At 39.9% G+C, this 213,634-nt stretch overlaps 3 protein-coding genes and 3 pseudogenes across 4 annotated transcripts; 3 read left to right on the top strand and 3 right to left on the bottom strand.

The window, feature by feature from the left end:
- Positions 1-6,815: 6,815 nt before the first annotated feature.
- On the bottom strand, positions 6,816-13,468 carry CUNH18orf21 (chromosome unknown C18orf21 homolog). Its single transcript, XM_016127298.2, has 5 exons — positions 13,291-13,468; positions 13,186-13,208; positions 10,787-10,986; positions 9,021-9,220; positions 6,816-7,146 (listed from the first exon to the last, which is right to left on the bottom strand). Exons 1-5 carry the CDS (start codon positions 13,365-13,367, stop codon positions 6,993-6,995), a joined length of 654 nt encoding a protein of 217 aa, XP_015982784.2. The 5' UTR covers positions 13,368-13,468; the 3' UTR covers positions 6,816-6,992.
- A 7,023-nt stretch (positions 13,469-20,491) lies between these two features.
- Positions 20,492-124,835, top strand: LOC107501298. Its single transcript, XM_016127305.2, has 6 exons — positions 20,492-21,041; positions 107,900-108,033; positions 111,823-111,975; positions 122,387-122,563; positions 122,955-123,007; positions 124,658-124,835. The coding sequence occupies exons 2-6, from the start codon at positions 107,916-107,918 to the stop codon at positions 124,667-124,669; spliced, it is 513 nt and encodes a 170-aa protein (XP_015982791.1). The 5' UTR covers positions 20,492-21,041; positions 107,900-107,915; the 3' UTR covers positions 124,670-124,835.
- LOC107501288 lies at positions 42,508-51,699 on the top strand (annotated as a pseudogene). Its single transcript, XR_001594727.2, has 2 exons — positions 42,508-50,037; positions 51,162-51,699. The product of XR_001594727.2 is annotated as an uncharacterized LOC107501288 (transcript).
- Positions 124,250-124,368, top strand: LOC118610279 (annotated as a pseudogene).
- A 21,282-nt stretch (positions 124,836-146,117) lies between the features above and the next one.
- Positions 146,118-148,308, bottom strand: LOC107509916 (annotated as a pseudogene).
- A 1,783-nt stretch (positions 148,309-150,091) lies between these two features.
- On the bottom strand, positions 150,092-212,391 carry GALNT1 (polypeptide N-acetylgalactosaminyltransferase 1). Its single transcript, XM_036229964.1, has 12 exons — positions 212,320-212,391; positions 200,133-200,374; positions 191,725-191,899; positions 180,183-180,349; positions 174,777-174,984; positions 174,005-174,175; positions 171,833-171,950; positions 170,235-170,415; positions 169,243-169,382; positions 158,253-158,351; positions 157,651-157,785; positions 150,092-152,055 (listed from the first exon to the last, which is right to left on the bottom strand). Exons 2-12 carry the CDS (start codon positions 200,269-200,271, stop codon positions 151,909-151,911), a joined length of 1,680 nt encoding a protein of 559 aa, XP_036085857.1. The 5' UTR covers positions 200,272-200,374; positions 212,320-212,391; the 3' UTR covers positions 150,092-151,908.
- Positions 212,392-213,634: the final 1,243 nt, after the last annotated feature.

Raw genomic sequence — 213,634 nt, 5'->3', positions numbered from 1 at the left:
ATGTTCTTAATAAAGTTCTATGTTCTTTTTGAAATGTGTGGATTATTTTTGTGAGTCTGACTAGTTGGATGTGGGGTGTGGGGGGTGGGGAGAGATTAATGGACTGGGAGGGAAGGAAAGTGTTGGAAAGTACTCAGCGATGTTAGGGTGGAGAAACTGCCGAAGGAGATTCCCTTTGTTTGGCCAGTGATTCCCAAACTTGAGAGAACATCAGAATCGCTTGGAGGGCTTATTAAACTACAGATTGCTGGCCCCACTGCAGACCTTCTGGGGTAAGGACTGATAGTTTCCATTTGTAACAATTTGATGTTTGATGCTGCTGGGTTTAGGAACTATATCTTGACAACCCTGCTTTAGGCCAGCTTTTGAACTCCACAACTTGCTTCATGATTTTAAATTCCAGGTAATTCCAGGTAATAAGATAATAAAGTATGGGTTTTGCAGTCATTATATAGCAGGTTCCTTATAGGCAGAGTACAAGACCAGATCTTCAGTAGTGCTTAAGTGCTGTTGAGTGAACAGATTCACTTAGTACCTTGAATTCCTTCTTCGGAGCACAAGCCCTCTCACCACACCTTGAATTTAAAGCAGAATTGGGGAATACCAGAAATCTGGGGATCTCTAGGGCAGTGTTTGCCAAACTTCTTTAATAAGACTCACTTGGGACATTTGTAGAAAGGTCACATAGCAATGGAATCATTTCTGTGCTGCTTCTCATCTAGAAAGTGGGAGAGGTAGTGCTCTGGCCAGTGCCCCAGTTCTTCGTTCCTGGATGGGAGAATTATTTAGATCTATACACTCTAAGTGTAATTCCAACATACCGAAACAAAAACCCAAAACATAGATATTTAATACCATTACCCAGTCTTTACAGGAGCTTTCTGTGATTTTTTTCCCCTAAGTTCAGAATGAAATGATGAAACAATCTGAAATGACTATGATCTAATGATCTGTCTGGATATTTTATATTTTTAAAAGTTAAGGGTTCAAAGACATACTTCAAATATTATAGATTATATTTTCTGCATATGTATATATAATTGCATATTAAAGTTAGAAAATGTTCTCTAAAAAGCTGATAGGTCTGAAAAGATACATTTAAAAAATTTAATATCAAGGCAAGCTTAGAGACTTAAAAGGTTGAAATGAATATTTAAAAAACTATAAACACCTGTACCATTGCATTCTCTTTTGTCTATTAACTTTGATTACAGTTGATCATTGTACCCAAAGTTTAAAACCAATATTTTGGGAATGCTCAATTTATAAAAGTATATTGATTCCAAAACTGTTGCTAGTTTCCATCCTTGAGAAAAGTAAAAGATAACTAGGAATTATTCTAGAGGAACTCATGTGTATATCTCTTGTACTTACAACTATAGATTGAGCCATTATAGGAAGACCTAACCGGGACTAGAAGGACCCCTTGTACATAACTTATGAGATTGAACCGTGTGGATTTTCTACATTTAATAAAATGGATTCATAGATCAGATAAACTTTCCTTAGCCTCCAGTACCTACATGCTCCTCAAGAAAGCAGTCACCAAAGTAAGTCTGTCACTTGTTATAACACCAGACTGTCTTAAACTTAAAACAACCAGACAGAAGATACATGAGACAAGTGTGGATATTGTTAAAGAAAAATCACTCTCTCTAACATTCGTTAAAAGGTTAAGGAAGACTTTATTGAGGACTTTTGCAAAAGATATCAAGACTATACCAATAGGAGAAGAAGATAGGGCTCAAATCCAAATACGTCAGAGACAGCTGGGCATCTATGGCCAAGGAGCAGAGTGAGGGCATCAATGGATGGAAAATTATTAAGAGGAGACATCAAAGGTGGGGGAATTCTCACTAAACTGAGTTAGCAGGATTCTTACTAAAACTGGGCTAGGGAAACCAAAGACAGAGCCCAAGAATAAGGCCTAGTTGAAAAGAGAGCTCAGAGAAGATCGTCTAAAGTTTGGTCAAGAAGAGAGTCTTTGTCAATATAATCAACAAAAATATTTTTATAAATACTTCAAAACAGTTGGCCTACATCATTAGTGAGGTGCACTTAGGGACAGCCACCATGCGTAATGCTAGATCTTATTATTCATCTAATGGTTTTATTGTTGGTATTGATATTCATAGATTTTATAGATTTTTTTTTGATCAATTATGATTATAGCAGAAAGAGCTTAAGCACTCTCAATATGCCATCCACTCTTCTAGGTGTTTTTCATGTAATCACATTGAGTCTTCACAGCATTTTTATGAGGTAAGTACTATTTTCCTCATTTTACATATAAAGAAACAGACTCAGAGAAATTAACAATTTGCCAGAGATTAAGCGGTGAATAAATGGCACAGCCGGGTTCCATGAAGTAGGACTACAAGGACCACAGTCTTAACAAGTAGGCTATACCAAACGCACAAGTAATTCTTAGAGTTAAGAACCTTAATGGAATATTTATATGGCTTATCAAATTATTAAAGAAAAGGTACTGTTATTTGGTTGAAGGGTTAAAACATTCTAGTGGGCATTTGGTAATGTTAAACTTTAAATATGAGAACTCAGTATTTTTAAGAATTTATGCTCTCCGGAGTGGTCTAGTGTAGCAATACCATGTCTGTGCCTCAGTAAAAGTATCCCCAACATTCTGTATCTGGCATTATTACTAATTTCTGCTCAAAAGTAGCAGGGATTCTTAGAGAGTGGCTGCTGCCATATTTAAGGGCAGAGAGAACAAAGGTGGTCCTGGGACTTTGTAAGAAAGCAAGGAGGATGCTTTCAAAGTTCAGATGGAATCAAAAGAATGAAGTCAGCTAAAAGGGGGCTCTTAAGGGCCAAGATGTAACAATTTGAGCATCAAAATAGAAAACACAACTTGTTTTTAATTAAAACAAATAGTCTATGAAAGATTGTCTCCATATTTTTTAAAAGAAAAAAATGAGATTTTCTTTTTAAATAACTAGTATTATTCAGAAAAATTCCTATTTATATTTACTCTAAGTTTAGTCCCAGGACAGATAGAAGCATATTGAACGCTTTCTAGCTGTGTTATGCTTTCGGGTTACAGTAGCCCCCACAGAGCTCAGACTGCAAGGCACCCAAGCATGAATCTTACCAGCCTGTGTGAGAAGAGCTGCGCAGAGGCAGGTACGGGGTGCCTTCCAAGTCCAGTAGAGACACTCGAGTTAAGCCTGTGGTCAGAGTTTTGAGCATTTCTGTATGTTACATGTCCATAAATGGTTTACAGAAAGAAAAAAAAAATGCTGAGAGGAAGGATTCAGTAGAGAAAATGAAGATGAAGAAGGCAGGGCTATTCCATTGACCAAGAGCCCTGAGTCAGAGAAGGGGTGACATCCAGATGGCCAGACTGGCCCTGGAGAAAGCCTGTCTCTTCTAATCTTTTAACAGGGGAGAAGCAAGAAAGGAAGGCACTGGTGAGAAAATTAGACAAAGATTTAAAGCAGAGCAATGTCTCAAATATGCAATTGTGTTTTGAGTGCCACTGTCCCTCTCAGAAGTGATACACTTAGGAACATTACTTAGAGTGCTAAAATTTGGAAGGATCACATCAAAAGTCACCATTGTCTTTTTTGCAGTTAAAGCCCAACGGGCTGTTCTGAGGGAGAGAATAGTGTGCAGCACAGAACTAGGATATTTTGAAGATGATTTTGGCCTACAGATTGTCATTGTTCTGTGACACTAATGAGACAATTATTAGATCTTTGTCCCCTCCTGCCTCTTTCCCACCCATTCCTGTTGGTCTGGTTTTCTCTCAAGGTTCTGCTCACCCCTTCCCTCTCTGGCTGATGAGGATCTCCTTTCCATCCTCATGATGGCTTGCTGCCGTCCACAGGGTCAATGACACGCTGATCATCACATGTTCCTGGCTCCACATGTCATGACTGGACAAGCAGCCAAGAGCTAAGTGGAGCTGTCTTCAGGAGCGCTGCAGCTGGTACACACAGGCCAGATGGCAATGGGATAGAGGTCCAGGAATCAGGAGCTGCTGTCAGACCCACCATTGCCCATTTGCTACTTCTCTTTACATGACTATCATTTCCATTTAAAGCTAAGTACCAACACTATAATTTTTTAAGGTAATTTTACTTTCATTTTTAAGAAGTTTTACTGACGTAATTCACATGCAATAAAATCCACCCTTATTTTAAAGTGTAGAATTTGGTGTTTTTTAGTATATTTGGAGTTGTGCGATCATTGCTAATTTTGTCACCCTAAAACCCCATATTATATTCACGAGTAGTTATTCCCCATTCCCCTAGCCTCGAGTCAACCACTAATCTATGTATTTTCCTATTCTGAGCATTCTATATGAATTGAATCACATATTTGGCCTTTTGTGTCTGACTTCTTTCAATTAACATGCTTTCAAGTTTCATCCATGTTCTAGCTGTATCAGTAATTTGCTTTTGTAGTTTAATGATATTCCACTGTATGGATATATCATTTTGTGTCTACTAGACACAAAGTGGGTTGTTTCTACTTTTTGGCTATTATAAATAATGCTATGAATATTCATATACAAAGTTTTGTGTAGACATGCTTTCAGTCCTCTTGGGTATATACCAAGGAGTATGCTTGTTGGACATGTATTTTCTTTGGCGAACTGTCTGCTCAGATTCTTTTTTCCATGTCTTTTCTTTTTATTATTCATCTTTAAGGGTTCTTTATAATTTGGATACAAGCTCCTTAACAGATAAGATACGATTTGCAAATATTTTCTCTCATTCAGTGGGTTATCTTTTTCACTTCCTTGATGGTATGCCTCATTTGAAGCACACAAGTTTTTAATTGTGATAAAGTCGTGTATCTATTTTTTTGTTGCTTATGCTTTTGGTTTTATCTAAGAAACCATTGCTTGCTTAATCCAAGGTTATAAAGACCTAGTCCTTTGTTTTCTTCTAAGAGTTTTATGTCCACACTATAGTTTTAATACCCTCTTTAGAGATACCCAAAGACCTTTTCTACCAAACAGAGGTCAAGAATCAGGTGGCGTCCTTCATTTGAAACTAAGTTAATGTAAACAACTCCCCACCTAGGAGTTCCTGCTTTTATTGCTTATCTACTTCCCAGTCATGTGGCTGGAAAGGATCTTAGTTCCAAACCTAGTGTGGAACAAGCAGGCCAAGGAATTTGAATTTAAATGTAGTAGTTTAGGAATATTTGCGGAGCCGCTGCTATGTACTGGGGAGGAAACTAGGTGCTGGAGGCGCAGATGAAATCATGCAGACCTGCAAAGAGCTCACAGGCATTTAGGGACCATCAGAAACAAGAAACTTACAGCATCACCAGCACTGTGAGGAGTGGCCCCTCATAATGCAGTGGGGTTGGAGTAGACAGCAGTCTCCAGAACCATGCACAAAGGCCCAGAGCTGGCAAGGAGATGGTATGTTCTGAGAACTACAAAAGAGCCCAGGTGATCCGGGAGAGGGGGAAACAAACAGAAGAGCAAGAGTTCAAGAGAAACAGGTGTTCCAGTATGAAGTTAGTCAGAAAGGTAAATAATCTGTCATGACCAAAGTATTACGCTAGATGCCATGGACACAAAGGGTGGAAGGCCCAGCCCCACAGCCTGTGGCTTAGACTAAAGCAGAATGCTGACCCTCACCATCCCTCTTTAATGCTGACACTAGAAGTGTGATTTCACATCACACAAATACAAGACCAACTGGTTAATAACCTTGGCTTTTCAGTTTACCAAGCCCTAATGAGAGAAAAATAAGTTTTAAACTTTAAGCAGCAGAGAAGCTTAGAAACATTATAGTTTAAATATCTAAATTATTTATTTAGTTTTTAAATAAACAGGTTGAATTCAGTCCTAATCTGTCATTTTTAAAAAGTGTATCTGTGTTCCAGAAAAGATTTGAGACAGTTAAGCTGTTACTACTTGAAATAAGCCTTCACTAGAGTGAATGAAACGCCATGTATGGTGACACATTAGCAAAGGAACAGGACGTTGTAAAGATGAAATATTTGGTATCTGACTGACTCATCTAGAATCAGCCATGCCCCATATACTTTTGCATGCAAAATAGGAATAATGTTCAGATTTTACTAATATAGTTATGCAGGTGATTGTGGAAAAACAAGTACACACACACTTGATCCTTTTTCTGAATTAGTACTGAGACTATAGACACCTGGAAAGTAGACCCTCATAAAGGTCTCAATTTCCTCATGAAAATGACATAATGAAACAACTGCTACTTAAAGGAGAAATTAAATATAATCAATGTCACATATCTTTACTACTAACAGGATCGTTTATGTATTTTTGATCGTCACAACCACCCTGGTGAGGTAGGCACATTTCAGTCATTCTAATGAGGTTATTTTCTCCATAAACACTGAAAAATGCCAAGAAGAGTTTGCTTTTGGACCCATGTTTTCATGTATTTTAAAAATAAACAGAGCAGCTAGGGAGCTGGTCCCAGGCATCCAGGTAGTTGTGGGGGAACCTCGTTTTTGAGGCTAGAGCCAGACCTGGGGGCTACGACCCTGTAGCGAATGGCCAGGAGAACAGAGCTCAGCTTCTGTCACAGTGTCCAGGATCGAGAAAGCAACTGAAAAAGAGGTCTTCCCTGCCGGAGCCCCAACTTAGGAGATGACCCCTGCCCCAGAAGTTGAGAGCCTCTGCAGAGGCCCTGGGTGCAAGGTGCCACGTCACTGAACCCGAGAACACAGGTGGCATACCAGTGCAGTGCCAGCCACTAGCTCTGACCAGGCTGACCTTCCAGTCCTTAACACATATTAATATTAAAATGGATTTTAAAAGACAGTTTACATTTTTTTCCTTAACACTTAACACATCCCACACATCAGCTTTTGTTTTAATTAATCTCAGTTTTGAAATCATCACACTTCAGTTGGATTGTTAAAGGTGTCCAAAAAAAAAGGAATACGTTTTTAAAATTTTTTCTGACTAACTTTAGTTTCAGAAATTGCATTAAACATTTCTTATTTTCATAGTCCATCCTTTACAAAGAAGATAAGAAATTTCTGAAGTCTACTTTTGGATTCTTTTTGGATTCACTTTGACTAAGCAACATTTTCAGTTGAGAGAAGCGTTTCTTTGTTTTACTCGCATTCTTTGAGGAGCAAGTGGGTGTTGACTGTCCAGATGTAGGTGTTCTGAAAAAAAAAACATAAAACCACACTTAAGTATAATGACAAATGACAGTTTAAAGTATTCTTCCTGCTTAGCCTAGATAACTGCTACTAGAATCATATTCTGCTCTTCTGTATTATGGCCATATACTAGTAGTGGCTGTACCCAGCAGTTACTCCTAACTGAATAGGCTATAGGCAACATTTAGTTGGTATACTGAGTGGTTCTTGAAGATTCTATCATACATGAAAAAGAAGGCTAAAAGTAAAGTGTCATCAGGTCTGGGTTCCCTTTAAGTCTGACATCAAAATTTGCAAGAACTTTAAAAACAAATTTCTCCTTTTCAGCTCAAGACCACTTACTTTCTCAAAAGTGAAGGATTTTACCTACACATGTAGGTACCATTCCATGGTATCTTCCCCCCAGAATGTAAGCTCCATTGGGCAGACACATGGTCCTACTAATTGTATATTCCAGTGCTTTTTAACAGCGCTAGGCACAGAGGAGGCCCTCTAAAAATATCTACTCAATAAATGATTCCCCATCTGGTATGTGTAGATTTATGCCTCATTCAATCCCATTCCTTCCAATTGTGTTCCATCCCCCAAACCCTTATTTGGGGGTTGCAAGTCTGATCCCTGTTCTAACTCCCCATCTATAAGATAAATGTGAAATACTCGTTTCATTCCTGCATATATCTAAGAAGCACTCTGGTCTAAATGCAAGTCAATTTTTTTAAATATTCCAAATTTTCTTTTATCTACATTTATCCAGTAAAGTAGAAACATCCATGATGAATTTCCATCATACCAAATATCAAAATAATTAATATAGAGAAAACTAGACTTGAAATTTTAATTCTTACCCAACTTATAAACATCAAACCCAATATAAAAAAAATTCAGTAAGCAGAGATAATCAGGTCTTTCCTGAATTGTCATTTATGTTCAAGAAACTACCAGACTCAGTTTCTCTTTTGTAACAAAATATTCAAAATTTCCTTTTATGGTTTCTATGGTATTAAATTTATTGACCATCATAGTGAATAGAGTGTTGAGGATTACTAAAAATAGAACATATGCCCAGTCATCATTAATTTAGTATCATTTGACAAATCCCTATTCGGTTAGATTTCCATAGGAATTTCTGGTAGAGGAAGTAGCAAGAATAAATATTTAGAGCTGGAAGGTAAACTGTGAGTTTTCAGTTTTGCTGACACATAGGATGAATTAAGGCCAAGTAAGACAGGCAGATAGACTGGTGCCAGATAGTAAGGGCTGGAATGCCATGCCGGAGGTCCACATGCTGCAGAGTAAGGTGCTTCTAATCAGACGAGAAGAGTTATACACAGGAAGACTCAGAATTCTTGTGGTCCCAGCAAAAAGTGAATAAAGACCTGAATAGATAACAGTAGTAGAGAAAAGAAAAAAAAAAGAGAGAGAGAGAGAGAGAGAGAGATGCAAATAACACGAAAGTGGGATAAGATAGAAACTGGTGGATAACTGGACAAGGGCCAAGGCGGTAGGAGTTGTCAACTGTACTCTCCATTTCAGGTCAGAATGAGTATGTTTATCCACAGAATAAAGAACTTAGGAGGATAGGGAGGTTTGAGTAGTTAGCTCTGGGGACATATGGAGAGGGTGAAGTAGATATATTTAGCAGGCAGCTGAACAGGCCCAGGGAGAAGCTGATAGTAGAGGAATATAACTGGAAATCATGCAGACATAAGAATAGAAGATTGGGAGTATATGACACAAGAAGAAAAGGATATGGAGAAAAAAAGGGACTAAGGACAGAATTGCATGGCAAATTTAGGGAGTGTATAGTAAGCAGGAAATCAGAAGAAACATACAGGAGTTAACGATGGCAATTCAAATAGCTTAATGAATTAAGATACCTGAAAATCAGTGTTGGGCTCTTGCCTGTAGAACCAGACACATCATGATTTAGGTCTGCAGAACTTCGAGTCTTTCTCACTGGTGTCTTTAGGCTGAGTTTACTCGTAGGAGTGGTAGGATTGCTCTTCAATGCTGATAGAAAGCTTCTACTTTTACCATGATGTTTAACTGTTCTGTTGCATGTTTTACAAGTGATCAACTACCATAAAAAGAAGAAATATTTGGCCTAATATATCTTATAATTTAATCCAATAAACTTCATGTTCATTAAATTCTTATATGTAGGGGTTTAAACCAGGTACTAAGGGTGAGTAAACGAGGCTTGCCCTTGGGGGACTTGTAACCTAGCAGTAGGAATCAGACAAAACAAATTTAAAAGGAGAAACTCTCCAATAAAAAAATTAATGTCTAAACATTTGTATTTAAAACATCTTTTAAAATAACAACATCTCTACTTTTTCCATGTAAAACCATGTTTAAGGGGAATTGAGGAGACTGGGAATGATATCCTTTAACCCCTAGTTATTCTTTATAATAGCAGTAGACATTTAATATCTTTTGCAGATGAACTCCAAGCCTTTTCCCAACAGAACATAAAACAACACTGAACATTTAAGTGACCCTTTCAGATCCTTAGTAATTCTATAAATATAGATCTAAAGTAACTTACAAAGCCAATCAAATGAATTCTCACATTCTCACACCTCTTCACTTCATAGGCTCTACAGGCTGATTTTCTTTTCAGGATTTATTTTTCAAGAAATAGCCCATTTTCTAGCTAAATGCCTTTCTTCAACATATCTGACTCACATTGCATAGGACTCAGCCCAGGCACAGACAAAATGAGCACGAACTAGTTCAGTGGAGAAGTACGCTGATGTTTATGAGCGGATGAAAATGCAAATGGAAGATCTGTATATATCAAAGGTCTGTAACTTGCTTTATCCTTTTTTTGAAGAGACTGGATATAGGTTAAAGTCAGTTTTATGACAAAGCAAAATGCATTTACCTGTCCAATACTGATAAACCCCTAAATTTGGCAGTTCCAATTCAAGTTATTACTAATTATCCTTGGGCCCAACATAAGCGGTCATATTGTCTAGTGCCCAGCACAGTCAGTGCCTGGTAGTAAACCAGCACTTGAATAGTTGATAAATGTTAACACAGAAAATGTAGATAAAATGATAAAATGTATCTGATACAGACCTCTAAAATAAACCGTAAGTAATTTGATTTTGGTTGTTTTACTCCATTTTTATCCCCCATATTTAGCATTGTTTGGCATAAAAGGACCCTCAATAAAGGTTTCATGAATGAACATAAGACGTACTTACCTTTGTCAGGTATAAACTTAAATACATACTCTGACATGGAGGGAGGATGACTGAAGAAGTGACACTGATACCTAATAAATAAAGTACTGCTGTTTGAAGAAAATGACCATTAACTGAAACAAATAATTTACTGGTAGATGCAGTTCAGGCGAGGTCACACTGGTCAGCTCAAGAAATCCTCAAATTTGTGAAAAGAACTGTGCTCAACAATAAGATCTGAGAACAACTGAGAGCTCATGATGTTTGGTTTTAAGTAATTGTGACAAAAGCTATACTGATGAAACAGTAATCACTAGGAAAATATTTTATGTATATATTTTGACAATCTAAATATACTAAAACAAATCTCTGAGTTATGTCCAGGCTGATTCTTAATGTCCTTTTAAGAGAAAGAAAATTGTAGTTTACACATAGTGGAATTGAAATCTTACCAATACACTTTTGGAGTCTTTGTACTTTTCCACAATTTTTGCTTCTTTAAAACTGAGTGTATAATTTCTTGCTTCTCGATTAAGAAGTTTCTGTATTTTGGGTGTCAATTTGGGCTTGGGTTTGAGGCGCACTCGAAATTTATCCAGAACCAGCAACTGGAAGCAGTATGGACATGTTCCTTCAAAAGTGCTTTTAGCATCTAAAATTATACAAATGAAAATCATGATTTACCAAATCAGACTATTTTGTTACCTCGAACTTTATTATAAATGTAAAAAAAGAAGTGTATTATTGAATATAAGATATACAGTCTCCTTAAGCAAACTCAAATATGAGAATTTATAAAAAGATAAACTGGCAATAATTTACTTTGCAAAACACTATAATTCTATCCATTTACTCCTTTTGGCAACAGATAGGTACTTTCCCTGTGTTGCTCATTACTTGCTACTAAGTAAAAAAGGCTTTATGTCTCACCTATTTTACAAACATTTATCAAAAAATAACAAATTTTACTGTGATTTTGTTTCTTTTTAAAATAATTAGCACAATTTAGTGGTTTGTGGGCAGGGCTTTGTCTGCAGGTAGCTCTCTCAGTACAAGCTAATAGAACAGATTTGCCCTGGATCCTTTATGCAATCAAAGCATTCACTGACCATCAAAAGTTGTTATCTTTAAAAAATTGTAGGGGAGCCCTACACAAGTGAGGATAAGACTGGTAAGAACTATAACATAATATCGTTTAAATGCTCTGGAAATTATTAAACTGCATGTGCAGCCAGAAACACTTCAAAGGCATAGCTTGACAAAATTTGTCACAGATGACTATAAATTCTATCTGTATTTGGAGACAGCACTCGTTTATGATAAAGGGCTTTCAGACAGAAGTGCAGTGGAAAAGAAAGCGTGGCTATTGAGGGAAAGGTGAGAGTGGAGGTGGTGTAGCTGAAAAGGAAGGGAGGTGCACCATCTATAGTTATTCAATGACTGTTGGTAAGCACTGTGCTCAGTGCTAGGGATGCAACAGCACTACGAAGAGCGAAGCACCATGCTTGTTAACTTAGCTCTGCCAAATGTAAAATTAATTCATATTTCTGAGTGACTCTTAAGTGCCAGGCACTGTTCTGGGTGCTATAGATTTGGACAATTCATGGACAGACAATAAGTATAACAACACAGAATGCTAAGTGCTGGGATGAAAAAAATTAGACAGGAAAGGGGAATAGGGAGTGGTGATGGAGCTGCTATAATCTTAAATAGGATAGCCAGAAAAGACTTCCTGGAGTGACATTTGCAGAGACCACAGGAAGTGAGGAAGGAATCCAAGCAGACAAGAATTAAGAATTCCAGGCAGAAAAAAGGGCAGCTGCGAAGGCTGTGAAACAGCCTAGCTGTGGTTAAAATTTTATGAACAAAGGGCGAGCAGGTCAGAGAGGTAATGCTGGCCTATGATATTAAGGCCTGAGTCCTTTTAAAAGATGTTCACTTTTACTCTATGACAGGAATTCATTTGAGACTTTGTAGCAGAGAAGTGATATGATCTAGTTTAGGTTTTTATTAGCCTCACTTTGGCTGCTAGATTGAGAACAGCCTTTAGAAATGTATGGGAGCTGTTGGCAACAACCCAGAAGACAGACGGATGATTTGGACCAGGGTGATGGTTAAGATGAATGTGGTGAGAAGTGGTTAGATTTAGGATATATTTTAAAGCCAACAAAATTTGCTGGCATATTGGCTTGGGAAGGAATGCTGTTAAGTAATTAAGGTTTCTGGGCCAATTAACTCTAGGGAGGAGTTACCCTGGACTTGGGTTTGAGGCAAATTTGCCATGGGAAGAACTGTATTGGGGGGTAAAGCTCGGATTTGAATGTGACCTAACACATTTAACAGTTGTTAAGAAGGCAGCTGGATATGAGTCTAGGATTCGAGGGAGGGGTCTGTGCTGAAGATATAAATTTGGAAGTCCTCAGTAACAGAGTTGAAACGCCATTAAGATTGGATAGAAAACTGTCACCAAGTGAGTGTAGCTAGAAAAGAGGTCCAAAAACAGAGTCCTGGGACACTCTAATAATTATAGTGACTGGAGAAATTAGGAGGAACAAGAAAAGCAGACAGACAAATACAGGAAAAAGAGGTAGGAGATTATGTGATAACACGAAAGTCAAATGAGCAAACTATTTCGAGAAGGGTGATCAATGTGTCATATGCTACTAATCGGTCAGGCAAATTAAGGCACATTAAGAAATATGGATCTATGAAGAAACCGAGAAGCCTCTAAGGGGTTTATGAGGGCAGTGGGTCGGTCAGAATCTCTTCTGGATCATGCTGAGTGCGGAGAGGACTGGAGTGGAGCGAGGAGGTGAGGGCCTGACCCACAACCGACGCACGTTCTCCCTACCGTGTGACGAGCTGTAGGCCCAGCTGTAAAGGAGAAGGAGACCCGTGAGAAACTGGGGAACATCTCGCCGCCCGCCTCCCGCTTCCCCTCCCGTCCCTCTCTTACAGGAGATAGCGGGCCTGGCCCGGGCAGCTATCTTGCAGTTTCCGCGCCGCAGCCTCTAGGTAATGCTTCTGCCTCATCGCCACTGCAGCACCCCTGAAACCCCGAAGACCCGGTAACAAAAAGAGACTCCGGAAGGTGGGCTCCGGGCGTGGCGTACTTGGACATCTAAGCTCCCTCCGGAAACAAGTGTTCTGGATGAGGAGTTCCGGATTCCTCCTGCTCTTGGCCCCGCCTCCGGGCCCAGCGCGGATGCTCCTCAGACCGGATCCTGGGCGGAGCCACTTGACTCCGCAGGGCTGGCAATGTAAAGGAGTCGAGTATCCCACCCACTTCTCTGTCTTACTCTCCTTTCTGATACTCCTGTTGTCATTTCCTCAGCCCGTATCTCCCTCTGGATTCGTGAGCTGGCTTATTGACTTTGGCTGAGTCAGGTGGATGGGGGGGGGCGCGGGGGGGGGGGGGAGTAGTCTCAAGGAGACCCCAGGAAGAACCGTGACCTCAGCCTGGGAGGAGCGACTCCAGTCCAGCCTGCTCTAGGCACGTGGACAAGAGAGCTGTGGGGTTTTGTTGTTGTTGTTTCTATTTTTAATTGAAGTGTAATTCAATTCACTGGCGTGTAGTATATTTACAGTGTTTCACAAACAACACTATTGTCTAGTCCTGTAACATTTCTATCACCCTAAAGGAAACCCCATACCCATTTGGCAGTTGCTCCTCATTCTCCCCTTGCTCCCAAGCCCTGGCAACCACTAGTCTGCTTTCTGTCTCTACAGTTTCTTTTGGAAATTTAATATGAGTGGAATCATATTTGTGATCTTTCGTGTCTACTTAATGTAATGTTTTTTGAGGTTCCTTCACCTTGTAGCATGTATTAGGACTTCATTCCTTTTTATGACTGAATAATATTACATCATACACACCACGTGTTGTTTATCCATTCATTTGTTGATGGACATTTTGAGTCGTTTCTACCTTTAGCTATTGTGACTAGTGCAGCTATGAACAGGAACGTGTGCTTCTTGAGTTCCTGTTTTCTTTTGGCTATATAGCTAGGAGTGAAATTGCTAGGTCATATGGTACTTCCATGTTTAAGAGTTCCAATTTCTCCACATCCCCACCAACGCTTGTATTCTGTTTTTGTTTTTAAATTCTAACTATCCTACTGAAGTGGCATTTCATTGTAGTTTTGATTTGCATTTTCCTAATGACTAATGACATTTGGCATCTTTTCACGTTTTGTTGGCAATTTGTATGTCTTCCAATCCTTTGTGCATTTTTAAATTGGGTTGTTTCCTTTTGGTAGTTGTTGTAAGAGGTTTTTGTCAGTGTGGTTGTTTTGTTTTTTAATATATTCTGGATACTAAACCCTTATTTACCTTTCATTTTTAATTCCAGAAAGGAGTCAAGTGATAGATTTGCAAAGAAAATGTATACATTTACATCTATATAGACATATTTTAGTTTTTCAAGAGAAAGGTTATTACTTCTGCTCTTCCCACCTTTCCTTCTTCTCTGAAGTGATCAACATTGGCATTTGGGTATCTTCTCCTTCTGTGTCCTTACATACATAAGTACATGTATGAATGTATAAATGCCACCACTCACTCCCCCCCACACACACAAACACACACATACCCCAAAACACAAAATACCAAAACCAAAAATTAGTTCCTTAATACATAACTTCCCTTTTTCCTTAACAACAGGTCACTGACATCTTTCCAGGTCAGGATAGATAGTTCTCACACATGCTTTTTAACAGCTGACAAAATTACAGAATGTAATGAACTATTATTTAACCATTTTCCTATTGATGGATATTTAAATTTTTTTCAGTGCTTTGCTGGTTCAAACGGCACAGCAGCAAACATTCTGAATATACTGATGCTTTTTGATTTCTTTCATCTGAATTTCTAAAAGAGAAATTGCTGAATAGAGTGATATGCACTTTTTATTTGTTTGCCACATCATCTAAAAAAATGTAGCAATTCACACCCCCAATATCAATGTCTGAGAAAGTTGGGTCAAACTGAATGGGTGAAATGGCAAAGACTGTCCTTCACCTAAGTACTAATGAGATAAAGACCCCTTTCATATTTTGACAGTTTGTATCTTCTCTTGTGAAGAGAAATCTGTTAGATTGTTTATCAATTTCTAGGAGATCTTTGTATTTTGTAGAAATCCATCCTCTGCTTGTCATATATGATTTAATACTTTATTATTTACCTCTCATCTTTGGCATGGTTTATAGCATTTTTGCCATACACAATTTTGCATGTGGTCAAACTCTTTGTTTTGGGTCTGGGTTTTCTGTAGAACTTTAAAAGGCCTCGTTTATGCCAAAGCTACATAACTATTCATCCAGATGTTTTTCTAATACTTTTCTAGTTTGATTTCTTCCATGCACATCTTTAATCAATATGAAATGTATTTTCAGTTAAGTATAAGGTAAAGCATCTAACTGACATTTTTACCAAATGAATAGCAAGTTATGCACAGATCTCTTACTAGGTAAACTGGTCTTTTTCCATTGGCACTGAAGTTGAAAAAAAAGAAAAGAAAAGAAAAAGAAAAGATGCAATGAACACTGAATGTGTGCCAGACACTTTTCTAAGTATCTTACTTGTATAAATTCATGTAATCCTCAACACCCTATGGCATAGGTGACATGCCAGTCTATCATATATAAGTTTTTTAAAACATAGTTGCATCTGTTTCTAGATTCTTCTTTCTAACCAATAAAGCAGAAAAGAGAGGAAATGCATTATGTGTGTATGCACAAGTATTCTCCTTGCCTCTCAGCACATTCTCTTTCAAGCGGGCCTCTTCTCTCTCCTCTGAGCACTACACTGCTATCTCCAGATGCTTCCTCAGCATGTCTAGTTGCATTGCACCTTGTCTTCTCATATGCACTAGGGCACAAATACCACCTTGATTTCTCCCACCAATCTGCCCCGCTTCCCAGTTTCTTCCATCTTAGCCCCACCAAACCTCATTGCTGCCTCTTCTCTCCACACCTCGTAGCCAGTCTGCCCACAGGGCCTGCAGACTCCCCACCAGAAGCAAATCAAGACTACCCACTTCTCTTCACTCCTTAGCCACTCTCTTTTTATCTGCATCCTTAACCACAGTCTCCTACATTCTTGTTCTGCTTCCTCTCTTTCCTGCTTTCTCTCGCCCAGTCCATTCTTTAAAAGGCAGACAAAGCAACCTTCTTAAAATGTAAATAATTTTGGAGACACGGAGTGTCCCCGCTCAGAGTCCTCTCCAGTCTCCTCATGCACTTGGAACACAAGTGCCTGGACATTCTCTCCAGGGCCCAGCATGGCTGGTCAGTGCTTCACCTGAGACCTCATCTTGTTGCACATGCCCACCCTCACCCTGCCACACTAGCCTTCCTGACTCTCCCACTGAATGCAACTATAATGCCTGAACAGAATGCACTGAGCACCCATAGGAAAACTGAAAAGTAAATAGAAACAGGCTGAATGGAAAAGATCTGAAGTACCAATGAACTAAAGGTGAGTTTACCATTTTTGTTGCTTTGATATCTGCTTGTCTGAATGCAGTGCAGCCTGAAGCCCAGAAGTGGGCACTGGAGTGTGTGTGGAGAGAGACCTTTGAGTTCTGGCTAAGTAACAGGAAATGCCTAACACCCAGTAAGAGCGTGTGGAATTCTGCATGCTTTTTTTCTTTCTCTTTATTTTCTTGAGCTCCAGCCGTCAAACCATCCTGTGGTGGCAGCAGCAAAGGCTACAGCGGGAGCCAGCAGGAGCCAAAACTCTGAGGAAGGGGAATATTCCTCTCCAATTGACCAATCTCTGTTTTTTTCCCCCTCCCTGTCCTCTGACACTTGGCCAAAGATGGGAGCGGTAACAAAAGTATCCACTAGTGGCATAACTTTCTGGCCCCAGCTTCTTGGCGGCAGAACCAAAAGGGGAATTGTAGGGAACTAGAAAATACTGGGGAGATTGTGGAGAGAGAAGAGCTCTTCTTTAACTTAAGGGGAAATCCTATAAAGTTGTATATAAACTTCTGGGCTCACCACCGAGCTGTGTACACATGGATCTGATCAGTATACCAGTGACTTTAAGAATGGAACTACAGATCATCAACCAGGTCCCACATGACCACTGAGTAGAACATATTCAGGATCTATCTAAATGGCACTGTAAAGGCTTTGAAAACTGAATTTATATTTGAACCAGAGCTCACAGAAGGTGAGTTGAACTTGTAGCCTGCACTCATAGAAGGTCTTTTGCCTAAAACAAAAATATGTATGTTCTCCATAAGATTTAAACAAAACCTAGAGTCTCATTACATAATATTTAAATTTTTGAGTAGAAAATTCAAAATTACTTGGCATATGAAAAACCAAGAAAATTTCAACTCATGTGGGAAAATACACTCAACAGACACCAACACAGATGTTAGAACTATGTGACAAAGATTTTAAAGCAGCTGTTATACAAATGCTCCAAAAGCAATCACAAACTCTTGAAATGAATAGAAAGTTAGCAAACTTTTCACGTGAAAGGCCCATAGTAACTATTTTAGGCTTTTCAAGTGATATGGTCTCTGTTGCATCAACTCAGTTCTGTGATAGCAGCCACAGAGGGCCATGGATGATACATAAAGAAATGCATGTGACTGTTGTCCAAGAAAACTTTGTGGGATTTGGCCTGTGGACCATAGTTCACCAACCCTGGCCTATAGTGTTTTCTTGATAGTCAATATATTTACTGACTTTTTGGTGTCTAGTTGTTCTATTGATTGTCAAGAGCAAAGTCTTAAAATCTTTCGGTGTGTTTGTGGATTTGCTTATTTCTCCCCCTAGTTCTGTTAGTTTTTCTTAAGGTATTTTGAAGCTTTGATAGTAGGTACATAAAGACATAATTGTTATGTTTTCCTGATGTATTGACCCTTTTAATCATTATGAAAATTTCCTCTTTATTTCTATTTTGTCTCAAAGTCTGTTTTGTCAAATATTAATATAGCCCCTTCAGATTTTTTTTTGTGGTAAAAAAACATATAACATTTCATTTACTATCTTAACCATTTTTAAATGTACGGTTGAGTAGTGTTAAGTGTACTTACATTGTTATGCTACAGATCTTTAGAACTGTTTCATCTTGTAAAATTGAAACACAACATCCATTAAACACTCATTTTCCCTCCGCACTCTCCCCAGTCCATGGAAACTACCTTTCTACTTTCTGTTTCTGTGAGCTGGACTACTTTAGATATGTATGTGAGTGAAGTCATATAGTATTTATCATTTTGTGACTGGCTTATTTCACTTAACATAACGTCCTTCAGGTTTATCTGTGTTTTAGTATGTTATAGGATATTCTTCTTTTTAAATAATATTACATTGTATGTATGTACCAGATTTTCTTAATCCATTCATCTGTCAATGCATATTTGGGTTCCTTTTGTATCTTGGCTACTTTGATTAATGCTGCAGTAGACATGGGTATGCAGATATCTCTTGGAGATTCTGCTTTGAATTCTTTTGGATAAATACTCAGAAGTGGGATTGCTGGATCATATGGTAATTCTATTTTTAATTTTTTTGAGGCACTTCCATATCATTTTCCATAGTGGCTGCACCATTTTACGGTCCCACCAATAGTGCACAAGCATTCCAATTTATCCATATCCTAATCAACACTTTATATTGTGTTCTTGTATGTTTAATAGTGTCCATCTTAATGGATGTGAAATGGTATCTCACTGTGGTTTTGATTTGCATTTGCCTTATGATTAGTGATGGTGAGCATCTTTTCATATGTTTGTTGGCCACGTCAGATTTCTTATTCTTTCACTTTGCATGGTGTAATTCTTTCTGTCCTGTTACTTTCAACCTATTGTTTTCTTTGTAGTTAAAGTCTTTTTTTTTTTAAATATAGCATGCAGTTGGGTCTTGTTTTTGTTTTGTTTTGTTTTGAATCCAGTCTGACAATTTCTGTCATTCAATTGGCATGCCTAGTATATTTAGATTTAATGTAGTTATTAGTATTAGGGTGTAATATCTTTGAGGAGTCAGAGAGCAGACTCTGGTAGGTAGCAAAATGGCCCCTGAAAATGTCCACATCCTAATCCCTGGAACCTGTGAATGTGTTACTTTACATAGCAATAGGAATTTTGCAGATGTGATTAAGTTTACTGACCTTAAAATGGGGGTATTATTCTGGAGAATCTGGGTGGGCCCAGTCTAATCACATGATTCCTTAAAATCAGAGAACCTTTTTGGGCTAGGTTAGAGATGAGACAGAAGAAGAAGGACAGATTTGAAACATGAAAGGGACTCCACCCAAAGTTGCTGGCTTTGAAGATGGAGGAAGGAAGCCTCAAGTCATGTAGTGCAACAGTGGCCTGTAGGAGCTGGGAATAACCCTTAGCTGACAGCCACCAAGAAGACAAGAAACTTAGTCCTACCACTACAGGAACTGAATTCTGTTGACCTGAATGAGCAGCAAATGGTTTCTCCACAGCTTTTAGAAAGGAACAGTCTGTCAACACATTGACTTTCGTCCAGAGAGACCTGTACAGGACTTCTGATCTCTAGAACTGAAAGATAATTAATCTATGTTATTTTAAGCTGTTAGCTTGTGGTAATGTGTTATGATGCCAGTAGAAAGTAATGTTACACACACTTGGGGTTTCTTCCTCTCCATGTATTTCTCTCTGGATTACTGCCCCTCGCACCCCCCCCTTCGCCCCACAACACTTCAATTCTAATAGCCCCAAACTCCGTTCACTCTCCTCATCAGGCCACTCAGATTGTGGCTCTCTGCAGTTAGAGTTGCTCCTGGATTGAAGTTACCCTTGGGTGAAAGGCCACACACTCACAAATCTCAACAATTTCTATTTATCTTCCAAGGGTGGTCTCTTCTCCAGTTTCTGCCTTCTTTTAGTCAGTCTCCAAGGCTTTCAAATAACTTTTTTAAATGTTTTGCTCAGATATTATAATTGTTATTTGCAAGAAGTTTAGTCCACCATTACCAAAAGCTAGAATCTCATTATACTCTTCTGCCTACTTTCATGTTTGTAAGTTTTTAAATAAATTCTGGAGGGAGAAAAAATGGAAAAATGGCGTATGTCTTAATTATTCTCATTCTCATTAATCTGGAGGCTAACTATGAGTTGCCTTCTGTTAACATGGCATTTTTAAAAGGAAAATGAATAAAAAGGAAAGTTTTCAAAACTTTCGACGGGGGGTTGAGGGGAATGGGAAAAACGCCAACATTAACTGCTAGGAAGGAAACCTTACAGTTTTGTTCCACTACATGCAGTTCCGTACAATCACCAGCAGGGGGAAAAGTAATTTTCTGTTTCCGATGGGTCCCCCGCTCCTCGCAGCGGATTCCCTAATCAAAGGGAGAAAAAGGAAGAGCGCCGGGGAGGTCTCCGTCAGTGCAGCGAGGGAACTGGTCTAGAGGGGTCACTCAGAATGCAAAGACCCTGCGAAATAGAGTATACCTATTCCAAGCAGCTGTCCCTTTCGAGGCCCACAGAATAACTTAGCTAGAACTCCCCGCTGACCACTCAGCCCGGGCATGAAGGCTGCAGCAGCGCAGAGCCTCTTCAGAGCGGCCTCAGAGGCGCAGGCAGGAGGGGGAAACCCAGGTGCGGCTCCGCGGTGACCAGGTGAGCCCGTGCCCGAGTCCCAGCGTGATCCAGGTGATCATACGACTGAGTCTGCGAGTGACCAGGTGAGCCCGCGTACCGGTCCGCAAAAGAACCAGGTGAGCCCATCGACTCTCGCGTCAGAGTTGGGTCACGGGACTCGAGCAGTCAGTGGACAGAATGGGTTGAAGAGGAGAGCGAAGGCAGCTGGTGATTTAGTATAAGGGCCTGGACACAATCGTCTTCCAGGGCTGGGGTCAGGACGTGTGAAAGGACCTTCTCCTACCAAATGTGTTCATGGTAATAGACTTAAAAATAAATCATGCTAATGAGATGATGTGTGTGGGAGGGACGGGGGAGTGGTTATTTTATTGCTGCTAGGCATTAATCATTCCCTTAGCTGAACCGTTTATTTTGTAACCAGTGATAGAGCCTGGGGTTTTGAGTAACTGCGTGGGTAAATGATGAGCAGCAGATGGGAAGAAACAGCTACCACTTTAAGGGGGTTTTAAGATCGACAGTCAGTGGATGCTGAAGCAGTAAGAGATATTGGAAACTGAAAGCAAAGAACAGAAAGATAAGTAAAGGTATGAGAATTCAAATAAAGAAACCATGTGGACCCGGTGGATCCCACAGCTGGGTGGGGTGCGCACGTTAGTGTCAGAGCGCTGTCCGGGTTGACGTCTGTCCAGGCTTGACCGTGAACAGGTCACTGGAATCAGAGGTCATTGGTTAAGAATCCATTGGTTATCTCTGGAATTTCAAGGTTATCATGATAGAAATAGAAACGTATGCAACGTGTAAGCAACAAGTTTTCTTTAGACAAATGTTCAAGTAAGATATAAACATTTAATTGGATTAGGAGGTAAGTTGTAAGGAGCCAAGTTTTTTCTATATGCTGATGAATATTCAAAGAGGATTCTCTAGAAAAGGCATTAATGTAAATAGACTTTAAAATTAAAGTGTTGCAAACAGCACAACAAATTACATATTACTCTTAAGTTTCAATGTATGTAGCAGCAGTAGTATTCTAATTTAGATATATTTCAAGAATGTGTCCATTTGTTTCAGATAGCTAACTAGTAGTTTAAAATAGACAGGAATTTAAAATACTTCGATAATTTGAAATACATGCACAAGTCAAAATATTTGCCAAACCATGCACAAAAATGAGCGAAATAATGACATAGCTAAGTGTGATTACTTTTTTAAAGAAATATATTTTATGCTCTGATGCTGCCATTTTCCCTGTACTTGTACCTTATGGGTGAGGGGCAGTTTGTCATTTCAGACTCACATGTGGGCCCCAGTCAAGCGGACAATATCTGACTATCATTCCCACTTTTCTACTTACTAACTAGTATTAGAGTTCTCCTATGCACACCTGTAAAAATCCTATTCTTATATTTTATAACTTGCCTATTGGTGTTTTTAAAAATTCGGAAAAGGGAGGAAAAGGCAGGCTATATTTCCATGAATCAGACATGACAATAAAGCCTTAATTATTGGAGAGGGATTGTTGACTAAATGAGAAATGAGAAACTGGGGTGGAGGTGGGGGGAAGGATTTGGTGACACCATTTGCATTGCACATGCCATTTCTTCCTAAATGGTGCAAAGTTCAAAACAGGTATTTAAGCTTAGTTTTGGCCGAAAAAAGTATTTTTCTCAGGCAGTGTTTACATGGAAGTATTAAGTAGCCTCTTAACACTTTCTCATAAGCCCTCACCCAGGGACCAACTCCCAGCATCTTAGAGTCAAAGTACTTGTCACTAAACCTTTATGTTTACTCTTGCATTAGTATATTTCTTATGGCTCTAAAGTGATTAATCAGAACATGTGCTATGATTTATATTCTTTAAAAACAGGAAATGTCACTTTATAGGCTGTGTGATTCCTTCTGTCGGTTGTACATGTCTAAGCCTGTGGCCACTGGGGGGGGGGGGACAAATAACGTTGCTTAAGTAAGATGGAGGTCTATGTTTTTTTAATGTCCTAACGTTTGGAAGTCAGCAGTCCTTGGCTGGTGTAGCAGCTCCTCTATCTCACCAGGAACCTAATTTCCCTCTTTCTTTCTGCAATTCTCAGTGCATAGCTTCCATCTTCCATGCTGCCTCATGGTTGCAAAATGACTGCTAACGTTTCAGTCATCATACCCACAATCTAGGCAGGAACAAGGACGAAAGGGAGAAGGGCAGAAGGTCACCTGGTAGCTGAGTAAGATGTAACAACTGCCACTTAAATTTTACTGTGGATTGTCCACAAAGATGGCTGCCAAAGATTCTTGTATGCTAATCGTTTTTCCCATCAAGGACTAGATTCTATTTCTTTTCTCTTTGAGTGGGATTGGCCCTGTGACTTGCCTTGACCAATAGAATGTGTTGGAAGGCCTTCCTAAGCCTTGTTGCCTCTGTTTTCACACTTTGGAGATCCAGCTGCCATGTAAAGAGGCTTCAATTAGACTACTAAATAATGACTAAACATGTGAAGAGAGGCCTTACTAGTCCCCAGCTATTCCAGCTGCCCCAACTGAGGTGTCATTCATGTGCATGAAGCCATATTGGATGAACCAAAAGAACTAGCCTACAAAGCCCTGCCAACTTACAGAATTGTCAAAAATAATAAATCATTGCTGAATTGTGCTGAAACAATCAATTGGCCACCTGCCTCCAAATGCTAGGATGACCAACAAGTGAGGTCCATTAGTTGGGCCCTTGACTGCACTAGACATGGTAAAAGCCCACAGAGGAAGGGGATGGCTATTCCAGATGGGGAAGGGAGGTTATTCCTTAGCCACCAGTTACCTGATGGCAGCTTGGTACAGGAAAGACATCTCTAGGACCTCAGGAATAAGGTTCTATGGGATCATTACTCTTATGCTTTGGCATTAATGGGAGTGGGCCACCCACAGGGCTCCCATGTTCAGCCTTGGCTCTTCTTCCTCTGCTCTGAAGCTTCAGTGCCTGCATGACCTCAGGCTGCCTATGGACCCCTCTCGAGCATATTGTGAAATCATAGCTCCCCAATGTTGTCAGGTCACCTAGCTCCTATTCTCAGAGAGGAAGTTAGATTGAATTCATTCATTGTCCAGGCAGGCCACTCTGCAAGGTCATTGCTGTGCTCTGAATTGGCTATGCACCTCTTATCCCACATCCCTTATCCAGTCAGCCCTGTTTGGAGAGGGACATGGCCCTTGAGTGCTTGAAGAACTGGATCAAGCAAGTCCAGACTATACCCCTTCCTGTCTGTGTGACCTTGAGCAGGCTTTCTCTCTTTGCCTTGGTTTTCTCATCTGTAAAATGGGGCTAATGGTACCCACTTCATAGGGTTATTGTGAAGATTAAAGAGAGTGCTTGTAAACACTAGTGTATGCTCAACAAATGGTAGCCGTGGCTGTTACTGCTTTATTTTAACTTATATTAGCTGTCTATCAAGTGACACTCTCCCATAGATGTCTATCATAACATGAGAATTCTTTCCCACTGAAAAGTTTATTTTCAGCAACGTTACTACATTTAAAAGCTTCCTTTAAAATACTACAAAAATTTTCAAAATCATGAGTTAAGAGGAACATCATCCTAGTATATATCAAGGGTAACCCAAATCCTCCCCATGTTGTGTATACCCGGTTTCGCTCTGTCTGGGGTGACTGGGGAGGTTAGGAGCCTGAGGCATTCCTCTACATTCTGAGTCATATGATCCCCCAATGCATTTTGGGTGGGACTTAGACTGCTCCCCTGGGACAAAGGCAGCTTGGGAGAAAAATCAGTGACATCTGAGTGCTTTTGAAGGTATACTTTTAATTTGTCCTAGGCTGTACCTTAACCAAAGGAATATGTAATCTTCTATGTGAAAAGAGTTTTAAAATTTTTATAAAGTGGATTCTGTCATAATTGCTTATTTAATAGTCATGGGCAGAGGTGTTATAGGTTGTTGATGCATTTATTTGGTATTTTTTATAGGTGTTTATAGTGAGGACCGGTTTGCCATTCTGTTTATGATGTGCCTTTAAGAGTACTGCTTGCATTATGTATTACTTCCATAAAGACAAATTTTTCACAAAGGACTTTTTGCCTTTCTAGACTATAAAGCATTGTATAAATGTAGGTATCACAATAATTCTTTAGGTTGCATGCATCCTTACTTGGTTATGACGTTTCTTTTTATAATACCTAAGAGTCAGGTGGTACCACAAGTAGAAACTGATGATCGATTTTGTGAGCCTGAGGCTAAAGCAGGCTTTATAACCACTGGTCAGAGCATGCAGTCACATCTCAGTGCAGTCTGCTGATATGAGGCAAGGGAAAAAAAGGCCTCTCCTAAAACAATTAGTTTTTACTTATTTATAAGCTAATCTATTGTCATAAAGTTCAGAGGGGACAGCAGAATGTGAGACTTCCCTCCCATCCTGGAGAGGTAGGCAACCACCGCCAAGTCTCACACCCTCTTTCCCGCAGTTTTCTGTACACATGCCTGGTTTGTTTCTATTTTAACACAAACGGTGTCACACCGTATATATTGTTATACATCTTTTTTCCCCCTTTTAAAAATATTATATCTCTAGGCCTGGAATGTGTCTCCACTGCAGCGTACAGAGCTCCATTTCATTCTTATCGACTGCTCCATAGCATCCCCCTGGATGGCAGGCCCATGAGTAACTAATCCCACATGACAGTCATTTTCAAATAGGCTATATCTAAAGCTAAAAACTCTACTAGAATTTTTCAGAATTACTAAAACTTTTGAAGTAGACTTTCTTTTTAGAGCAATTTTTAAAGTCACAGCAAAACCGAGCAAAATGCAGAAATTTACCATGGAACACCCCTGCCCCACAAACAGCCTCCCCCACTGTCAACATCCCTCACCGGAGTGAGATATTTGTTAAAATCAATGAACCTATGTTAACACGTCATAACTACCCAAAGTCTATAGTTCACGTTGGGTTCACTCTATGGGTTTTGACGAATGTGTAATGATAGGTTGCTACCATTATCGTAGCATGCAGAATAGTGTCACTGCCCTGAAAATTCTCTGTGCTCCATCTATTCATTCTTCCCACTGCCCAACCCTTGGTAACTACTTATCTTTTTACTGTCTTCGTAGCTTTGCCTTTTCTCAAATGCCATACAGTGGATTCCTACAGTATACAGCCTTTTCAGATTGGCTTCTTTCACTTAGTGATGTACATTTAAATTTCTTCCATATCTTTTCGTGTCTTGATAGCTCATTTCTCTTTAGTGCTGAATAATATTTCATTACCTGGATATACCACAGTTTATTCATTTACCTGCCGAAGGATATCTTAGTCGCTTCCAAATTTTAGTAATTATGAATAAAGCAGCTAGAAACATCCATGTGCAAGTTTTTGCATGGACATAGCTTTCAATTCATTTGAGTAAATACCAAGGAGTGTTATTGCTGAATCATATGGTAAGTATATGTTTAGTTGTAAGAAACTGCCAAACTGTCTTCCAAAGTGATTGTTCCATTTTGTACTCCTGCCAACAATAGGTGAGAGTTCCCATTTCTACATGTCCTTGCCAACATTTGGTGTTGTCCGTGTTTTGGATTTTGGCCATTCTAATAATTTGTAGTAGTATCTTATTGTTTCAGCTTGAAATTCCCTAATGAATATAATGTTGGGCATTTTTTCATATGCCTATATGCCATCTCTCTATCTTCTTTTGCTTATTTTTTAATTAGGTTGTTTGTTTTCTTATTGTTGTGTTTTAAGAGTTCTCTTTAACAGACCTACAACTTCCAGTCTGTGTCTTGTTTTCTTATTCTCTTGACTAGAATTTTTTCAATTACTGAAAAAATTATGCCCATTGTAGCAAGTGTTACAAAGCAGAGATGTATTAAGGAAAACTCAATAATTTTCTGTCTTTAACTGTACCTTTTGAGGTAACCAATCTGAATAGTATGATCTGTAACCTGCATCTTTCACTCTGCTCAAGTGTGTGTGTGTGTGTGTGTGTGTGTGTGTGTATGTGTATGTACCTGTGCATGTGTGTGCATGCATGTATGGAAATGTATATGGGTTTTTTCCTCATATTTTTATTCAAGATAGATTTTTCTACATATATTTCTTCAAAATTTTCTTTTATCACTTCCCTCTAAACAATACACCACTGGTATACACCTAGGCAAATATGAATACTTACTCTTTTTCATGGCTGTGTAATATTCTTTGACACAGATATAATTTCATCAGCCATTCCTCTATTGTGGATATTTAGGATATTTCCAGTTATATTTTCCTTTTCCATTATACATAAGGCTGATTCTTTAATTCATAAAGGAGAAATTCCCCAAACAGACTCATAGGTCTAAGATGATGTATATTTCTAATTTGATTGGATATTGCCAGAGTATTTTTCAAAAGATGATAAAAATTTATACCCTCACCAGCAATATATGGGAAGGACATTTCCCGATATCCTCATCAGTGCTGGATGTTAACAGTCTTTAAAACATTCACCCATCCATTTGGTATGGTTTTTATTTGTGCTGCTTTTACAACTAGTGGCACTGGGTATCTCTTTACAGGCACATAAGTTTGTTGTTCATACCCTTTGCCCATGTGTCTAATGGGGTTAAATGTGGTGGCTTTTAAAGGGCTAGATTAGGACACAGCCAACAAAGCAGGCAGTGCAGCCACCAGGTTTGTAATGGAGAGGACGTAGGGTCCCAACCTCTAGGCAGTTGCCTTCATCACAATAGGATGGTGATGCCCACCACGAGCACCTCCTCTACCCATCTGTGTATTCCTGGGTCATGTCCAGGCCCTTTGGGTGGCATAACTCCAGGGGCCATGTTCACATAGTGAATGGACAGTTGGGGGAGGAGTGAGTTTCCCACAAATGCCCATGATTGTGCCCCCTTGAGCTGTGCATCGCTGGGCCCCTGGTCCTGCTCTGGTGATAGTACTTGCAGGGTTGTGCCACAACTTCCATCTGTGTCTGTCTTGCCTTCTTTTCAGACTCTAAGCTTACTAAACTTTGATCCCCGATGCCTAGTATAGATGGGCCTCCAGAGTGTTGGCTGGTTGAAATGATGCAGGACAGGGCAAATTCCCTAAGGGGTAGGTGGTACAGGGACTCAAGCCCATCTCCAAGAGAGAAAAGGGTTCTTTGCTGGAAGCAAGAAAGAATTCAACTGCATGCCAAAGTTTGAGTCAAAAGGAAACTTCATTAGAGATGGGGTAATGCCCCATAGACAAAAGGTGGTCTCCTCTCAGACAGAGAGAGAGAGAGAGAGAGAGAGCGAGCGTGCGAGCGCGCCTGAGAGAGACTCAGAGGGACAGAGACAATAGAGAGATGAGGACAGTGAGAGAGAGAGAGAGGAAAGGCACTGAGAGGTACTGAGAGAAAGACACTGAGAGGGACCCCAAGTGTTTGGGGAATTCAGTCTATCATTCTTTAGTTTCTGTGAATTATGGTTTAAAGACTTTGTTTACCCATTTTCCTTTGATGATATGGACATACAGTGAGGAAGGATAAGAGTATGCAGTGTGAAAAGGTAAGAATATGTAGCTTGAAAGGCCTGCTTGCAATTCCCAGACTTTGATCCATAGGTTCCCCCATGGTTTTAGCCATAGGGAATGAATGATTTTATTTGTGTAGGGCATCACTTAAAGACTGTTTTCCTGTTTTCCCTTCACTATAAGGGAAAATGAGTTGTTAGCAATCCAGCAGAAATCTTCCTTTGTTCTGCAGGTTTCCTGTGGTCTGGCTGTAGGGCTGATGAGCATATTGCAGTCTCCGAATATAGCTTGATTTAACATTTTAGTGCTTTTGCCTCCTCCCTACATTAGAATGAATAAAAGTGTCTACAAGAGCTGGCAGGCCTCAGAAGGTGGTGGGTGAAGGTGGGGATGGTGGTGCTGGTGGGGTGTGTGTGTCTGTGTATAAATGTCAGGCATTAGAGCTGGCCTTTGGGTGGGGGCTGCTGTCAGGAAGCCCAGCCTAGGTATGGAGGAGAGGTTCACAGCATGCCAGAGCCTTTTTCCCTCTACTTTTTTCTAACCACTTTCCCTAAAGCCTCTCTCGGCTGTTCCCTCTCTCTCAGGCTGTCCTTATCTGAGAACTCTGTCCCGCCCATAGCTAGAGGGGCCTTTTCATATAAGGGCAAGGGGATTATATTAGTTGAAGATAATGATTCCCCAGAATATTCCTCCCAGGGAATGTGGGGTCTGCAGACCAACCATTGACCTATGTGTGGTTCAAAAGGAACTGGCCGAAACCCAGACAGTTCAAAAAAATCAGGACCGGCTATTAAAGATTAAAGGGGCTAAGCATGTGGGGTTGGGGTGGGTAGAAGTACAAGGTGAATGGAGTGGGAAAAAGAAATTGAGTGGATAACAAATGCCAGACAGAATAACATTTATACATTTATTAATTTTCTTCCACTTATTTATGCAACAGATTTTAAATAGGTTCAGAATTTGCAACCTTTTGAGGATCAAGAAATTCTCTGAGAATCTCTCCAAAGTTGTTGACTTCTCTCACAAAAGCACCCTTTATGTGCAGAAAAGACTTGCATACAATTTGGGGGACTTCATCAATCACCCGAGACCTCTGAGTTCCTTGGTTCTTTGTCTGTAAGGGTGGAGGCGGAGGAGAGATGTTCTAGAGGTATCTGACTTCTTGAAAGACTATTACCACATTATAATTACTTTTTTTCCCCCCAAAGCTAATTACAGCGCCCACAAAGCATTGAAATTTACTTAGTTGGGTTGAGTCACAATGGATAGAAACCTCTGTTGCCAGAAGCACATGAATGCCAGGTGAAGATTAGAAAAACCTTATAAGAAAGATAAAAGGCATAGTATTTCACTTTGAACTTGAAAAACATCCACCCTGTACAGAAGCAAGTGGCCAAAGCTTAAGGCGACAAAAAATAAACAACAGAGTTCAGAATTATAATCATAGCCATCTAGAGCTGTGGGGGCTTTGTAGAAGGTGCATAATGCATTTACCCTAGGACATTCTTGTATATTTGTTTCCTATCCTAAACCTAAATGTCCTCTTTATCATCATTTGATAGGAGAAGACCTTGCTTGGTACCCATGCCAGAGGCCCCGAAGCCCTTGTGTAACTGCGGGGAGGCAGCATGAGGCAGGGAAAGGAGGCCAGGGAAGTGGAGGGAGGGTCATTCTCTTCATGGAGGGGCCGTGACTTCCATCCTGAGGTTTTCAAAAAGTCCTCGCCCTCTCAGGCCTTAGCTGTGAAAGCAGATCTTCTCACGGAAGCCATCTTCCTGGGCCTTGCTGATTTTCTTTTCTAGAATGTCAATAATATCTCAACTATCCAAGGTCTTTAAATGCAAGATTTCGGAGTTAATAAATGTCAGTCCTTTACATCTGCATGTCCTTTGACTTTGAACAGAAACCATTTCCAAAACTTTACATGTTTTTGACTTAACTGAATGGATTGTTTTGTTCTGGGGGAATGCGGAGTGACCTCAGTACTGTGGTCCGTTATCACCTGGGAGGGGGTGTGTGTGGGCTCTGAAAAGCTCTAAGCATTGGTCTGCTTTTCAGGTAGCCTTCTCTCAGGAGGTCTGTGTGGCCGCAGACCTGCAGGCCATTTAATGTGGCTGCTTTCTTCAAAATTAATGTTACAAGCAGAAGCAATCTTTTCCTAGGATACACAACACTTTCTTAAATGCTAGAAAAACTCCACCTCTTCCTTCTTCTCTGCCATTATCCATGTCCTTTGTTTTTCCAGTGGTATCTGATAATATTACATATTATTTGCCCATCTTTAACACAATGCAGTTCTTAAGTTTACCCTTCTACCTGTTTGATATTGAAGTTTCTAAAATATGCACGCGCTGTGTCCCTTACCATCTTCATTTTTTATCCAAAGCCCACCTTGTGAGCTGAGTGTGCTTTGGGTGACATTATACGAAACTACAGTTTCTCCACGGCTCCCTTGATATTTTACTTTGTCACTGAATTGCAAGCACAAGAAAGATTTGAAAAGTAGAGCTTTAGTATTCTGAGGCTGAAAGTCTTGTAGAGTGCTGCGTCGGTCACTAAGCCGTTGTCTCTTAGCTGTAAAGCCATCCTGTGTTCTGTGATGCTGGGGCTGCGACGCTGAAACCTCATATTTGCTTTTCAAGCTCTGCCAGTAGGGGGCGCTAGATGGAAACTGCGAGGCTGCAGGAAGGACTTGCTCTCTAGCTCCCCTTCCCCCACTTGTAGTTCCTCTGAACATCGCTCCAACAGTGGTTCGGCTCCTAGGCAGGGACAGTTTCTCTATCGGAGGCAGCTAAATCTTGTTTGAACATCTTTGTAGTTTTCCCAACACTTGCAAAGTCACCCTCATCCTGCTTCTGAGAGACTCCAGCGCCAGCCACCCAGAGCCTCCTCCTAGAGGTCTGAGTTCCAGGCACACTGGGCCTCCATCCAAGCTCAGAGACCTCAGCACTAACTGGCCAGTCCCTACTCATTAGGGCTCGTGGTTCCTGGCCTGAATCCCTGTCTTTCTGAGCCTCTCAGAAACAACAGCATCAGGCGAAGCAGGTTGCCCTCTTGTGTCCAAGGAAACTAGCTTTCCCTTGCTGGAGAGCTGTCCCATGAAATGAAAAATTTTAATAACATTTTATTTTCTGAATAATGTCTTGGACCATAAGTTGAATCAATGAGATAAGAGTGATGGGTAGAAAAAAAAATAATAACCTTAGACTCTCCTTGCTCAGGGGGAGTCCCCACATCTTGTCTGGCAGTAGATTCATTTGCTGTCCCCAGGCAAACCCTGGGTTCTGTCCTGACCATTGGATACAGTTGCATAAACGCAATGTAATCATGAAAGGTATCTTTCTCACATTTTGCAAACAGCTCATAAAAATGTGATGCCTTTGAGAGTTTGGAGAAGAATATATTTCTTCCCAGGCACTAAAAGTTCTATTTTTTTTCTTAATGGATGCCTGTAGCATTAGAATATGCCAAAAAAAAAAAAAAAAAAAAGATTTTTTTTTTTTTCCTGCTTCAAATCAGGGGCATGTGCTCCACTTAGGAGGACACTGGCAAGCAGCCCTACAAAGACCTATTTCATCAGCCTTTTGTATACTACTTGTATATAACTTTTGTATACAGTTGAATACAACTCCCAAGAAAAAGAGTACTTCGAAATGCATTTATTGAGAACTCCACACTAGTCCAACAACTCTATTGGAGTAATATAATTCCTGTCGTGACTTTTTTTGAAAAGGATAGATCAGCCTTCAGAAATATTTTGCCTTTGGCTGAACACTGAGCTCGTCTTTCCCAGAAAACTTCTTCCTCCTGTGCAGCCTCTCTCTCCAGGGAGTGAAGGGTGGTGGTCAGTGGATTTAATAATGAATCTGAACCTGCTAAGAATTTGGTGAGCTGTGCTTTCTGATCTATGATGTCCCTATGCTGATGCTTTTTCTTGGTTAAATTTGCTTTTGAGCAGAGCCTGAGACAAGGGCTTTGCTGCAGGCAATTTGTTTGGGAGGTGATTCCGGAAGAGGGGAGAGTGAGATAGGGAGGAGAAGCAGCAAGTACAGCGGAGGTTATCTTTCTGGGTAAGGGCTTAATTCCGTCAGGACCTGTGGGAAGCAAGCCTCTCAGAGCTGTGTGCAGAAGGCCAGAGCCTGGAGCATTTCTCCACTAGCTTCAGTTGCCTGTTGGAGCTCTTCACCATCTTATGCTAATGGACTACAGGTAAAGTGGGATAGTGTGAGAATGCAGAATGGTGTAGTACAAGCTGAAGGGGCTGTCACAACTCACATGGAACTGTCCCCTGAGCTGAGGCTATAATTAGAGGGAGTGGATGGGATGGGCATGGTCACCAGAGGTGAGCAGTGGGCTTTGCAGACCCCTGGATCCATTGCTGGTCAGCCATGAGATCCTGGCCTGGGTCAGCACACACTGATGAAGCACACCTTCTCTCTCCTGCTGCATTCTTCTGCGTCTTGCAGCTTAGCTGCTTTCCTGAGGTCTCCCTTCTCCTTTTCCATCCCTCAGTTCCTCCACCTTCCTGCCCCGTCCTCGGGGTGCAGAGGGGCTACAGAGGGGCTGCAGAGTTCAAGCTCTCCATGTGCCCACCTGCTGCTGCTGACTGCAGCCCCATGGGGTTGGTGTCATATTGTACTTTCTTCAAAAATTCACTGCCACCCACTTTCTTGCAAGTGCTGATGTAAATGTTTCTCTGCCAGAATCTGGTAACATTCTGATAGTGCTAGTACTTAGATTAATGTTGACACTTTTGTTGACCCTCTAAATATAGATAAGCTGAAGTGGTTCAGCTAATGTCAGCATTCAGGGACCTAAACTTTCCAAATTGACTACAACCATTCCAGAGCCTACTTATTACTAGAAAAAGTATATCTCCTTGTAAACAATGGTGTTTTTCTTTTTCAGATAATAAGAACTGTGTTAAAATAGGCTACTCTGCTTGTGTGTGTGTATGCGTGCGTGTGTGTGTGTGTGTGTGTGTGTGTGTGTGTGTTTTAACCTTGGCTGCCAGGATTCTCTGAGCTAAATTGTATGTTCCAGTATAACGATTATACTTTTTGTTTTCTGATATATTTATCTCTTCCCCTGGATATTTAATTCTTATTTTAATTGTCCTAATACATAGGTATTTTTTTATTGTAAGAGGACTCAAATCCTTTTAAAAGCAGTGTGTGAATAGAAAATGATACATGAATTATTAGAAGTGTCATTGCCTACATGAAAATATAAGTCTCTGCTGGTGTTCTGTTTTCCTGAGTAAAACAGCTTTAAAGCCAGGACTTCTAAAGCCTGTTCTAGAAGATATTGGCAGTTTCCATCCTATTGATTGTTTAATAATTCCGGAGGCGTGGCATTTTAGCTAGGATGTTTTTGGTTGCAGGTTATTGACAATCCCGTCTAAGGCACAGGCTTGAAGATTAGTGGAGACTCGCTGGGTTTTGTGCTTCGCAGGCTCCAGGCATGGTTTGACTAAGGTTCTGCTCTCGCTCTATTTCTCTTAGTTTGCTTTTTCTTGGAGCTGCTTTCCTTGGCAGGGGCTGAGCCTGCCAGCTGCTTCTGATGAAAGCCCTGTGTTTCAGGCCACACTCGGCCGTAGCCCATCCCTGAACCAAGCACTGCGGCAAGGGGAACGGGAATGCTCTGACTCGGCTGGACTAGTCAGGCACTGCCTGCAGCCGCAACCCTAGACAAAGTCCTCAGTTGCTGCACAGGAGGGTGGTGTGGGATAGAGTGGAAGAAGGAAGGTTCATTTCTCACTTCATCTGACTAATGAAAAGAGAACAAGGGAAGGACTTTGACCTACCACGAAGAGAGCTGCTATAACACTGTGTGTGTGTACATTTATTTGGGATGGACAGTGCCAGACCGTTTCCTTGACAGGCCCTGTAAGCTCTGTCAAGACACTCTCGCTGTTTTCTTGGCCTCCAGAAAAAAATTTGCCTTGAATGTCTCTAGAGTGGGACAGGTGGAAAGCTTCCCACAACTATATTCCTTATATGCAACATCTCTCCACCAGATGTTTGCAGTTTTCTTGGGTCCATCAATCAATTGACTGCTGATTTGAGATTTGAGTTTAGTGCATCAGAGGAGAGGTAGGGTCTACGTGCCCAGGGAGCAGACTGGTGCTTGGCTCACATATCCGCTAATTGCTTTGCACCTTGAAGGAACCAATACACTTCTGCAAAGAAAGCTCAAAAATGGTTCTCAACACTTTTTCCTCTTAGTTAACTGAGGAATATTCTAATTCTTTTTAGAAATAGACTTTTTCTTCCCCAGTTTTTATATTTTCCTGTATCTGGCTATAATTTATGTCTAAAGTAAGAATTTAATACAGTGTTATCAGAATTTATGGAAAAGAAGAAACCCTGTGAGTGCATGTGTCTGTACACGCAGGCACACAGACAGCCGTTTCCTTAGCTCGAGCATCTTTTTCCCTGCCAGATTAAAGGTAGCACAGTGGCTTCTGTCAAATGCCTTTTCCTGAAGGAGCACTGTGGCCTTCAATTTCCCTTGCAGAGCTGCGGCTTGGCCATATGTCATAGCATAGGCGACATTGGGTTCATGACTCCGGGTGGAAGAACGGGCATACTGGCTGGGTGAGAATGGGTCATGGCCCAGGAGACAACCTTTGCCATTTCTCTACCCAGACTCAGATGTCTTGAGAGCCTGCCCACCACTGGGTGAGGCCAGGGTACCTGTGTCTCACCAGGTCTTGGAGTGAAGTACAAACTTTGGTGGCTTTGTCCTCATCGAGGAAAACCAGGCCAAGGTGGCCCAAGGTTCTCTTTATTTAAAAAAAAAAAAAGGTGCTGTGTACTCTAGATGTTGTGATCATTTTGGTAATTACTGCCAACTGTTCAATACCTCCCCACCTGTCTTCACTTCTACCTAAAAAAAGCAGGAATGAGGAAATAAAAAAGGCCGTTTGTTGAATCCCGTGTGTTTTTGGTGGTGGCACAAGGCAACCAGGACTGTTTCTTGCCCTGAGAGACACTGCTGCACGCCCATGCCAATAAATGCGAGTCCCCACCCAAATGGAGCCAGTCGGTAGGATGCGTGCCGGCGCCATGTGAGCTTAGCCGTAGGGGTGTCAAGGAGGACAAGGGCAGGACCGAGAAGGGCAGGTTGGGGTTGGGGTTGGGGACCCAGACCAATTATGGCCTTGCCCTCAAAGAGAGTGGTCAGCCATTCAAATCACAAGGGTCCAAGGGCTCTGGATTGATTAATACAAGGCTCTGGATTGATCTGGCTGGCATACGAACTGGCCATAGATCCAAGCTCTGGCTCCTGAGGCCTAGCCTGTTGATCAGAGGCAGAAGCCCCATCATATGAATGTTGTAAACACTGGGATTTCTAGAAAGACCCTCAAGTGGGGAGATCTGCCTGGGAGAGCAATTTCAAACTCACCACAGCTTGGTCTTTGGCAAAAGCCTGTGGATGATTACTCAGATTCATCCACACCTCCACCTGCCAGGGATTAAACAGATTGGGCCCAGCATCCTGGAGAATTGCTTTTACCTACTTGTAGACTCAAGGTCAGGCCATCACCCTGTTGTTGATGAGGACATTCACTGTGTGACATAGTCTTTGCTTTATGGGCACCCTCAGGAGAAATGTGACCTACTTGAGGAACAGGAAACTGGCACTTCTCAGCATGAGACTTATTTTTATCTTAAGGACACCGTGAACCAGGAAAGTGTCTCCTCTGAGTGTTGGAAGTTTCTTAAAGCCAAATGTCGACATCGAAATGCACGTAGGGCTTTATAGTATGCATTTTTATATTTACGAACTCCTGGTGCCATTTATACCTCTATCCTTGTTTCATTCCTTCCTTCTCACCTAGTTTTTGTTGGTTACCTTGATGCATTTTATGTATCCTTTCAGGGTACCTTCCAGTGGTGTGCTAGAAACTGTGCTTATTAAATAGGCAGGAATTTTGTGAGTCTCCTGTTAAACAGTTGATAGCTTGAGATCAGGCACAGTGGGAGTGCTTACACCGTGGATATAGGCAGACACTGCAAAATAGGTTTTTTTTTTTTCCTTCCAAAGAGCTTGTTTACCAGCACACCACTGTTTAAATCTTTTCTGAAAAAGACAGAGTCAGAATACATGTGTAAAAGTATTATAAAATTATCTCCCTTATTCAAATATGATGTATAGTTTTAAATCTTACGAGCAGTAGCACTGTTTTGGGTCCAAAAATGTTTCAATGGTAAATGAAGTTATGAGGTTGCGTTGTATTGATGGCAAGAGAAAAGCAGGATTCATCTAAAATGGGCCTTCTAGTCAGCTTGGCTGTCACGCAGCTGTTGTGTAAAGGAGGATATTCATGTATGTGGATGCGGTGACAACTGTTTACATTTCTGTTGATCACATTTGAAGTTGTACTCTGGTACAGCTAAGATTTTGGTAAATATAGCAGTATTAGAAGCAAGTTGATATCCCATTCAATGTGGGATGGTTGCTAAGGGAGCAGTCAATGCAAATTAGAAGTAATAATAGCTCTGGTTTAAAAGGGCAAGGAATTAGGGCTGGGAAGGGGAAAATGACTCCCTAGAGAGGGAGAGGGTTTTGTAGTGACAAATGTGGATGCTTGCTACACGGCTTTTCTTTCTGCTTCTGTCCAGGGCCAGAAAGCCAGGAGTGGGGACAGAATAGAAGACAGGAAAGCTGCAGTCACTGCTGGCAGGGGCCTGGCCTCTTATGGTCTTGGTTTACCTTGGAATAAGTGCAAATAGCCACAAAAAGCATGTTTGTTGTCCAGAGCTGGCAGCCTGGCAATTGTAAACTTCAGAAACAACAGGAAAGAGAAGAGAAAAAGATCTGACAGTAAAATAGCAATTTCTGGGCCATAAACAATGGTACTGAAAACACCTGGAAAGTCTCCCGAACCTGTTCTTGGACCTCTTCTTTCTCTGCACTTCCTCCCTTGTGGTCTTATCTAATCTCACAGCTTTATTTTAATAAAGTCCAGCGTATCAATTTTTCTTTCATAGATCGTGCCCTTGGTATTGCATCTAAAAACTCATCACTGAGCCCAAGGTCACATATTTTCTCCTAGAAAATCTTTTATGGTTTTGCATTTTATATTTTGGTCTGTGGACCATTTTGAGTTGATTTTTGTAAAGGTGTAAGGATGTCTGTGTCTGTTCTTTTTTTGCATATGGACATCCAGTTGTTCCAGTACCGTTTGTTAAAAAGACTATCCTTTTTCCATTTTGTTGACTTTTTTTTTTTTTTAAAGATCAGTTCACTATATTTGTGTGGGCCTATGTCTGGGCTCCCTATTCTGTTTCATGCCTGATGGCTTTTACTGTCATGTATATGTTGATGGCCCTTCAGTTTATGTGTTCAGCCTGGACTTCTCCCCTGAAGTTCATGCACACATGTCTACCTCCTCCCTGATAGCTTCACTTGAACGACTAACAGACATCTCAGACTGACCGCATCATAACCTGATCTCCCTCCCTGCCAACAAATATACCCCTCTTCTCATCTCGGTTAATGGCAATCCCATCTTTCCTGTTGACTTCTCTCACTCACACTTCTCATTAAATAGGCAAGGAAATTCTGTTGGTTCTACTTCAAAATATATACAGAACAGGACCATTTCTCACCATCCACGTTGCTACTGTGCTGGTGCGAGCCACCATCATCCCGGGTCACTGAAGGAGCCTTCTAACTGCCTCCTTGCTCCTGCCCTCGCTCCCATACAGACTGGTGTTCACGGAGCAGCTAGAGGGATCCTGTTAAAGTCATATCATGTTACTCTTCTGCCCAGGTCCCTCCCGTGTCTTCTCAGTGAATCCAGAGACTTTATGGCAGCCTATCAGGCCCTTTATCACTTTGTCCACCCTCTCACCTCTCCAACCTCGTCTCCTACTGCTTCCCGTGTTCAGTCGCTCCAGCCACTCTGGCCTCCTCATTCTTCAAACATCCTGCACAGGGTCCTGCCTCAGGGCCAGCTCCCCTGCTTGGCACATTCTTCTCCAAGATATCCGCAGGGACTATTTCCTCACCTTCTTCAAGTCTTTGCTCAAATGTCACCTTCTTGATGAGGCCTTCACTGAACAAGTCGGTGAAACTCCCCCTTGCCAGTGGCACTTTATCTGTATTGCCTTACATATTCTATTCCTTCTCCCTTTCCCTTTGAACATACCATTAACTTATGTGTAGGTTCCATGAGGGTAGGGTTTGTGTCTTTGCTATATTCCCAGCGCCTTGAGTTGTGCCAGCCTCACCGTTGGTTACTAATAAATGTTTGCTGAGGTAATGATTGGAAGAAGGGATGACTGGCATGTCGTTCTCTGCTTGGGTGTCTGCATATGCAGCATGCCTGTTGGGCAGGAGGATAAGAACCTATGAGAGCTGGCATGGTGAAGAGAGGGGTCGCCCACAGTAGAACAGCCTATAGGCCTCCCCTTCATTGTAGCCAAAATGGAGGTTCCTCGGGTCCAATAGTCGCTCAGGTGCTCACTGAGACAGGCATGTAGGAATGAGCGAACTCCTGGAGGCTGGTGCTGGGTTGGGGTGGCAAGAGGCTGAGAGAGACAGGTCTGCCACGTCCCAGGGAAAGGGCAGTGGGGAAGCCCTGAAGCAGGCTTCTGAGGAAGTTTGTCTTCCCCTGGAGACAGTCAGCATTTGCATAATGCCCTCAGATGATAGACACAGCACGGTCCGCCTCAAGCACTGGACAAGGGAGGCCTCTTGTCCAGCTCCTTCCAGCTCATTCTTCCACATCCTCCTCCCCTTCCCCTCAAGCTGAGGAGCGGAGACCCAGCAGAGGGAGGGAGGAAAGCAGGTGCTCCAAGCAGACCGCTCCCCACTCCCACACCTCAAGGGAGCCTGGCAGGAGGGAGCTTTGCTGGAGGCGGTGAAGCAGGCTGAGCTGAGGGCAATGTCTAAGCTCTACAAGAATTTCGCTGAGGGAGGGAAGGGGCCTTTCCACTGAGCATGGCTGATGGCAGTGGTTATGGGAGATAACAATGTGTTTTGTTAACTAAGTAAAGCATCTAAGAGAAAATAAACAACGTTTGGAAAACTGAGTTTGCAAATCCCAATCCATGAAGAACAGCAAGGAGCAATCTTTGCTTTATGAGATAGCTTTACTCAAGACACAGAGGAGAAAAAAAAAAAAAACAGAAAATATAATTCCCTAAAAATATTTCAGACACTGCTCCAGGTTTCTACAGAACAAGATTTCATACACTGAGTCAATCTGGGCAGGGAAGCATGCTGAGAGGGTGCAGGCCCTGGTCTCGGCCCCATGTTGTTTGACTTCTGCAGGGACAGCCCCACCATAACCAGGGGGACAGCCCTTGACCTCAGCTGTCATCTCACCAAAGTGTGTTGGCGATCCCTGGATCACAGGGTCATAGAATTTTAGAGCTAAAAGGTGTGAATCAGCTCAATTCTTTATGATATACAAGATGAGGCAGGCTTGGAGGAGTGGATGGTTTGGTCAGGATCACACAGAAAATTAGGAGTTGTGATAAGTGTGGAAAATGGTCCCCAAAGATGTCCACACCCTAATCTCCAGAACCTTCTAATATGTTCCCTTACATGGCAAAAGGGGCTTTTCAAATGTGATTAAGTTAAGGATTTTGAAATGGAGAAATTATCCTGGATTATCCAGGGATAATCACAAGGGTCCAAATAGGAGGGAGGCAAGAGGCCAGAGTTAAAGAGGAAGATGTGACAGCAGAAGCAGAGGTCAGAGTGATGCAGCCACGAGCCAAGGAATGCAGGTGGCTTCTAGAAACTGAAAAAGACGTGGAAACAAATTTGCCCCTATAACCTCCAGAGGGAATGCAGCTCTGCTAACACTTTGATTTTAGCCCCATAAGACTCACATTGAACTTTTGATTTTCAGACCTGAGACGTAATATTTTTTAAGTCATCAAGTTAGTGATATTTTGTTAACAGCAGCAATAGGAAGGCAGTCCAGAGGAAAAGCTGGCATTATACTGCCCATCTCCTGACTCCTGTTCACATGGTCTTTCTGTCATAGTTCTGAACTGCTGATGGAGCACAGCGATTCCTTGAGTAGGGTGAAAGTACCAGGTCCTGGCATGAGACCTGTGGCAAGTGTTGTGACAGAGGTACCAGGCAGGGAAGCATGTGGTCAGCTCAGGTATGATTCATACAAGGACAGCTGCTGGAGTTTTGAGACCTAGAATCCAGGGTGGTCAGTGCTAAAGAGTTGGGGAGGCCACTTAGAGTTCTCCATCTGACTGTTAGACTCTGGACATGGGGTCAAGGGACACTCAGGAGTAGGGGCAGTAGGACCTCGGCCATGGAACAGTACGCATGGATTGTAACCAGAACATGAATGAGGGGGTTCATGGGTGGGGAGGGCTGGCTCTGCAGGGGTGCATGAGAGCCCTGTGACAGTCACTGTCATTAAAGGCAACAAATGAATCTTGGGGAATGAGGTGGTCAGCCACAGGCCACTCAGCTCAGGGGTGCCTGGGGAGGCTAAATGACCCAAATCACTTCCCCTTTCAACAGGGACTGCTTTTAGAATTGAGATAGGGGTGGTTTAGAGCTGAGTGGGGGTGGTAGGGTAGGAGGGAAGGAATGCCAGTGAAAGCAGCTTCAGGAAGCTGAACAAGACAGAAGCGGTTGAAATGAGATGGAGGTTGATATTTCCCACCATTGTCATAGACGAATTTAATACAGTCATAATCATATACAAGTAATGCAAAGTCCTGCTATCACTCAATTATGGTTATAAAATAAGGTACATGTCATTTTAAATGCCCAAATTCCAAAAGCTCAGCAGCTCTAAACCTTGGCTGAGATCATTCTCCTAGAATGATCTGGAGAGCTTAGTAAGATCCTAGGGCCTGGTCACACCCAGCATGAGTCCTATCCCTGACTTGGCTTATTTAAAGGCGGCCTGGGCACTAGGATTCGTAGAAGGCCTTGTGGGCACTGCTCTGTAAGCCCCACTATCTTCCCGCCTGTACACTGCATATCTCCAAGTACGTAGTTGTGTCCAAGGGTCCCCCAGGCACATGCTCACTTAGGCTTGGGGCAGAACCCTCTGCGGTCTCTGGCACAGCCTCCAGCCATGGTGCTGGGCCACTGCCCCTCACTCTGGGAACCTCCAGCCTAAGGAGATGTTACAGGCCTCAAGTATAAGGCAGGCCCTCTTCTGAGACCTCACGGAGTCCCCAGATATCATGGCCATTTCACCATCATCTGTGTGATACAGAAGAGAGTTGGGAGTAGACACAGTCGGTGGTCTTAGGCAACGGTGGTTAAAATATCACCCTTCTAGAGATTTTACAGGAATGTGTGACCGTATTCTCAGGGTCTGTGAAGTGACCTGACAAGAAAGGGGCCCCTGACGCTGGAGCTCCAGAGGTGCATGTAGACCGAAGGGCGCCTTCCGCACACAGCGCCACACTCTCCTCCAGCTCTTGGCCCGCAGAGCTCCTTCCAGAGGTGGGTCGACCTCCAAACACGAGGAACCAGGGGCTGGATCGACTCAAATTTAACCAAAAGGCCATTCGAGTGTTTTTCCTACAAGGGAATTCCTCAGAATTCAAGCCTCCACCATTTGGGAGGCAGAAAACTACCTGAAACTTTAAAGTTTTCCCAGTCTCTGTTCATTAAGAGTTAATTTTTGCCCGTATAGAACTAGCTGCTTCCCTTTTTATATCTTCAAGGACACCTTGCTGATTGTTTAGTTATCTAGTGTCAGTAAATTAGTGTTTTTGCAAATTGAAGTCCACAGTTCTTGATGAGAATTTTAAAATGTTATCCTGAGTAAACTGGTACAGGTGCACCAGAAAACTTTAGCAGTTTCTTATAAAACTAAACCTACAACTGCCATATAACCCAGCGCTTTCACTCTTAACCCAGCGTTCATCCCAGAGAAATGAAATCTGTGTTTACACAAAAACCTGTACATTGAACACACAGTGTAAACATGTACGTATTTGCCTTACTGTTAAAGTGTACAGCTGAAACTTATTGGATTTCATTAACCAATGTCACCATAAAAAATTAATTAAAAAAAAACTGTACATGAATGCTTATAGCAGCTTTATTTGTAATAGCCAAAAACTTGAAACAACCCAGATGTCCTTCAACAGGTGAATGGTTAAACAAACTGTGGTACAGCCATAACATGGAATACTACTCAGTGATAAAAAAGAACAAACTATTGATACACTCAGTGCTTTGAATGGATCTTAAAGGAATTGTACTGAATATATAAGAACCAATCCTAAAGGTTGAATACTGTGATTCCAGTTGTCGAACATTCTTGAAATGACCAATTGTAGTGATGGAGAACAGATCAGTGGTTGCTGGGGGTTCAGGAGGTGGGTGTGGTTACAAAAGGGATCTTTGCGGTGATGGAACTGGTCTAGTTCTTGACTGTGGAGGTGGAAACAGCACATGATAAAATTGCATAGAACTAAATACACACAAAAATAAACCAATGAGTAAATGCATGTTAAATCGGTGAAATCTGATTAAGATTGGTGCATTGTCATTGACATTCTGAATGTCAATGGCCTGGTTGTGATATTACTATAGTTTTACCAGGTGTTACCTTTGGGGAAACTAGGTGATACGTGGGATCTCTCGGTATAATTTCTTATAACTGGACGTGACTCTACAATTATTTCAAAGTAAGAAGTTTAATTTTTAAAAAAAGTTTTGTGGATATTTTGATGGTAATAAAAAAACGAATATCTGTATATTCTGGATGATCCGAGTGATCCCTTTATAGCCTTATAACCTAGTTCATCAGTGCTTCCTTCGGTGTGAATGGCTATTGCCAGTCACTTTGCATCAGTAACAACCAGTAGGGAAGAACAGATCCAAGGACAAGCCTCCCCAATGAGCAGGTCAAGTGTCGGGCTCATGGTACAAACCAGGAAAGATTTTGCAAAGCAGGACTGAGAAAAATTCTTATGAATCCCCAGTGTTGGCTTTATTATTATAAAACTACTTAAATATCTATAAGCTCATATACAGTAATAAAGCCAAAACAAATTTCCAACTGAATGTAATAGAAACTACAAAGCCAATAAAATTCAAATTACTGGCATTAATTTAACGCAATGAATGACGCTGTTGCACAGAAAGTAAATTGCTGATCGTAAAGTGGAGATGATACACTGAACAGATCTGTCCATCATCTTCACTTGGAACTGGGATTTTTTTTACAGCTTGAACTTTCTAGGGAGCCAGAGAGCAAGCAGGAAAGGCCTCAGCCCTTCCAGAATAAATGTAGCAAAGACAACTAGTTCTCAATCTTAATAACAAAAGTCTTGCTCTGACACAGCCCTCCAGCCTTGCTAGCTGGTTTCCTGGCCTTTGCAAATAGGACAAGGGGATTGCTTCTGCACATTAACCCCTCATGAAGTGACCACAGAGAATCTGACAGTCAATGTGAGGTTGGAAAATTATGAAAAGCAGATACAGAAACTAAATATTTTAGCAATTGAGAGGAAAAAGCACAGAGATTCTGAGACAACCACAGTATGACTTCATAGTACAATAAATAATGTTCATGATAATGACCCTGAGGAATAAATGAAAGGTTGAATTAGGTTGAGACTCTTGTGTTTAGGAAGACCAGGAAGGCCCATCTGGACCCTTACATGTTTTTGAGTTCTGGTCCTTGAGTGAGCACACTTCAGTTAGCTCCAGACCTGTGCATTTGGGGTCACTCCTTCCCAGCAGGGAGAGGGCTGTGTGAGTGTGTGTGTGTGTGTGTGTGTGTGTGTGTGTGTGTGTGTTGGGACTGGGTGGCAGAGGGAGACTGAATTCCATGAAATGCAGAACAAGTGGCCTCACACAATTAACCCCGACCCCCACATCCTCCGCACTCAAGCCTGCTGATAATTGCCCCCTCATTTCAGGATTTCGAGGTGGCACATCTGCCCTTCCAAGCTTTCATCTCTTCACCTCTTCATGCCTCTTCTGACAGATAATTATGGCTGAGTGTGAACATCACCAGGAAAGCAGACCTCTTATGTACAAGTTGGGCACTTAAATGAGCATTTTAAGCCCAATTATTAATAACAGTGCTCAAGAAAATGATATCAGCAAAAGCTTCTGAAATGTTGACTTATATTGTGACTATGGAAGAAAAAGGCCATTTCCATGACAAATAGGGGAACTTTTATGAAGTAATTAAATATTAATTTATGCAACAAATATTTATTACATGCCCTCAATATTCAAGATATCTTATTAGGAACCACAGGGTATACAAAACCATACATGATTTAGTTCCTAATCTAACGGACCTTACAACCAGGGAATGTAAAAAAGATTTATTGTTTAAAAGACCTGCAGTATAAAGAAGTATCAAAAATGTCTTTCAATCTTAGCACTTGAGGAGGTGAGAAACGGGGGCCTTTAAGCAGAGGGGACCCTTAACAATAACGAGTGTGGAGAGGGGCAGGAACGGGAAAGCGGGCATGCCCCGTGGAGAGGCTGGTATGGGCAAAATTGTGGAGGAGGGAAGCAAGGAAGCAGTGAGTTTCTCTGGACTGTGAAATGCTAATGGAGGAGTAGCTGGAAATGGTCAGAGACCGCACTGTAAAGCATTTTTAAACACCAGGCTAAGGAGTTAAGCTTTACTCTTTGGAAAATGGAGTGTGTGCCGGTGGCTGAGGGGAGGGGGGAGTGTGGACAATTAGCAGGAATTAGACTGGCCTCCAGCCAGGAGGCCACTGTAGGAGTCCATGTAGAAGGCCTGGAGAATGGAAGCATAACTTTTTTTGATAGTTTCAGAGAGTCTGGCAAATCTATGTCGAATCAAGTCTGGAGGGGGAGCCTCCTTTTTGGTCAAAAGGCAGCAGGACAGAAGATAGCACAGTGTTTGATAACATTTATGGGTTACAGCAAGGAGGGGGACCCAGCCTCCAAGACATTCTCTGCCTGAAAGGGCTTCCCCAACTTCAATATTTTTAAATTACTCTACCAAATCTATCTTATTTGCAGGTTGATACTTTGCAATTTTGAATTGATCCCACAGTTATGTGGTTTCATGAGCTGTGACTTGAATCTCCCCAGAAGGTAACCCACACCTGATGGTGAGTCCCAAACCTGTTTTGCTAAAGTTGGTCAAGACTTCTTACGTACTAGGAGTGTGCCTGGCACCCAGTACATTCACACCAAAAGCAGACATTTATAACCATGGTTTCTGTGAAACGCCTAGCTCAGACTGAACTTCATTTATTGGTTTGTGTATTTGGCTGGGTATGCTGAGCCCGACTATGTGCAAGGAGCCAGGCCACCTCTCTGGCTACCAGCCGTAGTGACCTTCCCCTTCTCCGAGATCCTGCACTTGGGGGCATGTGTGGCACATCCCTGGTTTGCCTTACTGGCAAGTTCATCCTTCCAGAGCTGGAGGCTGTAGAGGTTCCCCTGTTGTCTGAGATTCAGACTGACCACCAAAGAGGAGTGGATCGAGGGTCACCCTTGCGGGGAGCCTGAGGAGTAAGCCTTCATGTCACTTCTAAATGTGTCACCATGAAGAAAACAGCATTGCATATGGCAGCAATAACGGCGGCTACACACGGGGTTCTCCATCTGTGTCAGGCACTATGGACCAACTTCTTTTAAGATATACTTGTTTTCAGAGGGACTATGTAATGTTCCCCTGGTTACACAAATCGTAAGCTGGGATCGAACCCACAGCAATTGGGCTCCAAATCTTAGGTCCTATCTTATCCTCTCTGCTGTCCCTTTGGGTATGAAATAGGATTGCATTTAGGTGCAGGTAACAACCTGACCACTATGTCCTGAAAAGGTGTGGGATTCACTACCCTATTTCCAATGCTTAACATAGGATCAGACATACAATAATGATGATAAATGAATAATAATTAAATAAATTCAATAAACATTAAACAAATACAGGAGTGAATAATTTCCTTAAATAAGAATTTCACTAATGTCTCGCATCAACATAACATTTTATTGTTAGTGTTCACTCCCTTTTCAGGAGTGGCAGAGAAGACTCTATGCTTCTTCACCTGTGAAAACAGTTCTGTGCAGAGGCCAGGACAGGTTTTCATATCCCTCTTTTGCAGAGGAGGAAACCGAGGCTTAGAAAGTTTAAGTAACTTGGCTGAAGTCCCACAGTAAGGACATCGCCATGTAGAATTCAAAAGTCTTATCTTCTGACTCTGAGGTCATACCCCTTCTCCATAGCCATGTTCCTCTAAATAACCTGGTAGAGGCTAAGAGGCATAGTCTTTCTTTTCTCATTAGTATTCTTTCCAAAGTAGGTGCAGAGATTTTACCAATGGGCCAGTTCTATTAAATGCCATAAACCAGTAGCTCCCACCCTTCCCTTCCCGTGTGGTCTTCCATCCTGCTTTGGAAAGCGTCTGTGAGCCTCACGTTCTAAAGGCAAGGGGAAAAAACATGTTAGATCTCTAATATGATAATAACATAAAAAAAATTTATGGTGCCTCAGAGAGAGAGAATTACAAATGGATGAAAGGTGACCATGTAATGTGGAGGCTTTTTTTTAGGGTGTAAAAGTACATAGAAGAAAATAGAGTGAAAATAGAACCTGCAGAAAATGGAAAGCAATGAGTCTGTTTAATTGGTGTTCCTGCTGCAACCCACCTCCTTGCACAGTGATGCCATTTTTAATATTTCCTACTTTGTCATTTTTCAAGTAGCTCTGCAGTCTCTCACTTATTTGCTAGTCTTCAGTAGATTTCTGTAGCTCTCAGAGCATGAGGCGTGCCTTCGGCTGGGTCTTTTCTGCCCTTCTGCAAGCCTTGTCCTCGCCACTTCTCACAAGGGTTGTGGTCCTTCCCCGAAGTCAGACCCCGGGCCAGGCAGAGGTGAGGATACCTCAGGCTGTGCTGCTCGGTGTTCCCTCTGCCGAGTCTGCCATACTGGGGTGGACTGTGCCTGGCTGGGGGCATGCTGTGAGTGACCCTGGGTGAGGCGTGGCGAGGGGCCAGGGGGCTCACCTCCCACCCAGGAAAGCTGACACTCACAGGTCAGGTTCCTTCACGAGCTCCGGTCTCTGGCACAGCCTTTCCCCTTCCAAGTTCCCAGGCAGGTTGCCATGAGTCCTGCCCCTGCTGGGAGACATCCGGGGGCCTGCACCCCAGATGCACAGGCTGTGGTGGGGTTCTCCCACCGCCCTCTTACTGTAGGCCTCGCTCTGCCCAGTGGGGGAGCTGCCAGGTTGCTCTGTGCAGCCCTCACATCCAGCTGTACTTCGCCAAAGTCACTGGCTGTTCAGTAAATAAATCCCCCAAGTCTTACCCCATTCCAGACTTCACTGTTCTTGAGGAGGCCCCTGACCCTCTGCCCATAACTGTCTACACCTGCTGCAGGTGCTCTTTGACTTAACTGTGGAGCATCTTTTCTCCTTTGTCCTTGGGCTTCGGGCCTCCCTGCCTGCTGCTTTTCCTTGTTGCACCATCCATCCAGCAGATGAGCTTTGAATTTTGTTCTAAGCTGTTCCTTCTGATTCCCATTCTCTCCTCACTCGGATCTGTCATTGGCACAAACAAGTCACGCAGCCCATCTCAGCGTGGACAGAGAGGAGAATGATTGGTTCCTTCCAGGACTATGATGGCTGGGGTTGGGGGTGGAAGGGCCCAGGCAGTGCGAGGGGACAGGAGGCTTGTCTTGTCCTTATCGTCCTGCAACACCACCCCCTTTCCACTCTCAGGCCTCTCCTGGCCCCTCCTGCCTTGGACTCGCCTTCCAGCTTGGCTGGCCAGGAGCTTCCCAGCCGGGCCCCAACTCCTCTTGGGCCCACTGCTAACCTTCCACTCGAGGGGTGCAGACCACCCATGACTATCCCTGCCCCTCTACTGTTCCAACCGAATGCCCAGAGTGAGCCAGGCTTCTGACTGGGAGTAGAAGGCCCAGCCCACTGCCCCTGGATGATGTGCATGGGGCAGGTACAGGAGGGCTCCCAGGGACCGAGGCTCTGCCCCTGCCTTGCCTGCTCTTTGGTTGCTGGTTGCTGGGGACGCTGGAGATCAACCAGCTCTCCTAGCATCATGCAGATGGGCATGGCGTGCACGCAGTTCGTTCCTGGGGTTCCCTCATGGTGGCCTCACCCTCTGCTATGCGCTAGCCGGGGCTGGAGTTCGAATCTCCTTGCTCTTGCATCAGCATGGGGCTTTCTCTTCAATGTCCTTGACTGCCTCCATGTCCCTTAGTTTCTCAAAATACACCATAGGTGTCACACATACTCACATCAGAACTGCTGATAAGCACTGGGATAGCTTCACCTTCTTGAAACAGAACTCAATAACACAAACCCACTTACGCTGTTTTTCAAAGGCAAGGTCGTCATGTGCAGAATTTCAGTTTCTTCTGAGTTTAGTCAGACTGAGCCAGCCCTCTGAACTTGGCTGCTCGTGGACACAGATAACATCGGGCATCTGGACTTTCTAAGCAGAGGTCCTGGGGAGTCGAGAGCTCCTCCCGACAGCCAACAGCAGGCCACTGCCAGGTGGCTGTGTGATAGGCTCTCCCTTTGCAGAGGTCCTGTCCTGGGCGTCTCAAACACAACAGAGTCTTAAAAAGTGAGTGATGTCAAGGAGAGACAAGACAGAAAAGCTCAGAGACCCCAGAAACTCATCCACAAGCTAGAGGGCTGACACACCGCAGTGCTCCAGGAGCTTATGGAGGGCAAGATCAGGGAGTTGGGAGCTTCTTGGAGACATGAGCAGAGAGGAGAGCGAGCCTGCCACAGTGGGCCTGGGTGTGAAGAAAGAAGCCTCTTGCCTGTTTAAGCCATGAAGTCAGTTTTCTGGTCCATGTAGTCAAATGCAATTCTGTTTGACATACGAGGGGACCGAAAACAAGGCACTAACCCTTTTCATCTCTGTTGCCATCCACTGGTTTTCTGAAGCCTGCAATATTGATATAATTTGCTCTGCCTCCCTCTCTCCCTCCGGTGGCAGATGTCACACAGTCTGTGCCCTGTCTTCCTTCAGCTCTTCTCAGGTCACCTTGTAATTTCGCAGCACCACTCCCGTCTTGCACTTCCTAACCCCCTTGTCCTGCTTTATTTCTTTCCCAAGCACCCTCCCCTTCCATTATATATCTGCTTCTTTACTCATGTATAATCTGTCTACCGTAGAATGTGACCTTTATAAGGACACATTAAAAGGACACTTTGTTTGCCTTGCTCCTGCGGTATTGTTGGTGTCCAGAAGAATGCAGGCTACAGGAGCTACTGCGGCAATATTCTGTGAATGAATGCATTGATGTAACTAACAAGCCTGGAGGTGGGCGGGAGGTCAAGGCTGGTGCAAGGCCCATTAAGAATGCAGACTCCTTTTCCCACATGCTCACAGGATGGCTTCCAGACGGCACATCCATATTCTGGGCAGGGAGAGAGTAAAAGCCAAAAGCCAAAAAGCACGTGCCTACCGTTGTCAGGCCACATGACAACAGAAAAATAGCTTATAGCCCTCATGGTTAGAACTATGTCACGGGCCACCAACTGCAAAAGATGCTAGGACATGGCTACTGGGAATCCAGTCAGGTTCTGCTGGAGAGGAAGAGACAGGGAAAGGAGATGGTATGGCAGCCAACAGTGCCCAAACTGCCCTGTGTCCTCTACTGCTTCCCCACAACCTGATGTGGTCCTGGGTAGGGATTGCCTGGCCTGTGACAGGACTTTGGGAAACAAAATAACTTTGGGGGGAATGTGTGCCTCTAAGGTGTGGTATACACTCAGATATTAATGGTGAGTCTTCAGGTCATCTGTGAAGAACTCTCGTAAGTCTTTTTGATCTTTTAGGCAGAAGAAAGAATTTTTTCCTTTCAAAACTGTTCAATTTAAAATTCCTCTACAAACATGGGCATGATACAGGTGTACCTTGTTTTATTGCACTTTGCTTTATTGTGGTTCACAGGTGTTGCCGTCTTTTTTTTTTTTACAAATTGAAGGCAAGACCCTCTACCAGCAAAAAGATTACACCTGGCTTTATTGTGATGGTTGGGAACCGAACCCACAGTGTCTCCAAGGTACGCCTGTATTGTTATCCCTCTTTCTTCTACTTGGTGAATCTGTGGAATTCTTTCCTTGATACAAAATCGTGTGATCTTTAATTTCTACACTTTGACTTAATATCAAATATATGCTGTCTTCTGCCTTCTCGAAAGATGAGCACTGGAAGTCAGTTCTGAAGCCCATGATCTCTGCAAAGAACTTAGCCCAGAGGGATTCTATAGGAGAAATGTATTCTACTTTTTTTTTTTTATTCGGGGCCTACTTCATTTTATTTTATAAGAATAAAGCAGAACTGACTCACCAAAAAGAATCCATAGAAAAATGATATGTAGGAGTTTTTGAATAAAAATCAGCCATAAATAAGCAATAAATCCTCCATAGGCCCATTGGAAATGGATAGCAATAATGTGTTTACTGCCTCGCTCCCAAAGTGCAAATATTCATTATAATTCAGGGCAATTCATTGTCCTAGGCTGGCATTTATAAAATTCTCATCATAGTATTTGAGTAAGAACTCATTTCCTAGGACCTATTGTTATAATAAACTATAATTAGTGGCTTGTAAACAGCCATAATTCACTATTTGAAGGAAAAGGCGTGTGGACAGCTAAGTATTTGCGTGCACGTGGCCTGCACGCTGCCCTGCGCAGGGCTCTGTGCTCGAGGCCCCGGGCTGTGGGTCACCAGAACCGCTGGTTTTTCCTCGGCACCGTCCCAGTCGCAGCGCCCAATCCCAAAGCCAGATCCTGTTGTTTTACAGCTTTCTAGTCCTGATGTTCAGCATGTTGGATTCTCCAAGCCGAACCGGGCGGCCCACCTGGAAGAGGACGCGGGGCAGGCTCCCCCGCCCGGCCAGGCTCGCCAAGACACGGTGTGAGACCTCGGGCTACAACACGGGACCCGGGCGCTGCTCCGACCCCTCGTGTCTTGTGTTGCAGCCGGAGGGACGCAGGTCCGCAGCAGAGCCCTCCCCGCCGCCCCTGGACTCGGTGAAGACGATACAGAGACCGAAGGAAGGCCCGACCCGGGCGCGAGGTGGGTGCTGCGCCTGGAGAGTGGCTCTGGGGAGCCCGCCGCCCAGCCCCTTGGGGCGCGAGCAGTCTCGGTGCAGAGCTCCTCCTCAGCCTTAGTTCGGCTTTCGGGACGCGCTCCGTCCACTCCCAACCCCTCTCTCCGCCAGTTCGAATGAACTGGGCTTGAACAGCAGCAATGAAGGCAGTTGCTCGCCAAACATCTCCCCCATTGGTGGGAAAGTCCACTTAGACCTGTGTTTGGGACAACAAGCACGCCATTTTTAGGTATGGTCTTTTACAATGTATTTTCTTCAAAGGCGTAGATTAAACACCACGGGCATCTTCTTGATTTTATTGATTGCTTTACTGTCCAACATGACAGGGACTCGAGAGGGAAGTCAAATTATTTGAATTTCAACAGGGAAGAAGCTCCAACAGAGGGCCCTAAAACTGGAGGTGGGAGGTGTCAAAGGCAAGCTTCCTTCGCCATTCCTCCAGTCACAGTACTAGGGTGGGAGCTGGGGACAAAGGGCCCAGTGAGGGACACCTGCCTTCACAGCTGAGATCTGTGGGTCACATTTGCAAGGTGTCTGCCATAGGGAGGCGTCTTTCAGAGAGATCACGATCAACCTGGGGCCCAAGAACCACCTGGGTGTGACTCTTCCACACCTGACCGAGTCCTAAGTAGAAAGCATCCATTTTGCCCTCACTTATCACCAGCCTCAGAGTGTTCACAGAGCCTCTTCTTTTAGAAGGAATTTACTAGTTTTTAAATGTAATCGGTTTCACGTTCTTCCTTCTTTTGGATGATTTGGAGGGGAGTAGAATAAAATGAGAATTAAATAGAAGTTTAAACCAAAATTAAACGGGGAACCAGGTGTTGAGAGGCTTCAGATGAAGGGATGGCCTACAGCTGGTACCGGAATGCTTCTGGGGCAGTTGTCTTAGGAAAATACCTCAGGATAGAAAGTGAGATCCTGGAGGTGTTGTTTGGTGGTAAACATCAAGGAATCGCTAGAAACGTCTTGATTGCTTTTTATTAGAAATGAACAATAACTTGGGGTAGAGGAGAACAGAAAAGGAAGGGGCTGAAAGTGAGTGGATCAAAATGGCAGAGGTTTTATTGCACAGCTTGAAGTTATTTGTGTTGCTGATGAGGAGCTCATCCTGTCTCCCAGGACATTCGCTGAAGTCCGTTATGCCCACAAAGACCTTGGGAACAGGATTCTGTTGGTTTCTTGGTTTTGGTAGAACTTGATGGAAGAGTCCAAGTTTCTCATTAACAGCATATGTGAAGTAGCCTGATGATTCATAAAGTGAACTAATTTAGGAGAAATCATGGTTGGGAGGTGTGATGGTTAGTTTTATCTGTCACCTTGGCTGGGCTGTGGCGCCCAGATATTTGGTCAAACATTATTCCAGATGTTACTGTGAAATTGTCTCTCTGGATGAGGTTAACATTTAAATGGATAGACTTTGGGTCAAGCAGACTGCCCTCCATAGTGGGAGTAGGCCTCATCTATTACTTGAAGGCCTTGACAGAACAAAGACTGACTTCCCCTGAGCAAGAAAGAATTCCACCAGTGGGCCGCTTTGACATGAACTGCAACTGAGTCTTCGGTGTGCCACCGACCTTGCAGCTTTTGGATTTACCGAACCTCATAATCTTATGAGCCAATTCCTTACAATAAATCAGTAAATAGCTCTATATTTTTAATCTCCCGTTGGTTCTTTTTCTCTGGAGAACCTCGACTAATACAGGAGAGGATATCAGATTTCCACAGAGTAGAGAATGAGTGAAACAATCTTATTTAGATGATCTGAGGCAGGGAGACTCTGCTGACATAAAGATGGAGACTTCTTTTGTTTTTTTAAAAAATTGATTTCTAGTTTAATTCCATTGTGTTTAGAGACTATATTCTGTATGGTTGCAATTTAAAAAAATGTATTGACTTGTTTTAATAGCCCAGTATATGATCTGTATTAATCAATATTCCATGTGCACTTGAAAAGAATGTGTGTTCTGCTGTCATTGGGTGGAGTGTTCCACAAATGTCAATTAAGTAAACTTGGTGGATAGTGTTGTTCAGATTTTCCATTCTTTACTAATGTTTTTGTTTGCATTTTCTAGAATTACTGAGAGAAGAGTGTTAAAATATCCAAGTAAGACATAGAATTTGTTTGGTTCTATCAATATTTGATTTCTATATTTGTATATGAAGGCATGCTATTAGGTGCATATGTTTAGGATTATCATGTCCTATTGAACTGACCCTTTTATCACTATGAAATATTCCTCTTTCACTGGTGATAATTCTTGTCTTGAAGTCTACTTTCTCTCTTATTTCTGTAACCATACCAGTTTTGTTATGATTAGTGTTTGTGTAGCATATCTTTTTCAACCCTTTTACTTCCAAATGTGCCCTTATATTTAATGTATACCTCTTATAAATAACATATAGTTGGACTTTTCTTTAAAACTCCAAATGACAATTTATTTTTATTGGAGTGTCTAGTCTATTTACAATTATCATAATTACTGATATGGTTGGATTGAATCACTTTATTCCTATTTCTATTTGTCCCCTCTGTTCTTTGTTCCTTGTTTCATGCTTTCTCTTCAATTAATCAAATACTTTTTAGTATTTCATTTTATCCCTTTATTTTCCTTTTAGCTATACTACTTGGATATTTAGTGGCTGCTCAAAGGGTTATACTATGCATCCTTAAGATAACGATCAATCTTGAATTAATATTATACCATTACACAAGCAATATAAGAACCTGTATTTAATTCCATTTCTTGTTTGTGGTATTTCATTGTAGAATTTACTTCTATATTTCTTATAAACTGCTCTGTACATTGTTATTGCTTTTGCTTTAAACAGTTAATAGTTTTTTCAAAATATTTTGCTTTTGAAATAATTATAAACACACAGAAAGTTGCAAAATTAGTTCAGAGGACCCTGTATATCCCTCACCTCACCCATTTCTCCCCAGTGGTAACATCTTTCCTAACTAGAATACAATACCAAAGCCAAGAAATTAATGTTAGTACAATACTGTTAACTGTGCCTTATTCAGATTTCACCAGTTTCCACATATGAGTGTGCATGTCTGTACATGTAGCACTATGCAATTTTACTGTATTATAGATTTATGTAACTACACAATCAAGATGCAAAACTGGCCCATAAATACCAAGGAACTCCCTTATGCTACCCCTTTATTGTTACACACCTCCACCCTGTACACAAATGCTTGTCCTCTGGCAACCATAAATTTATTTACCATCTCTAGAATTCTGCCATTTCGAGAATGTTATGTAAATGGAGTCCTTCAAGTATGTAATATTTTTGAATTGGCTTTCTTCATTCAGACTAATGCTCCAAAGATTCATGCAATATGCATCTTGCATCAGTAGTTTGCTCTTTTACGGCTGAGTAATATTCCACTCCATCATACCACAGTTTGTTTATCCATTCACTCACTGAAGCACATTTGAGCTGTTTCCAAATTCTGGCTATTATGAATAAAGCTGCTGTGAACATTCACGTACAGGTTTTTGTGTGATCCTAAGTTTTCCGTGTGAATGCAGAGTCAGAATAAAATATATATTTAGTTTTATAAGAAATTGTCAAATTATTTTCCAGGTTGGTTGCCCCATTTTACATCTCTACGAGCAATGTATGAGAGATTCAGTTTCTCCACATTCTCACTAGTATTCGTTATTATTTTTTTATTTTAGTCATTTTAATAGATTTATAAAGATATTTTATTGTGGTTTTAATTTGCATCTTATAGCTAAAGATGTTGAACAACTTTTCTTATGTTTGTTTGCCATCCATATATCCTATTCGGTAAAATGTCTTAACGTATCTAATCGGATTGCTTGCTTTTTTTTTTTTTTTTTTTACTGTTGAGTTTGTGAGTTCTTTTTATGTTCTACATACAAGTCTTTTGTCAGATATATAGTTTGCAAATATTTTCTCCCAGTCTGTAGCTTCTATTTTTATCTTCTTATGGTCTTTCACAAAGTAAAAAAGTTTTTTTTTATTTTACCGAAATTGAATTTATCAATATGTTCTTTTAGGAATCATAATTTTGATGTCATAGATAATAACTAATGATTTTGAACTTAGCCTTAGGTTTCAAAGATTTTACCTTCTGTTTTTTTCTAAAAATCTTACCATTTTACATTTAAGTCTGTAATTCCTTCATTATATTTTTTTATATAAGGTATGAGATTAAGGTTTAGGTTTTTGTTTTTGTTTTATTTTTGCCAATTGCTCTGGCATCATTTACTGACTAGACTATCCTTCCTCCATTGAATCACTTGTGAACTTTTGTCAAAAACTGGTTGGGCATTTTTGTGTGGGTCTATTTCTAGAGTCTCTGTTCTATTTCATTGATCAGAGTGTCTATTCTTTCACCAATACCACACTGTTTTGATTACTGTAGCTAACAAGTCCTAAAATTGGGTAGAACAATTCCTCCCACTTTCCCCCTCTTTTTCAAAGCCGTATGGCTATTCTAGGCTCTTTGCCCTTCCATATACATTTTAGAATAAGTTTCTCTTCAATTTTTTCTTAAGGAGATACATTTTAAATATTTTTATTGATTTTTATTATTTTTGCAGTGTGGTTCTATTGGTAATGAATTTTATTTTTATTTGTCTAAAAACTCCTACTTTGTCTTCATTTTTGAAGAGTATTTTCATTGAGTATAGAATTCTGAGTTGACTAATATTTTCTTTTAGTGTTTTTAAAATATTATTCCACTGTCTAGGGGTTTCCATAGTTTCTGATGAAAAGTCAGTCATTATTGATATTGTTCCCTTAAATGTAAAGTGTCCCCTTCCTTGCACTGGCTGATTTTAAGATATTTTTCTTTCTCTTCAGTTTTCTGAAGTGGGACTATCACGTGTGTAGGTATGGTTTCCTTTGTATTCATTCCACTTGGGGTTCATTTAGATTCTTGGATTTATGGATCAACATTTTTTATCAATGTTGAAATAATTTCATTCACTCTCTCTAAAAATATTTCTTCCCCATTCTTCTTCTTATGCAACTCTATGCATATACGTTAGACTGATAATGCCCCCCAAATTTCAGATGTTTTTGCTTATTATTACTGTTACTATTATTATTATTTCTCTATGTGGTTCATTTTGTATACTTTCTGCTGACTTTTCAAAATTCTATTGATTATTTCTTCTTCTGTATCCAGTATTCAGTTTAAGTCACAAGTAAAATTTTTTTTTTTAGATATTATATTTTTGATTTTACAAAGAATCATTCGGTTCTTTTTAAGAATTTCTCTTTAGAAATTCCCCCATTAGTACAGCCATTTTACATATTTTCTTCTAAATTCTTTAATATATTTATAATAGTTATTCTATAAACCCTTGCCTAGTACTCTGAATATCTAAGTTATTCATGGATCACATTTTCTAGTAATTTTTTCCGACTACTGGACATTGTAAATGATATATTGTAGAGGCCCAGAGCTATGTTGTCCTAATCTAAAGATTAAGTTTTATTCTATCAGGCAGTTAAATTACTGGCAGATACTTTTGATCATGTAGTTGTTTAGTTATAGGCCAATTTTTTTTTAATAGTTAACTAATTTTTGAAAAATGGGTTATAATAAACTTCAGTGGAAAATTGTAGGCTAACTCTTTAGGGCCACTGAAGAATGCATATTTTTGGACTTAATAGCCCACAATATGGATATAGTCAAAAATGGTGGAGACTCAGATTTCCATGAATTTATTCAATAAGGATTTCTTCAGACTTTAGCCCAATCTCAATCATATTCGATATCAAAAATGTTCTGGGTAGAGATCTGAAACTTTATTTTGACACATCTTTTTAATCACTTTAAGACTGTGATTGTTACTATGATTCTTAAATCTTCGTATCACAGGTCCCTGTATCACAAATAATGAGATAACCTCTTCACAAGCTTATCTACAAGAATATTTATTACAGCATGGTTTATAATACCAAAAGAAAGGGAAACAACCCAAATGTTTATCAGTAGGTGGTTGATTAAATAAGTATAATTTCTGTCCAATGGAATGCTGTATAAAAAATACATTTATATTTAAAAGCATAGGAAATATGTTCATTATATATTAACTGAGAAAAGGTTACTAAACACAGTCTATAATATTAATTTTACGTGGACAAAATTGTTGAAGTATTTAGAAAAAGTCTGTGTGTATATATTTAAAGAAAACATGTTTAGAAGTAGGACAATGAATAATCTTTGTTTTATTATTTATTTATGTTTGCATTAAGCATTCCTAAGACCATCTATTATATTCAGTGATTCACTAGTAGGACTCACAGGACTCAGAAAAAAGCTGTTATACTTAGTTACAGATTATTACAGCAAAAGAATACATATGAATATCAGCAAAGGGAAAGGGCACATAAGACAGAGACTAGGGAAAAAACAGGACAAGCTTCCAGTTGTCCTCCCCTAGTGGAGTCACACAGACAGCAGTTAATTCTTCCAGCAACAATGCGTGACAATATGTGTGAAGTGTTGTCAATCAGGGAAGCTTACTAACTGGGGAAGTTCACCAAGCTGTGGTGTCCATGTGTCAATCGCACAGATGTGCAGACCCTTCATTCCAGAGTTCAGACTGCTACAGTATGGCCCAAAGCTTTAGTCATGCAAAAATAGTTGTTCACCATAAATGCCATTGTTAGTATAAGCTATCTGGTGTGTCCCAGGCATATAAAGACATTCATCAGGCAGGATACTCCAAAGGCCTGATCAGAGGTCATCTCCAAAGCCTGGACCTAGGGCAAGTCCTGAAGGCCTTGCAAATGTGCAGACTTAAGCAGCCCAAGCCTGCTGAGCCTGCACAATGCTTTTCTTATTTTTAATGTTTTGTGATAATCACATATTGCTTTTATATAATCACAAATAGTAATTAAACTATTTCCATTCTTCAAAGATACATCAAAAATGCATCAGAAATGTTTGTGTGCTCTCATTTCTAATGTCGTTAGATGTCATTAAATTTAAACTCTCTATGACAACTTTCTGAGCTGCCAGAAGAGACATCTCAATAACTATAGGTGAAATACATCATTATAAAGTAACTTTCTTGCCAGGAATTCTATGAACTTTATAAATAGTCTCATAAATTTATATACCAGAAAAGGCCAGGAACCAAAGAGCCAAATTTCTTCATATTGAAGAAGAAAATCTCAGTCCATTTTGCTAAATGATCTGAAAGCCAGGGCAGCTAGATAAGAAGGTAACGGAAAGAAGTATTTGTCACCCCAGTCACTTGAGAGTCAAATAATTTAAAACCATTTAGTTCTGGCGACTGCGTTGTGAATTAAGGATTGAGGATTTCAGAAGTCTGGCTTGCTTAGAGACTGTTCTGCTCTGCTGTTCATTTGCAGGCAATTCCCATCATGGACTCAGAGACCAGTCATAGCAAAAATACTTTCTCACCCACTTCAGTAATTGCCATGTTGCCTTTCTTGGCTGGCAAAGAATAAAGTAAGAACTGCTTACTATATGCCCAGTCCTGTGCCAAATGCTAAGATTGTACTCGATCTTTACGACAACTGCTTAGGCTACATATTATCATCCCCACTTTATAGGTAAGGAAACTGAGGATCAGTACAAGCCTCGGTTCAGTGACAATGGAATAAAACAACAAAAAAGGTCTCTATTATGATATTTGATTGCAATAATACCAATAAAGTCACACAGTTTAAAATTCTCACAGCTCAGCAGGAGTGGCCAGCATTTGAAAGCTATCTGTGATCCCGAACATCATATGTTTCCAAATCATGGAAAAGGCATAAATATATTAACATTTTAAGATAAAACCTTTCCCTCAATTAGTGGAAATGTATAACCTAAAGAAAATTCTTAAGAAGAAGAAAATTACTAAGAAGTATTCAACGTAAAGTTGACAGTGCTTCCATAACATTTTGAATTTAGCTCTGATTGTGAGTTAAGTTTCAAGGGGTGACAAATTCTGAACAAGTAGCTTGAAACTAAATAAATAGTTGTTTCATCCTACTCCTCAGCAGTTAATTATAGCAAGAACTCTGCTTCCTGGGAAGTATTGTTATAATAAATTATAATTAGTGGTTCGAAGCAGATACGTTTTTCCTTTTAAAAAATGTATCAGAATAAAGAGCTTTGTTGGAGCTGTTTCTGTTTGCATTAGAAAAGAGCTACAATAGAAAATTGGTTATTCTTTTGGCAGCTGAGAGAAACTCTCTGTCAGTCAAGACTGTGAGTCAAGCGCTCCAAATATTATTCAAACAGGAGAGACTGAACCTTGTAGAATGTTCAGGTGTGGAGAGGCCCTTGGAGCCTTGGAAAATGTTCTGCATTGCTTAATGCCAAATGCTAATTGATGGATCTCTGCTGATTGCTGTTGGTTTTAAAGCTGCATTCAGATTAGGGTTTCTCTGCCTCAGAAAATGCAGCAATTAAAAAGTGCTTTAATATAACCAAGAATGGGCCCAGGAGTAGCAGAGATGGCTCCCCAAGCTCATCCAAAATAACAACAGATGTGGGGCTGTTGAAAGTGCTTAAGGTGTTAGGTAAACAGCTCCATGCTCCAGTTTTTACACAAAGGTTCAAGGCTTAGCCTGATAGTTTGACAGCAAAGAGCTTCCTCCTCTCTGTTACTCCATTACCTCCCAACTCTGCCTTTTCTCCTTCCGTTGCTTTGCTTTTTCACTTTTCTCTCGGAGCTTCCTTCTATTACTGTCAGAGCCCCAGATTCTTTACAGTGATGGAAACTTTGTGGTTGCCATGCCTGCAAAGAGCTTCACTGTATCCAGTTATTTCTAGAATTACTGGAAATAAGAGTAAACCAGAAGTGGGTAGAGAGTGGATATTTTATTTGCTCCACCCTTCCCTCCCATTCTTTGCCCCCAAAGCTGCCTTCTGTAGACCGCATCAGCTGGGTGTTCTTGACCTTTGGCTTCTGATTAGATCAGCCAGTGGGAGGCACCAGTAGCAGATCAGAGGATGGTAAGGGAAAGAGGTAGAAGTATTTATTCTCCACCTCTGTGCCCAGTCTGACTGCACAGCTCTCATCCAGCAAATCTACAATTGTAGCTCTCGCTGGGTTTCAGCAGCAGCTCCCTCCCCTTGCCCTCACAAGCTTAGGGGTTTAATGACTTCCTTCTATATCCTTTGGTGCTTCTCCATGCTTCTCAGTCCCCTTAACCCTACCTACCCCTCTGTTAATAATCCCTTCTTTAACCTCTTTTCCGTGACCCTTTTGAGCGGCTGGGACCCTAATACATGCAGCAACTTAGGTCCTTTCTGCAAAAGTAATTAAGCCGAGCATCAAATACCCTGGATGCGTGGGAGAGCCACTGTGCAGTCAGGTAGCCGTTCCTGTTTCCTGCCCTGCTTAGGTTCCAGGAAACCTGTCATCCAGTAGTATCCCCGGTTCCAAGTTTAATTCGTTGTAGGGGCATGATCTTGGAAAGGTCAGCAAGGAACAAACAGGGTAGAAGGCTCTTGCTACAGTCTGTTTTTTTCTTTCTTTCCTTTGCTAAAATTCTGGACTGAAACTGGTACTCCCCAGACCTTGTTTTTCTCACCTCCTTTTCAGTCCTTATCTCTGTCCCATTTTTACTACCATCAGAATTGCTCTACTGTAATTGCTTCTTTAAAGTCACCAAGTTCCAGGTCATGGAATCCAGGTAAAACAATCGTGTTAAAGCTGGTCTTTTTCCCTGCTTCCTGTGCTCTGGATAACTTATATCCTGAATTACTGATTCTGGGTTGTGTGTGTGTGTGTACGTGTACGTGTACCTATACATAAGCATGTGCACACATGTTGTATATGTAAAGATTTGTATTATCTAGAGGTTTATAATCTTGCCACTCAATTTTTACCTCCTTTGTGGCACAATAAGGCCCCGGCATTATACAGTAGAATCTCATTCAGTGTTAATTGATCTCTACATTTGGCAGAATGTGCTCCCCTCCCACAAAGATGTGCACATTCTAATCCCAGGAACCTGTGAATATGTCACATTATATGGCAAAGGAGAATTAAGGTTGATCAAACTAAGGTTGATATTTAGCTGACCTTAAAATTGGGAAGCGTTATGAATTATCCTAGTGGGCCCAGTGTGATCACAGTGGTCCCTAAAAGTGGAGGAGGATGGCAGAAGAGAAGGTCAGAGTGATATGATAAGATAGAATCAACTTTTTTTACTCACTGCGAAGATGGAGGAAGAGGGATCCAAACCAAGGACCGCAGGCAGCCTCCGGAAGCTGGGAGGGGCCAGGAAACGGATTAGCCCCTGGAGCTTCCAGACAGGACCACAGCCCGGCTGACACCTTGATTTTGATCTAATGAGAACGGTATTAGACTTGTAACCCACAGAACTGTCAGGTAATCAACTGTATTGTTTAAAGTCACTAAGTTAGGGATAATTTTACAGCAGCAACAGAAACTAATACAAGCCCCATGCAGATTTACACACAGGATAGGAACTAGCATTAAAGCGAGAACCAAAATGAGTCAGTGGTGGATTAGAGTTAGGGTGGGCTGTATGTAATCCATGCAGCCGTGGAACTCAGGTTACCTAGAGATTATGGCCATAACCCAGAGGGTGTATAGGTTGGGGATCCTTAGACACTCACAGGGTAGCAGTTTGATTCTTTCACCTAAATTATGCTTCAGCCTGAGGGGAACATCATGGTGGGTGAAATGTAGTCTCTGTGCATGGGGTGAGTGTGTGGGCTGGATATGCTATGCTGGGAGGGCCATTCCCCAGGATGACTTCTACCCATGGTGCCGCTAAGGGCACCTGCTTCCCTGGCCCATAGGCCTCACACCCATATGCCTGGTTGGCCAGGCAGGGTGGGCACATGGCTTAAGGCCTCCAGTCTGCAAGCTGTCAGTGACTCTGGTGTGATATGACTTAGGAAGAGGAGCTGGACTTCATAGACTCTCTTTCCCAATAATCTGAACTAAGGAGATGAGGTAGGGTAATGAGCCACAGGGAGTGGCAAGGCCATGGCAATGTGTAAGCAAGAGAGGGAGCTAAAACCGCGAAGGATCAGGGGGAGGTGGGTAGTAATGAATGGAGCAAAGAGGAGAGACAGAAGCCATGATGCTCCAGAGGGAGAGCTGGAGAAAAACCAGGTCTTCAGCTGCCTCAGGACCTGACGACTTCCACCTCTAATTCCCGTGATACCGAGCTGCACCACAGGGTTCACTCTTAAGTTCCCATACGATCGCTCTTTCCCCTTTTGTGCCAACTATACCCTAAGAGTAGCGGACCCTTTAACAGATCAATATTGTATAGGTCTCTGTTCTTCACAATAGAAACAAGCCTAACTAAAATATGTGTGGGCCCTTAAAGTTGACAGCACACATTACTTGGGACCCAGAGACCAATAACAGGCCTACAGTGTCTGGAAAAAGAATGGAGGAAGTGGAGGAGGAATGACGAAGAGGTTCCCCAGCACCTGCCCCTTTTACATTCTGTCGTCCACGATTTCCAAAACAAGACCTGGCTGTCCTCTATCCTTTTCTCCTTGGATGTAGCACTTCCATAAAGTTTGGTGCTTAAAGGATATGGTATAATGTCATGATTTAGGGTGATGGGTCTAGAGTCAGCCTGCCTACGTCTGAATTCTAAATCTTTAAACTACTAGGTGTAACATCTTGCACAAGTTACTTAGCTTCTAATGTGTAAATGGGGAAAATAATAATATCTATTCATAGCGTTGTGAGTACTAGATAAATAATCCATGTAAATGGTTCAGCACAGTTGTTGGCATATAGTGAGTAATCAGTGTAGTTGGTTGAATTGGAAAACAGTTTGGCAGTTCCTCAAAAAGTTAAACATAGGGTTACCATATGACCTAACAGTTTTACTTGTGGGTATATATCTAAGAGAAATGAAAACATATGTCTACACAAAAAATTGTACATGAATGTTCATAGCAACATTATTTATAATAGTCAAAGAGTGGGAACAACCCAGATGTCCATCAACTGATGAAGAGATAAACAAAAGATAGTATATCTGTATGATTGAATATATCCACGTAATCACAGTTAGAATTAGATCTGAATTTGAATGCTTGTTCATCCACTAAATAGGTGTATGACCTTGGGCTTGCCAAATAACTTCTTTGAGCCTCAGTTTTCTCAACTATATATTGAAGACCACAATTTTGTATAATTACGTTTAGATAAAATATCCAGAAACAAAAAGAGTAGATTAGTGGTTGCCTAGGGCTGGAGGGTTGGGGGAGGAGAATGACTGACAATAGGTATACAGTTTGTGACAATGAAAATATTAAAAATTGATCGTGGTCATGATTAAACAATTGACCCTACTAAAAGCCCTCCTTAATGAGTAAATTGTATAGTACGTGAATTATATTTTAATAAAGATGTTACCCAAACATAAAAAGAAATGTAAATAAAAATTGATAAAAAATATAGATAAAAATACTCATAATGCAGTTGTTCAATCATATATGCACAGCAAATTTTTCTGTGGAGCATTATAAATGTCCATACAAGTTCGCTAATGCTAGGGTGGGACCTGGCCTCTGCAACTTTAAGATAGTTCCCACTGGCATAGTCCAAAGGCCATGATTCTAGTTCCAGATTCTGTTACCAACTTACTCTGGACCCTGGGAGGAGTCACTCTACCTCTCTGGTTCTCAGTTTCTTCACCTGTAAAATAAGGAGACTGTGATCACTGAGAACCTTCTGCTCTCACATCTTCTAAAGACCTGGAAGTTTCTCTTAATGTGGTCTTCCTGGTGAGCTCTGTGACACTGATGCAAGTCCTGGCATCTCCTTCCAGTTAGGAGTTGGAACCCCATACAGTCGACAGCTGGTGCCTGAATGGTGGCTATGCAAAGAGACGAGGGTCGGTTCATTTCACTCGGTGGAGGCCATTGCCAATCTGGACCTATATTCACTTTGGTTTTTAGGGAATGTATTTTGTCTTCTATTTAAGACCTTGCCATTGTATTTATGTTCAAGATATTTGACTCTCATGAATATTTCTCTATTTGTATTTTCCTTTCCAGGGGTCCTATGAGTTCTTTCCAAAAAAAATTTAAGCAACTCTAATTAGTAATAGATAAAGCAATGAGAGAATTTGCTACTTTGCATTTCATTTTGACCAACCAGGTGGAAATAGGGTAGACAGGTGGAAATGGGGGGAAATGAGCTGGAAGGTCAGCAGCATGGCATCATGGAGTGAACGTGCGATTTACAATCAGATATGGATTTGAATCTTGGTTCATCTAAATAATATCTGTATGACCTTGGGCCTGCCAAATAACCTCTTTGAGCCTCAGTGTTCTCAGCTGTAAAATGAAGACAATATGCTTTACCTTATGGAATGGTTGTAAGAGTTAGAGCTAATAACTGTAAATGTGATTGTTTCCAACTACTAAAGGCAGGAACCTTTTTTTCAACAGCTAGTTACTGCTCAAACATGCTGTGCTGAGGAACCCCTTGTGCAGCATAGAAAACCACATCTTTGTAAATATCTACAATTGCTAGAAATTTTATCCTTGAGGTGAAATATTTATCCCTTTCACTTCTTTCTGTTTTACTGGTTTTATTTTTTGAATCATTGTCATCCTTGTGATAGACATTAGATGCTACATTATATCCCAGCCTTTGCACCAAGCACTCTCTTGGCTAAGTATTCCCCATTGCTTCAGTTTTTCCTTATAGGACAGCGTTTCCAGATTCCCTAGCATCCTGAATGTTAGCTTGGTGACAGCCACTGTGATTTGCAGTTGGGACCAATGGTCTAAACATGGTCTGATTAACCCAAAAAACATTGGGGCTGTTTCCTCTCTTGGTAATTCTAATGGAGCCTGAAGTGTCATTAACGGGTTTAGCATCCCAGTCACATCCTTGGTTCCTGTTGGATTTGTACTCAGCTAAAACCTGCAGACTTTTTCAAATAAACTATTTTCAGAGTCAGGTCCTCTGTCCTTTTCATCCTACCATTGTGTATACATTTTAAACTGTGCATGTGTACACACACACACACACACACACACACTCACACTGACTTTATACTCCATTCTCAAATGAGGACACATTAAATAGCTTGTGAAATATATATATTTCTAAACTGATATCTCTGTTCATTTACGTGAAGAGTTCCAGAAAGTTCTAAACGCAGCATGCAAATAATATCTAATATTTACTGAAAATTTGCTGTGAGCTGTCACTGACCTTTTATTCCATTTTCCTGAGGAGACAGGTTAAATAGCTTGTGTACATTTCACAGCATGCGAGTGAGTGACAGAACTGGAGCCAAAGCTTGTACTGTTACCCACTACTTTATGGCACCAAACACGTGCGTCTACAATGGCACCACTTCCGTCAGAGCTGGGGAGGGCTGAGGGCTGAATTGCAAATCTTAATTAGGCCACAGTCTCTCTGGGCCCCTGTGTCCTTATCGGTATGGCGACTGGTTGGGCTAGATCATTTCTATGTTTCTCTCAGCCCCAAGAGTCTGCATAAATCTACTCTAACCAAGGTGTGGAAGGAAAGGTACACTTTTGAGTTTTTTTCTCAGGGATTCTGCTTGCACTTGAGCTCACATGCAGACCTCGTTTTGGTGCCTACTGAATTTCATCTTATCAGATTTGTTGGGGTGATGAGTGCTTCTGTTGTTGGTTTTTCCTGCATTCGGCCGCCTCATTGTCCCTCCTGCTCGGCAGCAGCATCTGCAGGCCGATGCTCAGATCTTTTCATCCTTCTTCCAGGTCACTGGTTATATGTAGCAGCCTACACTGGCCTGCAGAGTCCTTGCACAGCCGCTAGAAATGCTTCCAGGACGTGGGGACAACGTTGCAGACTGCTGTCTCCAGAACTGCTTTTAATATGGGTCCCAAACTAGTCTTTCCTGGAATAACCATCTATGGTGCAAACCAAGGTGAACAAGGACCACTGTCTCTGGGTCAGAGTATGACCCTAAGTAAGTGCCTTAACCGCTTGGCTGTGGCCAGTGGAGTCAGCTTCAAGGAGACCCTGTGATCTACCAGGCAGGGATGGGGTGATGTTGAGGGGACACTGAGAAGCTCACTCACACCCCGCCCCACCGCCCTGTTCTCACAGGAGCTCTGTAGGCCGTTTTCCCTTCTTCGGTGCACTTTTTCTCACTTCGGTAAAATCAAAAGCTTTACTTTCGGCAAGACGAAAATGTTCGGTCTTTTATTCCTAGCCTTCTTTCTTCTTACCCCCAAACCTAAGCAAGAACCCTGTCTTTTCTCAGTCAACACACAGCTCTTGTCTGCGAGAAAAAGAATTCTTTTCATCATAAGGATATATTTTTACCGGTCATGCCCTGTCTCTGGAATGCAAACAGACCAAGTTGGTGTTACATTTGACTGGTAGAGAAACTCTTGCACTATTTTGAGAAACCTTGGTGGGGGTGGGGATGGGGGTGGGAGGGGAGTCTTTTTTGGTGTTGGAGATTTTTCTTTATCATTGGCAGCAGAAAGGATGAATATAACAATGGACTTTTTCATAAGCAGCTATATAATGATGGATACATTCCTTTCCAAGACATGTACTGTGTATCTGTAACAAGGAAAAGTACATGTAATGTGGCAGATTTCCAGTTAATTTTCCCTCTTTCTTTAGAAATTATGCTTGCTTGTCGAAAAGCATCTGTAGTTAAGACTAGGGAAAAGTATGTCTCACTATGTTCCACATAAGGGAAGAGCATTGTGATTAGATATCACCTTTAACCCAGAATTTCTGCTCTGAAGAAAGAGCTAGAAATAAGTCAGGATCCGTTGTCCCCAGAAAAGGTAGCAGAGATACAGCCTTTGCTCCCAGAGACAAACCAACTGAGAGGGCTCTGTGACATTTTGGTCAAGTGTAGAATCTCACATTCAGGCAGAGGAAGTTGCAACCAGATAATGTGTGGATTTTATAGGCATTGCCGTTCAGAGGATCTATGAGATGGAAACTTTTTGCTGTCTGTATCTCAGAGCCCAAGCTTTCTGTCACATTGCCATAGAAAGAATGAGAGTGTGACCTGGCTCAGACAGGGATGGCATCGCCAATTCTGACAGATTCTAAAATAAACAGCAAGTGTTTAGGCACCTTAGCCAGGGTCACCCAGCACTCAGGTCGACCTCTGACTGGATCCAAAGCTCTTTCCACTTCGTTTCAAGGGCCAGGTTTCCTTCTGGTGATGAGCAGGCAGATGCCACCAACAGACCTCCACTGACCTTACGTTTCCTTTCTTGCCTGGAGCCCCACGTCAAAAGCTCTGGGAAGGAGATAAATGAGAAAGGTATTTCTGCCAAACATGCCAACTTTTAGCATATGGTAAGCAATAGGATTTCTTCCCTTGGAGAAAAAAATAAGAGAAGACCCAAGGTTCCTTTTAGATTGTCTGCCTCCCTAGAAAACTGACTAGCCGCTACTGAGAGCAGTTCTTCCGCTCACCATCGTATTGCTCTGAGCACTCTGAGCTGAAGTACCAACAGATTGCCTTCCAACCTAGTGAACTGTGGTGACAGCAGTTATTCTGGTTTTCTTGCTCTCCTCGGTTCATTTCTTCTATTGATCGATCTGTCTGTCATCACTCAACCTTCGTACAGCTGTTTCCCTCTTGGCCAGGTCAGTGGACCATCAGGAGGGGGTCAGCCTTCAGGCCTCCATGGCTGCCCACCCCTCGTGCGTGACCCATCACACAGGCGGCTTGCCCTTTCCTGGGTCTGCCACAGCACAGGCGTTAACACCAAACGTGCTGTTTGATTAAGAGGGCCCCTAATGGAGCATTTGGAAGCCAGTTCATCTAGACACCCTGGAGAGGCACATGGCATCCGTGCATCCTCAGACCCTTGGCCATAGCCCAGTGACCCAGCCTGTCTTAGCTGCCACAGCGGGCAGTTGGCCTGAAGAGTCCATTTTCCTGGTGACAGTGGGACTGGGAGACTAGGGTTCCCTTGAGTGCTATTTCAGCTGTAATGATAGGTGTCCCTAATGTTAACCTAAAAAGTAAAAGGTCTTTAAAAATGAGAAGCAAACAAGCATTTTTTTGAGATCAATAAGTATAGCTATTTGGGAATCATTAATTCAGGTAGAAGCCTAAATAAGGTTCCGATTAGGAAACAAAGGTGATGAATATTTGTGACAAAAGGGGGACAATTAAATCAATAGGAGGAAAGCGTTTCTGTTGATGCAGATAACGTAACATGGCGATGTTACTTCTAAACAATGTTTTCAACTTTCGGTCCAGTAGTCATCAGTCTAGGAGCCATAACGACTGCTTTCTTGTTATCTTGTACTTTCTTGCAAACAGTTCTTTGGGAAACAAGTTGTTTAGGCCCAGTCCAAAGCTTATTTTGCCCTGTTTTTAACATTTTGAGATTTGAGGTGTGGGGGAAGAACAAATTTTCCTCTCCCCTGAAGGATCCTTCAGCTGGTCTAATAATCAAATAGACATGAGACATTAGCAAGAGAAAATAAGCAAATTTAGTACGTGCGTGTCTATGAGAATCCCGCATACAGGACAGTCAGAGACCCCACATGCACAAGAAGTTCAGAGGTAGAAAGGGAGCATGGGTATCTAAGATATTCTTGAGCTAGGGATGAGGTAAGGTATCTTGGAGGCTTCAAAGAGTCATTGCAGGATGATAAGAGCAGATGCTTAGTAAATAGAAGTTTGTCCTGCCCTATAGATAAGTCAAAAGTGGTTATCCTGATAATCTCTTATTATGGGCAAGGACCCGATTCACTTTCTCCTAGAGAGAGAGAGGCAGAAATTTCTCTTGAGCCCTTGGCTAAGTTGCCTTTAGCACAAAACAATCCGCACATCTTGGGGTGATATATTCTAAACTCCCACTCCATTTTAAAGGGGCTCCATTTCTATTATTATTTACACTAAACTGGTTGCCATTTGTGCTCCAGATTTGCAGGAGCTCTTACTTTGATCCAAGAATGAGTTGTTTCCTCTGCTTGATCTTAGTTTTTATGATAAACACAACCCTAGTCAGAGGCTACAGAAAAGGACAATGGCCAGACCATGCGTGACAACGGAACTCTGACCCACAACCATGGCAGCAACCGGTCCCAGAAGGGTCAGCACTTGGGCACTGACTGCAGCTTCCCTCCCTCCTTTGTGATTACCTCCTCCAACTCAGAACCAACCAGAGAAAACCAAATAAGCTCCCTAAACCAGTCCCACAGGCTGCCCCCCTTCTAGTTAGCCTGCTTCCGAATTCCCCTGGACAATAACTTTCAAGCAGAGCACACCTGGTTCTGTTTTTTTTCACTATAAAGCTTTCCCACTCCCCTGCCTGCCTTTGAGTCTCTGCCAAACACAAGCGATGGTGGCTGACTGACTCCCTTGCCACAGCAAGCTCTGAATAAATAGCCTCTGCCTGTTCCCATTCGGGAAGTCTGTTTATTTCCACACTGGGTAAGTTATAACAGCTCTCCAGCTCCAGCCTCCTCCTAACCTGAACTGCTCAAAGGGAAAATATCCTCAGTAATGGAAAGAGAGTGATGTTATGGCAATGGGCTCTGCTTCCTTTAAAAGAACACAATAAAATGACATCAGAGGAACAGAAAAGCATCTCTCTCTCTCTTTTTTAGTGCTGGGCGTTGTCTGTGCATTATGTGCACAGATGTTGAAGGAACCTGGCCACCCTGGGGGCTGAGGCTCCACAGTGAATGGAAAACTCAAGTTTTGCAAAAGAATCAAGCTTTAAGAATTCTGAAGTCCCCTGACATCCATGCCCTTTGTACTTATGACTGAAGTGGCACACCACTCCCTCATTTTCTCTGTGGACATGGTTCTTCCTGCGGGGGATTCACACCCAAGAATAGCACGGAGGTCCCACTAGAACCTCTGATTAGCAGCAATTAAAAAAAGGTCTTCCAGCAACTTGACACTTTTTGAAATGCTAATTGATGCTAAACAGAGCCATCAGGCTGTCTTTCACACCTACTCAGTCCCCGCCCCAGGCTCGTTTGCATATTTGAATCAATAAGTTTCTAAACTAAGGAAGGGTGAGATATGCAAATAGAGTGCTCTGGAGACTCTGGGACCTGTGGGGGCCCAGGAAAAATCCCCAAGATAACCTGGTTGACAGTGTTTTAACTCTTCTGCAGGCAGATGCTCAGATCACACTGGGAGTGACCGTTATAGCTTTGTTGGAATATTTGCATAAACTGGTAGACAAACCCTCATTCAAGTCTGTTGCCTAAGCAATGAAATGGTTTAAAAGGAAACCTGTAGATGTAACCAGTGAAAGAAGGAATTGCAGAGACAAGAATGCTAAATAAGTACAGAAATAAATGATGCCCACAGGCAAGAAAACCATAACCGTGGGATAGAAACCATTTACAACGCATCAATCATCTATAAGTCGATAGCTGACATCACAGTTTGATCAGTAGTCAATATCAGTATGTCAAACCAGATTCTATTTCTCTAGCGCAGCAAATGGCCCTGAGGCTTATTAGACAGTGATCCCACATGAATTTAAAGAGCATACAGTAATCTTTTGCTTTAGTTTTGAATACTTTTAGAGGTTGTCCCTGAAGGGTAGCAGAATACGTCACCCTAAAATATGCCTCTGTGACATAGGGATTATTTTGAGCTGAGTATGTAACCAAGCTGAGCAAGTGGGCTCATTGCCTGCTGCACAACAGAGACCGAATTCCGAGGCAACAGTCTTTCACGAAGAAAAGAATTTATTGCAAGCCTGCCAGACAAGGAGACAGGAGACAACACTCAAATTTGTCTCCCTGAACTAAGGCTTGAGTCAAGTTTTAAGAGGTGAGGTTAAAAAAAGGTATTACATAAATTCCTATTTGGAAGGGTCTGATTGGAAGGTTCTGGAACTTAGCCAGTTAAGGTAAGGTTTGGGAAGAGCAAGAGCAAGTACAAAGGAATTTTAATTTGGTGAGACTTGATTGGTTTGATTGGTTGAAGTCGTGCATTCCCTGAGCTGCTTGGTTTTCCTTCCTAATGGGCAGCAGTTTATGGCACACTTGGCTTCGGAAATGGGTCTGCCGGGACAGGTCTTCTCATGGTAATTCTTTGGTAGTGTGAATTTGGATTCTGCTGAGCTCTCAAGGTTACATTGGAGTCACTCAATTGCTACTCTTGCAGGTTGACGAGACTGGTTTCAGCTATCGATGTTAAGAAATGTCCAAACCTATAGAGAATTTTTATGAGTTTATTTGAGCCAAATTGACGACAAATGCCAGGGAGCAAAATATCAAGTACTCCTCAGGTGACAGTTTCTCAGTTTCTTTTATGGATAGTTAACAAGATTATACGCTCTCTTGAGGGTGGTTACAGTTTAGTTAGAAGGTCTTAACCTAGATGCACTAGAACAATGGACAGGGCTGACTTAAAACCTTTCACTACAGAATAAAGGCCTGGAATGTGACCACTCACCATGACCTACCTAGTTAAGAATTTATGATCAGATCACCCTGTGAAATTGTTTTTTGTAGAACCCCTTTTTTTCGTCCACGTAACTAATGTTGGCTGGTCATAGCTGACCCTGGAGAAGGACTGGGGAACAGCCTCTTGTTGTGTTGTGCAAGATACTTAAAAAACTTGTCATCAAGAAAAGAGAAATGTGATTAGTGTGTCTGGTTAGTGTCTGCTTTTAATTATTTCTGAGAAAAAGCAGACACAGGAGAAGCCCTAAAAACAGTAGCAATTACTCTTTCGGTAAGGTGAATTTACATTTATAAGAGAAATCTCCATTTGTAAGAGCTTTTCTGTACCAAGAAGAGGAGGATGACTCTAAATCATAAGAAACTCCCAATAGTGCTCCTGACTTAAATCTGCGAACAACTTGACCTTGTTTCCAGTGCTTTTCCTGATTACCTCCCAGAGCTGGACTCCCCACCCACCAACATCTTTTTTTTTTTTTTTTTTTTTTGGTCTTTAGCTGAAGATGGTATTTAAGGGGGTGGCTTGGGCCATTTCTAGGAAATTTTATTTCATTCTCCCAGGTAAACATGTTATTAAACCTCTTTGTTTTTCTCTTGTCGATCTGCCTTTTATTATTGGTTGGTTTCCTACAGAACCTATAAAGGCAGAGACGATTATTTTTCCTACTCCACATCCCCACAGCCCCAGGGCAGCCTCAAGACTCCCACAGGGCTGTTCTCATGGAGGAATATTTCCCCGTGGTTGATTTTGCCCCTAACAGTGGAAACCAGATGCTCCTCTCTGCCGGGCCTTCTTGTCCTCAAGCCCCAGTTTGGGCAGCTCTTCTGACAAAGATTCTCTCCTTAACCAGACATTTTTTTTTAGGCTCCCGTGAGCCCTCTTCTTGACTAGGCCTCAACCTTGGCCTTCAGTGTCCAGCCTTGCCGAGTCCCTAGTATTAGCAAGAATCTCACCAAGACTTTAGAGAGAATGCCCACCCTTCCTGTCTGATCAAGTTCTTCATTCTCCACCTTTGATATGTAAGCCCTTGGCCTGCCTTTAGCAATGTTTTGTTTTTGTTTTATTTTGGGAAGACAGCAAAAGTTATACTCAGAGACTGATTCTGGGTTTTTTTTTGGTTTGGTGTGTGTGTGTGTGTGTGTGTGTGTGTGTGTGTGTGTGTGTGTGTGTGTGTTTGCCAGCAATTTATTTAGCACAGCTTCGCTGTGGGAATTATAATAATTTCACAAGCCAGCAGCATACAGGGTAATACACCAAGTAAAGAAATAACAACCTCTAAACAAATGACAAGTTAATCACACTGTTGTTCCAGGCAAGGGGAGATGAAGGAATAAAGTCCAAATTTAATATGAAATGTACCTTTTTATACAAGGAGGCCCTTGGGAGAGACATTGACCACCATAGAGCTGATTTATTTCCAGCTGCCAACATGAAAGTAAAAGTCTCCTGTTGCTGGAGCATGTTACTCGGGAGTGAAGATGCCAGTGCTTCCAGGCAGCCCGACTTTCTTCATGGGCCTACAGCATGGCTCTTTGCCACTGACGACCATAAGGTTGTGGGCATGTGGGAGCTAATACCCCAGAGGTCTTCAGAGAGATTTTAGGTTAGTGAAAAGGGGCTTTACCCAAACCAAAACTTTCAAATAGTCCTCACAAAGTCTCAGTATTTACAGTATAAATGTCCCCTTGTCATAGTTACTTCTCTACATGTTCTTACTGGTAAGCCCCCCAGTAGGACTCCTCAGCAGCTAGGCTGCTGACTGCTTCTCAGTGACATCAGATATAGAATGACATCTTGGCACAACAGACTTCATTTTTATATCAAAGCAACTCTTGTTTTGTCTATGTCATGAACAAGTGAATTAAAACAACTTAAGTCATAAACAAGTAGATTTGAAATCATGTTAAACCAATGCACAACAAGCAAGAATCCTGTTAGGTCAGTTTAGCAATAATCTTCCTACTGTTGTTGTCTCCTCTTGGTAATTATCCATCCACTGGCCCCTCACTCTGCTCCTGTAAATAAATCTCCGCTGTCTTTGCTGTATTCAGAATTGAGCCGAGTCTCTCTCCCCTATTGCAATAGTCTTGAATAAAGTTTTCTCACCAGTTCAACACATGTCAGAATAGTTTTCCCTTTAACACTTCCAAGAGCATCTCTCCTGCCAGGACTTGGTATTACTGAGGTCTGGCACTTATAGAAAGACCACACAGGAGACACACTAGGATGGGGAAGGATGGAGCTGTTGTCTTCGGCCAGCACAGTCTCCCCTTCACCCCCTGTTGGTAGTACCAGCCCCTCTCCTTGGCCACAGGTAGGCACAGGATTCAGGCCCGGGTTCTTCCGTGGACACAAGCTGGTTCACATGTCCTAGGCTTGATACTCAGGAAGTGGTATGAAAAAGGTGTCTTGGTTGAAGTTGCCAGTCTGGAAAGATGTAAAATTGGGGCTTTGCCCCCACCCTCAATTAGAGGAGCCCTTCCTGCATTTGGCCTGAATGAAGCTAAGATGCAGAGGGCTGTAGGGCACAAGAGGGAAGTGTTTTGAGGATATTCCAGAGACTCCAGCTGGCCCAGGTTCCTCTCAAAACCAGGACATTCCCTTTGGGTCCAAGCTGAGATTTCTGTCAATGCGTGACAGCTGCCAGTACTGTAGGGTGATGGTTCATCTGTCCCCTTATACATTCCCAGAACAACCCTCCCACACCTGACCCACAGGCCTCCTGTGCCCGTCCCCAATCCCTCTCCTGGGTGGCACTTACATGGAATGTGTGTGATCCGGATCTGGTTTTCCTTTTCTCTTTACAGCTGTTCTCCAAAGTCTGTCAGGACAATGCATTAAAGCAGTGCTTTTCACATTGGAGCAAAGAGTAGACCCCTGTTCAAAGAAAAAAAAATTAATAGACCCCTATGTGAATTTAAATTATTTTTATAATAAGTGCAGACATATAACATATGCCCTAGGCTATATAAAACCAAAATACATGTTCAACTATAAAACCAACAGAACTCAAATTAAAAACAATAATTTAATGACAGATTATTTTTCAGTAAAGCCATATTGCTGACACTGAGTTTATTATTAGAAAATGTTCTCTACTTAATTAGTTCTGAATTTTGAAAGGGAAAAATGGTGGGAGAAACTCTTGGACCAGTTTCTGTTTTCCAGCATCCTGACATGTCCATTTCATTATGATCTTCCAAAAGGAGATGAGCACTTCCAATTCTGAGAGGAGAGCTGACCTCCAGGTCTCACCCGAAAGTTCCGAGCGCCCAGTTTGGAACCCCTGAGCTGTAAGGTACTTGGGTGCTCGTGGTGCCCTATTCAGGTCCCTTGTCTTGAGGATAATGGAAGAGACCTGCCAGGAAGCACACGGCCTTAGGCTCTTAACACACCTGCTTCTCTGGGTTTTGGGCCCAACCAGACAAAAAGCCCAAACTCCTCAGGGGGGCGGAGGGGAGGCTGCCTCCAGTCACCCTTGGGGAGCAATGGGGTTTTTGTGATAGTTAAATGCTTTCAGCATTTGGAAGGGATAAAAGAATAATAGGAATTTATAGAAAAAATAATGTGGAATAGTGATAAAACAGAAACACATCTATTTTCCAGGAACAGATAAAAGTCATATTGAGAATAAACTGAGACCTGAGGTTCTGGGTAGAGAAGCTGAGTACAGAGAGGAGTTGCTCTAGCACCCCAGGGACCCGGCCTTGACTTCTCAGCCTCCAACCTCCAGCACCCAGATCCTAGATCTCCAACTCCAAGCCCCAGGCCCTAGTCCCCAGCAGCCAGCCTCCCTATTTCATTCTGTTTTCTGAATAACTTTGTCCTATTATAAAATACTTAAGCTTCATTCATTACCAAACGTATTTCTCAGTAATAAAGAATAGGTATGATAATTAAAACGAAAATGTTAAAACATTTTTCTGTGACCATGGTGCCTGCTTCAAGATTTTTGAAATTAAATAATTGAAAGTGGCATTTTAGAAGCACATGTCTTAACTCTTCTGTGTTTAATAATTGCTTATCAAATTTATTAAATGGTATTTTGATAAAATATATATTAGTAATAATTTTTATTCTATCTAGAAAAATTTTAATAAGAAATGTTTTAATTATCAGAGTATTACTATCAGAAAATTTTTTGAAATTTTAAATATCAATTATTTGATAAATTTTGTGTGTGCAAGTTTTGGCATAAAATTGGAAGGAGTTCAAAGAATTGGGTGAACTGCTACAAGAAATCTCCTCCCAGGTCCACCTATATATGTGAATAATGGTACTCAGTACTTACATTAGTGAAAAGGAAAAGTAAGGATAGAATCTTTGCTGTCTCACACTAGTAATAAGTACTCTCCATGCATGAATACATGAACTAATTTTTAAAAAGCCATCAGAGAGGGAAGGCTGGTTGGGGTCGATTCCAGTGGGTATTCTTGGCAGGGGTGTGATCAGACATTCCTTGGAACCTGTTCCCTTTTCCCCTCCTCTCAACGGAGTCATATTGCCCTTCAATTAATATTCAGTGTTTACATTATTTTGACAGGGTAAATATTCAGGGCTGAACCATGCTTATTTTCCTCTCTTATACAATGATTTTTTTCTCTTTCTTAGTCCACCTGATTATCACCAAGTCATTCCTAAACTTTGCTATAGAATTGGAAGTCTGCTTGCAACGTGATTAAATGCAGCAGATATAACGACAATTGCAGTTTCTTCTTGAAGACATTTTCCTTGGAGCTCTCCCTATTCCCCTGCCCCAATCTGGACTTTGCGCCCTGCATGTGCTCCATAGTTGTCGTCTGAGACTCACCTCCACATCAACTGGGGAACATCCTGCCTCTCTCCTGAACTCGATCTCAAGTCTTTGGTCCACCCTATGGTTTTAGGGCAATGCATCCTCGTTAGCTTCCTGGGAAAGTGTGCCAAGGAAACCCTTGTTCTCATCTAGGTCCAAATACCAATATTCAGGGAATAGATCAGAGGAGAATATTGACATCATGGGGATACTGTCAACAAAAGAATCTAGAACACGGGCAGTGTTACAGGTCACACAACCCCGTTTCTTCAACAGATAAATTTCAAGGAAAAAAAAGAAAGCATTTGCAAGAAAATAATTTGCAAGGAAAACAGATGGAAGAGAAAACTTGATTAGAAGATGTAGAAAGCAAACTTTTTACAATGTGTGAATCTTAGGTAAATCCTGATTTAAACAAACTTTTTTAAAATTGTATAACAGTTATGAAACAACTGGAAATTTGAACACTAGATATATGATGATATTGTTTTATTTTAGATGTAATAATGGCATTATTCTTATATTTTTTCAAAGTTTTTATCTTTTAGAGAGACACACTGATAAGACAAGAAGTGGGGAAATGTGGTTAGGGTATGGGCAAAGCAAGGTTGGCCATGATCTGTTAACTGTTGAACCTGGGTGTTCGGCACATGGACATTTAAACATGTCTGACCTTTTCCACCATAAACAGTTTATTTAGAAAATGAAGAAAACACCAACAAAAAGTCACTGTTTTATTCCTATACTTAAGCAATACCCCACCTGGATATGAATTGGAAGATAGAAATTATTTTCCCTCAGAATTTTGAAGGGTTCCTCCACCGATATCTTCTAATTCGCAGTAAGGTTGGTTTCTGAGCGGTCCAGTGCTTTTTCTGAGCCCTGATCCTTGGTTATATATAGCCTATTTATTCTCCTCTCCTGGAAGTTTTTAAGAGCTTCCTTTTTATTACCTTTGTTCTATAATTTCCTAATCAAATACTTTGGCATGGGTCTTTTTTCTTGTCTTCATTTATTATACTGAAAATTCAAAGGCCCTTTCAATCTGGAAGGTTTCACTTGAGAAATTGCATTTTTCTGTGATAATTATTTTCTACCATTTTCTTTGCTCTTTCTTTCTGAAATTCCCATTACTTGGATGTTGAACTGATGCTATTTTTATTGGGATCACATTAACTTTGTTGATAAAATTAGGGAAAATAGACTTTTTTATATGGTAGATTTTCCTGTTTTGAACAGGATTTGTCTTTCCATTTATTCAATTGTCCTTTCAGTTTTGTCAATAGAGTTTAAAATTTTTCTTCATTTTCTGCACATTTATAATAATATTATTCCTAGCAATTTTGCTTTGGTTTTTGAGATGGAATCTTTTATTCTGTTATGTCTGCTAGCTGGTTATTGTTGCATGTAGGAACGCTATTGATTTTCTTAATTTTTTAACCAGTTTGTTAAATTCTCTTATTTTTAATAGTTTTCAGTTGATTATCTTGGTTTTTCCAGGTATACATCTATATCATTTCCAAATGAAATTAATTTGACTCTTCTTTTTGGATTTTTTAACCTCTTCTTTTACCTATTTAAAAATAGATAGTAGGGCTTTCCCCCCCGCCCCCCCCCCCCCCAATATGTTGCTCCATTCTCTTTCCTAGTTTTTCATTGTGAAGTTTCTTTCACCATTGATAGGTGATATTGGATTCTGGTTGTGGTACAGAACGTGTTCCTCTGCCTTCTGAATTTCCTGCACATTAACACCTTAGCGCCAGAAACTGCATCAGTCTCAAGTTTAATTCCTATGTCCAGACTACAGGAGGCACATAATGTCTGTCTCCCTTTTTGTGACCATAGCAGTCATCGATGCTGAATATCTACATTCACTGGGCAATTCTAAAGTGGCGATATTATGACATATATTTCTTATTTAAAACACTTAAACTTTTAATTTTAGAATAGTTTTAGATTTTAAAAAAATTTCCAAAAATTTCTAAAGAGAATTCAGCATACCCTGTACGAAGTTTCTCCTGTTAACATCTTACACGACTGTGACACACTTGTCACAGCTAAGGTGCCAATCCTGATATGTTATTAACTAAAATCCATACTTTCTTCATATTTCCTTAGTTTTTGCCTAATACTCTTTTTATGTTCCAAGACCCACCCAGAATGCCACAATATATTTAGGTATCATGTTTCATCCATTACTAATAGCGGGAATGCAAAGTGGTACAGCCACTTTGGGAGACAGTCTGGCAGTTTCTTACAAAACTAAACATAGACTTACTGTACGATCCACTGTGCTTTGTGGTATTTACCCAAATGAGTTGAAAACATGTCTACATCAAAACCTGCCCATAAATATTTATAACAGCTTTATTTATAATCGCCTAAAATTGGAAGCAACCGAAGTATCTTTTAATAAGTGAATGGATAAACAAATGGTACATCCAGAAAAAGGAGTATTATTCAGCAATAAAAAGAAACGAGCTGTCAAGTAATGAAAAGACATGGAGGAACCTTGACCTGTCCATTGTCAAGTGAAAGAAGCCTATCTTGAAGGCTACATATTGTATGATTTTAGCTATCAGACATTTGGGTGAAAGCAAAACTAGTGGAACAGATGCTCAGCATTCAGAGGAAAGGAGGAAAGGATGAATAAGAGAAACAGGAGATTTTTAGGGCAGTAAAACTATTCTGTACAATACTGGGATGGTGGACAATATTATTATGCATTTGTCAAAGCCCATAGAAAGTACAATACAAAAAGCAAATTCTAATGTAGACTATGGACTTTAGTTAATAGTAATAATACCTCATTTATGGTAACAATTGCGCCACACTAAAGCAAGATGTTAATACTAGGGGAAACTCTGTGTAATCTGTACCGTCTGTTCAATTGTTCTGTAAACAAAACAGCTCTAAAACATAAAGTCTATTTTTTCAAAAATCCCATTTCTCATCATTACCCTAATTTAGTTAATTAATTACTTTGTGTAGATTCATAGATTCTTATTTTTGTCTTAGGGGTTATAATCCATTATTACTAAGAAAGAAGAAGGCAGTCTCTATGCTCTGGGAACAGGTATGACACAGCAAAGCGTCAGTGTTAGAGGGTGGTCTGGTGCTCACAGCGAGGCCATGTGTATTCTATTGTTGGAAACAAATCGTTTTACTGAACACCAGCATCAGACATCACTCTGAGACCACGGCAAATTGAGACAAAACTAGGCCATTTCATAAATGTCCAGCCTCAGACAAAAACAGATGCAACTCACAAAATACCAAGTATCCCTTGCTCCTGGCTAATGTGAGTGGCGGCTGCTGCTCTGCATTACAGCTCTACACCTAATCTGAATTGCCCTGCCTATAGATAAGGTTTACGGAGGCACTCAGTCATGGAATGTCTCCACCGTCTGATAGTGTGCAATCTAGAGAGAACTCCATGTTCTCGGACTCTCTCCAAACCAAAGCCCAAGCTATAATAGTTTCTTTCTGACACCCTCTTACTGTGACATCCTGAGGTTCCCTATGGTGTGCATTTACCTTCATGGAATGAATAATAAACCCAACCAGTTCGACTGTAGGCATTGACACTATCATCTATTTTGATACTGAAATTGTCTCAGATTGGACCTGTAGACCAAAGTTCTTTTCACATATCCTCATTGTTCTTTGAGCACTTTCCTCCCTCCTGGCACAAAAAGATGTCCCAGGCTCATCTTGTAGGTTTCCAGCCCTAGAATTAGCCATTTCTCTACAGAGCCCTGGTTTCTTTTAGCAGAGAATGGTAATTAAAAGCCAACATCTGGGAGCTAAGCGTGCTCATTGCTTTGGGACTGTCACTGCTCCCAGGTGTGCCCAGAGCTTGTCTTTATTCACATATATATGAACACATGTGATCGCACCGATACTGCCAGTTCTCTTCCAGCACCACAAAGTTCATTCTAGTTTTCTCCTTCCTATTTGCAACTGTTTTGTCAGTAAGAAACCTGGCCTCCATTACCTTTAACATATGTGCATATGTGACTAATCCTACCGTATACAGCCAATCTCCCACCTCAGACCCCACCCACTCCCCCACGTTAATGTTCTCCTCACCTCACCTGGGCTCAGAAATCCTGTGCTGGGCTGTTCCTCCACCTCCCCCACCAGACCCCCTCCTCGCCCTGACTGGGCTCTGTCACACTGCCCAGAGCCAGCATGGCTTCCTGGACGTTGCTCTGCCCACCTAAAGGCTCTAAGAGGAAGGGAACGAGGAAGAGGAAGAAGAGGAAAAAGCTTTCCTGTATTTTCTTTAAATGTAAAATAATAAAAATGATAATAATGTCCGCCAGTTTGGTCTAGGCAAAAAATCAGCCTAAGGGAATGTTCATCGCAGCTCGAATATTAAACATTTAATTTTACTTAAAAACAGTGTATTAAAACAGTATGTTTATATTTTAGTGTTCTTTTGTGACCAATTTTAGTATTCATGTTATAGAATGTATTTAAGGCCAGAGCACAATTTGCTCTGTGTACCTGTGGAGATGGGTTCACCTGCAGTGGCATGTCTTGGACAGCTCTCAGGCGCCAGGGGTGGAGGTGGAGAGGTGCCTGAATCTGCAAGGGCGGCACCAAGCTGGGGGCCTCCCATTGGACCCACAGGTATGGCCCCACTGTGGGTGGCACCGGCAGGAGGGGCAGGGAAGTGACTGTGAGTGGTTGGCAGGTCGGGCAGGAGTCGGGAGTCTGGGTGGTCCTGTTAAAGAAAAAGTTACTGATGACACTTGTTAAAAATGGTAAGGCAGACTCGATTCAGGGCCACTGCGATGGGCGTAGGGACCACTGCAATGGGATCTTGTAGCTGAGGAAAGGGATGGGACTCCGCTCCAAATACAGCATGGACAAGTGGGAATCGATAGACAAGGATCAGGGTTGGGGATCAGTACATGGAAAATAACCAAGAGAAAACATGAAAGGTGAGGGGGGTTAAACTGACCTAACAGGGTTCTTGCAGAAGACAGGCCGAAGTGATCAGACATCACCTGGAGGATGGTTGGGGGTGCGGAACCTGATCAGATGTCGGGAGAGGGGGCTGGTTCTTGCTAAAACTGGATTTTTTACAAGATGGGCCTAGGAAAAGGTTCAGGAGCCTGCCTAAAGTTTGGTCAAACAGAGAATCTTTGTCAGTCTTCATAGAATCAGGTTGGTCCATGGGGCCTGTCAATCACCCCTCCTGAGCCTGTCACAAGGGACCACCCTCCAGGCGCCATACTGCTGAGATGGCACAGTCCCACCTCACAGAAAATGTCTGGGACATCATTTGACTGTTGATTTGGTCAAGTGAGGTTTAGATTCCTCCCCCGCCAGCACACCCCCCAATTTAATAAAATGAGTATTGATAAAGCATGGTTTACCTGTGTTACATGGCAACATGAGGCCAATATATACCCACTGATGGAAGATAACCCCGCAAAGCACTCCAGACACATCAGAAAGACTTACCGTTGCCAGGACACACATCGTTGCTCCCCCTCCACCCCTTTGCATAACCTCTTTCTCTCCCCGGCACGTCCTCACCCAGCTCCTCATCCCTGTCTGTCCTGCCCACGCTGAGACTCCACCGAAACACCTCCTTGACCAAAATGCTCACCATTCTCTCATGAGAATTACCCTAACACTTTACCTGAATTACCTGAACACAAAGGCACATCCTCATGTCCACCTCCATTAGAGCACGTATCCCATCTGGGTTTCACTCCAGTTCCTGTCTCTTTCTTGTTCCAGACAGTTGCCCTACAACTAGTGGTGCCCATTTATAAATAGATATAATCCTCTGCATCGTGGGCCCCAGAAATAGTGGCCCTTCTTAGTGTTTCCAGAGCCCTCTCTCTTCTGTTGCCTCTTTCTATAGCCTACCACCACCCACCCACCCCGCCTCAAGAACTGCACTTTAAAAAAAATGGTCATTATCTTGACACTAGACAGAATCGCAGAGCTCCTTTGATCGCACCCTGACAGTGGTGGGGAGTGGGCGGGAGGTTTGTAAATCAGCTCCAAGGAAATATGATATTGCCCTAAAGTCATGGCTGAAGAGCCCAAGTTCAAGGAGCAATTCATGTTTCGAGGAAGCGTCGATGAAATTGTGTATTTTATTAGCTGCCTTGGGCACCCATCCCATTGAGTTCAGTGCTCCCATGCCTGTTCCTTTCTTGTCAGGTGTTTGACTCATCCACTGGCTCTTGCTGTAGCATTCTGGCCCCTCTCCCAGGCTCTGTCCTGTCCCCTGCCTGCTACATCTCTGCCTGCTTGTCCACATGCCCCTGGATAATGAGTAGTGAGTAGTAAACCCACTCCCTCAGTCACCTCTGCCCTCCCCAAGGTTACCCCAATCCAGTGAGGCCCTCCAGGCTCCTTTGCTCCCTACAGAGGACAGTCAAGGGAACCCATGATGTTCAGAGATGTCTGTCCATTATCGCGGGCCCCCTGACCAGCAGTAACCTGGCCTCTGGACCACAGCCAGCTTCCTCTACAGTGGGAAGGCACCCAGGTTTTCCCTCTCTCCATGAGAGTCTTTTACTTTCTTTTTAAAAACAACAGGACTTTCATGGGCATCTGAAGGCTGTAAAATATGCCAACAAAAATACATTCTTCTTATCTTGTTTGTTTCTGAGACTGGTCTCAGCAGGCTATGATTTGGTTTTTTTTTTTTTGTTTGTTTTTTTTTTTTTTTTTTGGAACTAAGTAGCCACAGGCTGGGAAGGCAATTTGCTACCTCCAATCCTTTATCACCCAGCATAAAGACAGGTAGCAAGGAGGTTATTCTTTGATGTATGTTCTCATTGGTCCAGGCTGGAATTGGAGCAGCCAGGAATCCTGGCTGATGAGTGGTGTTGTCCAAGGCTGTGAGAGGATTCTCTCACCTGCAGACCAGTCCTGCCATTATTTTAGCACTTTCTGAGAGCCAGGCCCTATGCTAAGTGCTTCATTGCTAAGTCGGTTGTCTCATGTAATTCGCACAACGGCTCTGTGAGGCAGATGTTAGCAATCCCGTCTTCCAAAAGAGGACACTGAAAAGTTGGGGAAGGTGTCCAGGGCCGTGACAGTAAGCTGTTGAGGCCTGCCCGGACTCACAATCCTTAAGCTATTCCAGCTCACCACAGCACATCCACTGCCAACCTTCTGAAGTACAAGGACAATTTTATTAGAGTGTAAAGCATTAGTGGTTCAAATAACAAATGGGTTGTCCAAGGCAAGCACATGATATGATTACGAAATTACCTTTATACAGCTCAAGCTCCAGTCCAATTTCTCTCCCTCTGCTGTATCGTAGACCACTCCTAGCTCAGGCCCCCTAGTGGAATTTAAGGGTTTAGATTTCTGCTGCTGTCCAAGACGCTCCAACCCTCAGACCCAAGAACCACCCCTATCCTTAGGAGCCCAGCCTGAGCAAACTTTCATTTTTTTTTTCATCTCTCATTTTTTTCTCATCTCGGCCCTTGCACTCGGCTCTCCCAAAGCCTGCAGTCTTCTTTCAACCCCACGTCTAAGCACGTTTTCGCTCTTCCTCCCAAGGATGTGATGGTGCCGGATAAGCTAGGCTGGAGTTTGTTATGGGATGGACAGCTAACCTCTTGGTCTTGGTCTTGGTCTTAGTCTTCGTCTTCCTGGTCTGTAAACCAGGACAAAAGGAGAGCCTGGGCCTCAGATCCATCCCAGCCCTTCCTCTGTGCCTCTTTTGATCCCAGGGAACTACATTGCCAAGGCTCCTTTACCTGATGGCCTCTGCTAGGCATGGCCAATGGGAGGCCTGGTGGGAAATTGGAGGGAGGGAAGGATAGAAGGAAATTCCTCAGTACTTTACTCCTCATCTCTGCTTTTTGCATCACAGTAGTGGCTGTGTTTCTGCCTGACAGCCCCTGTCTTATAGTCCCAGCTCCCACTGGGCCATCTCACCACGGTTTCGGCATCCACAGGAAGACCTGGTTTTGGCCCCTGGTGACGGACACCCTTTTCTCCCACTGGTCCTCATGCTCCCTGGTATGTTAATGGCTTCCTGCTTTAGCTGACCTCAGCTTTTCCCACTGTCCCCTGTTGAATTCCTCTGCACTCCTGTCATTTGATCAACCAATTCCCTACATTAAATTCCTCTAGCCAAAGACTGGGAGGGATTTCTGTTTTCCTGGACAGACCCTGATCCTCACCAAGGACTTTGCAAACCATACTGCCTAGATGAAGGGAAGAGGCTCTTCCTCCTCTGCTCCTCCCTGGCCATCTCGGAAGCAAGAAGGCCAGGGCTCATTTCTTTCTTTTCAAAAACTTATATTTGTTATGATTACAGAAGTTATCTATTCGTGAGGAACGGCCTGCACAGCCACAGTGAGACCCTCCACTCGGACGGCAGGACCATCCCCTTTCTTCCCCCAGACTGTCAGCTCCTGTGAAAGGGGATCAGATGAACATGTGTAGCCTTTGCAGGTCTTACTCCCAGGTAACTGCAACCACCCACTGAGAGCCAGGCTGCAGGTCCCCGGAGAGATCATGGCTCAAAGCTTGAGTTCGCTAGGTCCTGTGCCTAGAAACATGGATGCATCGAACCAGGCCCTGGTGGCAGGAGCTGTGAGTGTGGGGGGAATCCTGCCTGGGATCGTGCAAATGCCATTCACAAGGTTGGGAACTTTGTCTAGCCGGGTCTCCAGGGAGCACCAAGGGGTTGGGGGTGGGGTAGGAGAATGAGCCAGAATCTGATGCAAATCAGCCCTGTAACCCTGGAGACCTGTGTGGTTGGTACATTCAGCAAGCACAGAAGTGTCTTTCCTCTGTGTTATATTTCTTCTAATGTGTTACTATTTGACACTATAGGTATTAAACTTAGTCAAATAATAAAAAAGGAATATTACATTTGCAGGGGGGAAATTCAACCAGTTCTCTTGAGGTAGGGGAATGGAGAATAATGTTGGCAGAAGAAAATCTCCACTTAAAATGTGGCAGGTGCTGCTGAAGGTATATCAGAGCTGCTCTGATATTGCTGCAATGCTTCTTTCCTGATGCTCTGTTGAGGGAATGGAGATATTCCAATTTTTTCATTCTTTGTGTCAGAGGAGTGGGAGCTAATTATAAAATATCATTCACTATCAACTCTCTTTTGAAGGATGACAGCCACGATGTTTTTCTCTTCTCAAAATGCAGAAGAGATGGATCCACTTCATTGCCTGGCCCGGGCTATGTAAGTCTTTATTTTGTGGGCATTCTGGTTGCTAACTGTTACATTTCTTAGAGCAGATTCCCTTTGATAAAACTTTTCCAAGTAGTAGATGATGCATCCTTTACTTGTAAGAAAATGACATGCAGCAGAAAGAAATAAACCGAGGCTGAAAGAGTCTCCTTCCTGCCCTCCAAACTCTAGACTAATACCTGACAAGGGTAACTGCCCTGGTTTTGAGTCCTTGAAAAGGGGAGGAATGAGGGGGCCACTTTCTGAAGAACTCCAGTCTGGCTCAAGGAATAGAACTTGTATTTCAAGACTCTGACCCAGAATTTGCAAACTAAAGCTCTTAGCAATTTGATAGGGAGTGGGAAAGAGCCCGCTTCCTTTGTACCCTGGCGTGGTCCGAAAGGAGGGTGGATCAAAGGGCTCAGCTGGTGCCCAGCACAGTAAGGAAAAGGCCCATGGACAACCTCTCTCCCTTTCTATGATTACAGTGTTTCGCTTCTGGAAATTGTTACTTATCATTGGAAAGTGTAGAGTGTTGGGATAGGGAGTACAACTGCCAAAGGTCGTTGATGGGAACTGAGGGAAAGTGGAGCAGTAGCTGCATCCCACCGAAGCTCTGCGTGGTGACGCTAGTGTAGGTGGAGGGCAGTGGTCCCCAAATTCTGAGTGCCGGTCAGCAGTGGAGGAGCCGAAGGGCGCGGGGACCTGAGAGCCGCGAGACATCAGCAACGTGGCCTATGTGAGACCAGCACCTGTTCTTTCTAAATATGACAGAAAATGAGCTCCTCCTGGCCAGGCTGATATACATACAATGGTCACAAGTGTTTCCAGGGTTTAATGAAAGACTGTTCTAGATGTACCCCCTGGTCATGATACTCTGGTAGGCACTTTTCGTCAGAACTCATGCTATTAAGAAAGTGTGTCAGCATACGGAACTACAGTGCTCGGAATGGAAATCCCCCAAACCCATGCTATTAAGGAAATGAGTTGCGTGGGAACCTATAATAGAATGGTGGTCGCCAGAGGCAGGAATTGGGGGAGTGGGAGACCTTGGTCAAAGGGTACGAACTTCTGGTTATACAATGAATAGGTTCTGGTGACCATATTTAACAATACTGTATTACATACTTGAAAGTTGCTGAGAGAATAGATCTTAAATATTCTCACCATGCACACTAAAGGTAACTATGTGAGAGGATGGAAGCGTTAACTAACCTTACCATGGTCATCATTTCACAATATATACATGTATCAAATCGTCATGAGGTATACCTTAAACTTACACGATGCTATATGTCAATGTTAATAAAACTGGAAGGGAAAAGGAAATGAGTTAATCTAATAAAAAAAAATCCCCCAAACTTATGCTATTATGAAAATGAGTTAATATAATAAGTAACTGCTTGAGGGAAAAGTTCCACCCCACATATGGCAAATCGTCATCTGGAAATTTTGGAGTGTGGTGAAGAAAAGAAACTCGACAAAAATTAAAGCCCTAAAGACCTCAGGTTACAATATTTTGAAGGCGTTTTATTCTATGGGTTAGGAAATCCTGACAACAGATTTCAGTCTCATTCATGAGATTTATTAAGAACCTTGTCCTAAGGCCTATAGCCTAAAACTAGCTCAGTAATGAAATGGGTACCCATCCAAGAAAGAGACATTCGCAATATTTCACAGTTGCATGGTGGCACTGGCATCCACTGCCTAGATTTTCTGTCAGTCAGTGCAGGATATTGTGCCCAGTGATAACCCTTCAGTCGCTGGTCGCGGAAAGGAATGAGGGGTTTGTGACGGAAGGAGTGTGAAGGCAGCCAGGACCACAGGGGACACTTGAGGAGCTCAGGGAGAGGGCTCTTTACCAACCAATGTGGAAGTACCTCAGTATTTTGACATCCATCCATTTATACATCCATCTATCTGTCCGTCCATCTGTCCGTCCATCCGTCCATCCACCCATACATACATACATCCATACATCCCATTTTCCATGTAATCGGTATTTCCATCTATCTATTCAACATGCATATCCTAGGAATGGTTTCTTGGGTGACATATGAATATAGAGATGAATTAGAATTGCTTTTATTTTCGAGGAACTCACAAGTTATTCTTGTTACTTGTGGGGAGGGTGTATTTTAGCTGCCGCCATTTATCATACCATGATACAATTATGGTGTGGTGTTGTAAAATAATTATAAAATGTCGCAGAGAATATGCTTTATATTTCTCAAATAAATTATGTATTTTCTCACTTGTTCCTCACAGTAATTCTGTGAGATGGGTAGAAGCACATTCAACAAACAAAGGCACTGAGATACAAAACTCTTATGTGACAGCCAGAGGGGACAGAGCCATGAACCTAGCCAGTGGACTTTTCATCAAAGGCGGAAACGCTTTGCTGAGTGATTATGGCTTCAAAGTATGGATTCTTTTGCTCATAACACTGGCATTGTCCAACAAGTTTAATAGCCAGGAGTGGATGGTCTAGTCTGTTGTGGTTGATGCTCTGACAGCAATTAGTCAATATCTGGCTCTCTGCTGATTTGACAGAGAAAGAAAGAAGGAAGGGTTCCCTGAAATTCAAATGTCCCCTGTGATTGGAATAATAAAATTTGCATGTAAAATACAATTCAACACCCTCAAATGAAGCGAGTACTTTTCATTTTCATATTAAACCAAGAGAAATGCTCCAGGGTTCCCAATATGATTTACTTTCTTCCTTTTTGTGAATCCAGTATGAATGGTTACTTTTTAGTCGTCCGGATCTTTCTATGCCTGCCTCTGACAGACTCCGATAGGTAAAGCGACTGACTGCCTCTGGTTTTGAGGGTGAATGGAAAATCACGTTTGTGTAGTTGAGTGAAAGAATACCTCCCAGAAGTTGATTAAGTTTGAGTCCATTTTTAAACTGTCAGTGGAGAACAGCCTATAAAGTGCTTGTAAGAGGAAAATAAGATTTATTGTCTTTTCTTCTTCCCTGAACTTCACTAAAGGTTTTGGCTAGAGAAGAAGTAACTGCAAGAAGCATGACCTATCCTCAAGAGATTTATGGCCAGGGCCTGACCAGCAGTGATTTAAGCTGGGAGCACCTGGTCCATCCAGAAGCAGAAGAGTTCACTCTTGGGTTATTGGTCATTCAAGGAGTGAAACAGTAACCAAGAATTATTACTCCCCAGTCACACCTCTTTGAAATAGGTCAGCACCTCCTGTACCCAGAGCAAGGGCAAATATATCCTTCTATCAAAAATAAAATAGGCTCAGTCCTGAGACTGGCTAGATTGGGGGTGGGGATAATCTGGGGGAGTGGGGGAACAAGGCGGGGAAGTCCAGCCCTGCCCGTGGGCGGAGGTAGAGCCGGAGGAGCAGGCTGTGCTGCTCCTGCGTAAGCACCTAAGGAGCGCGATGGGCAGCACTTGTGGGTGGCACAAGGCAGGGGCTGTGGGGGCTCTGGGAAGCCCGCAGACCCCTGGCATCCCCAGGCCTCTGGCTCCAGTCCAGAGTGAGGCACCGCTCCGGCCCACGTCTTCCGCAGCCCCTGCAGCTTGATCCGCAGCACAAACAGCGACTGTTCTGCAAGAGGAGCTGCTGAGGCTGCTGCTAGCCGATCCCCTACTGGAGCAGCTCCTGACCCAGCTCTGGCCCCAGACCCTCCAGCTCCTGCCTCAGCCTACTGTTTGCCCTAGGTGGCGAGCATGGCCAATCGGGAACTCTGGCTGGATGGCCAATAGGCTGCCTGGGCGCCAAGGTCCAGCCCTGTTCTGCTCTTCTGATGAAGGCCCCCCACAGCCCTGGTGGGGGGGGCACTAGATGCATTTGGGAGGCCCTTGGTAGGCCCTGAGCCCCTGAGGCCTTTCAGCATGGGGTCAAATGGACACATGGACAGACCAAAAGCCTCACAGATCTCCATGTTTAAGAGCCCCCTCCGTCCATCTGGCCCCACAGAACCCGTGGCCTGGCATGCCCTGCACTTGGTCAGTCAAAGGGCTGAGCCAAGCTCCTGGATCTGAGGGACCAGCCAAACTGCCTCCAGGACCCCATTTCTTCTCCTTTCTCCTTTTACTTTGTGGCCTTAACCCCTCTGCCTTAAGGAACACCCTCACCTCTCTGAGTATCGGACTTCTTGGGACCAGACCTCTTGGGATCATATGGCATAGTGAGATCTCTGTTGTACATTCCAACTGGGGGAGGACTGTTGCTGTTTAATTACTAGTAGGGGAGGTTGGGCCAGCCGAATGAGAACTCCTATGGTCCTGTGGCCCTGCAGAGCCTGACAGTAAAGTTTTGTTCCAGCCAAAATAATAATAACAGTAATAATAAAATGGGGTCCTCTGTCATTTATGATGGCTGAACCTACAGAAGTCTCTGTGAACAGAATAAATTGTTGGTGTACTGACGAGCAAAGGTTTTCATCTACCTGTCAGAGATGTTAACTGAGAAGAGGTCCTGGTGAGCCTGTCCTTGCCTTGCTGTCCCTCAAGCCAGGAATGGATCTTTGATAAGGAGGGCCTGGGAAAGAAAGATGGCGCACCAAGGTCCTCAGGAGCAGCATCTGAAAGAGGCAGAGCCACACTCAAAGAGGAGTCTGGTGCATGTATGTGACCACCTCAGGCCTCTGAGGACCCTACCTGTCCCTCGTTCTCAGAGAGTTTTGGTCAACTCCCCACATTCTGCTCACCTTCACTTGGAACCCCAAGAAGCTGGTGCTTTCTGCATATATGAACCCAGAAGGAATTAGAAAGGCTACACAGCACTTCGGGCATTACAAAGAGCTCATATCAGCTATCTCTTACTGAATGAAAAAGCACCCCAAAACTTAGAGGCTTAGGAAAACTGTATTATTTGCTCATAATTCTAAGGAAAAAAATGACCCCTATACCTGGCAGCTGTAGGGGTCCTGAATGTGTATAAACAATTCTCACAGTATATGAACGATACTCAGACAAGGCCATTCTTTAACCATGATTGAATACAACAGAGACAAGACTATTTTGTGATCATGCCTGAAATTATATAGAGATAAGGTCATTCTACAAATCAAAAACAATTAAACATCTCTCTTCTAGCTAATATGCATTACCACTGATGTTAGTCCCACTTTAATCTTCCTGCCTCATAGACAAAGAGAACCAAGAAATCCAGTCACCAAGTTGCTCTCACTTTCTGATAGCACCCAATCAAAAGTAGGCTCCTGCTTCCCTAAAACCTTTACGGAATCACCCAGCTGATAATCAAGCTCTATAATAACCTGCCCCCTGCCCCAACATCCCCTTCCTGTTTCGTCTGGTATATTCTCTCCCTTGCTGCAGCTCTTTGAACAAAGCTAACTTTACTTGACTGCAAGTGTGTTCCTAGGGTATTTGACATGTAGGTCAGTAATTTGGGCTGGGCCTATCTCGTTGGAGTTTCTTATATGGTTGCAGTCATCTGGCAGTTAAACTGAGACAGAATGGTCTAAGCCTCACCCACATGACTGGTGGTTGGGCAAGCTGACAGCTGAGTCAAATGTCTTCAGCAGAATAGCTCAGGTGTCTTTACATAGTAGACTTGTGTGGTATCAGAAGGCAAGCCCCAGTAAGTTAAGCATCTGCTCGAATTATGTTTGCTAATGAATCATTGTTCAAAGCAAGTCACAAGGCTAATCCAAGAATCAATGTTGGGAGGGGACCGTCAGGGGTAGAGATACAGGAAGAAGTGATTGGTGGCCCATTCCTGTGACAAACTACCTTCAGCACTTAACACACACAGTCTCATTCAATTATCACAAATGAAGACACTATTCTAATATTTCTGATGAGAAAATTCAAGTTTTAAGAAGTTTGAATCTTGACTAAGTCCACAAAATTAGTAAATGCCAGGACCAGGATAGGTTGCTGAGTCATATTACAGAGCGTCTCTCCCCAGAGCCATCTCTGACCGTTTGCCGTTTGGGTATAGGCACTTTGGTTTCGTAGGACCCTTCAGATACCTTTAGTCACTGATTTCTTTCGTTTAGCATGTTTTCAGGCTCGTCCATTCTTTTTATGGCCAAATACTATTTTATTGTATGGATATGCTAGATTTTGTCTGCTATTCATCAGGTGATGGGCATTCAGGTTGAAACCCCCAGAACAAGGAGGGTCAGTGAGTTAGTACAAACTTTATATAACGAACTCAGCCCAACTCATTTATGAATTTTACTGGGACAATTGGATAGTGACACTTAAACATCTTAATCTATAATCTGCTTTCTCACCTCCAAGGAAAGGGGGGAACGTATGCCCCAGCAGGCAAAGATAGTGAGCGGGGGAGTCATGAAGGGCCCGTTGCACCGGGCCTCTCCCAGGGCCATCTGAAGCAGTCTTGCTCCCATGTGAACCCCATCTGGCGCCAAGCTCTCACTTGAGGGGCACAATTTTCTTGCTGGAACATCTAAACACTGCACATTTTATCCATCAGGAATTTCTTCTGCCACCATATCACCAACTACAGCCCTAACACAGTTAGGAAAAGATTCCTTAAAAATATACATTTGACCAATTTCTGATTTTTTTTTTTTTAAACAGAAAAAGCCTAGTTTGGGGGTTGGGAAGGAGGAGAGGAAATAATCTGTTTTCCCAAAGCTACTCCATGGCAGACAGCAGGAAGCATCAGGTGTCTATGAGAACTGGCAGGGCTACAGAAGCTGAGATTGATTAGAAATGGCAGAAATTAGAGTTGGTTTTTAAAAACAGACCACACAAAACAAAACAATGGGGCCTTTAGAAAACATGTGTTGCTAGAATTCATTGTAAAACCCAGAGATGAAAACGGCTGTCAGGATGTGAACTTGTTACCTGGCTCCAGCTACAGAAGGATCCCAGGAGTTCAGCCGCCCCCACAGGGGTCTCCAGGAGCATTAAGGAGACCCAGAAATCCATGCCTTTAGCAGGACCGTGAGCGGTCTAAGCACCCCATTTTCAGAAACATTATCCCAGAGGACAGCTTAATTCTCTCTTTTTCTGATTATGATGTTGATTTCTGAAGATGGAAGTCACAGGAGAAAGGAGAATGCTTTGGAGTCATTGGAGTGAAATGAATTAGCCCTCACCTAACTGGAAAATGTAGCTGACGAGCACATTTTACTTAACACCCAGGCCTGCTTTATGTCAATGAAAAGGCTATTTTAATATCAGTCCAACTTGTTTAAACGAGTTGAGAAGCCCTCTAGAGAGGCAGAACCACACCATTTCTACTGGAAACTAACAGATATTCACAGGTTTACTATGTTATGTGGGATTGATTAGTCCGGGTTCCCCTGAGAAACAGATTCAATAGAATATATAGGTAAAGAGATTTATTACAAGGAGTAGGCTCGTGTGGTTATGGAGGTTGAGAAGCTTCAGGTCGAGTCTGAAGCACAAGAGCTGATGGTGTAATTTCCAGTCAAAGGCTGAATCTGAAGGCAGAAGACCAACGTCCCAGCTCAAAGACTGGTAAACAGAGTGAATCCTCCCGAACTCAGCTTTTTCGTTCTAGTCAAGCCTTTCATGGATTGCATGAGGCCCACTCACACCAGAGGGCGGCCATCTGCTTTACTCAGTCTCCTGATTCGAATGTTGATCTCATCCAGAAGCACCCTCACAGACACACCCAGAATAATAGTTAACCAAATATCCGATGGCCCAGTTAAGCTGACACATAAGATTAACCATCCAATATGTTATTTTACATTTTAAAATAAAAAAGGATCTAAATGTATTATATTACTCTTAATTAGATTTGGTGATAGACACCCGTCCCCCGCCCTAAGTCAAGGGGTCTGTAAAATATTGGGAATCGTCTGGCCGGTGCCCCTCTATCCCACCATTGTGACCATGCATTGCAATGCTATGGCTTCTTATTTACGTTTCTACCAGTAGACCATGTGTTCCCAGTGCTGAGAACCTAGTTCATTTTACCCAGTACCACCAGCCTGGGATGGAGCCTGCCATATAAAAGATGCTCGATAATTTTTTTTTTTTAATTGGGCTTAGTGCTTGGCCCGTGGTACTGGTATGTTGAAATGGCTCCCCCGTGCCCCACCAAATCTCAGGCATTGTTTAAGCTTGGTTTCACAAATAAATAAGAAATACTAAGAAATTTTTTACATTTTTATGACAAAGTATTAGAATGAAACAAGACTATAAAATAAAATTGTAGCAAATGACTGATAAAGAAGGGGCTCAAGTTAATAAGCGATCTTTCTATAATGTTTTATTCTGGTAAATTGTGGCAGCTGATTTACAACAGGCTGATTCTGACCAAACCTAGCTCAGTGTGTGATAAAGAAATACAATTCAATATTAGATACCAAATATAGTGGGTTGGGTGTTTTTTTGTCTTCTTCTTCTTTTTTTTTGTACCAAATGTCATTGAGACATTCAGAAAAATGTTAAAATACTTTTCATGGATGATTTTTCTCCAGTAAATTTTAATCACACCAAATATGCAATAAACAAAACACAGTTATTTCCTCTATAATTAACTTAACTAAATTCACAAGTTTATCACGTTAATTAAAATAACACTCACCCAGTTGTAAAATGAAAAATAGCTGACTATCTCTTGGGCTTCAGATGGTGACTTTTATTAGTTAATAAATATATTTAAACATATACAGTCTATCATTTGCCATGAACTGTTTCAGAGTTGTTAATTTTACAAGAAATCCTGTATTAAGAAAATGTAAAAATTTAAATAAAATTTGGCCTTTCACTGAAGTCCACAATCAAACCTGGTGCAGCATTTTTTCGATCAAATGCCAGCTCTGTCCCTATAAATAAAGCTGGTTAACAATTTCAAAGTAATAGATAACCTTGAACTTTTACAGAAAAAGTATGTTTATTTTAATCTGTTTAAGCCTGGATATAAATGATTTCAGGACATAATAGTGCAAAAACCCAATATTCCCAGAGACCGATTATAGTTGACTCTAAAGACTCAGTGATAATACAACATAATTAAGCACGTGGGGCATGAGTGTCTTTGAAATACATTATCTGCAGGGCAGATAAAGAGAAAAGAAATAGAATTTCTTTTTCTTTTTTTTTAGATGGGATTTTAAGAATAAATCTGGTTTTTAAAATGTTTGGCTAAATCATTCTCATCGCTCTTTCAAATCCCACTGAAGTTAGTTTTCTCATCATAGACTCAGATTTAGAAACTCTCTGGTCTAATTCCCAACTCAGCGCCAGAATCTCAGCTCTCAGCTCATGCAGCCTGTCAAGGCAGCCCTTTCCTCTAATTGAAGGGCTGATTGCTGGAAGTGTCTTCCTGATGTTGTTAGCACCTTAAGCCATGTCCCTGTAGTGTCCTGCATCATCAATCCTGGTTCGGCCCTGTTTCTTTAATATAGAAAAAGTCTCTTTAACCCCTAGAAATGATCCAAATGACTGCAACTGTTACTCATATACATTTTTCAGGCTTCTCCTCATTTTGGATACCAAATCCCTGGTTGATTCTCAATACCAGTTTTAAACTAAATCATAAATTCAATTGTATAAAGTTTATTGAATACCATATGCTGGGTACATGCTAGGAATTATGTATGATGAATAGATCGTTTATAAATGTATGAAATAATAACCCTGTCCTCCCGAAGTTTCCAGTTGGGAATAAAACAATTCTACACTTTTTCCATGATTCTCTTTCTACCCCACCCTATTCTCCCTTTCAGGGGGAAGTTTCATGTGTGGTTGGGTAAATCCAAGGCAGTTATTGAGCCACATTTTGCTAGGGCACTGGGTAGCTAAGCTTTAAAAAATCACCACCCATTTGTGGTGCCCTCTCCAACTTCCTGTTTTACGCCAAGGCAAGACTTGGATCCCAGTGACGAGTCAGCCATTCACTATTTCTACTTTAAGTGTCTACTCTGATAAATGGATTCAGTGCTCACTTGAGCCCTCTCCATATCTCTCTGCCTTTTTCTGTCTTTTCTCTTCTCTCTTCTCTTCTCTTCTCTCCTCTTCTCTCCTCTCCTCTCCTCTCCTCTCCTCTTCTCTTCTCTTCTCTTCTCTTCTCTTCTCTTCTCTTCTCTTCTCTTCTCTTCTCTTCTCTTATCCTTTCTCTCTCTCTCTCTCTCTCTATATATATATATATGTGTATATATATACATATATATATATTAGGAGTGGAAGAAGGAAGAATAAGAGTCCCACTGTGACTTAGAGCCAAAGCTGCCAATTCCAACTTAACTTTCCTAGTGGGTTCTACTTTGTGGATAAAGGGCATAGGTTCAAATTTAATCCTGGCACTCTATTTTAATTCTGTTACTGTTCTTTACACACAGATTCTTTACTCTGAGCCCCTATGAGGAGGAAGGAGAAGAAGAAGCATGAGGCAGGCATTCCTGGGACACTATGTCTAATTCTACCAGATAAATCCTAGAGCTCTACCTAGAAATCCCAACGCTCAAAAATCAGACATAATTAAAATATATGTGTGTGTGTGTGTGTGTGTGTGTGTGTATCCATAAGAGGAGAACAAAAATACGGAGTTTCATGGGTGAAAATTGTGAGGGTGAAGTGGAAGTAGTAAGGCAAGGTGCAGAAGCGATTGGAACTTTCAGCAGGTACAGCTGAAAGACTATGGAGGAAATAGTATTTCATGAGGAAATGGTGAGATCTCAGATTTAGTCCAAACATGTAGGAGAGAGTGGGGAAAAGAATGCTGGAAAAAAGAGCTGACCAAGACACAGAGAGCTTTGACTACCAAGCCGATTTTGCACATGATTTGGTGGACAATGAGAAGTTGCTGAGGATTGGGGCTTAGGGATGTGGAGGTGGTTTCTGTACATACAATGACGGAGCTGTCTGACCGGGCAAAGGAGGAGGGAAAAGGAAGGCTGGGCACTGCTGGAACAATGAGGAGGCTCTTGAGCACAACACCCAGACATGGTGGTCCATGGAGAGGGCGTGCAACCCTGACTTCCTGCTCTCTGGAAGGATTCAAACCCAGGTTGGACTCATTTTCTTAGCTACCACATCAAGCTTGAGGTTGACACTGGGTCTGGAATTGACTGAGATTACCAGCTCTTTTTTCACAGGAATTCTTTAAGGCGTTCCCACACTCAAATTTCAAGTGATTTGGAGGATGTCTGTATAAAGCCTGACCTTTAATCTTTGTGCAAATTAATCATTCTTGGTGTTATTTTGTATATTAACCCCTTATCAGATGTATGATTTGCAAATATTTTCTTTCCATTCTGCAGGTTGCTTTTTTATTTTGTCGGTGGTTTCATTTTCCCTGCAAAAGCTTTTTAGTTCGATATGGTTCCACTTGTTTATTTATGGTTTTGTTGCCTTTGCTTTTGATGTCAAATCCAAAAAAAATCATTGCTAAGATCAATGTCAAGGAGCTTACTTCCTATGTTTTCTTCTGGGAGTTTTAATGGTTTCAGGTCTTACATTCAATTCTAATCCATTGTCAGTTCATTTTTGTGTGTGGCGTAAGAGTGGTTTGGTTTTATTCTTTTGCATTTGACTGTCCAGTTTTTCCAACACTATTTATTGAAGAGACTGTCATTTCCCCATTTTATATTTGTGGCTCCTTCGTTGTAAATTAATTGATCATATATTCATGGGTTTATTTTTGGGCTCTCAATTCTGGTCCATTGATCTATGTGTCTGTTTTTATCCCCATATTATACTGTTTTAATGACTATAGCTTTAGAATGTAGTTTGGAATCAGAATTGTGATGCCTCTAGCTTTGTTTTTCTACCTCAAGATTGCTTTGGCTATTCAGGGCCATTTGTAGATTCATACAAATTTTTGCATTGTTTGTTCTATTTCCATGAAAAATGCCACTGGAATTTTAGTAAGGAATGCACCAAATCTGTAGACCACTTTGGTTATTATGGACATTTTAAAAGGATTAATTCTTCAGTCCATGAGCACCAAATGTCTTTTCATTTTTTATATCTTCTTCACTTTCTTTTATCAATGTCTTAAAGTTTTCAGTGTACAGATCTTTCACCTCTGTGGGTACATTTAATCCTAGGTATTTTGCTTAATGGGATTGTATTGTTAATTTATCTTTCTCAATTTGTTATTAGTATATAGAAATGTAACTGATTTATGTAAAATGATTTAGTATCCTGAAACTCTACTGAATTTGTTTATTAGTTCTAACAGTTTTTAGTAAAATACTTAGGGTTTTTAATGTATTATTTGTCTATTATATATTCTGTATGTAACTTCTTTTATTATTACTATTATTAAGAAAATTTTAAAACACATCATATAGGCAGAATTCTTGGACAGCCCCATAATCTCCACCCTCTAACGTATGCCCATGATTAGGTTTTATTATATGGCAAAAGTGAAGGTATTTTGCAGACATAGTTATGGTCCCTAATCAATTGACTGTAAGTCAATGAAAAGAGAGATTTACCTATATGGGCATGACCTAATCAGGTGAGCTCTTTAAAAGAAGTTCAAAGCAACAGAGACTCTTCTGTTGGCCCTGACAAAGCCAATAGCCATGCTGTGAACTTCCTGAGGAGAGCAGCAGCGAATAAGTTGAAGGACCTCAGTCCTACAACTGCAAGGAACTGAATTTGCTAACAACCTGACTGAACTTGGAAGTGCATTCTTCCCAAGCTGAGCTGCTAGGTGGGAATTCAGCCCAGCTGACACCTTTACTGTCATCTTGTGAGACTCTGAGCAGAGGACCCGGCTTAGTATTTCTGGACTGCTAGCCTGTGGAAACTGTGAGATGATAAATATAAAACAAATATACATACAAAAGTAGAGTGAGTAGTACAATGCATTGGTACTCAAACTATAGCCCCTGGACCCATGGTGCCCATAATATGTTTCTTTCTAATCTGTGAGTAGTTAAGAACAGAAATTGAGAGTAAAGGCTGAGATGCTTTCATAGCAGTTGGACATTGCCATGAACTCCAAGTGTACATCACTGGACTCGTTTCAAGGAGCAAGATGTAGACCAGCTTGGATTTGTTAAATTTACATGACCAGTTGTGTATGGTGTGATCTGTGTACCAAATACACATTACAACATCTACACTTAAGTTTAGTTTGGCAACTGAAATCCAAAAGTATAAAAATAGGAGAAACACAAGCATTTATTTTTATAACTTGGTTTTTATTGTTTTTTATGACTTGATTTTTAATTTAGCTAAATTAGGAATAACAATCCAATGATTTATTTTTAACCCTATTTTATTTTAACCCCGTGTTTCAACGACCATAACGATGTGGTCAGGAATTGCTGAGTGATAAAGAAAAGCAACTCATAGGCACAAATAAAGCCAGTAAAGAATTTTTCATTGTAACTTAAAGAATGCACAGATTTATTTATGTGGCAATTTTACTGTGTGCAATTTGAACATGATGGTGATATTCTTTTTAACTTCATTGTCAATAAACACTTTTAGCTCTGACTTACATTAAATTATGAAAGAATACATTGTCAACAAATGTGTTTAGGAGTTTAAGTTTTATGTAGGAGAGTATGTTCTGAGGGCACAGTTATTATGACAAGAGAATATTCTGAAGCAGTCACCTGGTTTAAGGAGCATGTGGATTAATGCATTGTCTCCTTCATTGAGGAAGCCTTGCTACCAAACCAAATAAAACTAAACTACACAACCAAGTGAACTAAGTAGTGTACTTAGTGATTAATTAAGAATCTGTGAATTACATAAAAGCATATACATTAAATTAAGGACCATTCTACTTTTATGTGCTGTAAGGAAGTAGAGAATGATAATCTCTTGCTGCCTGCTGAGGGACCATGTCTGTTGCGGGGAGAATTCTGTTGGAATAAAATGCATAATAAGTTTATTAAGTTTCTGTAAGCTAAGAAATCAGTTTGACTCAAGGTTTAAAAATATGAATTAGACATCCAGACTTGGTGCTTTGTCTGGTATCTTAGATATTTTTAATGATCTTAAAAACTTTGACCTAAGGCAGGGATGCAACAAAAGATTAAAAGGCAAAGACAAAAATTGGCATTTCTATAGATTTTCCTGACATGCATGGCTCAACAACAATCAGGAATGTGGGTGGTAGCCTATTACTGTACATGTGTACACCCATGGCTTTGAATTTTATTTTCCATCAAAATTTAATATACATCTATGGCTCTAGAATCTATTGTTTTCATCAAAAGATACGGATAATTCTAATTGAACTACAACTTTATGGGATAAATTGGTGGCACTGGCTACTGATCAAGTACTGAAGATGAATTTTGAAAATACATCATTATTTGCTTCACTTTGGATAGAAGTTAAAAATGACTATTCTGAGCTTGCTGAATTTACTTTAAACCCTCCTCTGCCATTCCAATGAACACATCTCTCTGAGGCTGGTTTCTCTGCTCGAAGTATCATCACAACAACACAAAGGAAAGTTTAGATGTACATTATCCCCTGTGAGTAGCATTGTCATCAATTCACATTAGGTTAGATTGTCTAATAAGCAAGAGTAAGCTCATTTGTGACATTAAAAGCCTTAAATATTGGTACATATGGTTTTTGTTCAAATGGTATACAGAGGCATTTAATATGGGAAATCACTGTCTTACCCATAATTTTCTGATGAGTTATGATTGTGGACTGACAAAATGTTCTGAATATAGCAGCGATTCTCCATTCTCATCACTTATATATACACATTTGAAAAAGCCATATATGGTTTAAAAATTATTTTCTCTTTTTATATGATATGTTCAGATTATATTTATTGAAATATAATTTTATGTGTGTTGAGTCCAATGAAAAATTTAGACTTATATGTTATATGTTATATGTTTTTTATCATTTAATTTTTTGGCAATTCACCATAATTGTATTTTAGTAAAGTATTGGTATACTTTACTAAAATACAATTTTATTTTAAAAAGCAAACCAGGCCTCTCTCCCAGATAGATGAACGACTACATAGGTATCAAATTTCAGGAGCCGGCATCCTTCTCCACAGAGACCCACCTTTCAGCATTCCTGTCTCAGCTGTTCTCCCACTTATACCTTTCCCAGAATAAACCCCAGATATCATGTAATTTTACATGCAAGTACTTTAATACTTACCTCCAAAAGGAAAAACTTGAAAGCTCTAACCACAATATCACCTCGTTTAACAAAACAATTCCTTATAATTGCTAATACCTGGTTTCCACATTTCTGGATTTGGCTTACTGCTTCTAGAACTGTCTGTAAACCTATCTCTCTATCCCTCATAGTTCCTTTTTCTGGGAGTTAGAGTCAAAGCCTTGATTAGATTCAGGCTTTTTTTTTTTTTTGCTTTAAAAGCACTTCCTAGGTGGTGCTCTGTGCTTTCTATGGCAACATCCCAAGAAGCACGTAAGTTTGTTTGCCCACTTGTAGTGACACAAACGAACATGGGTCAAGGGGTTTAGTTTTTTACCCTGATGCATTCATTATCATATATTCTATTGACTTTTCCTGAATGGTTAGCACCATTTAATCATTGCTAACTAGACCTATTTTTCATTGGGGATTTGCAAAATGGTGATTTTCTAATTATTTCATTGCTTCTTCATTTATTAGATTGAATGGCTTTCTATAGAAAAAAAGCCCTTATTTATTTGGTTATCTTGAAATATAGTCTGTAGAGGAAAGCAGGATAAAGCTTAATTCTTTTATCAATTTTAAGAATAAAAAGTTTGTGCCTTATCTAAGGTGATCAATTAATTTTAAAAAATCTATCAATATGAACTCACAGACATTAATATATGTGACGTGTTTAAAACATTGTTGTCATTATTCAAATGGTCTCTTCTTTGGGCAGTGGGAGCTCCTTTAAGTTGGCTCGTGGTTCCTTTTTTGTCATTACCCTAATCATCTTTGAGAGCTCCTTATTTTCAGGCATGACATGCTGTCTTACATGCTTTTGGCCGCAGACATTGGAACCAGCCATTTCTCTAAGGAATCCTGGTTCCTTTTAGTGGGAGTTGGTATATGATATGTTTGTGTTCTACATGTCTAATTTTGTTAATATCTTTTCTCACCAGGGACTGAATATACTGGCATTTGGAGCTAAGACCATTGCTTTGCTTTGCTTTGAGAGTTTAATGCATGTGTCACCTTCAAGGGCCCACAAGGAAAGAAAAACCTGTGTCTCCTGACTTGATGCCAGAAAATGACACTTGTACCACCCCTTGAAACATCTAAGTGATTTCATTTGTTCATTCAACAAATACTTAATGATTAACAGTTCTATCTATTGTTTCAGGCCTTGGGGTAGTCCTAGTGCCTGCTGTCATAGAGATGACATTCCAGTGAGGGGAAGAAGACAACAGACACGTGTGATGGGGGTGTGGGGACTGCTTTACTAGAGGGTGGTCTGATAAACATTAGAGCAGAGACCTGAAGGAAGTGAGGAAGGATGACAGACAGACGTCTGGGGGGAAAGTGTTGGGGCCAAGGGAATGGCCAGTACAAGGGCGCTGAGTCAGGGGTGTGCTCACTGTGATTCTAACACTGGAGAGACTAACAAATTCTTTACTCTTCAAAGTTTTGACATATCTTACCAGTTGCAAAGTATTTTCTCATAGTAAAAATTTAGTTTACAGCGTGCCTTTCAATAGTGATCTTTTATATAGTGACTTTTATGCCGTCACTTCATGATGATTGCAAGATATCCCATCTTCTCTCCCCACCCCAAGTACTCATATTCTCTTTTTTCTGTTCTTTTTTAAAAAAAATTTAGCTTCAAGTATACAGTACATTGGTTAGACATCTATATAGTTCATAAAATGATCCCTCCAATTGCTCCCTCCCTCCCCTGACCCTCCACCTAGCCAATGTATTAATGCTAACTTCATTCTCTATCCTGTGCTCCCCATCCCCCTGACTATCCATCAGCTACGAATTTGTACTTCTTTAGCCCTTCACCTCATTCTCCCAGCTCCCCAAACCCTGGTCCCCTCTGTCTGTCACCAAATTGTCCATTATATTTGTGAATCTATTTTTGATTAGTTTGTTCTTTTTATTCATTAGATTTCACATATAAGTGAAATCATATAATGTTTATCTTTCTCTGTCTGACTCAAATACTTTCTAGGTCCATCAAAGCAATATCTTTTTCCATCCCCTTTCTTTTCATATGTAGGGGTCTTGTTTTCTCATCCTTTCGGCCACTCTGTCTTTTGGTTGGAGCACTTAATGTTTTCCCATTTAAGGTACTTATCGATAGGAATGTAGTTGTTACCATTCTTTATTCCTGTTTTTGATACATGTTTTTTTCTTCTTAAAGAAGTCCCTCCAACATTTCCTGTAATACTGGCTTGGTGGTAATAAAATTCCTCTAGCTTATTTTTGTCTGGGAAGCTCTTTATCTGTCCTTAAACTCTAAATGATAGCTTTGCTGGATAAAGCATCCTTGGTTATAGATCCTGAGTTTTCATCCTGTTGAATATTTTTTGCCAAGCCCTCCTGTCCTGCATAGTTTCTTTTGAGAAATCAGCTGTCAGTCTTATGGGTGTTCCCTTATAAGGAATTATTTGTTTTTCTCTTGCTGCTTTTAATATTCTTTCTTCGTATTTAACCTTTGGCATTTGAATTATGACGTGTCTTGGTGTGGGCCTCTTTGGATTCCTGATTTTTGGAATTCTCTGAGCTTCCTGGGGTTTTATGTCCATTTCCTTCACCAGGTTAGGGAAGTTTTCCATCATTATTTCTTCAAACAGCTGTTCAACATCTTGATTTTCTTCAGTTATGCCAATCAGATGAATATTTGAAGCCTTAACAGTGTCCCATATCCCCCTTAAATTATTTTTATAGTCTTGGCATCTTATCTCTTGACATTCTGCTTGAGTGTCCTGATTGGCTTTCCTGTCCTCTAGACAGAGCATTTGATCCTCTTCTTTATTCACTTTGTTTATTCCATTTAATATACTTCTCATCTCAGATAATGTGTTCTTCATTTCAGACTGGTTCTCTTTTTAATTTCCATTTCCATTTTTATGTTTTTTATCCCTTTGTTGAAGTTCTCACTGAATTTATCTACCCTTCCCAGAAGTTCGTTGAGCACCTTTATAAGCAGGGTTTTGAACTCTGCATCTGTTAGATTACTTGACTCCATTATATCTGGATCTCTGTTCTGTTCTCTCATATGGTTTTTGCTTCTTTATCTTCCCATTTTGGCTGCCTTTCTGTGTCTGTTTCTATGTACTAAGCAAAGCTCCTAAGTCTCCCAGTCTTATTAGTGTGGATTTGTGAAGTAGGTGTCCAGTGGCACAGTCCTGAGAGGGGTTCAGCTGCAGGCCAAACTTAGACTAAGCCTGTGCCCCACAAGGGCCTGTTAAGATTCAGCAAGCAATCCACACATGCTTTGCTTATAGTTGCCTCAAAAGGTCACGCCAGAAACCAAGGCCAGCTGCCTCCATTGTGAGTCTAGGTGCTGCTCAGCAAGGAGCACTTGACCCACTGAGAATACACCTGGATGTGGCTTGAGTAGGGTCAAGTGTTGGGGGATGTGAGGTTTCAGAAAATCCTCTGGATGGAGCGACCTCTGTTATCTAGTTCGATGATGTCACAGCTATGGCGGTGCTGTGTTCGTGCACTGGGAGGTGGGAGAGCTCAACAAGGAACAATGGATACTGCCCGCAATTCTGTACAGAGTGAGTCTCGCCTCAGCCCTCACTCTGACAATGTCTCCCTGTGAGTCCCTGGTGCCCCCTGTGCACAGCTGAATTGGCGCCGGTGCTCAGAGCGAGTAGGTCCTTTTAAGAGGCATCTGCCACTGCCGCAGCCTCCATCTCAGCTGCTAGAGACTGGGCAGCCCCTTGTCCTCACCCCATCCTACTTTTGGCCATTGCAAAGTGCTTTCTTGGACTTCTCCCTAGTTGTATGGCTTGTACATCTATATCCCAAGTGATTTTTCCTTGCTGCTGCTCCTTGTTTTCATCACAACTTTGATTTGGTGACCAGAGGGATGAACAGAGTCTCTATCATCTACGCCATTTTTCTCTCTCTCTCATATTCTTAAAAAATAACTTTACTAATTCCAGAAGTCATAGGTAGTTATTATAGAGCACATGCAAAGAATATAAAAAAACAAATAAACAAAAACAAAAACCCAAACACAGAACAAAATAAAATTAAAACAAAACAGAAGCCATCTGTTATCCTGCCACTCAGAATTAACCTCTGTAATATGGCAGTTGGTATCCCTCTATTCTTTCACAAAAACGCTGTCTAGCTGTGAGTTTTAGACCCTGCGTTCTTCCTTTTAGACATGGTTTTTAGTGGCAGTAGAGCTTTCTAGCTTCTATCTGTTCAGTACTTCTCTGTCAGAGCAGCAGTTTCTTTTTAAGCTATGGCTCGCACTCGCTAACTTGAATTGTCCCTTCAGACCTAGGGGTTACTCCCAGTGTGCCCTGTATCACCCTCCTTCTGTGTCTCCAGGGGACATGCCACTGGATCCTGCCATTGCCACATCACCAGCCAGTTCTTGCTCGGTTAGACAGAAGTGACAAGGAAAGTCTGTCCTCACCATCACCACTTCTCCTCCCTGCCGAAGTGGGGAGGGGGGAGATAAGGGAGAGGACACAGCTATATTTCAAAGGTAACAATGGAGCCAGAATTTAATCAACCCTTCTTAAAGGAAAGAATTTATTTTAGTGCAAAATGGAATTTTCATTGACTGAGTTTGCGTCTATCACCCGAGGCCGTGTGTGGTATTATCACAGAGGACCTGGTCATATGGCTAGTCTCATCCTCAGTTATCTGAACACTTGTAGATGTGGAATATTCTTAATAAATTTAGATACATGTGGACCAAAAAAAAAAAAGACCACTAAATGAGAACAAAAAGGATACCACGTGTTAGGATTTCAACAGATCTTCCTTAGGGACAAAACTCAACCTACAACAGGTACCTTGATACTAACAGAAATATCAGTATTTTGAAAGGCAGCGTAGCACAGTGCTAATCCTGCCACCAGAGTGTCCAGATTCAACCCCTGGCTTTGCTGCTTCTTAGCTATGTGATCTTGGGAAAGATAGTAGACAATCTGTACCTTAGTTTCCACATCTGTAAAATGTGGATGATGCTGATACAAGTACCAGCCTTGCTGGGATTATAAGAGGATGCTGAGTTAGCACAAGTCGAGCACTTAGCACAATGCTGGCCCATAGCAGGTGCTCAACCCATACTGGCCATGTTGATTGACTGAGTATTGACCTTCTTAATCTTCAGAACAACCCAATTAAATATGTACTGTCATCACCCGCATTTACAGAGGGGTTAACTGCGGCACAGACTGGGTAATAACTAGTCCAAGGTCACACCTGGAAAGTGGCACAGCTGGCATCCGAACCTGGGTGGTCCTGCCTCAAAACCTATACTCCACTGTGAAGTCTGGTATCATTACCCACTGCTTAATCCACCTCCAGACCCAAGAAGCCTGTTTCTTTTGAATGCTTTTTCTTTCTCATATCTTCGACTTAAATATGAATATGGTCTAAGTTTAAAATGAGGCTTTCTCTGCCTCCTTTTTCCTCCGGGGCTGTGGCCCCTAATCCTGGGCTGTCTTCCCTCCTCCAGCTGCACAGACCTCTGACCTTCGCAATGAACTCCCTCAGCCCTTCCTGCCTTTGCTCACTTGCAGGGCACTACCAGCAAGAGTTCGGTTAAAAACTTCATCTCTGCAGAGGGTTGTCCTCACTGCCTCCTGCATCTCTTGACCTTTGCCCCTTCTCCCTCATTTTGTTCCTTCTTTTAGAAAAAACTCAGCCCCAATGCTGGTTCCTTCATGCTTTCCTTGGATCCATAGGAGCTGGCCCTTTTCACAGAGTTCTCAGCCCAGGTCCCCATGTGCATGAGTCAGAGGAGCACACAGGGGCAGATGGTTGGGTGGCAATGCCTGACTGCAAAGGACGAGGGGGTGTGGCTTGGCATTGGGTTCATTTTAGAGGAATTTATCCGGAGGCTACTTTGGGCTGGGACTAGGAATAAATGAGGACAAAGTTCCCAGCCTGCTTTTGTGGTCTAGCTAAAGGGAACAGATGTATAGCAGGTTCTGGGATACTGTGCAAGTGCCAGAATGGAGGACGTGTGGAGGTCAAGGAAGGCTTCCTGGAGGAGGAAGACCTGGGTTTGAACTGCGGTTTCATTGCTCTCTAACTGTGTAACGTTATCAGCCTCTCTGGCCTACTTTCCTCACTGGCTAAATGGGGCTGTTGTGAAAATGAAACGTGCATCCTATGTGGCACACAAGAGTCGCCCTATAAATCACAGTAGGAAGTGCTATTGTTGGCATTATATACACTATTAATAACAACAGTTGCTTTCTAATAACATACCCTCCTCATGTTATATTCACTTCCAGGAACAAATTCCAACCTACATGCAAATACAGCTCTTTAAAAATAGTTATACAGATGGTTACTAGACTTAGTGGGGTGATTACATCATAAGGTATATAAATGTTGAATCACTATGTTGTACACCTGAAACTAATATAATATTGCATGCCAAGTATAATAAAAATTAGTTTAAAAAATAAAAATGAAAATACAATTACATATAGAAGAACAAGGTTTTTAAAAAGGTGTCGTAAGTGGATTTCACTGCAGACCATTTCTTGCTGCTCCTGCATCTCCCTCTTTCCTCTGGACAAGTCTGCCACAAGCCCCATTAAACGTTTAGAGATTTGCAGAACCAGAATCAGATTTTCCATCCCCAGTGTTGACATCCTTCTTGAGCGAAAGCAGCAAAGATGTTTCCTCCACATTTAACGCGTAACCAGGGATGCGTAATTATGACTGTGATGAAACATTCTCAGCTCCCTGGGATCACATCCAAGCGATGATTCTTTTGTAATACTGCCATTATTTCTCCACAGAGTACAACTGAGCAAAGCCAAGTTGCTGAAACAAATGGTATAAGCATGTCATTGCATTAAATGGATGCCCCACCCCACTCGTGGCCTTTAATAATTTATACTTTTAAGAAGACAAGTGGCTGTCTGGCTAGCTAATTAAAAATACCGATTGCACAGATGAGAAGTATGCTTCTTATTAAAGTGTCTGTTTGCTTCCTTGACAGCTTCTAAAAAGTAAATATGTCTACTGCCCCAGATGTAAAGAAACAAAGTGACTCAGCTGTGAGAAATCCACTGTGGGAAACGAATGAGTCCAGGAGACTTTTCCATGATGATACGGCCCTCGGCACAAAATCAGGTGACAAAGTGGAGCGCCTGCAGAATGAAATGCACTCCTCATTAAATAAGGGAATTGGAAGCGTCTCGACCCCAATATCAGCCTGTGGTCCCTAGTTTATCAAGGAGGGGATTTGTTGGACCTAAGTACCGGGTGTCCCCTCACTAAGAACAGGGACCTCTCTGAGGAGCAGTTCTCTGACAAGGCAGACCAGACGGAAGCTCCACAGGTGTTGGGGGAGGCAGTCACCTGCCACTGCCCTCTTCCCAACATCCTCTAAATGACAGTAAAGGTTAAAAACAGCAACAGCAAAGGTATAAGCCCCCAAAGGTAAAGAGAGTAGGCAAAGAGACCATGACAGAGAGAAGGCAACAAAAATATGGAAATCAGATCTCTGAGCAACTGACCTAGCAAACCAGAGAAAGCTGAGAGCTGTCAGGGAGGCAAGCTGAAAAGCCAGCGTGTGAGGAGAGAGCCTGGAAGACATCAAAGGCGTTAAGGAGTTGAAAACACAGGTGCAGTTAGGATGGGAAGTGGGGGAGGGGAAAGGGTCTGATAGCTGGGAGCTGGCCTCACACTCACAACTAGGCCATGGTATTCTCCTATTGAACAAAGACAAGGCCACTCTGTGACGTGACAGATGAAGATAAAAACAAGACTCTTTCACAGGATGATGAAAACAACACTCCCCAGACCTGAAGAATAGCCCAGAGACTCCTTTTCTAGCTCATACAAGTGACTGAGGCTTCTTTACCAATTTCAGTGATAGCCTCACTTCATTCCTCCTGACTCCTAGATGAGATTAAGTCATCAAAGGATTACTTCACATTCTCAGACAGTACCCAATCCAGAGAAGACCACTACTCCCTTGAACCCTCCTCCAAATCACCTAACTCCAGTCCAGATCTTAGCCTAAGTCCTTCCTGACACTCTTCCAGAGCCACTCTCAGTTCTCTACCTGTGGCCTCTCTTTGCAACAAGACAATAAACCCAACTCATTTGGCTACAGGTGTGTTCCTGGTGATCTGTGACTGAGGAACATCAACAGGCCCCAAACACTCCCCATTCCACCCCAGTTCAGGCAGTGGTGGCAGGGTAGCCTGGAGAGATTAGTCTCCAGGGGTAGAGGGGCTGAGGACGGGGGAGCACCAAGCCCTGCTGAGGAATGGGTATTTTCTCCAAAACAAGGGCATTAAATGAACGATGGCATCACAGAGACTCACAATCCTTCCCCCACCTGGCTCTCAGAAAAGACAAAGGAAAGAAAAACAAGAATCACACAGGAAGCAGAGACAATGGCAAGAATGAAGAGACTGTCTAGGGCTGAATTATATTCTTCAACAAATAACTTACATGAAAAAAATAAAAGTTGGACAGAAATTATATGTTGAAAGAAACCTAAGAGCTTTTTAACTAATAGCAAAGTATGGACCTTACTTGGATCCTGATTTCAGCATACCATAAAAATAAGACTGTTTATGAACCAATCAGGGAAAGACGAATATTGACTGCATATTTGATGATATAAGGGAATTATCAACATTTTTTAGATGTAATAATTGTGTCATGGTTATATTTACATGAAAGATTTCTTATCTTTCAAAGGTACATATGGGAATATTTATAGGTGAAATGCTTTGAATTCTGTAATTTGCTTCAAAAGATTCCTCACAGGGGGATTGGTTCAGATGAACCAGGACTGACAGAAGTAGAATTGTCAAAGCTGGGTGGGAGGTATATAGAGGCTTATTATTCTATTAGCTCGCTTTTGTGTATGTTTGGAATTTTCCATTATAGAAAGTGAACAAACCCGAGCAAAATGAAACAAAACAAAAAACTGTTGAGACGGAAGGTTGTTCTTAAAAAAAGGGTTTATTGAGGCATATGCTGGCAAGAAAAAGGAACAGGTTCTGGTGTACAGGCTAAACCACCAGCATCAGGGCTAGAAGGAGAAGACAAATAGGTCCACGATCCTGGGGGTGACAGGCTTTTTTACACAATGAGCTTAGAGAATAAATATGTAGGTCGTTTTGAAAGAATTTATATTTGCTATAGATAAGGACGGGGAGTGGGGGCGGGTGAAGGCGAAACAAGGAATGAAGTCCTTGGATAGGTGAATTTTTCCTAAGGAACGAGTACTTGTTGCTTCTGAATTGGTGGCGGGCAACAGTCTGGAAAGTTCACACGTAAGCAGGCTGTGGTGGCGTCTGGTATCGGGCTATTCTTTCTAGATGACTGCTGCAATAGTTGCCTGGAAATTGATTCGGTTTCAACATACATTCAGGGATATGTTCAGTCTGTTGGCTGATGAACTCTCCTTGCCACTCTTCCTCCCACCCTCTGGCCTGCCGTAATTTATTTTAAGACATCTCAGTATTGTTTCTCTTGTCACTCCCAAAGTATAACTGTCTTTAATGCAGTAAAAATTCCTCAGCTTTTTCAGAACTACTCTAGACCCCAAGCCAGGAGGATGTCAGGGCAGTTCATTCTCAAAGACTGCAGACACAGAGAGACAGCTTTAGAAAGCTATTTGAAAACGGCCTACGCCTTATCAAGGCCCCTAAAGCAGGGTGGTAAGAGACAGCCCCAGGCGCAGTCGTGCATTGCTCTCTCTCCTCCTCTTTACTTCTTCTCTGTCCCCGTAGTGACTGCGAACTAGGCCCCTTTCATTCCCCAGAAATCACCTTGCTGGGCAGCTTGGCTGAGAGTTCTGGAGGGCAAAACGCAGGTGGCGGCTGTGGGGTCAGATTTGTCCCTGGGCGAGGGCAGGGCACTGGCTTGCCTTTGATGTGAGGAAGAGAATGAAAATGCCCTCCACTGACCTGAGAGACTGACCAGTGGGAGGTGAGTGTCAGAATGGGAGGATGACTTTGTGGCACCTGAGTCTGTTGACAGGGTGAAGGGGTCGGGGCCGTGGGATTTGACTCCTGAAGGCAAGGAGCTGGATTTCAGGGGTAGTTCTCTAAGGCCAATTCCCTCTGCGGTGTTAATTTTGGGGGAGAAATCCTGCATCTTAGCCTGAGTAAAGTTCACTTTGAGAACAGGCAGCAGTTTGAAATGGAGAGTGTTGTTGTTGTTGTTTTCCATACCAGGAAACTTTCAAGGGCTCTCTTGCTTTTAAACAACTTATCCAGCTTTTTATATATTTTTTGAGACTTGCTTTCCGCCTTATTTGAATACAGTGAAAAAAAATATTTTTCCACCTTAAGAACAGAAGGTACCTTTGTGCTTTACAAACGAGGGTTTCCCCCAATGGTGTGGACCTGAAGATTCATTTAATAATAGCTAGATGGAAGTTTGTGGCTAATACAGAGCTGTTTTCTAAAAAGACAATTATCAACGCAATTGATTTTCCAGGAGAGGGTCCCTCAAAGCAGTCCTGAAAAACAGGCACAGGCCATAGCCATGTCTCCCGACCTTTTTATTGTAATGGACCCTTTTAAGAACCTAATGGAAGATATGAACACTTCAGAAAAGTGTACAGAATGTGCATACACACATTTTGCATATAATTTTAGAGGATTCACAAATCCTTTTGAGCGAGAACAACAAAGAGCTGGGAGGAAGTGATGGACCATTTACATTACAAAAGGAGTCTTTGCTTAAAAAAAAAAAAAGATTTGCTCCCTGGCTCCAAAATGCCCTTCTGTAAATACCAGTTAATTTATGCGATTTGCAAATATTCCATTTTTATAAGACTTTACAGCTAAGACACTGTTTAATCGGTTCAAGCCTCGTCCCTACATAAATCCATTAATGGAACAACAAATTCTTTTAACTAGTGTTTATTGTACCCTTTCTCTGTGCCAGGCCTGTGGGCAGCAGAACAGATGCAGTTTCTGTCTTGTCGAGCAGACGATTGGCTGAGCAAGAGAGCGGGTCTCGGTTGTTCCGGGCTGCGCCTCCAGCACCTAGGACAGCTCTCAGCACTAGCGACTGGACCAGTGCACAAAGGAATGAGAAGTAAGCTAAATACTAAGTACTGTGAAGAAAACTGAGTGCTGTAATGGTGAGTAAAAGGTGCAGGTGGAAGGGAGAAATCTCCATGGAAGGAGGTGGGGAGAAATTAGGGAAGGTGTCCCTAAGGAGGAGAGATTAAATCTGAGCCCAGAGGATGAGACTTAGGAAGAGCGTTTCAGAAGGGAAGACCAGCGTGTACAAAACCCCAAGTCCTGAAAGGCATGCCATGGCAAGGACATATGACGAGCCTGGTGCGTGGGAAGAAGCAGACTTGGGGCCTTCCAGGCCAGAATGAAGAGCTGTTTCTTTAATTCTGGATACTATGGGAAGCAATTGGAAGGTTTAAGCCATGGAGTGAGATAATGTGATCTACATTTTCAGAAAAATTGCCCTGGCTGCTGTGTAAAGACTAAATCACTGGGAGTGGAGTGCAAAGGGGGCAGCTGGAGGCCAGTCGTCTGGGCAAGAGATGATGGTGGCTGTTTGCCTGGGGGCGGAGTGGTGAGTTAGGGATGTCGAGAAATGGCTGGAGCTAAGTGACTCCTGGAAGGTGAGTCAACCAGGTGCAGTGATAAGTTGGATGTGAACAGAGACTTAAGGATAGGCCCCTGACTTCTAGCTGGGAAGATGGTAAGGATGTTAACAGAGATGAGGAAAATGAAAGAATGGATTTTGAGGAAGAAATCACAAGTTCAGAGTTGGATGTGTTGGGTTGGAGAAGTTGCCTGGGATGCTGTATGAACTGAGAGCAGTCACAGTGTAGGGGGCATTAAAACCCAGAGAGGTTAAGGCAGCGGTCCCCAACCTTTTTGGCACCAGGGACCGGTGCTCCTATGAGAATCGAATGGCTGATGATCTGAGGTGGAGCTGAGGCAGGGCTGCTAGTGCTGGGAGCGGCTGCAAATACAGATGAAGCTTCACTAGCTAGCACTCTGCTCACCTCCTAACAGATTCCTAACAGGCCCCAGACTAGTACCGGTCTGCAGCCCAGGGGTTGGGGACCCCTGGGTCAGGGGACACAGACAAAATAGCCCTGGGGCAGCTGGCACAGGAGGCCAAGCAGGAGGGAGAGCAGTCGGGAGGCAGGGCTCGGACCTGACCCCACACGTCTTCTCCAGTGCCTCTCACAGTTGCTGACAAGACCCCCTGTTGCTTCAGCCAGGCTGCTCTGGCCCCTGAGACAGCAACACGCCATTTCTACGAGGACCTCGACACCTGTGCTCTGCGCCTTCTGCCTAGAATTCCCTCTCAGATCTAGAATTTCCTTAATTCCACCTACCCTTTGAAACTCAGTTCACTCTGCCTTGGGGTCGTCCGGGGACAAGAGTCCCATCCTCCTCCTCTGCTCTTCTCTGTGCTGGATGCTGAGGGAGAACCAGCATCTCACCCAGCACTCTTCCAGGCAGGCGTCTCATGTCTTTCCACAGTGCCCCCAAACCACAGAGAACACAAATCGAGCTCTTTAGGTGCCCTGCTGCTTGAGGCGAAGGTGAACACCCCTCCCAATACCAACTCTTAGGCTTTTCTTGCCCTGGATAAGAATGTGGCTGGGAGACTCACAAGCTCTTGGACAAGTCCTGCATCCGAGGCTTGCATCGCACCCTGGGCCATGGCAGCTTGTAAATGTGGTGCCTCTGCTCTAACAGCCATTTAAATATTGCTTACTTGTGTATTTACGACCCTTTGTTTCTAAAGGGATACAAAACTGGAGGTGGTGGTTGTGGCCTTCATGCGGGGCCTGAAGCAGGGGCGGGATTTAGAAAGGGAGCGGGGAGGACGTGAGAACAGCAGTGGAGGACAGGAGCCATGAGGTGGGAAGCTCTGAGAATTGACATCCTGACCATTTCAGTGATCCTCTTCTTGACAAAAGGGATGCTTTGCCTTGGTCATGTCAGAATGGGCAGTCGTTCCTTTTTTTAACCAACTAACATGTGAAAAGATGCTTTTCGCTCCCCTTTTCAGAGCCTCATTCTAAGCTTAGTAACTGGACTTCGAGGTGGCGGGGTGCCTGAGAGAGAGCCAGAAGGGGGTGTCGGCAGCAATCGTGGCAGACAGTAGGAAACCAGTGTGGATCCCAGAGGAGAGAAGGAACATCGCGAACCCCATGAGATAAAGATCTGGCAGGGCAGGAGGAGGCTGGAGCCTGAGAAGTCAGCGAGATGCTGCCCCTGTCCCCCAGGTCCAGGCGGGAGGTGGAAACTTTGGGATATCCTCAGGAGGAGACGTGCTGGGTCTGAAGCCCCGATGTCTCCCAGGAGAGACGGGTGCAGGGCTGAAGGAGAGGATAGGGTAGAGGACCCTTTGGGGAGTTTTCCTGGAGAGGAGGGAATGTGCAGGCAACAGGGCAGATACCCTTCGCAGGGTCATTCAGCTGCTCCCGTTGGCTATTTTGGGCTGCACCAGGGCTTGCGTAGGCCTTCGGCACTGGCCAAGTGCGGCAGTGCTGAGAGCTGCCCTTCTAGGAGGGGTCTGCTTGACACTGTCCTGCCCAAGGCCAACATACAGGACAGAAAGGAGGACCATAGTGACTCCGGGTCGTGCCAGTTAATGTGCTGGTATGTGGTTAGCAACTGGCCCTTTGAAAAAGGGGGGGTACTGGTTTATAAGTGCTTCCAGTGGGGCCCATATCAAGCCACCAGTGTAATCGTACTGACCACCGTTATATAATCCTTCCACCCTGGACATGAATGACCTCAAGGACAAAGATAGTGCTAAAACAGTAATGAATTAATGAGTTAGAATATCTTTTTACCTTCATTTTCAATATTTACTCGTTCATTTACATATTTAGTGTTTAATAATGACTGTTAAAGAATTGGCTTGCAGAATTCTAGAAATTTAATAAACAGCTCTTCAAAAGTGGCACAAGTGAGTCCCTGCAGGCCGGCCACTGGCCAACGCAGGAAGCTCAGGCTCCTGCACGGGGTCCCTTTCCCCCAGAGCTTTCCCGATGTCGGGAGGCCTCGTTCCTGCTGAAGAAAACGGGAGGGCAGGGCTCCTGACTTCTCCCCCGCCCCATCCAGTGTATAATTTTGTATTGTTTTTTTTAAAAAACTATTAAGGTATGGTTGACATACTATATTGTATTAGTTTCAGGTGTACAACCTAATGATTCAACATTTATATACCTTACGATGTGATCATCACAGTGAGTCTATTAACCATCTGTCACCACGCAAAGTTTTATTTACGATATTATTGACTGTATTCCCCATGCTGTGCACTACTAAGGAGAGCTCAGAGCTGGGACAGCTGAGCCAGCCTGTGAGATGAGCACTTTGTCTGCAACACAGACGCAGGAATGGTTTGATTTTTTTTTTTTAACCAAAAAGAACAAAGAACATTTAAAACTTGCATTTACAAGTATCTTGAGCTGGAATGGCTATGATAAGACAATGTATCAGTGTTAAACTAAAGTGAAAATTAAGCACCCACCACTCTATTAGTCAGCATTTTTAAGGCTATATTATTGTGAAGTTCAGAAAGAGAGTTAAAGAATCTATTTAAATGCAAATGTGCCATAAAACCAACTGAGAGCCATGCATCTCCCAAACGCTCTCAGCTCTGCTTTCAGCGGGTTCTGTTCATAATGGTGATGCTATTTTTTCCAACTTAGAGAGAATCTCTGAGAAACCCTGTCATTGGAATGCAGCTGGTGCCATCACCTGGAGTGGGGGTGGCACTGAGGGTGGACTTGGGGCTTCTTCAGGGGCAGAATGAGCACATGTGTCCCTGCGCCCTCTGGAACTGGCTGAGCAGTGGCATCCCCTGGGCAGGGCTTTGGGCTGAGGGTGTTCTTCTGCCTGGAATTGTCCTCCTCTGGCACTCCTGGTCACAGTGCTCCAGGGGACCCAAAGCTTACCTCACTCACAGGCCGAGACACAGTGTGGTGCCCTAACCCAAGGCCTGAATGAGACACTCCTAAAAAGGAGAAAAACACAGCACCTGACTCAGAGGAAGTGACCTGCCATTTGCTGACCGCTGAAACTCCTTACTGAGCCTCTGTGATAGGCCAGGTGCCCCTGTCATCCTGACAGTGGCCCTGTGGAGGAGATGTTATTGCCAGTCTTGACTGAGAGGCTGGGAAAAGAGGACATGGGGCAGTGGGTGGCCATTGACAGTAGGGCTCTGTCGGAGGCAGACTGACTCCAGTCCCCAGCCTGTGTGTGGAGAGGACTGGGCACCAGGCAGCGAGAGCAGAGCTTGGCTGCGGGCCTGGCCTGGTGCTGGGTGAAGCCATCTGCTGCTCAGAAGCAGCAGGGACTCCATCCCCACCAAGGCCTGGGCCTGCTCTGGGAGCAGTCAGGGGACCCAGGGTATGTCAAAAGGCGCCGGGTATCCTTGGGCCTATGCCCTTAGCTGAGAAGACACTGTGTACTCGAAAGCCCCTAAAATCCACAGAACAGTCTAAGAACCGCCTGGTTCAAGGTGGACTCTGTCAGGGAAGAGGCAAAGCCCACCCGACACAGCTCACCTCAGCTTAGCTGAGGAACTGGGGGTGCCTCAGGGTGGGGCCATGGTCCCAGCACCAGGAGCAGGGCCCAGCGCCTATGGGCAAGCAATAAATACGGTGAGATTTTGGAAACTTCTATATAGATATGTAATATGTATAGATGCAAGAATGTCTAGATATGAAAATTTTTAATATAAAATTAGCATTTATGTAGCTCTTTTTACTTCCATTTATTTAGAGTCATTGATAATTTGGTTTGGAGGACCCTATGGTAAGGTGGGTAGCTCTCCCCACACCTTTCCCCACCCGCTCCTCAAGTACCTCCTCCCCCACGGACTCACAGGTGAAGCCCCCCACTCTCAGAAGATATCCAGGGTTGTAAAAACCTCTACTTCCCTTCCTCTTTCTGTTTTGAAGACATCATGGGGTTCTGGGGTTGCTTTCTGCCTGGGAGGGAGGGCTAGGGCCAGAGTAATTTGGGCTGAAGGGGGTGCTCAGGGCTCAGAGTAAACTGGTTCAGGCAGGGCAGCATCATGCAACTCATCTCTTGGGAATCTGCAGAGGAGAGGGCCCCCAACCTCTGGGAGCATGAGGGGAGTAACATCTGACAAGGATGCATGAGACAAGTGGTCACATGGGAGAGCTCGCCATGTACCAGACATTTGCAGTATCTTATGTGATCTTCCCTCAAACTATCTCTGTTTATAAGTGACATAATATTTTAAAAAATAATTAACTTTCTATCGAGGCAATATTGATTAATAGCATTATATAAAGTTCAGGTATACGACATTATAATTTGATATCGGTATACTCTACTGCATGCTAGCCACCAAACGTCTTGTTTCTATCCAATACCATTTATTGGCCCCACTTTACCCATTTGACCCCCACCCCACCCCCCCACCCCGTATCCCCCTTCCCCTCTGGTAAGCACCATTCTGTTGTCTATATCTATGAGATCTATAAGTTTGTTTTTGTTTCATTTTGTTACTTCATTTTTTACCCTTTTTTTACATTCTACATATGAGTGAAATTGTACAGTTTTTTTTCAATCTGACTTATTTAACTCAGCATAATACCCTCAAGATCCATCCATAATGTAGCAAATAGCAGTATTTCATCTTTTTATGGCAGAGTAGTATTCCATGGTGTGTATCTACCACATCCAATCATCTGTTGGTGGACACTTAGGTTGTTTCCCTATCTTGGTTATGGTAAATCATGGTGCAATAAGCCTAGGGGTACATACATCTTTTTGAATTACTATTTTCCATAGTGGCTGCAACAGTTTAAAATCCCACCAACAGTGCATGACGGTTCCCTCTTCTCCACATCCCCGCCAACTCTTATTTTTGTCTTTTGGATACAGCCATTCTAACAGGTATGAAGTGATATCTCATTGTGTTTTGATTTGTATTACCATAATAATTAGTGATGTTGAACATCTTTTCATGTGTCTGTTGGACATCTGTATGTCTTCTTCGGGAAAATGTCTCATCCAGATCCTTTGCCTATTTTTTAATCAAGTTTTTTTGTTGTTGTTTTTGTTGAATTGTATAAGTTTTTATATTTTGGATATTAACCCCTTATCAGAAGTATCGTTTGAAAGGATCTTCTCCTATTTGGTTGGTGTCCTTTGCTGTGCAGAAACTTTTTAATTTGATGTAGTCCTATGTGTTTATTTTTGTTTGTGTTCCCTTTGCCTTGGAGTCAAATTCACAAACACACCACGAGACCAATGCAAATGACATGATCTTGAATAGAGGAAATCCTCAGGAATGCGCTAAAAACTATTAAAACTAGTAAATGAGGTCAGCAAAGTTGCAGAATACAAGAGCAATATACAAAATATATATAAAGTATACATACAATATACCAAAAAAGTTATGCTTTTTTTGGTTCATAATAGCTTTATTTCTGATAACTAAGAATTGACAACTCAATGGTCCATCAAAAGTGAATAGATAAACAAATTGTAATATATCCATACAACAAAATATTACTTAGCAATAAAAAGGAATGAACTACTGATACATGCTACAACATGGATGAATCTCAAAATAATTATGGTGAATTAAAGTAGCCAAAAAGTACATACTATATGATTCTACTTATATAACTTAAAAAAAAAAACACAAAATAATCTCTATTGATAGAAAAGAGATCAGTGGTTGTTTGGTGATGGTTTCAAAAGCATATAAATATGCTTACATTCAATATCAATTATGAATTATTCCCCAATAAGACAATAAATAAAAGAACAAAAAAGAATTATAGGACAGGAGAGAAGCTATGTAAGACAGAATATAATTCTTCACTACTGCTCCTCAAAACATAAATGAAAAGTGGCAGCCAGCTTTTGCCCTTAATTCAGAAACCCTTGGAGTTTTCTGAACTCCTGTGAAGGAGCTTTGTGTAGCATTTCCCCTCCAATCTTGCCTCTGTGTGCAGCTTTATAATTTTTATTGAAAAAAATGGTACTTTTATATACTTGCAGTGAATAATTCACAAGTGAAATTAAGAAAATAATTTCTATTTATAATAGCATCAGAAAAATAAAACAGGAATACATTTAACAAAAGAAGTACAAGCCTTGGACACTAAAAACTATAAAATATCATTGAAAGAAATTAAAGAAGACCTAAATAAATGAAAACAATCCATATTCATAGATTAGGAGACAATATTTTTAAGATGGCAACACTCCCTAATTAATCAACAGATTTAGCACAATGTCTATAAAATTCTAACTGCTGTTTGAGCTGAAATTAACAGACTGACTTTAAAATTCAGATAGAAATGCAAGGGACTTAGAATAACCAAAGCAATATTGAGAAAGAACGAAGTTGGAGGACTCACACCTGCCCATTTCAAATTTACTATGAAGCTACAGTATCAAGAAAACATGGCACTGGCATAAAGGCAGACATGTGACCAATGAAATGGAATTGGGAGTTCAGAAATACATTCTCATATTTAAAGTCAAGTGATTCTCAACAATGTCTGCCAAAACAGTTCAATAAGGAAAGAATAGTCTTTTTCAACAAATGACACTGAGATAAACAAGTATTCACATGCAGAAGAGTCTTTCTTGAAACCATACATAAAAATTAACTCAAGTGGATGCTAGATCTACAGATTAGAGCCCAAACTATAAAACTCCTAGAAAAAAATATAGGCATAAACGTTTACAACCTTGGATTAGAACGAGCCTTCTTAGATATAACACTAAAACACGAGCAACAAAAGAAAAACAATAAAATGGACTTCATCAAAATTAAAAACTTTTGTGCTTTAAAGGCTACCTACCACCAAGAAAGTAAAAAGACAACTTACAAAATAGTAGAAAATATTTGCAAATCATATATCTATCTGAAAAGGGACTTATATCTAGAATATATAGAGAACACTTACAATTCAATAATGAAAAAGACAATCTAATTTAAAAATAGGCAAAGGGCATATGTATATGCCTTACTGTTGAATTGTACACCTGAAACTTACTGGATTTCGTTAACCAATGTCACCATAATAAATAAAATTAAAATAAAATAATAAAAAATAAAAATAGGCAAAGGATCTGAATAAACATTTCCTTGAAGAAGATATACAAATGACTAATAAGCAGATGACAAGAGGAATCAATATCATTAGCTATTAGGGAAACACAAATTAAAACCATAATGAGATATTACTTCATATTTACTAGAATGGCTGAACTTTTTAAAAAAGACTGATAATAACAACTCATTAAAAAAAATCCTCTCATACACTGGTCTTGGGAATGTAAACAATACAGCTGCTTTGGAAAAGTTTGGCAGTTCCTCAAAAAAATAAACATAGAGTTACCATCTGACCCAGCAATTCCACCCTTAAGTATACATCCAGGAGAAATGAAAACATTATGTCCACATAAAAACTTGTACACAAAGGTTTGTAGCTATATTATTCCACAAAAAGTAGAAACAACTCAAATGTCTATCAACTGATGAATGAATCAATCAAATGTGGTATATCTGTGTAATGGAATATTATTTAACCATAAAAAGAAATGAAGTAACTGATACATGCTACAACATAGAGGAACCTCAAAAATATTATGGTAAGATAAGTGAATCGGTCACAAAGACCACATATTGTATTATTCCATGCCTATGAATTGCCCGGAATGGGCAAATCCATAGAGACAGAAAGTAGATTAGTGGTTGCCTAGGGCTGGGGAGGTTGGGGGGAAATGGGGAGTGACTGCCATATAGATACAAAGTTTCTTTCTGGGGTGATAAAAATTGATTGTGGTGACATTTGCGCAATGCCGAAGATACCAAAAACTATTGAATTGTACATTTTAAATGAGTGAATTGTGTGGTATGTGAATTATATCTTAATAAAGCTATATCCCATTAAAAGAAAAGAATTTATCAACAAAAGCATTAGAACTTGGAGATTTTTAAAGACAGTTTTAAACTACAAATTTAATTTTTAAAATTGTTATACTATACTATTTGATTATCTATTTCATGTTGGATGAGTTTTGATAGTTTGTGGTTTTTGAGATTTGGTCCATTTCATGTAGTTGATCAAATTCATTTCATACAAATGTTATTGTTTTAATGTCTATGGGTCTATAGTTATATTCCCTTTTTCATTCCTGACTTGGTCATTTCTGTCTTCTCTTTCTGTTTGTCACTCTGACTAGAGGTACATCAACTGTATTGGTTTTTCAAAAACCACCTTTTGATTTCACTGATTGTTTCTGTTTTTTTATTTTCAATTTCATTTAAAACTGCTCTTTATTATTTATTTCCTTGCTCCTACTTGCTCCCCCCACCCGCCCCAGTTTCTTAGGGGGGAAGCTTAGAGGGTTGCTTTGAGATAATTCTTATTTAGTAACAATGGCATTTAATGCAATACTTCCCCTCCTACTTTAGCTACATCTCACAAACTTAGAGATGTTATATATTAATTTTCTTTCATTTTAATGCATTTTAAATTTTCCTTTGAGACTTGCTTTTTCGAAAGTGTGTTGTTTCTGTCCAAGTGTTTGAAGATTTTTCAGTTATCCTCCTGTTATTGATTTCTAGTTTAATTCCATTATAGTCAACATATTTTGTATAATTTCAATTCTTTTAAATTTGTTTAGATTTGACTTATGACTCATGATATGGTCTGTCTTAGTAAATGTTCCTTGTGCACTCGGAAAGAATGTGTAGTCTGCTGCTGTGTGGAGCATTCTATAAATACAAATTAATTCAAATTAGTTGATGGTGTTCAGTTTTATCCTTGCTAATTTCCTGTCTCCTATTTCTGTATATTACATAGAGAGGAATGTTGCATTTCCAAGTATAATTGTAGCTGTATCTACTCATTTCTGCTCTGACAATTTTTGCTTCTTATATTTAAAATCTCTATTCTCAGGTGCTCATATCTTCAGGATTGTTATGCCTTCTTGGTGAATTGATTCTTCTGTTAATATGTAATGTCTCTCTTTAACTTGGTAATTTTATTTGCTCTGAAGTTTTCTTTGATACTAATATAGTCCCCCTCACTTTGGTTTGTCAGGGCTTCCATGGTATAGTTTTGTTCATACTTTTTTTTAACCTACCTATATCATAATATTTAAAGAGAGTTTCTTGTAGATGGCATGCAGTCAGGTCATTTTTAAAAAATGCATTCTGCTATTCTCCTTCTTTAGTGTGTTCACGTCATTACTTCAGTTTAATGCAGTTGATGATATGTTTAAATCTAGGTTATACATTTTATTATTTTCCATTTGTTCCACCTGTTTTTCATTCCTCTGTTACCCCTTTCCTAGCTCTGTATTACTTAAACGTTTACAAAGTGTTCCATTCTAAGTTATCTGCTATATTTTTGACAGTTTCTCTTTGTATAATTTTTTTCATGTGGGGGGGAGCCGATTTGAGCTGCTCGCTCTCCTCCATCTCCTAATGTGTGTGCCAGGACTGCGAAGCCCTGACCATTCTTGTCTAGGCCATTTCTCAGCACTGGACGCCATGAGGTGGGGACGCAAAGGCACCGACGACGACTGCAGGTTGGAAGGTGGTGGCCCACCTAGCGGAATAAAGATGCCTGGGGCCCCTACACCTGACGGTGCGAGGAAGAAATGCCCACGCTCAGGTATAGACCCCTGGAGGAAGGGAGGAAACAGGTTGACATTACATTTCCTTTCTGCTGCTTCCACTGTCCCCCGTGGGCCAGCCTCCACTGGTGCTTTGGCTCCCTGAGCTCACAGCCAGGGGATAACACTGTCTCCTGGTGTCAGGGACTCATACTGTAGTCCCTGCCTTGTGTGCAGTTAGACTCATTGGTCCATGCTCTCGTGGAGAAAAAAAAGACTCCCGAATTCAATTGGTGGGGTTTGGGCAAAGTTTGCAGAAGGGAAGAAAATTCAGAGTCGCCTTATAGGCGGGGACCTATGGGTCGGTTCACCGTGTGTTTTTGTGGCGTTCACTGCTGATCGGATAGTAAGAACTAATGTGTTCTGTGTCTGCGCTTCCCGTCCTGCAAGCGTCAGAGCGGATTCTCCTACCCGGGATCGCTGCGTATACAGAAGGGCTAGAGGTACGTGTAGACTGCAACCTCCCCTCCACCCTTTCCTACCTAAACCATCCCTGGTACAGCAGAAACTACAGAATTCCAACAAGAGAAAGAGAAATCAGTTTTAAAGATTTAATGGCTGCCCAGCTACTCAGAGGCATTTTCTGGTATAACAGCGCCACCTGCCGGGAAAGCCACCGAGTACACTTTTGTGTTTGTTATGAGGGAAATTATTTCCAAGCTCTTCTTGAAACTGCATCCCTGACCCATGAATGCCTTGTGACTCTTTGACCTGACATCCTCTTTTTGGGGTAAATCAACTCAAACTCAGTGACTAACGAGGTGGAAAGAGCCAAGCAGCCCTCTCTGTTCAAAAGGAAACAGCATATTCAAGAGCCAGTTGGCCTGGCCCTATCAGCTTCTCAGCTTTACATGAAAAAGTGACATTGACTCCTTCGGGGGAAACAGCACTCCCACTACACCCCCAGGAGCAAAGCCACTAACTCAGTGAGGTCCTGGCACTGGTTTAGCAAGGTCGATGGCCTCGAGGACGCTGTTGCAACAGCCTGACACCATCTGCAGGAAACAGAAAGTGACTGTGATTGTTCGCTCAGGGGACGGAGCTCACAGCAGTCCTAAACGCCCTAGTCAGTAATCCCCTTGATGAACTTTACTACATGTTTGCTGACTCTGAGCTGGATATCTGGCCGGCTCTGGGGAAGACTCTGGACTGGCAAGTTACAGACTCCGCATTGTGGGGCAGCAAACCGTGGCAATGAATCGCCAGCTGCTGGTGGGACAGTTGAGTCACTGATGCTGATGTATTTAGTAAGAATTCTTCGATGAGACCAGCTGGAATCAAACTGCTGATCAGGCCTTCACCGCCCAGGTCACAACCACGGCTACCCAGATTCGCTTGCAGATTTCAGGCTGCCTGGAGGCCAGGCAGGGGAATACTGGAGAACAGATGTGGCAAACTCACCTCAGGTGCGGCAAACTTCACATTCCACTCTCCTTCCGCAATCTACCTACTCCTAAGTACTTTTAAGAGTCCTCAGATAGCTGCCTTATGCATCCTGCCTTGCATTTTGGTGGGACAGACAGGTTGGAGTGTGCCTACTCCACCTCACTCAGAACCAACACTGAGGGAAGGATTTGAACAGGTGGCGATGAGAGGAAAGGGTGGTTCCGGGGACTCGAGCACCAGGACAAAGGCACAGAGTTGGGGATGCAGCACAGGCTCTGGGGACAAGAATAACCCATTTAGTCTGCTGCTATGCCACCCTGAAGATGCTTGATCTCGTCTGATCTTGGAAGCTAAGCAGGGTCAGGCCTGGTTAGTACTTGGATGGGAGACCACCTAGGAAGACCAGGTGCTGTAGGCATTTAGAAAAACAAAAAACAAAAAAAAAAACAAAAACAAACCAAAAAAACAGCCCATCTAGCTGGGTCCTGAGCAGGAGGAGAGAAATCTGGCAGAAAGGCTCAGCCTGGGAATCCAGGCCCAGGTGAGAAGTATGGGCTTTGCTGGGCAACAGTCGTGCGAAGCCACTGAGAGGGTCGAAGCGGGGAGAGAGCTGCGATGGGAGCTGTGCTTCGGGGCCCTGTTTCCTCTGCCTCGCACATTTTTTCTTCTGCTCTTTGACCATCCGACCGTCTCTTTCTCATTCTCAGGTCTCAGCTTAAACCTCACTTCCTCAGGAAAGCCTACCTGACTACTCCCACCCAAGACTTGCTCTGAGGGCTCTGACTTGGGGAGGTGACAGGGAGCTCGGCCCATCTGCTTTGGAGCCCCCCGACCTGTAGGGGGCCCCTGTACTCCTCAGGGGCCACCTTGGGGAGAGGAGCCCGGCAGGGGAGGGAGGGGAGGTTGGAGCCCTACAGCCTCAGCCTCAGCCTCAGCCATGCTTTTCATCATCCTCTGCCTTTTACACCCGAACTTTCTCAGACTGTGGCCTTGAAACAAAGGAATCCATAATGAACAGGGGTCTGCACCCCAGCTGTGCCCCACGTGGCCTCCTGCTGCCTCGCATGCACAGCACACCTGCAGGGGAACTGCCTGGGGCTCCTCATTACAGGCTCCTGTGCTGGAGTTGGCCCTGTGGGGAGGACCCCTGCCAGGGCTCTGTGCCAACTGGCCCCAGCCCCAACTCCAAGGTCCCTGGGTGTGGTCCCTAATCCCCAGAGACACTGTGAGGAGATGAGGAGAAGTCCTTTCCCTCTCCCTCTCTCAGGATCAGGGATTTATTCGAATGTCATCGAATGTCATCAGGATCTCAGAGGAGCCTCCCAGAGCCTTTATCTTGAAAAGTGGGAGTTTGATCTAGTGAAGTCCTCCCTACTGGATCCATAGGTATTTCCTACAAAGGGTGCGCTGCTCACGGAAGCTGGCACCTTCACCTTGCTTCCTCGCTGGTCACCTTCGGTGAGAATGACTCGGCAAAACCAGAGAGACTTGCCTACGTTTGTCTAACTCAGAGTTGCCCTGTGTAACAGGAGTATCCATGTTCCACAGAACACCTTTTAGGGTTCCATAGAACCCAGACTGAGAAACTCCCAGATGACCTTGTTTTTCCATTTTAGCTTTGTATGTAGTAGGTGCTCAATATATGTTCACTAAACAAATGAATGCTTGAAGGGATTGTGCCCCTCCCTCCATCACCATCCTGACCTCTCCAGGCACACTATCCTTCCTGCCTGCTGCCCTCCGCACCCCAGCTCTGACTCCTGTGGCCCTAAGTGCCTGCTACCATGGGCCCTGTGCACATTCTGCACGGAGCCTGATTCATCGTAACCTTCCCTGGAGCCCAGATCAGCTGCTCAGTTTCAAGCTAAGGCTAAACTTCCTCCACCAGGTTTAAAGTGGAGTGGAGCGTTGTTTCCATAAGAGCAGGGCATAATGAATGCCCTCAAGATCGGCTAAACACATTTCTTGAGGAACTATTGTGTGCCAGGCAACGTGTGGTCACTTTGGGATATGTTTTTCACTCTGAGCAGTTCTCAGTGCTTTGGGGGGTACATTGTTTGATCCAGGAATGACACCGGCCTCCATCCACGTGCCTTGCTCTGGCTCACAGAGAGCCATTTCTGTACATAAAACACACCTGGGGCCTCATTCCGCAGCTCATTCCCACCTCAGTCAGTGCAGAGGAGGGAGCGGGGCCAGGCTGAGAAAAGGTGAACACAGTGACACACGGTGGGCCTGGAGGTCAGAGGCAGAGGGGACAGGTGACTGCAGCTCCTGCGGACGGCTTCCAGCCCTGCCATGCCCCATGCTCGAGTCTCTCTCTCTCGCTAGTCCTGCTCAGTTCACAGCAGCTTTCACAAAAGCTGGGTTCCTCCAGCAGCTCTGACTCATTGCTTTCCGCTGTTAAAAATAGGTGGAGAGCCCTAAAAACCCCATGCCTTAAGGTTTTAGGGGCAATTCTAGTCATTTCGGTAGCTATTTGTTCTAAAGACCTGCAATGTCTGTTAATGTCTGTCAGTAATTAAGGCCGCGTATTCCCTGGCAAATTCATTCCTTTTAGAAACAAATTATTTCACAGACTCCAATTAAGTAAATTGCTTATTCCCAGTGTGTTTGGAGGCGGTTGGAAGCGTGTTACTCTGAAGCTGTGATGATCTGCACCATGGGAATCCAAGGTCCTTGTCAAGGTGACAAAACATGGACCTTGAGGGCTGCCCGAGCCTCTCCCATCACCAGGAAGGGTAATAGGGCTGGGTGCCAGGGTTAACTAAGGGCCTTGCGCCTTCCTGAGGGTGTGGCCCCCAGCTGGCCAGGCCACGGAGTGACCAAAGTCTGTTGGGTCCTATCAGCTGGGGGTTCTCAAATGTAGGAAGAAAACGTGTGCCATAGTGACAGCTGTGAGTTGTGTAGCTCACACCCTTTGGGGTTATCTGATTCTGGCCTTTTACTGGCAATGTGCTATTTTATATCTCTAAGTTGTAGGTGATTGATAGCAATGCAAAATGATCTTATCTATAGACATGCAAATGAATTCTTTCTGCTGTTGGGAAGAACCTCTACCCAGGTGGAAAAGCCAATTTTGGATTCCGTTTTCAAGTTCATTTCAATCTTCTTGATGTATAATATATCTGTTCTTTGTATTCTTCTTTGAACTGATTGTAATATCCTACAGGTTTTTTCATTAACAATGAATTAAATAAAATCTTTAACACGTGTTCGTTTTACATCAATTAGAGTCATAGTTTTACTTTTAGTTGAAAATTATCCTTTTAACACAAATTTCAGTGCATCAGAGTCAACCACAGATCTGCTAATACATTAGGTCTGGGGCGGGGTTGGGGTGGGCCCGAGAATTTGATTTCTAACAAGTACATGGATCAGACTTTGAGAATTTTGCTTCAGGCTTCCGCCAAGGGCATCCCCTGGGTGATAACTCAATTGTGAGGGATAATGGGGTGCCTCCCAGAACCCCTCCCCCAGAGACCCGCGGAGGGGGCCCAGGCTGGGGGAAAAGTCGGCCCAGCACTGCGCCTTCATCCGTGTGCAGCTGCCGGTTGTGCCCTTAAAGCTGGGGTGTTCAGAGGTGGACATGTGGCCTAGGAGGGGTGGGTGGGTTCGCACCACCCCCTGGCCTCCCTCGATGCAGCCCTCCGTCCAGGGAGGGGGCGTATTACGTATTGGACGGATTTCTAGGAACTGGGACCCTAAGAGAGACAGGGAGGCACCCCATTAGTGGACGAGGCGGTAATGAGAATTGAGGTTTGGCTGGTAGGTGGTGTGAGCCAGACTCTTTAAGGAGCCGCAGCACCTGGGGCACCCAGGTGTTGTTCATTCCCGGACGCCCCTCCCAGCCCCCGTATCCCACGAGATCCGCTTCCTTTGGGAAGGGTGGTGGAGGCAGCAGTGCCTACAGCCTGATGCCACCATTTTCTGAGTCCCCCTTGATGCTCAGACTGGGTCGAAGGAGAACAATGCACTGAGGCTGTGCTTCAGGGGCGAGGCTGCAGGAGCAGGCAGCAGTGGTCTCCCGGGACGAATTCAGACACCTGGCAGCAGCCGCCTGCTGGGACAAACAACAGGCCCTAAGGATGTGCGTGAGTACGTGGGTTTGGTTTTGTTTTGCATATGTTTGTGAGTCAGAGACTGTGTTTGTGTATGTATGTGTGTGTTTGCATGGTTTTATTTTTATTATTAAAAACTACTGCACGAAATGCACTAAATTGACTAAGCCCTCGCTCTTTCTGGATGGGTAGCCCAGTGCGCGCCAGCTGTAGGTTGTGTGCTCGTTAGACGCCTTGCGCTTTTGGAGTAAGGGCTGGGCTGTTAATTGGTTTTTATTTGTTTTTCTGTTTTACCTCTGGACAAACTTGTACTGTAAAAAAAAAAAAAAAAATCATCTGTGATGGAAGGTGGCCAAGGCCAACAGTACTGCGTACTATCGGGTGGGATCGCATTCAGTTCCTCTGCTCGCCCAATATCTTATTTCCTGATTTGAGAATGTAACCTTGCATTTGGGTTGCTGTGGCCTTTGACTGTGCCATATCGAGGCCTGGTGCCCCTGGAGTCCTGTGCTGGTATCTTGGGGCTTCGGCCCCCAGGGTTCTGGATATCTTGGAAGCTAAGATGCTCAGAGGTGATGTTTTCTTTCCTGAGTGGACCTCGGGTGGTCCTGCTCTTGCACCTCCATTTGGACAGAATCTGGTCCCTCACTTGCTGAGAGCACTGGGATGAGCCTCACTCCTTGCCAGGCTCCTGGGATGAGCCACTGTCACAATGTGACTCTAACCATTGGGTTGGCAGAAGTTTCAGAGGATTTGTGTTTGTTTGACAGGTGGCATGAGCCAGATTACATATTGAAGAGTCTGGGTAGAGGTGACAAAATGCCTAGTTGTCTGTTGGTACGGTCCTGTACTTAGCTTCTTGCTTTGAGATGCCACGATGAGAGTTGTCCTAATGTGGTTATGGCGGAATCACTTTGGCATGGTCTTCTGAGATTAGCAGATGTGGGTGAAGGCTGGGAGGGCAAGACTGGTGGGGGCGGGGATGGGAGAGTCCTGGAACATGTTTAGAGGTGACATAAGCAGCCTGAACAGGCAAGTGGGTGTCAAACACTGAGATACCTTATTCGAGTAGGTTGGTGTGGGCTGAGGTTTACAAGCAAAAAACAATTATTATAATTACATGAGTATTTTTACATATAAATTATATAACCTTAACTACACAATGTAGACAATCACAAATTATATATCTATATAAAAAAAACAAACGTGTAAGTAATACAAGTGAAAGAAAAGTTTCCCAACCCGAACAAGTTAAAAAAAAAAAAGAACAATTAGAAAATTAGCAAGGATATACGATTCAACATCACCATCAGTAAACAGTCGAATTAACATTTTTAGAACATTCTACCTAAACACAGCGATACGTGGAACATTAGCCAAGGTAAATCATATCCTGGGTCCTAAAGTAAACCTTAACGAATGAAAAGAATTGATGTCATGCAGATTTATTTTTAACCATAATGGATTCAAAGTAGAAATCAATAACAGAAACATGAATAGAAAAGTCTACAAACACTTGAAAACTAAACAGTACACTTCTAAATAATCCATGGGTCAAAGAGGAAGTCTCAGGGGTAATTAAAAATAAGGCGAACTAAACGATAGTGAAAACACAACATCAAAATGTGAAATACAGCCAAGCTGGTGCTAAGAGGGACGTCTGTAGCACTGAACACTTAAGAAAGAATGTTTCAAATCAGTGTAAGATCCCACCTGGAGAAACTAGATCAAAATAAGCCCAAAGCAAGCAAAATAAAAGACATAATAACGACTAGGGCAGAAATTAATGGCATTGAAAACAGAAAAATAATAGAAATGAGCCAATGAAACCAAAACAGATTCTTTGAAAAGATCAATAATATTGACAAACCTCTAGCAAGATTGACAAATTAGAGAAGAAAAAATTAACCAATATCAGAAGTGAAACAGGGAATATCACTACAGGCCCTGAATACATCAAAAGATTAATCAAGGATTAAGTACTACATAGAACTCGACACACTTAGATGAAGTGAACCAGTTCTTTAAAAAGTACAAACTACCAAATTTGCCTGATGTAAAATAGATAATTTAAGTAGCCCTATAACTATTAGAGATATTGAATCTCTAGTTTTCAATCCTATAAAAGAAATGTACAGATCCAATAGCTTAACTAGACACCAAACATCTGAAGAATTCAATATTAATACTACACTGTTTCTTTCAGGGAATGCTTCCCAGGCCTTTTTATGAATTGAGGGAGCTTACCTGTGAGGTTTTACATTGATTTGAAACATTCTTATGTGTTTAGTGCTACGGAGTTCTCTCTCAGCACTGCTAAAGTCAGCATTAACCTGCTACCAAATTACACAACAATAGTGCAGAAAAGAAATCTGCAGACTAACATCCCTCATGAATATAGATGCGAAAACTCCTAACCATACATTAGCAAAGAGAATTTATCTGTCTATAAAGGAATTATATACCATAAATGATTTTTCCTCCCAGGATGCAATCAATGCTAGTTCAATATTTGAAAATTAATCAGTATAATCCACCATTATATTAGTTTCTTATTGCTAATGTAACAAATTAACACAAACTAGCAGCTTAAAAACACTGGAGGTCTGAAGTCTAAAATGAGTCTAAAATGAGTCTCACTGGCTTAAAATCAAGGTATCAGTAGGGCTATGTTCCCCTCCGCAGATTTTAGGGGATAACCTGTTTTCTCACCTTTTCCAGCTTGTAGAGGCTGCTGGCTCGCGGCTCCCTTCCATCCTCGGAGCCAGCAATGCCACTCGAGTCAGTCTCATATTGCTCTGACACTAACTCTTCTGTCTCTATTTCACTTTTTTTTTTTTTAAAGGTTTTATGGCAAGGGAGTTCACATTTTTTTATTGTGGTAAAATACACATAACATAAAATTTACCATCTTGACCATTTTTAAGTATATAGTGCAGTGGTATTAAATATACTCATGTATTTCGGTAGACATCACCACCATCCATCTCCATAACTCTTCCCATTTTGTAAAACCCAAACTCTATATCCATTAGACCATAACTCCCCATTCCTCCCTCCCCCCAGCCCCTGGCCACCACCATTCTACTTTCTGTCTCTGTGTATTTGACTGCCCTGTCTCTCATGTAAGTGGAATCATACATACAGTATTTGTCTTTTTGTGACCAATATATTTCACTTAGCATAATGTCCTCAAGGTTCATCTGTGTTAAAGTGTATGTCAGAACTTTCTTCCTTTTCAAGATTGAATAATATTCCGTTGTATGTATACACCCCATTTTGCTTGTCCATTCATCTGACAATGGACACCTGGTTTGCTCCCATATTCAAGCCATTGTGAATAGTGCTGCTACAAGCATGGGTGTACAGATCTCTCTTCAAGACCCTGCTTTCAATTCTTTTGTATGTATACACAGAAGTGGAATTGTGGATCCAATGGTAATCCCATTTTTGATTTTTCTGAGGAACCGCCATACCCTTTTCCGTAGTTGACGCCCCACTCTACATCCCCACCAACAGTGTGGGGGCAACAGGAATCCAGTTTCTCCACATCCTCACCAACTCTTTTATGTATTTATTTTTTAAAATTATTGTCATCTTGATCAGTGTGAGGTGGTATCTTACTGTGGCTCTTTTTCACATGTAAGGACACTTATGATTGCCTTGGGACCACCCAGATAATCCAGGACAATTTCCCCATCTCAAGGTCGGCTGATTGGGAACCATTTTTCCATCTGCAACCTTAATTCTCCTTTGCCAAGTAACCTAACATTGTCACAGACTCCAGGGATTATTAGGACATGGCCATCTTGGGACCCATTATTCTGCCCTCAACATCTGACTCCCTGCCTGCTTCCTGGCCCTGTCTCGGCCCTTTCCCTTCCCCCAACTATTCCCGGGCCACAGTGCCTGTTAGAGTGTCAGCTTGCTGACCTCGCCCTTGTCCCAGGGCCCTTGCCCTTGTCCGCACTGCTCCCCCGAGCTGGAATACTGCCCAGTAGCCCCATGGCCTGCTTTTTTGTACCTTTCAAGCTCTGATCAAATATCCCTTCCTCTCGTAGGCTGACCACCTGCTGTAGAATGGCTCCCTCCCCTCTGTCACTTTGTCAGCTGCTTTAGTTTTCTCTAAGGTCCATTCTTTATTGTTTGTACTTTTTAAACCTCTGCTCCTGCCCCCCTCATTCTGAGCCCTTGAATGGTGTGGGACATAGAGGGGGTTCGGAATGTGTATTTGGTGAATTAAGGAACAAGTAAATGACAGTCATCTGTAAACTGTTGTTCTTGATATTTTTTGCCCCTTCCTGTTTCATATCCTAATGCATTGCCCAGAACTTCCCGAACACTGTTAAGGGGTAATGGTACTAGCAGGCATCCTTGTTTTGTTTGATTTAAATAGCATAGTCTCTAGGGTTTTATCTTTAAATATAAGTTCTGCTTTTGGTTTGAAAGATTAAAGTACAAGAGTACTTGAAAAACATATATATGTAACACATGCTTTTTCAACAAGATTGTACTAGTAGTGTTTTACCAAACATCTACTAGTCCAATACATTCATATATATATATATATATATATATATATATATATATATATAAATTTAGTTACATTTTGAGACAATCCCAACTTGGTTGAAAGAAATTATATTTTTAATCTGATGTTGAATTCTCTCTGTTAATATGTGTCTAGGCGTTTTGTGTCTGCAGTCATGAAGGAGATTGGCTGAGACTTTTCTTTTCTCTCCTTCGTTCCTATGTCTCCAGCCAGCACTTTATCCCCTCAGCTGCGTCTGGTCTGTTGATCAGCCTTCTCTGGAAGGCCCAGTGTTCGGGGTAGAGGATGGAGTCAGGTGGGCTGGGCTGAGTAACAATGGAAGTACTGAAGAGTAAATATTATGCTGTTTCTTTTCTCTTCGTGCAGTTTCAAATGTTTCATTGCTAGAGTCAGAGTAAGGCATACATACAGTGGTGAAGAAGGACCAGATTTACATTCTTCTGGATAGGATCCTCTTCCAGCTGCCCAGCTGCAGAGGGTCCTTGGTGTGATCTGGCACACAGCGAGGTGCAGCTGCCCCCACCACAGGCACCAGCCCTAGCAGAGGCAAATAATGAGGACAGCAAAAGGGGAAAATCGTTTGTTAATGCCATGTGTCAAGGTATTATAACTCCCCAAAGAGGCAGGCATTTTAAAGATGACAAGACAGAGGCCCAGAGAGATTAAGGGCCTCGCTAAAGATCCTTCAGCTGACAAGTGTGTTTGAACCAGTGACTGTCTGACTGTTCAGATGGCTCGGCTATGACAGAGACTGTGTCCCTCATAGGATGTGCCGTGCAGCGTTCATTTCCTGCTGTCCTGAAATCTGGCAAAGGCCCAAAGTGGAGTCAAAGTACAGATTCTTTCCAGCCTGTGAGTCAGGAGCCGAAGCGGTCAGGGCAGACCCTGCACACGGGCTCACAGGGAGGTGCCAGTTTCCCACCCAGCCCTTCTGCCTTCGACATGTACTGTGCTTAACCCCAGTGTCTGAACAGCGAGGAGTGGGAGAGACTAGCCTTTCTGAGGAATGTCAGCCTCTCCCCTTCCTCAGAGTGTGTCTCCATTCAGGGTAGATCGGCGAGTGGAGGGGGCCTGCCTGGATGGGGGCCGGGCACTGCACACCCTGCTCATCCACTTAGGCTGTGAGCTTGCTGGGGGGATGGGGGGAACCCGTAGTTCCTGAGAGTCAAGAAGCCAGATGGCAAAGGAACGCACAGCGTGAGAGTTGGCCCCAGAAGGCCATCTCCACCCCATCCTGAGGGTCAGTGCAGGCAAGAGGGAGGGCGAAGCTGCCTGGGAGATTACCCGGCCACCGCCACCTCCACCGAGAACACTGTGGGAAAGAGCAGAAAGGAGTGAAGCTCAGGACCAAATATCAGAATGAAACACATGAGGGTAGCTAAAAAGTTGTGGAATTAGGCCTAATGTTCTTCAGGGAGCTGCTTCCAAGTGAAGGACTTGGGGACAGATATGGGAAGAGGCCAAACCATTTCAGGTTAAGGCTCCTTAGTACACGCGATCCACACTGTTGGACGACTGAGTGGGTGCCTGCAATCTCCCCAGGTGCAAGTCCCCAGGTAAATCCTGGACTCAGCAGGCTCTTGGGATAGTAAATGCTCCGCCATTCACTTGACACACCCTTTAGTTTGATGCTTTGCCATGAACCCCTTAGTTTGAACAAACAGCATCCCCACCGGGCCTTTGGAGATGGTTCAGGTCTTGGGCTTGCAGCTCCCTGCAGCCCCTGGCCTTTGTAGCTAGGTCAGTGCCTCCAAACGGCCAGGGTCTGCTCTTGGTGAGCCTTTGCAGAATAAACTTTATTCTTCTTTATGACCAATGACTGTTGAGGAAATAAGGAAAAGGGGGAAATGGAGGTAGGAAATTAGATGGAGGCAAGGTAATGACGGCACACATAATTCCTACGGAGGGTCCTTCGGTGCAGTGGCTGGCGGAGGACGGCAAGCGAAGACGCTCTGGGCTTCCTAGAAGCAGGAGCAGACGGGGCTCCATCCGCGTTCCCGTTCCTGCGGCGTCACAGAGCAGGCGCTCACCAGGTTCTCCAGGAAGAGAGACCAGAGGAAGGTACAGATCCGGGTAAAGAGAGCATTAGATGACACAGTGAACATTGTCCTGGAGGTGGTGGTTGGGGTGGCTTCCTCAAAACTCATTCACCCTAAAGGATCAGCCTAAGCCTCTCCATGCGTTCTGACCCCTCGAATCAGTGACCGCTGGAAACAGGCCAGTGTCCCAGCTGGGCGATGGACCGGGAGCGGCACGCTGGGAGGAGCGACGTTCTGGAAAAGGTTTTCTTGCCCCTGAGAGATGGATTTTCTCTGATGGGGTCTTGAGGGGGGGGGGGGCGGATATGAGGCTTCCAAGGAGAGGACAGAGTAGGGCTGGTGAAGTCGAGCTTCCCTCTGGGCGGCTCTCATTGAGGTGATAAATGTCCTTGTTTTTATGGTTCTCGAAAGCGGGGTTTGTATTACTTGGAGCTGGAAGCATGGAATCTTCCAATTAATAAACACGATTTATCTATTTCCGAGATCTTATTTAATTTCTTTGTTGTGCTTTGTTATTGTCAGCAAAATGTCTTAAATATGTTTCATTGAATTTATTCCTGTCATGGTTGTGTTGCTATTGGACATATTTCTAATTTCTAGTGCTCATCGTTCCTTTCTGTAGATCTGAATGTCACTCGGCTACCACTCCCTTTCAGAGTGAAGAATGTCTCTGAGCATTTCTCGTAGTTCAGGACTATTGGCAACAGAGGCTCTCAGGTTCCATTTATATGACAATATCTTGATTTCGCCTTCAATTTTTTTGTTTACTTATTTTCTTTTATAGTACACACATTGGTGGTTTTTAGTATATTCACAGAGTTCATACCATACCTACTATCTAACCAGAACATTTTTACAATCTCTAAAATAAACCTCTATCTCCAGTCACCCCGCATTCCTTCTTCCTCAAGGCTCTAAGCACTAATCTAGTTCTGTCTCCATGAATGACTAATATGAACATTTCATATAAATGGAATCATAAAATACATGTCCTCTTGTGTCTGGTGTGTGATCCGGTCTATGATCTAACGTTAATGGCATATACCCATCCTCATAACACCTCTCAGAGTATTTTCACTGCTCTAAGAATCCTCTGTGCTCTGCCTGTTAATCCCCCAACTTCACCTCCACCACTGATCTTTTTATTGATCTCTATCATTTTGTCTTCAAATTTCAATGAATTTGACATTGCCTTCAGAATGTCAAATAGTTGGAATCCTACAGTATGTAGCCTTTTCAGATCGGCTTCTTTCGCTTAGTAATGTGCATTTAAGATTCCTCCATGTGTTTTCATGGTTTGATAGCTCATTTCTTTTTAGCACTGAATAATATTCCATGGTCTGGATGTACCACAGTTTATGTATCCATCCACCTACTGAAGGACATTTTGGTTGCCTTCAAGCTTTGGCAATTATGAGTAAAGCTGCTGTAAACATCCATGTGCAGGTTTTTGTATAGACATGAGTTTTCAATTACTTTGGGTAAACTACCTTCTAAAGTGGCTATACCATTTTGCATTCCCACCAGGAATGAGTGAGAGTTCCTATTACTCCTCATTCTCTCCAGCATTTGGTGCATTCTTTTTTTGTTGTAAAACAACAACAACAAAAACCAACCATTTAACTGTACAATACAGTTTTCACATTGTTGTGAAAATATCCGTTAAACAGCAACTCCTTTTACCTCCTCCCGCCAGACCTAGTAAATATAATTCTACTTTCTATTTCAATGAATTTGACTACTTTAGATACCTCATATAAGTGGAAACATAATATTTGTTTTATTTGTGGCTGGCATAGTTCACTTAGTATAATGTCCTCAAGGGTCATCCATGTTGTAGCATGGGACAGGATTTCCTTCCTTTTTAGGACCGAATAATATTCCGTACATTTTGGCTATTGCGAATAGTGCTGCTATCAACATAGGTGCGCAAATATCTCTTCGAGTCCCTGCTTTCAATTCATTTGAGTATATATCCATAAGTGGGATCGCTAGAAGGTTTTGATTTTTCGAGGAAACTCCATATTGTTTCCACAATGGTTGCAATGATTTTACGATCCCATCAACAGTCTGCAAGTTCCAACATCTCCACATCCCTGCCAATGTTTGTTATTTTCTCTTGTATCTTACTCATACTAATAGGTGAAAGGTGATATCTAATTTATTTTGATTAACATTTCTCTGATAATAAGTGATGTTGAGCATCTTTTCATATGGTCGTTGGCCGTTTGTATATCTTTGGAGAAATGTCTATGTAAGTCTTGTGCCCTTTTTTAAATCAAGTTTTATGGTTTTTTGTTGATTGGTAAGACTTCTTATATTCTGGATATTAACCCCTTTTGTCAGATATGATTTGCAAATATTTTCTCCCTTTCCATAAGTTGCCTTTTTCACTGTGTTGATTGTGTCCTTTGACACACATAAGTTTTTAAGTTTGATGTAGTCCTATTTGTGTATGTTTTGTAGCCTGTGCTTTAGGTGTCATATCCAGTAAACCATTGCCAAGTCCAATGTCATGAAGCTTTTCACTTGTGTTTATTTCTGGAACTATTATAGTTTTAGGTCTTATGTTTATATATTTAATTCATTTTGAATTAAATTTCTATATGGTGTAAGATGAGGGTCAAAGTTCATTCTTTTCCATATGGGTATTTATTTTTCCCAAAAATTTATTGAAGAGATTACAGCGCCTGGTCTTCCTAAGTGGTCTCGCATCCAAGTACTAACCAGGCCCAACCTTGCCTAGCTTCTAAGATCAGTTGGGATCGGGCATATTCTCTTTTCCCTATTGAGTGATCTTGGCACTCTAGTTTAAGATTATTTGACCATATTCGTGAGAGTGTATTTCTGGAATTTTTATTCTATTCCATTGGTCTATTTGCCTGCTTTAGGCCAATACCATACTGTTTTGATTATTGTAGCTTTGTAATATGTTTTGAAATAAGGAAGTGTGAATCCTTCAACTTTTTTTTTTAATTCAAAATTGTCTTGGCTAGGCAAGATCATTTTAGACTCTACATGAATTTGAGAATGAATTTTTCCATCTGCAAAAAAAATGCTGTTGGGATTTTGATAGGAATTGCATTGAACTTGTAAATTGCTTTGAGTAGTATAAGCATTTAACAATATTAAGTTGTCTAATTCTTAAACATAGATCATCTTTTCATTTAATTGTATTTTTTAAAATTTCTTTCAGCTATGTTTTATGATTTTCAGTATATATATTTTATCTCCTTGGCTAGGTTTATTCCTAAGTATTCTTTTTGATATTGTTATAAATGGAATTGCTTTCTTAATTTCCTTTTCAAAGTGTTCATTGTTACAGTATAGAAATGCTACCGTTTTTGTTCGTTGATTTTGTGTTTAGGAATTTTGCTGAATTTGTTTATTCTAACAGGTTTTATTGTGTGTATGGAATCTTAGAGTTTCTACATATGAGATTATGACATCTACAAAGATTATTTTACTTCAGCTATTCCTGTTTGGATACTTTTTCTTTTTTCTTTCCTTCCTTTTTTCTTTTTCTCTCTTTCTCTCCCTTCCTTCCTTCCTCCTTCCCTCCTTCATCTTTCTTTCTCTTATTTCTTTTTTTCCCCCTAAGTACTCTTGCTAAGACTTTTAGTACTTTGTTGAATAAAAGTAGCAAGAGAAGGCATCCTTGCCTTGTTCCTAATCTTAGAGGAAACACTTTCAGCCTTTCACCACTGATTATGATGATAGCTGTGGGCTTTTCATATATGGTCTTTATTACGTTGTGGTAGTTTCTATTTTCACTTCGTTGATTGATTTTTTTTTTATGATATTGAAAATGATATTGAATCTTCTCATATGCTTTTCTGCATCTATTAGATGACCATGTGGTTTTGGCCCTTCATTCTATTAATGTGGTTATTACATCAATTAATTTTTGTAGTTTGGGCCATCCTAGCAGTCTAGGAATAAATCCCACTTAGTTGTAAGGTATAATCCTTTTAATGTTCTGTTGAATTCCATTTGCTAGTATTTTACGGACTTTTGCATCAATATTCATCAGAAATATTGGTCTATAGTTTTATTTTCTTGTAGTGTCTTTGTAAGGCTTTGGTATCAGAGTAATGCTGGCTTCAGAGAATGAACTTTGAATTGTACCCCTCTTAAATTTTTTTGGAAGAGTTTCAAGAGGATTGATGTTACTTCTTTAAATGTTTGGTAGAATTCACTAGTGAAGCCATCTGGGCTTGTTTCTTTCTTTCTTTTTTTTCTGTTCTGTTCTGTTCTCTTCTCTTCTCTCCTTCCTTCCTTCCCTCCCTCTCCCCTCCCCTCTCCTCCCCTCTCCTTCTCTTTTTTCCTGAATGAATCTCCTTACTTATTATTGGTCTGTGGAGATTTTCTATTCATGATTCAGTCTTGGCAAGTTAAATGTTTTCAGGATTTTACCTATTTCTTTTAGGTTATCCAATTTGTTGGTGTACAATTGTTCATAGTATTCTCTTACAATCCTTTTTAGTTCTGTGGTATTGGTTGTAATGCTCACTCCATCATTTCTCATTTTTGTTATTTGAGTCTTCTTTTTTCCTTGGTAAATCTAGCTAATGATTTGTCAATTTTGTTAATCTTTTAAAAGTCTAATTTCATTTTTTTTCTGTTTTTCTGTTCTTGATTTAGTTGATCTCTGCTCTAAGGTTTATTTCCTTCCTTCTACTATCTTTGGGTTTAATTTTTTATTTTCTTAGTTTCTTGAGGTATTAATTTAGGTTGTTAATTTGAGATCTTTCTGTGTTTTCATAGTACTCATTTACATCTATACACATGTGTTTGCATTGTTTTCACTGCATGCCATAGTTTTAGTATGTTGTGTTTTAATTTTCATTTGTTTCAAGATATTTCTGAATTTCTCTCGTAAATTTTTGGACCCATTGATTCTTTTAAGAGTGTATTAGTTTAATTTTCACATATTTGTGGATTTTCCAGTTTTCCTTGAACTATTGACTTCTAGTTCCCTTCCATTGTGATGGAAAGAGAGACCTTGTTTGATTTCAGTCTTCTTGAATTTGTAAGACTTATTTTATGGCCTAAAATGTGGTATATTCCAGAGAATGTACCATGTGCAGCTGAGAAGAATGTGCATTCTGTTGTAATTGGGTGAAGTGTTCCATATATAGCTGTTATGTCTGATTGCTTTATGGTGTTTAATTCTTCCATTTAACAGCTTATTGATTTTCTGTCTGGTGGTTTTATCCACTATTGTGAAAGTGGGGAGTATGCTTACTAGTATTGTGTTGAGTCTGTTTTTCCCTTCGATTATATCAAAATTTTCTCTGAGGTTTGGTGAAAAAAAATATTTATACCTGATATATCTTCTTGGCCAATGGACCTTTTGTAAACAAACAAACAAAATATTCTAAAATGTATTTCTTTGTCTTTTGCAACAGTTTTTGATTTAAAGTCTGTCCAGTTTTAGTATGGCCATTTCTACTTTTTTGGTTACCATTTGTATGGATATCTTTTTCCACCTTTTCAGCCTATGTTCGTCCTTATATCTAAAGTCACTTGTTGAAGGCCTATAATTGGGTAACAGTTTTTTAATCCATTAAGTCATTCTCTGTGTTTGATTGGGAAATTTAATACATTTACATTTAAAGTAATGACTGATAGGGAAGAACTTATTACTGCTATTTTTCATTGTTTTCTCTATGTTCTGTAGCTTTATTATTCCTCCTTTCCTCTCTTACTGCCTTCCTTTCTGCTTCATCGATTTTTATAGTAATATGATTTGATTTCTTTCTCATTTCCTTCTGTGTATATTCTATAGATATTTCTTTCTGGTTACCACTGCAATTAAACATCCGAAAATTATAGCATTCTTTTTTAAACTCATAACTTCAATTGCATACAAATTCCCCTTTACAGCTCCACTCTATGCACTGTTACTGACATCACTAAATACATCTTTAAATATTTTGTACCTATTGATATGAATTAATGGTTACTTAAACAGTTTTTTGCCATTTAAATTTTATGCACCAAAATCAGAATAGTAGAAGTTACTGCATTTGTTCATGTATTTACCTTTATTGGAGAGCCTCATATTTTCATACAGCTTCATGTTGCTATCTACCATTATTTCATTTCAACTTGAAATGCTTTTAGCATTTCTTGTACAGGAGGTCTAGAGGTAATGAACTCCCTTAGCTTTTGTTTATCTGGGAAGGTATTAATTTCTCTTTCATTTTTGAATGATAGTTTTGTCAGATGCAGTATTCTTGGTTGAGTTTTTTTCTTTTAGCACTTTATCAGACCACTCTCTTCTGGCCTTCAAAGTTTCTGCTGAGAAATCTGATAATTTTATGGAAGTTTCTTTTTATGTGATGAATTGCTTTTCACTTGATGTTTTCAAGATTCTCTTTCTTTGACTTTAGACAATTTGATTATAATGTGTTGTGGTGTAGTTTGCTTTGGGTTTATTGTAGTTGAGTTTCTTTTAGCTTCTCGAATGTGTATGATTGCTTCTTTCCTCAGATTTGGGGAGGGTTTTTTAAAGCTGTTTTTCTTCAAATAAACTCTCTGACCCTTTCTTTTCTTCTGAGATTCTCTTAATATGTATATTGGTGCCTCTGATGGTGTTCCCTTAGTTCCTTAGGCTTGCTCACTCTTTTTTTTCCTTCTCTAACTCCGTAATTTCAAATGGCCTGTTTTCACATTTGCTTGCCTGATCAAGTCTATTGTTGAACCCCTGTTTTGAATTTTTTAGTTGTTATTGTATTTTTCAGCTCCAAAATGTGGTTCTTTTTTTTTTAGTTTCTCTCTTTGTTGATATTCTCATTTTGTTCATGCACGACTTCCTGATTTAGTTTAGTTGTTTGTGTTCTCTTTTAGCTCACTATTTTTATAACAGTTATTTTAAATTCTTTGTCAGGTAGCTCATAGATTTGCATTTTTTTTAGGGTTGGTTTGTGAAGTTTTATTTAATTTCTTTGATTTATCTCTATTTTTTTTTTTGTCTCTTTGTATGATCACACACACATGTGCGCACACACACACATAATTTTTTTTTGCTGAAATTTGGGCATTTGGAAAACAACAACAACAAAACGGCCATCTCTCTGTTTCTGCATACCAATCTTTACCAATCAGCGTAGCTGTAGGTTCTAAGACCCCTGAATTTTTAATTTTTTTTTGACCTCTTGTTCCTTTTGGTGTCTGCTCTACTGTGATGCTTGCCTGTGTTTTCAGCAGCTTACAAATTCTGGTGTTGGTTCTGTGAGTGCTTTGATTCAAGGAAAGCAGAAACCAGTCCTTCAAGTTGCCCCCAGATAAGCCAGAATGTTGAATACATAGTTTACTCCTTTGTTTCTAACCTGAGGGAGGAGCAGGGATTTCCCTAGTTGTTCTGTACTATGCCACATAGAGGGGCATGAACAAGCGCACTAATGTGAATTTTCCTTACCCTTTTGCAGGAATTCCTTCTTGGTTTTACAATGGCCTGGATACTGTAGTTTCTCAGGTGGTATCTAGTGTTGTTACAGATGTTTTCTGGTCTGTGTATTGTTGTCAACTTAGCATCTTTACAGGGAAAGGAGGACCTGTCGCTTCCTAGTCCACCATCTTGCTGATGTCACTCTCCAGTAATTCATTCCTTTTCGTGGCTGAATAATGTTCCATTGTATGGAGACATCAGATTTTATTCATCAGTTGGTGGACATTGGGGTGTTACCACTCTTTGGCTATTATTATGAATTATGCTGCTATGACTGTGTACAAATTTTTATGTAGACATATTTTCAGTTCTCTTGGGCATAAATCTAGGCGTAAATTACTGAATCTTATGATCATTATGTTAGGTTTTTAAGAAACCTGCCAAACTGTTTCCCAAGGCAACAGCACCATTTTACATTTCTACCTGCAATGTATGAAGGTTCTAATTTCTCTACATCCTCAGCAAAGCTTATTGTCTTTTTTATTATAGCCATCCTAATGGGTATGAAATGATATCTCATTGTAGTTTCGATTTGCATTTCCCTGATAACTAATGATGTTGAGCATCTTTTTACATTCTTATTGGCCATTTTGCATATCTTCTTTGGAGAAATATCTATTCAAACCCTTTACCCGTTATTTAATTGGGTTATTTTTGTTGTTGTAAGAGTTTTTCATGTATTCTGGATATAAGTCCTTTATTGGATATATGATTATGATTAACCAATATTTTTCCCATTCTGTGGGTTGTCTTTTCACTCCCCTAATGATTGCTTTTGAAGCACAAAGCTTTCAATTTTGATGAGTTCCAATTTATGTATTTTTTCCTACTTTTGCTGTTGCTTTGCTATCTAAAAGAACACTGCCTAATTCAAGGTCATGAAGATTCTGCCTATGTTCTCTTATAAACGTTTTGTAGTTTTCACTCTTATAGTTAGGTCTTTGATACATTTTGGGTGACTTTGTAAAAATATGGAAAGAGGTAGGGGTCCAGCTTCCACCTTTGGCACGCAGGTATGTAGTTGTCCCACCACCATTTGTTGAAAAGGCTGTTCTTTCCTTTAGAAGTTCTTGACATTCTTGTTGAAAATCAACTGACCATTAATGTAAGAGGTTATTTATAGACTCTCAGTTCTGTTTCATTGATCTATACCTCCATCTGCATACCAGTACCACACCGACTTGATTATTGTAGCTTTGTAGTAAGGCAGAAAATCAGGAAGTTTAAGTACTCCAATGTTTTTTTCTTTTTCTTGCTTTTCAAGATTATATTGGCTATTCTGGGCTTCTTGAATTTCCACATGAATTTTAGGATCAGCTTGTCAATTTCTGCAAAACGGGCACCTGACTCAGTTGGGGCAAACAGTACCATCTTAATAATTAATAATTAAGTCTTTTAATTTATGAACATGTGATGTTTAAGTCTTTAATTTCTTTTGGTGGCTTATTGTTATTTTTCAATGTGTAAGTCTTGTACTTTTTTGTTAAATTCATTCCTACTTTATTTTTTTGATACTATTCTAAATGAATCGTTTTCTTAATATTTTTGAATTGCTCATTGCTAGGGTATAGAAACATGACTGACTTTTGTGTATTGGTTTTGTATCCTGCAGACTTGCTGAACTCATTTCGTAGTTCTAATGGTTTTTTAGTGGACTCCTTAGTATTTTCTATATGTGAAGTGATGTCATCTGCAAATAGACATAGTTCTCCCCCCGCCCCGCCCCCCCCCCCCCCCCCCCCCCCGCTTCTGGTTGCTTTTTCTTACCTAATTGCCTCTGCTAGAACCCTTCAGTGCAGTGGCAAATAGACGTTGCAAGAGTAGACATCTTTGTGTTCTTGATTTTAGGGGGAAAGCGTCCAGTCTTTCACTATTAAATATGATGGTAGCTATGGATTTTTAAGAGGCTCTTCAGTAGATTGAGGAAATTCCCTTCAATTCCTAGTTTGTTGAGTGTTAGCATGAAAAGGATGTTGAAATTTTGTCAGATGTCTCTGTTGCGTCTATTGACATGATCATGCGGTTTTGGTCCTTTATTTTATTAATAGGTGTATGACATGGATCTCATGTTGAACTCAACTAACCTTAGATTCCTAGGACAAATCCCAGTTCTTCATGGTGCATAATTCTTTTAAGATGCTGCTGGACTTGGCTTACTTGTATTTTGTTGAAGATATTTGCATCTATAATCATCAGGGATATAATCTTTAGTTTTTTTTCTTATATATTTGTCTGGTTTTGGTATCAGAATAATGTTGGCCCTATAGGATAATGTGTTCCTTCTTCTTCTTTTTTTTTTTTTTATGAAAGAGTTTGTAAAGGATTGGTGTTAATTCTTCTTTAAATAATTAGTAGATATACTGGTTTGAATGGTGTTTTCCCAAAATTCATATCTCAGAATTGGACTTAATTTTGAAGTAAGGTCTATATTAGTTTCCTGTAGCTAAAGTACCACGTACTGAGTGGCTTCAATAACAAATTTATTGTTATGGAGTTCTGGAGGCTAGAAATCCAAAATCATGGTATTGGCAGAGTTGGTTCCTTCTGAGGGCTGCAAGGGATGTTTCAAACTTTTCTCTTAGCTTCTGGTAGCCTCGGGCATTTCTTTGCTTGTAGATTTTTTCCTTGTATGATCAACTTCTCTATGTGTCTGTCTCTGTTTCCAAAATTTCCCTTACTATAGGACATCTGTCATTGGATTAAGGCTCACCCTAATGACATCATTCATTCTAGGGTACTGAGAGTTAGGTCTTTAACATATTTCTCTTGTATAGACACAATTCAACCCATAATAGCTTTTTTTGCAGATATAGTTAAGAGGAGGTCATACTCAAATAGAGTAGGCCCTAAATCCAATATAACCAGTGTCCTTAGGAGAAACACACACACAGAATAGAATGCCTTATGTACACAAAGGCAGAAATTGGAGTGATGGATCCACAAGCTAAGAATTGCCAGCAACCATGGAAGTGAGGAGAGAGGCTTGAGGCATAAGAACTCCTCAGAACTTCCATTCTCTGTCTTACCTCCTTCTGGGTCCCAAATGCATGTATTTGATCATTCAACCTGTTTTTTCCTCAATCTTTTTCTCTGTGGTTCACTTTGGAAGTTTTTTGACTTATGTTCAAGTTCAATGATCTTTTTTCCTATTGTGTCCAATTTGATGTTAATTCCATTCAACAATATTTTTCAATGTTGGGATTCTTTTCTAGTTTCTAAATCTCTTCTGAAATTTCTCATTTTTATTAGTTATTTTAGTATCTATTTTATAAAATTTATTTTGATGAATTTTCCCGCTAAGTCCATTATCTAGGTTATTGGTGAGTCTGTTTTTATTGACTTAAAAAACAAAGGTCACTTTTTAATTTCATTTTTTGCTTTTTCATGTATACATTGTGATCGATGCACTAAAGAGATTCTTTATCTTCCTCAGAAGAGTGCTTTTGTCCAAGAAGGCAGTTAAATTATTAGCAGATCAACTTGATGTTAGAGACTTGGTTTTCTTCTTTGTGAGTCTGGTCATTTCCTGTTTAGTCATTGTCCCTAAGAATAGTCCTAAAGCTTTAAGAAATGGATTTATTCCTGCACATGGCCCTTCTTGGGTTTCAACATAAAGTCTGAAGTATTTATCAAGCCCCTCCAAATCTGAAGAATGTAAACTCAAAACTCTTTCTAGTACCGGCAACTGCTCAGATCTCTGCCCTGATCTTTCTTTCTGCCTTCCAGTTGTTTTCCCCTGAGCTTCTTGGAGTCTCATCCTCTGCACACTTGGTCAAAAAACCAAGGGTTTGAGGAAAGTTCGTATGCAGATTTGGGGACTCCTCTTAGACTCCCTCTTGTTTGGAATTTCCTTCTTCAATTTCCACCTATTCTGTTTGCTTCTTAATAATATCTCTGACTCCTCAACCTGTGACAGTCACTGTCTGTGTGACCACTACCTCTAGTGTGCTGTGTGCACTGAGGATGCTCTCTGGGGAAAAGCGCTATATATGTATCATCTTACCCAGTGAAGCTCTTCCCCCCACCCCACCCCCTGCCCCAAGCACAATAACCACCTTTATTACAGTAGCTAAGACAGGGAAGATTTATTTGTCTTTCGAGGCCTTGATTTTCCTCAGAAAGAACTCCAGTTCCTTGCCCTCTAGCACATAGCCATCTGCTTGGCCACACTGGCCTGGTCTTGAAGCGATGCATGCAAGAAGTTTGCCCTGCTGGAACTGCTCCTCTAGAAGACTGCTAATTTTGGCATCCTTTTTCCTTTCATCATATTATTTCTTCTGAATTTTCTTTGATCACTTGTTTAAAATCTCTTCTTCCTCGGAGTCAGCTCGGCCCTCTTCTTGTGGCCCAGGGACAGTACATAGTGGGATTCATACCACCGTCAGTACAGTGTGCTGTCAATGAGCACGATGCAGTTCTTTACTAGGGTCTTGGTGCAGACAAGTTCATTGTTGGATGCATTGTAGACAACATTGATAATCCCCGTTTTGTGCATACAACACTCGGAGCTCCAGGAGAAGCTCCCCACGTCCAGCCCCAAGGCGCGGCACTTCTTGTTGACTCTGCGAACCCGGACTGTGTATGCGGCAGGGGCCAATCTTAATGTTGGCAGCGGGACATCCCAGCTCACGTTTTCGCTCCTTGTGGTAGGGCTTTCTCTTGCCCCTGGTCTTGCAGTGCTTGTGCCAGTTGTCCTGAGAGATGCCTGTGGCTCGGCACTGGCTGGAAAGAGCCGAAGGTCCTTTTTAACAAGTGTTAAAATTCCCTATTTTCTGACTTTTGTTCATTATCCAGACCTTCAAATATACTTAAAATAATTGTTTTCCAGGGTTGTTAACTTATTGACAGGAGGTTTAGTCTGACACAAGCTTCTCTCACTTTGCCAGAATTTGTTAACATTCACATTGGGGGCTCGTTTCTTTTTTGATATTGATTTTGTTATTTGTGGGAGTGTAGGGGCTTGATTTTTTTATGTCCCTAAAGCCCCCCAAAATACATGCATTCTAATTATTTCCAAGTGCCATAAACCTAGACTTTTTCTTGATCTGTAGATTTCATGACTGTGGTTTTAAACCCTTGATCTATGGTGAAATCAGGTCTCTGGTTACGGGATGGCATCGTCCTCATCACCATTTACTATCTGGAGAGGGGCAGAGTTAAGTCAAATTACCCTTGGTTTCCTTTACCAGGTGGAAGACTTTCTTATCCACCCTTTTCCTTATAGGTCTAACTCCTCTGAATATCCCAACTTTATGCAGGGATCTTTAAGTCTCCAACTTTGTTCAGGCCCAAAACCTAAGCTTCCATTCCCCAACTCTGGCTTTTATATTTTATTCATATGGAAGGAAGGGCTTTCATATTTAATAGTTACTTTTGTGGCTTTAGTTTATCTATCCTTCCTTCTCTCCCCAATTTTTTCCTGGACTCTACGGATTTTCAATATTTTCTTGTGAACTCAGCGTCCTGCTTAGAAGTATGTTTGTTGCAATTTATTCAGCCTTTGAGTGTTTTGTAGCAGTGGACTTTCTAGAAAACCTTGATGCCAAAAGGGTAGGTACCTTCCTCATTTTTCCCTGGCATTTTATTGAGGTATAATTTACATACACTAAAAAGTGCATATCCTAAATACATGGCTCAATAAACTTAAAAATAATATATGTGCAAGTTATCATTATCTAAAGCAGTTTATTGACTACTTCCATCATTTGAGATGTTCTCTTATGCTCCTTTCCAGTCTATACTCACCCAGAGGTAATCACCCTAGATCTTTGCTTGTTTTTGAGCTTGATATAAATGTAATGTGTCTAGCTTTCCTTGTTCAACGTATTTTTTAGACTTAACCCTCTTGTATTATGAGCAATTCATTTTTTAAATTGCCTACTAGTATTCCAATGTATAAATATACCATTATTTGATTATCCATTAACTCGGCAGATATTTGAGTAGTTTCCAGTTTCAGGTTATTATAAAGCTGCCATGAAAATTCTTGCACGAATCTTATTGTGGGCACATGCACTCATTTCTCTTGGTTGTATCTTTAGAAGCGGAATCACGGAGTCACAGGGTAGTCATATATTTACCTTTATAAGAAACTAGCGAGCTGTTCCCAGGTGATGATACCAACGTACAAGTCTACCAGTTGCTCCATGTTCTCACCATTCAGCAGGTTTTCAGTGGTTTTTCTTTGTGGTTTCATTTTGCTTTTCTTGATGGTTGATTTCAAGCACCGTTTCCAATGCCAGTTGTGCATTGGGATAGTTTCTAAATGTTTTCAAATGATTTATTTTTATATTGTGTCCTTTTGCAATGGCTTTTAAGTTTTTTTGTTTTTCTGCCTGAGTACTTTTGTCAGCTATACGTATTGCAAATGTTTTCTTGGCCGTGTCTTGCCTTTTCACTTTATCTTTTTTGATGAGAAAGGTTTAATACTGATGAAATTTATCATTTTTTTTCCTTTATGGTTAATACCTTTTGTGTCCTAAAGATATCTTGGCCTGTCCCAAGAGTCATGAAGATATTTTCTTCTAGCTTTATTGTTTTGCCCTTCACATTCAGGTCTGTGATCCATTTTGATTAAAGTGTGCATTGTGTGAAAGCATCAATGTTCAAGTTTTTTTCCTCACAGATATCTAGTTACTCCAGCTCCAACTGGAAAATTTTCCTTTCCCTGTTGAATTGCTTGGTGTTTTTATTGAAAAGCCAGTGACCATATATATGTGTGGGTCTGTATCTACTCTATCCATTGATCTATTCGTGTGTCCTAACTCTAGTACCACACTCTTAATTAGCATAGTTTTAAAGCAAGTCATGAAATTGAATAATGTAAGTCTTCCAACTTGTTTTCCTTCAAGATTATCTTGACTATTCTAGGTCTGTTGCACTTCCATATTAATTTGCCAGTTTATACAAGACAGCCTCATAGGATTTTGATTTAACTGAATCTATTTGTGCAAACCTGAGACCTTAACATTATGCAGTCTGTCAATCCATGAACATATTTATTGCGGTGTTCTCTAGTTTCTCTCAGCAACATTTTGTAGTTTTGAGGGTAGAAGTCCTGCGCATCTTTTGTTAACTTTCTTTCAAGACATTTGATGCTATTATAAATATTTTAAAATTTATTTTTAATGGTTTTTGCTAGTACATAGACAACTTGAGTTTTGTTTCATATCCTGCAAAATTATTAGTTCTTGTAGATTTATGAAGCAAACACTTGGTAATCTTCAAGAACTCAGAGAATGGGAGCAGTGTCATGTAACTGGAAATACATCTAATTTTCCAGAGTAAAAAGTGATTCACTCTTCATATAACTCCTCTTATAGTTATCACCTCAGGAACACTACCTTCTGAATTTCTTTCTCCTTTGAAGAACACGTATTTCTGGAGTTAAATTTGCTCTTGGAATACTTCTTAAAAGATGCGAAGAGCACCAAAACTTGACATAGGAACCACTGTCTTTCAGCTGAACATAGAATAGGGAAATGAGGACATGGCCTACGTGCTGTCCTTTATTTGCAGAATGGTGAACAAAGTACTATATTTCAAGAATGCCAATCAGAACAGAAAGACATATTAAAACAGATTAGGATTGGAGCAGGGTGGATAGATTTGTGAAATTCAAATTATCCTTAACTATCATATTTATGAATTCTTCACTGGTTAAATAATAGTCCCATCTTTTCATCCTTTGCTTTTTCATTCATTTTTTTCTTCGCAGTCTCATTTACAATAGAGTGATTAGCATACTGCCTAATCTGGAAATGGCTATAATGAATAGGGACTCATTTTAACTTCAAATAACACCAATGTAAGGCACAACTATTAAGGAATATTTTATATTTTCAAAGTTTAGGAATTCTTTAATTAAAAAAATAAAGGCCATGGGATTATCTATCAGATTCTAAAAGTACCCATCAATTAAATCACTCACATCCCCTTCTTAAAAAACAAACAAAACGTTAACTCACACTGCTGTTAAGCCCGCTTACATTAAGGAGTAACACCAAACTATGCTAGAGTACAAAAACCTGAAATTCTGAGCATGAAAATAATTTATTGATTAGACATCTGGTTTATTCAAGCATTAGGTCTACTGAAGATAGTTAACACAGCCCATGGAGCAGGAAAAAAATACCAACCACAACCTCCTTCATTTCAAATTTCCTGGGGACAAAATTTCTGCATTCTGTACTATACCCTCACCCGAATGTATCCACATGTGCTTGATATTGATTAATATGAATAGGATTTGAGAACTTTCTATGCACTCAACTTGGCAAGTATCATTAGTGATGCAACTTTCAGAAACATTCTTAGGCACAAGAAATAGCACTGCCTGCAGTGAGAGTCTTTGATAATTAAAGAATATCATTTAAATATCTTACAAATAGGAAGAAAAATATATGCACTTTTGCCAATGAGTTACTTTATATATCAGGAAAAATGTCATAACAAGATTTTCTGTATATGAGATTAAAACTTAATTACTATTTAACCTTGAACTGATACTCAGGTTATTTTGCAGTGTTATAAATCAAAGAAAACCGATTTAACCTAAGTTAAATTTAGGGAAGAAATGCAGGATTAATAATATGGAATAATAGCTGCACTTCTTTGACTAACTCATTACAAAATGCCAATTAAACATTTTCAGTCAAATTTTATTTTTTTAAAAAAGCAGCAGATCAACATTACAATTCAAGAACCTAATCTAAATATGCACTTGACAATGAAGCACATCTGAGTATGGAGTGAAAACAGTTTTCAAAAAAACCATCAAATGTATCATCTCCAAATACCCAAATAATAAATCACTTCTGCAGGCCTTTGTTGAGTGGAATTATAAACAAAAACTGAAGATTTATTGCTGTGAAAACAAATCTGTAGTACAGTAGTATGAATCTTGGGTATTAAGTATAATCAGTTGAATTGAGTTAAGTTGAAAATCTAATACGAAATCTGTGTGTGTGTGAAAGTCTAAGCCAGCTGACCCAAGAGCAACTGAAATATCTAACTTGTTCGTGAAACATTTTTTTTTAATCTCCATTTTTGGAAGGCAATTAAAAATTACAATTTCAACAGCCCACAAACCAAATTTTAAAAATGGTAGAAAGCAATTAAAACTACGTTCAAAGAAACATTTTCTTTTCCAGCTCGATTTCAGCACCCCAAGGAGAAATAAAAAAGCATCCATGACTATCACAGATGAAAACAAAATGAATGTCATTGGAATCAGTTGTTTTTCCCCACTGAGGTATAAAATCTATATAGAAATTTGATACTATATACTATAACAAATTGTACTTCTCATAGTTCTGTTTTAATTTCCTTTAAACCCTGTTTAATAGTTTTTTTAATTGTTGTAAAAATGTTTTCATGATTCTGAATCTGGTTCCAGTTCTTTTCATATATCTTTATAACAATATTTAATATACTGGCTACCAGTTCTAATCAGAAAAAAAAATCCTGGAAATCTCTTCATTACAGCAGCACATTCAGCAGAAATTACTGATGTGCAAGCGACCCTACTAGGCGCAGCTTTCTAGAAAGCACACTTTGTTGATTGTTTCGTTGTGTGAATATTCTTTACAATGTTTCTAGACGAAAGCCTCTTTCAATCTTGTAAACATCAATGTGCAGTCTCACTGCATGGTAGCTGCACGTCCTTAGACAGGAAGGCTGGTTCACAGCTAGTGAGAAGCAAGACGAGTCTGTTTAAATGGCTGAGAAACCTTACATCCTGCAAGAGGGAAGCACTTTTCCATTTTTTGCTACTTAAGAATGTGGCAGAAATGTATGCTGAGGTAGCCCAGTCAATCCTTATTTTTTTTCTTTTTGTGTAAATTTGGTCTCAGAATATTTCTGGAAGGGTGACGTTTCGAAGAAGCCACTGCTGGGACCGGCTTCCATTGCAGTCTCTAATGCTGGGCACCTGGCTATCCTCTTCTGTGGCTTTATCCAGGCACTGGTTACTGTTCACATGCTGCAGGGTTAATTTCTGGAAGTGACAGAAAAAAAAGTCTTAACACGAGTGTGGAAAATAAAATTAATCAGATCAGAAACACAACCATCATTTTTGGTGAACATTAACTTCCTCTGCAGAAAAGGTTTTTTGTTTTGTTTTGTTTTTGTAATGTAAATTAAACAACAATGGAGAAAAGGCACCTCTGTAAAGACAGCATGTGTGAGGGAGAAAGGCACTGGGATACAGTGGGCTGTACTGGACGAGCAGTAAGATGACCTAAATTCCAAGTCCAATTCTGCCATAAGCTCTGTAACACTGTGAGAAATTTTATTTTTATGCTTCAGTTTCCTAAAAATATCGGATTAGCGGTTCCTAATTTAGAAGAATCCTCAACCTATTTTCAAAAAGCTATTTCAAAATTGTTTAATTTCCCTATGATAAAGCTGTTCAAGTTAATTCTGTCAGAAGCAATCATAAGATTTATAAAGCTTAATAACTGGCTGATAGACAGCTATAGATCTTACTGTCTACTTGTTCATATTCTAGACTTGATACTGCCATGTTGATTTTTAGGATAATTTAAAAAGGAGAGGACACATGACTCACACTAATGAATCTGATACAGCACCCTGATTAGGTTAAGGACTCTCAAGCAACTGCGTGGGAATTTCGTTAATCATTGTTATATACACCTATAAGGAAATGTGAAATGTTAATTAACACACATGCTCTGTGACCATGAGCAATTTCCATTCTGGGCTTTGACATTTACGGGTATAAAACAAAGTCCTGGATTTTATTTCTAGGGTTCCTTTGAAATCTGAGATTTATTTTGCTTTTTTACTTATGGCTCAATTTTAACGTAATTCTTTTAGTTGAACTTAAAACCTAATAACTGTATACAATACAACTATTTTAGCTTTCAGTTATTCTGTGTTGTGGTCAAAGTAGAAACTGGCAAAGGCAGTATACATTTGTAGATGTCATAGTTTACCATCAATATTGAGTTTAGGTTCAGTATTATATACTTTAATTCTTATAAATGCATAAGAATAGAACCATTTTTTATGAGATGCTGTGCAGTTTACTTGTCGAGAGAATGGGCTTTGCAGTTAGACGTTTCTGGAGAAAATTTCAGATTTGTCACATATCAATTAAAGTTCTGTACTGCTTAACAATAGGAATATGAGAAATTCATCATTGGGTGAGTGTGTCATGTGTGAACATCATAGAGTGTGCTTACACAAACCTTGACGGTATAGCCTACTACGCACCTAGGCTACGTGGCACAGCCTATTGCTCCTAGGCTACAAGCCTGCACAGGACATTAATGCACAAAACGAGATTAAACTGAGTACAAGAAAAAATGATGCAAGCAAGGGATGCAGTAAGCACAAGATGTATAAGGTTAATGCATACTGTTTTACAGCAAACTGTGTGTGTAGAAAGTACATTCTCCTATACTTTTTATTTTAAATACATAAACCAGTAACTGCCAGTAACAGATTTGTTATTATGTATGGTATGTAACTGTATGTGCTCTACTTTTATTTGACTGGCAGCAGGTTTCTTTATGCCAGCAAACATGTGTGTTGCGCTGGGACGGCTGTGTCACTAGGCAATAGGAATTTTTCAACTCCATTATAATCTTATGGGATCACCATTGTACATGTGGTCTACTGACTCGAACATGCAGTACATGACTGTACATGGCCTTGAGCAAAAACCTCTCTGAGCCCCAAGTTGCACATCTTTAAAATGGGGACAAAAATACTTAAAAGTTATTATGAAGAAAGATTAAGATAATGTACAGAAAGTGCTGCCTACTTAGGGTAATTCTCAATAAATGGTACTCACTGTTGGAAAACTCGATATCCTAGCATTATCCTAAGCAGCCATGAACACAATCTGGTAGAACAGAGAGCTGAAGGTCCCCATGTGCACTGCTTGCTGTCAAGGCGTTTAGTCACAGAACCCCTCAAATATTCTAGAAGGCCCTGCAAAGCTTTTCTGTCAAACTTCATCAGGTCCACTGTGAGTATTAATAATAATAATTAAAAAAACTAAACAACAAAAAATTTAGCTGAGGAATTCCTCCTTTCTCACCTCAATTTCTACAAATGTATATTTCAATTAGATTCATTAAAATAAACATAAAAAAGACAGGCTATTGCTCTGCTCTTGGTATTTGCTCAAAATTAAGACAGAATCCCCACCATTTCAGGAGGCTAATTTCCCTTTAGAAGACCTGGCTACTGACAGCAGGTGCAGAGTTCCATGGTTTGTGTCACTGTAGAAACTGTCATTACTGTACCCAGCAGAGGACCTTGTCATCACTAACTAGTCTCCACACCGAAAAAGCCTGATTAAGGCAACTGGACAAACAGGTGACAGATAGCTAATTGTAACCTTTGAAGAGCAGGATAAAAGCTATAATTATCATTGCATAAAGTCTATATGCAACCTAGAAAAAGAAAATTTGTCACCTCCTGCCCCTACTCTTTAGATGTAACTAGGTCAAGATCTACATTTTATTTCAGAAAAAAAAACAGATATAAGTAGTCAAAGCAAAAGAGCCTGGTATCTTAAATTCTATGTAAAATATAATATAAACAAAACAAAGTATTTTATTATGCAAAGAATCTCAGGTTAAGAATCCTAGGTCTGAGATCCACTTACACTATTTACATGCTCTGTGACCTTGGGCAATTAATTTCCATTTTGGGCCTTGACATTTACAGGTAACAGGTCTTGGATTTTATTTCTAGGGTTCCTTTGAAATCTAAGTTAATTTCATGATTTCAAGTTTAGATTAGATTACTGACAGACATATTTTATTTTTCCAGACTGCTATGTTTTTTGATTGACAGAGGCAGGACAACTCTGACACCCCTTTATGAAGCTCCCTCTGCAATTGGCTCAGCCTGTGGGACCTGCATTGCAGTTTGACTCTTCCCTCTACTGTCTTCTCCTTTTCCTTTTCACGAGTGTTGATCTAAAGGATGCATCCTAACAAAACCTACTATACATTAAACGTTTACCTCAGAGTCTGCTGCTCGGAGAACCCAGCCTGCAACACTAAAATTTTATCTAAGGGAAAACGCTTTGCAAAGTGCTCCAGAAATTTCAAAATTTTACACTCATAACTGTTTTTTTCTAAATACCCTAAAGCCTAAACCATCTCTAGCTCCTTAAATTTCTAGTCATTTACTTTTGAAAGAACAAATGTGGCCACATCACACCATAAAAACTGGAGACCAAATGCCTGCTTTCCCAGCCTCCCTTGCAGCTGGGGGTTACTATGGGATAAATTTCTAGACCATGGGACAGAACACAGTTTGCTGAGGGGTATCCAGGAAAAGCTCTGGCTTTTCTGATAAAGAACAATACATGGGATAGTAAAACATTCCCTCTACTCTTCTGGCCTTGAGTAGGGGTGTGATAGTGGGAGCTGCAGCAGGCATCTTGTAGCCACAATGAAAAGCCTAGGTTATTGCAGCAATATTATCCCTGACATCACTGTGCCACTGACTCCATACCAGAAGCCACTCACCTCCAAGACTGATTTGTTTATGCTACTACAATGAGGTTTTATGTTACCTAACTGATATATTGTCATTTTTCAATGAACATGTAATGGGGAGGCTTTTTAATTTTTAAAATACTTTGGTTGTTATGATGACTGTGGGATGCCACTGGCACTTACTGTCCGGAGTCAGACTCTACATCCTGCAGTACATGGGGCAGCTACACCCCAAATGGCAGTACCATGGAAAACCCTGGAACAGAACATTGAGGCTATTTCCAATGGTCGTATTAACTGAGCTTTGCTATATTTAACATTTTTATTATAGTTTGACACTGTGAAGAGAGACCCAGGATTTATAAAACATGGTCTCTGCCATCTAGGATCTAAAAATCTAATACTGGAGAAAAGACTGATAGATAAAATAACTGCAAAGAAGCACAGCATTACAGGGGTCAGAGACAATTATAATTATATTATAATTTTTGGGCTGGGATTCATGGAAGTGATGTCAAAACTGGGCCCTGAAGAATGGGTAGGATTTATTAGGCAGAAGGAACTATATGTATGACCTTAAATGCAAAGAGGGTATACAAGGTATATTCAGGAACAGGTAAAGTAGATCAAAGTTTGTATATGACACAGTACAGGGAGAAAAGATCAAAGACAGTTTGGACATCTCCATTTAAGGGGCAGAATGAAGAAGAGTGAGGCAAGCAGATGAACAGAGAGAGAGTTAAGAGAAGAAACAATAGTAGGGCATCTAGAGAGTTACACCTAGAGAGCAGGGGCAGGGGGTGACATTTTCTTTTCTACGTTGCATGTGGACTTTACGCAATGATAATTATAGCTTTTATCCTGCTCTTCAAAGGTTACAATTAGCTATCTGTCACCTGTTTGTCCAGTTGCCTTAATCAAGTTTTTTCGGTGTGGAGACTAATCAATGCTAGTAGGGTATCAACATTTTATATGCCCAATAATCTGGAAGGGAAAAACAAGTATTTCAATATACATAATTTGTGAACTTTATTAATGTAATGAGAATAAATGGCTCAGAAAAGCTACCATTAATTTTACACAGAGGAAAGGAAAAATGACCTTGAGTTCTCTGTATATACTAAGTGTATTGTCAAGGGCTGTCATCTGTTGGACTAAAAAGAGCAAAATAAATCTCCTGTCTCAGATCTAATGATCTGAGCATTTAAATATATCAGCTTAGCAACAGTAAATGCTATAGAGAAGTTAAGGAAAAAGAGACAGGAAAATTCCTAGCTTTGCATCCAGGAGCTATTTCCATACAGTGTCAGGCTGAGGTTGGAACCAGGGTTGAAATACCGGAGGCACAAGTGTTGGCCATTTACTCACCATCATACAAATGCAGGAGAAAAGTAGAATGGTCTATAGAAAGCAAGAGAGGAACAAAAGTTTGTCCTTATGTGAAGAACATTAGTGTTTGTAAGCAGGAAAAAAAAAACAAAAACAAAAAAAAACCGAGAAAGACATCTTAAAGATGCAGGTGCTGGTTCCAGAACCATACAGCAAAAGCACAAGTTGGGTGGTTGGCCAGATACGAGGCCAGAGGGAGTGGCTTACTGGAGATGCTTTGATTGAACTAGTATGTTCGCAGTGCCTGTATGTGAGTGAGTACAACATACAGTGGGTGAGGAGAGAGAGAGGCTCCAGAGGAAAGTAAAGATAAATACGGAAAGTTTTGTTATCACTAAAAAATCATTACGAGCCGAGAAATTTCATTAATTGAAGCTCACATTTTACTTAAATGTTTAAGTAATTTAAAAAGCCTACTTACTGCTCTATTTCTCCCATGCTAGCCTGCAGAGCTTAAGGACACCGAGGGAAGAGTGGCTACTTAGTGACAACAGGGACACAGGGACTGGAAGCAAGCCTAACTTAATTATTGGGGTGATTAAACATGTTTATTTTACTAATGTTATTTTTCTCATTGTCAGATTTTAAAGTATAAGAACAAGCTGATCTATGTTCAAATTTCCCAAGAATTCATTTTTTTAGCTATAAAGTATATAAATATACCCAAAGGCACAGAATTTTATATATTTTATCCTATATGCAAATAGATGACTTACCATGGGATCATACTCCCAAAGTTGGTTGCCTTTTAGATGGTGGCATTTGAGCATTGTGACTGGGCCATTAAGTTTGGAGACATCCAAGCAAAGGTCATCTGTTCTAATTTCTTTGTTGGCAGTATAAGAAAAAACCTGAAAAATGCATGCATGTAAACTTTAACAGTAAAATTAGTCAACATTTTATATGCCCAATAATCTGGAAGGGAAAGACAAGTATTTCAATATACATAATTTGTGAACTTTATTAATGTAATGAGAATAAATGGCTCAGAAAAGCTACCACTAATTTTACAGAAGAAAAGAAAAATGACCTTGAGTTCTCTGTATATACTAAACGTATTGTCAAAGGTTGTCATCTGCTGCACTAAAGGTGGCAAAATAGATCTCATGCACAGCAATGTAAATACAGTTCTCACAAGAGTCCTTTTACAAATGTTTCATTTAAAAAAATAATCATTATTTTTTAGACTGAAGGCTCCCTTCTCCTAAAGGTCTTTAAAGATAGGAAAATATTTCTTGAATGACATCATTAGATAAAAAAGATTAAAGCAAATCCAAAAATTATCCCTTTTAAAGCTTTGGTAAAATAACATACTCACCTGATTACCTCCCATACCATGACAGTTAAAAATTCCAACTTTTTCATTCTCTTTTCTAGCCATGTTATCTAGACACTGATTTGTTTCCACATTTCGTATCTATGAGACAATAAAACATCAGGAGTTAAACAGGTTAACTAGGCAGACACACACATTAAAATCAACCTAAAGTTTCCACTATACTATAAAACAACTTCAAGTTCTTGAGGTAAGGGCTCTGAGTTAGTGGGGGGAAATTGCTGTCTGGCTATTTATAATTTTGTGGTCTGGAAAGGTCTGTTTCTATATATAATTTCTGTGTTTCAGGGAAAAATCTTTTAAGAAATTATTTCTTTCAGTTTCCCAAGATGTTCTTCTAGGATTTGTATTTAGTTCAATAAACTCTACTTTGCTTAATAATTTAAAGCAATTTAACAACTGCCCATAGATACTGTTAACCACCAAATTAAGGGACATTAGTTTTGCCAATTACTCTGAAGACTTAGAAGACTTGTGGTGGGTATTTTCTAATTAGAGTTTGGAGCTTAATTGGAAGCATAAGCCTGATGTGGTACAAACACAACCCTTTTTAGATATCTGTCAGTTACATAAAAGGAATTTACATCAGCCATAAAAATTACGAAAATATTTTAAGCAATGCCCCCTTGATACTTTATTTCCTCTTAATCACTGCAGTTTAAAAACATACTGTAAACTAACAGACATTTGTAAGTCCTAAATCTGTTCCCATGGATGGTACTGCTAGCAAGTGAGCCAGAAGGAAGATATGTGACAAGCTCTATCTGTCATGTCATGCAAATAGAAAATAAAGTAATTTATGTGATTAAAGTAGGGGTAACATTAAAACCACAAATAAGCCATTCGCTTTGATAAACAAATGTGTTCTCTACATGTTTTCCTAATATTTTAATAAGGCACTAACAAGCCCAGATGCATTTCTTTTTTCTTGTTAATTTACAAGGACATAGGTGTGAAAAACTATATTATTCACAGGCGGTCAAGAATAGAAATTGGGGTTTTGGCATTAGGTTTAAATCCAAATGATCCAAACCTTCTGAGATCAATTTCCTAACAGTAACTGGGAGATAATGTTGGCTTTTTGCTGGTTAGGTGAGACAACGCATCCATACCTACTTCCAAGTCTAGCAATAGTAGACTTAGAAACAGTAACAATCTGCATTGTCACCTTATTGTTAGTCACCTCCATCTGGCTATTCCATCAACCTCAAAAGAGGATTTTCCAGCCTTTTAATGGTGATACTTCCTCATCCCAATATTTAATGTGTCCCTGCCACTCCACTCCTGACCTTGAGAACTGCTATCTAAAGCAAACATTATCGTTCTTCCAAAAATTCCCCTCTTCTCCTGATATCTTATTTTTGTTAATAATCCCCAAATTTGTCCAATTACTCAAGATGGAAATCTCAGGGTTCTTTTTTTCCCTGGGTCTAACACATCATAGCGGTATTCAGAAATTCTTAACCATGTAATTTACATTATTTTTTAATCCATTATTTCAATTCATAAACTTATTACCTCGTAGATTTTAAAACTGAAAAGCCATATAAAACTGAAAGCAACAAATGAACAAGACAAACAAAAACTCATAGACAAAGACAACAGTTGAGTGGTTACCAGAGGGAAAGGAGGGGAGAGGTACACAGGGGTAAATGGGGTCAAATATACGGTGACAGAAGGAGATTTAACTTTGGATGGTGAGCATACAATGCAGTATACATAGGACTTATTATTGAACTGTACACTTGAAACCTATATAATTTTATTAATATCACCCCAATGAATTTAATTTTTAAAAAGGTTTTATAGTGCTCACTTTGGCAGCACATATACTAAAAAGAAGGTTTTATAGTTAGATACAAATTGCATAAAACATCTTTCTGTGGTATTTGATGATTATGGCTACTTGAAAAATAATTCAGATTATGACAAGATGTATCTGTATCAAACAATTATGTCCTTGTACTTCTGGAAAAAATTATAAATTGTCCATCCAGTTTTTTTCTTTCAAATATAGACGTAAAAGTTGCTGAAGAAAGGTAATAAGTGCTATAGAAAAGATTAGAGAAGATGAGAGAAGACCCAATGTCTTCTCTCTCGGTTTCACTCTTTCTCATATGGAATGGCCTTTTGGTTACCTAATTATTTCCCTTTTACCAAACTCAAAATTAATTAATACAATTCTCCCCAAATATAATAGGGTTTTCTATCACTCTATAACTATCTTATAATAAACAGTTATTTTGTTTCCATGGTTGATGTTGCTAATTACAGCCAATAAATTATGCATATTCTGGCTAGGCATTGTTCTACGAGTTTTGTATGTAACAGTACATACCATCCTTACCAACATTCCAGTGAGTAATTTGGGGTTGTTTTCTGACATGAGAGATCTAAGTCTCTATTCCTTAAGGTCACTACTGACCAAAGGTGTTAAGAGTAGAATTTCTTCCAAGAATTAGAAACCACTGATTTCCACTGACTGTTAGAGTGACAATGCACCTTGATCAGCAAGATGTGGCCAGTGAGGCCTAGCTGAGATGGGTGGTCAGGGACCTGACAGCACTCCTAAAATGCAGGGGAATCCTGGAGCGATGTCCTACACATTTGAGGTGATGCAGGAACTTCTGTAAGAGGGCGGCTGATGAAGTTTTGGTCCCTGGGTGCCTTTAACATTGAAGGCAATGAGATTGTTTGGCTCAACAAATATGTGGTATCTCTGTAGCTGAAGGGGACATCTGCTCTCTGGGGTGGTTATTCTACACATTGGATGGCTAGAGAAGAGTTTTCAGAGACCACCTTTCTTCTGATAGGAATGTGTAAGTTAATTTCTCAAGGACATGAAAAACAAGGATGACTCAGGGGTGAGTTTTAGGAACAATTCTGTCCTTTTGGATGTCAGTTAATGTGTTTGTTTGGTGGGAGTTAACTTTGAAAAGTCTTTGAAGAAGAAAAAAATTAGGAACATTTTCTAAGAATGTTGAATCAGACATTCAAAATCCAAATTCCAAATAGCTTTAAGGCTTTGTAACCAATTACCAGCTATTCTAGTGAGGTTTGGAAGATAGAAAAGCTGATGACATATACTTGCCCCCAGGTTTATATTGGGATGCAAATAGGTACTGGAGTAGGTTATCCAATATCTATCTGACACTTCAAAAAATTTATTGAAAAAAATAACACTTAGAAATGTAGAATGACAAAGTGCAGGCATGTTATCAAGGCAAAAGAAAAGACATGAAAGATTTAAGACTGGCTAATGCATGGATGTTCTAATTAAATGTCAGGAAAACTTCTACATTGTATTTCTAAAAATGGTAGGACTAAAACAAAACAAAACAAAAAGCGGGAACCTTCTGATAAGTTAGACAGTATTTAAAGTTTAATCTAAGAAAAAGGCTAACTTCTGGGTTCTCTCACTCTTTAGAGGACTCTGTCCCTTCTTTTGGCATATACATAGTGTGGATCAACAAAGATGTTCAGTGGTCTTATTGCATTACCAATTCCTTCTAGTTTACTTGCATTCCAAGTTATATCTTATTACTATTTTGGAAAAAGAAATGAGAGAAGTCCCCTTGTTTGGTAATATAGTACTTGGTGATCATCAGGATCTCTAATGGCAACTGAGATTCTAAATTATCAAGGACCCTTAAACTAAAAGATTGATTTGCTATTGAAAAATAAAATTTTTCTAAACTAGAGTAGATACTCGTGAATATAAATATGATCCTGATATTCTCCTAACACCACAGGAAAATAAGTGAGAGAATAGTTTGGGAATGTGATATAGCACAGCCCTATGAAAGTTGTTTTAGGAATGTACCTATTCTAAATTATTTGAGAGTAAAGATAATCAGAGTATATACAGTAGTTGTTTTTAAAACACTAGGTTTGACAAGCAAATATGGACATCTCAAGTTAGGGCCTTGGCAGGGAGAAAAATGTGTAATGATGGCAAGATAGATGGATAACCTCCTGTGTTGGCTATCTGTGTTAATGTCTCCAGCACTGTCCAACAGAACTTTGGATGATGGAAATGTTTTATATTTGTACTGACCAATATGGCAGCCACTAGCCATGCGTGGCTATTGAGCACTTTATTATTTTTTTCTTTTTACTTCTTGCTATTGAGCACTATTATATGTGGTTAGTGTGACTGAGGAACTGAATTTTAATTTAAATAACTGCATGTGTCTAGTGGCTACTATGCTGGATATGCAGGACAAGATGCTGACACATAGGAAAAAGTCTTCCACCTTTTTTGAGGGCAACTTGTCAATGACGACAGAGTGGAAACATTCTAACGAAGCTTATCACATCCTTGGCATGCTGAAAAGCATGCAGAAGGGCCCAAGTTTAGTTCATACGTTCTGGAATCAGTAGAAGCCCTAAGGAATCTAAATAATGTTAAGGGGGAAGGTTAGCGGGCGAATGGTCCTTTTTACAGTATTTGTTTACGACTGAGTAACACATCTTTGCTTATGAAGCCAGACTTGCCAGTGAGCCAAACCAAAACAGTTGGAGGCACCATTACAAACGTGAGAATGCTAGAGGGTGAGTTGTCAGAAGCAGGAAGTTTTCTACTTGAATCACAGCAATACCTGGACTAGAGTAATCAGGGGGAAACAGCCACACTTTCAAGGTGTGTGGAGGCAGATGCGCAGAATTGAGAGTGGGTTTGGGGACATGCAGACCTGGGCCTCACTCCCAACTCTACCATTACCAGCCATGAGATCTTGGCAGATCAGTACTTTAAGACAGTGATTCCCCAGACCATGTTCTGAACAACAGTGTCTAGCCATGTATGGACACAAGTGCCACCAAAAAAGGTTTTGTGATCAAAGGTTTGGGAAATAGTGGGTTAAATTTAAATAGGTTTAATATTGAAAGACTTCTCAAAGCCTACTACATGCTGTGACTATTGGTAGCGGTAGGGACTGGTGGTACAGGATGTAAAAAGCAGTATTTCCCAAACATTTTTGGCGACAAAATTAAGTCCCGCCTTTCTTTCTAATTAAGCACTTTGAGGAACCTCAGGCATCAGCACTCTTTACACAGTAACTGAGAAATATTGCTATGGGAACCTCATTTTCTCATCTGTAAGACAGGGATAATGCTCTTTCAGGTTTGCTGAAATCTCTCAATGATGTAACACATACAGACAGAGCCCTAGAAGAAACTGATACATAATAGGTCCAGAATAACTGTCCATTTCCCTTCCTTATCCACAGATTAGTAACTCTTCAGCTCCTCTGAAGTAGCAACTTAGGTGTACACAGCTATCACTAAAATACTATATTTGACCTTAAGAGTTGAAAATAATTGTGAATACACTCATTCCTGGGAAACAGGCAATTAGAGCCTAAATTTCTTAATTTCTGCTATAGTCTCCTCCAGAATCTCTTGGTACCTACATTAGGGTGGACAACATAAGCGGTTAAAGGATTTTTGGAATCTAGTATAATGGAAACTGAAGTTGCTATTTTACTCTGTGACGTAAGGTAAAGATGGGTTAGATATGAGAAAGTACGAGTGTTAAAGAACACAGCTCTCAAGCCAGACTGCCTGTGTTCATATCCTGTTTCTTCCATTTTATGGCTATAACCTAACTCAAGCTTAAACCATTTACTTATGCCTCAATTTACCTACCGTGAAGTGGGGATAACAGCACCTAAACCTCAGTGTTGATGTGAGGATAAAATGAGTTAATATTTGTAAAGCACTCAGACTGGTACTTGACATGGAGTTCAGGCTCACTAAATCTTAGAAGTAATCAGATCTACCTGGACTGATCAGATCTAATTGGTCAGTCCAAAAAACTGGCTTACACATCAGAAGTCTGGATTATTTGCTTTCTATGATGGTTGTTTAGAATACTCATCTCGATTAACAACTATTGGGTATCACAATGAAACTCATTTATTCAGTTCCAGGTCCTATAGGAGCCTATGAGAGTTGGACTCAGTGAAGCCAGAGACTAAATTTATACCTTTTAATTTCCCTTTCTACTCTAAAATCCTATTTCAAGTTCCCCTAGGCCCTTTAAGTATGACAAAATATCCTTGAAAGGCTAAAATCCAGTCTCTAGTGAAGGAAGGCTCACTGAAGTGGAACCATGATCGCAAGCCTAAGATCACTGGCTGCACTGTGGCAGGTGCTCGAAAACAACCCGGCACCAGAAATCAGTTTCACCTGGATAGTGTGGCCTGTTTATAAGGTGTATAAGCTTAGGACCAGCTGCTTAGTTAATAAGGCAGTGACAAGCAGGCCACAGAGGGTTAAATCTGTTTCTTATACAGAAAACTAGCTGCCAAGAGGCAGGTAGAAGGCAAGTTTGCCTTGGCAATCATCTACATGGGTTAGACAAATGGTTCTTTGTAATATGCCTATATTCTGGCCCAGCTAACAATGCCTCCTAGATCCCAAACTGGGTCAGTTCAAAGTAAAAAAACACTATTTTTCATTCTCTATTGTAAAGGCAAGTTATAGGAGCAACTGCTATAAATCTTCCCACAGCACATCACCCTCCCCAGGCCTTTCTTGACTAGAATGAGGCTACAGAAAAGGGAACAGATGCTCATAAATGATGCAAGAAACGCTGCATATTCCTCACTTGTTTGAGAGTGAATTCCTTAAAGCACAACAAAGTTCAGAGGTAGGACGCATTCAACCTTGAAGCAGCCTCAGTTACTACTAAGAATGAACACGAGAGTCTGTGCTTGCCCTAGCACGGGAGAAAATGCAACCAGGTCAAATGGTTTCACTCTCACCACCATCCAGTCCCTTCTGTGATCTATTCGCTCACCCATAACCTATGTTTCTACTTTACATCTCTCCCTCTTTCCTCCAAACCCCCATCACCAATACCTCCTCTTTACTCTTACCAGTGTGTTCACCTGACAAAACAAGTAATCAGAGAACTTACACTTCCACCACAAAATACCAGTTTCTATTCCCAAATTTACAACTGACCTGCACAAGTCCCCACTCCCTCTACCTTCCTTCCTATTGCAATGGATGAACTGCCTTCTCCCCTTGTACCCACCTCCCTATCTTTACTTGTAACCTGGGGCTTCTCCGTCCCATCTGACTACCACATGACTCTTGCAATCAGTGGTTTGTTTTTACCATCTTCACATTTTATCTTTTGGGTCATTTGCATGAGCACACAGTTTCATTGAAGCAAAAATAACCAGAAAAAAACCCTTTTTTAACCCCATATTCCTCTCCAGCTACCACCCATTTCTCTGCTCTTCTTCACAACAAAATTCTTGTAAGACTTGTCTACACACGTGATCTCCACTTCCCTTTCTCCCTATCTCCCTTGAAGCTATCGGGGATTTTGTCCCTACCAATCTCCACTGGAACCCTCTTGACACAGTAAGATGGAACCTACCTACAACTACTCCCTTGCTGATCCAATGACCAATTCTCAGTACTTGTCTTACTTCTCTGTAGCAATCAATAGTCAATCACTTCCTCTTTCTTGAAAGAAGTCCATCACTTAGTCTCCGTGATATCACTTCCTTGTTTCTCCTATTTCAGTGGTCAGTCTTTTGGGCTGATTTCTCATCTTCCTCATTTCTAAACTGCGGAGTTCTCTGTGGCTTGATCCTCATCCCTCCCCTCTTCTTCATCTACATTCATTCTTCCCAAGGTGATCTTATGAAGTTTTGTGGTTTTAGAAACCACTTACATACTAACAACCTCTAACTTTAGACCTCCATCCCCAGCCTCTCATCCGAGCTGCAGATTTTTTTAATGCAGCTGCCTACCCAGTATCTTTACCTGGATCAAATTTAACACGTCCCAAACAGCACTGTTTCATGCCTCTGTACCTGCTGTATAGGCTTCCCCTTTTCAGCAATGCCAACCTCACTGCCCCAGTTTCTCGGGCTAACTCTTAATTATGATATAATCCTTGACTATTCCTTTCCTTTCACCCACACACTAGTTTCTCCTCTTGTTTCCAAACAGTTTTGCTTGACATAGCAGGCAATCTGATGCTTTTCCAATGAAAGTTTGCTTGTATTTCTTTATGGATTCCTGTCTTACTCAGAATAAAACCCAATGTTCTTACCATGGCCTAGGAGCTCTATGTGATTTGATTCTCACTAGGTCTTGACCTTATCTTGTACTACCCTTCCCCTTGTCACTCCATTCCAGACACAGGCCTCTCTGCTGTTTCTGGAATGTGCCTAGAAATTTCCCCAGAAATTAATATGGCTTGCTCATTCACTTCCTTCAGTGCTGTGCTCAAAAATCACCTCGTATAGAACTTTTTCAATTACCTTACGTAAAAGAGCACCACTACTCACACCCACCAGTGATTCTCTATCCCCTCTGCCTTTACCACCACCTGACATATACTTTTTTAAAAAAATCTGTCATCTTCCAGAGACTGTAAGATCCACAAGAGCAGAGGCTTTATTTCTTCCACTGCTATATTCCCAGTACTTAAAACAGTACTTATCACACAGTACTCAAATACTTGTTGGAGGAATAAAAGGAATTAAGAGGTGACAACCCTCTAAAGACTGGGGGATGACTTTTCCTGAGTGTCAGAAAGATTCAGTCCTGGGATAGGGCTTGTCCACACGTATCATTTGGTGCTGTGACTTAAAAAAGGAAATCTTGTCCTATCACTCTCTCACAGGAGTTGTTGTTTTCCCATTTGGCTTCATGTGCTTTCTAAAAGTCAGTCTCATAATTAAAAGACAATTATAGCTCGACCCAGTAAAAACAAAATTCCTTTACTATAAGCAATGTATTCTAGACTGTTAAAAAACTGATGGTCATAAGCAGCTAAAATGATTTATAAACCACTCCTGGGTTGTGACCAGAAAACTGAAAATCACTGTCTTGATCTAATAAATAAAAAAGGGGACCTTGGAAAGTTAGATTGTAAGAAATGAGACCTAGAATCTTCATGGCCTACCGGTTTGGGGTATTATTATACTGTAGTAGAGAAAAAAAGGAGAAACACTGCTTCTCAGTAGGACATAGTAACCCAAAACTTATGCTCCAACAGCTAGGGGGAAAAACAGTTAAATTACAAAAGTCCTGGTTCTGAGGCTGCTGGAGAGCTATGAAAGCAATTAGGATGAAGTGTGCTATAATTCCAGAGAGGGAAGAGCCCTTGCTAGGTGAGAGCTGACAATCATCAGTTGTCTTCCTCTATAAGAACATTTGCTGATAGTGCAGGCTGAGAACAGGGTGTGACCCCAAACACCTTTTCTCTGGGAAATAGCACAGTGGTGTTTTGGTCATATGACAAATTAAAAATTAAGCCCCAAATGCAAGGCTATTTTCCTGATGAAACATTTGCTGAGCTCTGGGTGAGCAGGAAGCTGGGGCTGGAAAGGCAGAATGAAATCTTCCACAATCCCTGGTGCTTAGGAGACAAATTCCTGCTAGAAAGAAGACCTGCAAAAATTAACTAGTGTCCCCACTGAACAAGGTGGAATGCTAAAGTACTATTTTCAAAACCTCAGGTAAAACTTTCAGGGTTGAGGATACAGAGACCCCTGCACGCCATTATTAAAAAGCTTTGGAGGACCAGTCCTAAGAAACACGTGAGCCAGAAGTGGGCTGAGGCTTCCTAAAATTGTAACCCAGTCCCAACTAGCTCAATCCTTATTAAAGGTTAAACTGTGTCCCACTCCCCTCCAAATTCTTATGATGACATAACCCCTGGTACTTTAGAATGTGATGTTATTTGGAGACAGGGTCTTTACAGAGGTGATCAAATTAAAATGAGGTCATTTGGGTGGAGCCTAATCCAACATGACTAGAGTCCTTACAAAAAAGAGAAATTAAAAGACAGACAGGCACACAGGAGAATGCCATGTGACGATGAAGGTGATGTTTCTACACACCAAGGAACACCAAAGATTGTCAGCAAACCACCAGAAGCTAGGGAGAAGCAGAGAATAGTTCTTCCCCACAAACCTCAGAAGGAATGAAATCTGCTCATGCCTTGTTCTGAGATTTCTAGTCTTCAAAGATTTCTAGTCTTCAAAACTCTGAGATAATAAATTTCTGTTGTTTAAGCCACTCATAGTTTGTGGTACTTTATTATGGGAGTTCTAGGGAACTAAAAGAATCCCTGACTTGATCAGACTCCTGAGCCAAAGAGGACTATTTGGATTTCCTATACACTGAGTACAGTTTTGGCTAGGAGGGAGAATGTATGGCTACAGATGTTTTAGGTATACTGTGGAAGAGGGGCACAAGAGTTTCTTGTGACTACCTGGGTAGTTATACCAGAAGTTAAGAAGATAAGTCTGTCTCACACCACACCCTATATTATGGGCACCCATAAAGATGCAAAGGCCAAACTCCAAAGCACACCTAATTGTGTTAACTAATTGTAAGTATTATTAAGCACATTATTTATTTAAGGTTTCAAGAAAATTTGCTCCCTGAATTTGAAGAACAATAATTAAAGTCTATCATCAGAAACAAACATGCTTACCAACCTTCTTTCTAACCTTCCTGCCCAAACTGAGATTTAGAACTCCCAAAGAGAAAAAAATGAGTGCCCAAAATAATTAATTATAAATGGTCTTTCAAGTTTCCTCATCAGTTCTTTATAATTTTTCTTTAAAGGTCCTCGAGCTTTGATTCAGGCTAATTAACACACTAGCACATTAGCTTTAAGAGTATATGGTTTTAACTAAATGGGTCAGTTTATTGAAATAAGAAGTCTATCAAAGAAGACAATATATTGTAACAAGAGTCTAACTGTGAAAGGCTAGGAGTAGAGCATTCTTATTTTAATAAAATATAAAATGATAAAAAATTAACAAGGTTTCAAATTATGAAGTTGACTGTGTCAACTAACAAGAACTTCCCCACCCTTGAGGTTATGTCATTTTAATATGCAAGTATTCCCTTGTTGGAAGTTTAACCTCTATTGATTTTGATAAGTGAGAACATAATAACCACATAGAATACTTTTTTTTCTTACCTCTCCCAAAGAGAAATAGTGACGTGGAATTTGAGAGTCAGGATAAATATTCTCCAGGTACCAAGAGAAAGGTTTGCATTGGAGTTTGTGTCTCAGACCAAGTCTTGATGCTATATCTCCATAATCTACCTTGGTAACACCTGTTAAAGGTAATGAGTGAATTACTGTTCTATTGGGAAACACGATTCTATTTATATGTTATATCTAATAAGCCAGATGAATGGGAAAAGTGGTACCACTGTGGCAATATGTGACTATACAAGTGTTATACCATAAATCTACCTCTCAAAGTAAAAAACAAGGAAATAATGTATTTTTTAAAAAAATTATGTGAGACTGATATACATGCTAATAGTATTACAAATATATGGAATCAGAAAATTTAATGTTATGGCAAAAACAAAAAATCAAGATTTTGCCCAAATATTAAACAGAACAATTAACTATTCCCAGTTAGGTTTCTCTCAATAACTCACTGAATTGTATACTTTGCCACCTGACAGTTTTGTGGTAATTTAAACATGAGAATGGAATGGTAATGTCAGGCAGATTTATAGCTAACGGAACAGCTATTCCCACAAAATTCTGAAGGGCAAAGAATAATTCCTGGAGAAAAGTCCCCTGAGGCACAGTACAGGGGTTCTGCGCTTACCTTGAGATATTTAACACTTTCATATCAACATAAAATGTTGCAGTTATGTTACAAAAAAATTAAAGATAAAACCCAAAACCCCACACACATGGATAACACCTGGACTAACAATAATTTCTGCAATACTGACCTGGATAATTTATTATTATTAATATACCAGGCATTATTCTAAGTGCTTTTAATACTGTGTGTGATTTCATTTATTCCTTACAATGACTTATGAGATAGGCGTTTTGCCTTTGCTCAAAGCCTCTTTCCATCCCTTCTCACCTATCCTCAATGCATTAGGATAAGGGACAAGTAAGTTAGTTTTATATTTCTGATGCCAAATAATGCTAACCTGGAGAAATTATGTAGAAGAAATTCTTGAATTCATCCATCCACACTTCTGCAAGTCGTCTATTGTTTTTATTGATAATTTGCCCTGTTCCCCCTGGAAATGTGTAAGGTGTAGCTTTCCGAAACACATGTCCAACATGTGAGCAAGTAACAATCTCCAAAGTTCCTCCACACTGCCAAATCTGAAAACAATATCCAAGAGGACTGGTTTTAAACACTGATAGTTAAAAAATCTGTTCATGTCTATCGAGTTTCAGACTTGGAATTTCACAGAATCAAGGCATACAGTGGAGCTCCTGTTACCTGGTCACAAAGCCAGTGTTTCCTTAGGAGCAAACTGTTCAAGGTTATAATTCAGAAAAGACAGGTTAAAGGCTAAATACAGAAAAGACATGAGGTCTAGAGCAATATTTTTCTAACTGCAGGCCATGACTCATATAAGGATCATAAATTCAGATTTGATGAACTGCAACCAGTTCTTGCTAACAAGGACATACTGTTTCATGAAATGTTTACATTTTTTGCATTGTGCATATATAATGTATAGTGTATTTATTAACATGGTTCATGGTGAAAAAAAGTGACCACGAGGTATTCAGCCAGAGTCCTATCTATTCCTTCTTCTGCAAACCTGTGTCATAGCCTGTAAGTTAAACAGAACCTAGGAATCTAAATTGGATCTCTCATGAGTCATTTAGTGAGACAGCAATACCACAATTTGTTGTCCCTGTGAGCAAAAAACCAAAAAAGGGATAAAGACAGATCATTGTTTTGACATCCTTAATTTAAGGCAATTATCCTTTTGTTCCTTCCAAAATACATTTTCCATAAGTTAAAAATCTACTACTTAAAATATATTTTGAAAAGTTATGATTTTGTGTCTATTTTAACATTTTCTCAGGTTCATAAAATGGCAAAGCTGGATAAGTTCTCCAAGATGATCTGGAGTCCAAACCTCTCCTTTTATAAGAAGGCAAAGAGATCCACTACAAACAAAATGAGCTAGCTGGTTTAGACCACAGTGCAGTTCAGTATGGTTTCCACTTTAAGCTATGTGTCTAAAAACTGATTATTTTCAGAAATACACAATGTCATTTAAATAATGTATTGATTCTAGTGAATGTGAAATGCATAAGACTCAAGGTCCACTGGGTTAAATTGGAGTAATTTCAGATTTTTTTTTTTGCCTTTTCATTGAAAAATATTATGCTAGTAAAGTTGACCAGGTTTTGTATGAGAAAAATTTTCATACCAGAAGAACAAAGCCTATTACAGAAAGTGAAATTACATATTCGGTGGTTAAGTACCAAAGTAGCACATACTAATTACAAGTTATTTTTCGTTGGTTTTTAGAATTTGAATTACTTCTTTGAAAATAACAGAAATTAAAAAAAAATAAGTCTTGTATAAGTTTTATAGGTGCATTATTAACTGACTTATTTGCTTAAAATAGTTTATAATGAACCCATAATAGTATCACCAAAGGCTCTGAAGTCTGATTAAATTCATACCAGTCACTTTTTTAATTTAGCGGTAACAGTCAAAGCATATCTATATTTGAAGTTAAATAGAAGACTACTTTTTTCAAAGGGAACTTACCCTAAAGGAAATTTCTAGGTTTTCTCCTCCCCAAATATCCATTCCAGCATCGTATGTTCCAATTTCCTGAAAGTAATCTCTGTCTATTGAAAAAAGACCTCCTGCCATTGTAGGTGTTCTGAAAGTCAATCATAATACTATACAGTTAATTATAACAATTCAAAGACTGCAATTAGTTTTTGTTCTAAAAAGCAGCTTTAAAACTGTTTCTACCTATGGAATAAATGCTTACTCTCATACTCCTTAAAAACTTTCACAGACCCCTAGAGACTTTGTTTTTTGGTATGTTATTTGGTCTTTAGACATGACCTGCACTCTAGTCATGTTGTCACAGCTTCTGCATGGACTTCATTCCCTACCCAGTCCCAAGGGCTCTTCATATTTTTAGTACTTTACCTGGTCCTTGGGCCCTGAGTTTCCCTGAAACTCCTTACACTGAAGACATTTCTTGTAATCCTCTCCATCTGAGTGTGTACCTACACTCCATAGTTCCTAACAACCATAAACAACCATAAATGCAGTTGACTATATTAACCAACTAGACTCATGTTAGCAACTCTAACAGGCGAGGTTATGAAGGGCAGCAAACACTGCAAAAATATAAGATTAAATAGTATGAAAACAATGGGGCCTTTCCCTATACCTAATAGGAACATTTAAATACAAAATAAATTCAAGTATAGAACAAAAATATGCTCTTTCTAGGAAGATCATCATCCTCACCAAGTATGGTATACCCTCTGCTAAAGAGAAGCCCAGTTTATTTAAACATGGCCCAGGTATGCAGAGCAGGTAGGAATAGGTGGACTTAAGCAGAGAAATAATAATGAAGGGGGCTTAAATAAATGCATACCAGTCAAACGTTTGATTTCCTTTAAGGATGAGTATGGAGAAAAAACAGACTCTGAGTAGGAGAAAATAAATTCTAAGGAAGAAGACACTATGGAGATCATATTTTAGGATGAACTGGCCACCTCTGTAACCCTAATATACTCATTCTGTGCACATTTGCTTTTCCAGCAGATACAGTTTTGTTTCCACAAAAAAAGTTAGGACTTATTTGATTTTAGAAAAGTGAAAGAAAGAAAATCTAATATCTTAGGGTCAAAAGAAATAGGCCAATAGCCAGAGTTATCATTCAGTACAGAGTTTTCTTGACCTGGGTTTTGGGATATCTATAAATTTCCTAGAATTATATGATTTGCACTGCACCTTCCCCACCTTGGAGAATACACATAGCTTTTATCAGATTTTTCAAAGTCCGTCATTTACAAAATGTTTAGGAATCCCTGGTTTGCACGGTGATTTGAACAGTCAGCAAAAGAGTGGGAAAAGTCCTTTTACTAGGAAAACACTCGGGTTTGCTAGGGGTACAGAGATTAGGATTAGAGAAACTTGTCTTCGACTTTGCCAGAACTGGACTTGAATTTAAGTGAAGGGAGATCTGGGATGGGGAAAACCCAAAAGACCTGGTATTAACGGAACTCTCAGTTACTGTAGAAGCAGCAGGCTGAAGCAAACGGAACAAATCCTAGGATGGCTCAGAAAGTTCAAGGTCTCAATTTAAAGGTTCTGAATAGCAAGATTTTTACCCCTTTCTGAAGAAAAATCTATATGTGACTAAATGAAAAAAGAAAAAAACTAACAGAAATCCCTTTTTTATATTTTTGTCAATTCTAGTTGTTTGTTTTTTTAAAAAAATATATTTAAAGCAAGCTTTTTAAAACCTTACTTGTCAGTAGCTATCATCCAGACAGTAAAAGTCTAAATTTAAAATCTTACATCCTGGGGCAGGGACCCAGTTTTAGGTAATATTTTCACATACTAACACAATTAATGGACAGGTTGATTCAAGTTAAATGTTATTATCCTTAACAAGTGAATTAAAGCACAAATCTGATGGATTTACAAAACGTTGTTCATATAGGAATGAAGGAACATGCACGTCACCGTTTCTCACATACACTAGGTTTATATAAATCAAAAATTCTAATTTTATTAATTGATGAGGAAAAATAATATATTTGTGAAAGATGGTTCTTAATTACATATGTGATACACAAATACTTCATGTCTCTCAAAATATACTTATAATCCTTATAACATGATTCCCAAAGCTTCATAATCTCCTGCCAATAACACTCTAGGGGAAATGTTTGACAAATGAATTACCTAACGGGAAGAGTCCGATCACCTTTCCTTCTGTCCATTTCTCTTTGGGGAACAGGATACCAGCGAAAATTGAGCTTCCAGTTGAATCCACCATAGGTCATATCAGAACCTGCCATGTACTCAAAAGTATCATCACTGATCACATCAATGATAGGGCATACCACTGTTTTCCTAAAATCATAAAAGCAAATTTATTTTTCAATTACAGCTATCATTCAAAATGTGCATCATGAAAGTCTACAACCATGGGCACCTCTGGCTCCCAATGCTCTTCCTGTATTATCTAAAATTATAGTGCTTTTCAATATACAATTAAGCATTTCAGGATGTAACATGTTATCTCCCCACCCCCTTCCACTTCTTGCTGTGCTACAGTTCCAGTAAGGATGTAGATGGAGATGAGATGACCTGCCTGCCCTAGTGTTAACCTTAGAGAGTAGAGACAGGTAAAGGGTTTTATCCTACTTTCCTTGAGTTCATTGTCCATCTGTTCTCCTTGTTTATTGAGCAGAGTATATGTGTGTGTGTGTGTGTGTGTATACATCTTAACAACATACCTCCTAATCTAGCTTCATTAACAAGACAGTTTGCAAACATTCCTTCCAGACTTTAGAAGAAGGTCTTCATATTTAAGAGTGCTTTTCGTGGGTATGTTAAAGGAACTTCAGAAGAAATTATATTTGTATTTATTTAAAAACACAGAATTTTGCAACTTAACATAGAGTTTAGGACACATGCATTGAAAACAAACTTACAGACTCCAGAAAATTACCTGTCTTGTTTGATCCTGGCTAAGAGAGGTTCCAGCCATCCCACTGTACACTCACAGTGAGCATCTAAGAAGGTGATCACTTGGCCTTTAGATACAGCAGCTCCTTTCAATCTAGCTCTGATCAATCCAGAACGTTGTTCCATTCGAATTACATGAACTGGTACTTTCAATTTTTTCACGTAACTCTCTAGAGGTCTTTTCAAAAAGTCTGAAAAATTAACAACAAAAATAACAAAAAAATACTGTGACCTGGCATCATTCAGATGTAAAGAAATTTTGATATGCAATAGTCATTCAACACATTTACTGATCACTTTCCGTGGGGCTCCCTCACAAACCCATTTCACTACAGGAAGCCTTTTCATTTCCTTAGAGAAAGTACAAGGGCTGCCTCTACCTTATCAGGAGGAGCCTTTAAGTTCAGGCTAAATCAAAGATAGGCAAGTTACTATATTTCTTTAAGCAACTCTTTTTTGTCAGGTCGAATTCTTTTACTAATCATGTTTAAGGATCAGAGACAGAAAGAATGTTGTTCAAGAGCATTCAATCTAGACTACAACAGAGAAAAGGAATAGAATATGTAATAGCTGTCAGAGTTCAGAAAATTGTGGGATTTCTGCAAAGGTAGAACTAATTGTCTTATTATTACAGTCTTTGACTATGTAGTTCTTTAATCAGAAGGTAGGAAGTGAGGTCAAGCTCAGAAGACCAAATAGAGATCCTTAACAGACAAGCAGGCCTAAGTAAAAAATGGTTTTCATAGGAAAGGGCAATTGAAGAGGAAAAGGGGGAAAGGGAGAGGGAAAGGGAAAGGAAATGGTTGTATGAAATCAGTAATTATCCTGAAGCCATGCAGATACAGGTTATGCCCACAAGTCCAGGATGTCTTGCCTCTTAAGTATATAATTGACTTTAAAAAGCAGAAAAAGCTCTGTTTTCTCAAAACAGAAAGAATTTTTAAAATTAGATTATTTCATAGTATTTATGCCAGAGAAGCTATTGATAGGTGTATGGCCAAATGTCTTTCCAACTAGTCCCCATACAATAGGTATGAGGATAATCTCTCTAGGGAAGGGAAAACCTGAGATGGAAAATACCGTAACTCCTATGACTAGCTTTGCCCCGTAAGGCTCTAATAATGGGATGGTCACATGGAAAGCCAGATTTATGTACTGAGGGGCTGAGCTCTTTAAGTACTAAGTGAGGATCCAAAGGACTTCCTATATAGTGGAGAGGAAAAGACAAATAGAAGTTAAATGGTTCTTGTCTGTTTAACTGGTAAGACCAGAATGACTAGATACTGAAATAATCAGGAATATGAAAATTGTGAAAGAGAAGGCCTTTGTGTCTCACTGTAACAGAATACCCATCACTTCTATTGCTGCTAATATGTTTCCTAATATATTTGGGCTAAAATGAGTATCTAAAAAATACCTGGAATACAACTCCTACCTGATCACCACTGTGGTTTTTATGAACCAAATCTTAGGGTCAGAAAGATATAATTTGATTCTGAGTAAAAAGGAAGTGCCAATTTGAGAGAAAAGCAACATTCTGAGGTAGTAGCTACCACTTTGAGTCTGTTTAGCACAATGGCAGGCCCTTTAGAAGTTTAATCTGATTTAATCTCAAAATTACACAAAGTTATTACACATATTTTAGACGTGAATATCTAAGGCTCACTGATCAAGGTGACACAGCTCATTAAGGGGTTGAATTCAAGATTCAAACTCAGGTCTGCATGACTTGAAAGCCCATCTTGTCATCCATATAAAAGTCTAGAAGGGAACTACAGAGAACAATTTAGGACTGTGAATTCACCTGATTTGACACACATATAAATTATTTTATGTCCAGGGTTTGAGAGAATGTCATGTGGCAGAGTGTGAGATATATTCTAGTACCTTAGACTAGCCAAGGTTGGGTGTGTCATAAACAATATATCTCTCAGTAAGTTTTCCTCAAAATATTAAGAAAGCTTAAAGTCCTTAAGAATCAAAGCAATCTAATTCCTAAATCTCACATCTTTGAAAGTTATAATACTTTGTCCTGTCTATAAAGAAAGTGAAAAATACATGACTCTTTGGTCTGATAGCTCCAAAACATTACTATTATTCCACAAGTTTTCTTAATATCTTAGTTTGACATCTGTGGCTTTCATGCAATAAGGCTAAGAAATAGGCGTCTTCCTAATAGTTGATACAGAATTATGGTCTCGGGGCTAACTGGGGTATTAGTAACTTTCTATTGATGCCTCATTTTACAAAAATGAATCAAGTAGTGATGATGGTGACTATGATTGGAAGCTACTATGTGATCTAAAATTAAGAGAACCTTATTTATTAGAATATCTTTATAGCTATTAATACATGGATCTCTAGGCATCTCTCCATTGCAGAGTGTGAGGTTGTCAGAGAGTGTGTGCGTCAAGGAAAATTTTACTCCTCACAGCAACATCTAAGAAGTCTTAGCCGGAACTCTAAAGTCTAATAAACCTGACTCCTAATCCCTACTAAATAAGAACCTCCATTTCCTTTTGTGTATAAGAAAAATAAGTCATCTCAGATTAGGAACATTCTATCAGTTCTAAATCTTAAGATAACAAAATCATCATCTCAGAAGGTTACTTCTGACATGAATTAGGGATTCATCCAGACTCTTGTCGTCACTGGAGACCCTATAACCATAAACTTAGGACAAATGTGATGTGCATACCAGTTAAGGGGTCAAGCTCTCAGTTTATGCTAAGCCTTATTTTCCTTATCAATAAAATAGGGATAGTTATAGCACCTACTTCATACTTTTTTAATGGAGCTACTGATAATTCAGCAGGTTAACTGTGAAATCAAGTTTCCTGAGGTCATGAGCAGACTATGCATGCTACACAATCTAATTAGGAAGCTTGTACAGACAAGAAGTAAAAGCAAAGGTTAACTGGTAGATTATTCTTTCATTCATTCAAAATAAATTCTGGACTGTTTACTAAGTAAAAGGTGCTATGAACACTGAGGAGATAATTGTTAGCAAATAGCCCTCACAGAATATAAAGTCTAACAGGTTGGGCTACAGGGAGGGGGAAAGAGACACCCATTAAACAGGCAAATAGTAAAATCTTTGGTGAGAAGAGGATAGAGTGTTCTGAGATCTGTCAGAGGGACATGATCTGGTCTTAGGAGGTCAAGGAAGGCCTCTCTGAACATAAGTTGATTCTGAGTGAACATCTGATCTGAACTATGGGGATGGAGTGGGCAGGGAACAGTTCAAGGTATGACTGGAGATACAGGGAGAAGCCAGGTCATGCAGGCCTTACAGAAAGGTTTTAGTCAGAGAAGTGACATGATCAGATTTACATATTTAAAAGTTCACTTTGCATAAAGCATAGGATGGTGTGAAAGTGTATGTGGAGAGACCAGTTAGTTTATTTCATCAGTTCAGGTGATAAATAAATGATGGTACCTTAGATGTGTTCCCACTTCAATAAGAGAGCCAGAGAAAATGGCATTAGGTAATTCTGAATCTGGATAGCAAGACTACAATTATAACCACAAAAACAAAATGCCTGGTGACCTAGGCTCCTGAGGCTTTCTAGGAAGGAAGATAAAGGAGAAGCAGACCCCTGGTGAGGGCTCTGGGGTAACACTCAGGGACCCTGCTTAGCCAAGAGCCCCAGGTGGAACTGTAAAGCAGATGTCTGCCACATGTTTCCCCTTCAGATTTATACAGTTTAGTGTGATTAAGAAGGGCCCTCCTTGGGAAGGAAAAAGATAACTGGTATACATGACTTTCTCTGTCACTTTAGAGTTGTGGGTACATGTGTCTTTCTGATTAGGCCACATTCTACAAAAATGTATTTCACACAGCCATCTCAGACATTCAGCAGAAAAGAGAAAGCAAAGGAGGAAGTGGAAAAACAGTTCATTTTATCTGAAGAAAAATCTTCCTCCTTGAGGAATATTTAATTTAGCAAATATCAACAAACAAGTAAACCAAACACAAGTCACTTACAGTATGGATGTTTGTATAGATCTCTGCTTAAATTAACTTCAGTTAATTTTCTTAAAGAATTAACTCCTACCAAATAATTATGTACATGAGGTTTATACTTCTTTGTTCAACAGTAATTATTTAAGTGTGGTATTCTTATTTTATAACTCTCATTAATTTTTGACATTTAAGGCATTATATATTATACTATTATTTAAATATTTTGTGTAATTACAAACTGTTTCCTTAATCAGATTAAGGAGGTAAGCTATAAGGTGCCTGAGAAGGTAGGTCTATAACTTATTTGTACCTCTACAATCTGGCAAAGTAAATAAGATTTAAATGGTTGTTCATATCTTAATTATCGGGAATAATTTGCATATTAAGAGATTAAATTTAATCATGGTTAAATGTACATGTTTAGTGTGGGCACAAGAATGAGAAGTTGTAATATTTGACTAAACCGTCTTAGCAGATGCAACGAGACATTAGGCAAGAAAGTTGAAGATATTAGCAAAAGAGGCTGAAATGATGGGTCATAAAGTTTAAGGCCAATCAAGGGATAAAGAACCATTTTCTGTAATTCCCTCTAAATTTTGAATATTGGGGAAACACATGACACCAACGATCCTACATAGATGTGCTGTGGGGGGGGGGGGAAACCTGGGAAATGCTGTGTATCTGAGTTTAACAGGTTTAATTATGGGACTAAGTAGAGCCTTTTGTATATTACTTAGTGGTGTGAAATCTCCAAAAATTCAGAATAAATAATACTGGGCCAAAGTACTTTTAATTAATATACCTCTCCAAAAGAGTACTTAATGAAACAGGTTGAGAGATTCTTATTGGGCAAGAATCACTATAGAGATTTATTATGAGATCAGAGTCATATACCACTTTTTCATAAGTTCCTTCTTCGTCCTTTTAGGCACCTACCTATATACCATTCCTGAACTTAGAAATGGAGTAAAATGGGAAAACCTAAAAAGAATCTGGAGAAGTAAAAAGGGCTTGCCCAGCTGAGGCTTCATTCTGCTGCCAAAGATACTTCCCACTATACAAGGAACTAAGTTTCTCCATTCATGGCTCTATGTAAGATCGAATCTCTTTCCTTTGACTCAGGGATACAGCTTCCTATAGAGAAAATCCTAATAAAATTATGTGCTTTTTCCCCACTGTTCTCCATAAACGTTTACATTATGTAATATTTCTTTAAAAGAAGATTAAGATGTGACACAAATTAAATGCTAATTAAAATATCTTAAATTTCATGGTGTGTAATTTTTTTCATATGTGAATAAGTTCAAATGCCACAAATATTTTTAAAATAAATTAAAAGTTTGTATAAAATTACTGTTAGTTTTTTTTTAACATTAATGACAAAAGGTGTGCATATTATTGGCATTAAAATTTAAAATTTACCTCTTTCACTGGCATCATCTACTAGAACAATTTCTTCTAGCAAGTGTCTTGGTGAGCGATTAATGACACTATGGACAGTTCGCAGAAGTGTGCTCCAAGCCTCGTTGTGGAAAACAATCACCACACTTGTTGTAGGAAGATTATCTGGATACACCTTTGTTTTACACCTAGAGACAAAACAAATGTCTTTAGAAAAAGTGACTGGTAAGATAGCGTAATGAATGACTCCAGCCTAAAAGGATAATAGAACAATAAAAACAGTTTGCTCTAGTGGTAGAACTCTTGGTTACTTTTTATTCATTTTAAGTTTTGGTTAACGCTGCATGTTTAATAAATAGTACCTACTGAAAGTTATATGTTTAGATTAAAATAATTTCAAAGATTTCAGTTATATTTTTTAAATTAGGCACCTCTTCTTGATGAATGTTTTCTGTTGATTCATTTTAACGAGAATGAACTAAGGCTATATCAACAATTCCAAACTGAATTTCCCTCAAGAATCCAATTGGACAAAAAAATCAGAACCACTGAAATCTACACAATTTTATAAGCTAAACAAAAATATAACTTTCACAAAGGAGGAGAACCAGTAGTTACTGGATATCTCATGTGTACTAGGCACTTAGGCTTCCTAATAATTCTGTGAGGTACTTGGGGCCACATTTCACAGATGGAAGCTGACAGACACAGCCAGGGAATGGCAGCGCTTGACTAAGGACTCCACAGTCCATGCTCCACTGACCAAGCTTTTGATGCCACCGCCTCCACACTGAAATATCAATATGCATCTTGTTTAGTAAAGACAATGTCTAGAAATGCAATCATCTGAAAGACCAAACAGACCCAAAAATAATATGGACACAAATCAACGTATTAACTGTATGTTTCTACCACTTTGTTAGGCATATGGTCTCTTCTTTCAATATTGTTAGCTAGATGGAACTACTAGAAACTATAAGAGAACAGTAACAACATTAAGTAACCAGATATCAAGGGATGTTCTTGAACATAAGCACTCCTAAGGAGTGCATTTATAATTCCTTCTTAGGTATCCCCAAATCGTAAATGTTGCTCCAGCCTTCTCTTTCCATGTTTTTTTCCTGCTCTCTAGCAAGCTCCACAAACCTTGTGGTCTCTCTCCACTCTCATCTGTTATTACCTGTCAATAGAAGTGTAGAAGGGAAGAAGGAAGAATGAGAAAAAATATTAACAAATCCCCTCTTCAGAAGCTGCCACAACAATCCTACTTACTGAAAGCACTACCCTGAGGCTGCTGGTTGGCAGTTGGAAGAAAAGGAAAATGGAAGGGGAAAAAGGTGACAAGGTCAAGGAATTGAAAGAAGGAGAAATGGGAAAAAGAGTTCATTATAGGGGCCCCATCAGGACTGGTCCCGCCTTTCTCCAAGGAGAAAAGGGGAAACAAATAGCTTCCACTGTTATCTTCATTAAATCCCATTTTGAGCCCTCCCATCCTCTTTGCCAGTCCCAAGACACTCTTTTCACATGTGGTCTCCAACTCCTATTACCAGTAACCTCACTATGCACTGACCCAAAAGACCTATGGCTTCATTTCCATGTCACAGTTAACTCTCCTCTCCCCCTACATTTACTCAAAGATCCACTAGAGGCTACCACACAGCTTGCCACTCTGTCTATACCTCCTTGCCTCTAAATCTGGGCTACAGAGGTGAGGCCCATGAGACTAATTGCATAGGCTATGGGATAATGTGTCCTTAGCATTCCAAGTACTTCTAAAAACAGTTTCCCATCAAAACTCTGTTCTGTCATAAATGGTGGCTAGATTATATATATTATAACCATTACTACTACGCTTCAAATACATCATAGGTGAGCAAGCTAAGACACTCATGTTTTTATGGGAAGATGTCTCCTGAATGCCTGACTCATGGACTACCTGAACATGACTTTGAAGTGAAGAATGACCTGGGTACAGGTAAAGAAGGTTAAGAAAAAGTTTCTAAGATTATTTAACTTAATCGTATTAAATCACATAGTATCTCTTTTCCCAAATTAATCCCTTTTATTATTATAGAATTGGGAAGCAGGAAATAGTCAAGGTGATTACAGAGCTGCCAGCTTACCAGAACAGCTAAAAGAACAAAATTAAGTGAGACAGAGAAGATGATTAGGCAAAGTACATAGTGTATAAAGAGTATTGTTAGCCATGTGAATGTTAGTCAGGATGTGGACAGGAAGAAAACAGAAAAATCTGAGATGCCAGTTTCTGCAGAAGAGAAATGATAAGCCAGATTTATTTCCTGGATAATATATTAAAGAATTAAATTCTGAAATTGTATGATAAGGAAGTAAGACTATAAGAACGCTAGAAATAAGGAAGACTAAAATGGAAATCATTTGCAATAGGATGGAAGAACCAAAAAGCAAAGTAAATATTGGGATTCTAATAAAAAAGAAAATTTCCTAAATCAAGCAGTTAAATTTAATCATTCAGAGGATACAACAAATTCACAAACATTTTCTTAAAGCAAAATAGAAAATAGAGAAAATATGGAAAAATCATCATGACCGATCTCAGAACAGATAAACATATATACATTTGGGAAAGCCACAAAGCACTTGAGAAAAATCAAAGAACCTTCCAGCAGTCTAGCTAAGCTTTTCCCATGGAGGGACTGCCTGTTTTTGTGGAGGTGAGAGTAGGCGGTCCCTCTGAGGGTGGGAGATACAGAGCTGAGGACGAGCAGGAAGGCCACAGGCAGTGTTATGAAGCAGCTTTCTTCCACCCTCAGCTCCAACTGAGTCTTTCATCCTCAGGAATGCAAATCAACCAGTGTGAGGTTATACTACTTTTTTAAAAAGTTACATACAGATTTGTCATTAGGGAAAGAGGGAAGAGTCTTTTTACTGAAATATACACACAGAAGAGCTGACAAATCCTAAGTATGTATAGATGTATGATTTTCCACAAAGTGAATGAATGCATCAAGGAGTCAACACTCACATGAAGAAATAGACCGTTACCACACCCAGAGGCTTCCTGTGTGCCCACCGGGATTGGACGAGAGTTCCAGCTGTCCTGCATCTTTGCCAGCACATGATACTGTAATTTTTATTTTAGCCATTTAAATAGGCATAAAGTAGTGTCTCATGGTTTTAATTGGCATTTCCCCAATGGCTAATGTCTTTTCATGTGCTCATTTGCCATCTATTTGGCATCTTAGATGAAGTGTCAAGTTTTTAAACATTTTATTATATTCATTTTTTTAATTGGTTGTTTGTTTTGAGAGTTCTTTATATATTCTAGATATATGTCCTTTATTGAAAGTATGGTTTGCAGATATTTTCTCCCAGTCTGTAGCTTTTCATTTCTTTCTCTTAATAGTGTTTTTAGGAGGGTGAAAGTTTTAAAATTTGATGTTCAATTTATCATTTTAAAAAAATTAAATCATGCTTTTGGTGTCATGTCTAAATACTCTCTGCATAATGTAGCCAGGCCCTGAATATTTTCCCTAAGAGTTATAAATTTTTAGGTTTTACATTTAGATCTATGATCCAGTTTGAGTTAATTTTCATATAACGCATGAGATTTAGGTTTAATGCTTTTGCATATGGATGTCTAATCGTTCCAACACCATTTGTTGAAAAAGATAATCTTTATTGAATGGCTTCTGTACCCTTGGCAAAAACCAAATAGCCATATTTGTGTGGATCTATTTCTGAACTTTCTATTCTGTTCCACCAATTTATTTATGTTTCTTTGCCAATACCCCACTGTCTTGTATAGTAAGGCTTTAAATTCGGTAATGTATTTCCTCCAACTGTATTCTTTTTCAAAATTATTTTAGTTATCCTATTTCCTTTATCTTTCCATTTAAATTTTAAATCCCCTGCTGGGATTTTGAATGGAATTGCATTAAATCTGTACATCTACTGTGGGAGAACTGACATCATTTATGTTGAGTGTTCCAACATAGCTAGAAAACTGAGGCTTTATAGTTTCCTTTCTCTGCTACACGCTTCCTGTGATTGTGTCTGTGTTCTTGGCCAAGCAGAGAAGACAGAAAAAGAAAAACAATGGGGCTCCTACATGCTCTGCAGACCAGAGATCCTCTGGTCAGAGAGAAGCCTCCTCCCTCAGAGTTTTAATAGCTTACCTGGCTCCTGCTCTCTTGGCTGTGCAGCCTTAGCAACATTGCCTGAGACTGAAATAATAGAGACAGGTGTGGGGCAGGGGGGCGAAATGAGGGGAAAAGAAGAAAAAAATAGAGGGTTTTCTCCACTCTCTAACCATCAAGAGACCCCTTTCTTATTCCTCAGACCAGAAAGAGAGCGCTTCTCTTAGGGCTCTCCTTCAGGTGTACTTCCAAGTTTTGGACTACCTTCAAGTATAATGTTGAATAGAAGTAGACAGCAGAATTCTTTCTTTGTTTCCCACCTTAGGGGAAAAGCTTTTAGTCTTGTACCATTAAGTTTGATATGACACCAAAAGCTGAATTCATAAAAGAAACAACTGATATATCTGACTTCATCAAAATTTAAAAATTTTTGTGCTTCAAAGGTAGCATTAAGGAAATAAAAAGCCAAGCCATAAACTAGGAGAAAATATTTGGAAATCATATCTCTGATCAAAGATTTGTATCCAGAATATATAAAAAACTATTACAACTCATTAACATGGTAGCAAATAATCCAATTAAAAATGGACAAAAGATTTAAAAAAACATTTCTTTAAGATATATGAATATAATAAGTACATGAAAAGATCATTTAGACATTAGGGAACTACAAATTAAAATCACGAGATACTACTTCACGACCAGCAGAATGGCTATAATAAAGACAGTAAAAATCAAGTGTTGGTGAAGATGTACATAAAACCCTCCTGCATTGCTGGTGGAAACGTAAATGGTGCAGTCACTTTGGAAAGAGGTTTGGCAAATTCTTACATAGTTGCCATATGACCCAGCAATTAGGAATCTACCGAAAAAAAAAATGAAACATTTATCCACACAAACACTTGTGTACAAATTTACAGCCTGAAAATGGAAACAACCCAAAATGTCCATTAACTGTTGAAAGGAGGAATAAATGTGGTACATGCATACACTTAAATGACACTGGGCAGGTTTTTCAAACTGCATCATCACTACCATAGTGAATGATGCTATTAATGGGAGTGAGTTATATACTGGGAGTGGAGTTGGAGTTGACTGAAAATCCCTAGTTTTTAAACAATGAGTGAAAACACAAGTGGTTTCATTTATGTCCCTATGTACAATACTAAAAGATGGCCTATATAATGAGGACTATTGTTATGTGTGAATAAAAGGATTACTGAATAAACTCTAATACATGAAATTCACTGTATGGCCTGAGAATTAGCTTGAGTGCCTGCCTGAGTCAGAGGTGTTTCAGGAAACAGAGATTATTAAATTTGCTTAAGATAGTGTTCATCTCACCAAGACTAGGCTTACCAAAGAATCAATCCATACAAATACCTAACAATTCAGGAATACAGAACAACAGAAGTCTTTCGATAATTATCATTTCTGTTATTTTTCAATTGTTAAAGTCCCTCTCTACTTATCCTAACTCTCTTACAGCCTGTAATGGCATTAAGAGTTTTATATGTATTATACCACTTTATCCTTACAAAAACACTAAGATGTATTATTATCTCAATTTTACAGATGAGTAAACAGGCTTAGAACATGAAGAAGCTTAATTCCAAATCAAGGTGGATGTGCACTATAATTCTCTTCATGTGCCTTTAAGCTATAATTTTTAAAGCATTCTTTGTCACTCACTAAATTTAGCCTATCACCTCCATTTACCAATGACAAGTCTGTATTTCTTAAGATGTCTGGCTACCTGCCAGGCAGTGTTTAGCAATGTTACATAATTCCTCCCCTGTGTACTCTCATTCAGACAAGATCAATGAAGAACTAACCATAAAAGTGATGGCGAAGCATAATGATCAAGATTACATGTTTTATCACTGACAAATTTCACTTGGGTCAGTTATTAACTATTTCTGGTACAAATCATTTAATCTCCTAAAATCCGAGTTTTCCCACAGTAAACTGAGCATACTACTACTTTGTTCAACTGCTTAAATGTAATAATGTATATAGTGCCTGGTACATAATACTGACTAAATGGTATTACTACTACTTTTTAAGCATCCAACACTAATTATATAGAATGGAATTGCCATATTAGGTGATTTGGAATTTGTCTTAAACCTGCTTCCCTAAAATCGCACACTGAAAGTTATTTTTTGACTGTTACTTCTATTTAACTCTTTTTGACACTGCAACAATGTTATTCTTTCCTCCTTTTCCTCCAGAAAATATGCCCCTGGAGACCCTACAAGGCTGTAAAGGTTCTTAGCAAGAACAGGATGATCTGATCACTGCCAGTTTATACCACCAGTTGAGTCCATGACTGAGAATAAGCAAGGCTTTTCTGGATTCAGAAAAGGGAGTGAAAAAGCTGCACTCGAGGGGCTGTCCCATACTACTTATCCTTCCACCTCTGGGAATTGTTTTGAAATGCACCAGCTGGCCACCTGCCCAACTTAGTACAGGGATAGTTAAGTATTAATGTAATATTTCTCATTTAACATTTCATTGTGATTACGCGTCAGAAGCCAGAAAATGATTAATAAAAAAAAAGAATGGGAATTGAAAAGCATGCTTAGAGTTAGCTTTTCCTGAGAATCAAACTAGGACCTAGAGCTCACTTCCTGAACAAAAAGGCCCCCTCTATATTCTAGATACCAGGAAGTATTCAAAGCACTACAAATCACCGCAGCAATTTTTGTTATTTTCCTTATTGTTCAGATAAGGATAATGAGGTACAGAAAGGTAAAGTAACTTGTCCAAAGTCAGAGAGTCAATAAATGGCAGAGCCAGACCTAGACTTTGCCACTATCAAGACAGTAATGAGAAATTCACCTAGATACAATTCAAAAAGGAAGAAAAAATACAGACAGAGATTGAGCAACTCTAGTATGTGCACATGAGTAGTTCCAGATGAATAGACTGGAGGAAATGGTGATGTAGCAATTATCTGAGATTAAAGCTAGAAATGTCTTAGAATTGAAGAATAATGTGAATACCCAGTGCAAAAGTACACTATGTGCACTAAGCATGTTGATGAAGATAAATCCAAATCTTCTTGACAATTACAGGTCTTACTACTAAATGAATAGAAATAAAATGTACAGGTTCCAAACCATGAGAGAGAAAAACACAAATACTAAAAAGTTCACCATCTGAAATAATATCAATCAGCAAAGCAGAAAATGAGTGGAAAATGAAAAAGGTAAACAGAAAATAAGTATTAGGTTGAACTTTATGAATCTAATTTTCATAGGTCAAAATGGTTAAAATACCAATTTTGTATAGTTCAACCTAAAAGAAGTACAAATATATCAATAGCCACAATAAATGTAGATGCATCAAGCTTGCTATGAGTTTCCACTGGGGTGATCAGACTGTGCCATAAATTGGAAAATCTCTGACGTCGGTGCCTGTAGGTTTTCTTCTCTAGGGCTAATCCAATCTCTTGCCTGGAGGGGAAGGCCTGGTTGCTAGCATTCATAAGAGCCATTGAGGCAAGGTAGCTAGGGGTCTCAGCCGCAGATGAATTCACTTAATCTACCTGCTTTTTGCACAATTCTCTTGTTTTTTACTGGGCCGGCTGTCCTACTGTCTAGATATTTTGTATTACCTTCCTCATATGTAGCAACTGGGTCTCATATTGTTCACAGGAGTGTAAATTAGTACAACCATCTTAGAAAAACATTTGACAGCATGTGCAAAAGCTTTATAAATGTATACCCATTCCTTTACCCCAGTAGATACCAAATAGAAATGAGAGCTTAAGTCCTCCAAAAGATATGCACAAGAATGTCACAACATCTTAATTCATAATAGTCAAAAAATGGAAGCGACTCAAATGCCTATCAATGTGTAAACAAACATTAACAAAACTCTACCCTGCACTGGAAAAGAATAAACTTCTGATATATCCACAACATGGATTTCAAAAACACAAAAGAATATATATTAATTTAATCCATTTTTTAAAATTTTAAAAAAGGGCAAAACTCAACTATATTTAGAGAGATCGATACAAAGGCTGCCTCTCAGGTAGGAGTACTGACTGGAAAGAAACATAAGAGAACTTTCAGGGGTGATGAAAACATATCTTAATTTGGATGATGGTTAGACAGGTATATACATATGTAAAAAATCAGTAATCTATACATGTACAACTGTATATTTGTTTTAAGTTATACAGCACTTAAAAGAATCTTTTTTAAAAACTGATCATATGAATCTTTTGGTAATAAGAGAGTTTAAAACCCCCTATCAGATGAGAGAGGAGAAATTATGACTGACATCACAGAAATACAAAGGATCATACAAGAATAAGTATATAACACCAAAATTAATAACCTAGAAGAAAAAGACCAGTACTTAGAAAAATACAACCTTCTAGAATGAATCAAGAAGAACTGAAAAATCTAAATAGACCTATCAGCAGTATGGAAATTGAAACAAAAACCTACCACAAAGTAAAACTCCAGGACCAGATGGCTTCACCAGTGAATTCTACAAAGAATTCAAATAAGATTTAATACCTATTTTCCTCAAATTCTTCCAAAAAATCTAAGAGGAGGCAATACTTCCCAATACATTTTATGAGGCCAACATTACTCTGATACCAAAACCTGGTAAAGAAAACACAAAAAAAGAAAACTACGGACCAATCTCTCTCATGAACACAAATGCAAAAATCCTAAATAAGATACTAGTGTACAAATACAGCAATATATTAAAAAGACCATACACCACAATCAAGTGGGCTTCATCCCAGGGCACAGGGGTGGTTCAACATATGCAAATCGATTAATGTGATACATCGTATAAATTAAAAGATAAGAATCACATGATATCAATAGATGCAGAAAAAGCCTTCAACAAGACATAGCATCCATTTATGATCAAAACACTTAACAAAACTGGTATAGAAGGAAAAGTACCTTAACATAATAAAGGCCATATATGACAAACCCTCAGCCAACATTATACTTAATGGTGAAAAACTAAAAACCTTCCAAGATCAGGAACAAAGCAAGGTTGTGGTTGTCCACTATTACCATTGTTATTCAATATAACATTGGCGGTCCTAGCGAGTGCAATCAGGCAAGAGAAATATATAAAAGGCATCCGAATAGGAAATGAAGAAGTCAAAATGTCACTATATGTGGATGACATGATTCTCTATATACAAAACCCTACAGACTCCACAAGAACACTACTAGAAACAATAAGCAAATACAGTAAAGTCTCTGGATACAAAATCAACATTCAAAAATCCAAAGCGTTCCTATAATAATGAAGTGTCAGAAAAAGAATTGAAAAAAATAATTCCTTTTGCAATTGCAACAAAAAAAATAAAATACCTATGAATAAATTTAATGAAACAAGTGAAGGACCTATATAATGAAAACTATGAGATCTTGTTAAAGGAAATTGAAGAAGATACAAAGAAATGGAAAGATATTCCATGTTCTTGGATTGGAAGAATCAGCACAGTTAAAATGATCTTATTACCTAAAGCATTATAAGGATTTAATGCAATCCCCATCAAAATCCCATCGGCATTTTTTAAAGAAATGGAACAAAAAATAATCAGATTTGTATGGAAGCACAAAAGACCCCAAATTGCCAAAGCCATCCTGAGACAAAAGAACAAGGCCGGAGGCATCACTCTGCTTGACTTCGAATTATACTAAAAGTGACAGCAATCAAAACAGCATGGTATTGGCAGCAAAACAGACACACGGGCCAGTGGAACAGAATCAAGAGTCTAGAAGTAAACCCATATTTATATGGGCAAATAATTTTTGACAAGCCAAAAACATACAGTGAATAAAGGAAAGCCTCTTCAATAAATGGTACTGGGAAAACTGGAAAGCCACCTGCAAAAGAATGAAACTAGCATCACATACCAAAATTAACTCAAAATGGATTAAGGACCTAAATATAAGACCTGAAACAATAAAATGCATAGAAGAAAACATAGGAACTAAACTGAATGACCTTGGACTTAAAGAGGATTTTATGAATTTGACCTCAGAAGCAAGGAAAGTAAAAGCAAAAAATAAATGAATGGGACTACCTCATACTAAAAGGCTTCTGCTCAGCAAAAGAAATCATCATCAACAAGGTAAAGAGAGAACCATCTGAATGGGAAAATATATTTGCAAGCAATGCCTCTGTTGGGGCCTAATATCCAAAATATACAAAGAACTCATATGACTCAATAACAACAAAAAGACAAATGATCCAGTCAAAAAATGGGCAGAGGACCTGAACAGACACTTCTCCACAGAGGACATACAAATTGCCAACAAATATTTGAAAAGGTGCTCAACATTGCTAGCTATAAGGGACATGCAAAATGAAACTACAATGAAATACCACCTCACACTTTTTAGAATAGCTATAATCAACAGGACAAGTAATAACAAATGTTGGAGAGGATGTGGAGAAATAGGAACCCTCATACACTGTTGGTGGGACAGCAAATTGGTACAGCCACTATGGAAAACAGTATGGAGGTTCCTCAAAAAACTAAGAATTGATCTACCATATGATCCATCAATTCCTCTACTGGATATTTACCCTAAAGACTTGAAAACCCATATCCAAAAAGGTATTTCCACACCGATGTTCATAGTAGCATTATTCACAGTGGCCAGGACATGGAAGCACCAGAATGTCCTATGATAGATGACTGGATAAAGGAGCTGTGGTACATATAAACAGTGGAATATTACTCAGCCATAAGAAGAGATGAAATACTGCCATTTGCAACAACATGGATGGATCTTGAGATAATCATGCTAAGCGAAATAAGCCAGACAGAAAAAGTTGAAAATCACATTTATCACTTATATGTAGGATATAAACTCAAAAGTGACAAATGAGCAGGACAAACAAACAGAGACTCATGGACATGGACTATAGACTCGTGGTTACTAGTGGGATGGGGGAGGAGGGAGAAAGTAGAAGGGTAGTAGTATAAAGGGTCAAATATAGGGTGTAGAGGGAGGGTGAAGTGGGTAAAGGGGATCAAAGATATGGTAGCTGAAGGAAACTGGACTTTGGTAAAAACAAAATAGAATATACATATGTCAAAGGATAATGTACACCTGAAAATTATACAGTTTTTATTAACCAATGTTATCCCCATAAAAAATTAAAATTTTTAAAAAATAATAAAATAAAACCCCCTACCATCTTAAACTATTAAGAAAAACAATTATTTTACAAAACCTGAAATACATAGTCCTAATGATCAACAGTAACTTGAGCTATTTACTTTATCAGTACTTAATTATTTTTAAATGAGCTAAGTAGTAAATTAGTGATGTAACATTCATTTCAAGAACAGTCGACATTTAAGTACAATTTACCGGGAATTGAGAACATAACTTTCTTTCAAATTAAATACTATCAGGACAACACTAAGTACTTACCCTTCTAATCTAACATCTGGTAAAGATCTGTTGAGTGCAATCATCTCACTTGCCATTAAATTGAACTGATTGATTTTAAACATTTCTTTCATCTTTTCTTGATCTTCTTTAGGAATGACAACTGGTTTCCCCATTTCTCCAGGACCTTCATGAGGCTTTTGTACTGGCTCTAGAACTAAGAACAAGGAAGAAACTTAACAATTTTATAGCAATTATTTCATGATTCTGTTAATAATATTTGAGTTTAAACTGTGCCCTCAACAACCAAAGTCATTTCTGAGCCCATCCTCTCCCAGTTTGTAACACTTCCTAGGGGATTCCCTGTCCTCCACTTCCATACCAGTGTCCTCAAGACCTGCTCCCCTGAATCACTGCACCACTTACCTGAATCATTGCATAGTTTTGGCATGCTCATCTCAAATACTGTTACCATATTAACCTCCCTAAAGCATAGCATTCACTGTGTTATTCCCATGGTCTCCAAAAGTCTAATCTGTTTAATGTAAAATGAATCCTAACTTGCCAAACTTACCACCTGCTAGGCTCTCCCTACCTGACTCCCCAGTACTTCGACCTCAAATAGCAACTCATTATTTTCCTCCAAATGTGCCTCATGTTTTCTTGCTTTGGTGCCTTTGCTTACACAGGTCCCTTCCCTTGGCATCTCCTTCCTACTCCCAGCTCTGTAATACCAAACACCGATTTGTCTTTCGAGGCCCAATAAATGGCTTTTTTTTGCCTCTAGCTTTTCTGAATTTCTCTATTTACTACTCTTGACTACCACATCATTTTATCTAGAGTTCTTATGTCTCTAACAAACTGCCATCCTTTACTATAATGATTGCTCCCCCATAGGTTATAGTCTCTTTTTTAGCTGGAGTTTTTGATTCATTTATGTACCTTCTGTGGAGTTTAGCATAGTGTCTTATAGAAGTTTTATAACTATATACTGAACTAATACACGAGTAAAAGTGCTATTAATAAATCAAAATGAGATCCTAGAAGTGATAACAATGGACATTATAATAAGCACCATGCAAGGTGGAGCATCATTAGCAATTCAGATTAGCAATTCCCAAATCTTGTTCCTTGTTATACTCTTTTGAGATGTTAAAAACTTTCCAAGAAAAATAGGTTCTAGGATGTATTAAATTTGGATAAGAGTGTTAAAGTGGGTATAAAATGAGGTAAGGACAATAATGGGAGGAAAATACCTGTTTGGGATATTACTATTTTTTTTAAACTGAAAGTTTTATTCTCCTGCAGTTTATTCTTTAAGCATCCCCCAAAAGCTTCTGCACAAAACTGGAGACATTAAAGCAGCAGACAAACCATCTCTGTCCAGCCAGGCTTCATCTGCCCACAAATAGCACTAGCTGGTAAAGCCGACCTAAAGGATGATTGTTTCAGATGGTGGTACAAAGCAACTTATCAATACGAGAGCTGCAGCATATGAAATTATTCTTTATGTCTTTAACAACTGTGTCTAGAATATAAAAATATTTTAGAGAACCATCAAGAAAAACTAGAGCATATAATAACTTTCTCCATTCTCAGAATAAACTATGGTTTTAGGAGAGACAAGAAAATATTAGGAAATACCATTTAAAATTGTAGGAAATTCTGGTAATAGTTTTTAAAAACAAATCCTGCCTAATGTTTGTCCAGCAGGTACACTCTTTAAATATAAGGGTTGACAGAATTAAAAAAAAAAAAATCTCAATGACAAGTGTAATAAAAACTATAATACAAGTAACAGATATACTTTAAAAATCAAAAATTATAAAACTCTTAGAACCAATTCTACTTACTGGTATCCGAAAATAAAGAGCAATCAACAGATTGGGGATTAGGATGTTCAGGGATCAACAGAAAGCAGTAGAGTTCTAGAGGTGACAATTATCTATTGTGCATGGCAGAGATGACATAAAGAGTAGGTGGGAGACATCTAGTGGCCCTGATTATAAATACCCTTCAGTTATCTGTGCCCTATTTTAGTTAAGATGATGCTTTGAAGAAAAGCTAAAATGGAAACATGTTCATGGTGCTCAGTTGTTGTTGTTTTTTTTTAAGAGTATTAAGTTATATAAACATCATCTGTAACATATTTTTGTTGCAAGGAAAAAAAAGATCCTGAATCTGATCAAGCCTCTGAACCTAACTATGAATTCACAGGACACACACAGGACAGGAGGACATGATAAAAAACATTAAAGAGATGCAGATCCTGACTATGAGAAAATGGAAAAGATACCCAAATTTCTTCTTCAACGGCACCAAAAAAGGGGGGAGGGGCAAGTGTGGGGGGGAGGTGAACGAAGAGAAAAAAGTAAATATCTATGTATTCATTCCACATGACTAGCCTTGAGTTGACAACTGCGAAAGCAGATGATGGGTATATGGGAGTTCAATTTTCTATTTTCTCTACTTTTGTTTATGTTTGAAATTTTCCATGGGAGTTGGAGAAACATGAAGGAGGATTCAAGAAATTACTACTATAAAAACTAGTAAGTATAATCTTGGTTCCTTATAGCACAAGAGACTATATGACCAAAAAGTTAAAATCTCGCCCTATCATTATGAAGTAAAAAATTCTGGCCTTGATATCTTAAAGAATAATTCAAAACTATACACCATATACAACCCTACTACTGTAATATTTTGTACATTTGCTCACCTGGTACTTATTAATAATTTGAATATCTAGTATAGTGCCCACATTACACACTTTAAACTACTGGTACACATGACATTTCCGAGCCACATTTAAAATTACCATTAAATCAAAAGTTACATGATTACTGCATGACTTACAAAATCTAACAATGTTCTAATTTAGAAATTATAATATCCTTAAGAATTAAATGGACTAGTTAACTTACTTTTCTTTGGCAAAGAGGCCAGGATAAAATGCGTGTGGCTAGTGAATACTTTTACGACTAATGCACTTGCAGTATTAAAAAGCAGCTAACAAAAAAGATGATAAGCATTAACTTTCCATGTATTCTACTTACTAGTCTTGCATGCAAATTGAAAGTGAGTTAAGAGAAATTTTTGTTTGAAAGTAACTAAAATAGGATTTGGATATTGTCAATTTCCTGAACTGAAAAAAAATACTTTCTTGGCATAAAATTTTATAAGCAGATCATTTCTAAAACTCAAATCAACTTTGATAAGGGAGTGACTAAGATGTTATTCCAAGGTATTATGTGAGAACAAACATTTTATTATATAGTTCAGTTAAACTTTACTTACATGACAATGTAGAGAAGTTTCATATTTTAGAAAACTTAATTACCAAGAAAACTACAAGTTTACTTTGAATATTGCTAAATAAGATTAACATATACAAACCACATGACGTACTGTTGAATGTACTTAATCTTACGAATTACTATTTTTGTCATGGAAATTAAAAAAGAGGTATAAAGTTATATGATACCCTTTTGGAGGAAAAAAAATACTAATAAAAGGCTATGATGTACTTAATCTTACGAATTGCTATTTTTGTCATGGAAATTAAAAAAGAGGTATAAAGTTATATGATACCCTTTTGGAGGAAAAAAAAAATACTAATAAAAGGCTATGATCATTTCTCCCAAAGGATTTTGTTACACAATTATCTTTACTGTTTTTATGCACTATATTTCATCTACTCCAAATATTTTTCCTTTTAATTTTTAAAAATATTTTAACATCTCTGAGATGTGACTTACAACAGTAATTAGAATGTTTTTGCTTTCTTAGTGGTATATAAAATAATAAATGTTCTAAAAATAAAGGTAAGCTATGACAAAATACAGCAAATTACCTATTTTTTAACATCAAAATATTATATATAACAAATTCACTGATACTGTTACCTCAATATCCTTGTCAGTTTCAACCCTCATTCCAATTTTATGTTCAATTTATTTGAAATGTGTTTAGTATATAAAATCTAAACACAAAAAATTGTAAGTTACTAAAAGTGTTTACTACTAATATTTTTAAATTTTTAATCATCAGAAGTTTCTTCTATAAACTGTTCTTGAAGGCTTCCTCCTAATGTTTGACAGTTGAAGTAATTCTAGCATAAGCACATGAAAACTTAAATCATCAACATTTTAATGATGTGAAAATTAAGTACAGTGCTGGCATAAATGATCAATTCTTATTTGGAATTGCATTTAAGTATTGAATGTTCTATATAATATCCAAATCCATACACTGAATGAATGAGCTAATTCTAAAAAGCAAAAGAGTAGTAAAAATAATCCCAGGACAAAAGCCATACTAACCTTGTTTTTCAAGGGGATCCCAATCTAAACAGAAGTTTCCTATTCTCAGATAGCTTGGGGTATAAAATACAATAAAACTACGAGAGGGAACTGCTCAGGAAAACAGAACCAAATGAATGCTTCTATAATTACCAAAGACTGGCCTGCCGTAGTACCTGAAGCATGTAACAAGTAAATTTAATGAATCCTAGAAAACTCTTATCAGTATCAATCTTATATACGAGGGCTTTAGCACTACCATAAGGATAATCAATCCATTCTACTTAAAGATAGAACACCTTTATTCATACCATACAGAACAGAATTTCTTAAATTTCACCAACTGGCACTGTAAAAGAGTTCAAAGAATGTTCAGAAATGAGATCCTTACAATACTGAAACAACTGCTCTGGCGTGTTATGTCTGCTCACTGTTTTTTTTTTTTTTTTTTTTTTTTTTTGCAATTTAATTTTATTTTGGTTTTTCAAATGCCATAGAAAACAAAGATCATGGAGACCTTATAGATTAAAAGAGATCCACATTCTTTTAGGTCACTGAGTGTACTTGCCAATTCCACTAAGAAGGTCAACATCCTTGGTGCCATTACCTAGCCACCTTCTCCCAACACCTTTATTAAAAGGTCTCTTCAGAGGCACCACAGGAATTCCTCACCTGTTGGTAACCTTAACAACCTCAAGGCTTTGACACTACTTGGGACCTTTCAGCTCCCACTGCACTGAAACTTCACATAAGAGCAGATTTTTCAAACTGTTCTTGTTAGCATCAACTGTCCTCCTCCCTGGATCATTTTCTCCCTTCTCTGCCTTCAATCCCTTAAGGCTATATAAATCACAGTTTAAAAACATGCTCTGAAGCCCCATCTGGAACTGCTGGCCTCTCAAACCCTGTCCCCTTAGCTAATGACTCACCTTCTGGCTTACTGCTCAGCCCTTCTCTCATTCTTTCACTGGACTTCCTTCTCAGTCTGTCCCACTAAATAAAGGGACATCCCCAGGGCTATTATAAGTTTCTTTGTCTTGTCTCTTCAACGGAGAAGCCCTATCTACCCTAGACTTAACACAAATCTGACTCTTCCCTAGAATCCAATAACCTCACCATGTTTTCTGTGAGAACTTCTTTCTCCATTTCCTATTAAGGTAATGATGCTATCTCACGGCTCTTTGTTGTTACTTCCAGATCAGTTCTCCTTTACTTTGAACTTAGGTACTTGGTATAAAAGCTACTTCTTTTTTTTTAATGCTTATGCCAGTAGTGGTTTTCAAATCTGTATTAACCTTAGAATCCTCTTCTAGGATAATCCTTTTCTTATGATTTTGATACCATAGTGTCATCTGCCGAGTATTTGCTCTTTCAAGTAATTCTTCCTTTCCTTATATTTTAAATCTCTTCCTCAACATACATAAGAAATACATATATATACACATAGAAAACCAATGCTGGCTTCATTCCTTTCTTTTAACTATCTTATTATACTTACCTCTTTCTCTTTGCATTGAAGTTTCCTAAAATAATAAGCTACATATCTCTAACTTCACTGGTACTTCAAATCCGCTGGTATTGAAAGGGGACTTGCAAAGGTCACAAAAAACCTTCTGTTCCAAACATATCAGAAACACCTCATCTTAATCTCAGGTAAAATCTCTGAACAAACACTATTCTTGGGTTTCTATGAACCCGCTCACTCTGGCTTTTCTCTTTCTCTTCCTTCACTGACACGCCATGATGCTCTCCAATAGAGTCACCTCTTCTGACTACATATTGCTCCCAGTGCAGTCTCATGTACAGACAAGGCTTAACTACCATCTATGTGCTCCACTTCAACCACTCCCTACCACAGAGCATCTTTACCAGCACCTCAAAGTTAAATATTCCAAACCCAACTCGTCCGGCCATCTTCTAATCAAAGAGTTCTGCCTCTGGGGGCACTACTGCCTATCAATTCAGACAGAGAGACGTAAGAGTCAGCTTGGACTTCTCTTTTTCTTATTACCTATATTCAATGGCTCTACAAGTTATGTAAATTCCACTATTTATATATTTCTCATCTATTTTACTTTCTCTCCATTTCCAGTGTCATTATAGTGTAGGCTCCAAGAACATCTCCAAACTTTCACAACCACCTCACGACTGGTCGCTCCTGTCTCATTCCATTCTAATACATCAGCCACATGACCACCAAACTGTTTCTGGAAGTCCGGATCCCATCAGGTTACTTATTCCCATGTTTAAAATCCTTCAATGGCATGCCACTGCCTACAGGATGAAGTCCAAAATCTTTAGCATGCCACTAAAGGCCTTCTGTGATGTGGCCTCAGCTAACCTCTGAAGCTTCGTCCATGCTCTTTCCTCACAGTCTCCTATGCATCAGCTCTGTTTTCTCCCTTGCTTATCTCGCACATGATTCTTTCCTTCGTTTGGAAGGTGTTCTCAACCCACCAAACCTAACAATCATCTGCTCTCCCTGATACTACTCAACTTGAGCATTAATTCCTTACTGCACCTTTGCAGACATCCCAAGGTGTTCTTTCCTTTCTGCTCTTATGCACATCTCTAGTGTGCTATTTATTATATTGGTATTTTACTATTATTCTTTCTCTATTGGACTGTGAGTTTCTGAAAGGGAAGAATTTTGTCTTTTTGTTGTTATAAACTGTATATCACTAGCACCTATTCTATGGCCCAGCATATATTAGAGTTTAAAAAGTATTTGCCAAGTAGACCTTCGCATACTATAGGTCCTATTCTTACTTCCATTCCTTTGCATTTAAGATAGAACACTATGAACTCCCACTAAAAATGGCAATGAATTAAGATGGGGTGAAAGGAAAATTTATCTGTTCCCTTTGGAAAAAGAATGTTTTAGTTTCCTATGGTGAATGGTAACACCTGCTCTCTGATTTAAATGTAGACAGCGATTTATAACTTTAACGAGAGTTAAGGACACAGCATTCTGTCACCCAACCAAGTTACTAAACGGCAGGGCCATAAAGTAAACCAGGAAAGTCAGCAAACACAGACTAACTTTGAATGTAAACATATTTAATTAAAACTTTTCGAGGAAGTGAAATTTTAAAAATTAGGGGTTAGCATAGGTACTACTAGAATCTAGTACTGGCAACTAAGCCTAATTTTAGGCAAATTTCCCAACAATAAGTAAACAGGACTGGTTATACAATCCCATCTATAAAAATTATAGTTAAGTAGGCATATGCACAGTTACCTACAAATAAATTAGATTATTAATTTTAGGGGATGAGGTGCCCTCATTATAAAAGTGCATAATATTTAAATGTGGCTACATATGCAAATAAAACTTATTTTAAAACAATAATCATTTACATACAATCCCTAAAAATAGAAGTACTGCAGAGCCAGATATTCTACGACTAATCACAGAGAGTTCAGAGCCCAGAACAGCTGAATTACTCACAATGCAAAGTTATATTAAAAAATAAAAGGCAGCATTTGTTTGCTGAACACAAGGAGTTTACAATGGAATTTTCCAGGTGTCCTCTGCCAAAAATGTCAGTACTTTCTACCTAGATACTTCATGTTTGTGTTTCCTTTCTTTTCTGCACAAGGATACTGCAGTGTTCTCACTGTAGCCCCTATTCTAGAGCATGAACTTTCCAAAAGCCCTCCCTAAAAATGCTAACTGGAACTATCTACAGCATTAAGAAAGAGAACTCTTCAAATCACATCTATCTAGAATGGCTTTTCCCCTTAGTATTGAGATGGGAAGGTACAAGAAATATCTTTTGATATCTGATAATACAATTTCAATGCTCCACTCAGCGTTATGTCATTAGACGAATCTTCTGTACAATTTTGATAGTTCTAACTATGAGATGCCTTATATTATTTGATAACATAATGTAGCTTCCTAAAAAACTAACTACATTTAACATTGAACACAAAAATTTAATTTAGCAATTCTATACATGACACTTTAATACTTTTGTTAGAACACACTAGAGAATTGTTGGAAATAAAATCACCATATATGGAAACCGGGGATTACTATTAATCTAAAAATGATAAATTTTATAGTATCCAAATTAGTTAAACCAAAAAACCTATAACATACTTATTATCAAAATGAGTATATTATTATAAAATGTCACTCACCATCCCCAGCAGGAAGTCCTCTCTCCTTTTTTTCATCACATTTGTTGCATTCACTAAAGTAAAGCAGCAGGAACATATCCAAGAGTACCCAAATCAAGGAGGTGGCTAGGACCACCTTGCAATATGCAAATTTTCTCATGGCACTTTAAGTCAAATGCAAAATTTTAAAATATATATATATAAATATACAAAGATCATGAAAATTTTTCCAATCTGGTTTCATCAGAAATCACGTTCATAACCTAGAGAGGAAAAAAAAGATTAACTTAAAAATTCAGAACCTAGAAAATTAATTTTAAGAATATGCATATGAAATTTAACTATGAATAGTTTATAAATCACTTAGAAAAATACTTTTAAATACATAAAAATTAACAGTATCAAGAATACACAAATAACGCCTACAAATCAATATACAACAACCAGAAAGGAAAATAAGTAAAGAATATAACAGGCACTTTGCAGAAAGGAAACCTAAATAGCCAATAAACGTGTAGAAAAGTGCTCAATTCACTATAATTAGGAAAACGCAAATTAAAACAGTGAGCTACAATCTCATATCCATTAAATACAGGGGGCTTAACTGCCTTCTGTTCAATTGCTATATTAAATGCTAAGCTGAAGCTAAGCCATTTATTGCCACAGGAGTTTAAGAAACCAGTGATTCTCAGTCCATTTTGACTATTCACATTCAGTTCTCAGGGCCCAAAAATTAATATGAGTACTCCTAATAGCCTGTACTAGAGCAGTTTATTGGGCTAATTCTTGCCCCTCTGTCCTACTGAATTTCATTCTTAAAATGCTATGGTCACCAGCCATTCAGAAACAGACTCATAGAAAGTATAATGGAAAAGAAAAGGGTATTGTAAGGATCTGAGCTCTAGTCTTGGTGTTGACAGTAAATTTACAGACTTCCCTGATCTTTAGTTCCTATTTGCATGTGCACCCTCCACCTCAATATGCTAAAATATGAGAAAATGACTTGAGGAACTTTCACCAAATTTAGAAAGTCATTTGGGATACTTTGACTAGAAACATTTCTGGCACATAAGGAGCATTCTGAGAGATTTCAGCGAGGTACGAAGTCATCTAAAGAGCAGCTGATACCAAGGCTTTCAAAGACCTGTTTTACTCCTGATCAGGAAAAAACCAAGCCAAATGCATTTAGGTTGGTGAAGGAAACACACACTTTGTGCATATACCCCACAGAGAAAGCCACATGAGCAGATGCTATGAAGGACCAGGATGATGGGCAATGCAGCAGCTTCTTAGAAAGGGAACTCTAGCATGTTCTATAGCAGGCAGCAGAAATGCTGAACAATTCAGGACAGGCCAGAGAGTTTATCTATGAAAAAAATATAATAGTTCTTGCCTATATCGCAAGGTTGCTAGACAGCAACTTGAAAAGCACACTCCAAAATACTAAGTGATACTTATAAGTCTGAAGTATTATTTCTGCTCATCTCTATGGAAACTTTGATCACTTGCCTATATTCTTCCCTTTCATCGAACCAACACTCCCTGACCGCACAATGAGAAAAAGGGTGCTGTCATATTCTTGCCTCAAAATCAAACTTATTATCTGATATTGTGTCACACGTGATGAGCAACTACTGATAACTATGGTAACTGGGGTGAGGGGAGACTCAAAAGCATTAGAGTGCAATGTCATGCAACAATAGTTCTCTTCAGAGAAGCTAGATATATATAAATTTATATTCTGAGCTACTTCACATGAAAGACTTCCTCTTTTGATCACTGGCAAAGCAAACAGACTGACTGCCAGTACGCTATCTGAGATTCAAATGTAGCTTTATGTTCTCTAAAATCTGCTGTGTGTGTGTGTGTTTAATGCATACAGCCTAGAATACTTAAATGCAAATCTTTAAAACTTTGCATCCACTCCTATTTAATTTTTCCGAGTGGCACAATTAAATTCTAAAATTGAACATTAAATGCAGTTGGGATGGGGGGAGTGTTTGAAAGGAGAGGGGTATAGAGAAAGCAGGAGGTATAGGGGGAAAGGTAGATAAAGGAGAGGGAAAATCTTTGAGACCTACAGTTAGGCAGATTCCTTACACAGGAAAAAAAACCCACAAACTGTAAAAAGATTGATAAACCAGCCTTTATAATTAAAAGCTTCTGCTCTTCAAAAGGAACTGTTACAAATATTAAAAAAACAAGTCAGATTGAAAGAAAAAACTTACAAACTACATATCTAATAAATTACTTGTATCCAGAATATAGAAAGAACTTTCAAAATACAGAAACAAAATTCCAATAAAATAGGCAAAACATGTGAACCATCACTTCACAAAACAGCAATGCAGAAGGCAAACAAGCATGTGAGAAGATGTCTGACACTGTTAGCTATGAGAGAACTACAAATTAAAACCACAATGAAACACTGATACGAATGTCTAAAAGAAAAGAAAAATGCCCAGTGCTAGCAAGGAATTGGTGCAACTGTAATTCTAATACATTACTATGTATTGATGCAAAATGGTACAGCCTATCTGGAAAACAGCTGGGTAGTTTCTTCCCATATAAATCACCAATTTAATTTCGAGCTATTCATTGAAGAGAAAACATGTCCACATGAAGACCTATACACAAATCTTTATAGCTGCTTAATCATAATCATCAATATCTGGGAACAATCCAAATGCCTATCGCCTGAAGAATGGATAACCAAATTGTGGCACATCTATACAGTGAAAACCTCCTAGCAATCCAGCAATAAAAAAGATATGCATGCAATAATATGGATGAATCTCAAAAGTACTGTGTTAAGTAAAAGTAGTCACAAAAGGCTGCATACCATACTACATAACTCCATTTATATAACATTCTGGCAAAGGCAAACTATGGGAACCAAAATTAGATCAGTGGTTACCAGGAGTTGTGGGAAGGGAGTAGGAGATTGCCCTCAAAGGGACATGAAGGAATTAATGATAATGAAACATCCCGTATCTTGCTTGTGGTGGTAGTCATAAGACTATGTTCATTTGTGCAAACCTAGAAAACTATACCTAAGGGTGAATTTTACTGTGTATATAAATTCAACCTCAATATACTTAAAAATAAATAAATATTGGTGGGGGACAAATTTAGAAGGAGAAAAATTGCTTCATGTTTCTTCAAATGACACATACCACAATTTATCTTGGAAGTCACTAAAAGCTCAATTTGTTTTCTCCCAACCACAATAGATTAAAACCATCCACTTGAAGTGCATTTAACTATTAAGTATTTTTAAAAGTTATAAAATCAGAATTACTGTCAAAGTACAGAGATCACTTGTAACAGGTAAACTACTTATCCTACCTACAAGTCATATGCCGGGTTTTTCCAAAGATAGATCAGCATTTTCTAGGGCTAAATGATTATTTTCTCCTATCTTTTATACTTCAAACCAAAGGCTCTCCAGAAATGTTAAGCTGTAAAGAGTCTTGGCTCAATAGAACCTTTAGGAGAAAATGAGAGCTTCAGTCTCTCAGACCTAAAACGTTATAGACTCTGGAGTATACTGTGGAGCTTATCTTCCCTCTCCTAACAACACAGCACTCTCAGGCACCCGGACCTAAGATCACTAACTTTACATCATACTGATGAGGCAGAGGTATGAGATATGAGACTCTTCAATAGATCTATCTATTCATTTAATTTATAGATGGACTTTCTGCCAGAAAAACTAAAAGATTCAAAAAGTTGTCCTCCAACACAGTTAGGAGAGCCTACATTATTTTATTTACTAATTATATATACTATTTGTTCCATTTCCCAATCAGAACTATCATCAAATGTATTCATTCACTTATTGACTCATTCAATAAACACAAACTCAGTAAATGTAGGGAATGTGTCAAATGCAGGGGATACAAAAATAAACAAAATACACTAACTCCCTGTCCTTATAAAGTTTAGAGCTGGCTCTAGGAAAGTAGGCATTACTCACATAAATGTGACATTTCAATTGTGAAACTGCTTGAAGGGAGGTACACCTCATTATACACATTTGTAATAGAGGGACCTGACTTCGTCAAAAAGGATTCCCTGAGGAAGACATGATTTGAGGGGAAAACAAGCATTTGGAGCAGAGAGCAGCAAAAGCACTACAGCAAGGAGCCCAGCACTGAAAAGTCAGCGGATCGAAGACAAAGGAAGAAACTGATGTGAAGTGAAGCAGGAGCTGGACAAAAGTGGGCAGATTTAAAATATTAAGGGACAAACTCCATGGGATTTAAGGATGATTAGATGGGAGAAAGAGGAGGAAATCCTGGCTTGTACAACTGGATGCAGAGTGGTCCCAGTCACAGAAATGGAACCAGTAAAAGAGAATTATTTTTGGAAGGGAGGAGAATTAAGAGGGGAAGAAGCATACATTTGATATTGGACATATTGAATATGAGCTATCTTTGATACCTTCAAGGAGAGATGTTAACCACAGCTGCTGCATACAAAAGTTTGTGGCTCAAAGGAGAGAGGTATAAGGTAAAAATACACAGATGGAAGCCCTGCTCTCATGCAACTTTTAAAAAAATCAATACACAAAATAATGTTTGTGGATCACAATCTTCCTCCTAGTGAATATGGTGGAAGGAAGGATGTGTGATTTCAAGGGTGGCCATTAAACACACTTCCTCCTGCCTCTCTCCCAGATCACATATTCTGTGAAAGCCAGTGCCATATCAGGACACTCAAGCATCCTTACTGAGAGGGCCCACATACTAAGAAAGTGAAGCTTCCTGACAACAACCAGCACTATCTTGCTAGGCATGGAAGTGAACCCCACTTTAGAAGCAAGCCCCGTAATGTCTTAAAGTAAGCCAACATCTTGACTGCAACATCCTGAAAGTTCCCGAGTTAAGTCTCGCCCTACTAAGCGATCCCTGCATTCTTGACCCAAAGAAAATATGAGGTAATAAATGTCTACTGTTTAAAGCCATTAAGTTTAAAGGTAAATTGTTACTCATCAAAAGAGAACAGCAAACTGGGACTAGAGAGAAAATTCTTTAACCTATAGTAAACTATTTAATTGCAGAACTTCTGGTTCATTTCTGTAACATTAATAAGATAAATTATGCATACTAACTTCAATTTGACATTGTACTAGAAGTCTAAGCAGTAAGATAAGAAAAAAATCGAGAATTAGAAAATAAAGAGACAAAATTATCTTAGCAGAAAGCATGATTTCTACACAGAAATTCTGAAAGAATAAATTCATTACATGCTGAATACAAGATGAACATGTAACATTAATCAAGCTCCTGTGTGGTAATAGTAACTAATTAGAACATATAAAAGAAAACAATCACATTCAAAATAGCTATAAAAACTCTAAGGTATTTGGGAATAAAGTGAACAAAATATGTGCAAGACATATTGTGGAGCTTTATTAAAGAAGATAAAAGAATAGATATATAATGTTCAGAGAAAAAAACTCAGCTTCTTTCCAGAATGAATTTACAATTTTTTTTACTGAGGTAAAATTGACATCTAACATTATAATTTAATATAATTCTAATCAAAACACAAATGAAGGTTTGTGGGACAGGATTTATTATAAAGCAGAACTATCTAAAACCATGCAGTGCAGAAAAACAAACCCACACATGTGTGGAGTATTGGAAAGGCATTATTACAAACCAGAGTGGAAAACTGGTGCAGGGACAAATGGCTATCTATATGGTAAAACAAACTTAGATCCTACCTTATACCACAACAAAAGTAAATTTGGTAACCAAAAAAAAACCTGAAACCAAGGTTATTAAAAAAATGTAGCATGAATTTTGGCCTATAACATATACTGGCTAGGTAAGTATGGCTATAGCCCCTTAAGTTTCACTATTAGTCTCCACTTCCTAATAAAGTATTTAGGCCACTGTCTTTGAGTGGAGTGATGTTACTGATTAAAATTTAGCACTGAGAAGGCCTAGCCCCGCCCCCACCAAGAACAAATTTTAAGGTATTAGTTAGTATATTCTCATTCTACCTGAGTATTTAACAAAAAAACTAAACAAAACCAATTCAAAACTCCTGCACAAACTGACGTCCACATTCCATATAAACATGAATATTCTCTATTTCCCAGGTGTTACCCCAAGTTTAGAGGCTGGCAGATCACACATATCATTTGAGACACTCATGGCATAAGCTCCTATAAAATTTACTTGCTGAAATGTAGAGCATTCAATGTTTGATATCTTGAGTGGACTATCAGCTTCTAACATAATAAATCGACTTAATTTCTAGCAATACCTTTGAAAGTTTCTATTTTTCCTAATTATAAAATAATACGTGCTCAATGCAAAGAACTTAGCAAACAAGGATAAGTAAAAAAGAAAAAAAATGACAAAACCATCTATAAATCCTAATTCCGGTTAAACACTACTACCAACAGGTTAAGTGTTTTTCCAGTCATTCAAAATTGAGAGTAGATGCATTACATTTTAAAACAGGTTTGTAATGTCTATTTTGCCTCGTTTTAGTGTCTTAAATGTCCTCATCAGGGGTAAAGAAAGGGATGGGTGTGACTATAAAGGGGTAGCATGAGAGGTCTTCATAGTCATGCTGTATTCTGATTTTTTTAAAAATTAAAGTAATACGCTCAACAGACATTTCTAACCCTTCTTCCCACCCCAACCACTGAGCATCATTTCTTAGGCAACAATAAATGTTAATGGTCACACTTCACAAAAGCCCTGATATTCACAAAGATATGTCAAAATGCCACGTATTGTTTTACATTTAAAGAATAGACATAAAATGGATATAAACAGAAGTAGCTTCCTCAAGGGTTTCTTCTGGTAACAAACTCAGCCCTTTGGCCACAAGACAGTCAAATGATCCAGCCAGGCCAACCACAGGACCTTCCCCCTTGTCTTCTTGAATCACGGAGCTGGAAGCCTATACATCTAGGATTGTGGTCAGCCACAACTGCCCAACACTCAGAGAAAGCCTGCCTGTAATCCAAGCGAATGAGGACAGGCAAAGGCATACAGAACAAGAGGCAGAGGGTCCTGATGGTGACCAAGACCCTGACTCTTCCTAGGCTTTTGTGAAAATTAGGATTCCTTCTATTAGTCCCCTTTTCTGCTTAAGAGAGCTGGAATTGGTTCCTGACACAACCAGAACACCTGGGATGGTAGGGGATGAGGAAGTGGAACTTCAGGTAAAATCAAGCAGGTTCTAGTCTACTGATGAGGCTCTTCTACTAGTCATAAACAATGATACATTATAAGGCACACTATACTATTTAAAAAGATACTTTTTAGTAACTCGAATCACTAAAACATATCAAATATCTTATGTATAAAACTCATCACAGAAATAAAGGATCACAACACAGCATACACGTATCACCCCCCCCCCATTTAAGATTAAGAACATCACCTTTAATGTTCCCTCTCTAATCCCATTTCTCCCCAAGCTCCTCAATGGCAACCTCTATTCTGAATCTATCATCCTACCTTTTCCCAATAGTTTTAGTTTACTGGTATCCATAACAATACCTTGTTTATATTTGTTTCTGAACTGCTTATAAATGGAAAAATCTGAGACTTGCTTATTTTCTAACACTGAAACACTGTGTTCCTGAGATCCATCTATATGTTGTATGTAGTGTAGTTGATTCATTTTCACTGCTGAAGAGTATTCCATTGGCTTAGTATACCACAATTTACCCGTTCTACTCTTAATGGACATGTGGGTCTTTTCAGGCTTCTCTAATTTAATTACAAGCAGTACTGCCATAAACATTCCTAAGCATGTTTCCTGGTACACAGGTGCAAGAGTATTTATTTAGAGCAGAGGTCAGCATATTTTTTCTGAAAAAGGCCAGATGGTAAATATTTTTAGGATATGTGAGACATAAGATCTCTGTTCCAACCACTCAACTCTGGTATCACAAAAACAGCATAAAAGATATATAAACAAGTAAATGTGACAGTGTTTCAATAAAATTTCATTAATGGATGCTGAAATTTGAATTTCATATATTTTTCACATTAAGATTAAAAATATTATTTAAAAAACTTTAACCATTTGAAAAATGTTAAAAACCTTTCATAACTATGAGTTGTCACACCACACCAATCCCTGATCTAGAGTATATCCGTAGGGGTATTAGATCATAGGGTATGCATGTTTTAAATATGACTAAATATGACCAATTTGTTTTCCCAGGTGGGTGAAGCAAAATAGAAATCAAAATTAGAGCTATGGATGTGTTATATCTTTAGTAACACTTAATGATGTCAGACTTTTTCCCCCCACAACTTTGTGGGTATGTAGTTGGTATTTTAATGTACTTTTAATTTGAACCTCCCTACCATCTCTTATCTTAGTGGCTATTCCATTTCCTCCTCTCTAATGTGTCTATTGAAGTCTTGTCCCCTTTTATACTGGGTGGGTTCTCTCGACTTTCTCCTATTAGTTTGTAAAGATCTCTCTACAGTCTCTATTCTAATCTTGTGTCAGTATACGTACTGCAAGTATATTTTCCAAGTTCATAGTTTACCTTCTTATTAAAAGGTGTCTTTTATGGTTCACATTTTCTATCTTAAGAAGTTCTTATCTATCTAGAGATCATTTTTAAAATGTTTCAAAGTCTAAATATTTTACAGTTTTACACTTCAGGTTTAAGTAAAGATTCAATGTAATTTTCTTCCATGTGGATAACCTACTGTCCCAATAGTATTTATGGAAATTCATCCTCTTCCTAACAGTATGCAATGATAACTTTGTCACAAACCAGGTTTCCTGGGTTATGTTCTGTTCCATGGTATCTATCTCTACACTACACTGATGTCTTAATTATTACAGCTTTATAATAATTATTGATGTATGGTAAAGCAAGCCTTCTCACTTTTCACTACTTTTTAAGGAGTATCTTGGCTACTCTTGATCCACTGGCCTTCCTTAGCTATGATGACCATTTAATTCCCTAAAATTATTTCTATCCACTACAAAAGAAATCTAGTAGGTAAAAGTGTTTACATGTCTATGGTGGAACAATTCCACTGTTCTGAGAAAAAAAAATTTAAAAATCATAAAGGTCATAAAAGACAAGCTGGTGATGAGGAGTTAAACTCAAGTCTAAAAGTTAAATTCTGAAAGTGCTTTTCGAAATGATATAACTTTGAAAACAACTTTTATGTCTACTATATTGTTGTTCCTTAAAAAAAAAGTTTCAGTATTTTAGAGTCATAACTCATTACATGCTCTCTGGATATTTGCCAAGTTCTGGCCAATTAAGTTCTTGATACCATGTCAGGAACTGTGTACGTACAAGCATGAAGGCATCGATCCATACCAGGTAAGATCTTATAACACTCTTAACCACCAGTTTAAGAGACTGACTGGCCATTCACATTACAAAAGATAAACATCAATTGAGGAAACCTGGCAATAAGAGACATCCAGATAGGGAAGTTTCTAAACAGGTTTTATCAGGAAGCAGTATAAGATATTAAACTGTCTGCAACAAGATTTTCTTTAAAATAAGTTTTTTCTATAGTTTTGTTTGTTTTTGTCTCTCCTTTACCTAAAACTCTTATATGGCTTCCTGCTGGCCTTCTGTTTTGTTCTAAAGAACACCATTACTGCAGGGCCCAAACCTGAGAGATCTCACTAAAAAAATTCCATGGTCGAATTAATTAGGAGAGTGGTATATACTCTATTTGCCCTGGGAGATTTATCCTGTATATTATCACACTAAAGCTTCTGTGAAGTTCTGCAATAAGGAAAGCTATTTAACTTGTTAACTTAGAACTTCTCATTTTCAAGCATAGAATTTTACCCATCTAATGTTGTCTTTCTTTTCTGCATAACATAAGCAGGTCTCAAATAGCAACAAATAAAGTAGTAAAGACTGGTTTCAAATCCTAGAATCTGGATATTTGTAAATTATGAGTTATTTCTTTCTGCAAAACTGGTATTTTTTGAATCTACAAATTCTGTAGAAAAGAGAAACCATTGTGTTTAAAAGCCTCTCACAAGGAAGGTCTTCATAAAGGGAAGGGGAATTCTTCTGTAATATCTTGATTTATATCTTGATTTAATTGTTTTAAGTTCATATTTCTATTGCTCTTTAACATAATATATACCTGGATATAATACAAATACTTGTGCACAAAAATTGGAAATGTAAAAGTCACTGTTATATAAATCTTTAAAAGAATCTACAAACTTCTCCTCAGATAAGTGAAATTTGTCAACTACTTCTACCATCTATTTTTTCTAAGTTTAGAATGTCATTCTAAATTTCTATCATATCCACATTAAATACTGCATTCATGAAATGCAACAATATTTCATGTACAATACTATGAGGAAGGAGTTAACAAAGCAGGTCTGTTTTACTCAGTCCTTGGCTAATTTCTGGGGGATGTCTGAAGCCATGGCAATGGCCCCTGACAAAGTGAGAACCAAGCTCCTGAAATGTTCATAGTCACTGGGGTTAAGGATGTTAGCATTGTTTAAAGCAATCAAGATTTATGATGTGTACCTGGTATCTGTTTTGCGTCTTAAGTTTTAGTTACCAGGGCGGGCCATATAGCAGGAATGCGCCTCTATGACCAGCTTCCTATAAGAACTCTGTACGGTAATACTAATGTGCTTCCCTGGCCAGAACTCACTTTGCACATGTTTCTATCATTCACATCTAGACAGAAAATTGTGTCCATGTGATCTTTGTAGCAGAAAGACTAGAATCCTGTACCTGATCTCCCTCTAGCATTCACCTATACATATCCTTTCCTGTTGTTCCTGCACTGTATCCTTTGCTGTAATAAACCTTAACTGTGAATACAACATACGTTGTGTGATTCCTTCCAGCAAATCAAATCAGTGGGCATTCATGAGACCCGCAGAATAAACACCATTAAGGTATTTGGTTGACCATTACCTACCTCATATTTTTCAGAAGCTAAATGATCATAATCACAATCTCCTTAAATTAATAAATCAATGTACAGGATAAAAGTTAACGCTGCAGGCCTGCGACTTCTATCCTTAGAAAGGCTTGGTTGCAAGGCTGGCCCCTGGCTAGCGTCTGGAAATTTTAATGAAAAACAGTTCCCTACATTGACAAAACTTACCTTAAATGATAGGTGTGCCTCAACTGTTTGTACAAACAATATGGTTTATGCACAATCCCTGCTGCCCTTCTTGGATTCTGAAATTTTGGTACATGCGAGGCACAGGGTACCTCCAAAACCAGACCCGATGTTTCCCTGGTTGACAACACTTCACATGTGCTGTCACAATTCAGTATTAGAGGAATAAAACACATCCTGAATGACTCCACTGGGAGAGGACTCTTGGAAGTTTGTGCATGGTTTCCTCCAGACTTTGCCCCATGTACTTTTTCCATTTGTATCCTTTCACTGTACTAAATTTTAGCCATTATCATGACTACATGCTGAATACTGAGTCCTCCCAGTCAATAATGAACCTGGGGGTGGTCTTGGGAACCCCTAACACACAGGATATTAACACTGAAGTAAGAGTCTATTAAGTTATTTGGGTTCGAATTTCAACTCCAACACCTATCAGTTACGTGATCCTAGTAGTGTTACTTTATTTACATAAACATTGACTTCTTTATTCCTCTGAGAAAAATATACCCACCTTATAGTCCCATTACACTAAATCAAATGAGGTAATGCACAACACACTCAGATACTACAGTATTCAGTAAATATTAAATAGTATTTTTAGAGGCACTATCTTAGATGAAACAAAAAAATAAGGAACCTATTATATAGTTGTACTTATGCAATGAGAATTCAAACAGCTATTTGAAAAAATGGAAAAAGACGCTCAGAGTTAAAGTTTAATCCTATATCTTCAAAACTGGCTCTATGAGTAATATCTAGCCCATATGACAGAATTATTGAGTAAGCTCAAGCAGGTTAAACCCTATACATTAAGTATCTTTTTATTTCTAAACCTGCTCTTCAAATTAACCTCTGTAATGAAAAGTGAATGTACTAATTTACTAGTACTGGGCTATGTATGCTTTATGCCTGACAGTTTAATTTCTCGAATTACTAAACTGAGATTTTAGTACAAGCCATTTTCTTGTATATGTATGAGGCAGAAAGTCCAATCGACAGAAGTTTGAAATTTATAGAGCTATAAGAACGAACCCTAAAGTCATTCACTCCCACTATCAACTTACCCCAAAGTGGTTTTTCAAATGAATTCATATACCAAATCCATATGTCCCACATCTCCTGTTGAAAAATAAATTGCCTAAAATCAGTTTATTACAGAGTAACTCTGTCCTTCCCCCTCATCTCAGCCACCCTATTCCACTGGACTAAAGGCCAGTCACCAACTAAGAGCGAGGGCCATGTCTACTTCCCCAATGCTGAGTACGATACCTGGCACACAATAAGTGTTCAGTTAAGGTCTATTACATGAATGAGTGAATCGATAGAGTATTATTGAGATCCAACACCAAGCTCAGTGGAAATACTGTCTTGCCCCCTCTTAGAAATCTATGAGGATATTAACTTTCCTGATGGGCAGGCCAAAAACACATACATAGCATCTGTGGCAGATATTGTTTGTTCCTTATCCCACCCTTAGTCCCCATGTTTTTTATACCATTAGACCCCCAACTGAATTCAAGTGATCATTCTCTGTTAGACTACCTATTCTTGATTGGTTCAAGCCAACCGTAGCTGTTCTAGTCCTCTTACCAATGCAAGTGGCCAAATTTTAACCAATGAACCCTGAAGGGAAGTCTGTTGGGAAGCATTCAGAAAAAGTTATGTTCCCTCATAGAGATGCTAAAGGAGAAACTATATTTTTCCACCTTTGGATTTTGTTTGTATAGAAGTGCTGGAGTCATCTTGAGGCCATGAGGGAAATCGACATGCTGAGGATGACAAAGGGTAAATACAGAAAGCACATGAGACCCATGGAGTCACTAAGCAGACCAACTCTGAAATCTCCTATATCTGGACTTCTAGTTATGCGAGATGATAAAGCCCTCATTGTTTAGGTAATGTGCTATTATAGTCAAAAACATTCCAGTTTACCACCCAGCGACCTACAACTATTGATTCAGATAGGCACATATTCCATGAAGAAAAAAATGAGATATGAATTACTTAGAAATCCAAATTAAGGAGTCTATTTTTATATGAAAGTGCACAGAAGCCGAAGTTCAGTAAAAATTTAATAGCTATGAACTAGAACTTGGTATAACATGCCCATCTTAGACACAGCATTATTTATCTTAATCATATAGCTCTAATCCATCAAACTTTAATAGATAGCAAACATGTGCAAGACACTATGCTAAGTAATCTCATATATATAAATATGAAAAAGACTCAGTCCCTGTCCTTAACAAGTTTGTAGTTTAGGGGGAGAGATAACAAGGTGAATTTATGTGGCACCTCACAATTTACAAAACCCTTTATATCTTTGTGACAGGTTCCAAGTTATGTGAGGCTATAATGAACAAAGGAAAGAAAGTGGTA

This window comes from Rousettus aegyptiacus, unplaced genomic scaffold (genome assembly GCF_014176215.1).
Source record: "Rousettus aegyptiacus isolate mRouAeg1 unplaced genomic scaffold, mRouAeg1.p scaffold_m13_p_12, whole genome shotgun sequence".
Taxonomy (NCBI): domain Eukaryota; kingdom Metazoa; phylum Chordata; class Mammalia; order Chiroptera; family Pteropodidae; genus Rousettus; species Rousettus aegyptiacus.
Note: the sequence above shows the minus strand (reverse complement) of the source record. Positions and strands in the feature narration are given on the sequence as shown.

Coding starts and splice junctions, on each gene's coding strand:
- CUNH18orf21 (XM_016127298.2), bottom strand. CDS start 13,367: ATGAGGCAGAAGCATTACCTAGAGGCTGCGGCGCGGAAACTGCAAGAT. Junction 13,209..13,290: donor GGCCAGGCCCGCTATCTCCT/GTAAGAGAGGGA, acceptor TCTCCTTTACAG/CTGGGCCTACAGCTCGTCAC. Junction 7,147..9,020: donor AGCCCAACACTGATTTTCAG/GTATCTTAATTC, acceptor TTTTTTTTTCAG/AACACCTACATCTGGACAGT.
- GALNT1 (XM_036229964.1), bottom strand. CDS start 200,271: ATGAGAAAATTTGCATATTGCAAGGTGGTCCTAGCCACCTCCTTGATT. Junction 180,350..191,724: donor CCAGATGTTAGATTAGAAGG/GTAAGTACTTAG, acceptor TTTTGTCTCTAG/GTGTAAAACAAAGGTGTATC. Junction 170,416..171,832: donor ACCTAGAAATTTCCTTTAGG/GTAAGTTCCCTT, acceptor TATTGTTTTCAG/ATTTGGCAGTGTGGAGGAAC.
- LOC107501298 (XM_016127305.2), top strand. CDS start 107,916: ATGTCTACTGCCCCAGATGTAAAGAAACAAAGTGACTCAGCTGTGAGA. Junction 108,034..111,822: donor GGCCCTCGGCACAAAATCAG/GTGACAAAGTGG, acceptor TCTCTGTGCCAG/GCCTGTGGGCAGCAGAACAG. Junction 111,976..122,386: donor AGTGCACAAAGGAATGAGAA/GTAAGCTAAATA, acceptor TGTGTGTGCCAG/GACTGCGAAGCCCTGACCAT.